The sequence below is a fragment of the Panthera onca genome, chromosome B1 (assembly GCF_046562875.1).
Source record: "Panthera onca isolate mPanOnc1 chromosome B1, mPanOnc1 haplotype 2, whole genome shotgun sequence".
In the NCBI taxonomy this organism is placed as follows: Eukaryota; Metazoa; Chordata; class Mammalia; order Carnivora; family Felidae; genus Panthera; species Panthera onca.
Genome location: NC_138342.1, coordinates 21396159 through 21649143, shown reverse-complemented (window position 1 = coordinate 21649143; position 252985 = coordinate 21396159). Strand labels below are relative to the sequence as shown.

At 39.6% G+C, this 252985-nt stretch overlaps 2 protein-coding genes across 13 annotated transcripts; one reads left to right on the top strand and one right to left on the bottom strand.

Annotated features, from left to right (window-relative positions):
• Positions 1-42838: 42838 nt before the first annotated feature.
• On the bottom strand, positions 42839-187259 carry TBC1D19 (TBC1 domain family member 19). Of its 3 annotated transcripts, XM_060655285.3 has the most exons (21): positions 187014-187259; positions 161977-162049; positions 160968-161013; positions 154883-154958; positions 143122-143196; positions 141815-141878; positions 140343-140389; positions 135534-135644; positions 127675-127747; positions 121411-121449; positions 119613-119725; positions 109100-109174; positions 105650-105712; positions 74634-74718; positions 71732-71776; positions 61112-61144; positions 57602-57711; positions 55314-55405; positions 48624-48739; positions 44069-44139; positions 42839-43042 (listed from the first exon to the last, which is right to left on the bottom strand). In XM_060655285.3, the coding sequence occupies exons 1-21, from the start codon at positions 187110-187112 to the stop codon at positions 42968-42970; spliced, it is 1581 nt and encodes a 526-aa protein (XP_060511268.1). In that variant the 5' UTR covers positions 187113-187259; the 3' UTR covers positions 42839-42967. The 3 variants fall into 3 exon arrangements, with proteins under 3 accessions (XP_060511268.1, XP_060511271.1, XP_060511270.1); XM_060655288.3 differs by lacking the exons at positions 160968-161013; positions 161977-162049 and having other exon boundaries at positions 187014-187126; XM_060655287.3 differs by lacking the exons at positions 154883-154958; positions 160968-161013; positions 161977-162049; positions 187014-187259 and adding an exon at positions 150017-150122.
• Positions 89766-134485, top strand: LOC132692629 (small ubiquitin-related modifier 2-like). Of its 10 annotated transcripts, XR_013555320.2 has the most exons (6): positions 89773-90324; positions 92193-92517; positions 116489-116601; positions 131287-131399; positions 132093-132272; positions 134003-134082. XR_013555320.2 is itself a non-coding variant. In XM_078446225.2 (5 exons), exons 3-5 carry the CDS (start codon positions 116564-116566, stop codon positions 134122-134124), a joined length of 273 nt encoding a protein of 90 aa, XP_078302351.1. In that variant the 5' UTR covers positions 89766-90324; positions 92193-92517; positions 116489-116563; the 3' UTR covers positions 134125-134485. The 10 variants fall into 10 exon arrangements, 2 of the variants coding, with proteins under 2 accessions (XP_078302351.1, XP_060511272.3); XM_078446225.2 differs by lacking the exon at positions 132093-132272 and having other exon boundaries at positions 89766-90324; positions 134003-134485; XR_014137571.1 differs by lacking the exon at positions 116489-116601 and having other exon boundaries at positions 89774-90324.
• Positions 187260-252985: the final 65726 nt, after the last annotated feature.

The window sequence follows — 252985 nt, the reverse complement described above, 5'->3', positions numbered from 1 at the left end:
AATCACTTTTCATTGACTGCATACCTCTTCTCCTTCAAAATCACTGGGTCCGCCGGGCAGAGCAGGTATTAATACCAATTCCCTATTGAGCCGGGAGGCCAAAGCTTATCTTTAGCCTCAAGGTTCAGCGTTCATTCCAGGACACTATGTCCCCCCCAGGAGACGAGGTCATTGGCGCTCGGCAAGGACCACATTCTGAATGTTTACCATACATCTTTATCATTGCTTGGTTGGTGCTCCAGGGTCAGTAACCAGACTTCTCAATTTCTGCAGGTCCCTGTCACCATCAAATTTCTTGGCTTGATAATGATCTGACTTAAATGAGGTGTGACCTAGGGGGAGCTACAGATGGAAAATTGTGCTCCCCCCCCCCCCCACCAAATTCATGTGCTGACATCCCAACCTCCAGTGTGACGGTATTAGGAGGTGACCAGGGCACGACGGTGGAGCCCTCAACCATGGGATTCGTGCCCTTATAGGGGACTGAAGAGACCAAAGTTTTCCCTTCTACCACGTGAGGACAGGGTCTTCGTCTTGGACTCTTCTCCCTCCAGAACTGTGAGAAAACCATTTCTGTTGTTATTAAGCCACCTGGTCTATGGTAGTCTGTTATGGAGGCCCAGACGGGCTAAGACAGGTGGGTACGTTATGTCTCTTTAACTGAAATTTCATGGAAAATCTACTTGGGCAGAAGGAGGCTGACAGAACTAAACTTGCGGAATGCCTACTGTGTGCCAGACAACTTGTAATTGCCGTCACTTTGCAGATGGAGAAACCAGGGTCCAGAGAGGCTGAGTGACTTGCCCGAGGTCACACAGCGAGTAGGGCATCGCCAGGAATGGAGTCTATGTCCCACTGACTCCAAATTCCATATTCTTCTGTGCTTCAGTAAAGGTTTGTAGTGGATGATTGCTAAGAAAATCCATACTAGCTGTTTTTAGAAACACAACAAACAAGGTAAGCAGGCTTAGAGGAATCGTTTTTTGGGGTCCTCAGTGACCCATGGTCTGCCTCCTGCAAAGACGCGTCCTTCAGCTGCACCGTGAGCAGTGGCTGGGAGCCTGGGCTCTGGAGCCAGACTGCCATCATCACAGTCTGGCTTATTGTTTATGCCTTATTCGCCGTGTAACCTTGGACGACTTATCCAACCTCCTAATGCCTCAGTTTCCCCATCAGCAAAGTGGGGTTCATAATAACCCTTAGCCCTGGAGGTGTAATGAACATTCAGTGACGCTCGCGGTGCCCGGTGCACAGAGGAAGTAAGATCAGTTGCGATTACTTATGTCTTCAACCCACGACCTGTCCTGGAGAACGTCGGGGTGGACCTGAAAAGGCCAGGATTCCAGGACCCAGACAGAGGCCCACAGAGCCTGGGTGCTTTTGCGTCCTGGGCAAACTGTGATCCCTGCGGAGGGGAGGGAATGAACTCTCTAAGCCAAGTGGCTCATGGAGGGGTGGGCGGTTCTCATCAGAAACGTATTTTGGTCTGTGGTTTCTCGGAGCCATTTTTATCTTTACCAAATGACCCCCTTGGGAAAATGAGGCAGCTTGATATATATATATAAATAGCCAGGATGTGAGAGAGGAAGTGAGAGGTTTCCCAAGAGAGGGCAGAGCAGTGGTTGTGGGAGCTGGGTGTCAGGCCACAACTACACGCCGTGGGCACCGGCCAGTATTGTCCCACCGGTGGTGGGGTCTGAACAACTTCCTCCCTCCTGGACAGAGGCCATTGTCTTTGTGACAGTGGTGGCTCAGTTTACGTAGAGCTGCCCTTGGCTGAGGCAGGGCAGTTACCGGTCTCTCCACTTCTAGATGGAGAGGGGCAAGGACTCTGGATCCCAGCACCCCTAGGAACCTCCTGCAGTGTCTTAGGGAGAAGAGGGGAAGCTTTTGCCTTCTCATGGGAGTCAGAGTTTGGGGGAAGGAGGTGTCGGAATTATTCACTCACTCACTCACTCACTCACTCACTCACGCACCAGTCACTGGGTGTTGGGTCATTTTTTCCAGGGCCGCCACACCAAAGTATGAACTGGGTGGCTTGAACCACAGACGTTTATTCTCTTCCAGTTCTGGAAGTCCAAAGTCAAGGTGTCGGTGGGGCCACGCTCTCTCTGGAGGCTCCAGGGGACAATCCTTTGTTGCGTCTCCCGGCTTGTGGCGTTTGCTGGCAATCTTTTGCGTTTTTGGGGTCATAGGCACATCAGGGTGATCTTTGCCTCTCATCGCATAGCCCTCTCTTCTCTCTGTGTCAGTGTCTGTATCTTCACATGGCCTTTTATGAGGACACCAGTCATTGGATTTAGGGCCCATCCTAATGCAGTATGATCTCACCTTAGCTATTTGCGGCTGCAAAGACTCTATTTCCAAATAAGGCCCCATTCCGAGACTCTGTATAGGTATAGATTTGGGGGGCAGGGGACACTGTTCAACCCAGTTTTGGTGTCTTCTTTATGCCAGAAACCCTGCCAGTTGGCCTGGATATAAAATGAGTAAGTTCTCCCACAATTTCACTGTCTACAGAAGAGGTGGACACATAAGTAAATTAGTATAATCCCGTGACCTAAATATGAGCTAATACTATATATTTATTGAGCACTTACTAAAGACCCGGCACCATTTTAAACTATGTACATTTTCTATTGATGAACGGATGGCTAAAGAATGTGTGTGTGTGTGTGTGTGTGTGTGTGTATAATGAAACATTATTCAGACATCAAAAAAGAAGGAAATCTTGCCATTTGCAACAACATGGATGAACCTGGAGAGCATGATGCTACGTGAAATAAGTCAGAGAAGGACAAACACTGTACGATCTTACTTACATGTGGAATCTTAAAAAATAAATGAATTCATAAATACAGAGGACAAATGTACGGTTTTCTGAGGCAGGCGTGGGGGGGGGTTATGGAAATAGGTGAAGGGGGTCAAAAGGTGTACATTTTCAGTTATAAGATAGGTAAGTTCTGGGGATGTAACGTATAACATTACGACTACAGTTAAGAATACCATATTGTAGGGGCGTCTGGGTGGCTCGACCATTTGAGGGTCTGACTCTTGATTTCGGCTCACGTCATGGGATCAAGCCCCGCGTCAGGCTCCTCGCTGAGTGTGGGGCCTGCTTGGGATTGTCTCTCTCTCTCCCTCTGCCCCTCTCCCTCTCTTGCATGCATTTTCTCTCTCTCTCTCTCTCTCAAATAATTTTTAGAAGAAAAAGAATACTGTGTTGCATATTTGCAAGTTCCTAAGAGTACTTAAAAGAGAACTTAAAAGTTCCCATCATAAGAAAAAATTTGTAGCTATATGAGGGGATGGGTGTTAAACTTATTGTGGTAATCATTTTACAATATATACATATATCAAATAGTTACGCTGTCCACCTTAAACTAATACACGGCTATACATCAATTGTATCTCAATAAAACTGGAGAAAATTTTTAATATTAAAAATTAAAATAAAAGGACACGTAAATTCGTACAATCCTCCTAGCAACCCTAAGAGGTAAGTACGATTCTTATCTCCATGTTAGAGGTGAGGAAACGGAGCTCCAGAAAAGCTGAGTAACCCGTCATGGGTCACACAGCTGCTTCCTTTGGCTCTGGAAGCCGGGGCATTCGTGTCTGAGGGGCTGGTGTGGAGGCGGGGGCTTGTCTGAGGAGAAAGCAGGAGCTCTGGGAGCTCTCGGAGGAGAAAGCCGGCTGGAGGGCAGATGGGGCGAGCCAGTGTGCCAGCCGGAGGGAAGAGGGAAGAGCCGGTGCCAAGGCCGTGAGTCAGGCACAAGCTTAGCATGTGTGAGAGGGAGGAAGGAGGCGGCTGGGCTGAAGCACAGCGCAAGGCAGCGAGGAGCAGGTGAGGTTAGACGCGGAGGCCCTCGGAGCAGAGGGGCCCTGGCGCCCGACTCCATCTTTATAAAGGGCTCCTTGGCTGTGTTCATGGAGAACGGTCAATAGCAGAGCAGGAGGGGAAGCTGGCCCAGGTAAGGGCAGAGGTTGGGAGAAAGGGCTGGGTTTGGGGTGCAGTTGACAGGACTGCGCTTGCATGTGAAGGGGAGGGGGGGATTTCTCTGGAAGAATTAGGGTGCCATAGGGAGATGGGGTGGATGAGGCCAGGCAGAGGTAGTAGCCTGAGTTCAACCTGTGTGTTAGGCATTTGCTGGTCTTTGAAGCCAAGAGGCTGAATCCGAACGGTTCCTCAGGGGTGAGAATAACGGCCACTTCTGTGTGGCTCTGCTCCTGGGACCCTGCTTCCTGAACATGGTTGCCCAGTAGAGAACTCTGGAGGGTATGCTAGAAATACAGACCCCTGGGCCTATATCAGACCCACAGACTCTTGATATAAGAGGGCCACAGCAGTCTTAGTAGGCCTACTGTGGTCAAGTGGTAAAAGCTCACTTTTATTAAGCACTTCCTGGGGGCCTGGGTGGCTCAGTCGGTTAAGCCTCCGACTTCAACTCAAGTCAAGATCTCATGGCTTGTGAGTTCCAGCCCCGTGCCGGGTTCTGTGCTGACAGCAAAGAACCTGGAGCCTCTTTGGATTCTGTGTCTCCTTCTCTGTGTGACCCCCCCTGCCCCGCCACCACCCCCCCCCCCCCCGCCTGTGGTCTTTCTCTCTCTCTCTCTCAAAAATAAACATTAAAAAAAATACCTTCATTAGAAAAAAAACAAAACAAAACACCTCCTATGTGCCAACACTTTACAAGAATGAAAGTTCTCGTTTTTTTAAATCTCGTAAGAATTTTGTGAGATACCTTCTCCCCTCCATCTGTCACAGATGGAAACAAGAATGCTTAGAGTGCCTGAGCAAGGTGCCCAGGGTCGCAGACACGTGCATTCAAACGTCTGTGGCCTTCAGTAGATTTCACGAATCTCCTGAGTCTCCAGGCCTCTTTCTTTCTTTCAGCCAGGGGATTTCTCTGGTGCCTATGGCTTAGTTCGGAAAAGCAACGGTCCGCCTCTTGTCCTGAGTCTAGGTTAGAAATGTTACAGCCGTCTGTGGATCTCCTCTTCAAGTAAATATTTAAATCGGATCTAAATTTTTCCTCTTCAACCTTTCTAAATAAAAATAAATCTTGCCCTCTGGACTGTGTCCCCCGCTTCCCGTTTATTTAAGAGCTTCATTTATCGCGCTGAGTGCCCGGGAAGTGGGGGGCAGGAAAACAGCGGATGGCTGTGCTCAAGGAAGGAGTGGAAGGTTCTGCAAGCCCAGGCTGACCCCCCCCTCCCCTGCAGCTGCTCGGGCAGAGCCCGGCCTCGGTCACGCCTCGTCCTTGGGGCGAAGCCAGGGCCCCTTATAGCGAAGCACAGTTGCCCTGCTCCTTTGCAACACGTGAGTTTAGCTGAGTTCCGCGGACTTGCCCCAGGGGACCGGCTCTGGAGGGAGTCACGTCCCAGGGGGAGGATGGGGGGTTGGGGGGAACACTCATGATACACTGTCCGGGATCACAGGTTGTAAACTTTTTAACAACGAAAAAAAAAAAAAACAAAAAAACAAAAAACGCTGCTTGCTTTTATTTTTTAGGGTTTAGATTCCCCAGGTCCTGAGGGCCAAGTCCACAGAATGAGAAATTAAGATTGACCACTGAATTCCAGAAAATTCCACGTTTCCCACCTCAACCGCTCCGCCTCTTCTCTTTGTCTATAATTTAGCTGCAGTTTCCCAAAGACACGCAGCCAGGACAGATTCTTGGGCAGAAGGCCCTGCAAAATCAAAAATGAAAAAGAGCCGTTCCGCTCCCCCCTCCCCGCCCCCCACCTCCTGCCTGGCCGTCCTCCTCCCGGGCTCTGCCAGAACGTCCTGCCAAGAGCCACCCAGGAACAGATTTCCCCGCTCATCTGCTACATCTGGTCGCCCACTCCTGCTCCCGGCTCAGCCCTCCGAAGCCACGGCTGGCCGCAGACGCCGCAGACCCTGGAGCTAGACCGTGGTAGCTGAAGCCTAGGGCTGCGGCCGCTCTCACTTCTGCTCCTTCCGGAAACCCAGGGAGGCCGCCACCCTCGCCCCGCCCAGCCAGGTGACCCTGGGCAGCTCTAGTCGCAGGCCACTTCCTAAACCACCCTCCCCCGCCCCCCCCCCCCCCCCCCCCAGCCCAGTCCTCGAAGCTTCAGCCTTTACCATCTATACATTTGCTCCTCGATTCCACGCCCATGACTTCTATTTAGCTGGGAATATACTTTATCTGGGATTCAAGCCACGGGAAAGTCAGGAGGCTCAGAAACTGCCTTGCTGGGGGGCCCTGGCTGAGGACATTATGCTCTCTGAGCCCGCATTTTTCCGTCTTGAAAACAGAGCGATATCTCCTAGGCAATAGCTGTTTGTCAGGTGCGCTGAAACCTGCTGGTGAAAGGTAAATCTTCATTTTAACCGATGAATCTTAATTTATTTTCTTCTTTGGTCCCCCTTTCCCTTTGTAGTTGTTCTGTCGCATCCTCAGCGCAGCCTTGGTGCCCCCAGGCAACCTGCATAGACAACCTAGTATTGATCTGTTATGGATTGGATGTTTGTGTTTCTCCAAATTTGTGTATTGAAGTCCTGCCTCTCAATGTGATGGGATGAGGAGGTGGGGCCTTTGGGAGATAGTGAGGGTAGAGCCCCCATGGTGGGATTAGTGGCTTTATAAGAGGAGGAAGAGACCTTAGAGCTTCCTCTCTTGGCCAGCAGGACAGAGGTGGGCCATCAGGGAGCCAGAAAAAGCGTCTTTACCAGAGATGAAATCTAGCCACACCTTGAACTTGGACTTCAGCTTCCCGAACTGTGGGAGATAAATGTCTGCTGATAAAGCCATCCTGTCTGTGATATTTTGTTATAGCAGCTGGAGGAGACTAAGACATTAGCCTTTCACTATTTTTCCTCCGTGGTCATATAATCACCTATAAACATCTATGTACGTCTATATAAATACATATATGTTTATCACCGTTTTATTATTTTTGTATTTTTCTGTGTCTTGCTTTTTTCCTCCAGCACCTAATGGAATCTCTCTTAATTCACTCAGTTTAGCTCCCATTTATCCTTTTTATTTATTTTTATTTTTATTTTTATTTTTAATTAAACATTTTTTTAAGTTTATTAATGTATTCATTTATTTTTGTGACAGAGAGAGTGAGTGTGGGAGGGGCAGAGAGAGAGGGAGAGAGAGAGAATCCCAAGCAGACTTTGCCACCCTGAATTTATGCTTTCTTTTTTTTTTAATGTTTATTTATTTTTGACAGAGAGAGAGAAAGAGACAGAGCATGAGCAGGGGAGGGGCAGAGAGAGAGGGAGACACAGAATCTGAAACAGGCTTCAGGCTCTGAGCTGTCAGCACAGAGCCCGATGCGGGGCTCAAACTCACGAACCCTGAGATCATGACCTGAGCCGAAGTCAGACGCTCAACCGACTGAGCCACCCAGACGCCCCTTGAATTTATGCTTTTTAATGGTCACATATAACTCAATGGGATAGCAGTACTATAATTGATGTAACCATTCCCATATAGATGATATTCAGTTTGTTTCCAGTTTCTGGCTGGTTTGTTTATTTAATCACTGGTTACAGTGTAGTCTATTTCTGTGAATATATGTCCTTAGGTCTTAAAGAGGTAGATTCCTGGGAGTACAATTCCTGAGTCAAACACATACGTATTTTTAATCATAAAAGATGTTGCCATATTGCTTTCCAAAAAGATTGCATTAATATGTATTTCCAACCAGAAAGGTACTGTATAGTCCCTATATCCCCTTTAGCAACAGGGATTTTTGGTCTCTCATTTTTCCATCCGATCAGTGTAAATTGATATCCTGTTGTGGCTTTACTCCCTATCTCTCTGATTACACATGAGTTTGAGCTTCTTTTCATATATATATTGGGCGCCTGGGATTGCTTTTCTGTGAGTTGCCTGTTCATATCCTTTGCTCAGTTTTCTGTTGTGGTGTTTATCCCCGACTTCCTTGTTTTATAAGAGTTCTTTGTGTATTATTATTATTATAGCTGTTCACACTTTGAACTTTGACTTGCTCCCCGGGCTAACGTTTATCTATTGACTTAGTTTATGGTGTCTTTTCCAAACCAAAGCTTCCGATTTTTATCTCATCAAATGTGTACATACGTGCTTTATAGCTTCTGAATTTCCAATATTGATTAAAAAGCTCTCACCCACCCTACATTTTACGTGTGGTGTTCTAGTATTATTGTTTTACTTTTTACAAACAAAACAACGAATAAAGGGAAAAAAAAGAGACAGAAACAAACCAAGAAACAGACTCTTAACTACAGAGAACAAACTGATAGATCTTCAATCTACCTAGAACTTATGTTGCGTACGGGGTGAGAGAAGGGCTCATTTTATTTTCTTCTGGCTGGATCGTCATTTATTCTTCCATCCTTATTTAATGCCTAATCCTTCCCCCACTGGATTGAAAAATCACTTTTTAAAGACAGCTTTATTGATTTACAACCACATGGAGGGAGCTAGAGAGCATAATGCTAAGCAAAATAAGTCAGTCAGAGAAAGACGTACTATACAATTTCATTCATATGTGTAATTTAAGAAACAAAACAAATGAATAAAGGGAAAAACAGAGAGAGAAACAAACCAAGAAACAGACTCTTAACTACAGAAAACAAGCTGATGGGGGCGCCTGGGTGGCTCAGTCGGTTGGGCGTCCGACTTCAGCTCAGGTCACGATCTCACGGTCCGTGAGTTCGAGCCCCGCGTCGGGCTCTGGGCTGATGGCTCAGAGCCTGGAGCCTGTTTCCGATTCTGTGTCTCCCTCTCTCTCTGCCCCTCCCCCGTTCATGCTCTGTCTCTCTCTGTCCCCAAAATAAATAAACGTTAAAAAAAATTTAAAAAAAAAAAAAAAAAAAAAGAAAACAAGCTGATGGTTACCAGAGGGGAGGTGGGGGGGGGATGAGTGAAATAGGTGACAGGGATTAAGGAGGGCACTTGTGATGAGCACTGGGTGCTGTGTGGAATTGTTTAATCACTGTATTGTACACCCGAAACTATTATTAACTATACTAGAATGAAAAGTTTAAATTTCAAAACAAGGAGCTTTATTGAAGTATAATTTACATGCTATGAAATTCATCCATCATTAAGTGATTTTGGTAAGTTGATAGAGTTTTGCAACCATCACCACAATCCAGTTTTAGAACATTCCCATCACCCCAAAAAGTTTTCTTGTATCTGTTTACCCTCTAGCCTAAGCAACCACAGATCTATTTTCCATGTCTATTGATTTGCCTTTTCTAGACAAGAAGAGTCACTTTTGTCCTACTTGAAACTATAAATATATAGTTAGGACTCTCTGCTTTGTTCCATTGATTCATTCGTTTATCCTTCAACCAATTAGAAATATAAGCAAAGAATATGAAGAGTTTTTGAAAAGGAATTACAAATGGCTCTTAAAAGATGCTCAATCTCACTCTTAATAAGACGGAAAAAACAAGGACAAATGAAAATTATGTGAGATACCATTTTTCACCTCTTAAGTTGGCAATAAGCCAAAAGTTTGGTAACATAACTTGTTGGTGATGCTATGGGCAAGCAGATTCTTATTCATTTCTGGTAAAAGCATAACCCCTTGGTGCAACCCCTACGTCAGGCAATTTGGCAGTATTTCAAATGTATATTCCTGGCGATGGTACTTTTGGGAAATTATTCTACAGATATATTTAGGAGAAAAGGCGTGCACACACACAGACGCACACACTCACATCGTAACATTGCTGGCAGTAACAAAACATTACAAACAACCTCAACGTTCAATAATAGGGAACTAGTTAAATAAATTATTTTATATCTATACAATAGAACATGAAGCATCTATGTAATAAACAACACAAAGCTCTTTTGTACTACAAATACCTTGGAGATTTAGTAAGTGAAAAACATGATTCAGAGTGTATAATATGATACCCTTTATGTAGAAAATAGGGAAAGAACAAGATTCTGTATATCTATCTATCTATCACCTTTCAAAATTCTGGAAGGATATACAAATGGTGGGGGGTGAGATAAACTTGGGCAGATCTGAGACAAGGACAGGAGGAAAGTTTTCACTGTATAATTTTCCCCCTTAATTTTAATTTATATTAAATTTCTACCTATTCAATATTTTCCCTTAGTTCTTCTCAGGCGTTTATCCTTGTGCATACATTTTAAGACAATTTTATCCAATTCTCACCTTCCTAATGCTGCTGGCCTTTCAACTGTAATTGCATTAAATTTACATCTTAATTTTGGGAGAATGGACTTTTACATTATGTCGTCTTCTCAACCAAGACTGAGAAACTTTTTTTCTATTTGTTAGATTTATGTTTAGATATTTTGATCAGATGTTATATTTTCATTTAAGTGTCCTTATTAAATCAATTTCTAGACAAGTCTTTAGTTTATTTTGAATGAAACATATTTACTACTTTTTCACCCAGATGTTTATTGCCAGAAGACAGAACATTCAGTTCTTTTATTAATTCTAGTAATATTTCATAAGATTATCTTGGGTTTTCTAAGTACATAACCATATCATAAACCATCAGACTCTTTTGACATTTATATCAGTTATTTCATATTCGTGTCTCAATGCATTGGTTAGAATCCCAAGATAATGTTAAATAATAGTATCGATTACGGCTTTCTGTTCAAGTTCCAGATTTTAGTGAAAATGGTTTTTGCACTTGCCATGTGGGTTAATATTAGGTTAAACCACATGCAAATGTTGTTTTATAGGTTTAAAAGAGTTGGACATTGGTGATCTCACATGATTTGATATGTTTGCAGTTGGTTCCCACACGTCTTTGTCTGAACTTTTTATTAGAAAGGGCCATTAGGGGTGCCTGGGTGGCTCAGTTGGGGTTGTCTGACTTTGGCTCAGGTCATGATCTCCTGGCTCATGGGTTGGAGCCCCTCGTAGGGGTGTGTGTGGACAGCTCCAAACCTGCTTCGAATTCTCTGTCTCCCTCTCTGCTCCTCCCTCACTTGTGCTCTCGCAAGTGGACACCATCTCTCTCTCAAAAATAGGAAACCAAAAAAAAAAAAAAAAAAAATGGCCGTTAAATTTTTATAAATGTGTTTTGGGCACTAGTTGGCAGGGTCCTTTGATTTTTCTCTTTTAATATTCTTGGTAGACTGTTACACTGGTGACACCAACAAACTACATTTTCCAGTATTCTCACTTCTGTATAGCTTTTTGTGTGACTTCAACCAATCATCATGATGGTTGACCAGAGCTTGATAAGCAGCCAGATGATGCAACCAGAGCTTGATAAGCCCCTATACAACTGAATTGGTCCTTTTAGAACAACCCTTCCCCCCTGGCAGCCAGACACCGTAAGTGTAACGAAGCTTGGGCTAAATTACTAAACGATGAGAAGCCATCTTGGATGTTCAAGCCTAGCTGAACTCCCAGTTGAAGACAATCGTGAGTCGTTCAGTTACACTGTATCAAGCAGAACTTCCCAGCTGAACCCAGCCACACCACAGAATCACAAGAAATAATACATTGTTATGTATTTAGGACACTAGGTTTTGGGGTCATTTGTTAAGCATTAATAGAAAATTGGAAAAATGTAGTAGTGAATTATGTTGACAGATTTTCTTATAGTAAACTAACCGTGAACTGTTAGAATAAACACCACTTGATTGTGAAAATATTACTTTGATCCATTGCTGGCTTCTATCGGCTAATTTAAAAATTTTGCATGTTTCACTGATTGGTTGATTGTCTTTTTTGAATTCTGAATTACAGAACTTTCTACATTTTTCTATGGCCTAGAATTACTGAAGTAACATTTAATTATCCCTTTACATTTTGTTGTTGTTGTTGTTTTGTTTTTAGGGGCACCTGGGTGGCTCAGTTGCTTAAGACAACTTGATCTCAGGTCAGCATCTTATGGTTCCTGTTTGGGATTCTCTCTCTCCCTCACTCTCTGCCCCCCTCCTACTTGTTCTCTCTCTCTCTCTCTCTCTCTCTCTCTCTTTCAAAATAAATAAACTTAATTTTTTTTATTCTTCTTGAGATATTATTTGACAAATAACAGTATATAAATTTAAGGTGTATAACATGTTGATTTGATACATTACTACTACAACATCAGCTAACATTAATTACCCATTTTTAAATTTTGAAAATGTTTTTAGTTCTTTTATGATTAATGTTGATATTTTGTAGTTTATTTAAAAATCATACATTTCTCAGGTTTTCAATTGTGCACCCATTTACGGCTTTTGATATCTTCTGTATATGTGGTTGTATCTTCTTTTTTATTTATAAATTTGTATGTTTTTATTCTTTCTTTTATCCTTAATAAAGCTCATATGATCTATTAATCTTTTTATTTTTTTATTTTTATTTTTTTCAATATATGAAATTTATTGTGAAATTGGTTTCCATACAACACCCAGTGCTCATCCCAAAAGGTGCCCTCCTCAATACCCATCCCCCACCCTCCCCTCCCTCCCACCCCCCATCAACCCTCAGTTTGTTCTCCGTTTTTAAGAGTCTCTTATGCTTTGGCTCTCTCCCACTCTAACCTCTTTTTATTTTTTTCCTTCCCCTCCCCCATGGGTTTCTGTTAAGTTTCTCGGGATCCACATAAGAGTGAAAACATACGGTATCTGTCTTTCTCTGTATGGCTTATTTCACTTAGCATCGCACTCTCCAGTTCCATCCACGTTGCTACAAAGGGCCATATTTCATTCTTTCTCATTGGCACGTAGTACTCCATTGTGTATATAAACCACAACTTCTTTATCCATTCATCAGTTGATGGACGTTTAGGCTCTTTCCATAGTTTGGCTATCGTTGAGAGTGCTGCTATAAACACTGGGGTACAAGTGCCCCTATGCATCAGCACTCCTGTATCTTGGTAAATTCCTAGCAGTGCTATTGCTGGGTCATAGGGTAGGTCTATTTTTAATTTTTTGAGGAACCTCCACACTGTTTTCCAGAGCGGCTGCACCAATTTGCATTCCCACCAACAGTGCAACAGGGTTCCCGTTTCTCCACATCCTCTCCAGCATCTATAGTCTTCAGTCTATTAATCTTTTTAAATGATTCAGTTTTTTATGTATTCTTTCACAATTTTCTTGATTTCTATTTTAATGTTAGATTTCTGTCTTTATTAATTTCATTTTCCTGGTTTCATTTGGCTTATTTTCTTACTTTTTAAAAACTTAATTTCTAGTAAGTTCCAAGAATTGACAAGATAAGCCCCCAAAATGTGAAAAGGTAAGCAACAATAATTCTTGAGTAAAATGGGAAAATTTCCTTCAACAATAAATTGAAATTAGTAGTGTAGAATGGACATTAATATTTCCTTTTGCTCATGTAATATGCATCCCCCTTCTTCAGGCAACAGGACATCAATTTCCCCTTGGGAACAACCTCTCCCTTATCCCCGGGCTAGAAGGGAGGATCTCAGTTCTAAGGTCACGGTGGAGCCACAGGACACAGGCCTAGCTAATCAGAGTTCCGCGTCTACCTGGCCACAGTGATTGGTCCAGGAATGGGCACATGATTCAAGATGGGCCAATCAAGTCTCTTCCCAGGGTTTGTTGGAACTACCGGGAAAGAGACTCTCTCTGTCCTGAGATTTCACGTGCTAGGGAAGCAAGGGAGTCTGCAGTGGCTGGAGGTGGTCTTTGTCACCACTAGGAAGAGTCTGTCTGAGAAAGAAGTCAAGGTAGAGGATCAGAGACAGAGACGGATTCTTAATGACCTTAGCTGAACGCTTGATTGCTATGTCTGCAGTTGATTCATCCCCTTTGAACCTTCTAGTTATGTGAGCAAGTAAATTCCACATTTGCTTAGTTAACTTTGAATTGGACTTCTGTTACACACCAAAGGAGGAATCCTGATAGACACCGGAGGGAGGGTGGGATGCTCAAATCACATGGCTGGGTTCCCTGGCAAACAGCTCTCATTCTTTGGTTACTTAGGGGCTTTCCAAAAGCCACCTTTATTGTCTTCATCACTTAAGAAATTCAAGGGTTTCAGGAGCTCTGTGCCAGAAATGGGGACAAAGCCCGAATACGTGTATCTGTTCTTGTAAATCACAATATCACAGAGAGGATAGAGACTTGTAAACAAAAAACAGGGTGCCTGGGTGGCTCGGTCACTTGAGCATCACACTTTTGCTATTGGCTCTGGTTATGATTTCACAGTTGGGAGACTAAGTCCTGCTACAGATTCTGCACTGAGCATGGCGTCTGCTTGGGATTCTGGCTCTCTGCCCCTCTTTTGCTCATACGCTCTGTCTCTCTCCCTCAAAATAAATAAACTTAAAAAAAAAACATATATTCTCCAGAGTAAAAGGAAAAATTTCTGTGCATCTTTAAGGTTTCAAATTGTATGCTTATGGCAGGCTACTTCAGCCAATGAACTCTTGAGTTTCTGGTGACATACAATTACGATAGAATTTCTCCCAACTTAAGGAAAACCATCCCGACCCCATATTCTCCTCTAGATATGGCCTCTCTATTTTGCTTCCTTTATAGCAAAACTCATTCAAAGTGTGTCGACATTTACTGTTTCTACTTCTCTTCCTCCTAGTCTCTTCTGATGGGATGGCTTTATCAGGATTCTGCTAATATCCTGATAAAGAGCCATTCCCATTTTGCTCTTTGCTCAAGGACCCAGTAGCTTCCATGTGGCTAAATCCAATTAACTGCCTTAGCTTATGTGACTGTTGCAGAAATCTGATGTCATTTATCAGTCTCTTCTGGGATCACGCACCCTTCACTTGGCTTCTAGGACCCATGTTCTGCTGGTCTCACCTCTCCCAGTGGCCACTCCTCAGTCTCTGTTGGTCCTTCTCATTTACCAGACCAGTTCGTTTTGGGGGGCCCCCAGTCTCAGCCCTTTGATGTCATCACTATCCACGTGTTCTGAGTGGTGATCTCAGCCAGTCTCACAGATTTAAATACCATCTATATGGTGACAGCTTCCAAATTTATGTCTCCAGCCTGGACCTTTCCCCTGAATTCCAACCACATACTTGTCATTCTCACTTGGTTGTCTAATGTGCATCTGGCTTCACACACCCAAAAAGGAAACTCCTAATCTTCCCACAATAAACCAGCTTCTCTCGCATCTCATTAAATGACAACGCCATCTTTTATCTTTTTAGGCTTCACACTCTGGATTCTTCTTTTACTCTTTCACTCTTATACTCCACATCCAATCAATCAGAACACCGTCCTGGATCTATGTTCAAACTATATTTAGAGCTTCCACGGGTACCACCCTGGTCTAAATTTCCATCATCCATCATCTCTTGCTCAAATTACTATCTTGGGCTCCTTACTGGTCTTCTGGCTCTATCTTTGTCGGGCCCTTTGCTATCCAACAGCCAGAACGATCATTTCAATACGTGTCTTTTCTTGGAATCCTCCAATGGCTTCCCAGCTCACTCAGGGTAAAAGCCAAACTCTCACCTGATTGTTTTCTAGCCTTCGCTCGATCTGGACTCTCCTACTCACCTCGTGCCAGCCACACTGCACTCCATGCTGCCCCTCGAACACACCACGTCTGCTCTTGGTCCAAAGTTCTTCCTTCTGGAATGCTCTTTCTCAGCTCTGTACATACTTTCCTCCCTACCTTTTAGGTCTTGGCTTAAATATCCCTTTTCAGTGAGTCTTTCCCTGATCACCTTATATAAAATGACATCCTCCTATCACCTCTCTTGATATGTACTATTATTCCTCCACAGTTATTTTTTTTCCTTATGTTTATCACCACTTAATGCATCATGATTTAACTTACTTATTTATTCTCTATCTTCCTACATTCTAGAGTAAGCTCCATGAGGGCAGAGACGTTGTGCTTGTTTTGTTAACTGTTGTATCCCTTGGTTGATAGCAGGTGCTCAGAAATGTTATTTGAGTGAATTCAATCAATGATTAAAGAATACATCACACCAGTTTGTTCCCTACCATTATAGCCCTTCTGTAAAATGTTTGAGATTCTCTGCGAGAAACAACCAAGGGCCACGCAGGGTTTGGAACAGGAAAGAGATGGTGACAAAGGCAGATTTTGAGGCAATTATCCTGTGGAAAGTGTGCTAGATGGATTTGGGAGTGAGCAGGGAGGCGTGAGGAGGAAACTGGGAGCAGGTTGGCTAGTAGGAGGTCATCGTAATAGTAAAACACACACACACACACACACACACACACACGCGCACACACACACAACACAAAAAACAAAAAACAAAAACTGATGATGACCTTGGGGGTTAAGCCTTTGTGACTGGGACAGAAAGACAACACTGCAGGAGAAATACTAATGTCTACTGATGTAGGCTCAGTTATGACCTTCTTTCATCCCTTCCTTCCTTCTTTCCTTCTATTCCTCATACAAGCAAATTATTTTAATAATTATGTGACTGGAAAAGAGACGATAGTATTTTTGCGTAAATAACTTGGTTAAAGAAAAGAATCTCTATTTCACCCAGATTGTGTCTCCTTGAGAAAAGTGGTTGCCATTTCTTTTTCTTCAAGAAACATAGAAATGTTGTAATAAATGCCTCAATTTATTTTTCTACAGTGCCATTTTTACCCCCCAAATGCAAACTCTACAGCTGTAAAGTAAATGTATGCATATATATAAAGTTTATTATTTTTATTTATTTTGAGAGAGAGATGGGCAACAAGTGGAGGAGGAACATAGAGAGAGGGAGACACAGAGTCCGAAGCAGGCACCAGGCGCTCAGTGCAGAGCCCGATGTGGGGCTCAGACTCACGAAGTATGAGACCATGACCTGAGCCAAAGTCAAGATTTGGACGCTTAACTGACTGAGCCACTCAGGCACCCCGTAAAATATATTTTTAATATTATCTTGGTAATAATCTAAGAAATAAGACTGCGACCTAAGTGAAAGAAATCAGACGGAGAAAGACAAAAACTATATGAGCTCACTTATATGTGGAATCTAAAACAAACCAACCAACCACAAGACAACCAACCAAACAAAAAAAACCAAACTCCTGGAAAAAGAGATCAGATTTGTGGTTACCGGAAGTAGGGGTGGGGGGATTGGATAAAGGTGGTCAAGAGGCGTCAACTTGCGGTTTTAAGATCGGTACTAAGGGTGTCACATGCAGCGTGGTGACTACAGTTAACTCTGTTGTATAGTATGTTTGAAAGGTGTTAAGAGAGTAGGTCCCAAGAGTCCTCGTCCCAAAGAAAAAAAGATATTTTTCTTCCCTTTTCTGTGTGTGCATCTATTTGAAATGATGAAAGTTAACTAAACTTCTTGTGCTGATGATTTCACAATATATGCAAGTCAAACGATTCTGCTGTGCACCTTAACGTCCCGAATCTCAAAAGAAACAGGGAGAAAAGACTCTGGCCCACTACCTTTACAACCCTTTTAGATAATTATGTCTCAAAAAAAAAGATAATTCTCTTTATCTGTCTCATTACCTATCAATCGTCCAAATATGATGATAATAGCAATTATGTATATAGCTCATGTATATCCGTTCCGGGCACTGTGTTGGGCACTTTGCATATGTGAATTTGTTTAATTCTTGCAACGACTTTATGAAGTAAACTAACTGCTGTAGAAACCCAACCCCGAGTCTCAGGATCTCAACGCAATGAAAGCTTTTTTTCACTCAAATTTAACAGTTCAGTGCAGGTATCTGGCCTTCCACATGGTGATCCAGGGACCCAGGCTCCTTCCACTCGGTGGCTCCGTCATCCCACGGGGCTTTAAGTTCCTGTTAGACACCCTCAGCCAGCCAGTGGGGAAGCCAGAGGATCACCGGGGAAGTTTTGCTGGGCCAGGCCTGGATCAGTGCACATCCCTTCCCCTCACATCCCATTTACTGAGGAATTCAATCACACAGCAGGCCCAAGGGCAAGGGAGGCTGGGCTGGGAAGAAGAGCGTGGCTGCGTGTGAATAGTTGGCACACGCCAGCCTGCCAAAGGTGGGCCCTGATGTGCTATTCCCCACCCGAGAAAAGTTCTGGAATGTTAAGAAACTCGCCTAAAGTTGTGTCGGTAATAAGTGATGGAACCGGGATTCAAACCCCAGTTGCTGGCCCCCAGAGCGAGGGCTCTTTATCGCTTCGACCGCGGTGAGGTTCCACAGAGGTGAGGTCCAAGTGGCCACCGCTCTTCCAAATAAATGGGGACAAACAACAGCAACAAAAGCAGCAGTCACTCTCAGACCCCAGAGTGCTCCCGCTTCTCCCCCCTCATCCTCAAGCTGCTTGTTTCTCCTGAGCGGACAGCTAAGGGGGCCAGAAACTCCCCAACAATCCCCCCTCTCTCCGGGTGCTGGGTCCTCGGTGAGGCAGCCTCCGCAATTGCACGTGCCTGTCACCGAGACTGTGTTGTCCTGGTCACTGCCTGCCTGATGGGGGAGGGGCCGACTGGAAGGAGGAAAGGGGCCCGTGGCCCAAGGACTTTCCGAGTGGTCTCTCTTGACGCATCTCATTTCTGTCTCCGGGGCCATGTGCAGAATAACACCGACTGTCACCTCACTTCAGGCCCCCTCGTGGGGTCAGGGCAGCGGGAGGGCGCTGAGCCCGCCTCTACCCTCTTCTCTGCTGCCCACCGGTGGAGTGACTTCTCGAGAGTCAGTCGTGCTCTCTGGACCAAATGGATTCAAGACGTGCAGGAGGTCTTAGAACGAAAAGTAGCCGGCGAAAACCGTGGGTCGTCTCCTCACAAAACGCACATACCCGCCCAATTCTGCAGACTTTACAGGCTCCCTGAAGGGTGTCCCCGCACGACACCCTTGAGGTCAACCCTGTCCATTGAGGTCAGCCGGACTCTAGGCTCTCTTTCGCTCGACTCCCGCTTCCAGAAAGCAGGGGACAAAGAACCTCTCCCCTTGCCTTTGCTGCCTCCTGTGGAAGGAAACCTTCCAGGCACCTCGTAGGTTCCCGTGTCAGCCTCCATGTGGTCTGCGTGGTGGCGGAGAGCACAGCCTGTCCCCACAACAACCCCAGGCGTCTGGCTGCTGGAACCGAGCCCCCGGATCTGCTGGCAGACGGCCTTCTGCACAGAGCCTTGAGAGAGCATGAGTCACGGCCGACCGCTCCTTCGGATTCCCAGGTAGCGTGGATCTGACAGGGGAGGTTCAGGGGCCTCGTTTCGCGTGGTGCCAGCTAATCTTTAAAAGTCGTTCGCTTCTTAACGGTCAAGAGAGGGTTTGTGTTCGCAGTCGCCTTTCGGCGGCTGCCCTGGGGATGGAGGGGACAGCTGGCTGCCCCTGTCCTGCAGCTGTCTTGGGCACAGGAAGTCCAGAGACTACTTGTCATAGGTAAGGAGAACTATAAATACTACAAAAAAAACTGAGAGCCTCCAAGTTCAAAGGAAGTCCGGATGTGATCAAGGTCGGGCTGAGGAAGAGGAAGAAAGGGGGCCCAGGGGGAGCCCTTCTGCTTCCTTCTGAACCTTCAGTCTTCCTAACTGACCCCCAGGGGAAAGCCGGAGTTTCTTGGCATTTCAAGGCCTCTCAACTCAGGCGCCAAGTCGACTTTCTAAGCCCATGAGCCCGTGGCTCTGGTTAGCCTCTCGGAGCACCGCTGCTTTGCCTCCAGATTTTCTAGGTACTCTTCTCATTCTCCAGTTCTTCCGACAGGTTGCCCTTCTCCTACTTTCTGTTCTTCCCCGTCTTTCCTGAGGCCTGCTTCTCATTCCATGTCCACTGGAAGACTTTTCTAGACCATTACCAAGGCGAATAAGCATGGTTGTTCTCCATTGAGTGCCAACCATACACGGGTTGCTTCGCAAGCCTTACCACCTGCGAATGAATCCCTCAGGAAGCTTCCAAGGCAAGTATCGTCGTCTCTGTTTTATAGGCGAGGAAGCTGGGTCTGAAGGGGCTCGTTAAGCCTCCTGAGGCCATTCAGCTGGTAAACCACAGGACAGCAGCTCTTCTCCAACTGGCTTCAAAACCTCCGTGTTATGCCGCTGTACCCAGGCCCACGTTCATCTACCCACCCACCTCTCCATCCACTCACTCAACTGATGCTTTTGTTCCTCCCTCAAATACCTACATGTAGCAAGGCAGCTCTCTCCCTCTTCCAAACTCCTGGGGCTCTCAGTATCTGAACCCCAACTATAGCACCACACTGTCTACACTTCTCTCCTAGTGTAGACATTATCTTTTTTTTTTTAATGTATTTATTGTTTAATTTATATCCAAGTTAGTTGGCATATAGTACAACAATGATCTCAGGAGTCGATCCCTTAGTGCCCCTTGCCCGTTTAGCCCGTCCCCCCTCCCACAACCCCTCCAGCAACCCTCCGTTCTCTATATTTAAGAGTCTCTTATGTTGTGTCCCCCTCCCTGTTTTTATATTCTCTTTGCTTCCCTTCCCTTGTGTTCAGCTGTTCAGTATCTTAAATTCCTCATATGCACAAAGCCACATAATATTTGTTTTTCTCTAATTTCACTTAGCATAAGACCCTCCAGTTCCATCCACGTAGTTACAAATGGCCAAGATTTCCTTCTTTTTGATTGCCGAGTAGTACTCCATTGTATATATATATACCACATCTTTTTTATCCAGTCATCCATCGATGGACATTTGGGCTCTTTCCATACTTCGGCTATTGTCAATAGTGCTGCTATAAACATTGGGGACATTATCTTCTTACCTAGATTGGAAGTGCTGAGGACAGGGATCCGGTGTCCCTCGTAAAGCCTGCCATAGCACTTTGGGCAGATTGGATACTTACTGACAACTGGCCAATGATGGAACATTTACTCTGCTTTTATAGGCAGCTGAGAATAGCCATGTTCCCAGATGACCAGGAACCAGGATGCCATGTCTTCAGGTGACCTGAGCCAGGGGAAGCCATTCACATAAGGTCAACAAAGGGCCTCTTGCCGATGTCCTGAGCCAGAGTCTCCAGTAACCCAAAAGAACCCTGGTTTTATACTCTTCCCAAAAAACATTCTGCAGCGAGCACGGAACTTCAGCCTTGAGACAGGAAATGTAGTGTTCCGTTTCCTAGGCGACCGTAATTCTTTATCTTTCCATCCTGCCTGCCCCTTTATATTACAATGGGATCTCTGATAACTGGAATACAAATCCGAAATACTCCTCAGTAGCCTCCAAGAGGACATTTTTCAAAGCTGCTAGAGATCCTGGTCCTCTGCAGCACAAGGAAAACGAAATGATGAAAGTAGCAGTTGTCTGAACCTAACTCTGTTCCTGTTTACCCAGACCCATAGACGAGCGGCCATTGTAAGTCACCCGGTGCCATAAGCACTGGGTGTCTGAGTGTTGACGGAATGCCGTGGTCCCCAGCCACACCCCTGCCCCGGGGCTGGCTTGAGTTCTCCTCCCCCTGGTCCTGCTCTGACTTCAGGCATTATTCACACCATGCTGTATTAGGATCATCTGTTTACTTGAGTACCTTCTCCACTAGACTGTGAACTTCTTGACAGCAATCACCATGGCATCATCGCCATTATCATTGTCACCATCCTCATGGTGGTGATAGTCAACATTTTCAGCGCTGACTGTGTGATATGCATTGTGTTGACCGCACACGCATTTTGGAATCCCGCCAAAACAATCCCGTGAGGTAGGCGCTCTTGGCGTTCTCCGGGGCCATTTTGATTTTCTTCAGTCCCAGCATGCACAGTTCAGCAAAGCCTATCTTACTGTGAAAGCTCTTAAAGACAGAGAAAGAGAGGGAGAGAAAGAGAGAGAGAGATTTGGGAGAAATATTTTCCCCCTTAGCTCAAAAGAACTTGTCATCCCCGAGATACAAACTTTTTGAACTGGATTGTAAAGATGGCCAATACAATGCCAAAATAATAGATTGAGGGGGCAGGGAGATAAAAGGCAGAGCCGGTGTGGAACTGACTCTAACAGGCTGTGTGGCCTTGGGCAAGTCCCCTCACCGCCCAGAGACTCAGTTTTCAAACATGCGAAGCGGGGGTCATAAAATGTCTCGTGTTCTTGGGAAAACTAGGGAGAATGTAGGCAGTGCCTAGCATGGTACCTGACATAAAGTCGGTGTTTACCAAATTGTGGCCATTATCTTTATTTTCATGATCAGTCCTCACTCTTTAATATTAGAGGGTGATACAGCCCGAGGTTTAGCCTGAATGTGTATCAAGGTAGTTCTTAACTCTCCACAAATAATTCGCCAGTGATCCCCAAGGCAGAGGACTACTTCTCCCTGCACAAATTCAGAGTGCTCAGTAATGGGACATGAACGTGCCACGCAAGCGATCTAAGGATCCTCAAGCATGTTATTTTGATCTGGAGTTAAGTTCCTTAACGTCTTCAGAAGATTCACGGGAGCTTTGTTAGACTGAGGTCACCGCAAACACTCCTGTTCCGGGTCAAGAGTGAACATGACCACACAGAGCTCTTGCTTGGCAACAACTAGAGGCCTTAGAAGCTGGTGGGGGGAGGCAGAGGCAGACAGAGAGCCCATGGGGATGTCCCTCGGGTGCATCGGAAGGCCAACTTCGGGAATGCCCATAACAAGGGTTTCTGTTGTGTTTTATTTAGGTTGTAGTCGGGTGGTTTGCCCAGTCATCCACTGGCCCAGGCACTTGCCAGAACTGCCTGCAGAGGCAAGGTGATGAGGAAGCCAGCTCCAGCCTGCCATCCAGGCTGGGCTCCCGCCAAGTGCTTTGGGCAGTCACTAGATGACTTGGGGCCCGGGAGATAAGAGGCTTAGACGCCAGTCTTAAATCTCCCTGGCTTTTCTTTCCATCCTGGATTTACGGAGCACAGAAATGCTCGCAAAGCCACAGCCTCCGAGATTCTTTACTGGGAGAAGCCCTGGGATCCTTGCTCTGCTGCTGTCAGTAACCACAGCCTCTGTCACAGCCGGGGCAACCGAGAAGGAAGAGGGTCGGTGCCCCTCCCCCCGCCCGCCCCCCTCCCCCCCAACACTTGGCGTGAACAAGTTCATGTAGGTTGTTTCCTATACCTGGTGAAGATAATGAGGGAGCTCTTACTGAGGGTGGAAAACGGGAGAGGCAGTTTGAAGCCAAAAGCATGGAGTGGCTAAACATCTCAAGGTTAACACACAGGGCTCCCAGGAGGAAGAAGGGTGTGCTCAGCTCTGGCCTGGCTCCCAGGTGACTGGAGCAGGAGCTCGGGGTGGGGAAGCTTCCTGGAGAGCGCAGTCCCAGAAGGCATGCTCCAGGAGCATTTCCGCCATGGCCTGGGCCATGCCTCTTAGGGGATGTAGGAGGAACAGCCGATTCTCTAAATTAAAAACTGTGGGAGAGCATTCTGTCTCGTCGTGTTCACTCTGCCTCCGCCTTTCCGTCTTGTGCCGCCCTCATCTAGCTACTATTTTTTTTTAAATTTTTTTTAATATTTATTTATTTATGAGACACGGAGCGTGAGCGGGGGAGGGGCAGAGAGAGAGCGAGACACGGAATCCGAAGCAGGCTCCAGGCTCCGAGCTGTCAGCGCAGAGCCCGACGCGGGGCTCGAACTCACGGGCTGCGAGATCATGACCTGGGCGGAAGTCTGACACTTCACCGACTGAGCCACTCAGGCCCCTCTCATCTAGCTACTATTTTGACATTGCATTGCCAATCTTTCCACTTCACTTCAGAAATCATACCCACTGTATTTCTTGGAGACGACAAGCTCGTTTTCATTAGAGGGAAAAAGCAGGATTGGCTAATGTTTCTACCAAATAGTTTTTCTTTCTTTCTTTCTTTCTTTCTTTCTTTCTTTCTTCTTTCATGTGCTTTTTTATCCTGGAATAAGATATTCCAGTTTGTTCTGATCTTCCTGATCTATTCAAAATGTTCTCACTCCTCATGCCCTTAATTAAATCTTCAAGTTGGAAACTACGTAGTGAGATTCGTTATTCAAAATACCAAGAGAAAACATAAGTAGGCCTCATCTTTTGCTGTAACAATGCCAGTTTTCCATAATCTGACCTTCACTTGACATCAGCAGACCAGAACCTTTCTTCAAAGCAGCGTATATATTTTTATAACCGAGATGCGCACGATGACGACAGAGGATTATCTTCGGTCATTAAAGATGCTGGAACATTCTTTATTACAGATGGAAAAAATAGCCCCGCGGTTAGTTATGATTCCTGTTTGCAAAGCTGACTTGAGCTGTCTTTTGTTGTTATAAGGTGTGGACTCCAACTGTAGGATTATAAGTACCTATGTTCTTTAGAACCAATATTTAAAAGCAGATTAGGTATGTGACTCACACATTCTGCAGTCATATTTTGCAGAATAGCGAGAACTATGTGCGATCATAAAAAATGCAAATATACTCACAAACAAGAAAACCCTCTGGATACTTTTCCCCGAGCAAGCCATATTTATTTTCAAGGGAAACCTAGGGATGCATTGCTTTCAGGACATATGCTATGTTTTATTCTCCCATGATCTTTTCATTTGTTTTATAAGAAAAGAACCAATGGTGCTTTTAATCCATAAATCATTCTGGAATATGAATGAATAAGTGACCAGTTACAGGGAGAACTGGCGTTGCCACAAGATGCCAGGGTCAAAAGAAATTTAGCTGGACAATAAAACTTTTGGTCACCCTTCAACATAGAACATACATTAAATTTAAGACAAAGATGCAAAACTGTGCAAGTAATAAAGACTCTTAACTCCAGTTTGGATGTTTGGCTGGTGACAGCTTTCAAGCTCGTCCGTCCCCTCTTCCTTTCTGCCCCAGACCTGGGCAAGCTGACGAGAAAGCGCAGGGTCGCCATTCCATTGGCATCAGAGGGCGGGCAAACTGTGCAAGGCCTGGGCTATGCAGGAGCCCTCACCCCAGCCTCCCCCTTCCGACCACAATAAAAACCAACGCCAGTTGCCTTTCCCTGCTCCCTTGAGCCATTCTTGGACTTCCCTAGAAGCCTGCCCTGCACCCCTCTTCCCCAGAAATCTGATAACGTAACAAACCTTTTCATATCCTCTCGGTATGTGTCTGTGGCATCACCTGTTTTGACATCTGAACCAAACTTTGGTTCACCTCTGCAGGGTGATCACAACAAAATGGTACGATCCCGTTAAAAAGTTCTTAGGTACATTCACGTGTTAATAATCCCCCCCCCTCAGCAGAAAAAAACAACCCACGGAGAAATATACTGAAACATGAACCGTGGCTGTCTCTGAGTGGTAGGATATGGGTATTCTCTTTCTTCTTCATATTTCTCTGTATTTTCTAAAATTCCTGCTACAAAGATATGCTTTTTTATATGTATGCAAAAAGCCGTGTAGCATGCAACAGAGTCGAAAATGTTCTGCTTTAAGAGAAGGAAAATGCTCAAATCATTTTGATCCATTTTAACTTTGCCTAATCCTGAATTACATACACAAAGAAACAGAATCAAGGCTCACATGATCTGTTCTCTCTTTTAAAAAGAAGAACAAGGAAGCATAAGTGCACGAAGTTAAGTTTCACTTTTTAGGAAAGTTTTAATCTAATCTTTGAAACTATTTGGATGAGAGTCAACATGGGGAAACATATTTCTGCTAAAAAAAAAGAAAAAAAGTCTTTATCCTCAGGACTCAAAGGCTGAACTGAACTCTTTTAAACCTAGAACCACTTAAAAATGTTAATTAAAAATGTATTAACATAGCATCTTGCACATGCGTGGCCATTCCTTGTCTTGCAGATTTCCATTCTAGGGACAGTGAGTCATGTTCTGTAAATTTCCTATTCAATCGATCGCTGGTGGGGGGAAGAGGCAGACACTCGTGACCTCCTGGGAACAGTCATTACTTCCCCCATCCTAGAGCTGAGGGAAGATGTACAAGGTCACAGGACTAGAAAGTGGCAGAGCTAGTCCTCAGAGCCAGGCAGGCTGATTTGAAATCCCCAACCCCTCTTCCCTCCGGATGATCCTGATTTAAAAGGGGCTGAACAAACAATGAAGTTTTTCAGCAGAGCAGGTGTCCTCAAACTCGAGCCTGCCCCGGAATCGCCTAGAGGACTTGCTCAGGCACGTGCTGGATCCCACCACCAGGGATTCAGGCTCGGGAGATCTAGGACAGTGCCTGAGAACGTGCATTTCTGACAAGTTCCCGGGCCATGCTGATGCTCTTCCCCCCGGCAACCACACTGAGAACCAGAGAGGGGAGAGCAGAATCGTAACTCTGGGGCTTTACAGGGCAGGTGGCTCCAGGCCTGAATCTTAGAGCCCTGAAGGAGTTCCTCTCATTCGTCGGATGCTTACGGCTGCCACAGGCTCTTAGTGGTCCCACAGACACTGGCAGTCCCAGAGCCAGCCAACCTCCACACCTGGCTCATTTCTCTGCATGTCATGGAATTTCCTCCAGAGAGGCTTCCTCCTCTGCTCCCTCTTAGTTAATTAGCTACCTCCCTAGGTGAGGTTTCGCTAGACCAATTACTTATAAAACAGGGAATTTCTTCTTTTGTTGCAGCCCTCAAAACAGCTCCCTTGAAATAGTATTCCGGGGGTGTTATTAGGGTTGGGGAAGTGAAGACAGGAGCTTACATCTACTTAGACTACTTATGGGAGACCAGAGGCCAATCCCAAGAGGCTGGGCCCAACCCACAGATTGTGCCGTGCGTGCATGGCCACTTACTACTAGCTGGGACAAGGGTTTTGGAGAGGCTGTTGAACCTTCCCCGGGGAAGGAAGCGTTCCCTTGGCTACCTTTTGGGGAAACAATAAGGATTAATTACACGATCAGCAGAGAGGAGAAATCTGCTCAGCCTTGAGCTGCATTAATTCTTTTAGGTCCCAGAGTGGCTTTCTCTGAATCCTTAGAAACTGGCAAGAAATTAAATAGAGTCTTAAGGATCTGGAAGAGAAAACAGTGTTATTCCAGAGGGTAAACACGTTGTGTCCTGATGACTCATTTTATCTGGCATGTGGGAAAATGCCTTGTAAGTAGTGCTCAGGAAAATATCAGTGAACAAAGCCCCCGGTAAAAAACACAGGATGGATGATCCCAACGTAGAAATTGAAATTTTAAGATGCTCCGACTTGGCTGCCTTGGCAATGGGCACCGCAAGTCCTCGGCTTTTCCCTCCCCACCCCTCCTCGTTCTTTCCTCTGTCAAACCTAGAGACAAGGGAGTCGGTTTGCTCTGTGGGAGAGGCGAGCTTCTGGCCCACTGGAATTCTGGGTGAGTGTCCTGCCCCCTCAGGAACGGGGCCACGGAGGCTGTCGGGGGGGATTCCTCAGCCTCGGTGTGTCCAGAGGGAAGACCTTACTCAGCCTTTGCTTCGCAAGCAACCGTCCCCACTCTGCCGCGGGCCAGGGGATTTGAGTCAGAGCTCCGGGCCTCAGCAAACCCAACCCCGGGCTGCCTCAAACAACCTGCTGATGACAGTGGCTAGCGTCTTGCCAAGGGAGAGAAATATGCAAATTAAAAGCTGGAGGAAGAACAGGGCAAGTCGCGCCAAGCTGCGGTCGTCAGCCCAAATCTTGCACATCACGGATGGAGTCAGGCCGAAAACCAAATCACGTTCTGTCCTGCCGCGTCTTTTAGGCACTCAGGCCTGTGGCCCTTGTTCTCCTGGCTTCTGTTTCCCAGTGTTCTGGCCCGAGCTTTTGCAGTTTGGACGGAGTCCAAAGCCCACGTAAGCATGGGGGGCAGGGGGGGGAGAGTGAGCACTGTCTCAGGGAGCCCCGGGGAGCCCAGAGCCAGGAACCCAGGGCAAAGTGCGGAAAAGAGACTAGGGAAGGAGAAAGCAGGCAGCCAGGGGAGAGGCGGGCAGCCAGGGAGAGGTGCGCGCCTGCAAGAGCTCTTGGCCTGGGACTGCAGTGCTGCCCCAGGAACCAGCTAGGAGGCGGCTCAGCCGGGCACCAGGTGTGAAGTAAGCTGGAAGGCCCTAGAAGAGTATGCGGCACCCCTCCCCTGCCCTAGAGTTCCTTGTCTTATGGCCCACAGAGATCAGCAGGCGGGCCTGTGCCCTCCAGGAGCTTGCTGGATTCCGTGCTATTTGTACCCGTTGGTCTTGTTGAAGGAAACGGCAGGCGGTTTCATTTGGCACCAGAAACTCCTCGGAACCAGCAGCAGCCGTCATCTGGGAACTTGCTGGAAATGCAAAATCCCAGACCCCACCCTCCATCCGCTGCATGAGCATCTGTAATTTAAGATGCTCCCAGTTGATTCCTAGGAACATGAAAGAAGAGAACTGCCTTGACCACTGGCTCCCAAACCTGGCTGTACTTTGGCAGAACTTTAAAACTACGTTGACGAGCGCCTGGGTGGCTCAGTCGGTTAAGCGTCTGACTTCGGCTCAGGTCATGATCTCATGGTCCGTGAGTTCAAGCCCCGCGTTGGACTCTGTGCTGACAGCTCAGAGCTTGGAGCCTGTTTCAGATTCTGTGTCTCCCTCTCTCTCTGACCTTCCCCTTTCATGCTCTGCCTCTCTCTGTCTCAAAATAAATAAATGTTAAAAAAAAAATTTCTTTTTAAAAATATATTGATACCTGGACTCCACCCCCAGAGATTCTGATTTAATTGGTAGGGTTGTGGCCTGGGTGTCAGGATTTTGATTTCGATTTTATTTTGTTTAAAAAAATTTTTTTTTAACGTTTATTTATTATTGAGAGACAGAGAGACACAGAGCATGAGCAGGGGAGGGGTAGAGAGAGGAGGAGAACAGAACCCAAAGCAGGCTCCAGGCTCTGAGCTGTCAGCACAGAGCCCGACGCGGGGCTCAGACTCACAAACTGTGAGATCATGACCTGAGCTGAAGTCGGTCACCCAACCAAATGAGCCACCCAGGCACCCCTGATTTTATTTTATTTTTTAATGTTTATTTTTTTTGAGAGCGAGCGAGAGGGGGAGGGGGCAGAGAGAGACGGAGAGAAAAGCCCAAGCAGGCTCTGGGCTGGCAGTGGAGAGCCTGACATGGGGCTCAAACTAACTCACCAACCATGAGATCATGACCTGAGCCAAGATCAAAAGTTGGACTCTTAACTGACCGAGCCACCCAGGTGCCTCTGGGTATCAGGATTTTTAAATGATTCCAGGGTGATTCCAACATGCAGTAAAGTTTGAGAAACACTGCCTAAAGTACCTTGAGATTTTTCTCCTAGACCACTGCTTCTCAACTGTTAATGCAAACAGAAATTACCAGGGCATCTTACAAAAATTTGGATTCTCATTCAGTTGTCCTGAAGAAAAGGAGATTCCGCAGTTCTAATGAGCGCCAATGCTCCTTAGATGCTAATGCTGCTGGTCCGAGGACCTTACTTTGAGAAGCAAGGTTTTAAGACATATGAGAGTGACCATTGGAAAGAAAGGCAGTGAAATAAAAACAGGGAAAATCCAGCTTTGTGACACCTGGCCTGGTTAGCTAGTGTGGGAGAAAGACCTCAGGACCCAGAGGTAAGCAGACTGGAGTTCTACCTTCCCCTTACCAGCTGTGGAAACCTGAACAACTTATGTAATTTTTCTGATCATCAGTTTCATTAATTGAAAAAAGGGGATAAGAAGGCCTATCTAATAGAGTTATATAAAGATATACAGGGTTTCCTGTAGAAAAACAAAACAAAACAAAACAAAACAAGGAAACACAACAAACACTACAAATTATATCAAGAAAATTTTTTGGAAAAAAAATTCAAATTATATGTTGAAAGAGCACACCACGAACCTCAGAAGATCAACAGGAAAGAACCAACATCAAGACATATTTTAATTACTTGGCTTTAAAGAAAGTGAAACAAAGCCTTAGAAAATAGAGGCAAAAATGGCAGGTGACATATAAGGAAAAGAGAATTAGATTATCATCTCATTTTGGGCAGAAGAAAAGAGAATAACATATTTAAGATATTCAAGGAAAGAAAATGGGAGCCAAGGATTTTATATCCAGCTAAACTTACTTTCAGGTAAAAAAGGATGCATACAAACTGTAATCAGCATGAAGACTTGGGGATTATTGTCCCTCTCTCTCATGAGCCCTTCTTGAGGAATCTACTAGAAAAAAAGCTTCAGACAACTAAAATGATTAGCAAGACACTGGCTTAAGTATTGATGGTGAGCACTCAATAGAGTTACTTGTAGAACCAAGAGTTCTACAAATAAGGGTTAAATGGAAGAGGGGTGTGGTATATTCTGACTATATGCTCTGGAACATAGATATGGTGCAACTATAAGTAATAGTACAAGAAGGAGGTGAACATATGACAAAGACATTTAAGAACCTTTTTGTGTTAGGGTGATAGTTTCGTTGTTTTGAAACTATGGTACGTGAATCGTTGGATAAGATAAATGATTATAGATATTTTGTTCTGTCATTTCTTGTGTACTTGAGAATCATGTTTACCATTGTTGACAAAATGAGATATGGAAGAGCTGTATTTCGATTGGAAATTACCCCCTATTTTTGGTTGAATGTTATTTTTTTAAATTTTTTTAATGGAGCTAAGATAATTGATTTGAAATCTTTCCACTTTTCTAATATAAGACTTTAGAGTGCAATTTTCCCACTAAACACTGTTTTTGCTGCATTCCAAAAATTTCCACAGATTGTGTTTTCATTTAGTCCAAATACTATCTAATTTCCCTTTTTGATTTATTCTTCGATTCATGGGTTACTTAGCAGTGTGTTAGTTTTCAAATAGTTCAAGTTTTCTCTAGATATCTTTGCTATTGATTTCTACTACAATTCCACTGTTACCAGAGAAAATACTTTATATGGCTAGAATCCTTTTATATCTGTTGAGACTCATTAAATGGCCCAAGATATGTTTTCTGTTCCATAAGAGTTCTGCATGCACTTGAAATGAATGTGTATTTTGCTGTTGTTGGATGAAGTGTTCTATAAATATGACTAAATGAACTTGGCTAATAATGTTGTTCATTTATTTCCTTACTGATTTTTCTGCCCACTTTGCCTATAAATAATTGATTGAGGGATGTTGACATCTCTGACTACAATTTCAGATTTGTCTATTTTTCTTAGCATTATCAATTTTACTTCATATATTTAGAAACTCAGCTGTGTGTATAGATGTTTGGGACTGCCGTGTATTCTTGAGGACTTCACCTTTTATCATGATAATGTTCTCTGTTTTGAAATCTGACTTGTCTGATATTAATATAGCCATTCCAGCTTACTTTTGATTAGTGATAGCCTGCTAAGTCTTTTTTCATCCTTTTACTTTTAATCTAATTATGTTTTCATATTAAAATGGGTTTATTATAAGGAACACGTAGTTAGGTATTGGTTTTTTTGCTTGTTTGTTTTTATCCAGTAAAACAATCTGCATTTTGTTTCCTTTTCTCTATCTGTATTTTGCTTCCTTTTCACTCTTTTTCTGCCTTCTTTCAAACTGCATGTTTTTATAATTCCAGTTTATCTCCTTCAGCTTATCAATTGTAGCTTGGTTGTTTTGTTCAAGTGGTTGCTTTAGGAGTTTTACATACATCTTTAATTTATGATACTATGCCTTCACGTGATAGAGTACCACTCATGTATAGAACCTAACACTGGGTACTTACATTTCTACCCTGCTTGCTGATGTGCTACTGTGGTCACATAGTTTACTTATACATAAACCTCATGATTTATTATTATTTTTGCTTTATATGTTTATTTATTGATTCAGTTAACTATTCTCTACACCCAACATGGGGCTTCAATGAGCCCGAGATTAAAAGTTGGGTGCATTTTCCACTGTGAGCTAGCCAGGTGCCCCTACATGGTTTATTTTTAAGATGAATTTAAATAATAAGAACAAAGTTTTTGTTTTTTAATATTTACTCACATAATTATCATTTCCAGTGCTCTTCATTCCTTGGTGGTAGACCCAGATTTTCTTCCACTTGATTTCCTTTACCACTTGAGGCATGTCTCCTGGTAATGAATACTTCCAGCTCTTCGATGTATGAAAAAAGAGTCTTTATTTCCCATTCAGTTTTGAGAGATATCTTCACTGGGTAGAGAATTCTAGACTGACACGATTGTTTGCAGTGCTTTATAGATGTTGGTCCGCGGTCCTTCGTTTTGCATGTTTCCAACAGTAATATGCTGCCATTCTTAACCCTGCTGTTCTGCACAGAATGGGAATTCTTGGGCTGCTTTGAAGATTTTCTCTTTATCACCAGTTTTAACCGAATTTATGATACGTCTTACACTTTCTCCAACAAGAGTAAAAGACACATTCATTTCAAATGCACACAGAACTCTTATGGAACACGGAACATATCTTGGGCCGTCCAACAAGTCTCCACAGATTTGAAAGGATGCCAACCAAATCACAGAGGGAAATTAGATAGTATTTAAACTAAATGAAAACACAACATATGGAAATTTTTTGGAACGCAGCTCAAACAGTTTTTAGTGGGAAATTTATACTATATGCTCTATTTGGTATTGATTAGCATTTTATAGATGAAGAAATTAAGGCTTATAAAGGTTAGGTAATTTCACCAAGGTCATCCAGCTAGCAAATGTTGGAACTGGGTTTCAAGTCTACGTCTAATAGGGTATAAACAAAAATAGAGGATATTGTGAACATATTTGTTTTCAGCAGTGGTGACTGTTCCCTCTGTCTCTAGCACAGGCGTTACTAAGATGCATGGTTCTCTATAAAGCACAGGTATAGGAACTCTCCCTGTCTCTTCCAACCAATTCCCTCACATGGAATGGGTGTCTGGTGATTCCTCAGAGTAAAGAGATTCTGAGGGTGATACTGGGAGGTGTTTTCACACAGTGGTTGAATGTAGTGGTAAGAGAAGTGTGCGAGGTCATTCCTATTCACCAGATGAGGCCACTGAGCTTATCCTGTGGCTGAAGTCCTGGGGTGGCCTTCTGCCCAGGGGAGTTCCGTCCCTTGTACACTGACCCCTTACATTTCTGTACTTCATCACCAGCTTGGTAAGATCAGGCCTCTGACAGAGTTGGGGTTCTATCAGCCTGTCTATGGATCCACATGTTTCTTTCTGCATATGTATTCAAGCCTTTTTCTTTTCTTGAGGCTCTCACACATGAAATGCTTCATCATTCAGCCAGTTTTCGTCTACACTAGGGGAGGATGCCCAACAACACAAAAAATCGTATGCCCTTTTTTGAAGGCAAGGCTTACAGTCCTTTGAAAGATGACAGAGGGACAAAGAAAAACCTGCTTATTTCTCCCTACAGAGTCATACCATTGACATTCTTTATTTTCTTTTATTTTTTTTAATGTTTATTTATTTTTGAGACAGAGAGAGACAGTGTGAGGAGGGAGGGGCAGAGAGGGAGAGAGAGAGAATCTGAAGCAGGCTCCAGGCTCTGGAGCTGTCAGCACAGAGCCCGACGCAGGGCTTGAACCCACGAACTGCGAGATCTTGACCTGAGCCAGAGTCGGAGGGCTTGACTGAGCCACCCAGGTGGCCCTTACTATTGACATTTGTAATCCTCATTCATTCATTCATTCATTCCCTCCCACCCCACCCCTCTCTCTCTCTCTCTCTCTCTTTGGGTCAGTTCATCACTGTACATGCTATGGGTGCAAATTAAGTTGCGTACTGGAGATAACCTGTGGCTTTCTATTTCATGAAGACTTTCGTGAAGAATTTGGAGAACCAAATTCACTAGATGTGGAAAAAAAAAAAAATAGCTAAGTCACCCAACTAGTGCAGTGCTATGTCAGAGGCAACCACAACTGCAGCTGACTATAATTAGCTGCCAACCTCAGGCTGCCTGAGGGAGCAGCTGCCCCATCGGGAAGAAACGGTGTGGACCCAAGCAATAGAACGGAAGGCCGCTCAGTCACCTCTGGGAGGATCAGCCGTCCACCCAGCCTTGTTTACGGCACTCTGCCTCAGAATTCCAAGCCTCTCAGTCATCAGTTATCTAAACTTCCTTCCTCTAATCGGCCTAATCCCCACCCCACTCTTTATTCCCCTCCCTAGTGAAGCACTCCCCTTTGTCTCTGGAATTCCCAATTCCCAGGGTGAAATCAATAAACTCTTGTATTTTTCAACCTCTTTCCTGAAGGTTCTCTGCCCCTCTTCACGTAACTAGAAGCAGGCTGTATCCCGGGGACACGGTTCCCTGCAGCGCTCTCAAATGGGTTCTTTCTTTTCTCTGACACCCAAAGTGATTCAGCACCAGCCTTACTCCTCAGTGCCAATTTGAGTTGTACTCCCCCTTCCCTCTTGCGAACCCCTTCTGCTCCTTTGAGGCTCACGCCATCTGCTCGCACCATTCTTCCTCCTCCAAGTTGTAGTTACTAACTAGTACTTTCTGAGTCTTTCCTTCTGATTCTCGGTAAAACTAACTCGCAAGTCTGTTTCCTTCTTCTTCCCTATTTCTGTCATCCTTCTTGGTGACTTCAATATTTAGACCGATGAGTCATCCAACGCCACGGACTCTTGGTTTCCTGACTTCCTTATACTGTCAACGATGTTTTCCTACTCTGCCTTAGCTATCCACCATGCCTTAGATCTTGGCATCAACAAAATTGGCACCAAGTTCAAAATTTCGAATGCAAATATCTCCTTCCGGTTACAGGCATGATCCTTCCAAGTTACTTGCTGAGGTACCTTCCCTTCAAAAATGCTTTTACTCAGGGCGCCTGGATGGCTCAGTCGGTTAAGCGTCCAACTCTGGCTCAGGTCATGGTCTCATGGTTCGTGAGTTTGAGCCCCACGTTGGGTTCTCTGCTGTCAGTGCAGAGCCTGCTTTGGAAACTCTGTCCCACCCATCCCCTGCCCCTTCTGCACTCTCTCTCTAAAAAAACAAATATTTTTTTTAAAAATGCTTTTACTTGTTTTTTGTTTTTACTTTCACTCTCCTCCTACCCCTCTGTTTCCATACCTATCGCCATCCCGTACTTATCCTTCATTTCTTTTCTTTTCTAGCTTAGATTCCATGACCCATCATTGTCATTTCTTCCTTGTGACCCTTAACTTCCTGGCCCAGTTGAATAAGGCTTGGAGGTCCAATAAACAGCACCTGTCTTCCTGCCCGAGTTCTGAGAGCTTGGGAGATAAAATTAAAACCTAGGCAGATGAAAGCTGATGAAGATATATCATCTTTCTTACTGATAAAGTTAACCCCCCGGAGTGTGACTTAGTTTTGCAGCAAGGACAGGCTTTTCAAAACTTATGCACTCAGCGATGCACTGAACAACTGTAGCCACCCCGTCTAACCACCACCCTCCCCTTCCATACCATGGGATCCAGATTTCTAAAGCCAGGGTGTGGAGAAGCAGTGCAGAACATATGCTTGCTTTGGGTTGCTGGATCCCAAGAGAAATATGAGAGAAAGGAGTGGGCTTTGTATCCCCACTCACTGATCCCAACCTCATCAATAATATAATTTACTCCTCTCCATGGGAAGAGGGAGTGAGGAGCATTACACCAATGAACTTCCTCCACATGGAAAGAAATGTTAGGACTTGGCAATACATTTCCCCCAACACCTCTCTTCCTCTGTTATGCTTGTCTTGTAATAGCCCAACTTCGTGGGGTCTTTTCCCTATCAGTAGCAGAGCAGAAGGTAGCCTTCAAAATATTTTTACACATTTTATCTTATTTGATCATTATAAAAACCACATGAGAGGCACCGGACATGTAGAATCCTCTATTTTATAGGTAAGAGAATTAAAGCAATGTGAACTCGCTATCATATGTTACAGTTGATATGGTAAATCCAATTTATCTGAGAGGAGGTGGATTAATTTCCTGCTGCAATAAATGACTACACATTTAGTGGCTTAAAACAACACAAAATTACGATCTTATGGTCCTGGAGGTCAGAAGCCTTAAGATCAAGGTGTCAACAGGGCTGGGTTTTTCCTAAAGGCTGTAGGGGAGAACCCATCACCTTGCCTTCTCCAGCTACTACAACAACCTGTATCCCTTCCTCCATTGTCAAAGCCAGTAGCACATCCCTCCCTGACTCAGACACGTCTGCCTGCCTCCCTCTTTCCCTTCGAAGGACCCTGGTCACTACATTGGTCCCACCTGACAACCCAAGATAATCTCCCCATCTCAAAATCTGACTTAATCACATAAGCAAAGTGCCTTTTGCCATGTAAGGTCACATATGAGTTCAGGGACTGGGACATGGCGGACCATTACTCTTCCCACCAAAGGAAGGACGGCACCATTGCCTGCAAAAAGAGGTGTTCGTGTTCCATTTACATAAGAAGGACTTTCTCTTACCACATTTGTTACTGAGAAAGCAAGCATACAAATACATAGCAACATTGAATGTTCAGCAGGATACCGTGTTCTGAGTAAGGATTTAATGTAGGTTGAATATACACACCGCATTATCTAAGAACAAAGTTTTAAGGATTAAGAACAACTGAAGAAGTAATACGAAAACAATTGCCTAATTAATGGAAAAAAGGCATTGATAACACCTGAGGCCAGCTGCTTACATTAAAAGGAATAATTTGAAGAAAGCATTTGGATGATCAGTGACATACAACGGACCAAATTTCTCTTCGCTGTGTATTGATAGGTCTCCCACCTCCTTCTGCATCTGTTTCATTTCCTCCCACTGTTTTATTGCTAAATTGACCAAACTATTACACTGATACATAGTTAAAATATTTATTGCGCTTATTTGAGAAAGAGGTACATTTAATTTAAAATCTATATTCTATTGCAAGTTCTAGTCAGTGAATAAAAAAAGCATATAGATTTGAAAAAAATGCAAAATTGTCTTTATTTATAGATGACATATTGTATATGTAGAAAATCTTAGGGAAGCTACAAAAAGGGATATTAGAAGTGGTAAGTTTAGCAAGGTCCCAGGATACAAGGTCAATATTAAAAAAATCAATTCTGTTTCTATATTAACAAACCATTGGAAATTGAAATTAAAAATACCATTTACAAAAGCATAAAATGTGAATTAATTAGGGATATTTTGACAAATATGTATAAGGACTCTACATGGAGAACTACCAAATATTACTGAATGGAATTAAAGAAGACGTAACTAGATGGAGAGGTATCTCATGTTCATGGATTGTAATGCTCCATATTGGTGAGTTATCAATCGTCTCCAACTGATCTAGAGATTCAATGCTATCTCAATACAAATCTCATCACCTTTAAAAAAATTGGTACAAATGGGAAAGCTGGTTCTAAAAGTTATTTAGAAATGCAAAGAACTTAGAACAGGCAAAAATAATTTTGATATAGGAAACGAAATTAGAGGACTGATACTACCTAATTTCAAGATTTACTCTAAAGCCGCAGAATCAACACAGTGTGGCATTGGAGGATAGATATAAATCCATGGAACAGAATAGAAAGGGTCCAGAAATAAGCTAACAGATATATGATCAATTGATTTTATACAGAGGGGCTGACATAGTAGGGATAGCTTTGTTTTTGTTTTTGTTTTTGTTTTTTTAGCAAATAGGGCTGGGACAATTGCACATCCATATGCAAAAACATGACCTTCAATCCTTAACTTTTGTACTATACACAAACTTAAAAAAAAAAAAAAAAGATCATAGCCTTAAATTAAGAGCTAAAACTGAAGCTTCTAGAAGAAAACATAGGGGAAAAAAATCCTTGTGTCCTCTAGTTATGGAAACATTTCTTGGATAGGACACAAAAAATATGATCCATAAAAAGAAAAAAGATAAACTGATTCAACAAAGTTAAAAGTTTTGCTCCTTGAAAGATAGTTAAGAAAATTAAGAGACAAGCCACGGGATGGGAGAAAATTTTAAAACCATAAGTGTATCCAGAATAAGAAATTCTTACAACTGAAGATAATTAATTAAAAATGGGCACAATATTTGAACACTTTCCAAACGAATATGTATAAATGGCAAATAAGCATGAAAAGATGCTCAACATCATCAGTAATTGGGGAAATGCAAATGAAAACCACCTATTAGGATGATTAACATGATAGTAACAAGTGCTGGTGAGGGTTTGGAGCATGGGGAACTCTTACACACTGCTGGTGGGCATGCAAAATGGTAGAACTACCTCAGAAAAGAGTTTAGAGGTTTCGTAGAAAGTTAAATTTATGCTTACGTATGACTCGGCCATTCTACTCCTAGGTATTTACTCAAAAAAAAAAAAAAAAGGAAGCTATGGGTCCACAGAAAGCCTTGCACACAAATGCTCAAAATAGCTGTGTCCATAATATACCAAAACATGAGAACACTGTGGATGCCCATTAACAATGACGGATAAACAAACTGTATGAAATAGTCACACAATGAAATACTGCTCAGTGATAAAAAGGAAAGGACAACTAATCATACGGCAACATGGATGACCGTCAAACATTGTGCTGAGCACAAGAAGCTAGACACAAGAGTACATATGTACCATTCTGTTTAAATGAAACTCTAGAAAAGGCCAATCTAAACTTCAGGGACAGAGCAGACGAGTGGCTGCCTGGAGTGAAGGTGTATATGGGAGATCAAATGGGAAGGGGATTAAAGAGAAACGTTTCAGGTGGTGGGAATGTTCTACACCACAAATGATCGAGGTGCAGATGGTGATGTGGTGATGTGTGTCAAACCTTATGGAACTATATCATTCAAATGCATACATTTTACCGCACGTAAGTTATACCTTAATAAAGTGAATTTAAATGAAAAAAGTTGAGTGAGCTGAAGTGTCTGTAAGTTGTGTGTGAAGTGTTTTTTTTTTCTCTCAAGATAGCCTTCCCCGTTGGAAGGGAAGATATCCTCTCTTGTAGGGACAAGGCCACAAATCAACTTAGTGGGTAAAATGCTGCGTAACACTGAACAAGTCATTGAACTGCCCGTGTTTCCTTATCGGTAAAATGAGTGAATTAGATGATTTCAGCTGTTTGTTTAATAAATATTTATTACAGCCCACTACAGGGCAAGCACAATGCCAGGTTCTAGCTGAAAAAGAATTCATTTCGGCCATTAAGGAGTCACTAGGAGTCTAGTACAAGAGAAAGAAAGCTAATATATGATTATGACCCAGCTTATGTAAACTTGGGGTATGGGGAGAATTGATAAGGGAGCAGTCTTCCCTGATGATGCAACACCTGAGTTGGGTTCTGAGGTACAAGTAAGAGGTAAAGAAGGAAGAGAAGGCATTCTCAGCAGAGGGTGCTATATGGACGAAGGGCCAAAGTTGAGAGACATACTGTGTGTTTAAGGTGCTTCGGGTGGCTCAGTAGGTCTGAAACCCAGAATTTATCCTTATAAGGTCATGTGGTGTCTTGATTGAAAAAAGGTTAAAAAAAAAAGATTCCTCCAGTTTAAGCAGTATGTAGACAGGAATCCCGTACCAAGTAATGATACCCATGTTGTAGTGGGTCACCTAAAAGGTTAAGGTAACTACTCCTTCAGTTAGGATCCTTTCTGTTGCAAAGAGAATCTTTTGGCTCACGTAACGTGCCAGTCCGGGAGCAGACTGGTAGAATGTGACTGGGGGATCAACCAGGTCAAGAGGGCAGCTTTTCACTCTTTCCATTTCTAGGCAGCAGCTCCAGACCCTATATCCTCTCTTTTTAATTTTTTTTTTTAATGTTTATTTATTTTTGAAGGAGAGAGAGACAGATTGTGAGCAGCGGAGGGCAGGAGAGGGAGACATGGAATCCGAAGCAAGCTCCAGGCTCCGAGCTGTCAGCACAGAGCCTGATGCGGGGCTCGAACTCACGAGCTGTGAGATCATGACCCGAGCCGAAGTCAGGCGCTCAACTGACTGAGCCACCCAGGTGCCCCGTATCCTCTCTTTTTTATACCCTGCTTTCCTGAAAGATTAAACCAAAGTCTTGCAATCAAGTTTCATTGGTCCTCATTGGTCTTAGATTTTTGCACTAATCCTGAAGCAATCCCTGTGGCCAAGAGGGATGATATGTGGTGACCAGCTTGGTCAGGACCCAGAGGTCCTGGGATGGAGTCAGCCTCATTTGAAGCATGTGGGGTGGGGGCGGTGGGTGGGGGGAAGAGGAGGGGAAGGAATTCCCAAATAAAAATTAGAGCCTTTGTGGAAGAAGGGAGACTGGCAGATACTTAGAAGGAATTAAGTTTCAAGAAAAACAGATCTCAACAATTCTTGGAACAAGTCAGGGGATACACACACAAATGGAAAATTTGCCTTTCGTCCTTCATACTTAGGCCGCCTGGTCACTGAAAACTCCCTTCAGGATAAAATAATGTGAGAATCAACATACATACAAAAAACTGTCACTCAATATTCTAAGCACCTGTATTTGTGGATAAACAGTTTTATGAGCACAAAGACAAGGGCATAATCAATTCCAGTTTATAGACTCCAGGGTACTCCACAATAGGCCTTGAAATGGGCCTTGAGGTCTGGAGGTCCTTCTGCCAGAGACAAGGTGCACGGCCATAGCTGGCTGAGGCTCAGCAAGTAATCTGGTGAAACTTAAGGATAGGATAATGGATCCAAGTGGGGGCCTAGAGTGGAAAGACCAAGCTGTGGTGAATTTTCCCTGCTATGCTACAGAGCCTGGACTTTATCCTTTAAGCAATAGGGTGTTAATTTTTATGTGTGAAGTGACAAACCGAACCTGTATTTAGAGAGCTGTAGGCATAGATTAGACACTTCCTGAGAAAAGAAGGAAGGAGATAAGCATAGGGGGAATAAAGCTAAGTTTTCAAGTGGAATACTGAGGGGGTTCAACCCTAGTGGTCTTTATTTTCTGTACAAAATAGGAAGAGTGAGTACATGCTGAATGTAAGGGGTGCTATGCAGTTAAGACCAGCTGGAAATTGCAGTTAGCTGGAACGTCTTATTACCAAAAAGTTCTATCAGAAAGTCTGTTCGATAAACTCTTCCATAATATAAAGTTATACATATGACATTAGTAGGTGAATTGAAATCCAGAAGAGCCAAATACAATGTCTACTAGGCTATTTCACCATCAGTGTGAATGCCACAGATGGAAAGATGACACAGTTAGCCCTGGTCGCTTAGGTCCTTGTGACCCTAGCGGAGCATACGTGGAGGGTGTCAGGGCTTGGCAGGCGACGGGGTGGGGAGGACACAGGAGGAAGAAAGCCAAGAGGAGCCGTGTGCAGAGTGCAGCGAGAGGCAGAGTGGGAAAGACAGCCTGACTGCCCTTGATGCAATTTTTTAACAAGCAGCTAAGAGCAGCCTGGCCGAGGGTTTGTGACAGCAGCGACACGTGCAGAAGCTTTGGGGTTCAGCTTCAGAACCACTGGCCGGAGCCGCCTGCTTCAAATGGAAGGATCGGCTATGCCACGCTCCATGTTTCATCTTGGGTGGTCCCAGTCTCCAGTGATCAACTAAAGTCAGACAGAGGCTAATGAAGTCAAGCATTCCTCATATATTATCTTCTGCCACTTGGCCTTAAAATGTCATAGTTAGAATTAATTACCAACGACAGCTTGTACTTGCTTGGTGCTTTGCAGTTTAAAAAAAAAAAATCACTTTCAAATATATTTTCTCATTTGGTCTTACTCGACCTGGTAAGGTAAACACAAACAAATAATTTCCTGCTGCCGGCCCTCCCCCCTCCCCGCCCCCCCCAGTTACAGATAAGAGAGATTAAATTATCTAGGGATTTACAGCCAGGACAAAAACTCTCAGTCTAGTTTTTCTATGAGACCACTACACTGCTGCTTTTAAAAAGGCCTATGAATATTCTCTTAAAGAAACCGACAATGAGCATATCTATACACATCTGACCTTAATCATTTAAAACGCTCTCTCCCTAACAGGGAAGAGAGATAGTAGTCAAAGGGTGTGCTTATATCTTCGTGATGAATGTGCATTTGCACACAGCGCATGGCAAAGCATAGGATTATAACTGAATCACTTGCCAAAGCACTGAAATGGGCTTCCTTAAGAATCGATCCTGAATAAGAAATTAGGATTTTCTTTTCAGTAAGTACCTGATGAATAAAGCATATACAAAGATTTTCAAATTAAGAACTAGTTATATCAAACCCCGGCATACCTGTAGGCTGAGCTAAACCTCATTCACCTCCTAACTAATACATACTCTTTAAATAAAAGACTCAGGAAATACATTTGGACAAAATACAATGCTAAGCGTTCAGTGAGAATATCAATCTATTGATTCAAAGTTCTGTTGGAATGATCAGCATCTTCAATTTGGACACTTTTTTTTCACATTCTATTATTCTGAATGACAGATGTGGTAGGTCTTTTGCAAGTCATATAAAATAATTATAATAAAGACCAAAATAAGACTGATGCCTTGCATAACATCTTCAGTTCTAAAATGAACGTATAGTACCTACTTCTAGTTCCTCAGATGCTCTGCCCTAGAAGCAAATCTTGTTAAACAAAGATTCAGCAAAATTGGATACGGTTTTGATTTTTCATTCCCTTCATCGAATCCGTGATGCCCTCTTTGCGCACGTCCAAAGTGGGAGAACCTGGCAACAGGCCTCAGCAGGGTCAAGTGAGTCTTCAAGGCAAGAGATGGAAGGTTGAGAAGTTTGAAGGGATCACTCCGTAATTTTCTTTTTTCGGAAAGTGAGGAATAAATATTGTCAGATGGAGACAACTGTTATTTGACCTTCCCCAGTAGAGACCTTTAAGGGAGAAATAAAGTGGAAACGGATCTAGAAGATCACTGGTGAGACAAAAGGTGTTAAAGACACCAAAGCACACTTGAATTCCATTACCTTTTTCCAATCTTCCCACATTCTACTCCACCCCTGGCTCTGAGTGAAGAACAATTCATAAGACAAAATGATACATTATCTAGAGATAAATTTACAAACTGACGGAAGAAAATTGTCCCAGAGGCTACATTACCTCTTCAAGTTTATTGCAGTATCTTTAGCTCTTATTGCATATATCGTTACATGCCTTTTACAAGTCAGGATTATATATATATAGTATGCTCAGTTTAGCAGAAGTTATGTCTATTGCTTCTCTCTTGAAAATCAGCAGCATGCAGTGGAACATTTGGTGTGCAGAGCTTTGTTTCAAAAAGTGAAAAACGACTTAGGTTTAACTGAAGAGGGAACATGATCTTTATTGGCTTATATGTGAAGTTTAATTTTGGTTTTATGCAGAGTTTGCATAGTTCATGATTATTTTCTAATGAAAAAAACTAGATGTGTTGTCAGTGACCTTGAAGGAGATCAGGTGACAGTAGCAAACAGAAAAATTTGAAGAAGAGGCATAACTTTTAAGGTAGAAAGGTCAGCAAGAACTGCCTGGAACAAAAAAACAAAACAAAAAGAATTGTTAATGTCAGTATTCTAACTGGCAAAAGGAAGCCTATGAAATACAGCACAACAGAAACACCACTGCCATGCAATTCTGGCTTTGACACACTTTCTGAGTTCTTCACATTCGTCCTAAAAACCTGTCCTGAAGCTACGACCTCCCTTCGCTTTTCTCAATATCTTAATGTTAGAACATGTGCAAAACGCTAAAACGTGCAGTAGAAAATAACCTGGACTTTTGCCTCGAGCCTTCTTCAAATATACAAGGTAGCATGAGTTTATAAGAGGTCTAATATTTCAACTTGCTTCTATAAATAAACGTACATTATGAATCTTGGTCCCGTTATACTAGTATAAGGAGTATCTGGCTTTAGGAAATCGTTTTTGAGACGGAACTAATGTTTATTCAGTTGCAAGACGCATAAACATCCTTTTCCCTTTAAGCAAAGAATGTCGGCAGCTATTTTAAGGGTATCATTTAAATTTCTATGAGAAAAAACAAATAGAGTAATATGGTAAGCCGCTATTTAATTGAACTGTGTGTCAGGTATAAATTATACCATTGAAAAGAAACATTAAAACATTAACTCATTATTTTAAATGACAAAAAAAAAAGCGCCTACGTATCTTTACTGTATCATCCAAACGCATGCTCTTTAACTCTCTTGACTAGATTTTCTTTGTTCTAGCAGAATATGTGGACGTGTGCAATAAGAAAATGCAACTTGGGCTCCAATAGTTTCTACTAAAACTACTGGGTGTCTGGTTTCCCGTAACAGTTGTAATGGTTTCCTATATAATCTTGTGTGTGACTCCTTCACAAGAAGATTGTTCTCAACTAATTAAGGAATCTTGAATACTTAATATTCCTTAGCTCGAAACTTATAGGCTTTACCCAAGTGAAGAAATGAGGCTATGAGTCATGTGTGTCCTATGCATCTGAGACTGAAGTGCCCAAGCCTGGCACTCTCTCAGGAACTATTTCCATCCCGTCCCAGTGAAACTTATCCTTACTTCAGCTGCAGCCAGTGATGTCACCTCCATCAGGTTCACTGCTCGGAAAGCAAACACAGCAGCTGCCAGGACTGGAAAAGAATGCACACTGTTTCAACTGCTGACCTACTCATCAGCCCGACAAATTTACTGCTATGCCCGCAACCCCCTAGGAGAGCCCAGAACTGGTGCTTTACGTGACTTGCACGCATGCATTGCACTTTAGGTCCTGCGACGAAGGGAAATGATCTCCTCCGGAGAACAGAGTGCCCGGAGGATAGATAAACTGAATCCCATAGTTTGGGGAAAAAGGAAAATTCAGTGGTCTTAAAAGAGCCGTTTTTAGAAATGATTGCTTTCATGCCTGTAACTTAAATTACAAGTTTTTAAATGGCACGGAGATCTAATGATTACTTACAATTAAAGGTTTATTTGATGCAGGTGTTTTTTACTAACGCAACAGGGTTCTGAAAAGTTATATGGAGACTGTATTTTCAAGTTTATCAGATCACGTTTCATATGTCTCAAGAGGTCCTGATAGAAATGTGGCAATAAAGCGTTTTCTTAAAAAAATATTTTTATAATATTTTGTTATACTTTTATACTCGGCATTGACTTTCTTAGAGTGTCATAAGTGGATAGGTATGTGGGGAGAGCTGCTGTGGACTGATCCCGAAATTTACATTAACGTTGGCTATAGGAAAAAGAAGTTGAAACTTTGAAAAAAAAAATTATAGGACACCTTGAAGGTCAATAATGTACATGGAGTGGAAAGCAACGTTTGCATACGTTGCATATGCCTATGAAAAGAAAGTAATGCTAACGTGTAATCTTTCTTCTTACATAATCTGCCACAAAGCCCCACATGTGGGAGTGCATCATCATGGCCAGTGAAAGGACCCATGTGAGAGGTGGGTGCCCTGACAAGGTGATGGCAAGCCTAAGGATGGCTCTTGACTTCTCCCCCCTTTTTTCTCTTCCATCAGCAGTGGTGGTAGTTTATTCTCTACCCCACAAGTCCTTGAAATTTAGGAAATAAATGGTAAGGAATCTTCAAAATTATTTGAAAGACTGGCTCCTGAGTTTCTGGCAGAGCTAATCCAAATAGATAGTTTTTTAAAACACATTTTTACTGTGGGAATCACAACAATGCTACTGACAGTTCTCATACCAACTCTGAGTTAAGTTCCTAACTGAGTACAGTTCCTACTGTATTAAGGTGGAAACTGGGGCCCAGTGAGTTTGGATGGCATGTTCAAAGCCACACAGGTAGAAAACAGTGGAGTGAGAACTTAACTCTGGCTCTGGAGCCTAAGCATCTAACCACTCTTAGCACTTAGACTGAAGGTAAGTAGTAATGAGTCTTCCCTGACATGAAAATCTGGGTGCTTTCCTATGAGTCCTCTCTGCTGCCCTTCAGAATGGTTTTCCAGAGATGGCCTGAAGGATGATGCTATGATGATCCTGGGCTCTGACAGGGGAGTAGACGTCAACATCCAGACCTCTTAATTTTCCCAGAGAGAGGCACAGAGCAACAAGACCAGACTGGGAAACACAGGCATTTTTTAGGGTACAATAGATTTTGGACAGTCTGGCAAAAAAAAGCATTGCGACTAGTTAGGCAGGAAAATTCTCGGGGTGGGTGGGGGGTGGGGGGAAGATGGTGGTGGTAAAACAAAACTTTAAAAAGCCAAATCAGATGGGATTATCTAATTTGTAACAAGGGATGCAAGAGATCAAGGACAAAGACTTTTACCTTTTAACTGAAAAGGAGAAAACTTAAGAACTTTAGAGTCACCGAGTGTCTATGTTTATAAGAGTATCAAAGAAAATAATTTCTTTCGACCAGCAACTTCTCTATAGTTTTCCTAATATCTAGAATCATTTTGACAATGGAGACATTTGAGAAGCTAAGGAGTATGATGGCTACTTCCTTTTTTGTGTATAATTCAACAGAGTTGGTGAAAGCTTGACAGGATGGCCAAACTTTCTGCTGTAGCAGGAAAGAGTTTTACATGGCGGGAAATTGTTTTTCCAAAGGTAGATAAGAGGGGGGAAAAAGATCAGGCCACTAATTGACCTCAGCATCCAAATGCTTATGTGCTCATAACCTTTATTTATCTTGGTGTCACATCACAGAAGTTCCTTTGCGTCTGCCTCATGTTTGATTTGCCCAGCCTTTCCGCAGAACACTTCTGTTTGCCAAGGAGAAAAGCTCTCCACTTTGGGATATTTTCAACTGCAATCATGCTTCACATGAGGTAGAGAGACTCTAACATTTCCTTTTGGCCGTTTAAGCTATGCTCGTTAATTCTAAGCAACTCTATCACAAACATTCAGGCACCTTTGCTTTAAACTGTTCCTCAAAAGACCCTCATTAATTCATAATTAATTTTTAGTAATACTTACTAAATTAGTAATATTTACTAAAACTTTCTAAAGGCTATATAATAACTAACTTGGGCAAAAAAGTTGGTCCCAAAATATTCATCCCCCCAAATGTCTGAAATAATAACAATGAATTTGGGTACCCCTATATGAAATTATCCATCCTCTGGCTCTTGATCTGAATTCATGGGAGGGGAGTCTAGTTCCATTTCTACATGTTCTGTAATTCTTCCCTGCTGATTTTTTAAAAACCGTTCAGGGAAAGTAGGAAACCGGTGCAGAGTGCATTTCTACCTGTTCATCAGTAACGTTTTTATTAATGTTCTGAGCTCCAGCAGGGTGCCTAGCTTCGAGGAAATGCGTTAGTCAACATTCATTTATTTCTCTTTCACATAAGTTTGCTGAGGGGTGATAAGTCCCAGAATGAGAACATTTAAATTGTTAGAGGGCTTAAAGGTCTTTCAATTCCACATTTCTTTCACAGTAGAAAACCTCTTAACCTTCAGGTTACCATTAAAAAGCCCATTCTAGTTTTGAAAAATCCTAATTATTAGAAAGTACTTTCTTATACTGAGCCCCCTTTCTTTAACATGCTCTAATATTTTGAAATGATAAACAACAACAACAGCAACTAAACACAACACTCTTCAAAATTTATGACACACCCAGAGGAGATTTATTTGCTGGAAAGTCTACAATCCTGTTGCCTGAGAAACAGTAGCAGAAAACAAGGCTTCTTAGCCTGGAAAGTAGAAGGCTCTGGGGAAAGGCGAGGGTAGAAAAAACATGACGATAACCCTGGCTTAACAGGAGTACATTTTAGCAAGTCATGTCATCCAGAAGTGAGATGGGCTAACTCGTCAGACAAGGACGACCCAACACTGAAGTGTTTAAGCAGAGGGTGAGGACCGCCTGTCAGAAACATCTAAAAGAATCATACCTGATGCCCTCTAGGATTCCTCTCCCTGTAGAGTCTATGCATCACTGCCATTCAGCCAAGACAGCTGAGGGCAGACCCTTCTTTCCTCACGCCTATCTGTACGGGGTCAAAATCCAATTGAGACAGAAGGATACTGGGAGTTGTTAGCAGCACCATTAAGTGGTATCTCTGATTACACCAAGGGTGATGTTTTTCTTCGCGACACTTTATTATTACTCTAATTTTGCTTTTTGAATTAACATACTATTATTCTAGACCTCTCAGCATTCAAGAATATGTTAATATGGTACCTAAAGAAACTTCTATAAGAAAAGGGACTTCTTCAATGAAGCACTGTTTCCACAATTACCCAGAGCGGGATCTTGATAATGCTATCGATATAAGGTAAGGAAATGAAGACTCACACAGGTTAGATAATTTATTCAATATACACAACTGGAGAAGGTTGGACCCAGCACTCTGCCAGCTTTTCTGCTCTCCATCCATTGTTGTGAAAACCTTGTGCTATTTATTTGAATTTCCTAATAATCCCAATGATTAAAATAACTGAGATCATTTTGTATAAGATAAGCAAAATAATATAATGAACAAGAAATCTGTGCCCTATGTATTATCATACAGTTGTCTTGTATCTCTATTATAAGACCTGCTTAATTATAATAAGAGATCAATCTGTGGCTTCCTGAAAAAACAGATGAAATCTTTTTTGGCTGAAGAGAATACCTAAAAGGGGAAACTCAACCACCGGGAGTCAGAGGGTGTTAGCGAAAAGGAAAAGGTTTTGCATTCAAGTCCAGAACTCAAACTCAAGTCCAGAAGAGCTGAGATTTCAGCTTCGCAGGGAGGCTCCGTGTCAGCTTAGATTTTAGGCCGTGGTTGAGAAGGGGCTCGGAACACATGCGAAGGTAGAGAAGCCAGGAGTAGGACTGAAGTATCCCTACGCTCTGCTGTGCTGATCTCACAGCAGCTGACAGTAAGCCCTGGCTAAACTAAAAGCAGGGGAGGAGAAATGGACTTTCCTCGGAGCAAAGAAGAAAGACTCGGGATACACTAGTGTTGGGCAGTTACACGGAAGTATCTAGATCTCAGAACTTCAGTACTTGTCTTCTAAGGCAGGTAAATCTATTAAATGTTTAGGAATTAGAAATGACAGGCACCTATAGACTCAAACTGCAATTACAGATGGTCAGAAAGTAAAGGGGCTTTATTATAGAAACAGCATGTGTTTTACAAACAAGCACTTATTACCAGCAAGAATTTCCAGAGAGTTGTATCCTAGGATTCTATCCCACAAAAGCAGGAGTTGATCTGTAGCTAAATATCCAGAGAAAGCTCGAACCATCCATTTAAAGGATATGCGTAGCCTGTAGGCAAAGAAAAAAGAAAATAAATTTTACCAGTGAATGTTTTTTTCTTACAAACAGACAATGTCAGAAGAGCCAACCAATTCCACGGTTAAGTTAACTTCTTTGTGAGTCTTAGAAATCACCTCAGCATTTAAATCTCAAGTGCTCTCTTAAAAGCTGCAAAAGTGCAATGGTGAGAAGCCATGAGTCTTCAAATCAGTGGTCTCAACGTATCAAGAGGGAATATGTATATCTGCTATGTTACAGTTCAGCCTTTAGAAAACTCACTTCTATGTGCTATTTTTCAGGGTCTTTACTAATTAGTTATCAATGAGGTGATCTTACTAGTCAACAGTCCTTAACAGTTTGAATCATTCGAATCACGATTATTTGAATTTTTATTCAAAATACCAGAAAAATGCTTGGCAGCTGCATACTTTTCCAATTCAATAAGTTATGGTCCTACGTTTCAGTCAAAAGGCTACATAGGATGAATAAAATAAAACAAGAAGTAGGAGTCTTTGAAGGCAAATAGTTGTGAAGTTATAAGGGACCTTAGAAATAGATTTCTGATTTCAAACCCTTCATTTTAAAGGGGAACAACCGGAGAATTCAATTGACTTTGACAAAAAAAAAATCCTAAGAGATACGAGATCCCACTATTTATAAGTAGGTTATGTTACAATAATAATTTATCTCTGAAATCAGGAAATGAACTCGTTAGCTTTGATGCTTTAAGAGACAAACTATTCCCTCACATTTCTGTGTTATCTATTCTTACCATCACTTAACTGCTCCTGAGAAGTGTTAGCCAAACTCTTTGCTGGAGCTGTTACAATATTATATAGATAAATATCTGTGCTACTTTCTTAAAGCAAGAGAAAGGAATCTAAAGATTGCCTTTCTTGATGTATTAATTCTCTTAAGACCAAAAAGACCCCCAAGTTTTCAGAAATTCCTCAATACTAGATAACTATTATTCTAATATACCAAGGTACACAAAGGGAGTAGCATTGACAAATTAAACTTTTTGGTTGGCTTTAAGAATATCTGCTTATGAATGCCACAGTAATTTTTGGCCACAAGATATTTTAAATTAAAAAAAGATCATTTGTCTTTTAAGTCTAAATGATTAAGATCAACTAGTTTCATTTTATTGGATTTGTCAGTGTCTTAATAGAACAACAGCACCACACATTGTGCCCCCCTCTATGTACAGCACAGAATTAGTTTATTATAAATAAAGTTCATTGAGGTATAATTTATGGATAGTAAAATTTACCCTTATTAATGCACAGTTCTATGAGTTTTCCTAAGAACCAAATGGAAACTTCAAAACTGAAAAATAACAAAAAACAGAAAACAACCCTCACTGGATAGACCCAACAGCAAAATGGTAAGGACAGAGAAAAGAGCCAGTGATTTTGAATACAGATCAATAGAAAATGCCTAATCGGAACCATAGAGTAAAAATGATTGAAAATGAAGTGAATAGTTTCAGGGACCTTTGGGATAAGACCAAAAGTTTTAACATTTGTGTCACTGGAATTCTAGAAGAGAAGGAGAATAAATATGTTACAGAAAAAAGTACTGGACGAAATAATGATTGAAAATGTCCTAAATTTGGCAAAAGATACAAGCTTAAAGATTCAAGAAGCTTAGCAAACCCCAAGCACAGAAATCCATGTCCAGATACATCAGAATCAAGCTGCTGAGAAAAGATCTTGATAGTGGCTAATGAAAAAAACATTTTTCCCGAAATGTCTGGCAGAATTTACCAGTAAAGCCATCCATGCTGGAGTTTATTTGAAGGTAGAAGGTAATTAATTAAAAATGCATATTGTAGGGTATTGTAGGGGCTCCTGGGTGACTCAGTCCATTAAGCACCTGACTTTGGCTCAGGTCATGATCTCGGGGTCTGTGAGTTTGAGCCTCGCATCAGGCTTTCAGTGCAGAGCCCACTTCAGATCCTCTGTCCCCTTCTCTCTCTGTCCCACTCCTGCTCGTACTCTTTCTCTTTCTCTCTTTCCCTCAAAAATAAATAAACATTAAAACAAATTTTTTTAAGTGTATATTGTAAACCCCAGAGCACTCTTATGGACTGAATGGTTGTGTCCTCCCACCCGCCATGTATATGTTGAAACTCTACCTCACAATGTGATGGTATTAGGAAAAAGGGGGAGCCCTAGGGTGGTAATTGGAAAAAAATGAATCCCTCATGGTTGGGATTAGTGCCTTCATGAGAGTCGTGAGAGAGCCTGTTTCTCTTCTCTGCTCTCCACCACGTGGAGAATAAGTCCAATAAGAAGTCCATAGTCTGCAGCCTAGAAGAGGGTCCTCACTGGAACTCACTGAAGAAGAGGGTCCTCACTGAACCATGCTATCACCTTGATCTTGGACTTTTAGTTTTCAGAACTGTGGGAAATAAGTTTCTGTTATTTATGAGCCACACAGTCTATGGTAATTTGTTACAGCAGACTGAACTAAGACAGATATCTATGAAAAAAGATGTTTTAAAAAAGGTATAAATAATAATCCACAGTAGTGATAAAATGGAATAAAAAATACTCAATTAAGAGGGTTCGCATTTCTCCACATTCTCTCCAGCATCTATAGTCTCCTGATTTGTTCATTTTGGCCACTCTGACTGGTGTGAGAACCCTCTTGTACTGTTGGTGGGAAAGCAAACTGGTGCAGCCACTCTGGAAAACAGTGTGGAGGTTCCTCAAAAAATTAAAAATAGACCTACCCTATGACCCAGCAGTAGCACTGCTAGGAATTTACCCAAGGGATACAGGAGTACTGATGCATAGGGGCACTTGTACCCCAATGTTTATAGCAGCACTCTCAACAATAGCCAAATTATGGAAAGAGCCTAAATGTCCATCAACTGATGAACGGATAAAGAAGTTGTGGTTTATATACACGATGGAGTACTACGTGGCAATGAGAAAGAATGAAATATGGCCTCTTGTAGCAACATGGATGGAACTGGAGAGTGTGATGCTAAGTGAAATAAGCCATACAGAGAAAGACAGATACCATATGTTTTCATTCTTATGTGGATCCCGAGAAACTTAACAGAAACCCATGGGGGAGGGGAAGGAAAAAAAAAAAAAAGAGGTTAGAGTGGGAGAGAGCCAAAGCATAAGAGACTGTTAAAAACTAAGAACAAACTGAGGGTTGATGGGGGGTGGGAGGCAGGGGAGGGTAGGTGATGGGCATTGAGGAGGGCATCTTTTGGGATGAGCACTGGGCGTTGTATGGAAACCAATTTGACAATGAATTTCATATATTAAAAAAAAAAAAGAGAAATATAATGAAAGCCACACATATAAGTTAAGATTTTCTAACAACCACATTATTCAAAGAAGTAAAAAGAAATGGGTAGGGGCGCCTGGGTGGCTCAGTAAGTTAAGCGGCCGACTTCGGCTCAGGTCACGATCTCGCGGTCCATGAGTTCGAGCCCCGCGTCGGGCTGTGTGCTGACTGCTCAGAGCCTGGAGCCCGTTTCAGATTCTGTGTCTCCCTCTCTCTCTGCCCCTCCCCTGTTCATGCTCTGTCTCCCTCTGTCTCAAAAATAAGTAAACGTTAATAAATAAATAAATAAATAAAAGAAATGGGTAAATTAAATCTCAACAATATATTTTATTTAATTTAGTATGTCTCAAATATTATCATTTCAAAATGTAATAGATATTAAAAATTATTAATGCATTATTTAAAAAATAATTAAAAAGTATGCAGGAAAAAAGGAAAAAAGAACGAAAAAAGACAAATTGAAAATGTCTGCCAAGATAGCAGATGGTATCAATTGATATTATAATCTAATAATATCAATTATTAAATGTAAGTGGAACAAACATACCAATTAAAAAGACAAACTGACACACTGGAAAACCCAGTTACACTTTTGACAAGAAAGCCATTTAAAAAATAAAGACATAGATAATCAATATGTTAAAAGTAAAAGGACAGAAAGAATACACCACACAAATTGCAATTGAAAGAAAGCCGCGACGGCTCTATCAAATGTAGTAGACGTATTGCCAGGAATAAAGACATCAATAATGATATAGGTATCAGTTCTCCTAAAAACAGAGCCTCTAATACATGAAGTAAAATATGTGTACCAATGAAGGAAGAAATAGACATATTCACAATTATAATTGGAGACCAACATTTCTTTCTCAAAAATTAATAGAAAAAGTAGACAGAAAATTAGTAAGTTTATAGAAGGCTTGAACATTACCAAACACTTGACTTTGTTGACATTCATAGAATATTTTGCTGAGCAACAGCAGAACGTGAATGCTTTTCAAATGTATTTGTAATATTCACCAAGACAGATCAAATTCTGGGCCACGTTACAAACTTCGATACATTTTAAAAAACTGAAATCTTATGAAGCATGTTGTCTAACTGCAACAGAATTAAAATAGAAATCAATAACAGAAATATTTAGAATATTTAGAAATTAAACAACTGTTTAGAAATTAAACAACATGCTTCTAATAAAACCCATGGTCAAAAAGAAGTGACAAGAGAAATTAAGAAACATTTTGAACTGAATGAAAATGAAAACACAACATATCAAAATTTGTTGTGTGGAGGGAATGCAGTGCTTTGAAGGCAATTTATAACAATATTGCTTATATCAGAAAAGAAGAAAAGTCTCAAACTAATGATCTTCAACCTTAAACAAGAAGACAAGTGCAAAATAAGCCTAAAGTAAACATAAGGAAGGAAATAATAAATATAAGAGCATAAATCAATTAAATTTAAGACAGAAAAACAAGAGAGAAAATTAAAGAAACCAAAACATGTTTCTTTCAAAGAATAAAATTAATAAACCTCTAGCCAAACAATCAAGAAAAAAGAGAAGATACAAATATCAATGTCGAGAATGAGAGAGGTGTTGTCACTGTGATTCTATACATATTAAAAGGCTAATTAAGAATAATTAGGGAATATTATAAATAACTTTATGTCCATAAATACGATAACTTAGATAAAATGAACAAAATACCAAAGCTTACTCAAGAAGATATCAGTAACTTGAATAGTCCTATATCTATTAAAAAATTAAATTCTAATTTAAAAACCTTCAATTCATAAAAGCCTCTTAAGAATGTATTTCTAGCTTGATAATTAATTTTTAATACTTTCTTCTGCATAAGAATTTTAATGTTTATCATGAGTCATTGAAATAAATTTGTTCCTTTTAATGATTGAAGTATATAAATAGGCTAGAAAAAAGTTAGGATTTTAGTTTCTAGCAGTAAACTAAACATCTTAATCATGGTAAAACCTCATTATATTCAAATGTTCATTCCACAAGAGTAAAAACAAAGGTCAATTTACTACAAATTTAAGAAAAAAAGAGACCTGTGTACAATATAAAATATTTCCGGCACATTCTTGTTTTATAATCTTAAACATTAACAGAATCCTGTTTTTTACTGGCTACGAAGGAAAGGGTACAAGCTCAGTATTATCAGTGGATGATATGAAATGTTGTTTTATAAATGGCATTTCTAAGATCTAAGATGTCTGAAATTCAATGGTGCTTTACAGAAAGAATATATATAAAATCCTTCACTATTGAAACAACTTCATGAGGTAGGAATTCTCTTGATTCTAAAGATGAGGAAATTGAATTATCTTGATTTAAAGAAAGAAAATGAAACTTAGATGAATTCAATAACTTCATTAGGATTATACAGTTTAGTAGACAGGATTTAAACCCTGGTCTGTCTCCTAAACATACCCACTCATCCATCCATCCATCCATCCATCCATCCATCCATCCATCCATCCATCTACCTGATGTGGATTCAAGTGTGGGGAAGACAAATACTAAACTGTTGTATTTCCCATTAACTACTTTTGCCATCTCAGAGTTAATGCACCTTTCAAATATGTCCTCCCAATAGTGGAAACTGGTTGCACGAAGGGGAAGACAGTAACAAAATATTAATCAATCATTTAGAAACTTCTGTTGCCTTAGACATTGTTATTTCAAAAAGAGAAGAGAACCAATAATATGGAAGTCCAGAGACACCCTATATATTCACTGATAACTAATACTGAGGTAAATGAACAAATCTTCAAATTTTGGAATGAAAAAAATCACAGTCATTGCTAGGTAATTTATCTGTTTCCTTTAACAAGACAGCAAACTTTAATTTATATAGCTTTCATAAGTTGTTCTCTGATAAATCTAGCCTAAACTGACTTAATTTTATTATTATCACATTTCTTGGGTAGTATTTGTATCCACAAATTTTTGCCTCAGTTTTGGCCAACACCTCTCATTCTAAATGGAAATAAGTTCATTTTGGTGCTTCTTGTACCAGGCATAAAAATCCCAGCAAATAAAAATTTATCAGGATTTTGGGAATTCTTCCAAAAACTTTTGGCACAATGTACAGCTACACTTTACTACCTGATAATTATTGTTTCATTGGAGAAACTGTTAGTTTAATTTCTCTGAGGAATTACTGTATCTTTAAAAGCGCTTTACAATGATATAAGAGAACCTTCTGATGTCAAACAATCTATTCTTCAATTAGGAAAGAAAGGTACTCACGGTTGAGCCCCAATTTCTCGTAGATGATAAAAGAGCTGGGGGAGGTAAGTTTGAAGAAGAGTTTCAAACAGCAGACAGAGGGACACAATACCCTGGATATAATAACAAAACACAAAAGAAAAATATATTTTAGTATTTAAAAATGAACTCTGCCAATAAATTATTCAAATGGAAATGAGGAAAAGATTAACATAAATATTTGTATATTGTCTAAGAGTCAAAAACAGGAAATGTACTAATGATCTCTAATACTGTGTTTAAAGATAAATTTTTCCCTCTTTATGGATACTTACTATTACAGATATGCCAAGGAGCCTCCTTTTTAACACAATACGTTCCCTATATAACCTGGTGTATAATGCTCAGAGTCCAAGGAAAAACATCATTTTATAGAAAACATGCTACTTTGTAAGCCCGGTATTATCACTTAGGTCCAGCAAACTAGTTTTTTCTGGATCCATTCCAGTTTCCAGGTATTTCTCTGGTACTATAGTCACACCCTTTACTTTATGCCTCCGTGTGTCCTTTCCCTTCTAGCTGCCTCACCCATCAAGGAAAGTATTTCCTGCTGTTTTCACTTTCTTTGAAATCCATCCCCAGGGGAAAAGGGACTCCTGACTGCTTGAAATTTGCATCAGGAAGTTATCAAATGAGAATGGTTACTTAGTATAAAGACATATACACATTATGCCTGAACTATACATCTGTGTATGTATCTGAAATCTACCCTTTATAAGGGCATTATTTGTAGAGGACAAGAAGTAACCGATTTAAGCAGATGGCTTTTCAAGTGTGTTTATTACTTGACAACTCTGAATAAAGTCTTTCTTGTAGCTCAGCATTCCGCAGGGTTGATCTTTGTAAGGAAGTTTTGATCCTCTTTGTGAGTTTCTAGAGAAAAAAGGCTGTCGTGGTTCCAAATAGTTGAGTCTGGCTGCAAGCCAGAAAAGGAGACGACTGCCACTGAATAAAGAAAGGGCAGAGGCAGGGCTGGCCCAACCAATTCGCTGAAAAAGGACACCTCAGGGTCAGCACGGAGACAGAGAAAGAATATCCAGGGTTTGCTGGGCGTCAAGCTTCAGTGCTCTGCACAGGGACAGACACTGTGGGTGTGTAACGGGCAGCCACTTAAAAAAAAAAATTTTTTTTAAACTCTGAAGCATAAAATGGTACAGAATATGAGAGTAAGAAATCTGAGGCTAAAAATGAGGTTATTAGAAAATAGAATTGTTAGCATATTTCGGATTAGACTAAAAATTAATGTGAGATAAGCACTAACTCAAGTTGTCTCGGAGAGAAGAAACCCAAGATAATTGGTGGTGCCTCCTTTGTTCATGTGAGACATCCTGGATTTCTGTTATCCGCTGGCTCTCACGAGCAATGTATGGGAGCAAAGGTGGAGACACAGGAAAGCGGAACAGGAATACACAGGGTTAAACTGGGGGGGGATAAAGAACAGCAATTCAGTTTAACAGCAGGGACAGAGTCTTCTCTTTAGGGAAATCTGGTAGCCCTGATACGTTCTAATTTACTGTTTCTTCTGGAGAGTCAGTCAGATTACCCACAAGTAAACCAGAGCAGGCCCAAAGGTGAAAAAAAAAAATATAAAATAAATACTGCTTTTACTCAAGCTCATGGGTGGAAAAAAAGATAGGATAAAGGACTGGCCAAATAAAACAGATAAAAATGTTCAACTCCCAATATGCTCCTCTTTGACTTTGAGGTCAACGGAGCTATCTACTGAATAAACACAAAGAAAATATCAGTATGGTAACTGATAACTAGTCAAATGTGAAATTGAAAAATAAGTGACAGATAAATGTTTGATTTTCATTAACAAAGAAGAGATGATGATAATCACAGCAACAACAACAGTAAAAACAGCACTCATTTATTTACAGGACACTTGCCATTAGCCGAGGACTACCCAAGTGCTCTTCTCCCGAGCACTACAGAAATATATCAGGCTCATCTCCTAGATGGGGACACCAGCGTGCAAAGAAGGCATACTTGTCCAAGTGAATAATACAGACATTTTTATATGTTTTTTTTTTCTGTTAACATATAAAAGATAATTTAAGTGCAATTGATAAAGGCTTTTTTCCTCCTTCATCATCACCAAAAGTATTTAAATATCAATTTTTTTCTTTTCATTTATTCTACAGAAATATGTTGCTTAAAACCACAAATTACAATGTGTTGCTTCACAATGTAACCGAGTAGGAGACTTTTCCTTAAGGAAAGAAAACAGATTAGAGTCTAATTTGATCCAATGTTTATGAACTTACAGAAGGGTGAGAAGAGATGGAATGTAGTCTGAAGAAAAAACGCACATACATCTCACGGAATATCTGATACAGTTTGGAAGGTTCATGGTACAGAAAACAAAGCGGTGCAACTGAAAGAATAAAGAAAGTAATCAATAGCATGGTAGAACTATTAACATTTTAGAAAATAAGTCAACAAAACATGAAAGAATAAATCTATATTATGGTAGTATTCATTCAACAACAAGTCTAAAATCATATGTAGGTTTATCGTGTTGAAAAGGAAACATATACACATGTAAAAAGTTCAGTCATTAAAAGCTATAAAGGAGTAGTTAAAAACTACTGTAATCCCAACTGAATACAAGAATGGCACGATGGAATTACACTTCTAGGGATATGAAAAATTCAAAGTAACTTGAAAAAACTACGGAAAGTCAAGTCTCTCTTCTTTTTAATTGAAATAGTAAAGAGTGACAATCAGGCAATTCATTTTTCACTGGTTCCACAAAGGATCCAGGCCGCTTTGCAAAGTTTTTTATTTTGGAAGTCAGGTAAGCAAAATAGAAGATAATTCGTGACTAGTGTGTAGAATCATGGTCTTCAACTAGTTCAGTTTGAAAATAAAGATTTTGCTGAACAGTTTAGACTATTGGTCCATATCTCAGCATCATGTAAAGACAGTTTTCACAGATTCACAATAAACCAACCCTCGGGCAGAGGATTCATTTCTCTAATGAATGTTGAATTACGTCTTCCTTTGCACCCAGCTCTTGGCACTTAAACATGGGTGGGTCATCTCAATCAGAGACCCCACAACTGAATGTCAGGAAGTCCTAATCTCAGATGCTGATAAGACAGGATTATTCTGGACTGATATGGTTGTGCTTTTCATCTTTTCAAACCTCAAGAATTTCAGGCAGCATAAACACACTTATAATGCAGACACATAAAACTGTATTACCTAAATATTAATTTTAACACAAGATGACTTACTTTTTGGGTAATTTCAGCTATGATGTAAAATGGACAGGTTAGAAATTCTCAGGCTCCATAATCTGTCAGTAATGCCCTGAGAGCAGGAGGCATTAAGTCATCAGGGAAACCAATGAGGCAACTCACCTCTTTTTCACAAAGTGAAAGGAAAAATGGTAAAAAAATTTTAAATTCTTACAAATACAAACATTCAATGATCTGGGCTAAACGGCAGTGCACAGTATTACAGACGAGTGAATCAGCGAAAACTAGTGTTGCAAGGGAGAGATTGCGCTTTTTTCTGAAGGGTCAAAGAGAGACAAATCAATTTTAGGGGAGTCTAAAAAAACCCCTACTTTATATACAGAAAGAAAAAAATTATGTTATATACATACAGATGTTTAAAAGCTGACAGCCGTGACTTTCCATTTAAAAACTAACTTTAAAAATTTATTTTACCACCAAAATAAATTGCTATTTATTAAGGTAGTCTCTATATTTAAAAAGGTATTCTATATATTTAAAAAGACTAACTCATATTCTAATTATAACAACCTAAGATAAAGCAATGTGGCACAAATACATGGTATTATTATAAGTTCAAAGTGAAGGTTTGAAATCTATTTACCTTTTTATGCATATTTTTTCCTTTAACTTTTAAAGATACTGATATGTAAAAACCTATAATCTGAATTTTAAGATTTTATGGGTTCAGCAACCTTAACGGTCATTTCCAGTGAAGGAATAAAATAATTTTTCAATGAGCACTTTTTTACAAACATGTATAATACAAAAACCTTTGCAATCAGTTATTATTAAAGATACCACTACTGTTTGTGTTGAATTCCTCATGAAATTCTCTATGAAATGGAAAAGCTTTAGTCCATTATGTACAATATACAAAAAAAATCTACGTGAGTTTATTTTCTATCGAAAGCACATCTCCCTATATGGTTCCTTCGTAAAAATGACTTTGCACATTGTCTTTTTATCCAATTAAATATTGTGCCATAGGAATTTACTTATGAAGTCATGATATGCTATACCTACGATAACTTCATTCATCTGCATAAATGGGAGAGAGGAAGGCCAGTGTAAATCCATTTTTAAACGAGATAAGTATTGTAATTTTGAAGCGCTACAGTAACTAACACCGAGGTGGCAAAGTACTAACTACAGTTCCTCGGGGATGGTATGTGATTATTCTCATATTCTAAATGGGTGGTTGCTGCCAGGTGTTTGTGGGTGCTTACCACACATTTCTAAAAGAGTGTAAGTAAACTCTGTACCAAACATTTTGCGTCATCTACTTCCTTAGTGAACATTCTCCCCTCTGGTGTATAAACCTTAGCCAATACTTAAGAGACCAGAAGTGTGAACAAGCAGACTCAGAGTCAATGATGTATTTTACTCCCTAAGAATTGCTAGAAGATTTAAACTTTCTTGACACCATTAATGTCCTCCAAATCATTCAAGTTCACTTTTTAAAAGCTGTTTACTTGAAAAATTCTTGCAGCTGGAATTGAAATAGATAAAAAGACAGCACTTTTATTATTAGATGTAAACATTTAGTAACTTTTTGGGGGCTTTTCTATTTTAAATTCCTCATGTGTTTATAAAAGAGAAGTATGCTGAAACATCGTAACATTATGTATTACATTATGGAACATTGGTTGCTCAAGAGAATAAAGCAGAGTGCCCCATAATTGAAGCTTGTGATCAACACCACGAAGGGTAGCCTAGTACAAACTTCCTGGGTCCTCTGAATCCTTTTCATTGCATGCTGGTCTTAGAAGTTTTATATTATGTCATTCACCATTCTTGTCTGATGTTGAACACTGAGGGGGTTTTACCAAGAAAAGGGTTAATGTGTTGCTGATTCTCCTTACAAAAGGAAAACGTTAAAGTATTTCTGTTTAGCGTACAGGTGGGGGGGGTTGGGTAGCGACTTTGGTGATGACGCTCTTCAACAGGTTTCTATGTAATGTGCGAAAATTTAAAAATTAAGTGGTTTTAAGGTGTAGAGCACTCTTGCTAATCTTCATTAAGCTTCATTAAGCTTCTGTGTTCCTCATTTGATGCCGTGGGAGGCCAGAAAGGCATTCGGGGCTGTTAAGCCTGCACACGTGTTTTTCACATGTACCTTGGGACTAGTCTAGAGAAATCATAAACCCAGACTTAGTGTTGGCCCTCCCTTCACATCCTCTCTTGCCTATTATTTGTTTAAAATTTGTTCGGGAATTTCAGCAACCTCATTTTACACCTGTCAGAACTAAAAACCCACGCATACCCATTGGATTAGAGAATGGTAAACACACAGTCACTTCCACATTGTCTTCTAACTTTAATTGGCCAAGCAGTCATCATCTGAGAAAGTATGATGACGCTTTATTTTAAAAAAGGTTAATTGGCGGTATAAACAAATACTAAACTCAATATTTAAAAATGTGTACAGTTACTTGGTAAGCGTGTGGGTGATGTGGTATAAACTGTGATCTTCATCTTTAATTTTCTAAAGTGTAATAAAAACGGTGACTATTTTAAAGCCCAACTTACCATACATTGAAAATCCGTGAAAAGGGATTACACCTAAAAAAGATAAAAAAAAGTGTTTCTTTTCAATTAATATACCCACTGAGTTATTAGGTAAGCTTCAGAGGATTAAAAACGAAAATAGAAAGGTTTGCTATTTTTGCTTCAACTCTGTTCATGACTGTCAGAAAGACTTAGTGATGGTAGCCAATAAAAAAAAAAAAATATCTGCTTTTTAATACCTGGAGAAAAACAAACTAGAAGTTTTTGATATATATCCAGTTAACTTTCTATTGATAATGCTAAAAAATTAAAACTTTGAATATCATGTTACAAAAACAGAACAGGGCAGATGGCAAAACTAAGTTTAAGAACAAATTAGGATGGTCTCAGCAAGTCAGCAGATTATGTCCTTCCTGAAACAACTTCATCCTGTATATTAGAATCCAATCTGTTAAAAAGATAAGTGACCAGCTTACATAAACCAGCTGGGTCACCTCAGGAGAGTCACTGAACTTCCTGAGTTTTAGTTAACTGCCTGTCATGCAGAGGAACTAACACTGTCTCTGAAATATCATCTAGCTCTGAAATTCTATGTTGAACCATCATGTCTAGAGTAAATGCAGAGAAATTTGTGAGATCCAAAGAAAACCGGACATGCAAGGATCTTCCAGTGGCAAGATTCTTTACCAACTTTAAGGTCTTTTGCTTTCTAGAAACTGAGAAAATTCAAAACCAGATTAGAGTTATAAGAGAAGTCAACGTTCCTAATGACATGATAGCCACCAGCTTGAGCTGCACGGAGCACTTAGATGAGGGACCACCTTCCTTCTTCAAGTCTCTCTCTCTGTTTATATCTCTGGTTGAGTCTCTTTTTCTTCTTAGGAACAACCATCTTTTTCTACCTTCTCTCTCTGCTGTTTAATTTTATTTCTTTCCTGATTATAGGCTTTTAGAAAATAAAAAAAACAAGTCTGTCTTTTCTAACTTTTCTATGATAAAATTGTTGACATATGAAAAAAAAAAATCCGAGAGACAAATGAGTTAATAGACAGTAGGCATATTTTGATGTTCTACAGAAATGTAAGTATATATTGTATCTTTCTAAATACTGCCTCTCAAAGCAGGTTGCTATCATATAAAACCTTTATATTCTTTAAAAATTTTTTTAATGTTTATTTATTCTTGAGAGAGAGACAGACAGAGACAGAGTGTGAGTGGGGGAGGGTCAGCGAGAGAGGGAGACATAGAATCTGAAGCAGGCTCCAGGCTCCGAGCTGTCAGCACAGAGCCTGGTGCAGGCTCGAACTCACAAACTGTGAGATCATGACCCGAGCCGAAGTCGGACGCTTAATTAACCAACTGAGCCACCCAGGTGCCCCCAAAACCCTTATATTCTTCCTGCAAAACCCCTTTTTCTTTCCTCTGCTAAGCTATTGCAACAACATTTGAACAAGCAGGTGAGGGTAGTCAGGAGTGAAGGTGTTACTATTATGATTTTCATCTTCTACAAATATTTATTAAGGATCCAAGGATAGGACTACCCTAGTCAGGACAAGCCACTTTTAATTAGGAAGCTTACAGTGAATGACTTTGTGAACCATCAAGCAGCAAAAAGGGATGCAATATTAGGGTGACTTGGGCTTAGTTACACTTTCCCCACATCTCCCTCAAGTTCTGAAATTTATAGCTGCTCTAGAAGCAGCTAGGTCATAAGCTATTTGAGGCAAGGGACACAATTCCTACTGTGTAATATCTTCAGCACCCGCAGTATCTTCTACAAATGATACAAATGGATGGAAATTGGAGCATTTTATAGATACGATCAAAGCTTATAAATAAAATATTAAAGCGCGGCAGAGAAGAAACTAATGGTTGCTAGGGAGAGAAAGTTGGGGGGTGGGCAAAATGGGTGAAGGGGAATGGGAGATACAAGCTTCCAGTTATGGAATGAATAAGTCACAGGGATAAAAGAGGGAATATAGTCATTGGCATTGCAATAGTGCTCTACGGACAGAAGGTAGCTATACTTGTGGTGAGCACAGAATAGTATAGGCTTGTCCAATCACCATGCTGGTTAGCTGAAAGTAATGTAACATTGTGGGTCAACAATACTCCAATAAAAAATATTTTTCTAAGTTTATTCATTTATTTTGGAGAGAAAGTGAGTGTGTTTGCGTGGCAGGGGAGGGACAGAGGGAGAGGGAGAGAGAGAATCCCAAGCGGGCTTCATGCCCAGCACAGAGCCCCATGCCGGGCTCGATCTCACAACCTTGAGATCGTGACCTGAGCTGATATCAAGCCACCCAGGCGCCCCTAAACATTTTTTTCAAGTAAAAAAAAACATTGAAGTGTAATTTTAATTTATGAATAAGTAATTAACACATAGAATAGGAAGCTCTTAATAACTCAGTATTGAAATTACGAACGTCCAATGAACTCATACAGATGTGGTTGGAATTCTGTGTGACTCGAGGCAAGTTACCAACACTCTCTTGAGTCTCTGTTTTCATTTTTGAAAGTGGAGATAAACAAGACAACTTCACTGAGTTGTACTAAAGCACCGGTGAGTTAATGTCCTCAATGGGCACCAGTGCAGAGTTGAGGACACAGCAGACGGTCGGCAATCAGAGCTATTTTACGCTCTCACGAGGGGCAGTAACACAGTTAGGTATCGGCTTAAACCTAAGAACTTCTTTTTTTGTCAGTATTAGATAAGGGTTCACTTCAGCTTAATCAAGATTAGCCAGGGCTTAAGATTCCAGAAAACGGTGCACTGTCTGCTCTGTTAAAGGAGGACAAAGTCAAATTCTGGCAAACAAAAGTAGAAGGCATAAGAAGCAGTCAAGAATCCATTAACACTCTAGGGCACACTTCACCTAGAACAGTTCTTTGATCGCAGAGGGTGTCGCGTTCTTGGCCAGTTTCCCCAAATCCTTCCCTTTGCCTCCTATGGCTTCAAGTGTTTCAAGGTCGAGTTTCACGCACGTGGCCACCATCCCAGAGTATACTTCTAACAGGCAGCGGGATGCTTGGGCTACCAGCTCTCCTCTGGCCTTAGAGTCCTTCAAGTTTGCCACAACAGATTATTTTAAGAGCCCAGCCATCCTTTGGCCATCTAAAGAAAGTCTAAAATATTAACTGCCTGGTCCATTGAATAGGAATAATTTTTTAAAGTCATAATTTAATGGGCCTTTGACATAGCTCAGAATGGTAAACATCGGCCACAGAAATAAATCTTGAACTAGATTAAGATATAAATAGTAAATATGACTCAGAAAATACACCAAATATCAACATGCTTCACACTTACTAGATATTTTCCCTTCATTTCCTCACTGTCTCTGTTAATACTCAGCATTTGTAGTTGTACCACAGCTCTCAGGTCTGATTGACTTTAACATCATTCCAAATTTTTACACTCCTTCATGTGGGATTACTTGTTAAAGTTTAACTCATTTGTTGAAATAATCATTTCCTTTGCTTATTCTCATTCTACATGTAGCCTACAGGTCAGTAAGAGTAGGGATACGGCAATGGTTAAATTGTTTCCTAGCTATTTCTGTTGTCTTTCTGCATCAGAACTTCAGAATATCACTGTTACTTTATTTCAGCAATTAAAATTTCCCAAATACCAGAACATAGCCATATTTAAGTATCAACCTGAAAACCGTATTTTAAATACAAATTTGATTAGGTTTTCAACTTATGTCTAAAGTTATACATCAAATAAATTTTGGATTATGAGATGTTTTTACTTTATTTAATTAATATAGATGACAAAGTACATTGCTATTTATCAACTGGACACTTGTGAGCAGGTTTAAAATGACATATTTCACTATTGCTTCCAAGAGCCTTTCCTAATCTTTGTTGTGAGAGGCTGTCCTGGGCACTGTAGAATGTTGTTGTCGGGTTTTTTTCAATTTTTTTAATGTTTATTTATTATTGAGAGACAGAGGAGACAGAGCATGAGCAGGAGAGGGGCAGAGAAAGGGAAGACACAGAATCTGAAGCAGGCTCCAGGCTCCAGGCTGTCAGCACAGAGCTGGATGCGGGGCTCAAACCCACAAACCGCGAGATCATGACCTGAGTTGAAGCCGGACGCTTAAGTCCGACTGAGCCATCCAGGCGCCCCATGTGCACTGTACAGTGTTTGATGGCATCCCTGGCCTCTACTCATGAGACACTGGTAAAACCCCACCTCCCCTTGGCTCCGACAACCAAAAATGTCTACAGACATTGACAATGTTTCCTGGGGATGGGGAGGGGGGTGGGGGGGAGGGGCATGGGGTTGCCCTGATGTAGAGTCCTAAAATGCCTCTACCTAATGTTCACTAGCAACTAATTATTTTGTCTTACAGGAAACAAATGGTATTGGTATATTGTGCTGTGTATTTAAATCTCAGTCAGATCTATGTGTATTTCTCCTGTCTCCTTCCCTTGCTTCTATTCTTGTTCCTCTGTGTTCTTCCATATTGATTCCCTCATTCATTCGCTCTCTCATTCAATAACATTTACTGAGCAGTGACTTTACGCTATGCATGATTCTAGGTGTTAGATCTCTTGGTCATCAAAAGGTCCTTGTTCTCTCGGAGCTTACATTAGAATGACACTTTACTTATTATTATTTTTTTTTTTAATTAATTTTTTTTTTTTTAAGTAGGCTCCATGCTCAGCATGGAGACCAACGTGGGGCTTGGACTCATGACCCGGAGATCAAGACCTGAGCTGAGATCAAGAGTCGGATGCTTCAGGGGCGCCTGGGTGGCGCAGTCGGTTAAGCGTCCGACTTCAGCCAGGTCACGATCTCGCGGTCCGTGAGCTCGAGCCCCGCGTCAGGCTCTGGGCTGATGGCTCGGAGCCTGGAGCCTGTTTCCGATTCTGTGTCTCCCTCTCTCTCTGCCCCTCCCCCGTTCATGCTCTGTCTCTCTCTGTCCCAAAAATAAATAAAAAACGTTGAAAAAAAAAAAAAATTAAGAGTCGGATGCTTCAGCCACCCAGGCACCCCATAGAGTGACACTTTTATTTTACACAGTAGTGAGCATGATCTTTTAAAAATATTAGTCAGGAATCAGAGAAGAGATGTCACTGGAAGAAGAGAATAGGGAACTCCAAAATTCTGCCCTTCCGCTAAAGCAACGGTTAAGCTGGCTAGAAGTGTTAGATCAACTTTTTTTGAGTTCTGTAATTTGTTTAAAAAAAAAAAAAACAAACATAAAATAAAACAAAAAAATAAAAAAATTACAACCAAGGAAATTCTTCATGAAAAAAGAAGCTGCTGAATTTTGGAAAGAAAGCATTGTGGTATTTTAATTTACCCACCTACCATCGCCCATTCTCCAGCTTGGAGGCAGCTATGAAGATGTTCCTGCACCCATGTTCCTGGTGCAGCTTGCTGGCAATAGGGATCGTGAATCGAAAACTTGTGGTTGTGTGTTTTGACCTGTCTAGTAACTATCTGAGGGATTGGGCTGAAATGGCCTGCCCGCTTACTGAAAGCATTTAGGTGCAAATATACTAGCTAAAGCTTCCTGGGGCAGCAAAGGATAACAGATGAGGCAAGCAGCAGACAGACTGACAAGCCTGGAAATGAAGAGGCTGTGGAAGGATATATATGGAGATATAAAGGCTTTGAAAAACTCCTCTGTATTCAGGGGAATCTAGAAAAGATCGGAGAAGTACTTCAGCTTTCACCTCTGCCAGACTTCTGGGCTCTGGGCAAGCAGGAAGTGAAGGTTAGGGTAGAACTCTAAATGGCCTGGCGAGGGCCGGCTGGGTGGCTCAGTCGGTGAAGCGTCTGATTCTTGGTTTTGGTTCAGATCATGATCTCATGGTTCATGAGTTCAAGCCCTACATTGAGCTCTGTGCTGACAGAGCGGAGTCTGCTTGGGATTCTCTCTCTTTCTCCCTCTGTCTCTGCCCCTCCCCCTGCGCTCTCTAGAGTCTTTCTCTCTCCAAATAAATAAATTAAAAAAAAAAAAATTAAATGGCCTGGCTAAGCCTCGACGGAGTACCTCAACATAGAGCCAACCTGCAAAGACTGGGATAGATTTTTTTCTTTTGGTTTCTGATGTTTAAGGAAACCTCTGTCAAATTACCAGTTGGCCACTAGGCTAATGGAACAGAGACCTCAGTGGGCACTCCATACAAAAAAACAACAACACAATATTGACAAAGTAGTTTAGAAAAGTCACTAAACAAGCAACAACAACAAATTCTGGGGAGGGGAGACAATTTGATTTCTAGAGTTACCACACTATAATATTCAAGATATCTAGTTATGAACAAAAAATTTACTAGGCATGCAAAGAAATAAGAAAGTATAACTCAAGGGGACTAAGAGTACACTTACCATGACAAGCACTGAGTAATGTATGGAAAGTTGAATCACTATTGTACCCCTGAAACTAACATGACACTGTATGCTAACTATACTGGAATTAAAATTAGAAAAAAAAAAAAAAAAAGGTAAGTATAGCCCATTCACATGAAAACAAGAGATTAACAGAAACTATTCCTGAGGAAGCCCAGACACTAGACTTACTAGACAAAACTTTAGATCAACTGTCTCCCTATCTGACCTGGTCCCTAAGTCTCCTGTCTCACCTACTACCAGGTTATGTTTTGCTCACTGTCACCAGTCACACCGGCCATCTGGTTCTTTCAAACCATCAAGCAGGTTCCCGTCTTAGGCCTTTAAACATGCTATGTATTCCCTCTGGAATGTTCTTCTCCTACTTCATTGCACAGCTCACTCTGCATATTCTGGTCTCTGTTCATATTCTACCTCCTCAGAAGTACTTTTCCTGATCACCTTACCTAAAGGTGACCTTACCTAAAGCCTTACGTTTACTTAAAGGCAAAGCCCTTTACCTAAAGCCACACCCTCCGTCACCTCCCTATCAATTTCTGTTTCCCTTCATGGTTCACATCACATTCTCTGAAATTATTTTCATTGGTTATTTATTTACTTGCTTGTTGTCTCCCTCACTAGAATGTAAGCTTCTTGACAGTAGGTACTTTTTACTGCAGATCACCCACCCTAGAATAGAAGAGGGAGCCAGAGCAGGACTGTGTAAGTATTAAATGAATAAATGAAAACAAGTTATAGAAGATGAACGAAAAGTAAAAACAAGAGAAGCTTATATAATTCCTATGAAAACTCTCTTCAGCTCAGAAATTTTGCCTACCAGTTGTTTAGCAAATCTGCTACAGAAAGTCTGTCCACCGACAAGGCCTCAAATGAGGTCAGTGGCGGAGGTGTCCTTAAGATTTTAAAGTAATCCTATTTGGGGCAGCAGTGGAACGGATAACATAAAAATGCTGCTTAGTATTGCCTTGAGGAAAGAATAAAGGGAAAACAGACTGACTAGTCTTTGTCTCTTCTTGTTCTGCAACTTTGGACTCAATGCCCAGAGAAGAGAGCTCTCTCTGATTCTGGCAAGGTTTTAAAATTACCTGAAAGAAAAAATTATTCTGAAGAATGACGTTTATGAGCGGCTGTAGGGTCACCCCATTTAGTATTAAACTATTTTTATTCTGAATGAAAATCTTTCTAGAACCTATTCTACACATCCACTTTTTCAACATATCAGCCCCTTTGTTTTCTTCCAAAAGCCACTCTAATGTACACGATAACATTTTCTGAGGCAATAGGGCACGGTGATGAAGAAGACTGAAGTCAAAGAGCTTCGGATTGAAAGCCTGGCTTTGCCCCTCCCCGGCGGAGCAAATGGACACTCTGTGCCTCAGCTTCTTCATCTAGAAATAGGGATAACACTAGTCCCTGCCTTGGCAGGTTACGCCTTGTAAGGACCAAGCGGATTGCCGCACGTAATGCGTTTAGCACACTGCCTGGTACACAGTCCTGCCTGCAAAACGTTAGCTGCCACCGCCCTGACTGCCGTCACGGCTATTATTACGGCCATTTGTTTTTTGGTGTCTCAAGCGCCTAATAAAAGTCTTAAATTATTATAGTACATACTATAACTACGTACATACACGTGCACCGTAACTTTTTAAAAAGTCACAAGGTTACTGGCTTTTACATAAGATGGTCCCCGGCAGATTTTCTGGAGCGCTCTTATGTGCTGGTTATTATAGTTCTTCTATTTTCCTTTGTGAAGCCTCTGATTGCCGTTCTGCTGTTGTTAATTTTTCCCATCTGTGTCGGCCTCTTTCTATGCTTCCACTTTTGTAGGGGGGCATAAACACCAGTAAACCAAGCTTGTTAGGCATGTGTGTTAAGTAAAAGCTCTCCTAGGCATGGAGAGAGCAGGAATTTGACTCCGTGGACACCTCTTTTGGCTCTTCAGAGGTATTTTTCCCCTGGTTTCCTGATTCTTGGATAAACATAAAAAGTTATCTGAAATTTAAGTTTCTGAAGAGGCAGAGGTAATAAACATAAGTAAATGCTCAAATTAAGAATCCTCTCTAATTTAGTTCAAATAAAGACTCACTAACCTCCTACTACAGCTAGGTATTGAGGAAATACAGATGAATGATATGGCCTTCCACCTTAAGAAGCCTGCAATCTAGAGGGGAAGATAAAGCATAAACAAATAATGTCGTGACAATAAAATAGATACCAAAGGCTTTCACACTGGATACTATGGGAGCTAAAAAAAAAAAAAAGGGACCATAACCAAACCCGAGGAGTCAGGGAAAGCTTCCTGAAAAGGATCATGCCTGAGCTGAGCCCTGCACGTTGCTTTGAGAGAGTTGGCAGGGGTGCACGTGCACGTGTGAGGTAATCGTTTGGTATTGCTATGATAAAAGACAGTGAGACAGGAAAAGGTGAAATCCAAAGCAACGAGTCAGACTGAATACAGGCCCGGGTCAAAAGAGGTCCTCGTACACCAGGCTAAGAGGCTTGGACATCACTTGTGAAGAGATGGGAAGCCATTAAGAAAACTTTCAGGGGAGAGGTGTCTCGGCGGCTCAGGCAATCGAGCGTCCGACTCTTGATTTCATTTCAGTAAAGATCTCATGGTTGTGAGATCGGGCTCTGAGCTGGGTGTGGAGCCTGCTTAAGATTCTCGCTCTCCCTTTGCCCCTTCCCCCTTCTCCGTTTCTCAGAAAAGACAACTTGAAGGAAAAAAAGCAATTTTTAGATTTTCCTTTTCGATGTGTAACTCAGGCAGCACTGTGAAAGACAAGGCAAAGCTAGAAAACACTGGAAGAAGAGAGACCGGTTAGGTATCTGTTGCAATTAATAAGCCAGAGATGGAAAAGCCTGGATAAAGGCAAGGCGGCAGTTATGGTGAGGAAGACAGGGAGAGCGAGGTCCCAGATGCATGTTGAAGATAAAACCGGCTGGCCCTGGTGACTTACCACAGGAGAGGGATGCGAGGCTGAGAGGAGTCAGGGTTTAGGCCTTGAATTACTGGTTAGATGAGAGCACAGTGAGTTGTGAGAGAAGTAGCACAGCTTTTTTGTTGTTGGTCTTTATTTTGTTGGTCTTTGTTTGTTTTATTTTTGTATTTTATTTTATTCTTTTTTGAATAGTGGGTATTGGAACAGAAATGAATGCCTTTAAGTTGAGATATGTTAAGCCTGAGTTAATTACTATAGAGGTCAGAACTGTAGATAAAAATTTTAGAGTAATGAATAAATAGAGCCGACAAAGCAGGTACATGGGAACATGTATGAAAAGAAGGGCAGCCGAACAAGGGTAGGGTGGGACACTGGAGAACACTGGTGCTTACAGAGGGGCAGGGGAGGATGGCCCGTGAAAGAACCCGCGAGATCACTCTGACAGGTGCGTGGAGAGAACAGTGCCATGAAAGCCAAGCACGGCTTTCACACGGAGAGATCAACAAAAAAGCTCAACACGCCGGTAACAGCTGCATTTTTTGAGCACTCACTGCATATCAGTCACTGTGACGTTTTAGACATTGTGTCTCATTTGATCCATGGGCCCTAGAGGATGCGTCTGAAGTTCAGCGAAGCCATGGAACTTACCAAGGTCATAGGGCGAGCTGGCGGGACTGGGATCTGAACCCAGGTCGGCTGGGTTACAAAGCCCATGTTCTTAATTCTGCTGGGGTAACAGAACTTCTCCACGATGCAACCTAATATTATTGTAATAAGGAATGCTCTAGATTGCTTTTCCAAAAAGCAGATCTTAAAAACTATCCCATAATCTCAGAGGGATATTTAATATCTGATGAGATCATAATACATTTGATCACTTTACACAGTTAAAATAGATTATTTGGCTGATGTATTTCTTCAAGATCTTTTTATTTCATAAATACCACCCTTGTCAAATTAGAAGAACAATAAAGTGTAACACAAGGCAATACACTCAACCGATTTGAGCTCTGCTGCAGGGAAGTCAGAAGGAAGGTCCTGGATGGACCCAGTCAGTGTCCCCCGGAGGAAAATGAAACACCCTGGACCTGAGTGCACTTAGTTGCCTCGCAGACACTACTACCGGTCTGAAGGAAAACCAGGGAGGATGTACAGAATTTAACACAAACCTACCACAAACATACAAAAGTTAATTAAAAGAGCTATTCCATACAAGGTTTATTTTAGATAATGAATAAGTATCCATCTAAAGATAGTGTCACATTTTGTTATAAAAGCTGTAATTTCCCTATTTCCCACTAGAGGAAGCAATAGCATTACTCTTACCATTTGGTGGATAAAATACTGCATATTCTTCTAGTCCTAGTTTTCCTGTAAGAAAAAAACAAACAAACCATAGAAGGTTTCAATATGATTAAATAAAATAAATCTTTAAAAATTAACTTATTTTGTGGATGTACTAATAATGCAATTTTAAAAGGCACAGTACGATCTCCTTTAACTTCATTTTAGGAAATGGAATTACTTTGAAAATACACCACTAATCTTTTGATATTAGCAAATCCTTTCATCAGTTAAAGTCAATAATACAAATTTAAGTGTGAGGCAATTGATACAAAATAATTAAAAGAACAAATGCTTTCAAGTGCCTAAGCATTTAAGAAGAGAAGCATCTATTTAGAAGCATAGAATTGTTTTGCTAACTATAAATAATTCTAATCTGTTCATTAAAGTAAGTCCTAAGCTTTGCAGCGCCTCATTAGTTTTACATTCTTATGGAATGTGCTGAAAAGTTAAAAAGTAAATGTCTTAAACCATATAGTGGTAATATTTTCTGAATCCTAAAACAGTTCATGTGGTCCAAGAATGAGGCTAAATATTGGAAAGCAGAATTGTTTCAGAAAATGAAAGTATATTCGCTATAATCAAATGTTTGAAGTAGTTTTTAAAAAAATATAGCTTTCCCTTAACTTTTAAGGTTCTGAGGTCTCCCCCCCTCCACCTTCCATTGAATATCTTTAGATAGCCTTTATCTTGACAGTTTTTTCTAATACCTTTCGTTGACTTTTCTATTGAAAAGTCTCATGCATTCTTGCACTTGGCTTTAAGGTAAGGTTTTTAGTTAAAAAATTTTTTTGCTCTTCTTGTTGGGGGTGGTGGCAGAGAGGGGACAAATAAGAAGAATGAGCAGTTTAGGTTAGGGTGGAGACAACAAGCACTGAGCTTGTGAGTAAGGAGAATGGAATAATGAAAGGTAGATGAGAGAGAGAGAGAGAGAGAGAGAGAGAGAGAAAGTGCGAGAAAGAGAGACAGAGAGACAGAGAGAGGGAGATGATAGACAGTACTAGCTGGGTACTAAATATGAGGCTAGGTGCAAACCCTTGTAAATTCCTAAGTGATAAGAGACTAGGAGAATCTTTTGTTCTATGGGGATGACTCTGGTGGACTCCTGGATGGGGACTGGTCACCAGAAAGACCAAGTCATGATTAGAACCCTGGAATTTTCAGCCCCATCTCCCATTTTCCACAGAGGGGACAGGAGCTGGAAATGGAGTTAGTAATTGATCATACCTATGTGAGAAACCCTCCATAAAATCCCAAGTAGTCAGGGGTTCAGAGAGCTTGCAGGTGGGTGAACATATCAATATTGGGAGGCTGACACACCCCAACTCCATGGGGACAGAAGCTCCTATGCTCAGGACCCTCCTAGACCTCGCCGTATGTATGTCTTCATCTGGCTGTTCATCTGTATCCTTTATCACATCCTTTAATAAACTGGTAGATGTACATTTCCTTGAGTTATGTGAGCTGCTCTAGCAAATTAATTGAACCCAAGAAGCAGGTTGTTGGAACCTCTAATCTATAGCTGGTTGGTCAGAGGCACAGGTGATAAACGGGGTTTTGACTGTCATCAGAAGAGTGTGTGTGTGTGTATGTGTGTGAGGGGTATGGCAGTCTCATGGGACTGAGCCCTTAGTCTGTGGGATCTGAGGCTGTCTCTGGGTACACAGTGCAGAACTGAGTTAAATTGTAGGATGCCCAGGTGGTGTCGGAGACTTGTTTCTTGTTTTAGGGAAAATTCCCATATATTTGGTGTCGGAAGTGGAGTGTTTTATATGAGTAGTAAATGATACACATGGTAGAGAAACACAGTAGGAAAGAACTGGATTTTTCCCTACACAGGAAGGAAAAATAAGTTTTTCTGATACAGTAAGATATAGCCTAGTTCCTCAAGGACCTATGATTTCGTGGGAGAGGAGTGGGAATCCTTCCACATGTAGGGAATATATACAGGCCAGAATAAATATGGTAACGTGGGATAATCAGGGAATCAAAGTGAGCTGGGTTAAGACAAAATTGACTGATAGAGGGCCTTAAAATCTTGGCTGAGTTTAGAAGTGAACCCATTGAATAAGTTCTACAGTCAGCTTTTTAGCAAATGATGTTAAAGAAACAAACAAGCAGACCAAAGGTTTCTATAAGCTCAGTTTAGAAGCAGTGGAATTAAGAGAGCCCCCCTGTTTGGGGAGGGGGAGCCTGATCCCAGCCAGGTAATGTAGGCTCATCCTAGGGCAGGGGTTACAGCAATCAGGCAGACAGTCAGACTTAGGAGATATGGGAGAAAGAGTTTATTTCTTTATGGGAACAGAGCATGATCACACACAATAGGGTTATAAGCTTTCAGTGATTGGTGTTCACCACTTAATAAAAAGGAGAAATTGAGAAAGGCTTCCTGCTGAAATTAGTTCAGCTGTCAGGTAATAGCAGGATATTGAAATAGCAATATCTGGTAGGCAGCTAGTGATAAAGAAGGGAAGAAAGCACCAAAATAGAAATTAGCGTGCTAATAGCTTATAAATTACATCAAATTTTAAGTGCTGGAGAACATTTTGAGAGAAGGAATAGAGAAGTTAAAAAAAGCAGCAGAAGAAGCAAATTCATGTGATAAAGTCGTAGTTAGGGGGGAAAATAAAAGTCAACATATAAGACAAAAACAGCAATAGAGGAGCGAGCAAACAGGAAAGATAAAGGGTTCTTCTGGGAACCACCCGCCTTTGATTGTGCTGAGTTGTTCACCCGTGATTTGAGTAGGAGTTGAAAGCATCTGAGAGGAATTTCATTAACAATAAAAAAATTAACAACACTAATATATGCTATAAAATGTAACAGTCTTGCTATGATTTTGTAAGTCTTAAAAAATACTCCCTTTATGTAACTAAAATTTTACCTCTGATGTATGATTTCGGTGGTGAAGCACTGTTGTACGCAAAATGACCCAACACAGATGTATCCCGGGAGAAACAAAGTAATACCTAGGTACAACAGGGGAAGAAACAAACAATTAAGCACTGTTTTATAACAGGTAATTAATTCATCGCTATTTCCTTCCTAGGAGGCACTGAGGTAGAATCTTTCCAGTTCAGTATTGTGCCTGGAAATGGGAGGAGTGCCCTCTGTTGGTGCACCTGCACTAAGTGTTACAGGGGATGCCAAATGCGATGGCCAAAGTTCACCCAAAGACTTCTCACTATGAGCCCCGTAAATCTTGAACAAGCTACTAACTACCAGTTGATTCTCTTATTCTGTTTTCCATCTGGAAAAGAGAAGTAGCTGGGAGACATTTGACACGATGACAAATGTATAGGAGGACCCTAGGTAACTACGTGGCCCACAGAGCAGCCTGGGAAGTGCAGGAAGCTGGAAGTAGTCTCTGCGGGGATGCAGGAGCAGACAGGTGGGTGTGTCAGGGAAAGCAACTCGTGGGTGTCTAGAAGGGACAGCAGCAGCGGAACGAGAGAGAGCTAAAGAGCTAATACAGGTCAGAAGCTGGTTGTCCTGACCAGCAGGTGCGGTGGGGCAAGTCGGCCTGGAGATGAAAATAGGAAGGGCAGAAAATCAGGATCAACGATGTCCTTAGGAGGGACTGGGTTGCTGAGACCAGCTTGGAACTTGGGGGCAGGAGGTCAATCCTAAGGTGATTAGTGACAGGAAATCTGGGTCCTGGGATTGAAAAGATGCTACTGAGAAAAGAATCGAGAATGACAGGAAAAGGTAGAAGCCCATTTAACAGAACAGGGGCACAAGGTCAGGGTTGGACTAGGAAGCAGGAGCCAATGGAGAAGCTGTGGGTCCAGGACATAAAAAGGGGGCCCAGCTTTAGAAAAAGAATAGATATGGAGATTAAGCATCAGTGAGGACCAATGGCGAAATGTACCAACCATTGCCACTGATTGACTTTTACTGTATTTTAAAAGACTACGCAAGCAATACACGGTTATGGTAAAAATTGTAAATACAGATCATCAAAACAGGAGAAAAAAAAACACCTATAAGCCCATCAGTGTTAATATTCTGATGTATATCTTTCAGACTGCTCTTATACATATATACATACATACATACATTTTTCAAACAATAGTTAGGCATACTGTTCTATAATCTATTTTCTCTCAGTATTATAATAAATATTCCAAGTCCACATTTTTTTTAATGTTGCAGAATATGCCACTATATGAATAAACATAGTTTATCTAGCCTGTCTTTTACTGTTGAACATTTAATTACTTCCACTTTTCCCCAACTATAAACAGTGCTGAAGTAAACTTCCCTATAGCTAAATATTTATGTACACCTTTACTTAAATTCCTAAAACTGAACTAGCTGTCTGGCCAAAGCAATGGGCATTTTAAATCTAAAACTTTTGATACACATTGTCAAACTGCCCTCTAGATAGAGTTTGTCACGTTTTTGTTTTTAATAATACAGCAATAAGACAGTGTACTTTTTCTCTTATTCTCATCAAAACAGGTTATCAGCATCTTATAAGTACAAACAGCATTTTGCTTTAATTACTAATATGGTTGAACATTTTTCCGTTTGCATTTATTTTGTTATTTTCCAGCTCATCATCTTAGTCCATTTTGAAATAGATGTTTTTAAAATTATTGATTTGTTTACATTTTTTGTATATTAACAATTCTGACCTTTGGTCTAATTACATGTTTCAAATGGCTTTGCTCAAAAAATTTATTTTGACACAGAGATGTTCTTTTTTTTGTTTATTTTTGAGAGAGACAGAGTGTGAGTGGGGGAGGAGCAGAGAGAGAGGGAGAAACAGAATCAGAAGCAGGATCTAGGCTCTGAGCTGTCAGCACAGAGCCTGATGTAGGGCTCGAACCCACGAACCATGAGATCATGACCTGAGCCAAAGTCAGACGCTTAACTAACTGAGCCACCCAGGCGCCCCCTGACACAGAGATGTTCTTAATTTTTATGTGCTCAAATCTCCCAAAACTTTAATGCTTAGAAAGTTCCTCCCCACATTTAAAATATTCTCTGTATATTCACCTAGATTATGAAAGTCTTTAGGGTTTTTCATCCAATATTTCTGGTTATTCCCCTCTGGCTATATGTCAGCCTATCTTTTCCAGCCCCTTTGGGGTTAGGTGTGGCCATGTGATTTGCTCTTCAGTCAATGAAATACATATGTGTCACATATGTGTCATTTGAAAATTTCTGAATGAAAGCTTCAAGAACCGGAGCAGTAACCACATTCCTTTTCCCTCTGCATGGCAACCGCCAGTGTTCTAGACAGTGGTTACCCTATCAGCCTAGGCTCTGGAGTGAGGATGACACAGACCTAGGTCCCATCCTATCAGAGGGACATGACCACGAGCAAGAAATCTCAACCTGTGTTGAGATTTTTTGCTTGTATGTTATCACAGTATAACCCAGCGCATCCTGACTCAAACAGGAAATTCTGTCTAGCATTTTTTTAGTGGCTTAAAACAATAAAAATCTATTCTCTCACAGTTCTACTGGACCAGAAATCCAAAATCAAGGTAGAGGCAGGGCCATACTCCTTCCAGAGCTTCTGGGGGAGATTCCCCCCCGCCTCTTCCAGCTTCTGGTGTCTCCAAGTGTTCCTTGGCTTGAAACTGTATAGCTATAATCTCAGCCTCCAAATTCACATATCTTTTATTCTTCTCTCTCCTCTAGGTCTCTCTCTCTCTCTCTCTCTCTCTCTCTGTCTCCCTCTCGTTGAAGTATAGTTGATATACAATGTTGTATTAGTTTCAGAATAGTGATTCCACAATTCTATACATTGAGCAGTGCAACCCTTGCTAAGTATAGTTACCTCCTAACACTATACAAAGTTATTATTTTCTTAACTATATTCCCTATGTTGTATTTTTCATTCTTATGACTTATCTATTTTATAACTTGAAGCTTATGCCTCTTATTCACCTATTTTGCCCATCCCCTCACCCGTCTCTAGTCTGGCAACCACCAGTTTTTTCTCTGTATTTATAAATCTGTTTTTTGGATTGTTCATTTGTTTTGTTTTCTTAGACTCCACATATAAGTGAAATCACATGGCATTTGTCTTTCTCTGTCCGACTCGTTTCACTTGGTATAATACGTTCTGGATTCATTCACGTTGCTGCAAATGGCAAGAGAGATGAATGGATAAAGAAGTTGTGGTATATAAATACAATGGATTACTACTCAGCCATAAAAAAGATTGAAATCTTGCCACTTGCCTAGCATTTTTGATAAATTCATTTTGTGGTAAATGCATTAACCCATTTGGAATTCTGTTTGAAACTGCACCACTCGAGTTGAAATTCTATTCCACTACTTACTAGCTGTGTGACATTGGGCAAGTTACCAGACTTCTTGGTGTTTCAATATCCTCACGTGTAATATGCAGACCCTAAGAATACCTACATCAGAGGCTATTGTGGGATTAATTAATATACATAAAGTGTATAGAAAAGTGCCTAGCACATGGTGAATATTATTAAAATGTTAGCTGCAATTACTATTACCACTACTATTATTTTAATTTTATTCTATACTCTGTATTTTCCCCACTGTATATTTAATTTGGGGCTTGTTTTTATTTTATTTTATTTTATTTTATTTTTTAAAGTTTATTTATTTATGTTTGAGAGAGACAGAGAGAGAGAGAGAGACAGAGCACACGAGTAGGGGAGTGGCAGAGAGACAGGAGAGAGAGAGAATCCCAAGCAGATTACGCACTGCCAGCGCAGAGCCCAATGTGGGGCCTGAACTCACGAACTGCAAGACCATGATCCGAGCTGAAACCAAGAGTTGGAAGCTTAACCGAATGAGCCACCCAGGCACCCCTGGGATTTGTTTTTATTTATATGGCTCACGACTGTCGTGTTTCTTCAACTTTAAATTTTGTTTATCCACATTTCTGGAAAATTCTCAACCATTATCTTTTTGAATGATGCCTTTGCCCCATTCTCTATTCACTTCTACTTGACTCCTATGACACGTAGGACTGAGCTACACTTACTCAACCTGCCATATCTCTTAATTACTTTTATTATGTGCCCCATTCTGAATGACTTCTACAGATGTTATCTTTTAAAAATCAGTTCACTAATTCTTTCCTTCTGTTTCTACAATGTACCAGGCACTGTTCTAGGTGCTTAGTGCTTGGAAAGATGGAGTTACTATCAACTGAAATAGGGAAAGTTGAGTGGAACAATTTTGGGAGTGAGATCAGGGTTCAGTTTTCAACATACCAAATTCGAGATATCTCCAAAAATCTAAGTGGAGGTATTGAATAGGCAGTTGGAGATTGGGAGAGAAGTTTGGACTGAAGATGTAAATTTAGAAGGTATCAACATATACATGATAATGAAAATCACAAGAGAGTTGAACTTGGTGAAATCAGCAAGTGAGTGAGTATAACTAGAAAAAGACGAAGAACTGAGACCTGAGGCACTTTAACATTAAGATATGAAGGAGAAGGGAAGGAACGAGTCTTAGAGATTGAGGAAAACCAAGAGAGGTAGATTTCCCATGATGCTAATAAGGGGGTGTTAGGACCTCTCATTAGCATGGGTCCCTTTGGGTGCTGGGAATTGCTGGGAGGTATAGCATGCTCTAAATAAGGAGGGCAAATCAGGCTGTGATCAGAAAATGTTTCTATGTATGCATTTCTAATAAACTGCCTAATATGATCTCAGAAAAATGGGCCCTGAACTTCTTACTGTTCTAATAATTTGTCATGATTTTCCCCTTGTTCTAAAGAACTATGTGTGTTCTTACCTAATTATGATTTATTTGTAACATTATATTCTCTATCTTTAAAAGGTTTCCCAAATTATATAAGCTTCAGGTTCCCAAAATGCTAGATTTGCCTCTGGTGACCAGTAAAGTAAGAGAAGAACCAGAAAGAGTGTGGTGTCTTAAAAGCCAAGTGAAGACAGGGCACAACTGGGTCACATGCTGTTAAGAGATCAGTTAAGAGGAGGACTGACCACCGGTCATTGGATTTAGTTATTGGGAACCTTCCCAACAGCAGTGTCAGCTCCAAAGGTAGAACATATCTGTTTTTTTTTTTAAAATATATATTTTAAATCAATTAATTTTGAAAGAGAGAGAGAAAGAGCATGAGTAGGGGAGAGGCAGAGAGAGAGAGGGAGACAGAGAATTCCAAGCAGTCTCCGCACTGGCAGCACAGAGTCTGACGCGAGGCTCGAACTCACGAACCGGAAGGTCATGACCTGAGCCGAAACCTAGAGTCGGATGCTTAACCAACTGAGCCACCCAGTGCCGCTGTTTTTTGTTTTTTTTTTTTAAAGTTAACAATGAATTTCAGACATCCTTTCATACCAGTACATATGAACACATTGCTACTTTATATAGAGCTGCTTCATTTTAAGAGCTACCTTGCATTTCATTAGAAGTATAAACCATAATTTATTTAATGGGTTAGTCCCTTATAAAAGAACATTCAAATAATTTTCAATTTTATGCTATTTCTTGCAGTGCCAAAAAAATTTGCCTTTTACTGTGTCATTTCATACACATATGAGTATCTCTGTAGGGCAAATACATAGAAATATAATACATAGAATAGAATTTACAAGAGTAAATAATTTTAATATTTTATTTGATAAATATGCATTTAATTGAATTATTTTATTAGTTCTAATAGCTTTCAGTTAATTCCTTTGAATTTTTATACATCTATACTTGATAATAATTTTATATTCTTTCTGACATCTGTAACTCCAATTTATATGAAAACGTGACAGACCAAAGGTTTTGACCTTTGGGATGCAACAAAGTCAGTCCTAAGGTAGTATGTTGCAATTCAGGCCTATCTGAAGAAGCAAGAAAGGTCCCAAATATACAACCTAACCTTACACCTCAAGGAGGTAGAAAGGAAACAGAAAATAAAGCCTAAACCCAACAGAAGAAGGGAAATAATAAAGATTAGAGCATAAATAAACAATAATAGAAGCAAACAAACAAAAAAACCCCAGTAGAACAGATCAATGAAACTAAGAGCTGGTTTTTTGAAAGAATTAACAAAATTGATAAACCCTTAGCCCGATTTATCAAAGAGAGGACCCAAATAGATAAAACCGATGAAAAAGGAGAGATCACAGCCAATAAAGACCACAGAAATACAAACACTTATAAGAGAATACTATGAAAAATTATATGCCAACAAACTGGGCAATCGGGAAGAAATGGACAAATTCCTAGAAACTCACAAACTACCAAAACTGAAATAGGGAGAAATAAAAAATTTGAACAGACCCATAACCAGCAAAGAAATTGAATCAGTAATCAAAAATCTCCCAACAAACAAGAGTCCTGGGCCAGATGGCTTCCCAGGGAAATTCTACCAGACATTTAAAGAAGAGCTTAATACATATTCTTCTCAAACTGTTCCAGAAAAAATAGAAATGGAAGGAAAACTTCCAAACTCATTCTATGAAGTCAACATTACCTTGATTCCAAACTAGACAAAGACCCCACTAAAAAGGAGAATTACTGGCCAATATTCCTGATGAACATGGATGCAAATATTATCAACAAGATACTAGCAAACTGAATTCAACAGTACACTAAAAGAATTATTCACCGTGATCAATTGGGATTTATTCCTGGGCTGCAGGGCCAGTTCAATATTGGCAAATTAATGAACATGATTTATCACATTAATAAAACAAAGAATAAGAACCATATGATCCTGTCAATAGAGGCAGATAAAGCATTTGAAAAACAGATCATCCATTCTTGATAAAAACCCTCAACAAAGTAGGGCTAGATGGAGCATACCTCAACATTATAAAGGCCATTTATGAAAGACCCATAGCTAATATCATTCTCAATGGGGAAAAACTGAGACCCTTACCCCTATGGTCAGAAACAAGACAAGGATGTCCACGCTCACCATTACTATTTAACATAGTACTGGAAATCTTAGCCTCAGCAATCAGAGAACAAAAAGAAATAAAAGGCATCCAAATCAGCAAGGAAGAAGTTAAACTTTCACTATTTGCAGATAACACGATACTCTAGAAACCTGAAAGAAAGTCCACAAAAAAAAAAAAAACCACGCTAGAATTAATGCATGAATTTAGCCAAGTTGCAGGATATAAAACCAATGTGCAGAAATCTGTTGCATTTCTATATAGCAATAAGAAAATCAAGGAATCTATCCCATTTGCAATTGCACCAAAAACAGATACACAGGAAAAAAACCAACTAGAAAGGTGAAAGATCTGTACTCTGAAAACTATCAAAACTTATAAAAGAAATTGAAGAGGAAACAAAGAAATGGCAAAGTATTCCATGCTCATGGAAGAACATCGTCAAAATGTCTATTCTACCCAAAGCAATCTACACATTTAATGCCATCCTTAGCAAAATGCCACCAGCATTTTTTGCAGAGCTAGAACAGACAATCCTAAAATTTGTATAGAACCACAAAAGACCCCAAATAGCCAAACCAATCCTGAAAAAGAAAAGCAAAACTGGAAGCATCACAATTCTGGATTTCAAGCTATATTACAAAGCTGTAGTCATCAAGACAACATGGTACTAGCACAAAAACAGACACATAGATTAATGGAACAGAATAGAAACCCAGAAATGGACCCAAACTGGATGGCCAATGAATCTTTGACAAAGCAGGGAAGAATATTCAAAGGCAAAAAGATAGTTTCTTCAACAAATGGTGTTGGGAAAATTGTACGGCAACATGCAGAAGAATTAAACTGGACCACTTTCTTACACCATACACAAAAATAAATTCAAAATGGATGAAAGACCTGAATGAGAGACAGGAAACAATCAAAATCCTAGAGGAGAACACGGGCAGCAACCTCTTTGACCTCAGCCGGAGCAACTTCTTACTAGACACATCGCCGAAGGAAGGCAAGGGAGACAGAAGCAAACATGAACTACTGGGACTTCGTCAAGATAATATGCTTCTGCACAGTGAAGGAAATGATCAGCAAAACTAAAAGCCAGCGTACAGAATGGGAGCAGATATTTGCAAATGACATATCTGATAAAGGGTTAGTATCCAAAGTCTATAAAAAACTTACCAAACTCAACACCCCAAAAACAAATAACCCAGTTAAGAAATGGGCAGAAGACATGAATAGACACTTTTCCAAAGAAGACATCCAGATGGCTAACAGACACATGAAAAGATGCTCAACCACACTAATCATCAGGGAAATACAAATCAAAACCATGATGAGATACCACTTCACACCTGTCAGAATGGCTAAAATGAACAACACAGGAAACAACAGGTATTGAGGATCCAGAGAGAGGGGAACCCTTTTGCACTGTTGGTGGGAATGCAAACTGGTACAGCCACTCTTATGAAAAGAAATTGAACAGTATGGAGGTTCCTCAAAAAACTAAAAACAGACCTACCCTACGATCTAGCAATGGCACTATTAGGTATTTACCCGAAGGTTACAAAAATACAGATTTGAAGGGGATACATGCACCCCAATGTTTATAGCAGCATTATCAACAATAGCTAAACTATGAACAGAGCCCAAATGTCCATCAAATGATGAATGGATAAAGAAGATGTGATGTACATATTTACAGTGAAATATTACTCAGCCATCTAAAAGAATGAAATCTTGCCATTTACAATGACATGGATGGAGCTAGAATGTATTATGATAAGCGAAATAAGTCAATGAGAAAGACAAATACCATGTGATTTCATTCATTTGTGGAACTTAAACAAAGCAGATAAACACATGGGAATGGGAAGGAAGAGAGGGAAACAAACCACAAGAGACTCTTAATGATAGAGAACAAACTATGGGTTGACAGAGGGAGGTGGGCTAGATGGGTGGCTAGATGGGTGATGGGTATTAAGGAAGGCACTTGTGATGAGCACTGGGTGTTGTATGTAAGTGATGAATCACTGAATTCTACTCCTGAAACCAATATTGCACTGTATGGTAACTAACTAACTAGCTATATATTTGTTCTAAGCAACTAAATTTGTGGTAATTTGTTATAGCAGCACTAATAAACTATACAATTAAAATAACTAATAAAGTAATACAGCCAATATAATAATAAACTAAAACAACCAATAATAAACTAATACAATTAAAGTAAAATAAAATAATGCAAAAGAAATATTCCTACACATATCTTCCTAGCATTGTCTGGAGGGAAAACAATTCCTAAAGAAATGTCTTCGTTAACTTTCCCTTAGCAGGCTAGTGGGAACATACTAATGTCAGGAGAAGCTCTGTGCTTAAATATATACTCCTCAAGTCTTTTGCCGCAGAGAAGGCAAGATATTTGAGACCACTCTATAGAGAATATTGGTGCCTGTAAAGGGATGTTGCCAGAGAGAGGTCATACGTCAGACATTATGCACTAGTGTGCCATCTCGTGTGCAAGCGAAGATCTGCCAACTTCCATTCTAACCAGAGTTGTTTTAGCTCCTGAGATACCAATTTGGTAACTGTAAGGAAGTAACAGTTCAATTGTAAATTTGCTATAAAATGCTGTGAAGGTGCCCGGGTAGCTCAGTCGGTTAAGCGTCTGACTCTTGATTTTGGCTTAGGTCATCGTCTCATGATTTCTGGGTTGGAGCCCCGTGTTGAGCTCCACACTGGCAGTGCAGAGCCTGCTTGGGACTCTCTCTCTCCCCCTCTCCCTGCCCCACCCCAATTCGCACGTGCTCTCTTTCTCTCTCTCAAAATAAATGAACTTTTTAAAAAAAGTTGTGATTATATAAAGATGACAATTTCAGTGAACCAGAAATTAACTAGATAATTAACTAGAAAGCTTAACTTTGATTACTCAGTAATTAAGTGAAAACTGAACTTGATGAGGATGAGGTCACACATGGTAATGACATACTTTATTTAGAAGAGCTGTAAGAACTTGCATGTCTAAGTCTCAACTACGGTTTATACAGCGGAATTACACCTAAAATGTCTATATATAGCTACAAAAGATTTACTCAAGCCTACAGTTTTCTTTAGTGTCTTGAAAAAATTTATGGTGAATGTTTCTAAGAAATAAGTTATTAAAAAGCACATAAGAAACAATGGGTATCAATTGGAAATCACTTAGAACTATTACACAATTTTTTTCACTTCTGGCTCTTGCATTTTTACTCACACCAATGGGGAGAATTTCAAATGATAAATCTGCAAAACCGATTCTTAAAACACTCTTCCCTGATTTGCATTTTCATAAATGAAAGGGCAAAGTGGCTTACGAGGGCTTTGAAATTGGGCGGATCTGGCCTCGGCTCTGAGTCTCTGCTTCTTCATCCGTAAAATGGGAATACACCTACCTTGCAGATAAGAATTCCTTTTAAAGTAAATAAAGTATCTGCAGCGGATCCTGGAACTTAACAGGCCATGCATAAATAGATGATAACAGTGCTAACGATCTCACTTGCAATGATTGGAGAATACTGGGAGAAAAAAAAAAAAAACAACAAAAAACAAAGGCCTCTTTCTGGTCTAGTTTCTTGCCTAGGTACGGGCTCTCATCTTCTTATCACATTCTTATAAGAAAAAAAACAAACTTTTAAAACCTTCCCCTTCTCTGTGTGACTTCCAACCTGTACATTCTTTCTGAGTGTCTAATCTGAATTCCCGGAGCCACCATGCTTGAAACTATCCGAAACCGGAAAATCCAGTCATTCTTGATTCTCTACCTACATATGCAGCCAGTTACGGAAATCTACCTTTGATGGCTTGCTCGCTCTCCCTCCCTCTCTCTCTCTCTCTCCCTTCCCTCCCTCTCTCCTTCCAACAAATATTTACTGAACACATGCTGTGTGGCAGGCACTGTTCAAAATAATACTGTACGTCACATGCTACGTGCAATGGAAAAAAAATAATGCAGACAAGACAGATAATGCAGGCACATATATTGGGAGAAGTTTGCTACTTAAATTAGGGACCTAGAAGTGGTCAGGAAATGAGCCTGGGGTAATAAGATTTTTGGTAGAAGAAAAGCCCCCTGGAAGCACATAGGTAAGTCTAGAATTTAAGGGAGAGGTCCAGAAAGAGATATAAAATGGGGAGTTGTCAGTATGCAGATGATATAAAACTGTGAGAATAGATGAGATCACCAAACGCAAAGAGAAAAAAAAAAAAAAGAGGTCCAGAGACTTATCCTTGGGGGTACTCCAGGGTAAGACAAGGAGATGAGACACGAGACGAGGTGAATGAGAATGCCAGCCGGTAAGAGAGAAGGCAACTAAAACACACAATATCCTAGAAGACAAGTGAATAAAGAGAAGACAAGGAAAGGGGGGTGATGAATGAAACGAGTAAGACGAGAAGTGGGAACAAGATTCTGCAATATGAAGTCGCTTGTGACTTAGTGGACTTGTGACTTTAGTGGAACAGTTGGACAAAAAGAAATGGAATAAAGGAGGATTCAAGGGAGAATAGGAGGACGGAAATTGAAAACAATATCTACGGATTTTTTAAAAAGAGGTTTTGCTGAATAAGGGAACAGAGGAATGGGGTTGTAGCTGGAAGAATAGGGATCAAGAAAGATTTTTGTTTCATTTTATTTTGCTTTGTTTTTTAGATGAGAGGGATGACAGCACATTTGTACACTGAGAGGAGCGATCCAATAGATAGGGGAAAATTGACAGTAGAAAAACTAATAGGGGCACCCGGCTGGCTCAGTCCGTTAAGCGTCTGACCCTTGATTCCAGCTCAGGTCATGATCTCACGGTTTGTGAGTGTGAAGTCCTCGTGGGGGCTCTGCGCTGACGGGGTTGAGCCCGCTTGGGATTCTCTCTCTCCCTGCCCCTCCCCCTGCTCACATGTGCACTCTCTCTCTCTCGAAATAAATAAATAAACTTAAAAAAAAAAGAAGAAGAAGAAGAAAAGAAAAACTAACAACTGCACTGCTTTTGAGTGCCAAAGGGACATGAGTTTTAGTGTCCAGATGCAGATGTTGGTTTTCTCATAGACAAAAGCTAGGGCAGTTTATCTCTAGTAACATGAAAGAAAAGCTGAGCATATGGGTGCAGGTACAGTACATATGGTGCTGGGAATACGTGGGGCCGGGGGGGGGGGGGTCTCTTCTCAGAGCTTTCACTTTTTTCAGAAAGAGGACTCAAAGCCATCATCTGAAAAAGAGGTGGGGGTACGAAGATTCGGGAGGTGTGCAAAGTCATCGATGAGGCTGGCTAGATAACAGAATGGATGGATGACTGGGCTAGGGAAATGAAGTAGAATATCTGGGCAGAAGGAACGACTCTCTGGAGGTTAGCGGTCACGAATTTAAAGTACAGGCACTCCCGGGTGACTCAGTAGGTTGAACGTCTGACTCTTGGTTTCGGCTCAGGTCATGATCTCATGGTTCGAGGGTTCGAGTCCCATGCTTGGGATTCTCTCTCTCTCTCTTTCTGTCTACCCCTCTCCCCTGCTAGTGCTCACTATAAATGAATGAATGAATGAATGAATGAATGAATGAAGCACAGCTAGTTGCGTGTTTTCCTCCAGCCACGTTCAAATGCACACCGCCACCACAGAATTGGTGGAGAATTGTATTCCAGCGGGGTTAAGGTTTTGTCAGGTAATTACTATTAGAAAGTAGGAGGAAGGCAAGGGAGTTGAACACGTATTCAAGAGGAAGCGATTATAAAGATAGATCATGGCATTGACACATCTTTATTTGTTCTCTCCTGTCACTCACACTGACCTTGCTCTGTATCAGGTGCCCACTAAGGCTAACCTGAACCGCTCGAGCTGTTCACTGCCATGCTAAGCTAATCTCTCCTCACCAGTTACTGTCTGCACGCGGTTGGTGTTCATTTTTGTTGTCCCCATTCTCCTCCAAACTCCTTGCCTTTAAGAACCAGACATTTCTTACAACATTTCTATTCCGAAGCCACCGCTAAACTGTATACGATGCTACTCCTAGAATTTATATCTGCTTTAACTCTATTTGCATGGATCATTACATAAACGTATATCAGAACATTTATCAAATTATAACCGTGCAACTGCCTTTCCCTTCATTTTCCACTAAAATGTGAGCTTCATAAAATCTTTTTATGCGGGACCTAACACAGTACTTGCAAGAGAACACACTTGATATGGTGTGATATGGAGACATGAATAAGTGATATTTGATTGCCCTTGGGCCTTTCTTAAACCCCATTCAGTGGCACTGAAATATCTGTAACTATGACATATTCTTATATGTCACTACTCTTGAGCATATGCTAGATCGACCAGGCACAGGATAGAAGGCTTACCACACAACAGAGTAAGTCCCCATGTCTTCCCTTTACTATATAGGAATTCTTCTTTATGAATATTGTATACACTTTGGACCATATGTTAACTTTTTTAGGTTGTCATGCTATACCAGAACCCCAAAATGACTTAACTTCCCCATTTACTTACATAGACTAAGGGGCATCTTCCAAACACATTTTAAAACTGACAATCTAAAAATTTCAATATCAGAAAGCATTTTTAAGAATTTCATGCAAACTAAAAACTAAACTTTGGAATACGAAAAAGTTGACTTATTACTCAAAACATTATTTCTATAATATTCAGGGTTGTTGCCTGTAAAATTTAGGTAACTGACTAATTTAGGGTCACTCAGGGGCAGTATCTAGAGCATCCTTGTAACACAGACCCAGGTTTTCCTTAAAGAAGGATTACTGGGGGTGCCTGGGTGGCTCAGTCGGTTAAGCGTCCAACTTCGGCTCAGGTCATGATCTCGCGGTCCGTGAGTTCAAGCCCCGCGTCAGGCTCTGTGCTGACCACTCAGAGCCTGGAGCCTGTTTCAGATTCTGTGTCTCCCTCTCTCTCTGACCCTCCCCCGTTCATGCTCTGTCTCTCTCTGTATCAAAAATAAACAAACGTTAAAAAAAAATTAAAAAAAAAAAAAAAGAAGGATTACTGGAGGTTTTCTCATCTATCTGTGGACGCAGAAATGCCCCCTGCCATCTAATTTTGTAGTCTAGTCCCAAAACTCAATAAATGGGTTATGTCCTAAGGCATGGCCAGAAACATTAAATTTGCTCCATTATTACCAACAATTTCCTCATAAAGCAATCGTGTACCTAAGCAGTTCTGCCAAAGGAAAGCTTGTAATTAATGATTAAAAAACAAACAAACAAACAAACAAACAAAAAACGCACAATAAAACAAACTTTCCTCTGTTTTATCTCTCTCTCACGCACACACAAACAGACACATATCCGAATAAATTTTTTTCCCAGAGAAAAATCAGAACTCAATTTCTGATAATATTGTTTTCAATGCATACAATTTTATTACACAAAGTGAACTTCTCTCTAGAAGTCAGACTACTTGTAAAATAAATTATTAAAAGGTATGATCACGGGGGCACCTAGGTGGCTCAGTTGGTTAAGCATCCGACTTCGGCTCAGGTCATAATCTCGCGGTTTGTGGGTTCGAGCCCCGCGTCGGTCTCTGTGCTGACAGCTCAGAGCCTGGAGCCTGCTTCGGATTCTGTCTCCCTCACTCTCGGCCCCTCCCCTGCTCACACTCTCTCTCCATCTCTCAAAAATAAACATTAAAATTTTTTTTTTAAAAAAGGTATGCTCATGGAAAGTGTTTCCTTAATAACCGTCAACATGAGGAAAATTTAGTTCTGCATAATTCCCAACACAAAGCTTAGGCATTATAATTATCCTTTTCTTTATGTTAGAGGGATAAAGATCCGCAGTAAAGCTTATTTTAGCGTTCTTACTGAAGTACTAAAAGTAGCAAAGGCCATGAGATCTATGACTGAAAAAAATTATTTACAATCTAAAAAAAAAAATAAAACAATTGGACTAAAATATTGATAAAAATGGAAAATAAAGGTTAAAGCACATTCCTACAATATTACTCTTTGTGACATTAATTAATATCCAATGTTTTACACAAACACATTAAAACAATTGCAAAACATGTTTTATCTTGTTTTGCCTCCTTAGCTAGCATCAAAGGTAATATAATTTACATATAATATAGAGATCAAGAAATATTTACCGATGACCACTCTGCTTTTCTCAGAGAATACATCCATTGTTCATAAAATCGTCCTGTTTGTCGGACTCAGTCACTTATAAGTTTTCCAGGTTTGGGTGGGAGAGGCAAAATGAATACACAATAGTCCCCCGTAATCTGCAGGGAATACATTCTAAGACCCTCCAGTGGATGCCTGAAACCACAGACAGTATGGAACCTTATATATACTATGTTTTTTCCTACATATACATACCTACGGTAAAGTTTAATTTATAAATTAAGGCATAGTAAGAGATTAAGAACAATAACTAATAATAAAGTAGAACTATAACACTATACTGTAATAAGTTATGTGGATATCGTCTGTCTCTCTCGGAATGTCTCATACTATACTCACTTTCTTCTTTCTGTGAGGATGTGAGATAATGAAATGCCTACGTGATGAAACAAAGTGAAGGAAATGACATAGGCAGTTGATGTAGCCTCAGGCTACCATCGATCTCCTGACTGTACATCAGAAGGAAGATCATCTGCTTCTGAACTACCTCTGACTATGGGCAACCGAAACCATGGAAAGCAAAACTGTGGAGAAGCAGGCTGGTACGTTCAAGGGTTCACTGTGGCCCTTATTTCAAGAAATTGTTACCACCCTCATTTATTACTTAAAAAAAAAAATGTTTTTATTTATTTTGAAAGAGACAGAGAGAGAGCAGGTGAGGACCAGAGAGAGAGACAGAGAATTCCAAGCAGGCTCCACGCTTATCGCGGAGCCTGATGCGGGGCTCGATCTCACAACTGTGAGATCGTGACCTGAGCCGAAATCAAGAGCCAGACGCTTAACTGACTGAGCCACCCAGGCGCCCCTGTTACCAGTCTCATTTAAAAGGATACCCTTACTAATTCTTTTCACTGAAGGAGGCAGTTTTGTTACCTGTTACCTGGTGGTAAAGCCCCCTTTACCACCACCAAAAAGCTTTTGTAATTGTAAGTTAAAACTGACAATCCTCTTCTGTCCAGTCACCAAATGGGATGAAATTGTCACCTTTATACTTTCTCTCCCCACACACTGAAGCAGAGCGGTCAACATGCTAGAAATCATGCCATCGCTGACCCTTAGCTGATATTATTATGTATTCGTGCTTAGTGTCATAACAGTTTCGTGTTCAGGATCAAAATAATTAGCACTGGAAGGACCAAAAAAATTTAACTAGTTAAAATTTTTGTCACGTAGCATTTAGTTTGTTTGGCTTCATTTGTTTTATGTCTTTAATACTGAGCAACATGAACTAATCTGTTTCCCTTAGGAATGAGTTCATAAAAAAAATCTGCCACATCTAGAACTAAACTCCATTTAAGGAAATCTAGATCTCCATACAATGACAAAGAAACTTTGGTCAGCCAATAATTACTAAAATTACGCTTTCAGATAAAAGAAGAAAGCTTCTTTCTCAACAATGAAAAAAAATCAAACCTCATCAATGAAAAAAAGTCTGATGTTAAAATAAACGTTTTCATTCAGTATCTATAGCACGACATACGCTAGAATTAACAGTGGGGACCAAAACACTTACCGAATTTATATGGAAGAGACGATCATAAAATAATCAAATGAGCCATAATAAGAGCTATAAATAAAAGGTATGAAAAGTACTACACAATACTTTAAAAGTACACTGTAGATGGCCATGACCTTGTTGTGTGTGTTTGTGTAGGGAAGTAGGGAGTAGGTCAGGGAAGGTCTATGTGAGGAAAGGGATATTTTAGCTGAGAGCTGAAGGAAAAAAGAGGAATTTCCTTGGAGAAGAGGAGAAGGGAACAGTCTTTCACATCAAAGGAACTGTAGGTCTGATGGCCCTGAGGTAGAAAGGAATACAAGGAATTTGAGCAGTGAAAAGATCAGGGTGGCTGAAATACAGGGTGCCAGAATGTCACAACAGGTAAACAGTGGCGCTGGAGAAGTGGCCAGAGACATAGGGTCATGTAGGCCCCGGGAGGGATTTTAATCTTTTTGGTTTTCATCACACAAGTGGCATTTGGATTGGTGTTTTTGAAAGACCAGTCTGAGCAATCAGGTAAGAAAAAGAAATAAAAGATATCTGAATAGCAAGAAAGAAAAAAAAAAAAAGCATATTGTGTTTATTTGCGGACGTTATGGAGATAGGGAAACCGAAGGGACCTCATGAGGAAAAATTGTTTCCTTTGCTTCTTTTCTGGCTTCTATTCTTGCTGAGGCCTGCACCCCTGCCCTCCACATGCCTTAATGTAAGTCCTCCTTATGAGGGACAAAGAGTTGACGATTTCTTTGGAGTCTTCTAGCACAACAGATAACATCTAAGGAATGACCAGGTCAGGCCATCATGTGCATGTTCCAGACCACTGTCCCTGAACACCTTGATGCCAAGACCTTCTGGCTGTAGGGAATAAGTGACTTATGACAGACACCTGGATCCTGTCTTTGTTTTGACCAGTTCCGGGATGCCTGAGAAGACACGTGTACCAGACCACAAGCATCAATAAAAACCCCAGACCCCTAGCAAAGACTTCCTGTACTCCGACTGTACCTGCTCTCTCTCTCTATTCCTTCAATAAACTCTGCTTTCACCTCCTGATGGTTCAAGTTTGATTTCCATCCTTTGTGAAGCCAAGGGCCATCTTGGCTGGTCCTGTGTGACTCCCTCTGGGTCCTTCGACCCAGCCTGCCTGCATCATCTTGGCGACCACAAAGGGACCCTCAGAAGAACAGCAGTAGCGTCAGATTTAGTCTGCAAAGCACAATTTGGCTTTCAGGAACCGGTAAGTTCCTCCTCTGGGAAACAGTTGGTTTAACGCTGATGTAATTTTTGTCATTGTGTAACTGGTCCATTCTCCAGTGGGGAAGGGAAACTGGAAAAACTGGTTGCAAACCTGCTCTCTTACTCCCCGTTCTCTCTCAGCTCTGAAACTTTTTTTACTCTGGCTTCCAGACAACTTCAAGGCTGTTAGTTGTCGTGAGAGACTGAGTTGCTCAGCTCTGAAGAAGAGGGATGCACGTTCCTCCCCGCTGAAAGGTGTTCTTAGGCAAGTAAGGGCCAAGGGAAGTATCACAGATTATTCGAGATAGATAGTGGTCCCATAGAAACCACCCCCACCTACTACAGTACTTTTTGGCTCGCCCCAGGAAGCACACAGGTGGATTGATCATCCAGGGCTCTGAGCCCCCATGGTGGTTTTGGGCTGCCACTGGGAGAAACCAAAGCAGAAAAGAGTGGAAGATAGGCCCACAGCTGATCCACATTCGATCCACATTCAATCCACAACAGGTTTTTCCTAGAATAGAGTCCAAATCGTCTCTCCACCTCTCTCTTTTTCTCGCTCACTTGCTCGCTCTCTTTTCCACTGCCGGGTGGATGTCTCCTCGTGGCAATTCTGGGATGCTGGAATGGTGTTGGGGACTGGTAGCCAATCCCACTGAGGACCCAAATCTTGGAATAAAGAAGTGGTCCTGGTGCCCCCAGTTGCACTGGGTTTTCCGCTTATAGGGATGACACATGGCAGGCTGGTCACTGCCACGTGGATGTCTCCTTGTTGGATGGGGGAGGAGACATGTGGCAAGCTGGAATCTTTTGCACCCTCTTGCTCACTATGCCTGACCCTATCACTCTGCTATACCTCTTTCTACCCCTCTGAATTTTCTCCTTTTTTGCCCTTTAAATTGTTCTCCTTGCCACTACATAACTATATTCTCTGACCATAGTATTCTGCATTAGCGGGCTTCCCTATCCTTAAGAGATGATTTTTTCCCTTTTGGTTTCTAGGAAACTCCATGACTTCTATCCTACTCATTAGGCTGGGGCCACTGTGGCCAATGACTCCATGCTCTGCCTTAGATCTCTGGCATTATGAACAATACTTTCCTAAAATCTTATCCTCCCTTTGCCCCAGCCTGACTCCTTGATTATGGTCCTCAAAGGGGGCAACAGTGAGCATTCCAACGGATTGCCTGTTAGGATGTCTGTCACATAATTAGGCACACTTTATGTTGGATAAGTTGAAAAAGAAGAAGTTAATATTCTATTGTAATGAGGCTTGGCCCCAATATCCACTTGGGAGACCAAGAAATCTGGCCAGCAAATGGGACTTTGGATTACAATACCATTTTACAGCTTGATTTATATTGTAAGAGGGAAGGGAAATGGAATGAAGTGCCTTCTGTGTTACCCTTTATGGTCCTGTATCAGGATCCCAAAGGACGATATAAACGCTGCATGGCCCCAATTCCTAAATCAGCAGAGGCACCTGACATCATGGAACTGACTCTGGTGTTTGATCTGACTTGGGGGAACCTACAGATCTTATTATTGTCTCATTGTGGCACTGTAGAGAAGGGAATGAGACCGTGTATAGTTAAGCCAGTTATTTTGATAAGGGGAAGTAACTCAAGGAAAGGATGAAAACCCAGCTCTCGTTGGAGCCTCTCTGGAGGTCCTCTGGTGGAGACTTTCCAGAAGTATACTCATACAGACCCCATTTCTCTGGAAGAGCAGTCATTGTGGGTTGTGCATTCATCCTGCAATCTGCAGCAGACATCAGGAGAAAATTACAGAAGGCAATTACTGGGTCCCAAACTCCTAGGAACCAACTGTTGAATATGGCTTTTGCCATCTTTAATAACAGAGACAGGTCAGAGAAGGGGGATGAATTTGTCCAAAATAAATGCCATGCCCAGCTTTTGGCCATGGCATTGGGGAACCCTGCACTCCAGGATCACTTCATCTGGAAGCCTGTGAGGCCAGAGTCTGGCAAAGTCTCACAAAAAGCCGGGCCCCAATCAATGTGCCTTCTGTAAGATGGACGACCACTGGAGAAAGGATCATTCCCACCTCAAAAGGAAGATGGGTCCAGTCCCAAAACCTCTATTGGCCAAAGTTATGGAGGACTGAAGGGGCCCAACCTCTCCTATGGCTCATCCCTGACATCTCAACATAACATATCAGGAGCCAGGAGCCTCGGGTGATCCCTCATGTGGCAAGTAAGGAAATTTAATTTTTATTGGACATAGGAGCCACTTACTCTGTCCTGACTCAACACAATGGGCTTCTGTCCCAGCACTCTTGTACAGTTACTGGAATAGATAGATGGCCACAGGGGAGACCATTTACTTGTCTACTAGCTGGTGGCATGGACTCGCTCTTGCTCTCACAAAGCTTTCTCCGGATAGCTAAGTGCCTTACTCCTTTACCGGGGAGTGGCTTCCTTGCTAAGCCACAAACTGCCATCCAAATAGGACTGACAGAACCAAATGCAGAGAAAACAAAGCTTATGATGATTAAGACGCCTAGACAGGCCAGTGGGAAATAACATTTATGTGTCAGATAGTATACCATGCCATACTGCAATCAGAATGATACCTGATGCAATGGGAAACAGAAGTTCCTGGGAGAGCCAGGAATATTTCACCCATTCTTATCTCCCTAAGAGCACATGTAGAATATCCTTGGAAAAGGCAAAGACCAGAGACACAAAAAGGTATTTGGCCTCTGATTAAGAAATTTTTGAGGGGTGCCTGGGTGGCTCAGTTGGTTGGCATCCGACTTCAGCTCAGGTCATGATCTCACAGTCCGTGAGTTTTAGCCCCGCGTTGGGCTCTGTGCTGACAGCTCAGAGCCTGGAGCCTGTTTCAGATTCCATGTCTCCCTCTCTCTCTGCCCCTCCCCTGCTTGTGCTCTGTCTCTCTCTCTCAAAAATAAACATTAAAAAAATTTTTTTAAAAAGAAAAATTTGAAATATGGATTATTAACCCCTTGTCAGTCACCCTGCAATACCGCCATTCTATTAGTTAAGAAGCCAAATGGGGTGAAATGCTTTATCCAGGATTTATGGTCTCTAACCCTTATACTATACTGACTCCAGTTCCTCCGGATACAAACTAGTTTATGATCTTAGATTTAAAGGGTGCTTTCTTCTGCACACGAGAACACCCTGACTCCAATCTTTTTGTTTCCACATAGACTACCCCTGATACTTGTGAGATTTCCCAGTTGACCTGGACAGGGCTGCCTCAGGGCTTCTGAGACAGCCCGAATTTGTTGGGAGCACTTTAAAAAGGGAACTAGGGGATTTACAACTGATTAATGGAAAGTTGCTTCAACGTGTGGATGATACATTGACTGCCAGCCCAACAGGAGGATTCTGACGAAAACACAATCCTCACCTTTAACTTTTTAGGACAGCGGGGGTACAGAGAAGCCCAGGCTTCTAAGGAGAAGGTTCAACATGCGGGCTACATTCTCACTCCAGAGGCACAGACATGGATGAGCCCAGGACAGAAAAACGGCCATACTGTATATTTGAGTACCTCAAACCAAAAGGCAGTTAAGAGCCTTCTTAGGCATGGTAGCTTTTTGTTGCATTTGGATTCCCGGGGATGGCCTTATGGCCAAACTCCTTTATAGAGTATTACAAGGAAGTGAGTTAGAACCCCTGGAATGGAATGATGACTGCCACCAAGGCTTCAAAGGTCTGAAGAAAAAAAAGTGCTGAGCACTGCTCCTATCTTGGGGCTCCCAAACCTGGGAAAGCCCTTCACCTTACGTGTGTGAGAAAGGAGAGGAAGAGGCTTGGGCATCCTAACTCCTCACTCAAAACTCAGACCTGTTGCTAGACCAGTGGCTTATTTCCCCAAACAGTTAGATCTGGTAGCAGAAAGCTGGCCAGGATGTTTATGAGCAGTGGCTGTGACTGCCCCACTAGCTGGAGAAGCTAGCAACTTTATGCTAGGACAACATCTGGATGTCATGATCCCACATCAAGTCCAAGGGGTTTTAGAGGTCAGGACATGAATGGTTACGAGGAGGGAGATTTTTGAGGTACCAAGCCCTCCTCCTTGACATCCCTGATGTAACTAACCCTCAGGTTGTGTCAAGGTTTCAACCTAGTTACTCTATTACCTGATGAAGGCAAGCAGGGGCTTCCAATCTATACCTGTGTGGATATTACAGAACAAGTGTATTCAAGCCGGCCTCATTTAAAGAACAAAACTTTGTCCAACCCAGAGGCTGAATGGCCTCCAGACAGAAGGAGCTTTATGCATGAGGGAACCAGAAAAACCAGGTAGGCTATTATTAGCCGATAGGGTATGACTGAGGCAAAAGACTTCAGCACAAAAGCCCAAACTAATTGCTTTAATCCAAGCGCTACAACTACGTAAAGAGTTAAGTATATATACTGCTTCTAAATATGGCTTCTTAATACTTCAGGCTCATGCAGCCATCTGCAAAGAACGGGGACTATTAAATTCAAAAGGCTCCCCTATAAAACACAAAGAGAAAATGTTTAACATGATTAGGGGCTATACGGCTTCGTTAGGAGATGGCAGCTGTGTACTGTAAAGGACACCAAACAGACCAAACCACGATGAGTAAAGGAAACAATTTTGCGGATAGACTAGCAAGAGTGGCGGCAAGGAAGGAAGAGCTTGCTACACGGGTCTTAGCTCTAATTCCAGAAAACTCCTCTGCAAGAAATAAGCCCAAACTATACTCCCTCTGAGGCTCAATGCGCCTCACAGAGGGATCTGAAATGGATTCAAAGGGAAGGTATATATTGAATAACATGTATGTACTCCCCAAGGCATCGCAATGGAAAATAATTAAGCCTTCTTCCGCCACTCCTGGTGCTGCTTGTGTGCTCGCTCGGTGTGGACACAGTACCTCTTTGGGGAAGCGGCAGCTGAGGGGACGTCGGCGCTCTCCATGGCCAACGAAAAGCCCAAGCAAGAAGTCACGACTAAGAATAATGATCATATTAATTTGAAGGTGGCAGGGCAGGATGGTTCTGTGGTGTACTTTAAGATTAAGAGGCATACGCTACTCAGTAAACTGATGAAAGCCTACTGTGAACGGCAGGGTTTGCCAATGAGGCAGGTCAGGTTCCGATTCGATGGGCACCCGATCAAGGAAATGGACACACCTGCACAGCTGGAAATGGAGGACGAAGACACAATTGATGTGTTCCAGCAGCAGACAGGAGGTGGCTACTAAACAGGGATCCCGCCACTTTACTCTAGAACTCGGTTCCTCCAGACCAAGAAGATAGGCTCAATTAGAAAACCACAATTCGGTTCTACCACATCATGACTACTACAGTACAGCTTTCTCTGTTCCTTCATTTTCCCTTCCCCGTTCCTTTATTGTGCATAGAGCAACTGTGTATGTGCACAACCACATTGCATTTGTTTTCAACTAAATGGTCAATGGTATGTTTTGACTGACATCAAGTGGGGAAAAATACTGGTTCCGTGAAAATATCCCTTTTCTCCATTAGTAGCATGCTCCTTCAGCTCTTATCTTTATATTCGAGTAAGTTGTTTTGCTCTCGTGGTTTAACAAAAAAAGAACAACATAAAAATCTTTGCCCACGATCGTGCGATCGAAGAATTTTAATGCCCTTTATTTGATTGTGAAAGCAGTGATAATTTTATAACTTTTTTGTATGTAGGTATTACATGTAGGGCAATCTGTCTCTAAGTAGGGATAAACTACTCTAAAAGAAATGGATCCCAGGGGCGCCTGGGTGGCTCAGTGGGTTGAGCTTCCGACTTCGGCTCAGGGCATGATCTCACGGTCCGTGAGTTCAAGCCCCACATCGGGCTCTTTGCTGACAGCTCGGAGCCTGGAGCCTGTTTCGGGTTCTGTGTCTCCCTCTCTCTGACCCTCCCCCGTTCATGCCCTGTCTCTCTGTGTCTCAAAAATAAACACTAAAAAATTTTTTTTTAAAGAAATGGATCCTAGATAGTTTTCCCTTCAAGTCAAGGCATCTTGTTGTTTAAATAAACTTCTTGTTTAAAATGAAAAAAAAAAAAAAGAATTAAGCAAATACATGACTCCACCCACTTTGGTGGAGACACTATGGAAAATCTATTGCATCAAGTATTCAGAGGAAAGAATCCAACCAAGACTATAAGAAAAGTTACCAGAGCATGTGAGATTTGTGTCAAAAATGACCCAAGGTCCAATCCTATGCCTTTCCTCTTGATTAAGCCATTTGAACATACAAACACTTACCCTGGGGAAGACTGGCAAATTGACTTCACTCAAATGCCACCCTATCTGGGATACAAGTATCTGTTGGTTTATGTGAGTACATTTACAGGGTGGGTAGAGGCCTTCCCTGTAGGATAGAAAGAGCTTTAGAGGTTTCTAAGACCTTATTGAAGAGGTGCCTGCGTGGCTCAGTCGGTTAAGTGACTTCAGCTCGGGTCGTGATCTCACAGTTCGTGAGTTTGAGCCCTGCATCGGGCTCTCTGCTGTCAGCACAGAGCCTGCTTCAGATCCTCTGCCTCCCTCTCTCTGCCCCTCCCCAGCTTGCGCTCTCTCTCTCTCTCAAAACTAAACAAATATTAAAAAAAAAAAAAGACCTCATTAAAGGAAGTCATACCTAGGTTCGGACTTCTCCAGAATCTGCAAAGTGATAATGGCCCCTCTTTTGCTGCTAAAATAACACAACAATTATCAGTGACTCTAGGGATCTGCTATCAACTCCATGCCTCACGTAGGCCTCAATCCTCAGGAAAAGTGGACAAAACGAACCATATCCTTAAACGAACTCAGGCAAAACTCTGTCAACGAACTCGTGAAACATGGTAACAGATGTTACTGATGCTTTGCTAAGTGGTTCCAAGGAGGAGTCTTAAACTGGGCCCCTTTAAATTAAAATATGGAAGACCTTTTCTCACTGCAGCTCTATGGTTTGCTGAGGAAACCAACCAAATTTTAAAATATATTAGTAGTCTGGGTAAAGTACTAGTCTCTCCAAAAGCATGGAAATAAAATACTTCCATATCCCACTGAAGACAAGCAATCTATGCCAATACTAGCAGGAAGGTACCATTCAAAACAAGGAAAAGGGGGTCAACTGAAGATCAGCTCGAACCACGGTGGGAAGGGCCCTGTCAAGTTTGGCTCAGCACCCCCACAGCAGTAGAGTCAAACTATCTCCAGCTGGGTTCACTTGTCCAGAATCAAACCTATCTCTCCTGAGTCTTTACAGGAGCCAACTTTGATACCGCTTCCAAGGGAAGAAGGAGACACATATGCCTGTGAGTCTGTCAACGATTTAAAATATCTTTTCAAGAATATACCTGCTGCAGTGTCTACCTGAAGCTCCTAGCACCTACCCATTCCTGAGAACCCGAGGAAAAACCCCAAGTTGCTGCTCTGAAGGACCAATAAGTAAGGCTCGATGAAGCTTTTAAAATCTTTCACTTTTCTGAGTTTACTCTTTCCGTATCTAGCTCTAGGGAAATTAAACGGCCCCAATTTATTTTTGCAATGGGCTCAAAACTACGCTGATAATTTACAGAAAAGTTCCTGCTGGATTTGTGGCCTCCTCCCTTTATCCAGCACCTCAGGCCTCCCTTGGTGGGTTTCTCCTTTGCAAGGCACAGACTGGCATTACTTATGCCAATACATAGAAGATATGGTTTTCAGCCCAAATACGAGCATATATAGTGACATCTCGATCACTAACAGAAAGGTTTCTTATTGGCCTATGGTAAATTCCACCTGGAATTCTCCAGGCCATGAAAGACCTTTTTCCTACACCCAGACTGCCAAAATCATGAATGAATATGCCAACGCTAATATTGAAAATAAACAAGCATTGTGGGGAACAATTAAGCCTAACAATATGAGATATACTGATGATGGTTATTTTCAAGTATGGGATGAATTTATGTGGCTTACTCCTACCATAGGTCACTTAAATCAGAGAGCTCTTTTGTGTTGGGAGCAAAGAAATCATACCTATGATGCCTGGCCTAACAGTACCCGTGAATTAGGATGGCTCTCCCAAAGAGACTGTACCCATACCATTGTTTTACAAGCAACCGATTGGTTTGCCACTGACTGGTTCAGACGGCCAAGCATCAGGTGGTTGGCGCCTAATGGAACTCAGTGGCTGTGTGGCGCAAATTTGTGGCCCTGGCTACCTCCTGGATGGATAGGGCGCTGTACCCTGGGCTTTCCCTGGATGCAAGGGAGTTGGCATAAAGAAATACCGAAGCCTGCAAATTATCCCTATCTGCTTCATCGCTGGACACGGTCAGTCTTCCACTGGTATGATCACCTGTTAAGTATTTTTGTGCCTCAACTGGGAATAGAAGACATAATATGGCATGTAGAGGCCCTCACAAACTATACCACAAAAGCCCTTAATGATTCTATGCGGGGACTGTCGCTGTTAAATTCTGAAGTTACATTAATGAGAAAGGCTGTATTACAAAATAGGATGGCCTTAGACATACTCACAGCAGCTCAGGGAGGAACCTGTGCTATTGTTAAAACTGAATGCTGCGTATACATCCCAGATAGCTCAGCTAACATATCCGACGTTTTGGCTGACATGCGCACCCAAATTGAAGCAATGTCTGACGCCTCTGGTTCCCTCAATGATTGGATTTCTTCCTGGTCTAGTGGAGGTATATGGGCTTGGTGGAAAAAACTTCTTTTACTAGCAATAGCAGTAGTTATGCTAGCGTTTTTTCTCTGCTGTGGGGGCTACTGTTGTTGCATGCTCTGCACGAATATGTCAGAAAAATTATCAGAACGGGTGCTCTTTAGGAGCCATTTTATTCCCAGGTTGAAGCCTCACGTACACCTTTGACAATCTACAACTAGGGGCCCTTCATTTAACTGGGATTTTTATACCTCCCAGGAGGTAGGGTCTTCGATCCCTTTCAGCCTGAAGAAGCTACAGAAGACGAGACCTTCACCCTTCAACACCCCTTAAGAATAAGGAGGATAAAAATCCCATAGCAGGCAATGAGACAGGGAAACCGAAGGGATAGCATGAGAAAAAAGTTGGTTTTCTTTTTCATTTTGCTTCTTCTCGGGCTTCTGTTCTTGCTAGGACCTGCCCTGCCTTAATGTATGTCCTCCTTGTAAGGCACAGAGTTAATGATTTCTTTGGAGTCTTCTAGCACAATACATAACATCTAAGGAGTGACCAGGCGAGGCCATTATGTGCATATGCCAGACCACTGTCACTGAACACCTTGATGCCAAGACCCCCCCGGCTCCATGGAATAAGTGATTTATGCTGGTCGCCTAGACCCTGTCTTCATTCTGACCGGTTTGGGGATGCCTGAGAAGACATGTGCACCAGATCCCAGTCGTCAATAAAAACCCAAGGCCCCAAGCAAAGACTCCCTCTTTTCCTTTCTGAGTCTCGCAGACACTCCGTGTGTATCTGCTCTCTCTCTCTCCCTTCAATAAACTCTGCTTTCACCTCCTGCTGGCTTGTGTTTGATTTCCATCCTGTGTGAAGCCAGGGACCCTCTTGGCCTATCCTGTGGGACCCCTTCTGGGTCCTCAGGCCCAGGCTGCCTGCATTAATATGAACTTATACATAAAAAAATCTTGAAGACTCCACCAAACACCTACTAGTGCTAACTAATCAACCAATTCAGTAAAGTTGCAGGAAACAGAAACCGACATAGAGAAAACAGCTACATTTCTATACACTAGGAACAAAGCATCTGAAAACAATAAGGAAAACAATCCCATTTACAATAATATCCAAAACAATAAAATATTAAAGAATAAATTTAACCAAGTGGATGAAAGATCTGTACACTGATAAGATTTTGATGAACGAAACTGCAGAAGACACAAATGAAAAAATACCCCTAATTCGTCAGAAGAAATAACATTGTTAAAATGTCCATATTACCAAAAGCCATCTATAGATTCAATGTCATCCCTGTCAAAATTCCAATGGCATTTTTTACAGAAATAGAAAAACCAATCCTAAAACTAGTATAGAATAGCCAAAGCAATCTTGAGAAAGAACAACAAAGCTGGAGGCATTACACTTCCTGATTTCAAACTATACTTCAAAGCTACAATAATTAAAACCATATGGTACTGGCATAAAAACAGACACATAGGCCAATGGAACAGAATCAAGAGCACAGAAGTAGATCCCTATATATTTGACAAGGGAGCCAAGAATATTCAATGCAGAAAGGTTAGTACTTCAAAAATTGGTGCTGGGAAACCAGATAATCACAATGCAGAATGAAATTGGACCCTACCTTATGTCACTCACAAAAGTGAACCTAAAATGGATGAAAGACTTAAATTTAAGACTTGAACCATAAAACTCATAGAAGAAACATGGAGGGGCATCTGGGTGTCCCCGTTGGATAAGCGTCCGACTTCGGCTCAGGTCATGATCTCACGGTTTGTGAGTTCGAGCCCCGAACTGGGCTCTGCACTAACAGCGTGGAGCCTGCTTGGGATTCTCTCTCTCTTCCTCTCTCTCTGCCCCTCCCCTGCTCACTCTCACTCTGTCTCTCAAAAATAAAGAAACTTAAAAAATACATATATGGAGAAAATCTCCTTGACATTGGTCGTGGCAGTGATTTCCTGGATATGATGCCAAAAGCACAAGGAACAAAAGCAAAAATAAATGAGACTCCATCAGAGCTGAGTTTGCTTACTTATTTGTTTACTGACTTGGTTGGAATATTTTATTGACGCTTATTTCCCTCCAGTGTGCAACCTCTGATGTATCTTAGAGGGCACAGTCTTGCGTGGACAGTCACTCCTCGATGACACAGGTTTTAGCACGGTTCTCCTTAATGGTCTCTTTCTCTGACCCCTCTGCTAAGCTTCCTGCCCCTGTTGGTATCACAACCACATGTTAGGCTCTACCGATTGACAGGTGATTGCTCTATTGTTTTTAACAACATCCTGAGGCATAAATTGTACCAGTCTGATCCCATTGAATTTTGAATCCTTTACAGAAGTCATTTTTGAGGCCAGTCTTTGAAACATGTTTCAAACCCAGCAAGACTTTTCTTAGCTGTCTCTTTCTCTGTTTCTCTGGTAAACAAGGTGGCTTCTGGTTTCGCTAGTTGCTCGTATGAAGTTAATTGCCTCCTCTTAATCGCCTATCATTAAAATCTCCATTGTTTTAGAGAACCCCATCAGGCGTGCACTTTCCCATGTTCCATTTTTTTTTAATGTGAGAGAGAGAGAGAGAGAGAGAGAGAGACTCTCCCCCCAGTAACCTCTGGTTGGGGACAGGAATGTCTGGTGTTCTCAGCTTGCCTCTCCCAGTGAGGAACTGCCACTCCATGAGCAAACTGGGGCGAGGGCAGTGGGGACCCAGTATATTCAGCCTGTTGAGAGCAGGTAGCATATTTGGAGCGAGGCCTGCCTGAGAGTGGAGGCTAGGTGGAAGAAGGGAGCCTCTGACTTCTTGCCAGCAATATTCTGGAAGTTCGCATCTGCAACAAAGAGCTAAAGGATATGAGAAAAACTGGCCACCTACACTTTCTGTAGAGACACTGTAGCCCTTGACTGGAAGTTAGAGGGGAAGGTAACCCCATCTTCTAGGTCACGCTCAGATGAACTGAAGCTTCTGTCACGTTGATCTGGGGGCAAGGGGAGGCAGAGAGCATGTCATGGCTCAAGTGATAGAGATGGTTCTTACTGGGATTTAGTAGCCTTTCTTGAATCTTTTTTTTTTTTCTGACTTGATGTATTACCTTAGGACTGTCTTCAGATACCTTAAATCTTTTTTAAAACATTTGTTTATTTTGAGACAGAGAGAGAGAATGAGCAGGGGAGGGACAGGGAGAGAGAGAATCCCGAGCAGGCTCCACACTGTCAGCGCAGACGCAGGCTTGACCCCACAAACCGTGAGATCACGACCTGAGCCGAAATCAGGAGTAAGACACTTAACAGACGCCCCTAAATATTTTTTTTCCTAAGATAATTTTCACTAGTTAGGGTTTTTCTGCTGGCGATGGTTCCATGGAGCTCCTTATGCTGCCATTCCAAAAGTGATCATATCCACTCAATTTTCTTAAGGTTAGAGGTTGTCAGTAAAATAACACTAATATATAGACGAATCATTAACTTTACCTGTATATTTGAAATTTTACTGATTACTAACAATTAGGCACTGGGGTACATATCAGTCACATAAGTAAATAAATTCAGATTTTTGTGTTTTCTGAATTTTAATACCTATTTTTATATTAAAATGGAACTTTAGATGTTTATTTTTTATCACATATTTGAAATCATTAAAGTTCTCTTAAAATTATTTTTAGGTTATTACAAATATTAATTTTATAAATGAAGTCTTTGGATTTCAGTTCTGGGAATGAATACTTAATTAAAACTTGAGAAATTCTTATTTAACTCTATCTTTTTCTTAAACAGATGCACACTACCACCACTATCATCGACAGAAATCTGCTAATCCAAACAGCTGGAACTGATTTATATTTAAGCAAGCTGATATTACTATGTGAAAACTAGATATCTTCTCCATGGCATTTATTTTGACACTCAAAATCAAATTATTAATATAGATGTGTGATCTTTAAAAAAAACAAAGAGTATCATCTAGGCAATTCTATATCATGACTTCTTTTCTACCTATAATAAGATGTTTTAATTTCACTGGATATAAAAAAGACTTAGGTAAGGACCCGAACATCTACAACATTAGCATGTGAGGTGATCAAAGAGTAATCAAGACACTTCAAACTGACTTCAAAACATTTAATTATTTATTCAATACTTTTAACAGAAAAGTATCATGTAAAATGTTGTTTCTAAACACCGTGGGACGGCTTCAGCATGAATGTGACCTCTAGGTTAAGAATCTGTGCCTGTACCTGTCCCTGCGCTAGCAGATAGGACCAAAACAAACAGTCCACGCACTCACTTGAGAACTCTTACTCTCCCACCCAATCCCACATAAGAAAAAAAGTTAACCTGATTCTAAACTTACGACATTTGATAAAAAAAAATGAACATGGCTTGGATTTTGGCAGAATTCAGCTAACAACAGAGAATTCGGCTAAAGTATGCTGAGTTAGAGCACTTAAAACAAGAACATTAGACGCTTTGATTTTTCAACTTACCTGATATAAATAGTCTTCAAATACAAAATAATAATCATCATTGCTTGCTGTCAACTTCACATCCTATAATTAAAGGTAGAGAGTCCTGAAAAGAACCTAAAGGTATAGGTCTATAGTACTATGATATAAATGCAATATCTAGAAACAATACTGCAATGATCTTACTTATGTATGATTATAAATGTCTCACTCAGATTTCATCATTGCTATAAATATACTTTATATGTACTTTATAAGTAATTTATACTTATAAGTATATAAGTATACTTTATATACTTTATACATATACTAATATATGTGACACATAATTACACCTCAAGTTGCTTACAACCTTTTAGGTTCCATTAGTAATTCCTTAATATTCATTTCAATATTTATCTTCTTTAAATCTAATATTTAATCTTATTTAAATCTAGTATTTAAGTGTCTTAATGTTGGAAAAACAGATACAATCATAACATCCAGAAGTAATCATAACAATCTGGCCCGAAATTAGTTCCCAAATTATCCTCTACTGTTCAAGTTTACATTCTTGACATTCCCTTGAAATACCAAACATCTTCCACCCCTTTGTGATTATTCATTTGCAAGTCATTGCATATTACCCACCAAACAAATGTTTATCTTCAAGAAGTCTATAGTCTTACCAGCAAGAATACACACACAGTAAAAATATGGGAACAGTTACAAAGAAATATTAAAGAAATCCAAGATAATATTGCTCAGTCTACAAATTTCAACCAGGCTGTTGAGCAAAGGATCCATTAAGAGAGGAGGAAATGGGTCATGGATGCCTCTGGAAGGCATGAATGCGCTCTAAGTCTAGAAAAAGTTAATTATAAAGACACAAATTAAGAGGAAAGAAAGAGGCTAGTCTTCTAAGTCAGAAGACAACATGGGCAGAGGGGATGATATTGCCTCTAAGGGGGTGAGAATTAGTTCTCGGAAGCCAAAAAGTTTTACATATTATAATGGTTTATGGACCTCCAAAGCTTGTCTCTGTCCAACAAAATTTTATTCTTTGGTATTTAATTTTTTTATATTAGAGCAAAATTAATGTTTTCTCTTTAGGGAGTTGATGATGAAGAAAAGGTTGAGAAACACTGGTATAAACTGGTATAGTAAATGATGGAAAACTATAGAAGGTGTGGCTACCACACAACTTTTGTGGGAAAAAAAATATAGTCCAGAGCGAACCATTTAATAATTTAGCTTAGGGAAGGTTTGATGATGTTCCAAATTTAGTGCTGCCTTGTTCCATTCATTCCTTTAACCACTAACATAATCTTACTTTATTTTCAGATAGATTAAAAATTAGTGTTTGCCATATGAAACTGTCACGAAATTTCAAATAATTATCTTAAATGCCCATTCCCTTAAAAGCTGACTTTAATAACATTTGGAGTTGCTCCAACGAGATCGGCAAAGCTCAACACATACAAGTCAGAACAACCAGAGACAGGTATCTTCCTAAAAATATTCATGCTGTGGACAGTCAGGATTGATTCTACCAAAACTTACATCCATTTCTCAGATACAACCTGTTTACCTCTTTCTCACAACAGATTTTCTTTACTGATTCAAACTGAAACTCATGTTGGCAGCAAAAAGAATCCTCAGCTAGCACTCCCTGATTTTCTGAACTTCTTCCCTTTTTGGGCTTCTTTCATTTGAATAGAAAAGAGGTTGAAAGGTCTTAAAGCCCAAAAGATCTCTAACGCTGTTGCTAAAATAATCCCCTGAGCTTGACTCTTTGACCTTAAACTTAACAATAGTACCTGTGATCCAAATCTACGTAAAACTTCTGAGAGAGTCAAGACTCTGCTTCCTGTAGAGAATAGTGATTTAAAAAGTATGGTTGTGAAGTCAGATCACCTCCATTCAAATCTTGGCTTTGCTACTTAATATGGGAATTTAATTAATGTCCCTAATCTTTCTTCACTTCCTTCATCTATAAAACAGTAAAATAACAGTACTTCCTATTTTGCTATAACGCGTGTCAACATGTGGCTGGTGGGTAAGGGAATGCTGTCTGTTACAACATGGAAATTGTGGTGGTTCACATGCAACTTTTCTTTTAACAGGGGAGCCAGGATGGCAAGTGTAGAATTACAGCCTTCAGCAAGAAAGGAAAAATGCCTTCAGCTCAGTTGCTGTACAGGCATGAGCCCTCATAATCGTATTTCCAGAAAATGCAAAACGAATGATTATACGAGGGGATCCCTCTGCAGAGAGCCATACCCCTGGCCCTGCACGTCCCTTAGCTGCTAGACTCCCTCTTGTGCCCACCTTAACAGCAGCCCCGGGGCCCAGCACACCACTTCCATCTGCATTAGTTTAGCATTTCTACTTTATTATATTTGTACATTTTCAATAGCTTCTGTAGGAGCAGCCTGTCTGAGTTGTCTAATGCATCTTCCAAACTAGCAGTAATTGTTTTTGTTAGTACTCTGGTTACAGAGTTGCAAAATTACCTCAATCCTACTTTTCCCATAAGCTCTATTATCTTTAATGCATGATTTTACAGAATGTAAGGCTTTTTCCCCGGGGCCGGGGGGGGAATGCATTTATCTATAAATGATACCTAAGTGCTGGTATCTGCTACTGTTAAGGGTAGTTTTTAGGATCCTAAACAATTTACATAAAGAGTTTGGAACACTGTAAGGCACATAGTAAACAGTCATTAAATGCTAGTAGCTACTATTTTTATTAACCTTGGTCACGTTCCACCCACAAAAATCTTCAGATACTCCATGTGTAACTTTCTCTCCCCCATTTCTGAGAGATGAACTAATATGCCCTCCTTCTCTATCTTACAAGTTCTAAATTAAAAATATACAAGTCTTTTAAATAGCCCAATTATTAATCCAGAATCAGTCATATCCTATATCATGCTTATACCATCAACATCTCAACCCTCAAATCGGTCTCAGACGCTTGGACACAAAAACTCAGTGTATCCCTATCATGAACTTGAGATATGCTTAACCACATGTCTAGAAACTACAAAATATTAAAAATGAAAAATGACTTCAATACAAGAGAATAAACAAGTAGGCCCTAAAAAATCATGATAAATAAGATAAAAATATCAGTCTGATTTTGACTCTGAAAAATATAGTCTGATTTTCCTTTCAGTTGCATTTTTATTTGGTCTCTGTGGATAACTTGAATTTATAGGAATAAGAAATGTTATCATTCTTTTAATCAAAAAAATCAGAGTACCAGGAAAGTATCATGAGGACAACTTCAAAAGGAAAGAGGATAATATTTACTGGAGACTACAAATTTTGCAGGTGAACCTTAAATTTACAAGTACAATGACCACTTACAATTATTTTTCAAGGTTAATCTATATTATCATACAAAATACAGGCCCTGCATGTTCAAGACTCTCAGTAATTGTTAAATGGTATTTCTGAAATGAAAAAACTATGCACTTTTACTTACTTTATAGATTAGACTATCCACCAAAAGGTCATGTTGTATCACATTGGTCTTGAGCTGCTCATAATATAAGATATCCTAGATTTAAAAGTAAAACAAACAAATAAAATTAAAGGCCAATCACATTTATAGAGTCAGCCTCAAATTTTAATAAGTAATAATCATTAACAGTATTATGAACTCTAAGAGGACTTTATTTCATTCACTACATTCTCCATGCCTAGCTAATGATAGACACTTAATAAATATACTTAATCCCATCACTTAGGATAAGACCTGAGCACCTGGTGGGTATTCAATCAATGTTTCCTAAATTAATTAGCTGTAATTTAACTTTAATAGCAAATATTTATTAATTACTAGGTGCCAGAAACTGTTTACCCACCATACATGAGTTAACTCATTTAATCCCATACCAACAAAATAAAATAGTTCAGTGATTATTATTCCAATTTTAAAAATTATTATTCCCATTCATATTTGAGAAACAGACCCAGAGAAAAAAGTAACTTGCTGTCCAAGGCCACAAAGGTAGAGAGATTTGATCCAAGGAAACCTGGCCCTAGAACCTATTCAAAAACCCAGATGGACTACTCTGTACTGTTGTTCTAGTACCTAAATTATCATAAAATAAAAAGGTTAAACATAACAAATCATCTCTGCTAGTAAATACAATCACAGAGCATACGAAAGAAGTCAGTTTTTTTAATATTAGAATATGGTTCCATAACATTATAAAATCTGATTAACTGTATACAGTGAAAAGATTAGGCTAATGTTTAAGTTAATAGAGAATAAGACATAGAAAAAAGAGAGGGAAGATGGAAAGTAGAGAAAAAGATGGGAAAGGAAAACTATGGAAGGAGGGAGGAAGGGAAAAAAGGAGGAGGGGCTTGAAACTGTAATCCAGTTAAGCATCAGGTTAATAGTTGGTCAGGACATTCATTAATTAAAAAAAAAAAAAAAAAAAGAAGAAGAAGAAGAATGAAGGTAAGGATCAAGTGGCATCTTAAAAACAACTCAGATGGAAATAGCAACTCATTGTCTTAGCTGACCCTTACGTTCCTCCAAATCCCTCCAGTCATCTCTTGGCACTTTAGTCTTAGTTTCTGCCCATATCCAAACACTGCTTGGCTCCACTGGTACACGCCAATCTGTATGATTCTTTCTGAAGATATTCCCTCAGACAGGTAAGAGCTGTGGGACAGGGTTGCTCGGGACAAAGAGTACCTGTTGAGTGCACCTGCCTTGGCAGGATGTATATGACCCTATGTTTCCTGAAATATGAAATATGATTTTTTTTTTTTTTAGAGAGAGAGAGAGTGAGCGAGCTGGGGAGTGGGGCAGAGGAAAAGGGAGAGACAGAGAATATCAAGTAGACTCCACCCTCAGCAGAGAACCAGACATGGGGGTCTGTCCCACAACCTTGGGATCATGGCCTGACCCAAAATCAAGAGTCAGACACTCAACTGACTGAGCCACCCAGGCGCCCCTGAAATTAATTTCTTAGTCTTGAAAGATGCTTAATACAGAGTGCTCTGACTTCGGTGAAAGTGCTCTTTGCCTAAAGATAATCTGGAGATTTACTACCTACTTTTAGTCATTTTAATTTTAATTTTAAAAAAAGTCTTACTTTGTTCTTATTTATGATGTTTTGATTTCTTAACTAAGGCAAAATTATTTTATTATTTTAACTTCCATTGTACCTATTGAATCCATTTCTTTCACTAAAATAAAAGAACATTCTTAAAGATAGGAATAGTACCTAATTCAAATACCAACCCTTGACAACTGGCAAAGAGCCTAGCATTATACTCTAATATTTCCTAGCAACGGGGGTGGAAAACCTAAGAAATTCAGAGTTATGCCTCTTTTTAAAAATAAAATAAATAAAGAATCACAAACCGATATATGACTGTTAAAAAAAAGTGAAACAATCTACAGCTGGATAAAGAAAAGGTTAATAATCCTTTCTTTTTCCATTCTGCTTTCCCAAAGAAAAGAATGTTATTTGTGTTGTATTTATAACATTATTTGTAATTTGTATTCTTCCATAGCTTTCTCCACATTTGTACAAATATATAATTATATGTAAGGGTTTTGGTTGTCATTTTTTAACATAAACTGGAATCATACGATACTCATTCAGCTTCTCTAACTTAGACATATCATGGTCATCCCTCTATGTTAGCAAGTATACATCTGTCTTTCTTCTTAATAGCTAAATACACTGTAATATTTTTAAAGCTGTGCCATAGACTGACCATAATTTATTTAATCTTTCTCCTGTAGATGGATACTGAAGTTGCTTGCCACCACAAATAACACTGTAATAAATATCCTTATGCACATGTGCTTTCGTATCTATGGAATACATTGACAAAGAAAGGATTATAGGCTGAGGGTTATACATAACTTTAGCTGGACTATAGTTTGCCCAACCATTTTTCAAAATCATCAATTCAGATTCCCACCAGCCACACATGAATGCACAAGTTTATCTATATCCTCACCTCTTTTAGCTTTCTCACGGATGAAAAATGGGTGTCTTATTGTCGTGTTAATTTGCACTTTCCCAAATAACAATAAAGGTGAACATCCTCTCATCTGTTTACTGGGCATCTGAATTTCTACTTCAATGATTTGCCTTTCATAACATTTTTCTATTAGGTTATAATTATTTTATTAATTTGTCAGTCTATTTATAATGAGGATTAATGCTTTGTCATTTGAATTACAAATACTTTTTCTTCAAAAAAAAAGTGTTTGATTCTTGTTTATGGTATACATTGACAACTTTTTAAAAATTCCCTATAGCTTTGGGGTTTTTTGTTTGTTTGTTTGTTTGTTTTTTGCTTAGGCAAGGCTATCTTACCATATGTTTATACAAATATTTTTATATCTTTTCTAAAATTACTATTTTTATTTAAATATTTATAATCTACTTGTAACTTATCTTTACATATGATGAGCAAAAGGTCTGTTTTCTTTCTGAAAGATGGTTAATTATCAGCATCATTTATTCAATAAACCATAAATTTCCAACTGAAATAAAACTTTATTACTTCTCTATCAGAAATGGACAGATTCGGCAGGTTGAAAACCAATGATAAAGTTGAATACAACAACACCATCCATTAGCTGGATATAATAGACATCTATACACTACCTCATCCAACAACAGCAGAATGGAAATGCTTCTCAAGCTAACATGGGACATTCACCAAGACAGACCACATTCTGGGTCATAAGACACCCTTAACAAATTTAAAAGAATAAAAATCACACAATGTCTGCTCTTAGATCACAGTGCAATTAAACTAGAAATCAGTAACAGAAAGACAACTGAAAAATGACCAAATACTTAGACAACATATTTCTAATAACACATGGGTCAAATAAGAGCTCTCAAGATAAATTTAAAATATTTTGAACTAAATAAAAATGAAAATGCAACTTACGAAAATTTGTGGGATGCACGAAAGTAGTGCTTAAAGATAAATTTATAGCATTGAATGAATAGATTAGAAAACAAGAAAAATCTAAAAACAATAATTTTAGTTCCCACCTTAGGAAACTAGAAAAAGAAGAGCAAATTAAATCCAAAGTAAGCAGAAAAAAGTAATCATAATATTTAGAGCAAAAATAAATGAAACTGAAAACAGAAGATCAATAGAGAAAAATCATCAAAACCAAAGCTGGTTTTTTGAAAAGATTAGTAAAACTGATGAGTCTCTAGCCAGATTAATAAGGAAAAAAGAGAGAGGACACAAACTGCTAATTTTGGAAATGAAAGTGGGAATATCGCTACAGATCCTTGGACATTAAAAGGATAATAAAGTGGTACTATAAACAACTGGGTACCCACAGATTTTATAACCAAGTGAAATGGACCAATTATATGAAGAACACAGTTTGCCAAAATTCACACAAAAAAGAAACAGACAATCTTGAATAGGCCGATATCTATTAAAGTAGTTGATTCAATAATTCATAACCTTCCAAAACAGACAGTACTAAGCCCAGAGGGGTTCACTACCGACCATTTAAGAAAGACATTCTAGGGGCGCTTGGGTGGCTCAGTTGGTTGAGTGTCCAACTTCGGCTCAGGTCATGATCTCCCGGTCCGTGAGTTCGAGCCCCGCGTCGGGCTCTGGGCTGACAGCTCAGAGCCTGGAGCCTGTTTCAGATTCTGTGTCTCCCTCTCTCTCTGACCCTCCCCCGTTCATGCTCTGTCTCTCTCTGTCTCAAAAATAAATAAACGTTAAAAAAAAAAAGATTAAAAAAAAAAAAAGACATTCTACCAATCCTCTACAATCTCTGTCAGAAAACAGAAGTGGGGAAATACTTCCTAGCTCATTCTATAAGGTCAACATTGCCCTAACACCAAAACAGACAAAAATATCACAATAATAGAAAAGAGACCAATATCACTCATGGACATAGAAAAAAAAAATCCTCAACAAAAGAGTAGCAAAATTGAATCCAACAATGTATAAAAAGAACTGTACACCAGGACCACATGGGATTTACCACAGGTTTATAAAGCTGGTTCAACATTTAAAAATCAATTAATGTAATCTATCACATCATGGGTTAACAAGAAAAAAAAACCATGATTACATCAATAGAAAAAGTAAAAGCATTTGACAAAATACAACACCCATTTATAATAAAAACTCTCATAAATTAGAAATAGAGGGGAACTTCCTCAACTTTATAAAGAATAGCTACAAAAATACTTACAGCTATCGTAATGCTTATGCTGAGAAACTCAAAGCTTTCCCCCTAAAATTAGGTACAAGGTAAGGATGTCCCCTCTCACCACTCCTTTTCAACATCATAGTGGAAGTTCTAGCTAATATAAGACAGGAAAAGGAAATAAATGGTACACAGATTCACAATGAAGAAGTAAAACTGTCTTTGTTTGCAAATGACATGACTGTCTATGTAGAAAACCCAAAAGATTTGACAAACAAAACCTCCTGGAACTGGGGCGCCTGGGTGGCTCAGTCGGTTAAGCGTCCGACTTCGGCTCAGGTCACGATCTCACAGTATGTGAGTTCGAGCCCCGTGTCGGGCTCTGTGCTGACTGCTCAGAGCCTGGAGCCTGCTTCAGATTCTGTGTCTCCCTCTCTCTCTGACCCTCCCCCATTCATGCTCTGTCTCTCTCTGTCTCAACAATAAATAAATGTTAAAAAAAAAAAATTAAAAACAAAACAAAACAAAACCTCCTGGAACTAATAAGCAATTACAGCAAGATTGCAAGATAAAAAGGTTAATATTCAAAAGCCAATCATGTTCAATGAACAAGAGTTGTACAAGCAATGAACAAGAGGAATTTGAAATTAAAAACACAATACCATTTACACCAGCCCCCCAAAGAATAATTTCAACTTAGATAGAAATCTAACAAAATATGTGTAAGATCTACATGAGCAAAGCCACAAAATTCTGATGAATGAAATCAAAGAAAAGTTGAATAAGTGGAGAGATATTTCATGTTCATAGATAGGAAGAATCAATATTGTCAATCATATGGCAATACATATCTTGTATGATTGACATGGCAATACATATCTTGTATCTTGTATACAGATACAAGATATGTATTCTTTCTAACTTGATCTATAGATTCAATGCAATCCCAATCAAAATCCCAGGAAGATATTTTGTGGATACTGACAAACTGATTATCTAGAGTTTTTTATCATGTGGTAAAAGACCCAAAGTAGCCAACACAATACTGAAGGAGAAAGAGGAAATTTTAAAGTTTATATCAAGAAATAAAAGACCCAGAATAGCCAACACAATACTGAAGGAGAAGAGCAATGTTGGAGGACTGATATTGCTCAACTTCAAGACTTACTATAAAACTACAGTAATTAAGGCAATGTGGTATTGGCAAAAGAATAGACAAATCAATGGAACAAAACAGATTCCAGAAACAGACCAACATAAATATAGTCAACTGATCTTTGATAAAGAAGTAAAGGAAATATGAGGGAGCAAAAACCAAAAACCAATCTTTACAAAAAGGAGGATAAAACAAGTGAACATCCACATGCAATCATCATCATCATCATCATCGTCATCATCTAGATACAGACCTTACACCCTTCACAAAAATTAACTCAAAATAAATCACAGACTTAAATGTAAAGTGGAAAACTACAAAACTCATAGGGATAATACAGGAGAAAACCAAGATGACCTTAGATATGGTGATGCCTTTTTAGATATAATCAAAGACATGATCCATAAAAAGAAATAATGGATGGGCTGGCTGCATTAAAATTAAACACTTGTGCTCTGCAAAAGACAATGTCAAGAAAATGAGAAAACAAGCCACTGGCCAGGAAAAAAAATATTTGCAAAAGATATATCTGATAAAGGACTTTTACCCAAAATATACAAAGAACTCTTAAAACTCAACAAGAAAATAAACAACGCAATTAAAAAATGGGCTATAGAGCTCAACAGACACCTCAACAAAGAAGACTTACAAATAGGAAATAAGCATATGAAAAGACGTTCCACATCATATGTCATGAGGGAAATGTAAATGAAAACAACAATGAAATACCACTACATACCTACATGTATTCATATTTACGTTATTGCCTATAATTTACAAATTCCCATAGGGAATTTCATGTTAATTGCTATTCTAAGTAGTAATTTGTAATCATATTTGTAATGTTTTTTATTATAAATTAATGATAAATACCCTTCATAACCAATGCTAGGAAACTAATAAATATTTCAATAAAAGAAAGTCATTAAATTTTTAATCTTAGTGCAGTATGCTTCCATAAAGAAGTATATCTTCAAAGTGCTGTGAATAACTTAAAGTTTTAGGTGTAAGAGAGAGTTTGGCTGAACACAGAGTCAAAGCCATTAGGGAATAAGTGACCTGTAAATAAGACAGGCCAGGCAACATGTAGTACAGAATGAAAAGAAGATCAAAATGGAATTCTTACAAATACGAGCCCTTAACGTCCAGCAAAGGAACTCAAAATGGACATGAAAAAAAAAAAAAAAAAAAAGAAGAAAAGAAAGAAAGAAAGAAAGAAAGAAAGAAAGAAAGAAAATGAAGAGCTACGAAAACAGGGCAAACTAAAGAGCAGGAATACTTCAAGGGCAGAGTAAGCAAGAGTATCAAACACAGTAGACGTAAAGACTAAAATGTGTCCACTGTTCTTTGGTGTATGCCAGACCATGGTAGACTGAGTAATTAATGGAAGTGGATGCCTCCAACACAGACTTTTCTTTCAGAAGGTTTCGCTATAAAAGTACAGGAGGCAAGAACAGGTGCTGATGCAAGTAAGTTTACAGATGTGGTGGAAGGAATCTGAGCGAGTCTCTTATGATGATTTCTGTTTTCTCCAGGAAGGAGAAGATGAGGCGTTTTGCTAAGACTCTGAAAAGAAGTGTTGAGGAGAATGAAAGTCAGAAACAGGCACTATGAAGACTGAATGCGCTGACCAGGAAAATCTAGGAAGGTCAGGCATTGTTATTGACCTGGGGAAGGTTGTGGAGAAACTTATGAACTCACTAAAGAAAATTTTAATTAATACTAGTCCTGGCTATTTTATCAGTAAGCAAGTACCTAAAACAAAGTAGAGAAGAATTTTCAGTATTCTTTAGCAAACTAAATTAAGCAAAAAAATTTAAAATAGGATGAATGTTTACTAAATATGGATATCCTGATAGGCACTTAGAGATTTGCATATAAGAATATATACAAAAGCAATCTTTTTAAATGTGTGACATATTTCCTTAATAAGAGAAAAAAATCAAAGTAAATAATGTTCTAGTGAAATAAATTAATTACTAGGAACTTAAATCATTAAATCCAGTCTATCTATTGAGATAAGATTTTTAAAAATATCTTCATGGATCTGAAATGTGAAATATTCCACTTATCTCTGTAACTCCTCAATTATGATGCATTTCTATGTGTCGCTTATTTTAAGTGATTGAAAAAAAGTTCTGATAAAGTATTCTTGATAAGAAACGACTATTCTTCCCTCCCACCCCACCCTCCCACCCACCCTACCCCACCTACAACAATTATTTTGGAACTGCTTTAGTTTGTTGAGGTCATACTTTTACACCTGAAAATAAGTGAAAGTGATGGAAAGTGTTTTATTCAATGAAATCAAGGTTGCTTTTCTGCAAATATTAATTTCTATTTCCAGACTTGCCATTGTGCATTTAAAGATTAAGACGACGGGACACCTGGGTGGCTCAGTTGGTTAAGCGTCCAACTTCTGATTTCAGCTCAGGTCATGACCTCATGATTTGTGAATTCAAGCCCTGAGTTGGGCTCTGTGCTGACAGTGCAGAGCCTGCTTGTGATCCTCTCTCTCCCTGTCTCTCTGACCCTCCCCTGCTCATGCTCGCTCTCTCTCTCTCAAAATAAATAAACTTAAAAAAAATTAAGATGACTATAAGCTCCAAAATTCAAGTGTGAAAACTGCCTTTGAACATTATAATAAAATACCATTTTTTATTGGAACTTAATTGGGATTACTATTCTTATTCTAGGATGACACTTATTTTTTTTTTAAGTAGTCTCCATGCCCAACACGGAACTTGAACTCATGACCTTGAGATCAAGAGTCTGATGTTCTACCAACTGAGCCACCCAGGTGCCCCTCTAGGATGATACTTCTGGAAAAATTCTAAATTTGTTTCTAAAATAGTAGCATTTAGTTCCTCTGGAGAGACAAGTTTTGTTAATCTAGCTCCTGATGAGTGATCTTGGTAGGTCACCTACACAGTTAGATCGACAAGAGTTACCGTCTCTTCTCCAAGAGTTGACACTCTCCCCCAAAATGCCCAATGTACACTCACTTCTGTTCTGTAAACTGTTACTTCTAGTGTCACCACAAAAGATACCAATATCATTTGGTCTAAAACTTCTTGGAACTCAATCACAAGGTTTATTCTTTCAGAAAGGAAGCAAGTAATTTTTGACAGTGATGTTTAAAGCACACACATACACAGAAAAGCACACATGTAACATAATTTGCAAGAGTCAGAGGTGTACTTCTTACAATAATATGAATAGTTGATTTTCTTAAAAACCATTACTCTAAATTACAATTAATTTATAATAAAACTATGCAACATGTAAGTATTATTTTATTACTATCATTAATGTTGACCATTCATGTCAGGCACTGTGTTAGAAGACATAGATATCATTTCATTTGATTCTCATAACCACCTTATGATATAAATATTATTACCTATATTTCAGCATGGGTAAATTGAGGTTTCAAGAAATTTAACTCACTCAATGGCACATTTTACGTAAGCTTGGAGTTGAAACCAGGTCCATATAATTCCAAAACCCAAGCTTTTTTTTTTTTTTTTTAAGTTTATTTTGAGAGAGAGAGAAAAGTGCTGGTGCACGTGGGGAAGGAGCAGAGAGAGGGAGAGAGAGAATCCCAAGCAGGCCTCACACCATCAGCGTGGGGCCCAACGTGGGGCTTGATCTCATGAAACATGAGATCATAACCTGAAGCCAAAATCAAGAGTCAGATGCTTAACTGACTCAGGCATCCCCTGCAAAACCCATGCTTTCAACCACTAGGCTAGGGAGCTATTAGTTCACTACTTATTAAAAATCTTTAAATGGATGGGTTATATGATCAATGGGCTTTAAGCAAAATAAAAATTTTTTTTCAAAAGGAATCAATGTTTTATATAATTGTTCCTTATTGAATCTGTTACTTACCTGTTGGTGATTTCTCTTCATATTCATTTTATTTCATAAAATAAAATGTTTCTGTACTAAGAAAACTAATATTGCCACATAATCTGTCAGTTTTTAGAACCCTAAAAATAGTGCATGTTTCAAAAGCAACTGTAGGGAGAAAGTGCTCATTTACATATACTGAGTGGTCCTTTATCTCTCCTTATTCTAATATCCCAGTTCTTTTACATGTCTTCACTGATCTCCACTGGCAGACTCCATTTCTTAAAATTTTATTTACTGCTCTTGTACATATAAGTTTAAAATATCCAACTAATTATCAATAACAAAAACTTCCATGTTAAGCACGCAGTGATTATATTCTATGTTAATCTTGTCTTAGAACTCAAAACTACAGTGATTTTTGTAAATGAAAAAGGGGGTAAACATATAAGGCTAAGAAACCAAAATTAAAAAAAAAAAGTATTTCTATTTTGAATAATTGGTTACTGGGGCACCTGGTGGCTCAGTCAGTTAGGGTCCAGCTTTGCCTCAGGTCATGATCTCACAGCACGTGGGTTGGAGCCCCGCATCGGGCTCTATGCTGACTGCTCAGAGCCCGGAGCCTACTTCGGATTCCGTGTCCCCCTCTCTCTCCGCCCCTCCCCTGCTCACACTCTGCCTCTCTCTCTCTCAAAAATAAATAAACATTTAAAAAATTAAAAAAAAAACAACAATGTGAATCACTGGTCATTGAAGAATAAATGTCAATAAGCTCAAATTTAGCCTATCTTCTTTGACTCTTACCTCAGGTTGACTGGAAATATTCAAAATGAGAGCCCATAATTCCGCTCTCAGTGCTGTGGGGCTTCCTTGTCTGATATACTGTTGAGCAGCGGCACTATCTTGTTCTGCTAGAACTGGCAAAAGTAGAGTAAAATCTCATTACAAATTTCATAATATAAGACAACACTGAAATATTTTAACTAAAAATCTTTGGGGAAGCTAATATTTCATCTCTATATCTAACATAATTACATCACGTCTTGACAGCCTTCTTGTACTCTCTGAATTTTGATGTGGCCCTGTTTACAGCCCTAGACATGTTGAGTCCGAAATTCCTCTACCTCCCACCCAATTTGGTAAAAATTTTTAATGTAGGTACTTTGAAATCACTTTGTTCCACGGATCTGAAACTAGTGATATAGACACATAAATTTCTTAGGCATATTCTCTAAGTCAGGAATGTTCTAGTATTTTGAAGTACTATGGTATTTGAAGTATTATGGCTAAGAATTATAAAGAATTTGATGACTTCTTAGCTATTTCCCAAAATCAACAGAAAAGAGAGATTTTTTTAAAAAAGAACTAAAAACAGAAAAGAACTAATAATCTTTTAAGAAGGCCAAAAGCTCTTTATAATCAGCCAAGTTCACAAAATTAAGATATTATGCTTTTGCTTTCATTTTCTTTTTATTTTCTTTAATGAAAATACCAGCTATTAAGTCTGAAAATAAAGGCTCTCCCAAAACACACAAAACAAAAATAAAAGCAAAAAAAGACATATCAGACAACTGCCGATATTTGTCTAATATATTATTTTATTCTTAAAAGAAAAGGGAAAAAACTTGTACTAAATGAAAATGACATAACCAAAAGAAACAAAGGGATCATATAAAAGAGATGAGACATGGGGCGCCTGGGTGGCTCAGTTGGTTAAGTGTCCAACTTCGGCTCAGGTCATGATCTCGCTGTCTGTGAGTTCGAGCCCTGTGTCGGGCTCTGTGCTGACAGCTCAGAGCCCGGAGCCTGTTTCAGATTCTGTGTCTCCCTCTCTCTCTGACCCTCTCCCGTTCATGCTCTGTCTCTCTCTGTCTCAAAAATAAATAAACTTAAAAAAAAAAAAAGATATGAGACATATTCCTTAATTTGCAACTCTGTTTAATGAAAACGTCAAACATACGAGTAAAAAATGATGTCTTGAATAAATATTATTTTGAAAAATTGAAGTATGGAGTTTAGAACATGACAATCGCCCTAGAAGGTACATTCTGACACAAAGACTTATCTGCACTTCACATTTCAAAGACAAAATAAGATTTATAAAAACAAGGAGAAGAATCTTCAAAAGATAGGGAAAAAATTATTCCCCAGAACACTAAGGGCCGCTTTGGGTATTAAGTCTTACCATTGTGAACAGTCATTGAGAAGTACAGCTTCTCCTAATGCAGGGGCATATTCCAATTAACGCTAATGAGAAGTGTGTGGGCGCATGAAAGAGACAGCCTTCCTCTTTGATTTTAAAATGAAATTCTGCTGAATGGATTAAGCTCACATTTTCGAAGAATGTGTGTCTGCATTTATTATTTCCTTTTTAGTGAACCATCTGTGTTCTTCTTTATCTAACATTTATTGATGAAGCCAAAATGATGCATTCCTCCTCTTTATAAAGATTCCCATTATGTTACCTACATAGTTAAATAGTACTCTTTTTTAGATTTTTAGCTTTCCAGAGATTGAATTTCAGTTGGAGGTACATGATGCAGACATTTACTTAAGACTGTTTCATTTTCAGAAATCATAATTAGTAGAATCAAAAGCTTACCTTTTTGCCCAATACGTACATGCTCATTTTCAAAAAGTTCTAAAAATGATAAAATTATTAGACACAAGTATGATCAACCACATTTATAACAACATAGGTATATTTTTTTCTGGTATTGATACTGTTAATTATTTCTAAAGCTGAATGGTTCTGTATAAAACTATAAGAATATTTATCTTTATATATAGAAAAATCTTTTTTGTAAGTTGTTTAAAGCTTATGGAAATTAAAAGGGAGTTATGTACATTTAATCAGAAGAAGAAACTGATAACTAATTTTCCATTGTTAAAATAAAACAGAATATCTTTTCACAACAGAAAAAAGGTCCACTCATCTTGACAGTTTCATTTGCAAAGCCCTACTGCTGCTCTAATCTGCCATGAAAGCATAGCTAAAAAAATAAAGCCTTAATGCTATTATAAATCCCACTACACAAATGCCATTTTAAAAGATTATATGGGAGAAACAAAGATTTGCTTTTAAAGTACCCATCATAATGGCAAAAAACTCATAAACTAAACCACATTAAAAAAAACTTCTCTTTATCAAAAGACACCATTGAGAGTGAAAATGTAAGTCACAGAGTGGGAGAGTATCTGTGCAATACACATATCTGGCAAAGGACTTGTATCCAGAACATGTAAAGAACTCTTGGTAAAGACAGACAACTATCTGACCCAATAGGCAAAATATGTGACAGGTTCTTTACAAAAGAGGAGACCCAAAGGACCAGTAAAGTTATGAAAAGAGGCTCAACCACATTAGTCATCAGAGAAACACAATGAAAACCATTATGAAATATACACCCATCATTAACGCCTAAAATGAAAATCCTGACAATTCTAAATGCAAAGTAAGTGGAGCAAATGAACTTTTCGTACAAAGGTGGTGGGAATGTAAATTAGTGCAGCCACTTGGAAAACCATGCACATCCTAGAACAATTAGCAATTTACTCTCAGGTGTACACCTTAATGCACGCATATGTGTACCAAGGAACATATACTAGAATATTCATGGCAGCAATAATGGTAATAACCAAATAGTGGGAACAACTCAACTGATCATCAACAGTAGAACTCATCAACAGTATGATTCCATATCTATAAAGTACAAAATAGGCAAAAGTAGCCTATGATGTTAGAAGTCAGGATGGTTAAGCAAAAATAATATAAAAACAGGGAGGGGGACAAAAACATAAGAGACTCTTAAATATGGAGAACAAACAGAGGGTTACTGGAAGGGTGGTGAAGGGGAATGGGCTAAATGGGTAAGGGACATTAATGAATCTACTCCTGAAATCATCGTTGCACTATATGCTAACTAACCTGGATGTAAATTAAAATTAAAAATAAGTAAAATAAATTAAATTTTTAAAAAAGTCAGGATAGTTGTCACCCACGGAGGTGGCAGAGACTGGAGGTGTGCCTGGAGGCTTCTAGGATGCTGGTAATGTTCTTATTTCTTGATGGAGTCAGAGGTTTCATAATTGTGCTCACGTGGTAAAAATTCACTGATCTGTATACTTATGATTTGTGCCCTTTTCACTATGTACACTATACTTCTATAAGTTATTTAAAAATTAAGAGCAAAAAAAGAAAAGGATACTGACACTATAAGGGGAAAACTTTTAGCTCTTCTCTCCATCTCAGAGAAAATCCGTTTGTCAACTTCCTTTCTTCCTCTACCCACAATCTGACAAAGGAGGAGCTGTTAATGGGATTTGTTAGATTTTACAACAGTGATTAGTTCGCCTTTTCTCACAAATGGGATAATGGTGTGTTAAGGGTCATGAACTTAACATGTGACTGTCTGGGTAAGTAGAACCTGGGTCTCCCGGCAACCTGGTGACCATCTTGGCACTTGATTCCCTCCTGAGCAGAATGCTCGTGCTTAGACACTTCAGAGCTCTTATCTGAACTCAGTGGCCTGCTGGTGGCCAGACCTGGGCATTGAGGGAGAGGGAGACCTGTCCTGGCCTAATATTTTAATGCAGTTTTCTAAAAAGCCTGTTCTGTGATCCCCGGGGTCAGCCCAGCTGACCAATACAAAATGGTACTCTACTTCATTCTTCCATGTGTTGATATTTTCAGTGTTAGATATTTTTTTTAGATTTAAAAAATTACCATAAAGCTGGTTTTACTAAATACAATATTTGAAGCAGAGTACTCTATTCTTTTAGTTTATTTTATTCCTAATGGCTCTGAAGTTGAGCAGATTATACAATGACCAAGCAAAGCGTTTGGGATGACTGCCAACACACAATCATTTTCTATGACTAAAGTATTTGAATATATTTACTCCAAAGCCTGTATATAAAATAACAATACCAGTTTCATTTTAATTAGCTGCCATTAGCTTCTAACTGCCAAAGCTCAGTGACCAAAGAATCAAATGTTGTCAGCCAATTCTTGTCTCTTGTAAAAATGGATGACACTACTGGATGGTAATAGTGCTTTATCACTAAAAGTAGTAGGAAATAAAAATAAAAAAAAACCTTCTTTATAGAATTTAACTATTCAATCATGTGACATACAATGACTTTGCTTTGTAAGTGCTATTTTCTAGTCCAAGAATAAGAAGCCAAAAAAAGTCAGAACCAGAATTTCCAATCCGTTACTTAAAAAATGCTTGTTATGCTGTTATTGACTACGTTAATAAATACATCTATATTAGTAAATCTTGCTTGGGAAAAAAAAGTGCTCTGGTGAAATGAATTGGGGAGATTCTAAGCTAGAAGTTTACTTAGGATTTCTCATAGTCTTAAAGATAGTGACACAAACTAAAGATCTTAAAAATGTATATGACACAGCCTTTCTCAAACCTCATTTAGCAGTAAGATCCTCTGTTTCACAGGACATCTATCTGATGAATGCTTCATGGAACACACTTCAGAAAATGCTGAGCCAACTAAAGCTGCTTTTTCTTTTAGAAATAATAAACTGTTGAAAATGTCTATTCAGCAAAATCCCATCTCATAAGTTCATTAGTATGTATATTCAGGCAATAATATCAAACACATGACCCCCCCCTTTATCAAAAAGCCTTATGAAAGAGTATTGATCTTGCTTATCCTTCTAGCATGAGTCTTCTACATGGTTTCCATTTTAAGTATGTAGATGTGTACATATGTGTATTTAAAATAATGAATATTCATGAGAGTTTGTAGGAATAATGGATATGTCTAACTTTAGATTATTTTAAAATCTGGATTCCGTATTATAAAGGTAAGGATTTTTCTCCTGACTCTTATTTATGTAAAAGCTGTTAAGCTAGTAAGTAGGATATGTACCTCAAATATGAAAACTGAGTTAAGAGTATTGATAAAACATAAGTGACACAGGTTTTTAAAGACGGATATAGTGCCTTTAAGTCAGAGTACACTTAATCCTAAATATAAAACTTGCCTCTAGCCAGACACAAGTATTGGCAACATTTCAAACCGTTAGCAGCACAGTTCCAGTTTGACCAAAGCCACAGACATAGACCAAAACATTAAAAATACCCATGAATTCTAGGCAAAAGTAGTTACCTATAACCCTGTTCTTCTTTCTAAGTAATACTGTTGGTTAGCAATTCTCAAATCATGTAAAAATCCAAGTACTATATCACTGAAATCAATCTCATTGGATAGACACCAATTTAACCCAATTTCTAGCAGTATTCCTTTGAGAAGTAGAGAGTAAAAATAAATGCATCAACTAAAGAGATTATCAATCTCCTCTGGGAAGATAGAAGTGCTCCTTCCTCTGCTCCAACTGCCCCTTGTATGCAAGAATAGCAAATACCACACTGAGTCTTATCTATATCTGTATTTCTACTATACCTTCCCTAAGAGTAAAGATTATGTCATATCTATGTGTTCACTAGTCCCTGGCCGTTAGCAGGGTCTCACGTTTGTGAATCAAAGAAGAAAGAACTACACTCTAGATTAAGAAAAATATTGGGTCTTCTAAAGCATAGCTACTATAGAGTCTAGAACAACTTTAAGCAATTCTTGAGGATAATTTAAAAGTAAAAAACATAAATATCATTCAAGGTTGTAGTATTATTTCCTTTTCCTTTTGTTGTATATGGCTATCACTGGCCATGAACAGAAATATAGGATATCTGCCTTAATCTGTTCAGATTGCTACAACAAAAACCCCACAGACAGCAATTTATTTGTTACAGTTCTAGGGGCTAGAAGTCCAAGATCAGGGTGCCAGCATGATGGGTTGTGGTGAAGTTCTTCTTCTGGGCTGTAGACTGCTGACTTTTCTCTGTGTCCTCACATGGTGGAAGGGGCTAGAGAGCTCTTTTACAAGGGCACTGATCTCATTCATGAGGGCACACCCTCTTGACCTAACCATTTTCCTGAGACTTCACCGAATACCATCACCTTGGGGGTTAGGAGCTCAAAATATGAATTTCAGGAGGACACAAGCATTCAAACCATAGCAATATCTTATTCTGTAAAATGTCTGATATCTTCTTATAAAATAAGAAAAGACTATCAAAGGGATCAGGAGGGGAGGCAGCAGACTTTGGAGGCAGACTGCTTAGTGTTGAATCTTGATTCTAGCACTTATTAGCTTTGTGAACTTGGGCAAGTACTTAACATCTTCACTTCTTAACTTTAAAATGATAGCAACACTTCTACCTTACACAATACTAAAAAATTTAAGACCATAATGCAGTGCTACTATATATCGCTAGGATGACTGAAACAAAGGTGGAATACATCCAGCATTAGCAAGCATATGAGACAGCTTCTACTCTCATCCCTTGCTAGTGGAAGTATAAACTGGTACTACCAGCTTTGAAAATTCTTTGGCAGTTATCTACTAAAAATGAATTTATGCGAACCTCGGGAGAGGGAAATTGCCTTTTCAGGTGTGTATTCAACAGAGGAGTATACACGTGCTCACCAAAAGAAACATACTAGGATGTTCATAGCAGCCTTGTTTGTAACAGCCGCCAACCTGAAACTTCCCAAATACTCATCAACAGTAGCAGGGATAAATAAATGTGTGGTATGTTATTACAGTGGATCGACCATCATGCAAAAAAAATGGCCCACAAATACATAAAACAATATGGTTGAATCTCATAAATATAATATTGAACAAAAGAAGTCAAACATCAAAGGGTAGATACTATATGCTTCCATTCATATTAAGTTCAAGAATTGGCAAAATCAATCTATACCGCTAGAAATCAGAATAGTGGTTATTTTTGACAAAGAGGATGAAGACTGAAGGGAGCCTCAGTATATTGATCTGGGTGGTATTTTAATAGGTGTGCCCAAATCATAAAAATCCAACGAGCCATTCTCTTATAGTATATGTACTTTTTCTTTCTTTTTTTTAAAAACTTTTAAGTAATCTCTACCCCCAGCATGGGGCTTGAACTCACAACCCAGAGATCATGAGTCATATACTCTACCGACTGAGCCAGCCAAGCACCCCCTATGCTTTTCTATATGCATTGTACATTAACAAAGTTTTAAAAATGGTAATAATACATACTTTCTAGAGCTGCTAGGGTTAAAATGAGATAATACACATCCAGCACATAGTAATGTACTCGATGACTGTTTATTAGGTTTATAATTATTATTAACAATAAGAAATAGCCAAATTCCTTATTTTATAGAGAAAGAAGCAAGTCCAGAAATGTAAAGTGACTTGTTCAAGTCCCACAGCTAGCCAGTGCAGAGGAAAGACTAGAACAATTCCACAAGATGGGCCTCCCATATTTTAAGTCAATTTTTACTTCCTGTTGATTATAGCTAAATACCAATCCGATCTTTTATGAAAAACACATTGTATTTATGCACACAAAAAAATAAAAGCTAAGGAAATTTTCTGTTTGGTTAATATTTAAAAGATACTAATTTTATACCCTAAATTTATACTAGGTAGAATATCAGTATTCAATTAACTTGATGATACAAACAATAAAAATAGATGGTAATGGCCAGTAAATGTAAATATGAGTGCTGCCAATGAGGATTTTGCCAAAAAAACTGACTTAAATATGTCTAATGACTTTTCAAAAATTACTTTAAAGACCTTCAAACAAAAATACAAAATCTAGCTGAATTCTGATCATTGCAACATACAGAGTTCTATTCAATAATTAACAATAATCAAGGAGAATCAAAAAGTATGCTTAGTTTTCAGACGTAAAAGAGTTACTAGATTAATTTGGAAATGAAAAGATGAGCCTTAAACTGACTCTCATTTATCATTAATTATATGCCATCTGAGAGAAACACTCACCAGGAGGCACTTGTGTAGAATCATCTATACCCAGCTGTCCTGTAGTTAAGCCCAATTCTACAAAGAATTCTTTCTGGAAAATAACACACATAGAATTAACATACATCTCAGTGGTTTGTCATACAGTAGAAACAAAAGTCATCTCATCTTAACATCAGCTTAAATAAAAAATCACAATGTAAAATGAATTTTTGCTTCATTTAAATATCTAAAAAGGATATTATTGCACTTTTCAGTAGTAATGCATTAGTTCAAAATTTTGCCTTTTTAAGTGATAGATGATTCAGTAAAGACATGATAATTATACTTTTGAGTAAAAAACTAATAACATTAAAATCATTCCTCAAACACAAACACACAGTATGTGTAGAATTCATCAATTTTATTTCTAAATTCATCATCTAAAATTACCAATATGATTCTCTATTTTCTGTGGTACTGTACTTCATTCTGCTTTTAATCAACTAAACACTGCAAATATCCAAAACAACTTAAATTAATTTTTAAGTAAAATTAGACTATCAAGTGTTCTGCTAAACTAAAAATAAATCAGATTTACTCTCCAGACTTCCTCCACTTATCTAGTAATGTCTAGTGAAAGTAATCATGTTTGTCTGTTATTTTTTAAATAACACAACCCCATATTGTTCACGTTATGTTTACTCCCTAAGTAATTAAATATTTCTATTAACATTTGCCTCAGTGTTTTGTTACCATTCTAATTGCTAAAACCAAACTTCCTTCTTTAAAAAATGGAATTAGTTTTAATCCTTTATAATTATGTATTACTTAAATAGTGATTTATTTGTGTCCCTCATAAGACAGTTATCCAACCTAACATTCACACTCGTTTCATTTTTGTACTGATTTTATGTAACTGATGTTATACCTCAATTTTTAACTAAATTTGTCTTTAATCTAGACAAGTTGTAAAGACAAACTAAACTTGTCTTTAATCTAGACTTCAATTGTTTGTAAAGACAAACTAAACTTGTCTTTAATCTAGACTTCAATTTATGTGTCGCATTTTTAATGACTAAAGAGGCAAAAATGTAATGTTATTTATTCATTTTCAACCACTATCTTCTATTAATTGTAAATACTCTTCCTTCATTCAAATCATTAGAATTAATGATAAGGTATTTGGTTATTTAGTAGTCTTCATCTTTATTCTACAGAAGGGACTTAGGTCCAAAAACATTTCGATATTACCTTCTGTAATCACAATGGAGAATTTTACTTTTGCTAAGACATGTTAAGGCACAGAAATAGAACTCTGAATATCCATTTTCTATTTCACTGCTCTGGACTACTTTTCACTCAACATCACCAGACTTGGGCCCTAATCTCAGATTTCTTTCAAAACTCCCCCTGGGTATTAGGCCTTCTGGAATGCCTTTCTTGATATTCCAGGCTGATATAAGCAACTCTCTATATACATGTATTACCTTTATAAACTTCTGGCAAAGTACATAATCACATCATTTTGTTACTGTTCATCTCCCCACGAACCTGAAGCTCCGAGAACATAAGGACTGTCTCTTATACATATTTGCACGCCCAGTACTTGGCACAGTGCTCAGTGACATGTAGCGGAGGGGCTCAATAATGATACTGAACCACACTGCTGAGCTCTATTCCAACCGGTTGCCTCTACGTGACTGAATTAGTAAACAGGAATGAGTCGACAACTTCACTTTAAGTTGTTTTAAAAAAGAAATGTCGTTTTAACATGGATGAGACTACATAACATTGTGAACTAGGTTTGAGAGCCATCTATTATAGGATCGTATGACTCAGTGAGCACAACCAAGTTTAATACTCATATAGAGACCAAGGTCTCAAATAAACCAAACCTCGAGTCAGAATTGTTATCGCCAGGCTGCAGGACTCAGGGAGGGCAGGAACAACTAGCCCTAGTGAGAGCAGGAAGACAAGGACTAACCATACTCTTAATGGGTATAGCCACAATTTTTTTGAAAATTAGCCACAGGTTTTTGGTTGTTCAATAGCTAAGAATGAAGCCACATCAGTTCTGGGTCTCGTCAGACAGAAGACACAATTGGTCCCACTTATGCACATGCTGACCCTTTCATACAGTGTCCTTTTCCTGCTTCTTTACCTAGAAAACTCCTTCAAGCTAGTCGAAATGGCAGTACCCCTATGGAGACTTCCCACCACTTTCAGGAAAAGAAGCTGCCGCTTCCTTTTCTGTACACTTTGTATAAACTGCTATCAAAAGGACTTCTAACACTTTTTAAAAATAACTTCTTAAAAATTGTTTAACAAAGTTGTAATATTAACGATTAATAGTTATATACTGCTTACTAAGTTCCAAGTACTGTCTATAAGCTTTATATATTATTTTAGCTTCCTAGTGCTGCCATTAAAAAAAAAAGTATCACTAACTGGGTGGCTTTCAACAACAAAATGTCTTCTCACAGTTCTAGAGGCTAGAAGTCCAGAATCAAGGCGTTAACAGGGCCAAGCTCTCCCTGAAGACTATAGGGGAGAATCTGTTCCAAGCCTTTCTCAGCTTCTGGTATTGCCGGCAATCTTTGGTGATCCTTGGCTTATAAATGCGTAACTCCAATCTCTGCCTCCACTGTCTTATGACACTCTCCTTGTATGTCTCTCCTCTGTGTCTCTTCTCTTCTTATAAAAAACCTGGTCATATTGGTGTTAGGGCCCACCCTATTTTGATAAGATATCCTCTTAGCTTGACTGCATCCGCAATGGCCCTATTTCCAAATGGGGTCACATTCACAAGTACTGGAGGTTAGGACTTCAACATATCTTTTTGAGGCACACAATTCAACCCCTAATTTTGATCTTAACTTACTGATCTGCACACTACTTCTATGAGATATTATTATCCCTATTGTACAAATAAGAAAACTAAGGCTCAAGGTCAAGAAAATTTATTCAAGGTCACATAGCCAGTAAGGGGCAGGGCAAGAACTTAAACCTCAATTAGGTAGCTTCAGAATAGAATCAACTAACCATCATGCTATACTGCCTTCACATGCAGCAAATAGTTTAAGAAGTCAAGTCAGCTAAAAAATATATAACAACAATTCCTCCAATATATGCATGTGCATGTGTGCGCGCGCGCGCACACACACACACACACACACACACACACACACACACACACACACACAACTGGCCACTATCCAGAAACAACCACTTTCAGCTTTTTTTTCTGGTATTTATCTCCAGATTTCAATTAACAAATATAGACTGCTATTCTTATCAATTTTAGGTATCTATTGATTTTTCTTGTAAGTATTTTAGCTCATGTACATTCGCTTTTCCTCCGTCCAACATTCCAATATAATTATATATCAATTCTTGATTAAATCCATATTAAAAGTTTGCATTATGACTAATGACTAAATATTATTCAGTGCTGAGCCGTGTCGTATGCTATAAATAGGTTTCCTTTATTTTACTTCTTTTGGTACACGCAGCTGATAATGAAATCATTTTTTTCACTAATATAATTTTCTCTAATCATTTATCTCTTCCTATACCCTTCAAGAACTCTGAAAAGATCCTCCACCATATAATTTTGCAAACCTAACAAGTTTGTACCAACTTTTCTTGCAGGCGGTCATCCTGGAACCCTCCAGCCTCCTGCTCCAATCTAGAATCGCTCTGGTCCTGCTGCACACCCTTTGTCCTGAAACCGCTTGTCACTGTCATCCTGGAGATTCTCTTAGGTCGGAACCCTGTTTCCTGGGTCCCCTACTTTACTCTCTGTATCTATGAGCTTGTTTTGGAGACTTCTACCAATAGTTCCCCAAATAAGAGTAGATATTTTAGATCACCTAAATATCTGAAAATGTCTACTCCAACTTCACATTTGATTAACTGTTGGTTATATATAGAATTCTTGGCTTGAAATCAGTTGGATTGTTAAAGAGATTATTTCAAAATCTTCTAACTTTTTGCTAACTTTTTGCTAACGTTTTGCTGCCGGGAAGTCAGATGCCACTCTCATTTCTGACACTTTATATGTATTCTGTCTTCCTTCTATGACAAGTTTTTAGTTTTCTTTTCAGGAGCCTTGATACAGGTCTTCTTTCATTCATGACATCGGGTGGGCCTTTTGATACTGGAGATTCTTATCTTTCAGGTCTTGGGGATTTTAATAATTCCATTACTTCGGTTTTCTCATTCTGGAACTCCCACTGGTCAGATTTTAGCCCTTCTGGATTGATCATCTAAGTAAAAAAACAAAATTTTCCCTCTTACTTTTCATCTCTTTGGTTTTTTCCCTTGTGTTCTGTCTTCTCATAGAGATTTCCTCAGCTTTGCTTTCGACTCTTCTGATTTTTTTTTGCATACCATATTTTTGATTTGTAAAAGTTTTTTTTTTTAATTTTTTTAATGTTTATTTATTTATTTTTGAGAGAGAGACAGAGCACGAGCAAGGGAGGAGCAGAGAGAGAGGGACACACGGAATCCGAAACAGGCTCCAGGCTCCGAGCTGTCAGCACAGATCCCGACATGGGGCTCGAACTCACAAACCGTGAGATCATGACCTGAGCCGAAGCCGGACGCTCAACCTACTGAGCCACCCAGACGTCCCTGTGAAAGTTCTTTCTTATTCTCATTTGTTGTTTTAATGAAACTCTGTTCTTGTGTAATTCTTGTTTCATGAGTTGTATCTTCTCTCTGAATATTAATGGTTTAAATCTTCTACTGGGAAGAAATGGTTAACAGGCTAACCTCTTTGTCCATGTGAAGATGACCTTGGGTTTACCTTCTCCCAGCACTGTTGCCCTGAAAATGTGCTGGCGCGCTCTCTCTCGCTCTCTCTCTCTCTCTCTCTCTCTCTCTCTCTCTCTCACACACACACACACACACACACACGAATTGTGGCTAGGAATGCCAGCTACATTACTAAGCAATGCAATTTCTGAAAAAAATATGACCCTTGATGATAAATTACATCTGAAACAGAAGACTTTGAGTGGACTATAAAAATCTATTGGAAAACACAGGCCTTAGCTGCCTGCTGTGGTGTCTCGAGAGGCCCTGGATGCTATGCCCACGTGCATTACAAGAAACAGTTCCTATCCTGTGTAAGACGTCCCTTTGTTGTACCTAGGCAATTTTGTCACTTACAATTGCCTGCATTCCTTGTGGGGGCTGGAGGCAGCATAGGGTTGGCTGTAAGGACTCCTGGAGAAAAGCTACCTGACATACTGACATGCTGTTTTCTGTCCTGTATTATTCTACAAATCTAAGTGAATCTGACGCCAGGTTATGACCTATTGTATCCTGTGAGTGTGAACATAAATTCAAACCTGAAACCATTATTAAAGCTCATGATAAGTACTCATTCCCTAAACTAGCTTTTTAAAAATTTTTTTTTAGTTTTGGTGTCTGCCTTTCAAGTTGGAAAATTTCAAGTATCTGCAGATCCTGGGCTGGTAGGTCATATTTAGGAACGAGGCAATAAACAACTGACTGGAAGCTATGTCTGCAAGGATTGGGCATAAGGTGCAGGGGGGAGAGAGAATTGCAGGCATAGTGATGGAGGTAGGGGATGAGGATATTAGCCTCACCATTTGGTCAACTCTCACTTAATTTCTCTGTTTTCAAAACAGTGCCTCATTCTCGTACTGCTCTAAATCTGAAGTGGCTAAATTCTTAGCCTTTATGATTCTTTTTCTCTAAAGAACCCGTCTCTGGTCTCCCGTGGGGAAGGAGAAGTCACCTGAATATGCAAGCTGGTAGGAGTATGGGGGTCTACTCTCTCCTGATATAGGCTTTCACACAGTCTCATTTTCAACCCTGTGGCTCACCAAGGCCTTCTATATCATGTGGTGTTCTTGAGGCTTTCCAAAGTTCTATGGAGAAAATCATCTTGCTTCTTGTATCAGTCAGTATCCAGCCAGAAAATAGAAATCATCCCAGAAATGTGAACAGGGAAAAATAGAATTAATTAGATGATGCAGAAAGTAACTATGACTTCTAGACTGATGAAAAGGGAACCAAGAACTCAGGAAAGGGTTCTCCTTGTCCTCAAGACAGAGATTTAGACTTTTTTTTTTTTTTTTTTTATGAAATGCTCACCATAAGTTGTAGTTGTCATCTGTAACCATACAGTCATTACACTATTACTGACTGTATTCTCTATGCTGTACTTTTCAGCCCTGTGACTTATTTATTTTGTAACCAGAAGTCTGTATCTCTTAATCCCTTTCACCTATTTTGCCCATCCCCTCACCCCCCTCCACTCTGTCAACCACCAGTTTGTTCTCTGTATCTGTGAGCTTATTTCTGGTTTTTGTTGGTTTGTTTTCTTTTTTAGATTCCATGAGATTCAGTCTTTCAAGGGAAGAAAATGGCTGCCCCAGGAATGCGTGCAGGGGTGGGAAGTTGGTGAAGAAACTCGTCAGAGGGTACAGTCTGGAGCTGGCTTCTGCATGCTGATCTGCTGGCTTCCGAACACAGGGACCACAAGAGAAGCTCCTTTCTCTGGTTACAGTCTTGTGGTGTCCCTCCAGAACCCTCTATTGATAAAGCCTAACATCAAGCCAGTTAGTGAAAGAAAAATGTCTGTAAGATCCAACTCCAGCATAATAAAGCAAAACAAAACAAGGAAGATGTACAGCTGAGTGATTATTGACATGCCTCTCACCCGCACCTCCCACCTCTTAGGGAGACGCAGTAGGGCTTGACCTTCCTCCATGTTTAAGCCATGTACCACTCTCCCCCCAGTTCTCCAACCTGACACGCTAACAGAGCTACACATTGTTTGCTAGTTTCACCAAAGGCGGTATTTAAATTTCTGTGCTCCTTATTGTTTTGGGTGATTAACAAAAGAAGGAGTGAGAATTTCGTATTTCTTTCTTTTAATGTTTATTTATTTTGAGACAGAGAGAGAGAAAGAGAGAACATGAACACACACACACGCGCGCGCGCGCACGCGTGAGGGGGTAAGGGGCAGAGAGAGTCAGAGACAGAATCCCAAACAGGATCCACACTGTCCGTGCAGAGCTTGGGCTGGGACAGGGAGGGGGGGCTCAATCTCACAAACCGTGAGATCAAGACCTGAGCTGAAATCAAGAATCAGATGCTCAACTGAGCCACCCAGGTGCCCCAGGAGTGATAATTTCTTAGCTCCATTCAGGAATTCTCCCCACCTTTCTATAATTGCTCTATTTTAAAACTAACTTCCTCACCAAAATGTGACAGTTTCCAGAGCAAAGACCGTCTCTAACTCATCTTCCTTTCCCTTTATCTCTTTCAGTGCCTCATTTTGATAAGCTTAATACAGGTTGGTTGAATGAAATAAAATGTACATTCTTTAAATATTCTTAATAAAATTCACAACTTATTTCAATCAGTTTTTTTTTTAAGTTTAATAGTTTATTTTTGAGAGAGAGAGAGAGAGAGAGAGAGAGAGAGAGAATCCTAAGCAGGCTTCGTGCAAGCAGCACAGAGCCCAATGTGAGACTCAAACTCATGAACCATGAGATCATGACCTGAGCCAAAATCAAGACTCAGACACCTAACCGACTGAGCCACCCAGGCGACCCTCAATCAATTTTATTGTCATATATCATGTACCTAAATCCCAACAAGCTGTCTTCTAAATCTTTGTTTTTGGTTAAAATGAGGAAAAAGCAAAAGCATTTATAAGTGCATGAAAACTCATCTTTAGTCCTACTAGCAAAGTAACTCACTCTCTATATAACATATTTACAATAAAAAAGAAGCTTTTCACTTCATTATTTAATGAGCAGACAGCCCTATTGTTTTAGATATTTGCAGCACTAAAATGTTTCTCTAATGGTTGTCTTCTAAAATATGCAATATTTTGAAATGCTGATACTTACCAATTCAGGGATGTCTTTTACTTTCAGAGGAACTTGGATTAAACCCAAATGAGTCCTGAAACTAAGAGAATCACCATTTTCATAATTTGGGTTGCGAAGATTAATTAACACCTTTAAAAACAAATCCAACAGAATTGGTTAGTTTCTTTATAGGATGTTTACACCTATAAAATTGGCAGTGATATTCTCGGTGTATCACCACAAAACTAAAAACTATTTGGGGCTATGTATGTACTTTAATTACATTCTAAAAAACTATAAAATTATATTGAAATGTTAAAATATCATAAACATGTCTTAAATTTAATATTCTGATGATCTACCACATAAAAGTCTAAAAGAATTTAGTTAGAATGAAAAACATTTTGATGGCAATAAAAAATCAAAACTGCTTGAATATTTAACCAGGGAAGGTGACAGAAAGATCAAAATTGCTTGATTGTAATATTTTCAGAAACAATTTCAGAATCAACTTTAGCCCTTTGAAAAAACAGATATTGACAAGATTTTTAGAAAAATAGTAGAATAATATTGCAGAGTATCGCCTCTAAATCAAACCCACAAGGAAAAAAAATTCAGAAGCCAAACTAACAATTTATATACTTTTCAAAATTAGGCAGGTCAAAAAAGTCTTAGATATTTACATATCCTTTATGTAGGAATTGCACTTCCATAAGTACAATTAAGTACAAATAATTCCATAAGTACAAATAATTAAGATGTTTGCAAAGACAGTGCAGAAAGAATGTTAATGAAGTACTATTTATTACAGAAAAATGTGAAACAACTTAAACATTCCATTAGAGGGAATTACTTAAATGAATTGTGGTTAATTCATATAATAAAATATAGCGTAATTTGCCTCTATTAACACAGGTAATATATATAATAACATGAAAAAATATTCACAATATATGAAGTTAAAAAATGTGTAGTAACTTAACGTTTATTGCTATGTGACGGCATTAAAGGTAATTTTTTAAAAGTTTTCTCCTTATGCATATTTTCTTATTTTTCTAACAATAACATACATTTCGGGGAAAGAATAATTATAATAAAAAATATTTTTAAATTGAAACTCTTGAGAAAAAAAAAATCAAGCATCCAGTACAATGGCATGCACAGAGCTAGAGAGTATTATGTTAAGCGAAGTAAGTCAGTCAAAGAAACACAAATACCATGTGATTTCAGTCGTCTGTGGAATTTGGGAAACAAAACAAAGGAGCAAAGGGAAAGAAGAAGAGACAGGCAAGTCAAGAAACAGACTCTTAACTACAGAGAACAAACTGATGGTTACCAGAGGGGAGGCGGGTGGGGGCATGACGTAAATAGGTAGGTGATGGGGTTAAGGAGTGCACTTGTCATAAGCACTGAGTGCTGTATGGAAGCGCTGCTCTCTATTTTACATACCTGAAACTAATATTATACTGTGTGTTAATTAACTGAATTTTTTTAAAAAACTTAAAAAAAATAAAAAGAATACAGCAAAGGAGATTATGGTGACAGAAACACTATCACATCTGAGGAAGGAATTAATGAGCTGATAACTAATCACTGATAAAATGGAATGTGCTAAAATGCCAAAACAGTTTCCCAAAACTGCAAGCACTAAATTAAGGCTAAAAATGTCAATAGTATTTGTTAAAAAAAAAAAAACAAATATAGCAAAGAATCAACAGCGCGAAATGCAGACTAATAGGGAACAATGCAATTTTAGCCTAATAACACAAATCATGTATCATACTGCACAGAAACCTCACACACGTAGGATAGAAAAGGGAAACTATGAATACATGAGTAATAGAAAAGAGAAATATTAGAAATGCAGAAGCTATACAGATATAATTATAGAAAATGTTCTTTAAAGAAGAATTTCAGCATAAATAATAAAAGGATCAATTCATCAACAGTCCTGAAAGAAACAGAACGTTACGACCATTAAGGAGAAAACAGTTAAAGATAATCATACAAAAATGACATGAAATTTCAGCCCTGAAGTGCTAGAAAAGGGAAGAGTTTGGGAGAAATCATTAACAAGCTAAGAGAAATAATGCCATCACCATAAAGGCAGTTTCTGACCAAACTAACTTCTCTTTAGAATTAAAAGAAGACAGTTGACTCTTGAACAACACAAGTTTGAACTTCAACTCAAATGCAGACTTTTAACAGTACAGTACTGTAAATGTATTTTCTTTTCCTTATGCCTTTCTTAATATTTTCTTTTCTCTAGCACACTTATTGTAAGAATACAGTATATAATGCATATTAACATACAAAATATGTGTTGGCTGTGTTATCAGTAAGACTTCCAGTCAACAGTAGTACTTAGCTACTTAAGTTTGGGGGGAGTCAAAAGTTATATGTGGATTTTCGACCATGAGGTGGTCAGAGCCCTCGTGTTGTTCAAGCATCAACTGTATATTTTATGCTGGCAAACTAGTTTCAAAGACAACAGTTCAGAAAAGAACTAAAAGTAAAATGTGAAAAACTCATTCATTCATTTACTCGTTCATTCAGCACCTATTTGTTGAGCAGCAATGTGCTAAGCACCGTTCTACCTGTTGGAGATAGAGCAATTAACCTGCAGCTGGTTTGTGGTAGCTCCATGCTTATCTCCAGGGACACCTGGATGTCTGGTGGTGACCCTTGGCCAAGATGAGATGAAATACACGAACTAGTCATTTATAATGTGCTACTTAATGTCCCAGGGAGGCAGTCCATATCAGTTTCACATGGCTTATTGAAAATGCACAGATTGCTAGCTTCTCCTGATTTACCAGTGGGGATATAAAAGACCCCTGGGAAACCTTCCTTGCGCCTTGACTCCCGAGACCAGTGTATCGCAGGAATCTTAGCGGTTCCTACTCCAAAGACAAAGCTCATCCTCTGCAACTGAGAAAGAGCCCTGGGAGCTGAGCCTAGAAGTTTGGATCTCTTCGTATTTGCATATGCTTTCTTTCTCTTGCTGAAAGAATGCCTTCTGTGGCTGCATCCTGTGAAGTCTTGTGAGTCTTCAATTATTAGACTCTGTAACTGTTGCAACAGTGCACAAAACAGAACGAGAAGCTCCTCCCCTTGTGAATCTTACTTTTTTTTTTAATTTTTTTTTTTTTAACATTTATTTATTTTTGAGACAGAGAGAGACAGAGCATGAACGGGGGAGGGCCAGATAGAGAGGGAGACACAGAATCTGAAGCAGGCTCCAGGCTCTGAGCTGTCAGCACAGAGCCCGACGTGGGGCTGAACTCACAAAGCGCGAGATCATGACCTGAGCTGAAGTTGGATGCTTAACCAACTGAGCCACCCAGGCGCCCCGTGAATCTTACTTTTAATAGGAGAAGGCAGGCAATAAGGAAAACAGAAAAACAATATGTTATATAATGATAAATGCTATAAAGAAAAACAAAGTAGGAAAAGGATAAAAGGAGTTCCAAGCAGGGAGCCGCGGGGGAAGGCTTTGCTGAGAAAGTGACATTTAAACAAAGACATAAGGAGTGAAGGAACGTGCAGACAAGTATCTGGGGAAAAAGCACTGTAAGCAGAGAAGAGGAGCGGAGGCCCTCAGATGGCAGGAAGCCAGGGGGAAGCATGGAGGCTAAAGTAAATGGAGTATAACAAATCAGGGGAAAGTAATAGGAGATGAACTCAGAGAAGTAATGGGGTATCAGATCAAATAGCATGTTTCGCACCACTGTCATGACTTTGGCTTTTAAGTAGAATGAGATGGGAAGCTGCCGGATACCAGAGATGGCTTATTTGGAACGGTACTGAAATGGCTTCCTCTGGAAACTGCACTGAGAACAAATTCTAGGTGGGCAAGGGTAGAGCAGGAAGACGTTAGGAGGATGGAGGTAGGAGTGGTTGAATTCCGGATACATGTTGAAGGTAAAGTGACAGGATTTGCTGATTATGTGTAAGGTACAAGAGAAAGAGTGGAATCAAAGGTAAGTCCGTTAAAATAATTAGTGAGCGCTAACCTACTTTATTTCCGATATGCTTTCTCAAACTTAATTAAGCTCATCATCTTCATTAACAGACCTGTTCCTTCTCCTGCATTCTCTATCCCAAGGACGTAGTACCTCTCTGCCCAGTTACCCAATCTAGACACTTAAAGATCTTCCTTATCTTTTCTTTTTCTCATACTCCCCACATCTAATCAGTTCCCAAACCCTCCTAAAAATCTCTTGCAAATCTGTTGAATTCTATCCGGTTCCAACACTGTTCTTTAGTTCAGACCTTTTTCGTGTCTTGTCTAAACTACTAGAACAGGGAAGGACTAAAAAGGGAAAAGATTCACTGAGCATCTATAGGTGCTGCAGCAGGCTACCTGATTTACAAGCTACCTGATTTACAGTTAGTATTTTTTAATCAAAATCTTCCTGGGGCGCCTGGGTGGCTCAGTCGGTTAAGCGTCCGACTTCAGCTCAGGTCACGATCTCGCGGTCTGTAAGTTTGAGCCCCGCGTCGGGCTCTGGGCTGATGGCTCGGAGCCTGGAGCCTGCTTCCGATTCTGTGTCTCTCTCTCTCTCTCTCTGCCCCTCCCCCGTTCATGCTCTCTCTCTGTCTCAAAAATAATAAAATAAACATTAAAAAAAATTAAAAAAAAAATCTTCCTAATTGATTTCCTTGCCTCTAATCTTTCCACATTCCAGTGGGTTTTCCAAAAGCAATTTTCAAGCACAAGTCTGATCATGTCATTCTACGGTTCTAGGGCTTTGTACTTGGTGATTCCTCTGCCTGGAGACATCCTCATATCATTTCTTCCACTTATTCCCATTAATATACCTATATTGATCCAATACAACCTACCTCCAGAAAATCCTTGGGTGCATAAACAGGTCTGAAAAGGCTTAAATCTGGAATTAAGATAGATTGGAACATTTCAGTTAATATAAGAATCCTTATTAATAACAATGTTAATGATTCTTTCACATGTGGCCGTGGAGCTGGATTAATTCAGACATTTGCGGAGTATCAATAATTTGTCATACATTGTGTTAAGTACTGGGAACACAAAAATGAAAGGGCAATCTCTTCCCTTGGCGGCCTAAATGACCTATTCTAGAAGAAATTAAGTGTCTCCCCTCATAAATTTATAATAACTTTATAACTGAATTGAAAACACAATGTCAGTGTAACAAAGTTCTATATGAGAATTCTCAAAGTACCTAGAATACAAATAATATATTCTCAGCGAATTTCTCTAGTTGTATTAAACTGTTCTCCCTTTTGAATTTCTATAACACACTGCTTTCTCTATTACAGTACTTATTTCTTGCCTGGTTCCCCATGCTTATTTTTAAAGAGGAGTGGTGAGGGATTATGTACATGTCTACCAACACAATTCTATACATCTATTGATCACAGTAAATGAGACATAGCTGTCACCCATTATATGTTTATAAAATTGACTCTATTTTAACCATTAAAATGAGCCAAAATAAATTCTTAAAAAATTTTAGAAGTAGGGGCGCCTGGGTGGCGCAGTCGGTTAGGCGTCCGACTTCAGCCAGGTCACGATCTTGCGGTCTGTGAGTTCGAGCCCCGCGTCAGGCTCTGGGCTGATGCCTCGGAGCCTGGAGCCTGTTTCCGATTCTGTGTCTCCCTCTCTCTCTCTGCCCCTCCCCCGTTCATGCTCTGTCTCTCTCTGTCCCAAAAATAAATAAAAAACGTTGAAAAAAAAAAACAAAAAAAAACAACATTTTAGAAGTCTCAAAACTTTTTACCACTTAACCTATTTTTAACATCTCAATGTTATTAAAGCTTGAAAAATATTTACCTTAATTATGAATCTAAGAAATCCATTGAATGATTTAATCTATTCTTTTATAAAAATGTTTTCAAATGCTGTTTTAAAAAGGATAATTGACTTAAATATTCTCAAAATATTATAAAACACTGGTGAAAGTTAGGAATTAAAAAAAAATTTTTTTAATGTTTATTTGAGAGAGAGAGAGAAAGAAACAGAGAGAATCCCAAGCAGGCTCCATGCTGTCAGCACAGAGCCTGATGCGGCTCTTGAACTCATGAACTGTGAGATTATGACCTGAGCCAAAATCAAGAGTTGGACGCTTAACCAACTGAGCCACCCAGGTGCCCCCAAAGATAGGGATTTTTAAACTGCACGGTAGAAGTTTAAGGAAACAAAGTAGATGACAGTAATTAGTGGGGAAGGAAAATTGCTATCTTTCCAAAAGAATTGCTAATATTGTTGCTTTGGATCCACAATTAAGAAGGCAATCTTTCCTACTACCACATTTTGAAAAAGGTTGTTCATATACCTGGTTCATCAGTTCCCATTTCATTCCATTTATTGAGAAGTTCTTTCTGTTCTCCAACTGGCCTCTAAAAAAGGTAATTTTAAAATTGGTTTCATTTTGTGAAGCTTAGCAATGCAGCTGAAAAATAAGAATCAATAACTTATCTAAAAGGGTGAATAAGCTACCATAACATAAGAAAAAAAATCACTTCACTGCACATGGTGAACTTTTTTTGGAATTATTCTTAAACTTTTGTTATTTAACTATGATATTATATCTAGTCTCAATGGCTCAGTTAGAATATGGTGCTAAAGAGTCCAAGAAAAGAAGACAAATGATCTCTATAGGCCAGTAAATTTCACAAAGAAAAACTGCTCCTTAGCCACATACTACATCTCTTACCCCATCCAGCAACCTCAGAAATGCATCGCAAGGGGGACTGGCCAAGAGAGTATGACTGTGGGTCAGTAGCATCATCTTCCTACATGAAAGACAGTATAGTACACAATACTACATACTTAGGCAGTTTTCCATAGAAATTTATCCTTTTTTTAAATACCATCCTTCTGGTGCCTTCCATGACTTGTCCTTGGAGATTATCTAAAGTTCATCCACTATATCCTGTCTACTAGCAAGGAATAAATAGCAGGTAGGGAGAATAAAGCGAAGAGAAACTTCTTCTCTCCTACTCGTGAGCAGCCAAAAAGAATCCAGAGCATTCCTCGAGTGGCTTTTCTCTCCCTTTTTATCTTCCCCCTCAAAGCCCACAGTGACAGACAAATGTTGAGAATTAGATCTTTTAGATCTAATGATACTACTATTAGAACTAAATAGTTCTGCAGAGAGATGACCAATCATCCTTCCATTCCCTATGTTAACACTGAAAGACGGTACCACATTGGCTATTATAAGAGGATAACGTGCCTAAACTCCATCTCGTATTCAAAACATATGACTGTTGTGCTGATTAGCCAAAAATAAGGAGACCAAAGGTAATTAAAAATTTTCAAGTGCATTTATAACATGTATAACCTTTACAGCTAAATCTCTAAATAATCTATACGTAGATTATATATTGTATTTTTATTTATTCTCAAGATATGTTCATTACAAAAAGTATTACAGACTATATAATAGAAATCTATATACAATACACCCATGTAATTGGCCTTTTACAGATTTTTGTTTCAAAGCAAACTGATATACTGTTTAAAGAGAGATAAATCTGCCTAACAATTACAACTTCATGGTACTTCTAGCACTCGATTCACAATAAAATACTTAAATATTAAAAGTACCTTTTGAAAAAAAAATAAAAATAAAAGTACCTTTCGTGCCAATGGGATACTCAGTTCAGTGCACATACTATTTAAACTCTTCAAAATTCTTTTTTCCCAACTTCCCTGAAATATAGAGAACAACTTATTATTGTTTCTGGTTAACAATACCAAAACTAATTTTTAAAAAATTAAAGATATTATGAGTTATATAGAAATGGTAAGGTTGGTTGAGATTGGTTATCTTCATTCATTAGTTCATTCAACAAATGTTAATTACTGCCTACTATGTGCCAGATACTATCCTTAGTGCTGTGAATTAAGCCATGAACAGAAAGTCTCAGTTCTCACGGAACTGACTTTCTAGAGGAAGATGGAAATGAGGACAGATCAAAAAAAAAAAAAAAAAAAAAAGGAGAAGAGGAAGAAATCACATAGGGTGATAAACATTTTGAGAAAAAATAGCAGATAATAAAAAGGTAAATTACATTTAAGTATTTTGTAAACGTTTGATACTCAGAAATCCCATTAATAACCTAGTGAAAATAAAACTTTATAGAAATTATTATACTGTAATTTTTCCTAACATGACATTTCAGTCCTAAATACTTCAGCATGAATGTTCTAATAAGAACCTTCTCCTACATCAACACAATACTACTATCACACCTAAGAAAATTAGCAATAATATTTCATATCACATAATATTCAGCCCACATTCAAACTTTTCCAGTTGTCCCCAAAATATCTTTTATAGTTTTTTAAAATCCAGAATCCATTAAAAATGTATGCATCACATTACATTTGGTTGTTATGTCTCTTTCCATGTAGCTGAATCTAGAGTCTCTTTGTCCTTTTCTTTTTCATGATATTGACTTTTTTGAGGACTCCAGGCCAGTTATCTTTTAGAATGTGTCACGATATGGATTTGTCTTACTGGTTTTTTCACAGTAAGATCTATCCCCTAGATCTCTTGTAAACTTGAAAAAAGGAGTTCTTTTTAATAGTCAGTCATGAATTGATTATCCACATATACCATATTTTAGTAAATCCTTCTTTTTAACACCAAGGTAAAATGCCAATATTTTTTGGTCTTTTTACTAAAATAGGCCTTTAGGCTACTTCTAACTCACTGAAAGCAAAATAAAATAATACCTAAGCTCCAAAATTTAGACCAAGAGAGGAGAAAAGAAGAGAACTATATATTACATTATTGATAATGTACAGTTACAGCCCATCCAGTCAATACAAGTAGAATAATAATAATAATAGCTCCTTTATGTGGTTGTTATAAAGATTAAAGATGTAAAGTGCTTGGAACAGTGACCTAATAATGATAATAATCATTCAATAATTGATAGCTTTACTATAGCTTTCATTGTTCATAGTACCCTCTTTAACACACATATTTAAATACATTACCCTCTTTACCCGGAATATACCCTCCATGCTCTACTCCCAACCCCAACATACTTACTCCTACTTTATCTGAATACACCTTATTCACCTTTCAGACCTTCACCTCTATTAAGCCTTCTGTTCCTGGTCGCTCACCCCAGATGGTATCAGGTGCCTGTGCTTATAGTCTCTCTCGGCCCCTTCCTTCACCCATCATGGCACATAGTCACACTTTGTCTAGCACATAATAGATGCTAGATGATTACACAGATTTCTACTCTAAGTAATATTGAAAGCGTTTAAAAAATTTTTGATACCATGGCCTAAGCAATGAATGAACAAAAAAGCATTCATCTATAGGAGAAATACAGAGCTGTGTGAAGTGTATAAGCCTTAGTCTACTAAATATATAGAAATAGATTTTTAGGAATAAAAGAATACTCTTCATAAATTCTATTAAATACTCACAAAACTAACCCCATTTACTGGCTTCTTTTCTTTTCTTTCTTTCTTTCTTTTTTTTTTTTTTTTTTTTACTGTGAGTATTTCTCTTAGATTCAAGACTTAAAATACATTTGAGAAACTTATTCACGATCAAACATTAATTATAGCAACATAACCTACTTCTACCTCCAACATCCTTATCCTCAATTTATCTGAATAAATCTTACTGAACTTTCAAGTCTCAGGTTGAAATACTATTTTCTCTAATAAGCCTTCTGTCACTTGCTTCCCCCACTCCAGACTATGGGGGAAGGAGGTATAAGAAAGCTTATTTAAAAAAAAAAATAAAAGCAATTTTAATTCAATCATTATATAAAAATAAAATCTGCATGAAGATTAAAAATCCAATCCCTTGATTTGTATAATTTACCTTAATATATAAAGAACCATATTGCTACTATTGAATTATGATTCCAAATACTCTCATTTTCAACCACACATAAAAAGGGCTCTTGAACTGATTAAAAGACAATAATTCTTGGAAATAAAAACAAAAAGTTGGGGTTCCTGGGTGGTTTAGTCAGTTAAGCACTCAACTTCATTTTGGCTCAGGTCATGATCTCATGTGGGTTCCAGCCCCATGTCGGGCTTCATGCTGACAGTCTGGAGCCTGCTTCGAATTCTCTCTCTCTCTCTCTCCCTCTTTCTCTGCCTCTCCCCTGCTCGCTCACTCTGTCTCTCTCAAAAATAAACATTTAAAAATATTTATTTTGGTAAAAACATCTCATTCAGGTATTTTCTATAAAGTACAATTTTTAAATGATTAATCATAGTTCTCCTAAATGGATATCCCAGGCTACCAAATATTTCAATTCACCAACATGAAATTGAATGTAATTCAATTAGATGTAACTAGAGTTGTAATATAAAGAGAAAATAGTTACCAAAAAAAAGTTACACAGAAAAGAGATCAGACGTTAGAAAGCATTCTGAAAGAGTTTGGAAAAAGAGCTACAAAATTTACATACATTGCTTTATTAATCCTGTGAGATATGTATCATGAATGAGGAAACCTTCAAAAAGAACACATAAAAGTAGAATGAAAAAGAGTGTTAAGAATTGAAGCAATATTGAGCAGATCTTTATTCAATTATCATTTCTATGTGCTCTATAATTGAAGCAGGAACTTAGAAATCATCCAGAAGAGAAGAGAATGACTAAAAATTGAGAAAAGGAAAGAGGAAAAGAACATTAAATTCAGAAAAATTGGACTTTTGTGGCTAGAACAGGGGGACATGAGATGTTATACCTGAAAATTCAACTAGTGAAAAGATATTGATTCAACATTTACTGAGCACCTATTAAACACATGCCAGTAAAAATGAATCAAACGGCATCCCTGTCCCTAACAACCACATCACTTTTGTGGTGGGGGTGGGGAAGAGAAGACAGATACACAAGTAACATGAGATAGGTTCAAAAAAGTTCACGAGGGCTATTATCAGCCCATATGCCATACGTATAGAAAGAACTTAAAAGAATAAGCAAGGAAACAGGAAGCTGAGTGTGTCAAAACTTCTAGCTGTTAATGGAGCACATACCACTTCCTTCAAAAGTCTAAAAACATTGAAAGAAAAGTAACTCCAGTGGTTCGCTACGTCTTCCCCATTCCCCGTTCCATATCAATGACACAATGACAAGGACAGCAGGCCTTTTCCAAGGTACCCCTTGCAAGAACTTCAGTCAGATGATCAGAGAAGTTATCTCCATAGAAATCCCAAGTAGTCAGAGAAGTCATTTCTATAGACATCAGAAAGGGGAATAGAATTTCCTGACAATGAGGCGAAATCCAAAGTGAAGCAAGTGGCTGCTCGCAAGCTGGGTCACCCTGTGGGTTCCCTGCAGAACTTTAGTCTTATTTCAGGGTATTCATTCATTCGTTTACTTGCTGCCTCACTAACTGACATGTATTGAGTGCTTTCTACGTGTCAAGCACAGGACTATGATCGGTGAGTAAATGTTATAAGGAGCCTATGATCGCTTAATACAACAAACAGACTTTCCAACAAGTAGAAAGGCTTCACCAAAATGACTTAAGTTAGTGAAATTGTGAGTTCCTTGTCTTCAGAAGTACTCGAGCAAAAGGAAATGGACTCCAGAGGTTGGATGAGATAAACCTGAAGGGTCCACTTCAACTCCAGTTTTATAGATACTAAACTTTTCGCCGGCTCTGTCTGTAGAGGTGACTAAATACTCCCTAAGTCTCAAAAATAAGTGCTCAAAAAAATCATAGTTATTCCTGTGCTATTATTTAAATAAAAATGTCAACATATCTTCAGCACACACAGAAAAAGAGGTAAACGTGGCAAATGAACTATTGAGAAATGACAGGGCACTAATACAAGATACAAAGAAAATAATGGTTTCTACCCAAGACTCACAAAATCAAGCTTTAAAATGTTATTTAAAAGGAAAATGAATGCCCTTTTACATTTAAAATGTTTAATAGGAAGACATTACCTTTTACCCAAACCCATATCCTCTCCAAATGAAATTACTGTTGCCTTCAAATCAGTTTCCCTAATAATTGGAATCTATGGTATTAAGTCAAAGGACTTCAAGAGTTTTATAAATAAATTAATTTCTAAACCATGAGAGGCAAAAAATTTACACAAGAATCAAAACTGTATTGAAATCTCTAACTGGGTATTACTGATTGCCTTGCTACTTTTTTATAACAATGAACGTAAATAAGAAGTCTTTAAAAGCCATCTAATGTAGCATGTAAAAAACTATGAAATTATAAAATTAAAAAATTATTTCCTTCACTCTGAAAAAATAAAGCAAAATAGTTATAACCCAGCTTTCTAATGGAAGATTTTAGTAATTCTCTGATTATAAAAGTAACACATTTATTCAAGATAATTTGAAAAAAAACAATATGTAAAGAATAGAATAAATAAGCATCCATAAATTTTCATCAGCCAAAAATAACTACTATTAATATTCTGTTCTCTTCTTTCATTTTTTCTATGCATGTATGTGTACGATTGAGAGATTTAATTAGTGGAATTATATTGTTTTATATTTTGCTTTATCCACTTAAGATAATATCATACACTTTCCTATTTCATTATATTCTTTTAAAAATAACATTGTTGATGCCTGTAGAACATTGTCTTTTGGAGACACCCTGCTGTATATGCAAACCCTATTGTTATTTAGATTCTTTTAAATTTTTTAATATAACCACGAACATAAATTTCTGTGTTTCCCTGATTCTTCCCTTTAGATAAGATCCTAGATGTTAGAAGTGGAATTAGTAGGAAAGGGGGTGTACATATTTTTAAGAGGGAACATTTTCTATTTTTTGTATTCAATTCATTCATCATTAAAAAAATATATATCTACTGAGCATCTGCCATGAGGCAGGCACTATGCCAGATGTTGAGGATACAGTAGTGAAAAGAGAGACCCTGATCCTGCTTCCCAGAGACTGCAGAATCTAGATGATAATCAGACAACCCAAGTACTATGGTAGGAAGTATAGAGTGCCTCCTGTATGGAGGAATAGAGACACAGAAAAAGTACCTGGGAATCCGAGATCTCAGGCGTAGAAAGCCTTCCTAAAGAAAGGATCGTGTCACCTGACACCTGTGAATGTGCCAGAAATACGTGAGATTTGTGGGGAGGCAGTTTCACACAGAAGCAATGGCATGTGCAACAGTTCTCCTGGTGGAACAACTGAAGGAGGTCAAGTATGATTAAAGAGAGAAGGTAGATGTGTGTGGAAGCGGGCAGGGGACTGGCAGGATGGTGAGGAACAGAGTGAGGAGGCGAGAGGTAAGACTCGAATGGTGAAAAGAAGCAAGATCCTTGACAGTCTTGTAAACAAAAATAAGGAGTTGCGGTTGTATCCTAAAAGTCTGGGAAGTTTTAAGAAATGGAGTGACAATACAGAAGGCAGAAAGACTAATTAGGAAGAGGATGAGAACTGAAGTCACATAAAACCAACAAAATTCTCATTTTTGTTTAGGTGCCTGGATTGACAGCGAACTGGGTAAATTCAACCAATAGCATATCTTGAGTTTGAGCATTTCTGGACTGGATAGAGAAATACGCTGAATATCATCAGGTAGTACAGATTCTAGAGCCAGACTATCCAGGTTGAAATCCCAACTTTTCCACCTACTAGTTTTGTGAAATTGGACCTATGTAAGATCATAAGAGTAACATACCTTATAGGCTTGTCATGAATATTAAATGAGTAAATAGTTGTAAAGCACTAGAATGGTACCTGGCACATAATTAGAGCTCCGTGTGCTCACTAGTATTATTCCGCAAAAAAATTCATATATTTAATCACCCATTGTGTATCAGTTTCTTCAAATATTCCTTTCTCTAAAAGGTGTGGCAAAAGAGTTCCCAAATTATTTTACATGGAAATAGGGTTCTGTGGTCACATAAATTTGAACAACACTGGATTAAATAAAATTAAACAGTTTCTTTACTGCAAAACATCCCTGAGCCTTAGCATCCCAAAATAAATTGCATGCAACAAAATTAAGGAAGCGTTAAATTAAAACGCAAAGACTAAAATAAACACCCACGAGTTCATAGTGACATAAATAACATAGTGATATAAATAAATAAATAAATAAATAAATAAACAAATTTATTATAAATAACTCCCCAGTTCTCTTTCTGCATGGAAGAGAGGGAGAACTCTTCCATGCAGAAACACTCCAAATAATTTCTGTAGAGATTCCCAGCTCAGGGAGGTGGAATATAACTGTCTCTCCTTATGTGTGAACCATAAATAGTGACTTCCTTCCAAAGAGTAGAGCACACAAGGGTGTCGGGGGTGAAGAGTGACTCTACAGTGGGGCAACCTCACAAACACTACCTAAGCCAGGCAATCAAGGTCAACATCAACAATGGTAAACCATATGGACAGTATATACCCTGATATGATGCAATGAGTATAACTGTATAAAAGTATAAACTTTCTGTCTGTGGTCTTCCTCCCAAAAACCCACAGCCCCAGTCTAATTATGAGAACAACATTAGACGAATTCCAACAGAGGGATAATCTACAAAATACCTGACTAGTACTTTTCAAAACTGTCAAGGTCATCAAAAACAAGGGAAGTCTGAGAAACTGTCATAGCCAAGAGGAGCCTAAGGAGACATGACAACCAAATGTAATGTAGTGTCCTGGTTGGGATCCTGGAACAGAAAAAGGACATCAGGTTAAAACTAAGGAAATAAAGTATGAACTTTAGCTAATAATAACGTACTGATATTGGTTCGCTAATTGTAACAAACGTACCACACTAACTTAAGATGTTAATAAGAGGGGAGACTAGGTGTGGAATCTATGGGAACTCTATAATATATTCTCAATCCTTCTGTACATCTAAAACCCTTGTAAAAAAAAATCATAAACTGTGGTTCTAGGAATGAAAAGTACAGCGTGGGAAACAGAGTCAATGGTACCGTAATAGCCCTGGATGATGGCAGCTCCCTTGTGGTGAACGTGGCATAATGTATACAGTTGCCAAATCACCATGTGATACACCTGAAAGTGTGCTGTGTGTCAACTACGCCTCAATAAAGAAGAAAAATATATGACACGAATTTTCAAACAAACAAACAAACAAACAAACGGTAATTCACCAAGAGGAAGGCAGCGTGGGCCTCAGTTTCCAAACTTATTTGTCCATGGAACCCTTTTTTGTAGAGCATCTCTCAGAGCTAGTATTCAGCAGAAAATACTCTGGGAAATGCTGACGCGGTGTAAGAAGCCTGTTTCCCTCATCAGCCTAGAAAATTGAACACCAATCTAGCCTGCCAAAAACTGCAGAGAGTTGATTTACATCCCAACTCTGAAGACACAATCAAGAGCTAAACGAAGTTCAAATAACTCATGAAAGTTTAATGGGGGGGGGGGGGGGGGCGGTGGAAATCACATTTTTTTCCTGGCTCTAGTTCCAAAATATTTTCTGCCAACCTGCTTTACTGAATAAAAGCAGAAGGAAACACTCACTGGATTTTATTTTAAGTTCTTTTGATTGTAAAGAGCAAAGAACAACGTAATAAAGAATCCCCTATGTCCAGGTCTTCCCTAGTGCTTCTACAGAACGTCTTAGCCATCTCCCCCATGGCATACAGCACTTTCAGTGATTAAACCATGAGTTACCCATAGGTGGAATCTTTATCTAACTTATTTCTGAATCTCCAGATCACATGGTAGACTGTCTTCTAGCAGGCATTCAGTAAATATCTTTTTTTTAATATGAAATTTATTGTCACATTGGTGTCCATACAACACCCAGTGCTCCTCCCAACAGGTGCCCTCCTCAATACCCATCACCCACCCTCCCCTCCCTCCCACCCCCCCATCAACCCTCGGTTCTCAGTTTTTAAGAGTCTCTTATAGTTTGGCTCCCTCCCTCTCTAACCTTTTTTTTCCCCCTTCCCCTCCCCCATGGTCTTCTGTTAAGTAAATATCTTTTAATTGAATATCACAATAATTGCTAGAAGAGATGGCAAGTGCCTTTACTATTAATCTGACACAAACTTTGAGTTCTTACTACATAAAGGTCAGTATGCTAGATATAATGGGTCTACAAAAATGTTTTAAAATTGTTACTGCTTTCAAGAGGCTTATAACTAAAGTAAAAAAGATGTGTACAGAAAGTGCTATCACAGAGTGCGATTTGTAATAACCATAAAACGACAGCATGCTAAAAGACAGTGTGCTTCCAAAAGAGGGAGAGATCCTTTTCAACAGGGCTGATAACTACAGCAGAGAAGAGGTGTCATCTGAGCTGACCCTCACAAAATAGATGGATTTTCCTAATGCTAAGCAGGCAGAAAGAGCTTTCCAGGACAAGAAAACAAAATAAGAAAAGTTTTCTTTTCTTTTCTAAAAGATGCAAGGAAGGGCACATAGGACAGTTATAGGATGGCAGAGATTGATAAAGTGAAAGGGAAAGCTAGGGACAAACTAAAAATTCCTAAATGTTGCGCTGTGGGGTGGGAACTTGTTGGGCAATTGGTAGTCACTGAAGATTTGTGAGAAGGCAGTGGCATGTATTATAAGGTTTCATCTGCTTGTAGCTAAAGTTAATTGTGTTAAGAGTACATATGATGATGGGGAAAGACGTAAGTTGAAAATCAGGAGGTGTCAGTATAAGACAAGGATATGAATTAACGTCTGAAACAAAGTTAGCACTCAATAAAAGATAGCCATCCTCCTCTTCATCACCACTGTGATCACTATGGTAATGGCCTTAATAATAAAAAGGAAGAGAAAGCTGTAAGACCACGGGAAGAAATAATTTATAGAACTTAGTGACTATTTGGATATGGAAAATAGCAAAGATATTTCAAGTCTAAATTACTATAGTAATGATGAAACTAACTGAAATGGGAAGGTCAGGACAAGATGCTCATTTTAGGAATAATGCCATAGACTCAGTTTTCAACATGTTGAGTTTGATTTCACAGAAGACACGTACAGTAGATAGTTGACCATAGAGGATTGGAGGCAAAAAAGATGTGGCAGCAAAGAGGGAAGCTGTGGAAACCTGAATGTGATGACCTGAATGTTCTTAATAAAATAAGTGGCATGTGTTGAAAATGAGTGAGGGGGAGGTAGAATCAGGGGCTACACAAGCATGGAAAACTCTGGGAAAACCTAACTGGAAAGCAGATAATGAATGACGAATCATAAAAGGATTGACAGGCAGCAAAATGAATCCACTGAAAGATGAATGGATTTAGACTGAATTCACGGTAAACATATAACTCATGTGAGTTTCCTCCCAAGTATGCCACAGTTTGGGAAAAGACAGTAGATGGCAGAGGCAGCCTTAGGCTAAGGATTGGAATGGCAGGCAGAACAGAAGTCTATGGGGCAAGAGATTGCGAGGTGCAAGGGAGAACACTGACGGGATGGTAGTTACGCCATCCAGCCTAAGTAGCCTTCGTGCAAAAAGGAGAGAACTGCCCAAAAGATCAGGGAGCTTAAGAACTAGATGACTCAAGGAGACAGGAACAAATACAAGGGGATAGGTAGGCGGACACTAACTTGTAGAGGAGGTATTTAGCATGACCACAGTTAAAGAATCAATTATTTCAACAAACACTTCTTGAGCGTTCCATGGGCTATGCATTGGGCTAGACGTTGCGGATAAAAAAACACAGTCCCTGCTCTTAAAGAAGGAATAATGTAGTGCAGAGATTGAGAAACTTTCTGTAAAAGGGCAAACAGTAAATATTTTAGACTTTGCAAGTCATAAGGTCTCTATGCAACTACTAAACTCTGACATTGTAGTGCGAAAGCACCCGCTGACAATAACTAAACAAAGGAACAAGGCTTCCAATATGACATATTTTATTAATTCCTATCATTTTCATGGGCCACAGATATCATTATTCCTTTGGTTTTTCAGCCAGGTGAAAATGTAAAAAAATATTCTTAGCTTGCCAGCTGTATAAAGACAGGTGGCAGGGCAGATTTGGCCCTTGGACTATAGTGCGTCAACCCGAGTTAGTGGGTAAGTATGGAAAAAAAAAGAGGAGAGTAGTGGGCATGTGTGTATATACATGTACATATATAACACATACACTTACCGTTCATATGTGTTCTCAGCAACCAGCGGTAGGCTTGAAACATCGACCTATTATTTCCCTCTCTACCTCTTTCCAGTCATGATGGGTAAACAACTTTAGTGTTATGTTTCCTATACCTAATAGGCTAAAACTGATACTTTCTCTACACCTTTGAGAAATTTTCAAACTTCACCAAAAAAATATTTAGACCCAACCCTTTTATTTATTTTTTTTTTGAGTTTACGTCTTTACAAAAGATCAAACAATTCTTTCATACATGAATCATTTAATGATTGTGTTTTATGACATATTGATAATACTGTCTGATTGCTAGACCTAAATGCACTACCTAGAGATAGAAATATATGGCATATTTCCTCAAATATCTCTATGATTTTTGTTTACATTGCTTCCTTTCACCATCTAATTTTGAAGGTTTTTAAAGTGAAAATAAAAATGGTTGAATAATAAAAAGCTGCCTAACATGCACTGCTTGGAATGTGATAACTCAAAGCAGCAGGATATTTCTCAGGAGTAGCAGAAGGAGCCACGATGATAATTGCTGGAGCTGGGTGAGGGGTTTATGGGAGTTCTTTGGGGTATGTTTGAAATTTTCCATGATAATTTCTGACACTGTGATTGAGAGAGGTCAACTCTGTGGTGTCCATTAAGCCCCTCGGCGGCGGCAGCGACAGAGTCGTACCCAGTACCGCAAGGAAGCCTCGTAGAGGCAGGTGCACCAGGCCGTGCTGAGGCGGACAGTCGAGCGTCAGGGGCATGTGACAGGACTTACCAACCTCCTGTTTAAACAGTTCTTTACAGCTTTTCTGTTTACGTCATTTTACTTTATTTTTTAAAGTGAATTGTAGTTGTTTCAGCCTACTTTAGGTAGCAGGTTCATTTGAGTTCTGCGACAGAACACAGCATGTAGCAGCCTGCTGTGAGGACAAACATATTTCAAATACAGTATCAGTATTGCTGGCTTCCACGGCCAAAATTTTAAGGGAAGAGTGAGTCAGTTCATTCCCATCTCATTCTTTTAATATCTCAGAGCATCAGGAATAAATTGCCACATAATACTTTTATCACGTTGAAAAGTTCAGGCCAGTACGGTACATGATTTTTTCCTTCTTCTACACAACATTTTCAGGATTACTGCAGCTAAACAGGTGTGATCCTCGGTCACTGAAAGTAAAAAGGAAGAGCATGCAAACACTGTGCTGGAGTGGTTCTTACCCAGGCTTCCGTGTAATGAATGACATACACTCCTGATACCAACAAGCACTTTTCGCTCTGCATTATGTAACCTGGCATGGCAAAATAAAGTGAAAAATGAACAATAGCCAACCTGTGCTTTCCTCATGTATACCAAAGGTTCTTTGAGATGTTCAGGAGGTGCAGCAGGATGGCTAGGTAAAGGAAACCTAGGGACAAAAAGAGGCAGCTAAATATTATACGTTATCTGGATAAGTAATTAATTCTCTTCATTAGAAATTACTCACCTCTGTAGTCCACGTCATATATGAAACAGAGTATCTGTTAGCAAACCTGTGTGTTTTCAGAAGGTATAACAACATAATAAAACTTTAATTCTTATCCTACTAGCGTGGTAGCTTCAGATTAGCAATTTAATTGCTCGTTAAAAGTTGAATTGCACAACAATCTGAATTCATAAATTGGGGGAATTTTTAAATTACTGAGCTTAGTAAATGCTCATGTAAAAATTACCAGAACTCTTATTTTTAGCACATAAATATTGTAACATTTAGAGGGATTTTTTTAAGGTTCAAAAAAAATCTGTGAACTCACAACATATCTTTTCGTTTCTCCCAATTTCCTTTTCCATATCGCTATATATTTTTAACATAGTTGAAATAATATAAGTGCTATCTTCCATAAGAGTCATGTTTTAATAGATACAAATTTAATAAAATTTAAAAATGTTAATGTCTCGTGGATTCTTTCTGTTTTCTAAGTAACTTTACATTCGTATTCCAAATGTACTGGTTTTATTAAGAAAACATTTGTTGACTCAACAATATTTGAGCCATTTTAGGTACTAAGGATATGATGGTAATTGAGACAATATCCCCTGTTCTCATATACTTAACATTTAGTAAAGGCAGTCAATAATTATAAAAAGGGACAAATTAATAGAATAATATCAGAGAGTAATGAGTGCCATGAGAAGATGAGAGCAGGGTAATGAGATAGAAGTGATTTGGAAGGATAGGGAAGGTGTCTAGGGGAGCTAATACTTGAACTAAGACCTAACTGAGAAGAAGGAGCCAACCAGGCAAAGATGTGGGGAAAGGATATTCCAGGCAGAAAGGCAGCAAGCACAAGATCCTGAGTTAGGAACACTTGGCGTGTTTAAAAATCAGAAAAAGCCAGAATGGTTGAAATAAAATGATGGACGCACAGTGACATGAAATCACAGAGAGAGAGGGCAGTAGGAAAACACAACAGTTCAACATTTACTTAGAGATTCCAGTCTTTTTCACAACAACATGTAACTCCTATTGAAATTAGTCGTAACACTTGTACCTACAGCAAAGCAACCATGTTCCAATAATCAAGAACCATACACTGAATTTTCAAGAAGTACCTCATTCAAAGTGGGACATCAACATGTAAAGTGTTTATGATATACCAAGCTGAACTACACCTATCCCAAGACCTAAGTGTAAAATGTTCAAATGCCCGTAAGAAACATTTCTGGAATAGAAAAAGCAACCTGGTCTACCCAACCTAGAAAACAGTTGTATTAACTAATTATTTCCAGCTAACTGTTTTTTCTACTAAAATCTGTACTCTGTGTACCTAAATAAATTACCTTTCCCCACTCACAAATGAAAAAAAATTACGATCTTCATATACCTCAATATTTCTTTTTATATGCAAGATAAGCCAAGACTACACTATATGGTAACTAACTTGAATTTTAAAAAAACTATATACTTCATACTGTGTGATATATCATTTGTAAAGGGACGTAGTTTAGAATTAAATTGTTTTAAAATTCTTTCACGTTATGGGGCACCTGGGTGGCTCAGTCGGTTAAGCATCTGACTTTGGCTCAGGCCATGATATCATGGATCGTGAGTTCAAACCCTGTGTCGGGCTCTGCGCTGACAGCTCAGAGCCTGGAGCCTGCTTCAGATTCTGGGTCTCCCTCTGTATCTGCCCTTCCCCTGCTTATGCTGTCTCTCTCTCTCTCTCTCTCTCTCTCTCTCCAAAAAATTAATAAAACATAAAAAAAAATTTAAATTCTTTCACATTAATGATAGTTATTTCCAAATTTAATAAAACTTAATTTAGGACTGAGACTTGAGAGTACTTACTTATAATCTTAAGTTATTTAATGAACAAAGACATTTAATTAAAAACAGGGAACAAGAGGTGGCAACCCCAAAATCATTAATATAAAACCAAAATAAAGTTAGATTTTTATTCATTCAGAAGTATTTAATAAGAACCTACTGAGTGTTTACAGTAATAAAAATAGTAAACAAATAGGCTAAAATTCTGTCGTTGTGCAGCTCACATTTAGTTCTATGCAGAGATGAAGGTTGACAGGTAAGAACGAAGCACGGAAACTTGGGCATCACTCTTGACTCTTGTCTCTTCCTGTCCCTGAAATCCCTCTAAATCCTTCTCATCCTTTTTCATCCCACTGACACTGTTGTAGACAACAGACATCTCCTGCCTGTATTCAGCCAACAGGTTCTTAAGCAGTCTCCCCTGCTTCCACACTATTTTCAGCCTATTAGCCAATTTGCCTGGCTGTATAGCCACAAGCAATGTCTTCCTTATTCACCAATGATTCTATTTCCAGTGTCTAGCATAACGCCTGGCACATACTGGAAAACCAGTACATTGCTTAGTGAGTATAAAACGCAGACACGATCATGTCACCACTCTGCTTGAAATTCTAAAATGACACCCAAATGCTCTTAGGATCCTGTCTAAAAAGGCTTGAAGAAGCAGCACATCCCCACCCACGTATCTAGAATCGTCCTTTACCATGTCCCTCGCCCTGTACCACCCAGCCATAAACTCCATATAAACACACATAAACTCCAGTGTGCCACACTTTCCCAATTCTGAATCTCTGAGCCCGTTGCTCCCTTCTAAAGCACCTTTCTTCTCTACTCCTTCCCCTGACTTACTCTACCTTAGCTTTTGATTTCAATCTGAATATTGCTTCCTTCGGTAAGCCATCATGACATCCCCGCCCTGAGTTAAGTGCCTACTCCATTTGTCTGGCCCATCGCAGCACCTCTTGGACTATGTACTATCCATACTATACTATACTATAATTGTGCTCTAATTGCCTTCTTAAACCGTGTGTGCCTCAGAGATGTGAGCTCCAGGAAAGCAAAGGCTATCCAGCTTGTTCACTACCCTCAATTCCTAGCTCAGTGCATAACACATAGCAAGTACATTTAAAGCAACATTCAAAAGAAGGCAAAGAAGAACGGTGATTAGGACATTTTGGAAGTGCTCTGGTCTACTGCCTGAGGACTCTTCCAACAAATGCCATGAATATCTATAAAGACTTACTCTATCTTGTGGTCTAGTGTGAGAAACCCATTATCTAAAATCTTCCCATTTTTGGTCCACTACTGCTCAACATTCATACCTCTCCAAGGTATGGTGGACATTTGCATATATCTACTATAACAGTAGACTGTGGGATGTTTTTATAATATATATTTATATAGAAAGACTTTAAAAAGGATTATTTACTTCTTTAATTTATATTCCTTAAAAGAGAATGATAGGTCACCTAATTCTTAATAAACTGTTCTACACAAAGTACAGTGAAAACTAAGGGAAAAAAAGGTACATGTTCCATGTAAAGACTGTCTTAGTTAAATCTTTTTAGTAAGTTTAGGATTAATAACTACACTGAGTTTCTTCAACAAATATTTATCACGTGTTAGCATTGGCAGGTGGCGTAATAACTACCTGTTGACTCAAAATCATTTATTTGATGCTCTAGAAGGCACTAAAAGAAATATAAAATTCAATTATTGTCTTATAGCATTTTTAATCCAGGTGAGAGATAAAATATAAACATATGTGAGGTGCAGTAAAACACATGTGCTTTGGAATCAGACAGCTGGAGGTTACGACCTAGTACTACCATTTACTAGCCATACGATCTTCAGTAAATTATTTAAGTAGTTTAAGCCTCCGTTTTCTCTTCTGTAAAATGGTTACAATAATAAATTCCACAATCATAGGGTTGTTGTGAAGATTACATTACACAAGGCAATGAATTTAAAGTGCTTAGCACAGTGCTTGCATAAAATACTCCTTCGATCAATGTGAACTATTAAATATTAACACAACAATAATTAAATAAATTAGTCAATCTTAAGTGGGAAGAACTAACTTCGGCTAGAATTACAAGCTTCAGGTAAATAACAGAATACAGAAAATTTTCTGTCTCTTTTAAACAGGAATCGGACAAAAATCTCGGGCGTGTTTACCAAAATAGGTAAAAGGAAAGTGAACAATTTTCAGGTATCATCTATATAGCTCATGTGTCTACACCTCTATTAGGTAAGAGGGCATCTTTTTTTCTACTCTGATTATTTAACCTAGTAAATTCTTCTACTTTATTTTTTGTTTTCTTTACTTGTCCATCTAATGGTTTCTGTCAATGAAAAATGCAGCACAGTATACCAAGTCCTCTTTATTCTTCTGACTTATGTTAGCAAAAACACTTCCCCACTCTGGATGTGTCTTCCCTGTGAAAAGAGCTCCCTTACTATAATATTCTTAGATTCTCCCCAGGGCTTTTTCTCGCTTGCCACAGAAGAGGTTTAGCGCCTTATCCGACTTTTAAATTTTGGAATAATAAATGGAATGTGCTCACTGATGCTTTTTAACTGGAAGGTTAAGTCTAGTTAATTCTGGAGTTCAGTTAAAGGACCCATTTTGCTCTTGCACTAAGCTACAACCTTTTATCTGGTCTTTATCAGTAATAAAAGTATGATTTTGATATCCTATTTGGCTTGTTTCTCAATTTCTTCAGAACCCAGGCGAGCAAAAAAGGTAGTACTACTTACTCCTTCAAAAATCTCAACAGATTATACAAAAATACTTAATGTCTATTGTTAGGATACTGAAATAAGACAGTGAATGAAACTCTGTCCCTGCCATCAAGTAAACAGGCACTCACTGGTCAGACAACCATCTTAAGGAATGCATTACACTACAAAAATTGCAATCATCAGTCAAATCTCCTCAGATAAAAATTCACTGTTTGGAATTACACACAACCGGATGCTTTCATTCCACCAGTACTGGACACACAGACCCACACAGTTATACGCTTTCTATGTCACCGTCAAATACATAAATCATCATGTTCACATTTAAGCAACCTGTGGCATCTCTAAACTTACTGTAAATTTAAAACCTTATTTGTCATGATAAACATCTATTCCTTGGAGGAATGATATCAGGGGTATCATTACGGTCAACTTCAACTGACAGATAGCACTTATACATGATGTTATTTAAGAATTCATAAGCCAACTGCGAAAATGGCGATAAGCAGAGAAGCAAATACTGATTTTTAAAATGTGTGTCTAAGCACAGATCCACAGGCCTTCGTCTGAGTCCCTTTAGAAACAGCTCTGATAAACTGGATTATCTTATTTCCTAGTTAACAGCAGATTAGAAAGGGCAAGTTGGAAACAAAAGTGTTAGAAACTAGAAAATGCTAGAGACACAGGCACATTGAACAGCAGTTTTAAAAAAAAGAGAGCAGACATAAGAACTCCATTAGGCTATAAACTCCATGAGGGTAGGAATTGATTTCTTGTTCTATACTATATTCCCAGTGCCTAGCATAGTGCTAGCCCATGGTAGGTAATTAAATAACAGATGAATAATGCAGTATTGAATAAACTACAAAAGCTAACACTCTAGATCTATATTCTTTGTAGTAAGAAATAGTTTTACACACCACAACAGATTCTGAAGACAAATCCAGATTTAAAAAAACACCGATTTTCTTAAGAATGACACCAATTTTGAAAAAAAAAAATGTTAACTATATTTAGAATGGTTGCTTTATAAAGAGAGAAGAAGGGTAATAAATATCCAAAATGGCACCAATAAAAAGAATGTTGATAAGCTTCAGTTATCTGAAATATTAACTTATTTCCCTAACTATATTGGATAAAGGAGTTATTAATATAAAAATTTTGGTGGTAAAAACCCCCATATGGTCATTACCCATTCTCAGGCAAGACTGTAATTTTTAAATATATCAACTTATGTGAAATGTTACATAAATACTAATGAGAAATAATAATATAATGAGTGTACATAGCAATATTATATTCATTACTTACAAAGTAAATACAGCTAAACGTAACAGTATCTCAAAATAGGTAGGAAAAACTCACACACTCAGTTCACTATAAACAGCATTCTGAAGTTTCTTCTCCCAACCTATTTTTTAAAAAAAAGAATAAAACATGTGAACATATTAGTTTTCAAAAGAAGCATACATTGTAATAAAGCATATCTCACTAAAACTCTGACATCATATTCATTTGTGAAAGAACTTTATCAATTGTCAATTGCTGTGTCAGTGTTATGAAGGAATTATTTCTTACACATCCACTGTGTCCATTGGCAAACACTGAGTAGCAAAATTCTCAACATATTGTCTTTTAAGCAGAACTACCGCACCAGCTTCTCCAGATGGGAGGACCACTGCCCCTTCCACGGCTCAGGGGTTCAATGAACGCCAAAGCAGAGCTAAGTGATGCACTGCTGGTGCTATGGGGGATGTGCCAAGGGAAGGGCAAGAAACAGCCAGGCACCTGACAAAGACAGATCGTAAGCAGTCACAACTAACTACTTCGTAAACTCCTGAACAACAGAAACATTATTAGAGGTACCCCCAGACCGGTTAGCCTGGCCTCTAACAACTTGAACTTTTCTGGAAAAGTAAACCACTTAACATCTCAATTTCCATGTGCAAGGGTTAGGATAGGGAACCTCTCTTCTTGCTGTCAAGAAAATTAGGATTTCCTTTTCTTTGAAATGACAGAAAAGAAGAGGGGCGGGGGGAAGTATAGAAGGAAAAGCAGCCATGAACAAAAAGTAAAAGAGGAGGTGCTTAGCGAGGGAGATTCTTCACACATTCAGGATGTGTTTTGATCAGGAAGTAAACAGTATTTAAAACTGGTTACTGCAAAGCAGTGATTCCCACAGTGATCCTGAATTTTTGCAGCATTTTATAGAAATATCTGAAAGTTCTAATTCTCCTCAACTAGAAACCTATCCAGACACTGTTTCACAATTTTGAATGAGTAACTGTTAGGCCGGTGATAAAATATTCCCTCCAAATAAAGTATTTCTTTCTTTTGCCTTAACGAATTAGGAGGAAAAAAGCAACTTACAAACCTGATATTTTAAAGAATTCCTTAATATCTTCTTTTAGTGATTCAAGTTTAATCTCAGGTCTCTGAAGACTGGCCTAATTTAGAAGAAAAAGAAGAAAGGAAAAGACAGAGGTCAAAAGTCAGTCATTTACAAAGGAGTGTCCAAACGTGCACACTATTTTAAAAATTCCTTTTTGAAGTCACAGCACCTCAGAATTATCTAGAACAGCTCATAAGAAAGAAGACTTTTTCACCTACTCTTAAAATACAGGATCTGTGATGGTACACTGCAGTCTACTCCACATATAAAAACTTATAGCTTAGGAATACTTAATATTTTTATCTAGAATTTTCATCTTCATGAATCTTAATATCTATTTTTCTAGCAGGAAGAACACTCAGCTTTTATAAATCCATTCTCTTAATATTGTGTCAAACATATACGGTGGCATTTACAACTAATGACCAAAAACCCAGTTGCATCCCTGATAGATGGATTTTTCCTCGTCAGATTGCTGCTCAATGCAAACCTGCATTTGTTGTGCGTAATTACAGAAAACACATAAAATTACCAGTTCAAAATACGTATTCGTGTCTCCTTCATCTCCACGTGCATGCTTTCTATTCTATTCATTTTTCACACTGTAATATTTACCAAAAGTAATCATTTCCTCAATTTATAATGGCTTCTGTAATTTTCAAAGTGTTGATCTCTCATCATCTAACTTTTTCTATCAAATTTTAAAAGCATAGTGCTTCAGAAGGCATTTCTATTAGGGTTAACTCATGATAAGCATTTCAAACGTTAAGAAATCAAAAATTGGTCTTCCACTACTTTGCTCCTTCTCTTCTATTTTTTAATCTTCATCTATGAAATGACCATGTACCAGATCTTCTAAGTCAGAAACTTCAGTTATTCATAATTCTACTCTAACTCTTCAAGGCACCGACCCCTTTCTGGGAACATGAAACATGACATTGGAGACAGTGAGTTATTGTTTGGTTTGGGGTTTTGCTGTTGTTGTTGTTGTTGTTGTTGTTTTTTCATCTCCCTGATTTCCACATAAAAACAGACCAAGCAACTGAACGGGAAAACCAAAACCCCATGGAAAACATTTACAACAAAACTTGGTGATAAGATATCCCCTACAAACTTAAAATACAAACGGTTGGGGACAAACCAATAGCCACAAGACTTGTACGGTATTAGCGCTTGTGCAGGAAAAAAGCAGAAGGAAGTAAGCAGTTGTGGTATGTGATGGATGTGAAAACAGGAGAACCCCAAAATAGCCAACACTATTTTCACTGGAACATACGATGAGCCAATTTTAGAACAGGAGCTAAAACTGGGAGGGGTTTTGCCCAACTGAATACAGCAGACGAAGTCTGAACAGACTGGAGCAGCCGAGCAGCTATGAATTCTTGACGCTGACCAACCAGCACCCCCTTTCTAGACAAGGTCACACTAAGGAGAAAATCCTGATAGAGTAATAAAAATTGAGGATGACAGGGAACCAATGGATTGCCTGGAAAAGTGGTAAATAAAGGAAAAGGCATGTATCTTGCCTTTCCTATAGAAACTGCACCACAGGGTAGTTACGTAATAGATAAGGGGAAATGTTCCTTGATAAAAAGTATTCTAGCTGATAACTAAAACAGATGTGATATCATCAGAATATCACCATTCTGCAACCTCTAACATATTACTAACTCTAGGCACTGAGCAGAAATAGCTGTTAGCTTTACAAAAGACAACCAGATATTATGTGCTTCTTAACGAAAGAACACTCTAATGCCAGCAGTGATGACCACAGGGGAGACACTCAGTCTGATCAAGCCAGTGGTCCAGCTGTCAATTTATAAGTCATGTAAAGGACAGACAAACATGCTAAGTTGCACCATGAGGGTGCAATCAGAGAAATCCAGGATATAAGAAATTCTAAAGGTCAAATGGCTCTGTTCTTTAGTTAATAAAGTGTAAGGAAAACCAAAGGAAGGAGAAAAAAAACCAGTAGATTAAAAAAAAACATAACAAAAAAAATTTTTAATTGGCAAGACTGAGTTAGGGTGTCTTAGTGTGAGGGATATACCCTTGGTTAATAAAACTATCAAGAAATGCAGGAAAGTGATTACCATAAAAATCAGGTTGTTGGGGAGGGAGGAGTTTGTGATGAGTGGGGCAAAAGGAAGGGATTCTGGTGTGGCAAAGTTTCATTGTTACAAGGTTGTTCATCTTATAGTTCATTACATTATAGGTTTGTTTTATAAAGTTTCTATCTGTGTTTCGAGCGTCAAAAAAGAAAAAGAAAACTACATCTCCCAATTTATTCTCTCTCCATTCTAAAGTCCCACACGTAAGCCTAAGTCCTTACCATTTCTCATCTGGGTCAAGGTAACAGCTTCTGAACTGGACATCTTGCCACTTTATTTACATTCCAATTACTTCCTAGGGAGCATTCTCATACTCCCTTAGCCTACTTTTTCTTCTTTCTTAGCATTCACTACCTCCTAATATACCATATGATTCATGTATTTACTGTGTTTATTGGCATGCTGTCTATCATCATTCGCCAGAAGTGGTGAGCTCCCTAAGGCAGAGGTCTTTGTCTTTTTGTTCACTGCTGTATCCCAAGTGCTTAGAATAGTTACTTTCACACAGCAGGTGCTCAATAAATGTTTGCTGAATACATGAACCAATTTCTCCCTTTACTAAATCCATCCTCCAGCGTCTTCTTCCCCAAACAAGGCTTTCCTGACTGCAAATCTCCACAGCATACACAGGAAGTCTAAACTGTTCAAAAGGGCACACTTGCCCTTCACGATGTAGACCAACTTACCTCTCCAAATTTATCAGCTGCCCCTCCACCAAGCTAACAACATCCTGTCTTTTCTTACACCTCTTCCTTCAAAACACCCTACTCCTTAGTCACAGTGAACTACATTCACTGATCCCCCAACTGCCATATATTTTAAGGGTTCCAGCCCCCCCCCCACCCCTTGCCTACAAAGATAGTACACTCCGTTTCTCTGTGATGGCATTTATCAGATTACACTGTAATTTTCAGCTCACCTATTTTTCTTTTTGACTCTTAAATTCAAAGGCAAGGATTATGAATTCATTTTTGCATATCAAGTATTAACTCTAGTAATTGTTGCGTGACAAAATTATATTGATCCAACCATGTACTAGCCTTTTTAACCAATTTTCACCCAAATAAACAAGGAACTTCATAAAACCTATGTTTTAACTAAAAATACTGGTTTCCATTCTATTATTCCTAGGATTTTAAAAGCTGCAAAACCTGGCTCATCATTCAAAAGTACTAGAGCAAAAGGAAATAGATTTTCTTTTACTAAGCCTATATTTGGAAATGACTCAGAAGTCACATAATTTAAAGAATTTCAAGAGAAAAAACTGGTCATTCCTTCTAAACATCTTCAAATATTTTAAGGTTGCTAGACTTCCTAGATATATATATTTTTTTTTAATCAAAGGCAAACCAAATTCCTAATCATCAACAGAATTATAAAAATCTTGAGAAATTTGAAAAACAAAAGCAGGGTCACTGATAGGAGGGCAACATGGTAAGACAGTTCTCAAACATGTTTTAGTATAGCAGCATAATCCTTTTTTCAAATGAAATCTGAACCCAATGAAAAACCGTACTATATAAAATACATGGAAAGTGATATAAGTAGACAACGCAAAGGAGTGTTTTCTCATTGTCGAAGGTATAGTTATAGTAAAAATGTATATCTTTATTATGCTATAGCCTCAATAATCCAGTTTGTTTTTGCACTTTGCTTTGGTTGCTCAATATAAGGAAAAAGTCTTGATTCACAGAGATAAGTGCTTTCACTTTTAATAGCCTTCCTGGCCATGTCAGCACACTCACAAATTAAACTGCTGCAGGAAATCAAAAGAGTAATGGGAACTTTCTTTTTTGAAAACAAATCCCGAAATCATTTACTATAAATACAAAAATCAGACCAGCTTCTGATGCTTATAACTGCTAAACCTACACATATCATGATGTTGTTCCCACACGATTTGTCACTGGCTGGCTTGTCCCACATCGCAGCAGTCCACCACGAAGGGAGCTTTGTTGAGCAGGTGCACCTACACTCTTCCTACCCCTGCAGTAGGATCCTCGCCCAAATATTCTGAAAGACTCGTGCAGAGTTATATCCTTCCTCATCAGCGACACATTTCTAAGTGTCCTTAACATATGAAGATGATGAAAGCAACAGGGTTTTATCCTGGGACCTATTCAGAGACAAGTTAATTTGGAAGCACGACAGTGGATTATGAAGTATTTAATATAAAAATGCATCTGAAAGAGTGTTGTTTCTTAATATATTTTTAAATTAAGAATTTTTAAATGAATAGGACATTTCCTGAGTCCTTGGATATATCCAAGCACAGTTTTGAAACTACTTGGGACTAAATAAGGATAGGATTTGGCATCAGAAGACCGTGAATTATCTCTCAGCCTTATTTATTATCTTGGTCAAGTCATTTAACCTCTCTGTATTCTCTATTCTCAGTGTTCTTTATCTAATAGGGAAAGTAATATCTGAACTAGGTTATTGTGAGACTCACATAAAAAAATTTTCAAAGTTATTTTTAGGCTGTTGAAGTCCAGTGTAGATTAAAGTTGTGTTATAAAATATAAGAGATGTCCAGATGGCAGTGGACTAAATGTAAAAGACTTCCAGGGAAGGAGTGCCTGGAGGTACAGGTTTTTAAATCTACAACAAAATTTAAGCCTTTCTTTAAACAAAATGCCTTTAGCTCACTATGAGAGCTGGCAAAATATGATCAAAAATATAATCTAATGAGAGTGTACATTGCCCTGCATATATCCTTCACCCATTTATTTATGTTGACATTTCTGACATCCTCTATCATTCTGCACTGTAAAAACACATGACTGTCTCTGCCCCCTCTACCCCTCACACACACACACACACACACACACACACACACACAAATCCAGTTTCTTTCCACGTCCACCATAACAGTCTTAATCCAAAGCATTAGCCACTGGCCATCCTAAATTTCTAAACCTGGTGAGTAAAGAAAATTGGAGAAATAAGTGGCTAATGTCGTGGGTGAGTCAAAGAAACTGGGAAGTAACGTGAGACTAGATACTCCATGAAGAACAACCAGGGCACAGCAAGGTCTACAAAGAGGGTTCCAGTGATCTTTTAATTCCCTCTAAAGAGGCCCCAGCCTATCCATTTCTCACTATGCCACCATGCTAATCTTGGACTTCATCTTTCTGTGTCTGAAGAATCACAGAATTTCAGGGTTAAAAGAAACTACAGAGTTTTTATAGGTCAACTAACCATTTAATAGCTGACTGTCCTCTCAAAGGGGTTTTGTAGCTTAAAAACTCTAACTCAGAAACTCTAAACTAGCTTTCTAGCTTAGAAACTCACTACATCCCTACTTAGCCAATTCCATCTTTGAATTATTCCATTAGAAAATTCTTTATTATGAGCTAAAATTGACTACTCTTACCATCTGCCACCATCACAAACACACAAACACACACATAATGTCACAGAAAATAAGCCTAATCCCTTTTCTGTAAGAGACCCTCAAATATTCGAAGAAAACTACTGAGTCTTCCCTAAAAGCTTCTTTTATCAAGGTCACATATATTTACAGATGTTCCAAGTTCTCTTTATATGACAGATTCTTCTCACCACCCTGTCCATTCTTCTCTGGGCAAAGTCTAGTGCAACCAGTCCGCTACTGTAATAACTTCCTAACTGACCTCTCTACTTTGCTCTTTCCACTAGACCCCTGATTCTCAAACTTTTAACCCTCAGGACCCTCAGTCTCTTAAAAATTGAGGATCTGAGAGTACTTTATGTGGATGATATCAACTGATATTTATAGCATAAGAAATTAAAACAGAAAAAAACACATTTGTTTATTATTATGGAATTTCCTCAGAAAATTGGAAACTGAATTACTACATGATGCAGCCATTTCAATTCTGGGTATATACTCAAAAGGGACTTGAACATATATTTGCACACGCATGTTCATAGCAGCATTATTCACAATAACTAAAATGTGGAAGCAACCCAAGTGTCCACAGACAAATGGATAAGCAAAATATGATATGTACACACAATGAAATACTACTCAACCCTTAAAAAGGAAGAAAGTTCTAACACATCTACAACATGGATGAACCTTGAGGACATTATGCTAAGTGAAGGTAAGCCAGTCACAAAAAGAGAAATACTATATGATTTTCCATATATGAAGTGCTTACAACAAATTCAAAGTCAACAAAGTCAAATTCATAGAAACAGAAAGTAGAATGGTGGTTGCCAGGGGCGAAGGGGAAGGTGGGAATGGAGAGTTAGCATTTAGGGGGTACCAAGTTCTAGTTTGGGATAATGAAAAAGTTCTGGAGATGGATGGTTTAGTGATGGTCACAAAGCAATGTGAATTAATGAATGTCACCAAACTACACACTTAAAAAGGGTTCAAATGGTAAATTTTATGCATATTTTACCACAATAAAAATTATTTATTAATTCATTTAAAAATAACAATATAAACCCATTATATATTAGCCTAAATATTTTTATTTAAAAAAACTGTATTTTCAGAAACAGAAATTCGTGAGAAAAAGAGGCACTGTTTTACATTTCTACAAATCTTTGATGTTTGGCTTAACTGAATACAGCTGGATTCTTCAATCTGCTGTGATATTCCATCTGTGACACTGTTATTTTGATTGATGTGTATGAAAAAAATCAGTGTCACACAGAGATGTAACTGGAAAGAGGAGAGTATTTTAATATCCTTTTCAGATATTGTAGATATTCTCCTTTAATAGTATAAATGGTATACCAAAATTTGACTAGTATTTACCTAAAAATTAGTTGCAATGTGGAATCTGAACATCAATAAACTTTTTATGTTTTATTACATAAACATGCATCATTTTGCCTTGTACTTTAAACCATTCTTCTACCTATACATGATTTCATAACATTATGCATTGATCGTTTTGAATATATGAGGTGATGCAGTAGATCAAAAACACTTTATCAAAAAACATCAAAAAGTAACATTCTTTAACATCACCATCAATATCATCAGAAAAGTGTTTAAATATTGGGAAGCCATCAATTTCACAGTGGTGGATTCAAGCTTGAATTTTATCATTGGCAAGAGATAATAATTTTCCTTGAAATAACAGGTCAATGTTGCTCACTTTAGAGAAAATATCAGCCCAAGTCCGAATGACAATAGTTTGTCAATTGCTCTTTCAAGTAAAAATGGTGTTTCACTTAAAAAGGAGTAGAAGGAGCTGGGCAATTCAGCTTGTATCTCAATGGCAGGAACACTTTTTTCTGGATAATCATATTTCAATACACAGCAGAAGTGTCTTATGCATACTTTCTATTTCCTCAAATAGAATATTGTAAAAATGTGTATTCAAGGAATGAGATTTAATAAAATTAATAATTGTTTACTGTTTCATCAAGGACATTCAAGTAAAACTGACTTTTTTTTTTTTAACCGTGACTATTCAGTGGTGAAGAATACAATGACTACTTTGGTACTACTTTGGAATGAGTTTGGTACCAGTTCCCGGTTTTGAGCTAAGACACTGGCAGTTAAACCCATCACCATTGCTTCTGTGCTGATGCAAATGTTAGCACAATAAACTTTTTAATGGTTGTATTACATAAAATAATTTTGACCTGAAAGGGCCTTAGGGGCCACTGGAGATCCACAGACCATACTTTAAGAACCACTGTGCTAGACTTTAGCTTTCTTGAGGACAGCTGTCTTTCACAATTAGATATTTGCCCTGCCATACAGATGAGTCCTTCCAATAAAATGTATCCCTAGTAATAACTCTTTTTCTGGAAAAGACACCCAATTTAGATTCTTCTGGGTAGTCAAGGGAGGGGCAAAAGTTTCTCTTGAGCCTGAAAGATCTTGACTGTCTTCAGCTCAAAACAGTCCATGTACCAATGTGGCACATTTTGGAGAGACTTGTTCTGAACTCCTTCACTCTCAGGAAGTGTCCTACAGCAGAAAACTTCTTGCTGTGCCTACATTAGGAATTCACTCCAATTTTCCATCTTGAGTGCTACCTAAACCTTCTCTGTCCTGAGCTGTGTCCTTTCAGTCCTTTCAGTATATTTATATCCTACTTATTTACAGTCTTCTTTCAATAATTAATTGAACCTTTCCTATGTGCCAGTTGCTGAACATAAAAGAAAAGACACCATTCTCCCTCACTCAAGGAACTCACAAGGTATTGAGGGACATGAAAAGCTGGGGTGCCTAGCTGGTTCAGTCAGTAGAGCATGCGACTCTTGATCTCAGGGTCATGAGTTCGAGCCCCATGTTGGGGATTACTTAGAATTTTTAGAGAGATTCTTAAATTGCTGTAGAGATTACTTAGAATTTTTTTTTAAAAAAAGAAAAAGTGTGATAAATAAATGTTCTTTCCCACATCAATCTGCAAACGTGCTTATCATTAATATCACTGTTTTAGATTTTATCTAATTTCTTCCATCACCACAGAAGAGAGGTTTGATTAAAACATGTTGAATTGGGTATCCCCAGTCCTTCCTAATACTTTTGGTTCTTTCTGAAACTGTAGATCATCTCTGTTTCTATAATGCAAGTAGTCCCAGTGGACATGCATTGTAGCCAGGAATGAGTTTTAGTTACAAATTGGAAATTTTGGCTCTGTGCAAGCTGACCATGCCTTACAATCTGTGTTGTATAATTCAAGCCCTGCTCTGGGTTCTCTCACCTGAAGATGTAGCCCTCCTTGGTTTTCTTTTGCTGACGTCCCACAGCTGACTCACTTCTCTGCTACCACTGGGTGTCTTATCCCCCTTATTCCATATCTTCTTAGCTTCCTTTCATAATACACTTAATGACTGAACCAGTCCTCGGTTCACATTTAGTAACCAATCTTTTCCCTCTCACTTCAGCTGGCCTTCCCTAATTCAAAAACCCTACATGATCTTCTCTAATCAATCCGGTGCTGAAATAAAATGCAAAGAGATATACTTACTCAAAGCAAACCCATATGTTAATAGTTATTTTACCCCTCAAGTACATAAATTCTATAAGACATTCCTTATTTTGAAATTCTATACACCATAATTCATGTCTTCACTGTTTTTAGAAGGTAGGGGAGGGACAGCAAAGTATCCCCCAAATTGAGAAGGCACTTTGAGAACAGAAATGAAACCCCACAAAGTTTACACAGAGTTTTACCGGGTAACTTACTGACAGGGTGGATCAGGCAGACGACGATTCAGGTGCTGTATATTTATTCTCCATAAAGTCTAGACCTTAGTGTGACCTTAGGTTTTATAGAGTAACAGGATGTGTAGGACACTGTAGTGAGTTCAAAGAGTCTGCATGCCCCTAATTGACAGCTAAACTTTAGATCTTGTGGCACAACTGTGCATCGGGAAAGAGAAAAATTATGTTATCTTTAATGGATTCATGAGAGGTCAAAGCAACCCTCCCCTCATCCTAGCCTTGGTGGGCATTTCTAAGTTTTATATATTAATCCCCAAGGGGCCAGGAACACGTAACCCCAGGAGAGGTGATCCAGTGAACATGAACAAAATGAAGGGCCAAAGATGGAGTCAGTATTGTCATCACTCCTACAATTGTCTTACTTTCCAGGATTAAAGGACACAACAAACGCCAAGACAGATATGGGTAAGGATGATACTCTTCCCTGGTTCACACACCAAACACCATCAGAGTCCCTAAATTATTAATTTTTATATCAACTGTAGTAGTCTAATCTGAAGCTTAACCATATATATGCCATATCCCACCCTAGAGGGAAAAAAAACAGACAGAAGACAGTAAGCCCTACTCATGGCACAGGCCTATCAATAACAATATATGTTCTATCTATACATGTCTTAAAGAAAATACATTTAATTAAAATCTATTTAAATCCATGAAATATTCATTTCTCTATAATAAATGATAAATGAATGTCAGTTCCTTCTCTCCTTTTTATGATCTCTAAATTCTCTATATATGTATATATTTCTGATAATGATAAATAAAAAACAATATTTGAGATATAATTCCATAAGGTTTTTAGTGAGGGACACTAGCACTGAGATGCTCTGGGGTTCTGAACTTATGACAACATCCTATCAGTTATATTATTCCTTCCCTCTCCAAAGCCTATCTTCTTTCAGTTTCCTTCCTTTTACAATTCTATTATTCATAATAACAATCTGAGCAACAAGACTTATTAAACACTTAATGGAATGGAAATAACATTTGAGGTTTTACACAACATCCATTTTAAATACAAGTAATGAATGATACAAAATAACAATGTTGATCTTGGTGCTAAATATCAAATTTGAATTAAGCTATCACTCTAGTGTCTAGAGGATGAGCGAGCAAATTCAATTTTAAGATGGAAGTCGACCTGGGGCGCCTGGGTGGTTCAGTCGGTTGAGCATCCGACTTTTGATTTTGGCTCAGGTCATGATCTCAGGGTGGTGAGATCAAGCCCTGCATCAGGCTCCATGCTGAGTGTGGAGTCTGCTTAAGATTCTCTCTCTCTCTCTACCCCTGCCCCTCTCCCCTGCTCGCACTCCCTAGCTCTTAAAACCACCACCACCAACAAAACAAAAAAACAAAAAAAACAAACAGGTGCAGGTTGACTTTATAACAAAATAACTCAGGAAAACTCAGAAATCAAAAAACACAACCTCTTTCCAGAAACACAAAATCCCATGTTACCATGCTAAGATCTTAGATAATTAAACTTTAATCTACAAAAGAATACATTAAAATGCACTTTAATTATAATGTTAAAACAGAAGTGCTAATGGTAGGCTTTCTTTTGCTAAAGAAAGTCTAAAAATCATTTGTATTTGTCTTTGAAATCTTCTGTGCGATTTTAATTTTCTAATTAAGTTGAACCAATACTGTTCTAGCACTTCCACAGTATACTTAGACAAAATGAAGACAGTATGGAAAATGCTGGTGGCAGAAAACTGCCCTCATGGTTAAAATTGTAAAGGCACGTAACAAATAAACAGTCACTTGTTTAAAAGCATGTTATTAAAACTGATTGTCAAGTTGCCTTTTAAGAGTTAGCTTATTTCTATTAAATGTCTGCAGTAGAGAATATACGCTAAGGAAAAGTTATTACATATTTTTTCAAGTCCAAGATTACTTTAATATTAAAACATCTATAATTATATTCTTTTAAAGTGTAAATCTATAACATTACATCTTTTACTTTATGTATCACAAGAACCAGCCAAATGTAAGTTGAGTTCCCATGAACTCATCATCTCCTTACCCTGCTTTATCTTTCTTTCTCTTACCTTGCCCTATTTTTTATTATACCGAAGCAATTTACTGATGTTACATTATCCTTTATTTAAAACTCCAAGACCTGGGGCGCCTGGGTGGCTCAGTGGGTTGAGCGTCTGACTTAGGCTCAGGTCATGATCTCACCATTCCCGAGTTCAAGCCCCATGTCTGGCTCTGTGCTGACAGCTCAGAGCTTGGAGCCTGTTTCGGATTCTATGTCTCCCTCTCTGTCTCTGCCCCTTCCTCACTCATGCTCTGTCTCTCTCAAAAATAAATAAGCATTAAAAAATTTAAAAAAAAATAAATAAAATAAAATAAAATTCCAAGACCTGAAACCTTTGAAAAACAAAATCTTTTCATAACTGAATTGATAGCATAATGGGTCCTGACTTGAACTCACTTAGTGGCAAAATCTGATCTGACCTGAATTGACATGAGACTATTTATAGTCCTTATTTATCACACTTAGTATGAAAATTCACACATTTTGCTGCAGAAATATTAATTTACATAATTACAAGGTGCTACAAGACCATGGTAGAGATAGTAAATAACATAGAATATGCATGAATTACCTTTATAAAATTAGAAAAAAATTTGAATTCCAAAACATATCTGACCCCAGGTTTTAGATAAAAGACTGTGGACCTGTATTTATTTATAATACTATCATTTCTCCATGATAGCAGAACTTTATTTTATTCACTGTTGTATCCCCAGGGAGTAGAATTGTGCCCAACATATACTAAATGCTCAATAAATACTTACTGAATAAGCAAATAAAAAATCATATTTAATTAATATAAATGGAGTTCAAAATAGAAAGAGACAAAAATACTTCCTTGGGACAGTAATCTCCAAATAAGGTTATATCATACACAGGTCTTGAATCTCTTATTTGCAATTCTGAAATACGAACAGCTCTGAAAACAAAGAATTTGTCATCATTGTTTATTTTCTAGAACTTGAAGTTTTCTTATAAATTAAGAAACAACTATTAACTTATTAGAGCTCAAGCTTGAATAAAAAGAAATCCTTAAAGGAAACACATTTTCAAAGAAAAGCAGAGTCTCATGTAAGACTTTGAACTCCTTATAAGTAAAGATGCTTTCAGCAATCTTTTATCGCCCAGTAAAGTATCTGGCACACAGTAGCTACTCCACATATGCTGTTCAAGTTAACATTAAAAAGGAAGAATCTGATAAATATCACAGGACTTCACTCCTATGTGGAATCTGAGAAACAAAAAAGATGAACATAGGGGAAGGGAAGCAATAATAAGACAAAAACAGAGAGGGAGGCAAACTGTAAGAGAATCTTAAGAGAACAAACTGAGGGTTGCTTGGAGGGGTGTTGGGTGGGGGATGGGCTAAGTGGGTGATGGGCACTAAGGAGAGCATTTGTTGGGATGAGCACTGGGTGTTATATGCAAGTGAGGAATCACTAAATTCTACTTCTGAAACCATTATTACACTATCTGCTAACTAACTTGGACTTAAATAAAACTTAAAAAATATTAAAAAGAAAACTCTAGATTTATTCTATTTCCTAAATACATGTTGAGTACCTGGCTCACACAGTCATTTTGCTAGGTGTAGGATAGAGCAGAACAATGCAGACATACTCTCTTCCTGCTTTCATGAAACTTACACTTTAATGAGGAAAGCAGACATTTCAAAAATAAATACGGGGCACCTGGGGGGCTCAGTCAGTTAAGCATCCAACTTCAGCTCAGGTCACAATCTCCTGGTTCATGAGTTTGAGCCCTGTAACGGGTTCTCTGCTGTCAGCTCGGAACCTGCTTCAGATCCTCTGTCTCCCTCTCTGCCCCTCCCCCACTCTCTCTCTCTCTCTCAAAAATAAACAAACCAAAAAATAAAATAAAATAAAAAATAAATGCAGGTGTGATAAATATTACAAAAAAGAAACTTCCAGGTACTACAGGCCACTAAACTGGGAGGTTATGTGAGACCTACAAAGTTTGGATGGTCATGGCTGAAAGAGTAGAGTGAAGAACAGTATCACCAAGCTTTGTAGGCATAATCAAGGATTTTGAACATTTTTCGAAGGGCCCTAATAAGCAGTGAGGGTATTAAGCAATCTTACTTGGACTTTCAAGGAATGCTCAGGCTTATGTTTACTGAGAACTTACTATGTGCCAGGCATATTATCTTGTTCAATCCGCACAAATGAGACTTATGTTTCCAAGTTGATGGAGGAGCTGATCAGCAGACCTGCAGAGAACAGCTAGTAAAGCCTGGGAGCAAAATCAACTATCTGAAGGCAGAAGAGAGTTGCTGAGAGAACAAGAACTAAAGTAACAGAAAGGGAAACATCTTGAGAGATGAACTGGTGTCTATAGCCATGTCTTCCCTGGAATCATTCTGAGCACAGACAAGAGGCTGAGAATCAATACAAACCCAGTACAAAGTAGGGCTACCACCAGTGGACAGAGAAATAAGGAGAGCTTTGCCCCAGACTTGGAGATCTTAAGCACATAGCTTTGATTTGTCCTCAAGAAATTTTTTTGAATACTGGGATTCTGCAGAGTAGAAAGCTAAAAACCTAAGCAGGAAACCTCTGAAAAGTTTTTTTAAGTCTGACAAGAAAAAGATTAGACATTGGGACCCAAAGGGAAAAGGACCTCTAGAATACATCATATTCTTAGTTGAAACCCTTGGAGAGTCAGGAAAAAAAAATAGAGGAAGATTGAGCCTAAGAGTCTGAAACTCAGCCTCAATACAGAACATTCCCTAATTGGATTATGGTAACCAGTCACAAGACTATCTCCCCAGTGGAGAAGAGGGTGAATCCTCAATAAAGTTAGATATCATCTAGAAGCTTTACAGTTTTTTGTACACAATGTCTAGCATCAAATAAAAATTTACTAGTCACACCAACAGACAAAATTAAATAAACAAAGCTAAGAGAAAATAACACCATAAACAGATATCTACATGTGATCTAGATATTGGTGTTAACTGACAAGGACTTTAAAATAATTATGAATTATATGTTTTTTGAAAAAGAGGAAAAAATGGACAAAATAGATGAAAAGCAGATAATTTTACCTGAGAATTGGAAAACATAAAAAAGAAACATCTGGAAATTTTGAACTGAAAAATACACCATGTGAATAAGAATGCATTAGATGGATTCACCAGGAGATATGAAAATAGCCTAAACAGGATTAGTGAAGTGGAGGATGAAAAGAAAAGATCCACAGATCTTTTGCATCCACAGATGCACAGAGAAAAAAAAAAATAATGGAAAACACAGAAAAAGAGTACTGGATACAAGTGGGATTCAGTGAAAAGTCTAACATGTATAAATCGAAGTCTCAGAAAGAGAGGAGAGAGAAAATGTGGCAGAATAAATATTGGAACAAATAATGGCCAAGAATTTTCCAAAACTGGTGAAAAGATATCAACCCCAGATTTAATAAGCCCCACAAACTCAAACCAGAATAAATTAAATAATAATAATACAAACAACAACAATATAAACAACAATACAATAATTCAAACAACAAATAATAAAACAAACAAATAATAATAACACACCAGAGCACATTTTAACAAAACTACCAAACACCAAAGACATAAACGTTAAAAGCAGTCAGGGTATCCTGGGATGGGGCATACCAGTGGATAACAAAAAAATTAATGTCTGACTTCATAAAACAGACACCAAAATCCCCCCCAAAAAAAGTCTCAACATGGCTGAAAAAAAAATTACTACCAACTTTGAAAGCTATATGCATAAAAAAATCCTTCAATAATGAAGATGAAATAAAGACATCATCAGACAAATATAACTGAAGAATTCATCACCAAGAAACTAAAGATAGTTATAATAAAAGAAAAATAATCTCAGGGTAAATATGGAAATATAGACGGAAATGAGCAAAAAAGGATAAAAATGTGGTTAAATATGAGTAAATATGGACTATTGATGCTACAAAACAACAATAGCAATGTCTTGAGGGATTTAAATTACACACAAAAGGCATGGCAAAAATAACAAAAGGAAAAAGCCATAAATGAGTAAAGTGTTCTAAGTTCTAGAATTACATAAAAGGGAACTAGTAAAAGTAATAATTTATTTGAGATTTATGCATTACATATATAATTGATATGAGATTAATCAAAAATAAATTTTGTAACATCTAGGGTAGCTATTTAAAGAACAGTAAAACAATGTGTAACTAACACATTAACAGAGAGAAAAATAATAAAACATTTGAATAACAGTTGAATAATCAGAAAAATAAAGAAAACATAATAGAAAGCAAATAGATCAATTAAAAAAAACAAATATTAAGACAGGAAATACAAACGCAATATATCAATAAATTCATTGAATGTAAATAGACTAAACAATGCAACTAAAAGACAATGGCTGTGGGGCTCCTGGGTGGCTCAGTCAGTTAAGCGTCCAACTTTGGCTCAGGTTATGATCTCACGGTACATGAGTTCAAGCCACACGTCAGTCTCTGTGCTGACAGCTCAAAGTCTGGCGCCTGCTTCAGATTCTGTATCTCCTCTCTCTCTGTGCCCCTCCCCTGCTCACTCTCTGTCTCTCTCTCAAAAATAAACATTAAAAAAATTTTTTTAAAAAGACAATGGTTATTAGACTGGATTTAAAAAATAACTATATTTTGCCAATGGTTTCAACAGACACATCTTAAATACAGTCACAGAAGGGGTGAAAATAAAAGTATGGAAGGGGCGCCTGGGTGGCGCAGTCGGTTAAGCGTCCGACTTCAGCCAGGTCACGATCTCGCGGTCCGTGAGTTCGAGCCCCGCGTCGGGCTCTGGGCTGATGGCTCGGAGCCTGGAGCCTGTTTCAGATTCTGTGTCTCCCTCTCTCTCTGCCCCTCCCCCGTTCATGCTCTGTCTTTCTCTGTCGCAAAAATAAAAAAAAAAAAAAAAGTATGGAAAAAGTCATACTATGCAACCACTAACCAAAGAAAGCTAGTATAGGTACACTAACATCAGCAAAACAGATTTTAAGGCAAAAAATTCACTAGAAATAAAGGACATTTCATAATGACTAAGGGGTTAGGCCATCTAGAAGATATCACAATATAAATCTTATACAACCAATAAAATAGCCTTAAAATATAGAAAGCAAAAAATTGAGTGTTAAAGACATAGACAAAGATACAATCACGGTGGGAGATTTTAACATATTTCTTTCAATAGCTGATAAAATAAGCAGAAAAAATTCAGTAAGATTATAGAAAAGGTGAACAGCATAATTAACAAGTAGACCTCAGTGGCATATCTCATTGAACCAACAGTGACAGTATACACATTTTTTCCTAGTGCACATGGAACACTTAGCAAAATTGATTATATACTGGGTTATAAAGCAAGTCCCTAAAATTTTACATAAATAGAATATCTCAGTTGCTTAGAAACTAAGCAATATACTTTAGAATACCCTTGGGTCAAATTTAAAATTACAAAAAATACTATAAAATATTTTGAATGAAAGGATAATGAAAATATGATTCATTAAAACTGTGGGATACAGTTAAAGTAGTGCTTAGAGGGAAAATTATAACCTTAAATACATATTTTAGAAACGAAGAATGGTTTCAAGTCCTTGATGTATACTTCCATTTCAAGAAACTAATAACAACAGAAACCAAACAACCAAAACCAGAACAAAACAAAACAAAACAAAACAAAACAAAAACCCCAGCAAATCAATCCTAAAGAAAGTGAGAAGCAATTAATAATAAAGATATGATACAAACTTAAGGCAAAATCAGCAAAGCCGAAATTGTTTTTGATGAGATTAATACAACTGAGAGACCCCTAGCAAAACTGTTCAAACACACACACCACACATGCATGCACACAAATTACCACTATCAGAAATTGTAATAGAATTTTCAGACATTAAAAAGAAATATAACGTTGGGAGTGCAAGCTGGTGTAGCCACTCTGGAAAACAGTATGGAGGTTCCTCAAAAAACTAAAAATAGAATTACCTTAGGACCCAGCAATTATACTATTGGCATTTATCCGTGGGATACAGGTGTGCTGTTTCAAAGGGACACATGCACCCCCATGTTTATAGCAGCACTATCAACAATAGCCAAAGTATGGAAAGAGCCCAAATGTCCATCGATGGATGAATGGATAAAGAAGATGTGGTATATATATATATATATATATATATATATATATATATATACACATACATACATACATACAATGGAGTATTACTTGGTAATCAAAAAGAATGAAATCTTGCCATTTGGAATTATGTGGATGGAACTGGAGGGTATTACGCTAAGTGAAATTAGTCAGAGAAAGACAAAAATCATATGACTTCACTCATATGAGGACTTTAAGAGACAAAACAGATGAACATAAGGGAAGGGAAACAAAAATAATATAAAAACAGGGAGGGGGACAAAACAGAAGAGACTCATAAATATGGAGAATAAACTGAGGGTTACTGGAGGAGTTGTGGGAGGGCGGATGGGCTAAATGGCTAAGGGGCACTAAGAAATCTACTCCTGAAGTCATTGTTGCACTACATGCTAACTAATTTGGATGTAAATTTTAAAAAATAAAAAATAAAACAAGTTTAAAAAAAAAGAAATATAAGTTTATCATAAAAAATTTAGGCAAATTCCCTGAAAAACACAACTTATCAAAACTCACAATAAAAGGAATAGAAAATCTTAATATTCCTATATATATTAAAACTTAATGTTATTAAAAATCTTGCCAATATGATATTAAAGAATAAGAACGAAGTTGGAGGCCTGACACCACCCAACTTCAGCTTAGTACAAAGCTACTGAAATCAAGACAGTGTGGTAATGGTGAAAAATTAGACAAACAGATCAATGGGATGGATTAGAGATCCAGAAATACCAAAACAAACATAGCCAACTGATCTATGACAAAGGAGCAAATGCAATTTTTTGAATTTTTTTTTGAAGAGCAAAGACAGTCTTTTCAACACGTCAACAAGTTGTCCTCAAACAATTTGACAGCCACATACAAAAAAAAAATCTAGATACATACCTCATACCCTTCACAAAAATTAACTCAAAATGGATCACTGACCTAAATTCAAAGCCCAGAATTAGAAGACTTCTAAAAGATAAGATAAGAGAAAACCTAACTGACCCTGGGTTTGTCAATTAATCTTTAGACACACCAAAAGCACAATCCATAAAAGAAAAAAATGATAAGTTGGATTCCATTAAAATTTAAAATCTTCTTTGCAAAAGATATTGTTAAGAGAATGAAAAGACTAGCCCCCGATTGGAAGAAAATACTTGTAAAACACATAATGGATAAAAAAAAAAAAAAAAAAATTGTACCCAAAATATATAACAAACTCTTAAAATTCAACAATAAGAAAGAACATACAATTTAAAAATGGGCAAAAGATCTGAACAGACACCTCACCAAAGAAGGTACACAGATCGCAAATACACATCTGAAATGATGCACAGTGTTATATGTCATTAAAGAACTGCAAATTAAAACAACAGGAAGATTATCGCATCTATCAGAATGGTTAAAATCTAAAGCACGGGTAACACAAATGCTGGTGAAGATGTGGAGCAACAGAAACATTCCCTTACTGCTAATGAGAGAGTAATATGGTACAGCCGCGTTAAGAGATAAGCTGTCAGTTTCCAGCAAAGTTCATCATAGTCTTATCATACAGTCTAGCAGTTATGCTCCTTGGCATTTAACCAAGTGAGTGGGAAACTTATGTCAACACAAAAATCTACACAGGAATGTTTTACCAGTTTTCGCTGCCAAAACTTGGAAGCAACCAAGATGTCCTTCAATAGAATATATAAATAAACTGTGATACATGCACATAATAGAATATTATTCCAAAGGGAAAAAACAGCTATCAAGCCACAAAGAGACATAGGGGAAACACATTGCATATTACCAAGTGAAAGAAGCCAGTTTGAAAAGGCTACATACTGCATGAGTCCAACTAGATGACATTCTCAAAGGTGAAACTATAGAGACAGAAAAGTCAGTGGTCACCAGGGGCTTGGGAGGAAAGGAGGGAGGAGGGGTAGGTGGGACACAAAGGATTTTTAGGACAGTGCAAGTATTCTACCAGATACTGAAATAGTGAATATATGACATTATACATTTGTCAAAACCATTAGAACTGTACAACACAAAGAGTGAATCCTGATGTGAACTACAGATTTTATTTAATAATTGTATATCAGTATTTATTCACCAATTGTAAAAAAAGTACCACATTAATGCAAGATGTTAATAATAGGGGAAACTGTGTGCAAGGGAAATGGGAATATATGGGAATTCTGTTATCTTCTGCTCAGTTGGCTGTAAACTTAAAACTATTCTAAACAGTAAAGTCTGCTAGGGGCTCCAGGGTGACTCAGTGGGTTGAGTGACCGACTCTTGATTTCAGCTCAAGTCATGATCCCAGGGTCATGTGCTCAAGCCCCAAGTAGGGCTCTGCACTGAGCGTGGAGGCTGCTTAAGATTCTCTCTCTCCCTCTCTGCCTCACTCCTCTGCTCACACTTTCTCTAAAAAAAAAAAAAAAAAAATACAAGGGCTACTGGGTGGCTCAGTTGGTTAAGCATCCAGCTCTTAGTTTTGGCTCAGGTCGTGATCTCCTGGTTTGTGGGTTTGAGTCTCACGTCGGGCTCCACACTGACAGCTTATGTGCTTGCTCTCTCTCTCAAAATAAATACACAAGTAAATAAATAAATAAATAAATAAACCTTAAAAAATAAAGTTAAAAATAAAAAATAAAGTCTGCTAATTAAAAAAACAAAACAAACAAACAAACGAACAAAAAACAACCTTCCCCAAAGGAAGTCTAAGACACCGACTTCACTGGAGAATTCTTCCAAACACCTAAGAAAGAAAGAATACAATCTCATAACACTCTTACAGCAAACAAAAAATAAAAAAGAAGGGACCTCTTCTCTTACTCATTTCATCAGGTCAGCATAACCTTGATATAAAGCTTGTCAAAGATATTACAAGAAAGGAAAATTACAGAGCAATTTTTCTCATGAACATAGATGTAATCCTTCAACATTTATTATTGGAGTTCTACTAATACACAGGATGTCAAAAGCCAGTACAAGAGCATGCCTCTCCCACCCTAACAATGAGAAAAAGCGGTATAATCTACCCAATCATAACTTTTGAACCCACCAGAAAATTGAGGTTGTAGGACAACCAAATGAATTAAATTTCAAAGAATAACAAGTCCCTCCAAGGACAGATGGGACTCCAAACTATTTTACTTTGGCAGAGCACAGGAGGAAAAGGAAACTACCACACAAGCAAGAAGAAATACAGCTAAAATTTTAACTATAGTAGACTGCATGTGGGATAATATGTCCGTTTAGAATAACTAGGAGCTCAAAACACAAGGGGAATTTACACTCACTTTCATGCTCTTTTCCATGGGTCTCCCACCCAAGAGAATGGGGGCAGAGCAGAGAATGGGCAGAGAGCCCTTTTTCGTGACACAGGTGCACAGAAGGGATAAGCTGTCACTCCAGCACAGGAATAAAACCATGCTACCTTCTCTAAACTCTCCTCTCACATGAGGAAATGACCTTAAACCTCTGAGAGAGGGTTCAGAAAACATCCCACTCTAACGACAAGGCAATAATTGTTTCTGGGGGTGAGATAGATGCAAAAATGATCTTACTCATGGTAAAGTAAAAATCAATCAATCAATCAATCAATCCAACTCTCTTGGGCCCAGGATCCTACACCAGTACAAAGCAGAAGTGAGCCAGCTCTAGGGAGGTCAGGAATCTCTCTTTCATCCATCATCTGCCACAGATACAAGGCAGAGTTTGGCTGCCAAGAAGAGAAGAAGAAGGAACACTGAGAAAGACCCATTCCCAAGGCAAATGGACTGTATATTAGAGAATGCCTGTATCTACCATGAGCTTAGGACTGAGTAACAACTTTCTACTGCTAAGAGAAAGATAAGGGTAGGGAGAGAGACTTCTCTCCGTGGCACAAGCAAGCAGAGGCAGATGAAAGCACAGGATGTAGTACAATGAGAAAAACCTTCCAGTAGTCCAGAACCCTTTCTAAGCACAAGATTACAGCAGCCCACCAAATTTGAAGCCTATAGTACACTGAAGCTATTGACAGTAGTAACAAAACCCAAGCCTAGCTTGACTCCCACTGTACTGACTTCCATACTCAGTAAGCCTCCATACTCACTTGAACAAAATTGCCAATCTACTTGACCTAATTGACACTTACAGAATAACCAGAGCAGAATGCTCATTCTTTTCAAATACATATGGAACATTCAACAAGTAAATAACCTGAACTGCCCTGAGTATATTTTTTACTTAACTTTTTTATTAAAAATGCTCCCACCAAGAAAACTCCAGGCCCCAGTGACCTTACTGGGAATCCTACCAAATATTTAAGAAGGAAAAGTATTAATTCTATACAAATACTTCCAGAAAATAGGAAAGAGGGAACATTTCCCAACTCAGTTTATGAGATCAGCATTACCTGATAAAATTAGACAAAGTTTTATAAAACTATACACCAATATTTTTCATGAAAATATCCACAAAATCTTCCAAAAATATTAACAAATTGAATAAAAAATGTACATGTGGATAATGCATCATAACTAAATGGAATTTATCTCAAGAATGCAAAATTGGTTCAACATTCAAAACCAATCAGTGTTATTCACCATATCAACATGAGCATCTCTACAGACACAAGAAAAGTATCTCACAAAATTCAACATCCATTCATAATAAAACTCTGAGAAAACAAGCAATTAAAGAGAGCTTCCTCAACCTAATAGAACACATCTATATACCACTGCAGTAGAGGCACTAGCCAGTGCAACAAGACAAAAAAAAGAAAGAAGAAAAGGCATACAGACTGTAAGGAAGAAGTAAAATTGTCTTTATTCACATATGACACATGTGCTTGGAAAATCCTATGCAACCTACAAAAAGTGGTACTATAACTAACAAGCAAGTTTAGTGAGGTCACAAGATACAAGGTAAATATACAAATATCAATCTTATTTCTGCATACTGACAACAAACAAGTGGAAAATGAAATGAGAAAAAATTTATAATAGCATTTATAATAGCATCAAGAAAACAAGAAATACTTAGGGGAAAATCTAAACAAAATATGTGCAAGGTTTGTATACTGAATTATAAAACACCGACAAGAGAAAATAAAGTAAATAGAAATAAAGAGACAAAATGTGTTCATAGGCAGAAAATTCAATGTTGTTACCATGTCAATTCTCCCAGAATTGACCTACAGATTCAACATATTCCCAATCCAAATCCCAGTAAACTTTTTGTAGTAATTTGCAAGATGATTCTAAACTTTAAATGGAAAGACAAAGGATCTGGAATAGCCAAAACAATTTTGAAAAAGAGGAACAAAGCTGGAAAACTAAATATCTGATTTCAAGACTTACTTTAAAGTTACAAAAATCAAAACAAATAGATCAGTGGAACAGATTAAGAGCCAGAAACAGTTGTGTGTGTGTGTGTGTGTGTGTGTGTGTGTGTGTGTGTGTGTGTGTTACTAAGTTAATTTTCAACAAAAGAACCAACGAAACTAGTGGAGAAAGGATAGGTGGTCAACAAATAGGTAATGGAAATAGGTACAATATTGGACATCTATCTATCTATACCAAAAAGTTAACTCAAGGGGTGCCTGGATGGCTCAGTCAGTTGAGCATCTGACTTCAAGTTCAGATCATGATCTCACAGTTGGTGGGTTCAGTCCCCACGTCGGGCTCTGTGCTGACAGCTAGCTCAGAGCCAGGAACCTGCTTTGGATTCTGTGTCTCCCTCTCCCTCTGCCCCTCCCCTGCTTGCACTCTCTTTCTCTCTCTCTCTCTCTCTCTCTCTCTCTTTCTCTCTCTCTGAAATAAATAAAACATAATTTTTTTAAATTAACTTAAAATGCATCACATATATAAATGTAAAAACTAAAACCATAAAACTTCTAGAACCAACCTTAGGAGAAACTTTTTGAGGCCTTGGGTTAGGCAAAGATTCATAGGCACAGCACAAAAACACAAATCACAAAAGAAGAAACTGATAAAAAAAAAAAAATTGCCATCAAAATAAAAAAAGTTTTGCTCTTTGAAACATCCAGTTAAGGAAATGAAAAGATAAAGCCACAGATTGACAGAGAATATTTCCAATATGCTTATCTGATAAAAGACTTGTGTCATATATAAAGAATACTTACAATTCAACAATGAAATAACAATTAAAAATTTTTTTAATGTTTATTCATTATTGAGAGACAGAGAGAGACAGAGCGCGAACATGGGAGGGGCAGAGAGGGGGGGAGACACAGAATCTGAAGCAGGTTCCAGGCTCTGAGCTAGCTGTCAGCACAGAGCCTGAGGCGGGGCTCGAACTCACGAGCTGTGAGATCATTGCCTGAGCGGAAGTCGGACGCCCAACTGACTGAGCCACCCAGGCGCCCCAACAAACAATTTTTTTTTAATGGGCAAAAGATTTGCACAAACTACTTCATCAAAGAAGGTATTAACATATAGTAAGATGCTCAATATTAGTCATAAAGGCAATGCAATTAAAACCACAATAGGATATCATTATGCTCCTACCAGAGGAGTGTAATTAATAAGTAAAAATGAATTAATAAAAACTGGTATCAAGTACTAGCAAGGATGCAGAGCAACTGAAACCCTCATAACTGTTGGTGGAAATGCAAAGTGATACAGCCACTCCGGAAAAGTTTGGCAGATTCTTACAGAATTAAACATACACTTAACCATGGAACTCAGGATTTCCACTCCTAGGTATCTATCCAAAAGAAAAGAAAGATATTCAAGCAAAAAGCTGTATCAAAATGTATACATCCGCTTTATTCAAAATCTCTATAACCGAAAACGGCCCACAACCATAACTGAAAATGCCCAGCAACTAATGAACGGATAAACAAACAGTACATCCAAACACTGAAATATTACTCAGCAATCAAAAGGAACAGAGTTAGTGAAATACCAAAATGTGAATAAATTTCAAAAGCCTTATGCCGAATGACAGAAACCAGACACACAACTTTACACACTGTACGACTCCATTTATAAGACATTCACACAAAAAGATCTCCTGATCAATCTCTGCCTCCAAAGAACTTGGCACGTTAGAAAATACTCAGGAAATGCCGGGTGGAGCGATAAAGTAAGAAATCACTGCAGAGAGGACACAGTGCAAGAAGGTGACAGATTGCCGGAAAGCAAAAAGGCACCTGGGGGGGGGGGGGGTCCAAACCCACCCACAGGACGAAAAATGTGAGAGAAGACGTGGTCCAACGCATCGCTACTGATTCCAGCAGCTTAAAAAATTAGACCTTGGAAAGGGCTGCAGTATGAATGAAGAGCCTCGGCGCTCTCGGGCCTAAAGAAAGGCGGGATGCGCCCCACCCTCCTCTAAAAATCCACTGCACCACGCGCGAGGCTGAGCCGGTGGAGTTTACACCTGCAAGGGAGGTTCCTCGGTGCCCGGGGGCCGAGCTGGGGAGACCAGAGGCGGGCTCCGGCTGGGGTGAGCGGGGTGCAGGAGACCAGGCATCGCCGCGGCCCCGCCCGTCTCCATCCTTCCCCACTCGGCCTCACTCACCCAGGCCTGCCGTTCCAACTGAGCGTACAAATTGGAGCCCTTGAGCTTTTGGACTATCTGGGCAATAACGAGAGAAAGATCCGACTCCTCCTGCAACATTTCCCCTGCCCTAGCCCGCCAAGCCGCGGGGACAGGCTGGCGCGGAGAGAACGGACTACGGGGTCCCACTCGGGGCCAGTGACACTTCTCCGGGACCTTCTGATGCCGGGACTCCTTCGGCGGGCGTTACCAGGCAACTGCCGGGCCGTGAGTCCGTTCCTCTCTTGTCCCCCCGGCGGCTCAAGGTCCCGGCGCTTGCGTTCCGCTGGCGGAAAAACGTCCCGGCTGGGGGTAGTTTTTCATGCCATTGTTCCTGCTTATTGTACCTCTTCCAGAGCTGCAGCGCCTCTGATGCGCAAGGGGAACTCAAAGTCGTGTATTTTTGTGTTTTATTATAATGGATCCTTTCCTTTCCACCTTTCAGTCTCTGCAGAAACAGGGCTGTGCACACAGTTACGTGGAAAAATTACTCCCAAGGATTATCAGGTTCTTGGGTGAGGTGCTTACATTTCAGAACTCAATTTCTATCTCTGTAAAATAACACCAGTTCACAAGATGTTGTGATGATCGGCTGAGGTAACAATTGTGAAGGTGGCTAGTACTTCATTTTCTTTCCACTTCTCCTGTTTCTATTCTCTGGGGTCTTATACCGGGAATAAATAGACAACATCTTTTCATCAAACAGCTACAACTTAACCAAGAAGCATTTATTGATAGGTTTTCTGTGAAGCATTGGCAATTCAAAGACGGCTGAGACATTGCCCCAGTCCAAGGGATGTACCATTGAGATTCCTCTTCATCCATGTATTCATGTATTCATTCATTCATTCATTCATTCAATCATTTATTCAAAATCTGTCCAGCTTTCAAAAAGAAAATCCATTCAGCTTTCAATTATTGAGCATTTACATACAAGAAACTGTGTGGGCACAAAGGTAAATAAAACTGGGTTCTTGCCTTCAAAGAAACATATCAAAGATTTTTAGTAGATCTAGAAGAAACTGATTTAACTAATTGAATGGCATTCCCAAAGACAGCTGGAAAATCCCTATGGAATAATAGCAACATTAGAATAACCTCACCAAAACAATCCAGAATTAATTTCAAATGTGTTTATGCATGTACCTTAAGCAAAGCAAAGATTCCAAAGAAACAGACCAAGATTACTGCAAAAACTACTCTAGCCTAACTACATTAAACTTCAACGTAATATTGAATCAGATCCTCTGATTCAATAGGCTTCTTGTAGGACCTACTAATCTGCATTTCTGGGGTGCACGCTCCAAGGAGATTGTGATGCTGGTGGTTCAAGAACTATGTTCCGAGTAGCAAAGGACTAGAGCAGGTACATGATAAAAATTCTACATGATAGAAAAAGGCCTGGACCTTTGGAATTTCTGCACAACACCCTGGCATTCCTAATACTACTGTTCAGAATATTGTAATGGTAAATACAGATTCCAAATAACCCATTTGGTCACGTTTGTTTATTAAAAACAACTTTGGAAAGAGGCAGGAAAAAGAAGTATGTAAAAGCAACTAAAGACAGACTCCACAAAACATGTAGTTTCTCTACCAACATTCCCCCACAACTCTGAATTTCTCCAACTTGTAGATGAGTAAATGTCCCCAACCCTTTAGAGCCTCTCCATCCCAACACCCAACCCATGCATAAATCTCCAGCACAAACGTCACTTTGAACAGAAAAAGAAAACCACGGAGAGAGTTCTTTTGAGGCTGAAAGGGGTGAGGTGATTAATAATTAAAGAGATAAGAATGCTTAGGTTGAGGGTCACCTGGGTGGCTCAGTCAGTTAAGTGTCTGACTCTTTATTTCCGCTTAGGTCACGATCTCATGGTTCATAAGATGGAGACCAGGGTCAGCGCAGAGCCTGCTTGGGACTCTCTCTCTCTCTCTCTCTCTCTCTCTCTCTCTCTCTCTCAAAATAAATAAATAAACTTTAAAAAAAAGAATGCTTAGGTTGAGAAGGGTCTTAAATCACATAAAGGAAAGAAGATGAAACTGTGGAGCAGAAGAAAGCAATGGTACCTAGAGCCAGAAAATAACGGAGCTCCCTCTGCTATGTACCCCAAAATTGCATAAGTCCCTTCCCCTGTCAGAGTTTCCACTTTCTTGTCTGTAACAGGAAGGTAAATACCTACCTGAGGTGATACTATGGGGAAAGATGTACCTAGTATTAAAATATCAGTAAATATTAATAAATATTAAATTTGAGATGAGCAAATAAAAATAATGTCCAATGCTATTGACAAGGGAATGGAAAGTAAATAAAGGTAGCAATGTATGTGAAAGTGCCCAGTACAATTTTTTGCACAGATAGAGGCTTTAAAACGTTTTTCCTAAAGGCGTGCCTGGGTGGCTCAGTCGGTTAAGCGTCTGACTTCGGCTCAGGTCATGATCTCACCATTCACGAGCTCGAGCCCCACGTAGGGCTCTGTGCTGACAGCTCCAAGCCTGGAACCTGCATTTGATTCTGTGTCTCCCTCTCTCTCTCTGCTCCTCCCCCACTCATGTTCTGTCTCTCAAAACTACACTTGATCTTAGCCAAAAGGCCGAGAAGCGATCTGTCTCTCAAAACTAAATGTTAAAAAACAATTTTTAAGTTTTTTTTTTTCTGAGGGGAGAACAATTTGCAGTCTTTAAAGCAGCAATTAAGAAGTTTGGATTTGATTCGGAAGACCTGCCCAAGCAAAATAAAAACAAAAATTCTTAATCCTAGTATTGAAGATTTGTTTCTTACATACATAGAAGCAGGTGTGTTGGGTTATAATTCAATTCTAGAATGCCCTCGGTTCTCTTTTTCCAATTCAATTTAACAAAACTTTTCAGAACACCTGCTCTGTGCTAAGAAAGGCAAGGAATACAAAGATGAGTAAGAAATGGTCCTTTCTCCCAAAAAATTCTGTCTCAAAGAGATAGCGAGGCCACCACAAAAAGAGCTACAATGGTAGACAGGTCCCTTTAGACTCCTATCTGTGCTTCTAGAAATCATATTATTTTAATTATTTTGACTATTTATTTTTGAGAGAGAGAGAGACAGAATGGGAGGGAGAGGGCAGGGAGAGAGAGAGACACAGAATCTAAAGCAGGCTCCAGGCTCCAAGCTGTCAGCACAGAGCCAATGCGGGGCTTGAACTCACAAACCGTGAAATCATGGCCTGAGCCGAAGTTGGACACTAAACCAACTGAGCCACCCAGGCACCCCAGAAATTTTATTAAAGTCATTGTCCCTGTAGAAACGGAAAGGGTAGATTTCCATCTCCATCGCACAATGAGAACTTTGCCTTAGAAATCCTTACTCTACTGAGAGTGGGAGGGAATTGGGAAAACACTCTAGTTCTGCCATTTTTTTAAGTTTATTTATTTTGAGAGAGAGAGAGAGACAGAAAGAGAGAGAGAAAATCCCCAGTAGGCTTCGAGCTGTCACCATGCAGAGCCCCACATGGCCCTATCCCACTGACCATGAGATCATGATCTGAACCAAAATCAAGAGTTGGATGCTTAACCCACTGAGCCACCCGGATGCCCCATCTGACACTTTAGAGTGAACTATGACCCAACCTAATGGACGAATAACAAAATGAATGCAATCTCATCTGAGTAGTTAAAACTGTACAAACAGGGGGTGCCTGAGTGGCTCAGTCGGTTAAGTGTCCCACTCTTGATTTCAGCTCAGGTCATGATCTCACAATTGGTGGGATCGGGCCATGGAGGGCTGTATATTGTCAGCACGGAGCCTGCTTAGGATTCTCTCTCTCCCTCTCTCTCTCTCTACCCCTCCCCTGTTCTCTCTCTCTCTCAAAATAAATAAATAAACATTAAAAAAAAAACTAAACAAAGAGAAACAAAAGTAAAATAAATGCAGATTGAATTCTCCTCAAAAGCCCCTCAAATTCAAAGCAAAGGCACTTCCGGACCAACATGTGTAAAGGTCTGCCTTTCTCAGATCTGCTCTGCTTTGATTTATTTTGTATATACCATTGTGACAGATTTCACTGTGGGCAAGAAGGTGGGAGGAAACCACTGACCAGTCGCGTCATCTGAGCAAAGACGAGGACCACATCAAAAACACCCTGTGTATTTGTGAGTTCGAGCCCCGTGTCAGGCTCTGCACTGACGGCGTGGAGCCTGCCTGGGATTCTGTTTCTTCCTCTCTCTCTCTCTCTCTCTCTCTCTCTCTCTCTGCCCCTTCCCTGCTTGCTCTCTCTCAAAAATAAAAGAAATAAACTTAAAACAAACAAACAAACACAAAAACCTTGTGAGCCGAACACAAAAATGAGGCTTGCATAAGCTGCAGAATCCACAATGAAAGTATTTTCAGCTATTGTTTCAGGAGACACTGCTATGAGCATGCTGTACTAGAATAGATTTAATTTTATGTTGTCAAGAGCTTACTTAAAATAAATAGCAAGTATTCTGTGTGTTGCATGTACCACAAATGCCACAGGCCTCCTGTCTGGTAACAAATGAGCTCATTGTGATACCAGTTGTCTGTCACCGGATAGTTAGCCCCCATATGCCAGCACAGGATCTCACACTCCTCTTCAAAGTCTCTTCCTGATACTTCTGGGAATCGTCAGGAAGTGGCATACATGGGCTTAGGAAAAAGTCTGTGATCTGCCCTGCCTGCTTTCGTGGTATCCAACCCCTCAAAGCTACTGTCCAAGGTGCTGCTTCTTGGTGCTCCCAAGGCTGCAAAAGCCCAGAGTTGCTTAAATCCCAAGGCTCAGAAAAACCCTCAAGAACAAAGCCCCTTGTGATTCTGTTTGCCACCTTTTTTTTTTTGTTTGTTTTATTTTTATTTTTATTTTTTTTTCACTATATGAAATTTATTGTCAAATTGGTTTCCATACAACACCCAGTGCTCATCCCAAAAGTGCCCTCCTCAATACCCATCACCCACCCTCCCCTCCCTCCCACCCCCCATCAATCCTCAGTTTATTCTCAGTTTTTAACAGTCTCCTATGCTTTGGCTCTCTCCCACTCTAACCTCTTTTTTTTTTTTTTTCCTTCCCCTCCCCCATGGGTTTCTGTTAAGTTTCTCAGGATCCACATAAGAGTGAAACCATATGGTATCTGTCTTTGTCAGTATGGCTTATTTCACTTAGCATCACACTCTCCAGTTCCATCCATGTTGCTACAAAAGGCCATATTTCATTCTTTCTCATTGCCGCGTAGTATTCCATTGTGTATATAAACCACAATTTCTTTATCCATTCATCAACCCACCCCAGCTAATACGCCAGAGCCACCTCTCTTTACAAGGAGGTCAGATCTGGCTTCTGAATCCAAGCTGAATATCAGAGCATGCTATTGGAGGAAAGCGAATTTTGCTACCCCAAAGTATGTCTTTAAGGCATAAAGATTATTTTGACCTAGGCATTTAGCCAGCAGATTCAGGAAAAGTCCTTTACTCAACTGCTTAAGTTTGTATTGAAAGGGGACCTGTACCAGGAAGAGAGCTATAACAGAGATATCTTTTTCTCTAAAAAATTTATCTGCATATGAGGACGACCTTTGTTTGCTAAACATCTTCTTTGCCTCCCTGTGAATGATATTCCTCCCCTTGGTATCCCCAAACCCCTACCCCTTTCCTTAGCTCAGAATGTTATATAAGCTTCAATTAACTAGCGGTCCTTAAGTCTTCATATCTTTTGAGGGATTCACTAACCATGATGTTTTGTTTGTTTTCCTCCCATTAATTTGACTCATATCAATTTAATTATTAGACCAGCCAAAGAACCTAGAATGGAAGAGGAAAAAATTTTATGCCCCTACACTATGCTCCATTTCTCCATCTTTCTTACCTCTGGCCCCAGGCTATTTTGTGTCAATGGGGAGGATTGGGTCTATTGATTTCATGAACCATCTCCGAGACTGTGTTAGCTTCATGTTAAATATAAAGCACACGAAAAATCCAAGTAACAGTGGTATAAATAACAGAATATTTATTATTAGCAACAAGTCTGAAGGAATGTACAAAGGTTGGATTAATGCCTCAACAACATCATCAAAAATCTAAGCTCTTTCCTTCTTTCCCATTCTTAGTTGGTCTTCACCATTCAGTTTACTGACTCTGTCTTAAGGTGGCTGCTGCAGATCCAAATATGACATTGTTCTACCCCTGTCTACAAAGGAAGGCAGGAAGAAGGCAAAAGAGTTCTCAATGACTGTGTAAGTCTCTCTCTGACTTTCCCATGCATCGTATTGCCCAAAGCTGTGTCACCTGTCACCTGACCACCTCTATCCCCAACAGAAGGGCAAGAAATGATCTGATATTTTACCCTCAATTCTGGGAGAAAGATGGAGAAGAATGGCCTGTTGATTCTACCAGATTGTCCAAAAACACCTCCGGTGTCAGATTGGCATCGTGATATGAACACTTGTAAGTGAGCATTCCTGACTGACATTTGAGCCAATTGGACCACAATTAAATTAAAGTAGAGTCGGGCAATATCAGGATCACTTATCATTCAGAGTGTTGGTCATGTGATGTTCAGAACGTGGAATCTAAATTATAGTACTTATTGATGTGGCATTTTTTCTCAGTATTATGGTGACATTTTAAAAGTTAAAAATAAATAATGTCGACCCATTTCCAAACTAAGGTCTATGAGTAAAAGATTATGTGACAAGAACAGAATTTTTGTGTTATTATGTTTTAAAAAAAGACAAAAACTGATTACTTGTGAAGAAAACAGCTTGTTCATAAATGACTTTCAGTGAACACTTTCCTGTATCTAGAAGTCACTCTACTAGAATTCTAGATTATTCTCTCTGGTTGTACAAGCAGAAGTGAGCACTGGAAATAACTTATTCTCTAATACAATCTATACTTCTTGGAGCAAAAGAAGCTTACTGCTGCTAAGTGATGGATGGCCTACTTTCTCCAGACACTTCCTCTAGGTTTTGGGTAACACAGTAGAGCAAGATCTACTTGACTCATTTTCTCCTCAATTCTCTAATCATAGCTCTGCTTTCTCACCTCCCCCAGTGAAACTACACCACACACACACACACACACACAAACACACACACACACACACACACACACACACACACACACACACACACAATTTCCACTCCAAGATGTGTCATTTTTTATTGTTCTTTCTTATTTTGTATGGCCTTTCCTCCATTGCCTCCTGGAAAACTCACACAGTCTGCATTCTTTTTTTGTTTGTTTGCTTCCAGTTTTCTTGAAGGCATAGCAACATGTACAGGGCAATTACATATATGAGACTAGAACAGCTGTGATATTAATTACTTGAGATCAAATTGAAGGTTGCAGTGGGGCCTGTCTTTGTCCATCAGGGAAGGTAAAATTTGTCCATCTGGACAATTAGGATTAAGTTCTAGGCCTAGAAAGAAGATCAAAAACTGTATGTCACAAGCTTAGTTATCTAGGAGCAGAGCATGAACTCTAGTGTATAACCAGCAGCCCCCACCGCCGGTACTCACTAACAGGAGGGGTCCTAGGGAAGGGACCCACACGTCTGCTACCATGACTTAAGCCCGACACAAACTCCGTGCATTGCAAAGAGCAAAGCCAGGGAACCTGGAACAAAGTGGGCGTCTTGGCAAGGGGAAGTCTTTCAAGTGGGAAATCAAGGGGGAAAAGGAAGACTTGATGTGCTGCTGCCATTTCTTCCATCTAGGGTCTCCGTGCATTCACAGAACTTCTACACCACTTTGTCCTTGGTTGTCAGCATACTCCATGGCAACTAGCTGTATCCCACTCATTAACATTCCCTGTTTTTCCTCCCTTTCCCTGTCTCACTTCCCTACTGTGCTACATGTGTTTGCTGAGATCACCCCGAATACACTACAAACACTCAAATTTTTATTTCAGAGTCTACTTCTGGGGGAACCTGACCTACCCCTAGTACTTCATGTGATGCCAGGAATGTAGCAGGTATGCCTGAAGTGGGCGAAAAAAGAATGAGGATTTTCAATTTTCTCCTAGTGGAACTGCTTGGCTGTAGTCTTGCAGCTTTAGCCCCAAAATTCCAGCCCAGCAGAGTCTTCTAAACTTTACTTTTTTGCATTAGAGAAGAAGAATGACAACAGAGGTATTATCCACAGTAGGATTCTCCAAAGGAACAGAACCAATAGGACATAGAGAGAGAGAGAGACAGAGAGAGAGAGAGAGAGAATTATTTTAAGAAATAACTCACACGTGGGAACTGGACAATATGAAATCTATAGGGCAGGTCATCATGCTGGGAACTTAGGTAAGAATTGATGTCTTGAGTCCAAAATCCATAGGGCAGCATCCTGGAGACTCAGGCAAGATTTCTTTCTTTCTTTTTTTAAATTTGTTTAATGTTCATCTATGCTTGAGAGAGAGAGAGAGATTGAGAGAGGGAGGCAGAGTGGGGGAGGGGCAGAAAGGAAGGGAGACACAGAATCCAATGTGCTATCAGCACAGAGCCCAATGCGGGGCTCAAACACATGTACTGTGAGATCATGACCTGAGCCGAAGTCAAATGCTCAACCGACTGAGCCACCCAGGCACCCCTCAGGCAAGATTTCTAAGTGACAGTGTTGAGGCAGAATTCTTTCTCCTCCAAGAAATCTCCATTTTTGCTCTTAAGGTCTTCAACTGATTGGATGAGGCCCACATTATGGAGGGCAATCTGCTTTACTTAAAGTCAACTGATTGTAGATGCTAACCATACCTACCATAAACCTTCACAAGTAATATCTAAATTAGTGTTTGACCAAACAACTGGGCACTGTAGTCTAACCAGCTTAACATATAAAATTAACCATCACAAGAGGTACCCATCTTGTTAGCATCATTCTTCAAAAGCCTTTGTCCTAGTCATACATTATCCACAGATTCTTATTCTACTTTGACCCCTTATTGTCTCCCTTATATCTTGACTGTCTCTACCACACATATATTCTGAGTTTCCATTTTATGGGGCTCTTTGGTCCTTTACCCTGCTGCCTTATTCTTCTGTTCCTGGTTTGTCCTTGCTGACTTAGACTCCACTCTTGTGGACTGGTCTCTTGAGCTGGGTCTAGAGCCCCTCGAAGAGTACCCCTTGGCTGGCATCTGGGTCCAGAGTGGTCCACTCTGTTGGGTCCCAAATAATATGTGATATTCTTTCCAGAGTCCCAAAATAATACAAAGTTTAATTCATAGAACTAAACATGAAACATATGTCAAATAGCACTTCTGTTAAGGGAAAGGGAAAGTGGTAAAATCAAACTTCAGCCCCAAGGAGGAAGGGAGGGGAGGCTGTGATTCACCACTAGTATTTTAGACAGACCATTTGTGTGTGTGTGTGTGTGTGTGTGTGTGTGTGTGTGTGTGTGTGACTTAATATCTAACCATACTGGAAACACTTTAAAAGAATATCTTTGACACATTACATCAGATAAGTATTTCCATCTCAAATGACTCATATGCTGGAATAACTTCACTTGACAATAAAAATAAATGAAGTGAATAGGAAATGTGGAGAGTTGAAGAGCACATTTTAAGGTATTCAGTAAATGAGTTAAGATGTAAACGTTTTCATAAATTTTAAGAATTACTTTTTATATTCTTGCAACATGGACTGTCAAAATTAGAACAAATCTGGGAAGTCAAAAATTCTCTTTCCTTTTGATAAGAGTGAAATTTGTTCTTTCCAAGAGTAAAATTAAGATAATTGCTTCACATCACACAAAATGGAGGCAGAACTCCAAGTTCACACTCAAACTTTCTAATAATTCATTTCATGCTTTCCCTTGATTCCAGAATGTTACTTTTGGTGTTTATGGTTTGTTGCTGTCATTGTCTCATTGTCTTCTTTCTTAATTCATTTCTTTCTTTCTTTTTCCTTCTTTCTTTCTTCTTTTCTCTTTTCTTTCTTTCTTTCTTTCTTCCTTTCTTTCTTTCTTTCTTCTCCAAAGCTGCAGAGATTCGACATGGAGGGAAAAAAATTATCTCATTTAGCCCTTGTAACACTTCATAAGGTAGGGGTTATTTTCTCTAAGTTTTACAGATTAAGAAAATAATATGAATGTTAGATAACTTGTCAAAATTCACAGTAAAGTTCATAATAACTGAGCTGGGATTTGAACCCAGCTTCTTTTACAACAGATTTCATCTCTGGGATAAATGAGAGTAATTTCTGCCTTAAAAATGTTTAGGTCCCACTTTTGTCTTACAAGCCCAACAAGTGATAAAAATGACAACTTCAGAAGTTTTCAGAAGTATTCTCTTTTAATGATAAACTTAAAATTGAGAACTTCTATTGACCAAAGAGTTTACAAAGTTTAAAAGGGGAGGATATTTTCCTTTTATTCATTGTGCATTTTTGCACATCTCTATAAGAGGTACCTCTGAACATCTTCCAATATCTTCCTCTACATTATTAATTTCTAGGCATTAGAAGAATAATAAGATTTTATTAAATTTTAGAGATGCAATCTTGAAAATGTAAGAAATACGATTAGTAAGAAAAAAGGACTGTGGGACTCTGCAGCTAAATAGTACTATTTCGATCTATTCTTCTTGAAAATGTATAATGTTTTTTCTAATAATGAACGGAGGGACCTAAGGGTCAGTTTGCTATTCTTCACTTCAAAGATAATAATAATATCCATGGAATTATTAGGTTGGTATCTGAAAGCAATTATTCCTTCAAGCTATTGCTTGATTTAAATAAATTTTATTAGACTTTGAAGCTTGTTGGCATCTACCCTAGAGACTATTGGTTGGCTAAAAAAAGTTTTGTTATCCCAATATTTTCCTTTATTAACTAAATGACCTTATCAGTGAGACTGGGGTCTTGTTAAGTTTTAAAAACTTATTTGGAGGAATCTGATTTAAATTTACATGAGATTCATCTTTAGGATCTTCCAAGAGGAGAGAATCCAAGCATAAGAGTATAGTGGTCATGAGCTTGGGGGCTCATGGTCTAAGTCCTTTGGGTTTTGGGTTTAGATGCTAAGATCTACTTATTAGCTGTGTGATCTTGGGTATTTTTCCAAGGCTCTTTATGCCTCAGTTTTCTCATTTAAGAGATGAGGGTAATATGACTTCCTATTTCATAAGGTCTATATGAGAATAAAAAAGAGTCACTGAAGGCACCTGGGTGGCTCAGTCGTTTGAGGACTGACTTCGGCTCAGGTCATGATCTCACGGTCGGTGAGTTCGAGCCCTGCGTTGGGCTCTGTGCTGACAGCTCAGAGCCTGGAGCCTGCTTCTGATTCTGTGTCTCCCTCTCTCTCTGCCCCTCCCCCACTCATGCTCTGTCTCTCTATCAGAAATAAATAAACATTAAAAAAAATTAAAAAAAAAAAAAGAGTCACTGAGTATCATGTGCTTAGAAAATTGCTGGTATGCCTGAGAGAATTTTTAACCAGAGCTTCTCAAACTTTGGTGGTCATTAGAATCTCCTAAGGAACTTGATAAAAATAAAAAACTAGGGACTTATTCTCCCTCAGTGAGTCTGGACCTTCATGTTCTCTATTGGCTTATAGGTTATGATAATACCCATCAAAGATGAAGAACCACTGGTTTAAACAACAACGATAAGGATTGGTTTACCATTTATGTATGCCCGGCATTGTGCTCAATACCAAAGACACAGAAAAGACTACATCAGTTCGGGTTCAGTTGCAAAAAACAGACACTGATCTTGCTTTCTTAAGCAGAAAGAGATTTTCTACAGATCATTAAATACTTATGACACAGTAGGAAAGACTTGAGGAGCTACTTCTAGACCAGGGTTCCAGAAATGACTCTCAGAACATTGTCAAGATGGCCGCCACTCTGCCACCGTCAGGGGTCGGAGAATCAGAAGATCCCGTTCAGGAACTGTTGAGTTCCAGCACTTCACGACTGTACTTGTCCCAACAACACCCACAGCAGCCAGAAGATGGTCCTGCCTCACTTCCACCTTCCAATGTCCCTTGGGTGCATCTAATCGGTGAGACTAATTTACGTTTGAGACCGGAAGAGAATATTTTAAGCTCTCTGGTCTCTACAGTACAAGAAGACATACTGGAAGGAAGTTGGAAGGATGCTGAGTTCCAGTCTTCCATTTCCATCATAGATAAATGTGTTAGTTGGCTAAGGCTGCCTTAACAAAGGACCACAATGGCAGACTGGGTAACTTAAATAACAGAAATCTACTTTGCATGGTTCTGGAGGCTACAAGTCCAAGATCAAGGTGTTGTTAGGTTTTGTTTCTCTTGAGGCCTCTCTACTTGGCTTCCAGATAGCTGCTTCTCCCTGGGACCTCACTTAGCCCTTTATATCTGTGAGTGTGCATCCCTGGTAAACTTTTCATATAAGGGCACTAGTCCTATAGGGTTGGGGCCTCACTCTCATGACTTCATTTAGTCTTAATTACCTCTTCAGAGGCCCTATTTCCAAATCCAGTCACACTATGAGTTAGGACTTCAACTTATGAATTGATGGGGAGGGGACACAACTCAGTCCATAACAATAACTTAGACAAACCTCTTCTTTGGAAGACTTTCCTCCAGGAGAAAAGGGTATGAACACAGCTGCAGGTTCCGAGAGCCATAACAGAAGTAGGTAGAGATTGTGGTAATAATATAGTGCAGGATGGAGGTGAGCCTTTGATGATGCATGTGTCTATACAGAGCTTGTAAGTGGAATCCTTACTCGTATTAATTCTCCTTTTCTTTCCAGGGGTACAGTTCTAGTGCAAACTCAAATGCCCAACCATAGGGGGAGAGATGGTACAAAATGTTGCCTGCAGGAAGGTTGCTGACATTCCGTACAAATCTCCACTCCTTTGATTTCAGGAGCAACCTGGTGGTTGATTTTAAACACAAAATAAAAGGTGAGAGTTTCGAACACTCACTAAGCAGCAGTTTCAGTGCTAAGACCTTTACATGTTTATTTCCTTTAAGCCTCAATTCAGAATTATCTACACTTTCCAGGATTTGAATCTGGGCTGTCTCCAGTGATCGATTTCTTATTTTTGGTGTCAAGAAGATCCGGATCGTCTGCTCTTCTGATTCATCCGGGATTCTAATTCCTGAGGAACAACTGCAGGGAATCCCAACCCTGCATTTCAAACCTTCCACCCAATACCTTACCTTTTTTTTTTTTTTTGCCAAATTTATTTCTACTTTTTCATCTTGCTTACTTTTGAATTTTTCCCCATAAAATCATTTAAATCATTTAATAAAAATTAGTAATCATTTAATTTTACTCTTTATTTTTCAATCATCTGGTTCCATTTTTTTTAATTCAGTTTTCTTCTTTAGTCATTTCCAACTTTTTCCGATTTCTCTATTTGTCTGAGAGGAGTTTCTCCCTTGCATTAGCTTTCATTCCAAAGAAAAGAAAAAAAAAAAACATAATTAAGTCCATCTGCCTTTGGTTTTGGGATTTTCATTTAACAAATATTTATCCCATGTCTTTCATGTGCCAGGCTCCATCCTAGATGCTGGAGATCCAGCAGTGGACTGGATCTTCAAGAAAAATGACCTTACAGTGCTTACAAGGAAACGGACTGTAAACATGTAACCAAACTTGAAAGAAAGAAGGAAAGAAAGAAAGAAAGAAAGAAAGAAAGAAAGAAAGAAAGAAAGAAAAGAAGAAAAGAAAGGATAATTTTAGATAATCATAGTTGTTTCCAAAAAACCAAAATATTGCGGTGGGCAGAGGTGTCTGATAGGTGGACTGGGTAGTCAGAGAGGGCATCTCAGAGGTGGTAACACTTGACAAGACTGGCCCAGGTTATCTAGTCATTGGCATCAGATTATATTCATCATCCCAGTAATTAATATAAGCTTAAAGGTAATTATTGCTTGTGTGAAGAAGCAAGCACTAGCTGCTAGTGGTTAGATGTTTGGTAGCTGTGAACAGTAAACCTTCTGAAGACCAAAGAAGAGGTGTGGCTAAGAACAGATCTCCTTCATTTGGTACAATCTCCCGTGTGTGTGTGTGTGTTTTCTCCCATTTTCTAGGCACCAGGGATTTCTTGGCTGAACTCTTAAATGAGTGTGAATCCTTGAAACTGCAACTTATATGTAGATGGATGTTCCTTCTTATTAGGAATCAGTAGAACTCAGAGCTTAGCACTCCAGAGACACTACTATTTTATCAAAACTTCTCCAACAATGGTCTTAAGGAGCATTTACGTTTAAAATACACCATATCATGCCAACAGTATGCTGGCTTCTGATTACAAAGTCACATTGGATCGCTTCAGTCCTTTCTCATACCTGATATCTTCCTTTCAACAAATTTTTGATCAAAAATTTTCAACAAATTTTGATGATTTTTGATTGTGTGTCGCATATCCAACTAAACCATGTTCTTTCATTAAGTTAGTAATCATCAAAATCTGTGCCTTAAATTTCCAATTATATTCCAGGCAGAAATGAATTGTTCCTTGTTGCTAATACAGGTGTGAATTTGACGGTGTCCATTACTGCAAATCTGGATGAGAAGGGACTCAGGCTAGAGAGTATTACACTAAGCAAAATAAGTGAGTCGGAGAAAGACAAACACCATAGGATTTCACTCACATGTAGAATTTAAGAAATAAAAGAAACAAACACGCAGGGGGTGGGGGGAAGAGAGGAAAACCAAGAAACAACCTTAACTGGAGAGAACAAACTGAGGATTACTGGAGGAGGGGTGGGGATGGGTAAAACAGGTGATGGGGATTAAGGGGTGCACTTGCTGTGATAAGCACTGGGTAATGTACAGAAGTGTTGAATCGCTATATTGTGCACCTGAAGCTAATATTACACTGTATGTTAACTAACTGGAATTTAAATCAAAACTTGGGAGGAAAAAAAAAAACCTCAGGCAGTCATTTAATACTTGCTTTTGTTTTTTGTGTTTTGATTTTTCCAATTTTCCTCCAGATGATTCAGGGCAGATGCAGCCAACGAAATCTTTGAATCGTAAATGCCCAATTTTCATGGCAGATTAGAAACTTCTACAACCAGCATGACTCATCAGGCTTTTCTCAGAAAGAACAGTTCCTCCAAGGACCAGGATCTTGGTTTCTCGGTTTTCCCAGAAATTCTTTGCCGTTAGCCTTGAATGTAACTTTTGCTCTTTAAGATGAGCTTCTGAATTTTAAGCACAAAATGGAAATACCTAATGAGAGAAATATAAAACAAACAGCCAATTCAGGTTTTATTGGCTTTATCACTCAGTTACACATTTTCCTTCCTCATAAGGCCAAGCAAAACAAGAGGGAACTGAATGGAAAAATCAAACTCTTAGAGGCTCACACATCATTTGTGAATATTTCCCATGATCTCAGGAAGCCTGGGAGAATAAGTTCATCTCCTCTCCTCTTCCAGAATTGGATTTACAACAAAGGAACCATGCCAGTCAGTATTCTCTAGGTTGGAAGTATATGGGACAAGTGTCTTTCTGGAGCCACCAGAGACTTCTGGGCTTGTAAAATGGTGCCATGTGGTATGGTGGACAGAGATCTGGACTCAGATTAAGGGGATTTAGGCTCTCATTCTGGTTCTACTACAAATTAGGTATGTGGCCCTTTGGATCTTAGCGCCTCATCTGAAAAGATGATGTGTGTGGCTGACCAACATGACCTCTAAAGATTTTCCTTCAAAATCTGTGACAGTGTAAAGCTAACAAAGAATTCAGCAGCTCAACAATATCGTATTTTAAGGAAGGACATCTTTGGTAATGTGATGAAAGAGCCCAATATTAAAAAGAACCTGTTGACTTTTCTAGTAGTCTTCTATATATTAAATTTCATGAATATGTGGACAATTAAAAAGTTTAGGGGGCGCCTGGGTGGCTCAGTCGGTTGAGCGTCCGACTTCGGCTCAGGTCACCATCTCACGGTCCGTGAGTTCGAGCCCCGCGTCGGGGCTCTGGGCTGACGGCTCGGAGCCTGGAGCCTGCTTCCGATTCTGTGTCTCCCTCTCTCTCTGCCCCTCCCCCGTTCATGCTCTGTCTCTCTCTGTCTCAAAAATAAATAAATGTTAAAAAAAAATAAAAAAAAAAAAGTTTAGTGCAAGTACTAATGATTAATACGGAGACAAAAGGTAATGATTATTCCAGATCAAAACAACACCACAATAGGCACGGGAATAGTAACATCTCCTACTGCTCAAATATGGTTCACTCAGATTTATGGAAAAACAACAACAACAAATACTCCAAGCATACTATGCTTGGCCTGTGTCTAAAAAACAATAATACATTTCAAGATACTATCTCGATCAATTCAATGTTTAGTCCTCGTATTATCAGCTTCCTTGATTATTAATGTAGTTGGATGTTGCAGCTTTAACTAATCAGAATGATTGAGACTTTCTTGCCTTCAATTTTCTTATCTACAAGGTAAGAGGTTTGGCCAAAATAACTCTAAGATTCTTTTGATCTCTAAAATTCTGAGAGTCTGTATTTTTGGATGGTATGAAAATCCGGACTCTAATTAAATTCAACTAATCTAAGAAATGTGTGCTATCAGATACATAGACTCAGGTAGAGGAATACCTTGCCAGAGAGCAAAATGACTTCCTAAATATTTTCATTGCAGAAATATCGAAAAGGACACTGCAAGTCCTATGCCCTCCCTTCCCCCAGAAAACCTCTTTTGCTGCCTGATTTATAAAATTACAGATTCATCTAAGACCTTATCATCTGGTAAAATACAAATGCCTCTGGAAAGGTCACGCATTAAACATTATCAGTCATTTTTACCTTTGTTTGAATGATTTTTTTTTTCCAATTTGACCCTGCCTTATTCCATAAAGGATTTGAAGTTGCTTCCTGGAAATGAGTTGATCAGATTTGATGAAAGCCCATGGGGACAGGGAAGAACAGGAGAAGGAAGGCGCCACCAACAAGAAGAGCTTTAGTAAATTGCGAAGTGTTGTAAAAATATTAGAGATGATTATTAATAAAGGGAGAGGCTGGATGGCTAAGGATAAACTTTGTTCATTTCCTGATGATTCAGTCTACTAATTCAACAGGTCAAATTGTTCTTCATTCTTCCTATGGGATTTAATGTTCTTTGTCTAATTCCTTGGACAGTCTGTTAGAAAAAGGAATTCATTCATAATTTGCTCTTTACCTTGTTCATGTTGCTTTCCCATTTCCTGAATGGCATAAAATTCTGTTAGCCACTGTGCTGTCTCAGACCGCTATTTGCACAGTCTCATGACTGTTTCCTGGAAATGCAAGGATCCTTTCTCTGCCTTTGCATAAGTACGTGTCTATTAAGCTTGGGAAGAAAAAAATGACTAATTTTAAATGGCTCTCTCAATGTTGTCAGAGCTGATTATAACAAAATGAATAATTCTGCCATAAGACAGCAAAGAAAAGCCACAGCCCATTTTCAGAGGTGCAAATTTTAACCAACCACAAAAAATTCATGACATCTCTGTATTATACTGTACAGATTATATTTTGTTTAGGTCACTAAGATAACATAGCTTTGAAAAGGAAGGTTTAAACCCTTAGAATTAGACTGAAATTACTCACCTTACTGGAAAATGCCCCTTATGAAGGATATCTACTAACAGGGTCAGAGAGCCAAGAAAGAGAAGCAGGCTTCTTGAGGCCTTACCATCATGTAATTATTGGCCTGAATTAGTGGTTCCAAAATAGGATTATGGAATCAATATTAAGAACTAAAACTATTTATATGCATTTATCTTATGAAAATAAAATTGTGCTTCAGTGTTATTTAGTAAAAAGTCCCACCCTCTGCTGTTATAAGCCACTCCTCATCCAGCTGAAGTGACTTCCAGGGGTTTTATTAATCTTTTTTTTTTTAACATTTATTTTTGAGAGAGAGACAGAATGTGAGTGGGGGAGGGGCAGAGAGAGAGAGAGAGAGAGAGAGAGAGAAGATGACACAGAAACTAAAGCAGGCTCCAGGCTCTGAGCTGTCAGTACAGAGCCTGATGTGGGACTCGAACTCACAAGCTGTGAGATCATGACCTGAGCTGAAGTCAGATGCTTAACCAACTGAGCCATCCAGGTGCCCCAAAACAAAGAATCTTTAAAGCAGCAAGAAAGAAGTAACTTATCACATACAAAGGATCCTTGGTAAGAATATCAGCAGATTTTCATCAGAAATTTAGGAAGCCAGATGGCAATGGGTTGACATATTTGAAGAGCGAAAACAAACACACAAACAAACAAAAAGCCAAAAAACCTATCCACCCATGTCTGTCAAAACTGTCCTTCAAAAGTGAAGGAGAACTTAAGACATTCCCCGGTAAGCAGAAGCTGAGGGAGTACATTACTTCTAGGCCTTTCCTGTAAGAAATGCTAAAGGGAGTTTTGCAGGTTGAAAGGAAGGACGTTAGACAGTAACTGAAAGTTGCATAAGGAAATCAAAATCCCATTAAAAATAAATACATGGGAAATTATAAAAACTAGTATTATTACAACTGTGATTTGTAACTCCACATCTTGTTTTCTACACAACTTAAGAGTCTAATTCATTTAAAAACAAAATAAAACAATTATTAGTTTGTGTTTTTGAAAACATGACATATGAAGATGTAGCTTTCTGACATCAACAACCAAAAGCATTGGGAAGGAAACTGTAAAGGAACAGACTTTTATATGTTATTGAAACTAAGCTGGTATTCATTCAAATTAGAGGGCTATAACTTTAAGATATTAAATGAAATCCCCATGGTAACCACAAAGAAAATAGCTATAGAATATACACAATAGGAAATGAGGAGGGAATTTAACATTTCATTACAAAAAATCAACTAAACACAAAAAGTCAATAAGCACAGTAATGCAGGAAATGAGGGAAAAAAAGCTATAAGCCACAAAGAAAACAAATAGCAAAATAACAGAATTAAGTAACTCATCAGTAATTACTTTTAATGTAAATGGATTAAATTCTCTAATCAAAAGACAAAGACTGGTAGTGTGGATTTAAAAAACCTCATCCAACTATATGGTGTCTACAAGAGACTCACTTTATTTTTATTTTTAAAAAATTTTTATAGTTCTTTTTTTCCCGAGTTTTATTTAAATTCCAGCTAGTTCACATACAGTGCAATATTTGTTTCAGGTGTAGAATTTAGTGATTCATCACTTACATGCAACACCCAGTGTTGATCACAATAAGTGCCCTCCTTACTACCGATCACCTGTCTAACCTGTTACCCCCTACAACCACGCCCTCGCCCACCTCCCATCCAGTAACCATCAGTTTGTTCTCTAAAGTTAAGAGTCTGTTCTTGGTTTGCCTCTCTTTTTACCCCCCTATGTTCATTTGTTTTCTTAAATTCCACATATGAGTGAAATCATATGGTATTTGTCTTTCTCTGACTTATTTCACTTAGCATTATATTCTCTAGGTCCATCCACATAGTTGAAAATGACAAGATCTCATTCCTTTTTATGGCTGAGTAATATTCCATTGTATATATATACCATATCTTCTTTATCCATTCATCTGTCGATGGACAGTTGAGTTCTTACCATAATTTGGCTCTTGTGGATAATGCTGCTGTAAACATTGGGGTATGTGTATCTTTTCGATTCAGTATTTTTTAATCCTTTGGGTAAATACCTAGTAATGCAATTGCTGGGTCATAGGGTAGTTCTATTTTTAACTCTTTGAGGAATCTCCATGCTGGTTTCCAGAGTGGCTGCACCATTCTGTATTCCCACCAACACTCTCAGAGGGTTCTCCTTTCTCTAAATCTTCACCAAACCCTGTTGTTTCCTGTGTTGTTAATTTTAGCCATGTTGACAGGTATGAGGTGGTATCTCATTGTAGTTTTGATATGTATTTCTCCGGTGATGAGTGATGTTGAGCATCTTTTCATGTGTTTGTTAGCCATCTGGATGTCTTTTTTGGAAAAATGAAGAAATTCACTTTAGATCCAAAGACACAAATAGGCTGAAAGTGAAAAGGCTGAAAAAAAAAAAATTCTATGCAAACAGTAATCAAAATAGAGCAGGAGTGGCTGTAATAATATCAGACAAACAGACTTCAAGTCAGAAGAGGTTATAAGAGACAAAGAAGGACATTATGTATTAGTAAAAGTTTTGATACACCAAGAAAAGATAACAACTATAAACATTTATGCAATTAATAACAGACCATCAAATATCTGAAGCAAAAACTAACAGAATTAAAAGAAGAAACAGACTAGACAATTCTACAGTAATAGCTGGAAACTTCATTCTCAATACTGGAATGGACAACCAGACAGAAGATAAGTAAGAATATAGAGGACTTGAACAACAGAATAAACCAACTAGTTCTAACAGACATATACAGAATATTCTATCCATCAACAACAGAGTACACATTCTTTCCAAATGCACATGGGACATTTTCCTGGGTAGACCATATATTAGACAACAAATTAAGTCTCAAAGATTTTTAAAAAATAGATATCATATGAAATATATTCTTTGAGCACAACAGGATGAAGTTAGAAATCAATAACAGAAAGAAAGAAAATTAGAAATTCACAAATTTGTCAAAATTAAACAACACATTCAAACAACCAACGGATCTAAGAAATCACAAGGAAAGTTAGAAAATACTTAGAGGTAAATGAAAATGAAAACCCAGTATACCAAAACTTACGGGACATAAGAAAACAGTGCTAGGCAGGAAATTCATAGTTTTAAACACTTACATTAAAAAAGAAGAAAGAGCTCAAATCAACAACTGAACTAGAGAAAAGAACAGGGGCACCTGAGTGGCTCAGTCTGTTGGGTGTCCGACTTTGGCTCAGGTCATGACCTCACGGTTTGTGGGTTCGAGCCCCGCGTAGGGCTCTGTGCTGACAGCTCAGAGCCTGGAACTTGCTTTGGATTCTGTGTCTCCCTCTCTCTCTGTCCCTCACCCCTCTCAAAAATAAATAAACGTTAAAATAAAAAAAAAAAGAAAAAGAAGAACAAACTAAACAAAAGCTAAGAAAGAAAGGAAATAATAAAGATTAGAAGAAAAATAAACAAATAGAGAAGAGAAAAATAATAGAGAAAATCAACTAAACTAAAAGTTGGTTCTTTGAAAAAAAACAACGAAATTGGCAAACCTTTAGCTAGATGAGCAAAAAAAAAAAAAAAAAAAAAAAAAAAGAGAGAGAATATTTAAATTGCTAAAATTGACAATGAAAGTGGGACATTGTTACTGATTCTATAGCAATTAAAAAGGAAACTGGGATCCTTGTGCACTGTTGGTGGGATAGAAGATGGTAAAATGACTGTATAAAACAGCATGGTAGTTCCTCAAAAAGTTAAAAATTGAATTATCATAGGACCCAGTAATCCTACTTCTGGGTATATACCCTAAAGAATTGAAAGCAGAGTGTTGAAGGGATATTTGCATACCCGTGTTCATCAGCATTATTCACAATAGTTAAAACATGGAAGGACCCAAGCTTCCCCTGATGGACGAATGGGATCATTCTGAGGTGCTGCAACACAAATGAATCTTGATGACATTATGCTAAGTGATATAAGCTAGGCAGAAAAAAGGGCAAACGTTATTCTGACTCCCCTTATGTGAGGTCCTTAGAGTAGTCAAAATCCTAGGGACAGAGAAGAGAATGGTGATCATCAGAGACTGGAAAGAGAGGGGATGGGGAGTTACTATTTGATGGGTGTGGAGTTTCAGTTTTGCAAGATGCAAAAAGTTCTGGAGATGGGTGGACGTGGATGGTGGTGACAGCTGTGCAACAATGTGAATATTAATGTCACTGAACCGTACATTAAAAAATGGCTAAGACGCTACATTTGATCTAATGTATGTTTACCACCAAAAAATATTGCTTACTAATCCATTTTAAAATAACAGTAACAGGGGCACCTGGGGGGCTCAGTCGGCTGAGCGTCCAACCTGACTTCAGCTCAGATCATGATATCACAGTTCATGACTTCGAGCCCCACGTCGGGCTCTGTGCTGACAGCTCAGAGCCTGGAGGCTGCTTCGGATTCTGTGTCTCCCCCTCTCTCTGCCCCTCCTCCACTCATACTCTGTCTCTCTTTCTCTCTTCTCAAAAAACAAATAATCATTAAAAAATAAAATTAAAAAATAAAATAAAATAACAGTAAAAAACCCATCAAAAGTTAACCTAAATATTTTTATTTAAAAGAACTTCATTTTCAGGGGCACCTGGGTGGCTCAGTCTGTTAAGCATCTGACTCTTGATTTCAGCTCAGGTCACGATCTTACCATTCATGAGATCAAGCCCCACATTGGGTTCTTCACTGACAGGGTGGAACCTGCTTGGGATTTTCTCTCTCTCTCTCTCTCTCTCTCTCTCTCTCTCTCTCTCCTCTCTCTCCACCCCCCCCATTCCCACTCTCTTTCTCTCTCCCTCTCGCTCCAAATAAATACATAAACATTGTTTTTTAAAAAAGAGCTGCATTTTCTGAGGCCCCTGGGTAGCTCAGTCAGTTGGGCGTCTGACTTCAGCTCAGGTCATGATCTCACAATTTAGTCCAAGCCCCGCGTTGGGCTCTGTGCTGACAGATCAGAGCCTGGAGCCTGCTTCGGATTCTGTGTCTCTCTCTCTCTCTCTGCCCCTCCCTTGCTCATGCTCTGTCTCTCTCTCTCTCAAAAATAAACATAAAACATTTTTTTAAAAACCTGCATTTTCAGAAACAAATATTTGTGAGAAAAGAGGAATTGCTTTAGATTTCTGCAAATCCCTTTGATGTCTGGGGGAATAGAAGATAGCTGGATTCTTCAGTCTGCTGTGGAGTTAAATATGTGGTACCGTGTTATTTGTGGTTGATGAAAAAACTCCAGTATGACACAGATAGGTAACTGGAAAAGGGAGGGGTGTTTTAATATCCTTTTCAGATATTGTGACGATTCTCCTTTGATAGTACACCAAGTCACCTTAAAACAAACCAAAAAATCAAGCAGACAAAACATGAAAGAGCCCTACTGACTTCTCAGCAATACTTAAAATACTGTGATATCAACCCAGTATGCTTCAACATTTCATTGAATTGAAGGATAAATATTTAGAGTGCTCATAGGAGATGTCTTAAGACTGAAACCAAAGGAAACAAACCACCAGTGGGAAAACTTGTTCTTCCTGTGGCTGTGAAAGTGGCTCATCGAAAACAGTATGGTTGAAAACAAATGCATATTTATCTGTCAGAAGATAATGCTGGAAGTTCTATTAAAAAAAAAAACAACAAACAGCTGCAACATTGAATAGATATCAGTACAAGTTAAACAGCTTGGGAAGTTTATTCTTTTTTTTTTTTCTTTAACATTTATTTATTTTTGAGAGGGAGGCAGAGTGGGGGGGGGGGGGGTGGTGCAGGGAAAGACACAATCCGAAGCAGGCTCCAAACTCTAAGCTGTCAGCACAGAACCTGACACGGGGCTCGAACTCTCGAGTGGTGAGATCATGACCTGAGCCGAAGTCAGGTGCTCAGCCTACTGAGCCACCCAGGCACCCCTGGAAGTTTGTGATTCTGTTGGAGGAAACCACAGACGTTTCAGGCATGCTTCAACTTGATAGCTTTCAGATTTGGGTTTCACTAATAAAGAGAAGAAGGATGCTTGTGTGTGCATGAGAACCTTGCAGGAAAGGTGTCCAGTAGAAGAATTCAATAGGGAATTCAATAAGGAATGTTTCCCATTAAAAAAAAAAAAAAAAGTTTTAGCTTAGTTAAAAGCTGTGTCAGTGTAACTCCTAATGGGGCAAGAGCCTTGATAGGAATAAACAAAGACATTCGGGGTGGGGGGTGGGAAGTTACAAAGATAACACTCCCTGTGGTGCAGTTTGTATAATACGTTTTAGCAAAATGAGAAGTGACCACAAAAATCTCAGGAACCTATGGTGAACTGCGTGATTGGTCCCAATTCTTCATTCTCCTGCTAGAAACTTACATTTTCGTACCCTCGACACAGATTCATGGTGGGCCTACTGTTCTTTCCACTCTTGACTTTGGGTTTAATGTGTGTCTCATTTCGACCAGTGGGATGTTAGACGCTGTTGCGTGACAGAGGCTTAAAGTGCACCAGCCTGTCCCTGCTGACTTGCTGTAACCAGGAGAAGACTAGCTCCGGATTGCCACTGCCCATCAGTCTGGGCTCGGTCGGCGCAGCCCAGAGCCAAGCTCGGTCACCGGCAGCCAGAGAAGCGGAGTCCGCCTGGACCCGTGAGCAGGAGATGATGCTATGCCATCGGCCATACATCCATAGTCGTGTGTCCTTCCGGCAGTAGTAGACAATGTGGTACCCCACAGACAAAGCAGTTATCTCAAGGTAAAATCATTGTCAAACTTAAAGGTGATACTCTTTTTTTTTTTTTTTTTTTACACAAATCGTAAGTATTACAGATCTGCTGACCTTTCCTGTGATGGCCAATAAATGTCACTAGAATGCTATATTTTGGCATATAGCCAGCCATATTTTGGCATATAAAATATGCCAGCCATATTTGGGTATGTTTAATCTCTTCACGGTAAAGGTGACTTTTCACAACGAGTAAAAAAGTCATTGTTTTTAAAGATACATTTATGCGACAGAAGGATCGGGGTAAAAACTGATGCTGGAAGTTTTCCACAGTTTCCTTCATGTGGCGGCTGCAAGCGACTTGTGCTTACTACCTATAAAAGCAGCCACATCTGCCCTCTTGAGAAACCTGGAAACTGAATTTTCTTCTGCTTAAAAATCCTCTTTTGAGCCCGCGACCAGTGTATCTTACTGTAAGTTGTCACTCAAGAAAAAAATATTTTTTTTTCCATTTTCTTTTTTTAATTGAGGAATAACTGACACAAACTTATTAGTTTCAGGTGTACAACATGATTTGATATTTGCATATAATGCGAAATGATCCCCACAATAAGTCTAGTTAATATCCATCATCACACATGTTATTTTCCCTCGTGATGAGAACTTTGAAGACCTACTCTCTTAGCAGCTTTCCAATATGCAATATGGTATTATTAGCTCTAGTTGCCAGGCTCTATATCACACCCTCAGGACCTAGTTAAGATTTTTTTTTTTTCCTTGGGGCGCCTGGGTGGCTCAGTCGGTTAAGTGTCCAACTTCGGCTCAGGTCATGATCTCGCTGTCTGTGAGTTCGAGCCCTGCGTCGGCCTCTGTGCTGACAGCTCAGAGCCTGGAGCCTGTTTCAGATTCTGTGTCTCCCTCTTTCTAACCCCCCTGCCTCGTTTATGCTCTGTCTCTCTCTGTCTCAAAAATAAATAAACGTTAACAAATTTTAAAAAAAAAAGATTTTTTTTTTCCAAACAAAGAATTTCAATGCTTTTTAAAACCCACTTGTTAAAAATAGACAGACAGAAACACCTTACGGTGAATTTGCAAGAACGCATGATTGGCATCAGGAAAGATGGAAATTTCCTAGCTAAATTTCAGTAACAACCCTTGCATAATTGATGGGTAGGAATGAAAAATGAGGATCATGATTTTCTGAGCGAAGCCAATGGTACACTGCGTCCAGTCACATCTGCATATCATTGTGAGGTATCTTTTCCAGCTACAACATACAGATGCAAAAACCAAGTATCAAAATAAGCTGAAGTTAGAAGCAGCCTTTGAATTTAACAGTGTTAACAAAATGTTAAATCAAGATTTTCAAAAACAGTGGAGCACATTCGATCACTTCGCGGCCACTAAAAATATTACCGTTAGACTTAATAATATATAGTGCTGGATGTAAGTAATTTTAAATTCAAAGCATATGTGTATAAATAAAACTATTTAAATGCTATTTTAGTTTTTTATCATTTTAAAAGATCCATTCTGCACAATTTTAAAAGATGTGTAACGGGGGCGCCTGGGTGGCTCAGTCGATTAAGCGGCCGACTTCGGCTCAGGTCATGAGCTCGCGGTCCGTGAGTTCAAGCCCCACGTTGGGCTCTGTGCCGACAGCTCAGAGCCTGGAGCCTGTTTCAGATTCTGTGTCTCCCTCTCTCTGACCCTCCCCCATTCATGCTCTGTCTCTCTCTGTCTCAAAAATAAATAAACGTTAAAAAAAATGGAAAAAAAAAAGATGTGTAACAGTGGCATACGTAAGCGACTTGAAAATAAGCAAACATACCTGAATTCAAGGTAAACCCTCAAAAGTGGTTTACCCATGGGAATCACACAATCCGAAATGTCAAGACCACCCTAAAAATGTCTGACTATGCATCACATCTATGCACTTCTTGTCCGACATGTTTAATTCCCTTTGCTGCCTCTTCCTTTCTGTTAAAGCATATACACCTCCATCCTGGCTCGAAATGAAACACGTAAAAGCATCCTCATTTGATCCTGTCCCCTCCTCTAGCTCAGATTCCCTTTCTCTCCTTTTTATTGCCAAACCTCTGCCCTAAGTGGGCGTCAGCAATGCCTCTGTTGCTTGAATACTTACACCTGAATTGCTTCTTTTCGTCCTCACCACCGTCCCCAGCATACACACCACACACAGAACCCTGTTTGTAAGACCCTACAGATGTGCCTCGGAAACTGGTGGCTTGAATGTTCCCACAGATCTTACTGCAAATCTAAAAATCTTTCCTTGGTCCTTGACGTTCTTGGCTCCGGTCGAATCTATTGCCCTTTGGTATTACTGTTAAAAACTGTGTGCAAATAAAATCTTTCACCCTCATTCTGCATTATTGCAAGAAATCCAGTGCCTTGGCAGAGATAGCTGATGATTGCTGAGTGAGGGATGCTTGTCACCTCCCTCAAGATGCTTGTACCAGGCTGCGTTGTTGGGCACTGCTTACCATCTTGCCACTCTCGCCCAAGTGTAGACACAGCCCCTTCCCTCATTTCCTCGTGGCCCTGCTAACACAAGTTTGCTGTGAGAGATTCCCACAGACGGCAATAACATAACATAACGTAACATAACATAACATAACATAACATAACATAACATAACATAACAATAAACATGACATCAGTCATAAGTCAGATACCAAAAACTCTGAAGTTCACAGGCTGTGCTTTTCATGGGGGAAGGGGTGGTGAAATGAGTGGCAGGGGCAGTTGGGGAGGGGGGGACAGCCCATATTGGCTGTCTACCTCCTTAGCCCTAGGCCAGCCACCATGTTGCAGAGGGACGTTCCTCAACCAGATCAAAGACCCCACCCATCTCATCTTTTTTCTCTCCCGATTTCTGACTCCCCATCTCTAACCTCATGCAAAGGCTGAACTTCTAAAAGTCGCATATAATCCCTGCTCCCTAGGAAAACCATACTTTCTCTTCATCATATAAGACAATTTAGTTCAGTGATGCTCAATCCTGGCTAAACACTAGAGTCACCTGGGGAGCTTTTTAAGAATTCCAGCGGTTGGACTGTACCTACTGAGATTCTGATTCATGTGTTCTTAATTGGGGCTAGGAGATGGCTGTGTTTGAAAACTCCCCATGTGGTTTAATGTGCAGCCAGAGCCAAGAAATCCCAACTCTCTGCTCACTGTGTCTGCTTTTCAATTCCAGTATAAAAGTTTGCGTTCTTCTTTGCGTAGCTAAACACCTACTCACTCCTTTCTCCACCAGAAGCAAATCCCAACTTGTGACCTTTAACAAAACAAATAACAAGCAGAAGCTTTGAAATTATTCATTTTCTTTAAAGGCTGCAAAGTCCCTGAGGTCAAGGCTAGGTGCTCGGGCTTTTTCTAAGTGGGAAAGCTTTCCCTAACCCATGCGGAGACCAGTTCAAATTTGGGTCAAGAGGGATTGTGCCAGTGGGTTGAGTCTCATCTTCTAGAGCAAACCTAGGGGGCTTTAAAGAACTTTTTATCCTTTTTCCGATTCACTGTAGTAACACTGCATCTCTCCATTTTCATGGAAACTTTATTCTATCTTGACTAGAGCAATGCTAGGTAAGCCGTAGCTCCCTCCTTGGGCTCACCTCTATTTGGTTCATCATGTACCTCTTTTTCCTTTTGCTTGATTTACTGTAGGCCCTCCCCAAGGCTCAGTCCTTGGCTCTTACCTTTGCTTTGTGTTCACAATTCCTCAAATAGGTGATTCATGATGATTATCTTCAGCGATTACAGCCATCCTTTATTCTATGTATTCTAAGTGCTCTGGCTCATGATACAATGGTGAGTTTATATCCACATGGCCCCTGCCTCACAGGGCTTACGCTCCAGGGGAAGGAGGCCAATTTATAAAGGCGCACAAGCAGATGTATAAATGCCTGAAGTTGTCTTAAGGACAAGGACGGAGCTCTATAAGAGTGTAGGACAAAGAGATGCCTCTCATGAGGGAGATTAGGGAAACTGACATTTGAGCCCAGGTCTGAAGGCTGAGAAGGTGGAATCCGTGCGTGTGATGGCCTTGAGCCTCCCCCAAATGATGTGTGAGCTCCCTGAGAAGACACTGGGTCTCCAACTTTTGCTGTTCCCAATCTTCAGCACCAAAAGCCTCAAAAGCTCAGTAATTACCTATGGATGCAGTCGTTTTCTCCAAATAACAAAACGTTTCTGAGCTGACTGTGGTTTTTTCCTCCCCTAGCACAGCTTCCCCAAGTAGAGAACACATCTTCCCCTTCCAATAGAGGGATAGCCCCCTCGTAACCCCTTCCCTGCTCACTCAGCCAAGTTTTGCCCCTTACAGCTAACAGAGTGCTAACTAATAACTCATTCTGGGGGCGCTTGAGTGGCTCAGTCAGTTGGGTGTCTGACTTTGGCTCAGGTCATGATCTCGTGGTCCGTGGGTTTGAGCCTTGCATGCTTGGAGCCTGGACCCTGCTTCGGATTCTGTGTCTCCCTCTCTCTCTGACCCTACCTCGCTCATGCTCTCTCTCTCAAAATCAAATAAACATTAAAAATTAAAAAAAAAAATACATTCTGGCTCAACCCGAATTCACAAACAGATATTTTTGAGGGGGTCTAATTTGTCTTTAATTAATGAAAAAATGGTGGCCATTACTTATTATAAGTAAAATCAACAAACAATATGGCGCTGGAACTACAGAGATGGAAGAAAGTGGATTCAACTGTTACAATGCTCACCGCCAACAGGAAAAACACAACAAAAAGCTCCATACAGTACGACAAGAGCAATGACAAAACTATAAAGAGGGTATGGTCATTCTACTAGTACCTTATAACCCCAATTTCACTTTGTTATTTAAAATTTATGGAGAACCGGGGGACCTGGGTGGCTCAGTCGGTTAAGCATCTGGCTCTTGATTGAGACTCAGGTCATGATCTCTCAGTTCCTGAGATCCAGCCCCACATCAGTCTCTGCACTGACATCGCAGAGCCTGCTTGGGATTCTCTCTCTCTGCCCCTTCCCTGCTCTCTCTCTCTCTCTCAAAATACGTAAATAAACATTTATTTTTTTAATTTCTTTTAGTTTAACATTTACAGAGAATTACTGTTCTGGTGGCATTTGTTTTCATCTTCCAACTGCCCCAAAGGTGTAGAGGAACAATTTATTTTAAAATGCAAAGCAGTTCGTAAAATCTAATCATTACCCTCCCCTGTTCTCTTGTACACCCATTCGTAAGCTTAACTCAAGTAATCGATCAGGATGCCTCTTTCTCAGTTGCAAAGTAAATCATTTGAGAGCAGGAGAGTGTAGGAAAGACTGTTTCAACCCTTCTCCTTCTTCATGAGTAGATTGGCTTTTAGCTTTCTTCACACAGTTCCATTCTTTTTTTTTTTTAATATGAAATTTATTGTCAAATTGGTTTCCATACAACATCCAGTTCCATTCTTTAAATCGTTTTTCTTGGCTCCTTCTCAGGACTGTGTCAAATCCTTGGTAACACAGAGACAATGAATTGGGACCCAAAGCTCGCGCTCCAGATAAAACAGCTTTGTTGGTTTCCTCGTGTATATTGAGCACCAGGCTGGCTGTTAACTGGAACAAGTTACTAACTTCTGGGAAGCTCAGTTTGCTAATCAGTTAAAGCGGGGATGCTAATCTCCCTTGTCTTATAGGATGCCACAGTGCCCGGTCTCTTACAAGTACCCAGCGCATGCCGAGTGCTATCTCTGGATGGTGTTTGGTCCAGCATGAACTGCGGTGAGATGCCAGGCCTCCGTCTGTCCTGTGTCTCGTCAAACCTTTCACAACCTGGGTCACTGCCGTTCATTCTCCTCAGAATTTGTCTCACTTGTTCCTTTTCAAGTTTATTTTTATTCTTGATAGATCATTTTCTCTTTAGCAAAGGTGACTTTGAATTACATTTATTTTCCCCAATGTGTTAATGACAAGGTTCAGTGGAATAATCAACAAGCAATATAAACAAGCTTTTAAAATGTTTTCATTCATCTAATAAGAACTAAATCATTTTGACCTCTATCGTGTGGAGTACCAATCAGCCTGATTCCCCAGGGTGACTTTCAGTCACCTGTCAGTCTACCGATACCACATCTGCCTTATTTAATGAGGAAAATCATTATCATCAACAGATTTTTATTAACTGCCTGAAGCAGTAATAAAGAGGAGAGAGGGAGAACACCAGAAAGACCTGATCTTGCTTACAGAGAGAGACATCCAGAATAAACTTGAATAGGCCATCTAGGTAGCTAGAAATAAAACCAAGGATAAAATATTTAACTGCCTTGGAGGGGTAGGAGCCAAGTTCAAGTGTATTAGTTCCAAAATATTACTCCCAGCCAGATCCTGCTTTAGGCACTGGGGATATATGACTGAATAATAAAAACTCCCTGCTTTCATGGATTTATAATCTGGTGGGAGGTGACAGACAAAAAAATAAATAAACATAGGAATGTATACATTACATTAGGTGGCTACTGGTCATTATGAAGAAAAAAAATTCAGGTAATAGTATAGAGAAGAATGGCGGTGGGAGATAGAAGGATTGCATTATTTTAGAAGTAATGGGTATAAAGACCTTTTTGTGAAGTGATATTTGAAATGAGACCTTAACGGAGTGAAATATCTGACTGTGCAGATATCTGTAGGAACACTTCTGGGTGGGGTGGAGAGGGGGAGGGACAGCTAGTGCAAAGGCCCTGAAACACTGACATACTTGAGGAACAGTAAGTATGGCTAGAGCATGGGGCAGGGGAAGGGCAAAGGAAGAAGGAGGAGATCAAATCGGAGAGGTGGTGAGGTAAGAGTGTGGATTCCTGAATCATTTAGGGTCTTGCCAGACATAGAATGGCTTTGGATCTTGTTCTGAGTAGGCTGGGAAGCATCTGGAGGGTAATGGCAGAAAGATCAACCAAGAGGCTTTTGCAGTAATGCAGTCGAGAGGCAATGGTATAGCTTAGACTGTGAGTAGTGGAGAGAGTGAAAAGAAAGGGTCCCACTGTAGGTAATTCTGGAGACAGAGCTGACAAGATGTACTGATGGATTCAATAGGGAAGATAGAAAAAAGCGAAGGACCGAAATGGATTCAGAGTTTTTGGCCCGAGCAGCTGGGAGCGGGAGCTAACCTTCACCGAGATGAGTAAGGAAGAGGTTTGCGATGGCGGTGGAGTGGAGTGGGGTGGGGAATTGGGGGGCTGGTTTTGCGATATCAAGCAGGGCCAGGATCAGGGTGAAGCAATTGTGACACTTGCCTTGGACAGAAAATTTAAGGGGCACCAAAAAACTCAGTAATCAAGATAACTAATATTTTTAAATATACTTGAAAACAAAAACACACAACGAGGGGCGCCTAGGCGGCTCAGTCAGTTAAGCGGCCGACTTCGGCTCAAGTCATGATCTCAAGGTTCGTGAGTTCGGGCCCTGCATCTGGCTGTCTGCGCTCAGCACGGAGCCAGCTTCAGATCCTCTGTCTCCCTCTCTCTCTGCCCACTGCCCGGTTGTGCTCTCTCTCTCTCTCAAAAATAAATAAACATTAAAAAACTAAAAAATAAAAATCAATGCAAAAAATTGATGCCGAACAAAATACCAAAAATGTAAAGATGGGCTGTTATTGTTTGTTTATGGCCCTTTATTATTATGCATTAGCCTAATGCATTGCATTAGCCTATGGTTCCTGATGGAACCCCTTGCTCTCCTTGATGACTGATGGCCTTCAGAAGGATTAGGTAACATAGAGCTTTACACATTGTCACTTTTTTTTAAAATGTAGAACTTCCATTGCCGTTTACACTTGGTTCAAAATATGCAGGATATTTTGATAAGCGTATATAAAGGCTCACATGTTTTCTTTTACCTTATACCCCAATATGCTTAGCAGGGCACAGCATCTGAGTGGAAACGGGGTGTCTGGACGTGCAGTCTGGGGTGCAGGAGATATAAATGTAGGTGCATGGGCAAATAAACGTATTTAAAACCCCGGGACTGGTTGAGCTCAAATGGAAGAACAGCATGAACACAAAGGAAGTAAGGCGTCGGAAGAGTGCATCCCGGGGAGGGACACGAGGACACGGGAGCAGATCCACAAATGAGACTGACAAGGAACAGCCAGGACAGGACAGGACGGACCAGTGTCATGGAAATCAAGGAACAAGAGTCTTTAAGAAGGAAGGGATATAAAACTATCCAGAGAAACTACTTCTTCATCTATAAGATTAGAAAAGACTAGAAAGTTTTAATAAACTTGGAGCAGGCTGAATGGTGGCTCCCAGAGAGATGTACCTATGTCCTAACCCCAGGACCCTGTGAAATTAACCTCATTTGGGGAAAGGGTCTTTGCAGATGTTAATTAGGTTGAGAATCTCGAAATGAAGAGATCATCCCGAATTACCCAGATGGGCCCTAAAGCCAAAGACAAGCATCCTTATAAGATCGAGGTAGAGGAGGCCCCTGGGTGGCTCGGTCAGTGAAGCGTCCAACTTTGGCTCAGGTCACGAACTCAAGAGTTCACGAGATAGAGCCCCGCATTAGGCTCTGTGCTGACAGCTCAGAGCCTGTTTGGGATTCTCTCTCTGTCTCCACCCTTTCCCTGCTCATGCACACATGCTCTCTCTTTCTCTCTCAAAAATAAATAAACATTAAAAAAAAAAAAAGATTGAGGTAGAGCGATGTTTCACAGCTAGAAGAGGACAAAGCCCTGTGACGACGGGAGGCAGAGACTGGGGTAACACGGCCACAAGCCAAGGATGCCCATGAATCCCCCCGAGCCACCAGAAGCTGGAAGAGGGAAGGAAGATTCTCCCCCAGACCCTCTGAAAGGAGCATGGCCCAGCCAACATCTTGATTTTAGATTTCCGACCTCCAAAACTGTGCAAAACTAAATTTGTTTTGTTTTAAGTCATCAGATTTGTGATAATTTGTTATGGTGGCCTCAGAAAACGAATACAAAGCTGTATAATTGAGGGTGTGGAGAAACGAATTCCCTCACCCGTTACCGGTGGGTGGTAAATTAGAGCGTGACTTTCATGGAAGACAATTTGGTAATATTCACCAACATTGCAAACACATCCATCATTTGAAGCAGCCATTCTAGTTATAGGACTTCATCGTACAGCTAGACTCACAGCCTATCAAATCGTGTCACGTGCCAGGTTATCCACAGAAGTGTCGTTTGTGTCTGCAAACTGGAAACAATCGAAATGTGTTGACCTTTGTGTTAAACGAGCTTGACTCTAATAGGGAATAATAAAAACTTTATTTTGTCTCTCGTTGTGGGGCTAGCTTTTTTTCCGCCCCTGGATGAAATCACAAGCTGTTCTCGTATTTTTTTCCCCGAGACACTTCAGATAATAAAAATGTCTCTGGTGATTTTTATTACAACATCGGCCCTGTTGTATGAGCCTAGATATCTCGTCTGAGGCAATATTAACATTGTCCTATTCTTGGGGCTCCTGGGTGGCTCAGTCGGTTAAGCATCTGGCTCTTGGTTTCGGCTCAGGTCATGATCTCCCAGTTCGTGACTTCGAGCCCCACGTCGGGCTCTGTGCTGACAGCTCAGGGCCTGGAGCCTGCTTTGGATTCTGTGTCTCCCTCCCTCTCTCTCTCTCTCTCTGCTCCTCCCCTGCTCATGCTCTGTCTCTGTCTCTCTCTCAAAAATAAATAAACATAAAAAAAATTTTTTTAATTGTCCTATTCTTAGCCTATTTAAGAATGTCCCGTCTCCCCAAACACAGGTTGGAAGTTGGCAGTAGAGGAAGGGGTTTATTTTCCTCCTAGGCTCCTCTCCTCCCTGCCCCAGGCTGAGTCAGCCTCTGACTTCCCCCAAGTGAGAAGGCTGGGAGGGGTTAGGGGGAGGGGGGAAAGAGAGGTAAGGACAGGAAAAGGCTTGCTTGGTTGTCACAGATACAATCCAGCAATGGTGTCTTCTAGGTGTCAGAGCGTATTCGTCAGATTTACGCTAACTATAATCACAAATGACCCCCAACTAGAGTGGGTTAACAGTGAACATTTATTTCTTACCCATGTCCTGGGCAACGTGGATCAGCATGTGAGCCAAGTGGGGAGACAGAGCATGACAGGGGAAGGGCAGAGAAAGAGAGAGAGAGAGAGAGAGAGAGACAGAATCCGAAGCAGGTTCCAGCTCTGAACTGTCAGCACAGAGCCTGACGCGGGGCTCGAACTCACAGAACGCGAGATCATGACCTGAGCTGAAGTCGGACGCTTAACTGACCGAGCCACCCAGGCGTCCCAGGAATGTAGAGGTTCTTGACATACTGTTTTGCTTATGGTGTTTTTGCCATGTGAAAGGTTTTTGCCGTTGTTTGTTTGTTTGATATAGTCTAATTTGTCATTCTTTTTGATACAGGGTCAAGAAAAAAAAAATTATTATCCCATTCCTGGTCTTAGAAACTTTGATTCTCCTTCCAGTTCTCTCATTACTAACTGAACTGCTGTGGGCAAATTCTACTACAGGTTTAAACCTTTGTTCCTTTACCATTAAAATGTGAAGCCAAAAGTTCACAGAGTGAAGTTTTCACATTATCCGAGGAAGCATCTAGCTTGACAAACTAAAGGTTCAACAAGAAAGATCTTCGTTCTATCCTAGAGGAAAGATGTCCAACCTGTTTCTAAACTGTAAAACCAAGTAATGGTTTTAGACTTCTCTTTGAGATTAACAAATGACTTTCCAAGAGAGGCCCTGACAGGAGGACGAATTTGCTAGAAAACCAACCTAGACTTACCCTTTCTTCCAGGTTGGGTGCTCTTATTTGGTGGGCAGTTTGCCGCTCATTTAAACTAAGAGCGTGGAATGAAAATGAGGTTTAGATTTTTCCTTCACTTCAGCCACCCCCAAACCCAGTCCTATATGAACACTGCCAAACAGTACAAGCTATTTCCTGGGAAGAGCTTTTCTGAATACCCAGTGCCCTGGGGAGACCGATAATATACTCTAAAACAAAACAAAGAAAATACTTCTGGCTTGCAATGGGAAATCTGGTTCCTGGTCAGTGTTTGGGTGATATTTAGTCCCGACATAACCAGGGAGCCCTGTCAAGTTGGCCTGCACAGGAACAGGGACATGGGTGGTCCTGATGTATTAAGCCAACCTCTTGGCGTATCTAAGAGTCCAGTGAAATCACAAGCCAAGCCTAAGGGTTACTATACCCTGCTGGGTGGTTTCTCTCACAGTTTGCTGTATAAAGCATCTCCCTTTTCTGGGAAATTGGATGTGCATAAAAATGGGGAGCTCAGAGAATTTCCAAAGTCAGAGATGGAAATTTCAGCTGTTTCAGATTCTTAGGGCTCTGATCAAGCTCTTACTGTGGGTTGGGGTATGTGCCAGTACTCAAGAAGTTCTGAGCTAAATGCAAAATTAGACAAAAGACTTCGTTTTTAGCAAGCATATTTATTTGCTCTTCTGATACCTATTTGTCTCTTTAAATCAGGATCTGGTACACATTCCCAGCTGAGGTCGAAGGCACACTGCTCTGCCTTCTTCTTCTAGCTCTCCTACCTTAAACAAGCGAACTTTTGCAGTCTGTATACAGTTTTTTGCATTTTTTGCTTTTGGTTAGTGATTTCCCTGTGGAAAATAGTCCCCGTGTGTAAAGGTGACGTGCTTTCCAGTGCGCCTAAGTGCGAGAAGGCTGTGCTGTGCCTTGCAGAAAAAATACAGGTGTCAGCTAAGTTTCAAAACTGCATGTGTCACACATGAAATAAGGTATGTATTGATCGATTGATGAACATGATGTGACAGGGGTCTTGCAGGTACCTAACCTTTCTTTTCCCTTAGGAATAATGGTTTCATATCAACTAATTTAAAGTGGTCGGCAGCTTTAGAGAACGTAACTGCTGTAAATAATGAGAATCGACCGTAGTAATAGCCGTGACAGTAAGAGACCAATATGGTCATTTGGTCATGATTAATGATACAGTGATCAGAAGTATTTCTTTTTTAGGTTTATTTATTTACTTATTTTGAGACAGAGAGAGCACGAGCAGGACAGGGCTAGAGAAAGAGCATCCCAAGCAGTTTCCGCACGGTCAGCGCAGAGCCCGACACGGGGCTCAAACTCACAAACCATGAGATCACGACCTGAGCCGAGATCAAGAGTCAGATGCCCAACCTACTGAGCCACCCAGGCACCCCAGAACTATTATTATTAAGGCAGAACGACTGGCACTGGAGCATTCCAGTTCCAGGACCTCCTGATAAAGCCTGCCCTGGTCGGGGGGCAGGGTCCAGTAACAACTAAAGGTGTGGTAGTGATAGAAGAAGTGATAGATTTCTGGAGGCCACCAGAGCCCTATTTAGTCATAGGTCTTATTTAGCCCTTTCTCAGGCCACAAGTGATGTGGTAAGATTTTGTTTCAGACTCTACAAATTTCTGTTCCAGGATGCGGTCAACCTGCTTTGATGTCGCTTTTTTCATAGTTGGTGGGGTTGCCAATGGGAAGTGTTAACATGATGAAAGGGTTGGGAAAATTGGCACCAAGAGAAAAGACTAACGAAACGGGCGTAATTTTCCTCAAGGAAAGAGGAAAAACAATAATAGACTTCCAATAAGTGGAGAGACCATCATTAAGAGCTATGAGTAGGTATACTTTCTGTCAACCAACGACAGACGGCTTGAGCTGGGAGTAATGCAAAGACTATTACTAAAGTTGAAACTTCCTGGAGAATCTATAAATCCCAGGTTAATATTGACTTCTGAGGGTTTTTTTTTGTTTGTTTGTTTGAAATGGCTTTCTTGTTTCCATTGACAATAAAAGCAAAACATGTTCTTTTTAAAAAATGAGAAAATACAGAAAAGGGCAAAGGAAAAAGTTAAGCGTGCTTGTAATCCCGTCAACAAGTGATGGCTGCTGTTAATTTTTTTTTAAGACTCTTGGTTTTACAGGGGTTTGAAGTTCTTAATAAAACTGAGAGGAAGGTGTAGAGATTTCCCATACATCTCCTGCCCCACACATGTAAAGCACCCCCCTATTATCAACAACCCTCGCAAAAATGGTGCATTTGTTATAACTGATGAACCTACATTAACACATCATAATCACCCAAAGTCCATAGTTTACCTTAGGGTTCACTCTTGGTGTTACACATTCTATGGGTTTGTAAAAATACATAATAACATACATCCATCATTATAATATCCATCCATCATTATAATATCATACAAAGTATTTTCACTGCCCTAAAAATCCTCTGTGCTCTGCCTAATTCCTTCCACCCCCCACCTAACCAACTCCTGGCAACTACTAATTTTTTTACTGTCTCCATAGTTTTGCCTTTTCCAGGATGTCATATATTTGGATCATAACCGTTTCAGATGGGCTTCTTTCACATAGTAATATGCATTTAAGTTTCCTCCATATTTTTTCCTGGCTTGATAGCTCATTCTTTTTTAGCGCTGAGTAGTAGTCCATTGTTTGAATTACCAATTTCTTTATGCATGCACCTGCAGAAGGATGTCCTTGATTGCTTCCAACTTTTGACAATTATGAATAAAGCTGCTATAAACATCCACGTATGGGTTTTTGTGTGGACGTAAGTTCTCAACTTCTTTGGGTAAATACCAAGGGGTACAATTGCTAGATTGTATGGTAAGAGAATGTTTAGTTTTACAAGAAGCCAACAAACTGTCTTCCAAAGTGCTTGTACCACGGTGCACCTCTACCAATAATGAATGAGAGTTTCTAGTCCACATCCTCACCAGAATTTGTAGTTTTCAGTTTCAGATACTGACCACTCTTACAGGTATGTAGTTGTATCTTATTGTTGTTTTCATTTTCACTTCTCTGATAACATATGATGTAGAGGATCTTTTCATATGTTTATCTGCCATCTGTTTATCTTCTGTGGTGATGTGTCTGTTAAGGGCTTTGGCCCATTTTTTAATCGGGCTGTTTGTTTTCTTATTGTTGACTTTGAAGCGTTCTTTGTACATTTTGGCTAACAGCCCTTTATCAGATGTGTCTTTTGCAGATATTTTCTCCCAGTCTATGGCTTGTCTTCTCATTCTCTTGATACTCTTTTACAGAGCAAAAGGTTTTTTTTTTTAACTGAATAAAGTCCAGCTTATCAATTATTTCCTTCATCTAATTGTGTATTTGATGTTCTATCTACAAAGGCATCACAAATCCCAAGGTCATCTAGATTTTCTCCTAATGTGTCTAGATTATTTTTTGCATGCGGCTGTCTAGTTGTTCTAGTATAATCTGCTGAAGAGACTCTTTGCTCCATTGAATTGTCTTTGCTCCTTTGTCACAAATCAGTTAACTATATTTATGACAGTCTATTTCTGAAATCTCCATTTTATTCCATTGATTTCTTTTTTCTTTTTTTATTTAATTTTAATTCCAATATAGTTAACACAGTGTGATATTAGTTTCAGGTGTATAATATAGTGATTTAATACTTCCATACATCACCCAGTGTTCATCACAAGTGCACTCCTTAATCAACCCCGTCTCCTATATCACTCCCCCCCCACCTCCCCTCTGGTAACCATAAGTTTGTTCTCTATAGTTAAGAGTCTGTTTCTCGGTTTCTCTCTCTCTCTTTCCCTTTGCTCCTTTGTTTTGTTCCTTAAATTTCATATATGAGTGAAATTACATGGTATCTGTCTTTCTCTGACTGACTTATTTCATTTAACATTACACTCTCTAGCTTCATCCATGTCGTTGCAAATGGCAAAATTTTCATTGATTTAAAAGTTAATTCTTTCTCCAATACCATACTCTCTTGACTACTGTAGCTTTTTTAGTAAGCCTTAAAGTCAGGTAGTGTCAGTCCTCCAACTTCATCCTCCTTCAGTATTGTTTTAGCTATTCTGGGTTTTTTTTCACTCCATATAAACTTTAGAATCAGTTTGTCAATCTCTACAAAGTAACGTTCCGGGACTTAGATTGGGATTGCACTGAATCTACAGATCAAGTTGGGAAAAAACCGACATCCTGACAATATTTAGTCTTCTTATCCATTCACATGGACTATCTCTCCATTTATTTGGTTCTTCTTTGATTTTGTTTCTCAGAGTTTTGTAGTTTTTATCAAATAAATCTTGTAGATATTTTGTTAGATTTATACCTAACTTGAAATCTTCTTTTTGCATGCTAATGTAAATGGCATTGTGTTGTTAATTTCAAATTCCATTTGTTCATTTTAGGACAGCAATCAACTTTTGTATAGTAACTTTGTATCCTGCCACCTTGTATAATTGCTTACTAGGAGTTTTTTGTCAAATCTTTGGAATTTTGTATATACATAATTGTGTCATCTGCACACAAAGATACTATTATTTTTTCATTCCCAATCAATATACACTTTATTTCCTTTTTGCTTTATTGCATTAGCTGGCACTTTTAGTACGATGTTGAAAAGAAGAGGGGACATCCTTGCCTAGATCTTAGTGGGAAAGCTTCAAATTTCTTTCCATTAATATTTTATTGAATGGTTTTCTGGAACTTTTTTTGTACATTTCTTTTTATGGTAGAAGCATAGAAATAAATCCCCAATTTCATCTGACATCTTTTGCATGAGACTGTAATCCTGTTTCCTTCTCATGGAAACATTTGGGCTCTTCCCATAATATGGCTATTGTTGATAATGCTGCTGCTATAAACATCAGGGTGCATGTGCCCCTTCAAATCAGTATTTTTGTGTCCTTTATAAATAAAGTCCTTAAGCAAGGTATGTCAACCAAAGTCACTGCCTCTTTTCCTTTAATGGAGGAAAATTAGTGTCATCCAAAAATCTGTGCCTTAGGGTTCTTACTTAATAAACTCGTTTATTTGTTCTTTTGGTATGTATTTGTCTCCTTGAATTTTGGCAAAACTTATTTCTTTTCATTCAATATAGAGAAAAAGAAAGTCGTAAGTGGACTTCATTGGTTCACAGTTGCCATCCTGGGGCACAACTCCCCACTTGATGGGGACAACCTGACCACTTCAGGGAGCAGACAGTGCAGACTCACTGTAAAAAGACAGCATCCAACCTCTCATCTCCCATACAAACCAAGAATACCAGTACCAAGCTCCAAGATAATTAAGAAAAATTAGTTTTCCATCTTCAGAAAGGGTCTGAAATGGTGCAGGGAACATAATCACAATAGCTAATCCTTGTGTAGCATTTACTATGTGCTGGGCACTGAAATAAGACCTTTAGGCATTAACTCATCGAAAGTTCCGAACAAACTGAAGAGGTGAAAACATCATGCCCGTTTTACAGCTGAGGAAACCCAGGCGCAGAAGGGTGGGGGAACTTGCCCAATAGCACAAAGCTAGTAATTGGTAGAGCTGAGCTTTGAACCAAGGTCTTCTGGCTCCAGAATCTATGCATATCACCATTAGGTGAATAGTTTCCCAAACAGCATTGGGCACTGCACTTACAGAGAATAAAACGCTTAAGAAACCATGGTATGAAAGTCACGTGAAACCCTCGTTTAAGTCTGACCATTGCTTATCTGAATAGTAAAGGATGAGAAGAGACACAGAAAACAAGGTAGGGTGGAAAGAATTCAAGCCATGGTATTAGGATGCAGCCGGGTGTGATCCCCTCTGCTGCCCCTCTAGGCTGCACTACTTTGGAAACATTACTTCACATCTTGACGCTTTGATTTGCTCATTTGCCAATGAGTTGAATGATCCCTGTCTCACAGGATTGCGGACAAGATGAGATGTTGAATAACGCCTGTGCCCTGCACTCTTCCTTCTTGTCCTCTGGTTCCTGGGTCACTGTGGGCAGCCACCATGTCTGATTGCTTCTCACTCACTCGTGTGCAGAACTCAAATCACTTTTTAGTTTTCCCCAAAGAATGCACTTGCACAGAAGTGCTTGTCGGTAACATAGACTTTACTGAAGATTGCGTATGGTAATGGAGAAGAGCTTTGCGTATCACTCAGCAAATCACGTATTTGAGATTTGCGTATCACGTAGCAAATGGGTTAATGTTGTTCCCCCAGCTCCCTTCTCTGCTAGCCTGTCTCAAGAGGGGATGAGGTCATGCGGAGTGATGGTTTGAGCTTCTCTCTCTGTGTGCTTCTCTCCCCTTGTCTTTCTCCTTTTCCGTCCTCTTTATTGCCCAAACCCCATACTCTCAACATTTAGAATCTTTCTCCCTCCAAGCTCTTGCAGCTATAATTCTATCAAACTTTTATTACCATATTGCTTTGGCTCTAAGTCAGCTCAGAATTCTACACTAATACACGCAAACTTGAGACACAGAGATCCTCCCCTTATGTTAGCAGAACGCATTATTCAGTTATAGATTGCTGCACAAAAAAACCTACCCCCAGTCTTACTGGCATAAGATAACAACAAGCACTTATTATCTCTCCCAGTTCTTTTTTTTTTTTAAGTTTATTTATTTATTTTGAAAGATAGAAAGAGCACATGCACAGGAGTGAGGGCAGGGCAGAGAGAGAAGGAGAGAGAGAGAATCCCAAGCAGACTCCGCACTGACTGATGAAGCCCGTTGGAGGGTTCCATCCCCACAAACCGTGAGAATGACCTGAGCCCAAATCAACAGTCAGACGCTTAACCAACGGAATCACCCAGGCATACCTCTCCTAGTTCTTTAGGTTGATTAGGCTCAGCCTGGTGGCTCCTCTTCTCTGCCTGGTTTCGACTAGCCTGAGAGTCATAAGGAAGCCCAATGTCCAAGATGGTTTACTCACATGGCTGGCAGTTGGTGCTGACCCTCAGAATTGGAGCAACTCAGTCCTCATCCATGTGGCCTCGCCACTTGCTTGGGCTTCTCACGGTGTGGCAACTGGGTTCCAGGAGGGAGCATTCCCAGCACTTGGAAACAGAAGCCGCAGCTCTCTTAAGGCACAGGCTTGGAGGTTCTGCAGTAAAAAATGTCCACTACTTTCTTTCTTTTTAAAAAAAAAATTTTTAATGTTTATTTATTTTTGACAGAGAGAGAGAGAGAGAGAGAGAGAGACAGAGCATGAGTGGGGGAGGGGCAGAGAGAGAGGGAGACACTGAATCTGAAGCAGGTTTCAGGCTCTGAGCTGTCAGCACAGAGCCTGACGCGGGGCTTGAACTCACAGCGAGATCATGACCTGAGCCACCAGGTGCCCCGGAGACGTCCACTACTTTCTGTTGGTCAAAGCCAGAGCCAACCACATTAAGGGGAGGAGGGGCGAAGAATCTGCACGCCTTCCATCCACCGCACCTGTCATCTTGCAAAAGGCTTGCCAACAGGAAGTGATTTTCCTGTTACCCATTCAGAGTGTTCGGCATGTAAATGCCAGAATGAAGTTTACTGACTTTTTCCATTTCTTTCAATGAAATGGGCGCATCAGTAGGTTTACAGGAGTGAGAATGCAAAGAATGAAAGGCACTGACTGACTAGGAATAGACCTTAATTTTCATACCTGCTTACAAGAAGCCGCTTTTGCTGAGCCTTAGAACCCAAACTCCAAAACAATTAAGATCATATTGATCAGACTTGTTTCTCTCCCCGCTGCCGATGCGGTACTGTTCATCCCTTCACCCGCCCCCAAGGGGGTGGGATAGGAACAGACCGGTGGATAAGCCCCCTACACCCATGCTGTTTCCAGGCTCAGGTTACCAGCATTACACCCATCAACACATCTCTGTGTCAACACCCTGGTGTGTTCTTCTTCCTCCCTTCATTTTCTTTGCGGATTAAGTTTATTATCATCTGAATGGTACATTTAAAATCTGACGGGAAATCAAAAAGCAATATATTTTATGTTGCCAGTAAAAAGCGATTGTCATATCCTAGCTAGCCACAAGAGCCGAGTCCAAACATTCTCCAGTAGCTGTAATGAAAAGAAATAAAGAGGATTCTTTTTAACTGCCCCACGTCAGCCTCCACTTAAGCAGCAATACATTCAGCAATAACCTTGTAAACAGAGCTGGGGGAACTGCAGGAAAAGTCTACGTTGTGACCCAAGTCATTCCTCTTGCTGATTAAAAGAATCTCGTAAGTCTAGACATGAATTAACTTAAATTCCTCTAAAAGACAGAGAGTAATTTGGACAATAAAAATACTTAAACTTTCCAAATATGTAAGAGCCATGCTTAAGAGACTGGGAAAAACAAAAGCTGCTTCCTTAGAAATAGAAATGATTGTCTGGAGTAGAACAGAGCTGGTTTTTAGGCAATCCTGAGAGGTCTGAAATAGTTTCATCTGGATTCAAATTATGTGATTTCTGATAACCTTCCAAACATATTTTATTCAGTTGCCTTTGGCCTCATGCATGTACATATTTTAAAAGAGGCACACGCCATGGGGCGATCAGTCAAATTGTGCATGGTTTGCTTGATGTAAGCATTGGGTTTTGAAGGAGTTGAATCTATTGATCTATTCCTTTGTGATTTCTTCTATTGCTTTTATGCTCAGAAAGTCCTTCCTTATTCCAGGATTGGTTCAATATTTGCCTATATCTCCGTCCAGTCCTTTTAGGGCGCTCTTTTTCACATTAACCTTTTAATTCCGAGAATTTATTCTAAAGTACTGTAATGACCATAAAGTACATGTTTGGCTGACCAGCAACTTGGACACATCCATCATGTGTATGTACGTGGTGACAGGGGAAGAGTGTTCCCACTTTGTCTGTTGGTTCCTCCCCTAGGGCAGAAGCCGGAAACTTGGTGTGTAGCTGCCTTTGCAAATAGGGCACAGGCATGTGACCGAGACTATACCAATCCATTTGGAATTTCAAACACAGTGATGAGTTGGTGGGAATGCAAATTGGTGCAGCCACTCTGGAAAGCAGCGTGGAGGTTCCTCAAAAAATTAAAAATAGACCTACCCTATGACCCAGCAATAGCACTGCTAGGAATTTACCCAAGGGATACAGGAGTACTGATGCATAGGGGCACTTGTACCCCAATGTTTATAGCAGCACTCTCAACAATAGCCAAATTATGGGAAGAGCCTAAATGTCCATCAACTGATGAATGGATAAAGAAATTGTGGTTTATATACACAATGGAGTACTACGTGGCAATGAGAAAGAACGAAATATGGCCCTTTGTAGCAATGTGGATGGAATTGGAGAGTGTGATGCTAAGTGAAATAAGCCATACAGAGAAAGACAGATACCATATGGTTTCACTCTTATGTGGATCCTGAGAAACTTAACAGAAACCCATGGAGGAGGGGAAGGAAAAAAAAAAAAAAAAAAAGAGGTTAGAGTGGGAGAGAGCCAAAGCATAAGAGACTCTTAAAAACTGAGAACAAACTGAGGGTTGATGGGGGGTGGGAGGGAGGGGAGGGTGGGGGATGGGTATTGAGGAGGGCACCTTTTGGGATGAGCACTGGGTGTTGTATGGAAACCAATTTGACAATAAATTTCATATATTGAAAAAATAAATAAATAAATAAATAAATAAATAAATAAAACACAGTGATGAGCCGAGTAGGGACCTCCATAATTCCAGTCTGGAGACGGTGGTGGTACAGAGCTCCAGATCTCAGAGGTAGTGATGGCAGATTGTTTAATAATAATCATAATACATTTTCTCCCAACTAATATGAAATGCCATCTGCTATAGAGTAAATGATTGCCATCCCCTAAAATTCATATGTTGAAATCCAAATCCCCAGTACGATGCTATTTGGAGGTGGGCCCTTTGGGGAGTGCTTAGGTCAAGAGGGTAAAGCTCTCTTGGGGTGCCTGGGTGTCTCAGTCGGTTAAGCGGCCGACTTCGGCTCAGGTCATGATCTCACGGTCCGTGAGTTCGAGCCCCGCGTCGGGCTCTGTGCTGACAGCTCGGAGCCTGGAACCCGTTTCGGATTCTGGGTCTCCCTCTCTCTGACCCTCCCGTGTTCATGCTCTGTCTCTCTCTGTCTCAAAAATAAATAAACGTTAAAAAAAAAGAGGGTAAAGCTCTCATGAATAGGATTTGTGCCCCTATAAAACGTACCCCCAAAAATGCCCTCACCCATTCCACCATGTGAGGACAGGGAGAAAACAACTATCTCTCAACCAGGCAGGGGTTTTCACCAGACACCAATCTGCTGGCAATAGATCTTCGACTTCCCAGCCTCCAAAACAGTAAGAAATACATGTCTATGGCTTATAAGCTTCACAGTCAATGGTATTCTGTTGCAGCAACCTGGCCCAAATAGTCTAAGACACGATTTGATTTCCTTACATCCTCTGGGGTATCTGTGCTCTCGACTACGTTTGACTGATCAACAGTCAGCTAAATTGTCTGGAAAAGGAAGGAAAGCAGACAACCACAAACCCTGATATAGACAGTGACAGTGGGTCTCTGTTTTCTGAGTCTACCTACAGATAATTGTGTTCTTGCCTTGACTGCTATTCATATCATTTAACATAATACGATTTTTACATTCTGAGACACCACTCTTGATTTTTTTTTTCCGTCCACAAAGCCAACTGTGGAGATGTCTAACCCTGTCCACACCTGTGTCAAACAAACATCCTGATGGCAGTTAGAGGATTCTGCTATTTAGCTGTTTGGGACTAGCAAATTAAAAATTGGAGCGATGCGCAGAATTTTTCCATTTCACCGTGTGTAACAGGTGGTGCAGACAGCGCTCTGCTTTTCCCGGTAAGAAGCATAGAAATGAAGTAACAAGTATACTGAACCAGTAGGTCTATGGACAGAGTGGATGGTCTCAGAGGCTCTTTGCTCCCTGCTGCCTCACTTTCCCCTTCAGTCACGTGTTCCCACACACACTCCTCCCCTAGCCTCAAGCTAGAGAAGAAGAGGAAAGAGTCTTAATTTGGGCATCATAAGGACGGAGGTTCAAATCCCATTCTACCACTGATATGGTGTTGAGCACCAGGTTGTGTAGGCAGGAGACAGCCACAGCAGGGTCTGAATTAATTTTCTAAAGCTGCCTTAACAAATCACTACAATCTGGGTGACTTGAAACAACAGAAATATATTTTCTCACAGTTCTAGAGATCAGAGATCTGAAATCAAGGTGTGAGCAGGGTTGGTTTGTTCTGGAGGTTCTAAGAGAGAACCTGTTCCGTGCTTCTCTCCTTGTCTCTAGCTGTGGTTTGTAATACTTGGTGCTCCTTGGCTGATAGACACACTCCTCCTATTTCTGCCTCCGTTTCCACATCGCCTTCTTTGCTATGTGTCTCTGTGTCCTCTCCGAATCTTATAAGGACATCTGTCATTAGAGGTAGGGCTTACCCTAAATCCAAGATGGAGTCGCTGTGAGATCCTTAATGTAATTGAACCTGCCAAGACCCTGTTTTCAGATAAAGTCATATTCTGATGTTCTGGGTGGATGTGGTTGGTAGGGGGGAGGGGGGGTGGGTAGGGAGGGGGGGACACACTATTCAATCCATTATAAGGAGTAAGTAAAGATCAAAGGCGAGAGCCTGGCTGAGGTCGGTGCCTGATTCCTGCATTCTGATCTGGTTGCCTGGGAGCCAACACGAGTGATGGGTCAGAGCCAGAGGGGTGATTGAGGGGAGCAAGAAACCCAGCCCACCACAGAGAAATAAGGCAGGATGGAGAAATGAGGATATGAGACATGAGGATATTAATATTAGCAAGATTAATCAGAAGGGCAGAGATATTTGGAGAAGTATGAATTTAACCAAAGGAGCAAAGGAGGTTGGGCAGAAGGGACAGTCTGCTACTGTCGTCAGTCTAGCTACCTGCACTGCCCTCCCATTTCTGTGAGGATTAATCCCAAGTGAACTGGATTGGGTCTCAGCCTCTCCAGGTCTACAGGGGCCAAGCTGCTCATTCCTATGCAGCCCTGAGCTGACAGTTTACAAGGCAGTCAGCTGATGCCCACCTGCAGCTGGAGTCTGAAATTTGTTTTGCAGGAGAAGTATTTGTTTTGCCTAGAAAAGCTCCGGCCTGCCAGGTCAGCTTCCGGTCCATAAGCCTCCCGCGTGCTTGCTCTATTCCCAGGTCCCTTCTGCACCACCTCCTTGATTTTCAATAGGCAACCCCACTTAGACTAAACCCGTGCTTATCCATGAGGTTAGACACTCTAGCCAACCTGTTCCACAACTGCCCGGGTTCCTGTTCCAGACTAGCTTTTGCTGGTAACGTGCATTTGCCCTCTTCTGGATTTTCTCTGAAGGCCCCATTCCTCCCTCACTTTCTGTCCTAGGGCCATAGGTAAACTTAACTTCTTCTCCAGCTCTAGGGTGGGCATGTGCCTCGATATTTTATAATTAGATATTTTCCTGACCATAGCGACGAGTTAAGGGATGAGCCTGTTACCCAGTACAAGACAATGAGACATAATTAGGCTCTGCCGGGACTTCCTGGAGAGGAGCACCCACTCTTTTCCGCCGATTATGAACCTGGGAGAGTCTGAGCCTGGAGCTTCTGATAGCCATCCTGCTGCCACGCAGAGCCTGAAAAAGAGCAAATACACAGAAGGGTATTGCTCAGAGATGGAAAGGCTGGATTTAGCAACAGCAGTTGAATCTCTGGATCAAGACGTATTTAAAGCCAAAATACTCTTGAACATTTCAATTGCATTAGGCAAGTAATTTTTTTTTTTTTTTTTTTTTTGCTTAAGGCAATTGGAGTTTGTTTTCAATTTCTTGAAACCCAGAATCCTGATTACTACCTGCTCCAAACTTGACGGATTCCCCTCTCCCCCAGAATTAAAGCCCCGCCAGTGCCTGGCTTCTGAGGTCACCAACGCCCAGAGTTCCTTGTGACTGTGTCTTTCCTCCGTACCTCGCTATCACTTGGGGCCACCTCGATGGGGCGGGCATTCGTTACTTTTGGCTATCCCAAATCTGCACATCTTACCCTTTCTATTGAAAGGAATTCCTCTCCCTGATTCCTGGCTCCTATAGCATGGACACCTGGCCCAGATTTCGAGACTCAATTATTCCATCCAGAAGGTGATACAAAGACACAAGGACAGTGTTCATGGCAGAAATGGCAATTTTGAATCCAGTGGCCACAGTGCCAGTGGTAGCCTAGCCAAGAAGTTCCTGAGCTGTGGTTATGGCCATGTTTCTCTTAACCTGGGTTCCTGCCACCTCTTCCAGCTGGCTCTCTAAATCTTCCGTCATTTCTCTTAGAAGTACAACATCTTTCTAATGACTCCCTTTTCTGCCCAGGTTACCAAACTCAAGTTCTTACAAACAAAAGCTCTGATGATACGTTTGGATGTGCGCATCAGTGCACGTGGAACCCAGGGTTGCCACAGCATGCTGGACCCTAAATTTCGCATGGAAGGTGGACGGGCTCAGGAGAAAACAAGCATGAGCAGTGGTGAACGGTGCTTCCTCCTGAATCAAATGCTACTTGAAGCTGAAACCAAAAATACATACTATTCACTGGAGGCCCACATCTAGAGTGGCTCAGTGAGTTAAAGAGAAAGGTCTCTTTGATAAGAAAGAACTAACCAGCACGTAACCTCTGTGTGCTTCATTTTGCTCATTTGTAGAGATTGTAATGTGAATTTGCAGGGTTTTGTGAGACATAAATCCCTCACTAGATTGTACATTCTATGGGGCAGTCATTGTGTGTATCTTGTTCACTGTTGAACAGGATCACTAGATTCAACAGTGCCTAGAATTTAATAGATACTCTGTATCTATTACTTATTACTTATTAAATAAATCATTAAGTAAAATTTGTAAATCACTTAATTAGGCAACTATAGCAAATGACAATTACTATGACAAGATTATTAAGATTGTACAGTTTAGCCCTAGGATTATCACTCAAGTGTGGTAGTTCTTCAGGGCCAGGATATCTTTTGAGCAAAATTCCTAGTTTCGAGGAAGGGCATTGGAAAAGTTAGACATTTTCATTGGGTTTTCTAGACAATAATGATATAAGTGTTTATATTAGGACAAGGAACTCTAGCTGCTGTAACACATCTCAGTGGCTTCACAGAAGAACATTTATTTCTAGCTCACATAAAGTCTGATAGAGGTCAGATGATGCTACTGGGCAGAATGCCTTCAATGGTGACTCAGGGATCCAAGGTCCTTCTATCAAATGGCTCCATCATCTTTAGAGACCTTTGCTTCCAGCCATGCAGCTAAAGAACAAAACAGCATGGAAAATGGCACAGTGTGTTAGTCAGGGTTCTCCAGAAAAAACAGGGCCAACAGGATGTGTGTGTATATTGCAAAAAAAAAAAAAAAAAATTAAGGAAATGGCTCATGCAATTATGGAGGCTGGCAATTCTGAACTCTGGAGGGTAGGCAGCCAGGCTGGAGGCCAAGACAGAGCCAATGCTGCAGTTCAAGTCTGGAGGCCAATTGCTAGCAGAATTCCCTCTTACTTGAGGGAGCTTCAGTCCTTCAACTTATTGGATGAGGCCCACCCACATTATGGAATGCAATCTGCTTCACTCAAAGTCTATCCATTTAAATGTTGATGCCATCCGAAACGACCCTCACAAAATCATCCGCAATAATGTTTGCCCATCTATCTGGGCACTTCAGCCCAATCGGTTGACACATAAAATTAACCATCATGCACAGTGTACTTCATTGTTAGACCTAGAAGTAGGATGTATCACCTCTGACCACATTCCGCTGGCCATAACTCACACATACCTTGTGGGTGTAACTGATACCCGCAAGGAAAGCCGGGGAATATCATCTTCCCATGTGTCTAGGAAGAGGAAATTGGATTGGTGAACATCTAACCAGTCTCTGCACAGTGAGTTTTTAACATGTAGAGCCCTTGACCTAGGAAGGAACAATCCCCAAAGTGCTAGAACTAAATGAAGACGATGTCCAACAAATTGCCAGAGTGCAGAGGGTGGCAGGGTATGGGATGTCCTGGGAATTCGGAGTGGAGGGCAAACCAAGATCACACTGACCAAGTCTATTTCCGGGAATCTCATTTTTAAGTTCAGCGGCATTAAAATAATTTTAAAGCATGGCCAATAACCTATGCTAAACATTATTTTTGGTACTATAGTTAGGAAAATCACCAGAATAGAAAATGCATCACTATGTTTTATTATTATTTTTTTAATGTTTATTTATTTTTGAGAGAGAGAGAGCACACGCACACACGTAAGTGGGGGAAGGACAGAGAGAAGGGGACAGAGGATCCCAAGCGGGCTCTGCGCTGACAGCAGAGAACCCAGCACGGGGCTCGAACCCATGAAGGATGAGACCAGCACCTGAGCCAAAGTCGGGCACATAACCAACTGAGCCACCCAGGTGTGCCCCTGCATTACTGTTTTAAAGTTTCATTTTTCCCCCCAAATTTTTAGTAGGTAAGAAATCCCTCAGGAGAACTAACTTCGACACAGGCATCCTTCCTCAGCATAGAAGCCAGAGGGTTCCAGGGAGAGTAAAAAGCAATGGTTTGGGGGAAAACTGATTTCTGACACGGGGGACTGAAAGTAAGAATATCCTGGCCAGAAAACGTAAGAAAATGAGTCCCCAATTATCAGCATTGCACAGTGCCTGTTTAAAAGGAGGAAAATATAGCGGAAGGAGACCATGTCTTCTAATGAAACACCGTTCAGAGCCATGATTCCACCACACCACACGCGAGGCAAATTTCTTACTATTTCTGAATTTTATTCGTGTTTTACAAATGGGGATTTTAAAACATATATCCACAAAAGGAACACATCACACATGGTAGCTCTCAGAGCTGAAATTCTCTGGAAATGCAGAACTTTTAAGGAGCCAGGCAAACATGTCTTGTCTTGTTTTGTCTTGTCTTGTCTCATTTAACCATGACAACAACGGTATGAAACTGATACTATTTTTGCTCACATTTTCCAGATGAGGAAAGTGTGACCAAGAAAGATTTAGTAACTTGCCCACAGTCATGGAGCTAGTAAGTGGCGTAGTTGGGATTTGAACCCAGGCAGTCTGATTCCAGGGTTTATGCTTTTAACCACATAGTATATATACTGAATAACTTAGACCATAGGTAGGCTGTAATGTTGGTTCAGAATACACAAACACATTGATGCTGGAACAGAACAGGGAATCCAGAAATAAAATAAAGACAGATGTAGGGAATATGATAAAGATGATATGTGAAGCCAAAAGAAAAATGATGAACTGGTATTTAATAGAACATGTGACAATAACTGGCGACCAGTTTATTAAATTAAAATTAAGTTCCTTCTTCACATCATATAAAATAAAAATAAACTAAAAAAGGCTGCAAATGCATTGGAGAAAAATCAGTTATGGATTGAAGTTGACTTTCCTCATGATGAAAGGCAACCAGGAAGATCATTCTATCAGGAAAAACTGACAAATCTGACTGCATAAAAATGGGAGAAAATCTATTTGGCAAATTGGAGCGCAGTGAGTTATCATAGGTCATGATACAAATACTCCAATACTCTGAAATCTTTCAGGGATGTGACATAAACAAAGGAACAGAAATATATAAAGAGTTCTTATCAAATCACTAAGAAAAAGTCAAACAACTCAATAAAAATGTGGTCAAGTGATATATTAAGGAAATTCACTGAAGAAATATGAATGGGTAGTAAATATTAAAAAGGGGCCAATTCCTACTAATAGTAAAAGAAAAGTGTTTCAAATAGCAACAAGAATGCATTTTCCACCTGTTGCCTGGCAAAAACATTAAAAAATTGATTACCTCTCGTGTTGCCCAGGATGATAAGAAACAGGCACTTTGTACACTTTTTGGTAGTATAATCTGATAAAGCCTTTTTCAAGTATTATTTCATAACAGCTGTCAAAAATACGTGTGTTTAATCCACAACTCAGATATCCCACTTTCAGAGGTGAACCTTTAGAAGTAGTTCGTGAATGTGTAAAGACACGTACAGGAGGGTATTTGTTGTTTTGTTATCTATGATCATAAAACACAGACAAGATATAAGTGCTCATCAGTTGGAGAAGGGTTAAATAAACGATGGTAGAAATAGACTATAAACTATTACACAGCCTTTGGAAAGAACGAGATAGAGCTGTTGATGCTGGTCTGGGAAGTGTCCATCATATACTCTTAAGTAAAAATCAAAACCATTGCGGAACAATGTAAAATAATCCCAACTGCGACCCCAAGGAAGCAGAAATTTAGAATGAGAAAAGAGAGTATTTTTTATACATACACACACTTTTTGTTGAGAGAATATGTTTGAGATGCATAAAGAAAAACAGGAAAGGTTCAAATATAATTTGTTAACAGCGATTGTTCCTGGAGACTTGGGCTGGGAAAAGTGGGTTAATGGAGGGTGAGAGTATGTTTTTAATTTTATGTTCCTTATTTGAAATCGGTGCAGAAAGTTTGCATGAATTTTATGATAAAATCAGAGAAAAGAACAAAAGGCAAAAGAAATCCACAAAAAAAACTACCATCATCAGGTCGGCAGCTTTTGTGGTTTTCTCTTTGATCTCTGTATCTACAAACAGAAAGAATGGCAGAGAGTATTTAGAAGCAGAATGTACTTCAATCAATCAAGCTGGACGGCATAGATTCTAAGGTACTCAGGGAACGGGGAGATGTGACTGCGAAGCCATCCGCTATTATTTTTTAGTTTTTAGGAAGGATAAAGGAAGTTCTCGAAAATGAGAAAGATCACGCTTCTCCTCGAAATGAAAAAAGGATGACCTCGGGTGTTCAGGCTGGACATTTTAAACTCTGCTTTTATCACTGGAAATATATTAGAGAAGATCCTTAACCAAGTAGAAATGCAGCTTCTGGGATAAACAGGAAGTTCTAGGGGGGAACTGGGGGAGTGACTTCGTAATGAAGTGGCCCCCTTAGACTTGCCAGTCACATTCCGATGGGCAGAGCAGCTGGCCCTCTGAAGGTGGCTCTGGGCAGGGCAAACACACTAGTCACGCAATCAAGTGAGCTGAGTGACATCAGCTGTGCCACTTTTGAGCACGGGGGTTATGACCAGAACATCACCACAGAAACCCAGCTCACTGGCGTAAGCCAGGAGAACTGGCCTCTCGACTGAAACTTCCAGCTGGATCCAATCTAACTGTCCCCATTTATGCATCCACTCCATTTTCCATCACCTCTCATCTCCTGTGGCCCCACCTAAAATTTAAGGACCAGTAAGAGAAGGTCTTTCTGAAGGGAGCTCCCAGGATGACGTTGGTGGCTCTGACGGGGTCACTGATCAATTGTCCATGATGCACCTGTGGTATATTAGTCTCAGGTCCACTTGTGGAACCATTGGCTGACTCAGCTTCGCAAGGACCTCACACCCTGGGACGGGGGAGGTTGACTCCAACAGAAATCGAGATGGTGTTAAGAAAAGGGGGCGATGTTAAAGGAACCACAAACGTCCACTGCCATCACATAGGACAAATCACCAAAAATACCCAAGGCTCACTTTTCTCCTCTGCGTAATACGTGTAAAAACCCTTCTCATGAAACCGTCGAGACGATTAAAGTTATATAAATGAAAGCACTTGTAATTCAGACAGCACTATTCTAATATAAGGTATTAATACCACTATTGACCTTGAGTAATGGGAAGAAAAAAAAACTAAGCAAAGAAAACAAATGAATCCAGAAAAAGGGATGTCATATATAAGAGAAATTAATATGGCAGTGAAAAAAATCAACCCGGGCCACAAACTTAAAAATGAAGGAGCAACATGACAATTTGTTGAAGAATTACTCCTGACATCAGCATAGGAAAGAAATATCTGTCTGGAACTGGGAGCCAGGGAAGTCTCAGCGTTCCGAGACAAAGGGGAGCGCATGGCCTTGGCAGCCAGGGATCGGGAACAGCAGTAGCAAACAGCAGTGAGAACCCAAAATGAGCCCCCAAGACAGGTGTTAGCATTATTCTGTAGACAAGAAAAATGCTGAACTCTTCTCAAAATGTAAATAAAGGCTTACTCGGCCTGCCTCTGTTCCCTGGCTCCCTGAATGGCCTTGAGTCGGCACTACATACGTTTGGAAAGATAAAGGCATTAAGGTTTGTTTTATGAAAAGCAAACATTTGTCCAACATTTAACTTATTAAGGGCTACCTGCGCAGGGTCATTAGATAATGCTTATTTCTCTGCAGGGAGTAGGACTTTTCACTCCCGTGGTAGAATGATGGCTCGGTAGAATAGCAGCTTTGAAGGCCAACATCTGGTTTCAATCTCACTTCTGCCAAAACGAGACCTCTGTGCCCGATTATCTTATCTCTAGAATGGGGGTAACACAGATATTGCTTTATAGGTATGCTGTGAGGATTCGGTACATTAACACATGGACACTAAAGTACACGCAACAAATATTAGCTAAGATTATTACTATCGTAACTAGTCAATATCGTTATGTCAATCAAGGAGAATGCTCATCTAAGCAGGTGTGAAATCAGGATGGCAATGAGATCCAACCTTTCCTTTTGGTTGCATGAAATGCCCCCGGAGATTAAGAAAAGGAAGATAAGGAAAATTATAGCTCCTATCATTTTAACTCTAACAATACAGCTATGGATGTAACTTATAAAACGTCATAATAAGATCCACGAGGGCCAGGATTCTATCTGTTCTGTTTATTGCTTGGTTCCGACCACACTGAATAGTGCCAGGTACATATTAAGTGCCCATTGTGTTGCGCGTCACGCAATTCCACGTCGATTTGCTTTATTTATTCCTTTTACTACCGAAAGGGAGATGTATTGCCATTTTACACATAACCCAAATAAAATGAGGCCACCTTCAAAGAAGCACAAATCCAACTTGATGGCACTGAAGGGAGCGTGAATGCTCACGGAATATTGTATCGGGGTGGGAGTAAGGTGTGGAGGTCCGTGATGGGAAGCGAGGAACTACATTGCACACAACCTCTTTCCATAACTCAAAACCCTACCCCTCAGTCCTGCCCACTCACCTCCCGCTTCTTCTCCTTCTCTGCAACACCAGACCTTCTCAGCCACCTGGCACTCCTTGGTCCACTGCCCTCTTTACTCTCAAAGCTTTTCTCCCCATTGTAGAAAATTTTCCAATTTTTCAACAAAAATTATTTTTCCTCATACAGGATATTAAACTGACATCAAGGGAGGCAGGAACATAACCTCAAATTCTTATGTTCGTTGTGGATTGCATACAAATCTCGCTGCAGTCTTCCCCCCGAGGACCCTGGCCCTTTATTCCCATTTGCCTTGGTCTCACTTGCTTCTCTACGTGGGTCCTGACACAGAAGGAAAAACATTTCCCGTAGATTCCACACACCTCCGTCTTGACGCTTATCCTTATTTTTTCTCCCCATGAGTCAATTCTCATCACCACCGTGACTCTACCACCTGCTCTAAAGTCACCGGGTTCTTGTAGGCTCGTCCCACATCTTCCTTTTTACCTTCCTCATCAGAAAAGGGCAGCCCCTCATTTCACTCACCTGGAGACTTTAAATTCTGGAGTGATTGGTTCCTCCACGTCTCTTCAGAGCCATTTAAAATATAGACTCATAGCTTTATCTATTAAAAATGAACTAATCAGGGGGGCCTGGGTGGCTCAGTCGGTTGAGTGTCCCTGACTTCGGCTCAGGTCATGATCTCGCGGTCCGTGAGTTCGAGCCCCGTGTCAGGCTCTGTGCTGACAGCTTGGAGCCTGGAGCCTGCTTCTGTTTCTGTGTCTCCCTCTCTCTCTCTGCCCCTCCCCCACTCACACTCTGTCTCTCTCTGTTCTCAAAAATGAATAAAAACATTAAAAAAATAATAAGTAAATAAATAAAAAATGAACAAATCAATGATTCCTACCATAGAAGTTATTAAAAGACAAAGCCTTTCAAGACATATGTGATAGGCTTTCCTTATAACAAAGAAACTGCCTCTCTGCTTGTTGAGGTACGAACTGAGGCTCATTTTCAACCCCCGTCTCAATTAATTTTTAATCCAAGACAAAATATTACCAATATTTACTGTGAAATGATCATGAAAACCATGTTTTTTTTACATGGATACGTAAATTTCCTCCCACTTCTCATGCTTTGCTGCTTAGGTCTTCAAATTACTCACTTGTTCTGTGATTTGGATATTTCCCCAGTAAAATTCTTTACTTGTCAATAAACGTGAGCTATGGCAAAAGACCGTGCTGAACTCAGATGTTTCCCGTCGCTGTGAATTTCCAACGTTATGTCAGTGACATTTATAAGTCAGGTAAGTTCCGTTTTCATTCTTCCGTCTGAATTCTCTGAAATGAGTAAGGAGTGACATTGACTAAAGATGTCCCCACCTTCTTTGCATTTATTAGGGCTTATTCAGTGTATGAATCGCCAATGTTGAGTAAAGGCATCTCTACATTCATTACTTACCTGGACTTTTTCTCCCCGGTGTGAATTCTGTGATGTTGTTGGATGTTTGCGTTCCGCCTGAAGGACGACTTACAGCCATGACATCCACAGGCTTTTCTGCAATATGCATTCTGTCACTCTACGCTAGGCCAGCATCCTGGTCGAAGACCTGGCTTTCCAGAGTCTACTCAGAGGTTTCATCTTCATTAATTCTTTGGTGCCCAGTAAGGTCTGAGGATTTGCTAAAAGCCTTTCTATACCCTTTACACTTAGAGGCTTCAACCACAGCATGAGTTGCTCAGGGGAGTGCAAACACTGAGCACTGGCTAAAAAGCCTCTCACATTTATTATATCTAGAGCATTTTCTCCCCCAGCATATATTCCTTGATGTTGACTGAGACCCAAGCCAGGGCTAAACACCTCCCTCCATGTGTCCCATGTACAGCTTTTTATTCCATTATTAATTCTGTGACGCTTATAAAACTGTGAACATTGATGAGGGCCATGGCACAATCCTGACTCTCGGCGAATTTCCACGCAGAATGAAATTATTACTCTGAAGCAAAATAATTAAGTCCTTGTCAAACTCACTACATTTCCAGATTGTCCTTCTTGCGGAGGTAGCTTTAGCTTTCATTGTACATGTGTTTCTTGTGGATGGCAGTTATGTGTTCTCCCTGTGAGAGAAAGGCGTTGGACAGAAAGAACTAACTTCAGCTGAAAGAATCCCTTAAACTTGTTACATTTCTGTTCTTTTCACAGAAGGAGTTTCATTATAGCTACCTCTGCCTTCAAACTGATCACCCCCCGCCTTCCAGTTTTTGACTAAGCAAACCTATCTGTAGGAAATGACTTGTAAGATTTTCCATCATAAACTTCCTGTATGATGTATATGGAGTTCACCTCTTTGCTGCACAGATCACTTCCCTCTCTATAGACGGCTGGCTCTGTGGAATGTGTTTCTGATGGGACACATGATCAGAACTGAAGACCCACAGCCACCACGACTGGTAGAATAATGGCTCCCCAAAGAGGTCCACGTCCTTGTCCCTGGAACCTGCCAAGATGTCACCTCACACAGCAAATGGGATTTTGCAGATGCAATTATGTTAAGGACCTTGTGGTGGAGAGATTATCCTGAATTGTTTGAGTGGGCCCAACATAAACACAAGGTCCTTAAAAGTGGAAGAGAGAGGCAGAAATGGAGAGACAAGGAGGGAGATGGGACCAAAGAAGGAAGGTCCATGTGACCGAATGGAAGAACTCTGCTGTTGGGGCATCTGGGTGGCTCAGTCGGTCAAGTGGCCGACTTCGGCTCAGGTCATGATCTCAAGGTTCGTGGGTTCAAGCCCCGTGTCAAGTTCTGTGCTGATGGCTCAGAAACTAGAGCTTGCTTCGGATTCTGTGTCTCCTTTCTCTGCCCCTCCCCTGCTCGTGCTCTGTCTCTCTCTCTCTCAAAAATAAATACATGTTAAAAAGAATTAAAAAAAAAAAAAAAGAACTCTGTCTGCTGTTGCCAGCTTTGAAGAAGGAGGAAAGGGGCCATAAGCCTCCAGAACCTTGGAAAGGCAAAGATTCTCCCCTAGAGTCTCCAGGGAAAAAAAAAAAAATAGCACTGCCGACACTTGTTTTTAAGTCCAGCGAGACTCTCGTCTGACTTCTAACCTACAGAACTGTGAGGTAATAAATTTGTGTTGTTTTAAGGCACTGAGCGCACAGTAATTGTTATGGCAGCAATAGAATACTAACACAGCAACAGTGACCACCAACCCTGCAGCCATGATGGCATATAGGGTGGAGCCATCTTTACGTCATCGTCCGTGGCAGACATGGGAGTCTCTAATCTCACGTTAGGAGACAGCTTAGTGTGATATGTGGTGAGTGTAACAGCTGACAGCCTTGAGGGGCTGCACCTATAACATCCATCACATTTACAGCGTGGACACCTCCTCTCTGGGCTGCTCCCAGCCAATGACTGAGCAGGGCGGGTGTTCTAGAGCCCAGCCATTCCTGCCCAACCGGGAACTCTTCTAATGGGCAGTCTTTGACCTGGGCTTCCCCATCACCCAGGCCAAGACTTCCACAGAGCTGCACTGCCGACTGAAACTCTTCTTATTCAATCCTCCTTCCTTCCCTCTTTCCTTATAGATGTCAGACTTCTCTCCGGCTCTTTCCGCTTCTTCTCCTTTCTAGCCTACAGATGTTTCCACCCAGTAAATTTCTGTACTTCTAATTCCATCTTGGGGTCCACTTCATGGAAGATCCAAATAGCACCTCTTCCAAGGCCCAACTCCAAAGCTCCCGTGTCCTTGTAGTTGGCCATGAAAAAGCCTCCCATTTGCTTTTTTTCTGGCTCTCCAGTGTCCCTTCATATCTTTCTTAAATAATCTGGCCTCCCTTGGTTGTTTCTTTAATTTTCCTCTCCACCTCTCACCCTGATGAAACCCAGGCAGAGCCCTGATTAAGTAGACAAAGATCCTTGCTCATTTCAAGTGTGTTATAACGTGGACTGTGCATTGTGTGTGTGTGCGTGTGCTTGTGTGTGTGTATTTGTAGAAGAGTGCTAATATTAATAATCTAATATCTTTACTTCTTTCTTTATCGCATGAAAATAAGAAACCCAAGGCTCAGGAAGTTTGAGTAACTTGGCCAAGGTCACACACTGAGAACATGATGAAACCACTTTCAATTCCAGATCTTGCTGACTGCAAAGCCCTTGCTATTTCAACCAAACAGGGCACACACTGTGTGCGTAAAGGTGCTTGTGAAGACGCCCACGGGTGTTTACTCTAAGATTCAGATGCACCTGGAAGAGTAGGGAAGAATCACATCACGATCCTATTTACACAAGGAATGAGGATCCTCTTGGGAAAACACTCATCCCAGGCTAGAGTGAAGGGAGCAGATGTGATCCAATCTCATCAGGGTTACCATGGAGGGAGAGCTGGAACCCAGCATGGGATTCCATAGTCACTTCCATAGTTTGCGTTTTGACCAGCCCCTTGGGACTCACACCCGAGTCCCGGAAGAAGGAAGTATAATAACACGCTGTTTCTCAATATATTAGGGCAGATAAAAACCCCCAGTGTTAGTATATCCAGTGTTAATAAAGCGAAGAGGAAAGACATCCAGAGTACGGACACAGTGTGGAAAATGTTAATCACAAATAAAGCCCCTCTTGGTGCTGTGAGAAGCAAGAGCGGGCTGGGATGGCCTGGGTAGACACATCCTGCAAGAGAATTGCCAATTACAAATTGCAAATTGCCAATTACACAGGAGCTGGAGGAGGCCAAAGGGATAGCAAGGCAAATATTCAAGAAAGCAACTGCTCACCACTCCTGTGATGCTAACAATACCGAGGTCAGGTTCTAGAATGTTCAGTGCCCTGTAAAATGCTCTCTGTGCTCTGTAAGCTCTAAGAATCATTCCATATCTGTGCTTTTCTCTGGCTTTTCACCCCCTCATTCATGAGAAAGGTTATGCCTCCAAGTTCTGAGACCCTTGTTTTTTTGGTTTTTTGTTTGTGTATAGTTGACACGGTGTTACATTAGTTTCAGGTGCACGACATAGTGATATGACAAGTTTATACATTATGCTGTGCTCACAACAAATATAGCTACCATCTGTCACCCTGCAGCACTATTGCAATACCACTGACTGTGCTCCTTATGCTGTGCATTTTATCCCTGTGACTTACTCATGCCGTGACCGGAAGCCTGTTATCTCCCACTCTCCTCTACCCATTTTGCCCATCCCCCTTCCAACCATCAGTCTGTTTTTTAATTTAGCCTCCAGCTTAGCACGGTGCTTGGCATGTGGATGATATTTGATAAATGAATGAGAGATAGTCTATTCAAAATGAAAGTAGCACTTGTTCACTCTAGATAGTTTGAAAATTAGAAGAGACCACCCTCACCCTCGAGCTCCTCCACTAAAGTATAAAATTGTTCCTGTTGGTTCTAAAACCTGTGCATGTGCTTTTGTGGTTTCGTGGCTGAGGTCATCCCGCAGATTCTACATTGGTTGTTAAGAACAGTTGACCACTTGAACCATTCACCCCGGTGAGAGGTAGCATCAGCAAAGATCCGAGGAAAGTCATCGCCTTCAGAGATCTTTCGGATGAGCCAATAAATCACTGCTGGTAACTGCATTTCCTCTCCTCCCCTAGTGTCAACTTTTATCTCAGCTTTTTTCTCTTATCACCACCTCTAATTCAATGGACTCAGTAGGGACATGAGACAATTCATGGCTCATGGCTAGGAAGTTCTATTTCTTTTTTCTTTTTTTTTTTTTCATCTTATCTTTTTAAAATTCCTACATAATTTAGGAGCACCTGGGTGGCTCACTTGGTTAAGTGGCCGACTTGAGCTCAGGTCATGATCTCACGGTCCGCGAGTTTGAGTCCCACGTGGAGCTCTGTACTGACAGCTCAGAACCTGGAGCCTGTTTCAGATTCTGTGTCTCCCTCTCTCTGACCCTCCCCCATTCATGCTCTGTCTCTCTCTGTCTCAAAAATAAATAAATGTTCAAAAAAATTTTTTTTAATTCCTACATAATTTATAAGAAAACAAATAGACCCACATTGGGAGTACATGCTCAAAAGATAGATGAGAAAAGTTTAGAGGGGCACCTGGGTGGCTCAGTCAGTTAAGCGTCAGAGTCTTGATTTCAGCTCAGGTCATGATCTCACAATTGTGAGATCAAGCCCAGCGTGGGGCTCTGTGCTGAGTATGGAGCCTGCTTGGGATTCTCTCTCTCCCTCTCTCTCTGCCCCTCCCCCACTTGTGCTCTCTCTGTCTGTCTCTCTCTCAAAATAAATAAAAACTTTTAAAAAAGTTCCTGAAGAAAAGTTTGGATACCAATTTGAGTCTCTCATATTTCAAGTTTTCCAGATCCTTTAAGGTTATTCTGATTCTCAATCTTTCACTCATCAAATATTCATTGAGTGCTTACTATGGACTGCCCCTGTTCCAGGTGTGGGAATACAACATTATGATGGAGAATTTCCTTGTTGTCTTAGAACTTTCTGGGAGATACAGATATATCTTTGATATCATATAGATATAATGTTTAATGTTATACAGTAATAGGAACAAAGCATTAAGTAAGTCAAGGGGCTAGAGATGATGGAAGGTGTTATTTTTAGATGAGGTGGTCAGGGAAGCTTCCTCTCAGAAGGTGGCATTCAAGTACAAGTTTAAAATAAAGTGAAGGCAGGAGCTGAGCTAGCAGAGGATAGGCTGCTGTAACAAAGAGAGCCCACATAACAGCTGCCTAAACAAGACAGATATTTATTTCTCTCTCACCTAACAGACTAAATATAAGTAATCCAGAGCTGATAAGATAGGGACAGGAAATCTTTCTCTGGCTTATTCATCATCCCCTAGAGCAGGGGGTCAGCATTTGCTGGCCACTGTCCCATACTGGGTTTTTTATCATGGCCCCATGACACTCCCCATCCCACACCCAGGTCCTCCCTCCTCATTGTTCCCTAGTCTATAAGTCCCAGGGCAAAGGTAAGGAAGCCAAGCTTTGGAGGTGGGTGGGGGCAAAGAGCTTCCCTTGTGGTACCTCCCAGCTCATCGAGGAGGGGCCGCAGCCCGAAGGAGTCTATCGGCAATTTGCTTCCGGAAATGAAGACATCCCAGCAGGCCAGTCAGGGAGGAGTGAAACAGCCAGCAGAGGAGGCGGGGCAGACAAGACCAGTGGGGTAGGTCTACCTGAAACACCAGGTCCAGGGCACAAGGACCAGCAGGTGGGGGCCCACGCGGCCCTCCCCACTTCACACGGGGGACCTCCAGGGTGGGCTTCACTGATGGATGCCACCACGGTGGTGACCCAAGGCCCATTAGAAGAATGTAGATCTGCATTATATCGAGATTTCACAAAGAGAAAGACAAAGCGAGCCTCTTCTTTCCATTTTCTGTGTTTATGAAGTTCGGGAAGAATGAAGCAACTCAAATAGCATCACAATTTGTGACCATGAAGTCTGACATAATCATGCTTCATTGCCAAGGCTATGTTTAAAATCACAGATAAAATAAAGAGCATGAGGCTTGAAATATTACACATAGATTATTTTAAGTGGCTGTGGTGTCTCTTCCAAAGTTTTAGGGGCCAGAACCACCTTCCATCTCATGGCCTGTGTTACATCAGGACTGCCTTGCCCTCCCACACACACACACCACTGCCGTGAATTAGGAAGGATACATAATTGGGCCTAAAGAAAGAAGCCACGATATGGGATCTAACTAAATCTAAAGGCATCTAGCTTGGTTCTCTGGGCTAATCACAACAGTGCAAATGGTGGCATGAAAGGAGCCAGTAGTGATGTGTTCATCATGGTGACCCCATAGGAAAAGGAAAGGGTGGGGTGTAGGTTGCCTGGACCCATTACCAAGAGTCGGAGTGTAAGTGAGCAAAACTGGATCCAGACGCTGAAACGACGTTGGGGACCCCCTCTACCACCCGCCCCCGCCATTCCCTCCAGATGACAAACAGCCTCCTGGTTGCTCCTTTTCCTAAACCAAGTCTAGACTCCGCCCCAGCCCCCCACCCCACGCCAATGTGGTTTGTTCTAAGGAGAATATGACTGATAGCCCAGCATGGTCCCGATGCTGATCTTCTGTTTTTTGGGGTTTTTTTTTGTTTGTTTTTTTGTTTTTTTAACAAGAATGAAAGATAGAATCTGGTTCTGGGAAAGAGAAGGCATTCGAAAGCCATGAGGAGAAGCTTCCTTACTGCATACCACAGTGGGTGGCTGCCTCCGCTGGCCCAGAGCTCAGGGAAGTCTGGAAAAAAGATCCTATCTCAAGAGACAAATAAAATGAGAGAGTTTCTTTAAAAGGCTGTCTGGCACCAAGGTGATAATGCTTGATATAGTCACTTTAGAAAACAGTTTGGCAATTTTTTAAAAAGTTAAACACATACTTACCCTAAGATTCAGCAATACCATTCTTGGGAATTTGCCCCAGGGAAATTAAAACTTCGGTTCACATGAAACCTGACCACATAAAAAACCTGTCCATGCGTGGTCATATAAGCTTTACTCATAACTGCACCAAAGTAGAAACAACCTAAATTGTCTTCTCTAGGTGAATGGATACATCCCGATGGTACATGGGAATGCTGCTCAGTGATTTAAAAAAAAAAAAAAAAAGAACAAACCACTGATACACACAACTTGAATGGACCCCGAATACATTATACTGAGTGACAGAAACCAGTCTCCGAAGGTTCATACTGTATAATTCCTTTTATATGACATTATCAAGAGACAAAAGGAAGGTGATGGAGAGCAAACCAATGGTTGCCAGGGTTTGGGGTAGGGGAGGATGTGACTAAAGGCAACATGAAGGAGGTTTTTTGTGATGATGGAACAGTTCTGCCACTTGATTGTGGCAGTGGCAGTGAGTGTAGGAATATATATATATATATACACCTTATACATATATATACACATATATATATCCTATATATAGACCCTATACATATATATACACACCCTATACATATATATATCCTATATATACACCTTATACATATATATATCCATATATATATATCCATATATATATCCATATATATATCCATATATATATATCCATATATATATATATCCATATATATATATATATCCATATATATATATATATATATATATCCTATATATACACCCTATACATATATATATACACATACCCTATATATACACCCCCAAAAAGTCAATTGTACAGTATGATGATTTAAGACTTTTTAAAAAAAATTCTTTAATACATATAAAGAAGGAGTGCTTGATATGGCTTTTGGAGACCTAGGTACCACTTCTTGGCAGGTGACATTCATTCATCCATTCACCCATCACCCATCAGTGAGCCATGCATTCATGCCAGGTAGCTATTACGAATGCACAGACAGAAGGCAGAGTTTCTGCTCATAATGAACTCATCCAGTGGAGGAAATCCAGGCTTATATCCATGATTTTAAGATGGTTTCATAGAGATATGTACAACGGTGGGATGGAGACACCTAGGAGGGGACCCCAAGTAACACTGGGAAGGTCAAAGATGGCTTTGCCCTCAGAGCCTGTTTCCTCACTTAGAAGTTTGGAAGAAACAGCTCTTCTGGCCTCATCTGTTCTAGAGGCTTGTTTGGGGAATTAAGTTTAGAAGAAGACGCGTGACCTATAGAACATGGTCATACAAGAGTCTTACGATCATTCAGATTCAGAAGAAGCTCCTTGCTGTCTCGGAAAAAATGGGTGGTTTTAAGAATAAAGATTTTGTAGGTAACATTACAGCAGGGAGAAGAAAACAGGAAGTCTCTGAATCTTTCCAGGCTGTTTTGAAAAATGTTTTTGTAAATTTGTTTTAAAATTTTTTCAATGAAAACTGAATTTTACTTCTATTCAAGCTTTCCCCTGCTGTGCTAACAATTTGATTTCTACAACATTGGCTGGAAGTGAAAATAAAACAGACCTGTTGTGGAAGTTATAAACCAAAATCAGACGTGATTTTTTTCCTACTATTCATCCTAAAAGATCTTTCAGACTTTCATTTTTGTTTTCCTGTAAGAAAATAGGTCTATAACCAATGGGCAGAAGTTGAAGGTACGCATTATTTTTGCTCATACCTAGAAAAAATTTTTAAAGTAATTTTTTTTTATAGTTACATATCTTACAGTTGACCCTTGAACAGCAAGAGTTTGACCTGTGTACATTAATTTATATATATATATATACACACACATAAATTTATATATATATAAATTATATATTATATATACGTATTTTCTCTTCCTTATGATTTTTAAATAAAATTTTCTTTTCTCTAATTTATTATATGAAGATAGTATACAATGCAAATAACCTAAAAATATGTGTTGACTATTTATGTTTTCAGTAGGGCTTTGGTCAACAGTAGGCTATTAGGGGCAGCTGGGTGGCTCAGTCAGTTGAGTATCTGACTCTTGATTTCAGCTCAGGTCATGATCCCAAGATCGTGGGATCTACCCACAGTAGGCTCAGTGTGGAGCCTGCTTAAGATTCTCTCTCTCTCCCTCTGCCCCCCTTCCCTCCTCTCTCTCTCTCTCTCTCTCTCTCTCGCAAATAAAATTTTTTAAAAAAATCAGTAGGGGACGCCTGGGTGGCTCAGTCAGGTAAGCATCCGACTTCCGCTCAGGTCATGATCTCTCGGTCCGTGGGTTCGAGCCCCGCGTCGGGCTCTGTGCTGACAGCTCAGAGCCTGGAGCCTGTTTCGGATTCTGTGTCTCCCTCTCTCTCTGACCCTCCCCCATTCATGCTCTGTCTCTCTCTGTCTCAAAAATAAACATTTAAAAAAATTTTTTCAAAAATCAGTAGGCTATTAGAGTTAAGTTTGGGGGAGTCAAAATTTATACCTGGATTTTCAACTGCACAAGGGGCTGACACCCCTAATCCCCACATTGTTCAAGGTCAGCTGTATTCAAGTCATCCAGAAAATCTATGCTAATGCCAGCACTCCAACCCAGGTGTATAAATTACAAGCACAAGAGGTAGA

Coding starts and splice junctions, on each gene's coding strand:
- TBC1D19 (XM_060655285.3), bottom strand. CDS start 187,112: ATGTTGCAGGAGGAGTCGGATCTTTCTCTCGTTATTGCCCAGATAGTC. Junction 135,645..140,342: donor CACCCAAGGATTTTCTGGAG/GTAGGTTGTATT, acceptor TTGTTTTTAAAG/GTGTTAATTAATCTTCGCAA. Junction 61,145..71,731: donor AGTATTTTATCCACCAAATG/GTAAGAGTAATG, acceptor TATCTTTTTTAG/GTGTAATCCCTTTTCACGGA.
- LOC132692629 (XM_060655289.3), top strand. CDS start 97,455: ATGGCCAACGAAAAGCCCAAGCAAGAAGTCACGACTAAGAATAATGAT.